This window comes from Xyrauchen texanus, chromosome 30 (genome assembly GCF_025860055.1).
Source record: "Xyrauchen texanus isolate HMW12.3.18 chromosome 30, RBS_HiC_50CHRs, whole genome shotgun sequence".
Classification (NCBI taxonomy): Eukaryota; Metazoa; Chordata; class Actinopteri; order Cypriniformes; family Catostomidae; genus Xyrauchen; species Xyrauchen texanus.
The window spans coordinates 17,345,250-17,615,638 of NC_068305.1; the positions used below are offsets into that span (position 1 = coordinate 17,345,250).

General features: G+C 38.9%; 6 protein-coding genes across 14 annotated transcripts; 2 read left to right on the top strand and 4 right to left on the bottom strand.

Annotated features, from left to right (window-relative positions):
• Positions 1-22,467: 22,467 nt before the first annotated feature.
• Positions 22,468-27,806, bottom strand: LOC127624388 (proteasome subunit alpha type-7). Its single transcript, XM_052099195.1, has 7 exons — positions 27,630-27,806; positions 25,626-25,752; positions 25,096-25,220; positions 23,890-24,012; positions 23,680-23,799; positions 23,507-23,569; positions 22,468-23,336 (listed from the first exon to the last, which is right to left on the bottom strand). Exons 1-7 carry the CDS (start codon positions 27,729-27,731, stop codon positions 23,241-23,243), a joined length of 756 nt encoding a protein of 251 aa, XP_051955155.1. The 5' UTR covers positions 27,732-27,806; the 3' UTR covers positions 22,468-23,240.
• A 10,741-nt stretch (positions 27,807-38,547) lies between these two features.
• LOC127624381 (zinc finger protein 521-like) lies at positions 38,548-45,798 on the top strand. The gene is made up of 3 exons (XM_052099182.1): positions 38,548-38,791; positions 40,931-41,137; positions 41,940-45,798. Exons 1-3 carry the CDS (start codon positions 38,752-38,754, stop codon positions 44,522-44,524), a joined length of 2,832 nt encoding a protein of 943 aa, XP_051955142.1. The 5' UTR covers positions 38,548-38,751; the 3' UTR covers positions 44,525-45,798.
• A 9,494-nt stretch (positions 45,799-55,292) lies between these two features.
• On the bottom strand, positions 55,293-59,718 carry LOC127624385 (probable G-protein coupled receptor 132). Its single transcript, XM_052099189.1, is given in 3 exon segments — positions 55,293-57,114; positions 57,117-58,076; positions 59,588-59,718. Coding segments are annotated over 2 exon segments (1,047 nt in total). The 5' UTR covers positions 58,072-58,076; positions 59,588-59,718; the 3' UTR covers positions 55,293-57,022.
• A 2,857-nt stretch (positions 59,719-62,575) lies between these two features.
• On the bottom strand, positions 62,576-80,805 carry LOC127624384 (spermatogenesis-defective protein 39 homolog). Of its 3 annotated transcripts, XM_052099188.1 has the most exons (19): positions 80,733-80,805; positions 80,308-80,400; positions 80,076-80,175; positions 75,166-75,297; positions 75,041-75,079; positions 74,891-74,955; positions 72,632-72,688; positions 72,133-72,225; positions 71,946-71,979; positions 71,741-71,843; positions 71,367-71,394; positions 71,001-71,074; positions 70,793-70,868; positions 67,210-67,332; positions 66,987-67,028; positions 66,348-66,524; positions 66,136-66,225; positions 65,952-66,056; positions 62,578-63,216 (listed from the first exon to the last, which is right to left on the bottom strand). In XM_052099188.1, exons 2-19 carry the CDS (start codon positions 80,398-80,400, stop codon positions 63,196-63,198), a joined length of 1,452 nt encoding a protein of 483 aa, XP_051955148.1. In that variant the 5' UTR covers positions 80,733-80,805; the 3' UTR covers positions 62,578-63,195. The 3 variants fall into 3 exon arrangements, with proteins under 3 accessions (XP_051955146.1, XP_051955147.1, XP_051955148.1); XM_052099186.1 differs by having other exon boundaries at positions 62,576-63,216; positions 71,946-72,225; XM_052099187.1 differs by lacking the exon at positions 80,733-80,805 and having other exon boundaries at positions 62,576-63,216; positions 71,946-72,225; positions 80,308-80,575.
• A 5,048-nt stretch (positions 80,806-85,853) lies between these two features.
• Positions 85,854-187,383, bottom strand: LOC127624379 (serine/threonine-protein kinase MRCK beta-like). 7 transcript variants are annotated; one of them, XM_052099176.1, is made up of 38 exons: positions 186,954-187,383; positions 146,974-147,065; positions 138,082-138,165; positions 137,513-137,608; positions 137,145-137,293; positions 131,606-131,699; positions 127,745-127,945; positions 125,915-126,163; positions 124,193-124,427; positions 123,459-123,578; positions 123,062-123,195; positions 120,899-121,141; positions 118,652-118,762; positions 116,371-116,618; positions 115,959-116,064; positions 115,730-115,854; positions 114,271-114,376; positions 113,291-113,353; positions 110,964-111,112; positions 109,993-110,090; positions 109,711-109,790; positions 106,445-106,528; positions 103,468-103,542; positions 103,213-103,318; positions 102,495-102,631; positions 101,549-101,688; positions 101,376-101,457; positions 100,860-101,076; positions 100,445-100,507; positions 98,671-99,267; positions 96,759-96,856; positions 96,265-96,349; positions 93,455-93,575; positions 93,251-93,368; positions 92,107-92,298; positions 89,146-89,254; positions 88,954-89,024; positions 85,854-87,584 (listed from the first exon to the last, which is right to left on the bottom strand). In XM_052099176.1, the coding sequence occupies exons 1-38, from the start codon at positions 187,126-187,128 to the stop codon at positions 87,456-87,458; spliced, it is 5,382 nt and encodes a 1,793-aa protein (XP_051955136.1). In that variant the 5' UTR covers positions 187,129-187,383; the 3' UTR covers positions 85,854-87,455. The 7 variants fall into 7 exon arrangements, with proteins under 7 accessions (XP_051955136.1, XP_051955135.1, XP_051955137.1 ...); XM_052099175.1 differs by having other exon boundaries at positions 92,107-92,301; XM_052099177.1 differs by lacking the exon at positions 113,291-113,353 and having other exon boundaries at positions 85,855-87,584; positions 92,107-92,301; positions 110,964-111,136.
• Positions 187,384-205,314: 17,931 nt separating this feature from the next.
• Positions 205,315-224,837, top strand: LOC127624375 (protein LBH-like). Its single transcript, XM_052099170.1, has 4 exons — positions 205,315-205,478; positions 215,205-215,314; positions 222,153-222,318; positions 223,572-224,837. The coding sequence occupies exons 2-4, from the start codon at positions 215,228-215,230 to the stop codon at positions 223,613-223,615; spliced, it is 297 nt and encodes a 98-aa protein (XP_051955130.1). The 5' UTR covers positions 205,315-205,478; positions 215,205-215,227; the 3' UTR covers positions 223,616-224,837.
• Positions 224,838-270,389: the final 45,552 nt, after the last annotated feature.

A 270,389-nucleotide genomic window follows, 5' to 3' on the forward strand; every position in this document is an offset into this window, starting at 1 on the left:
AAACCAAAGACAGAGAATGAAACGTCATCAATCTCCATATCAACGCCCTCCGACTTCAGTTCCAGTGCACCAGCCTCATCTGAACCTGCTCCAAGGATCACACCAGGAACAGCACGAATCAGATCCACCACACTAATGGTCGTAGGTGCCAAGGTGGTAACAACTACAACGTCCAATGTCCTGGTTCCTCAGGCTTAGAAGTGTTTCTGTAAGCTCGATGACCGTAAGTCATCCCTGGGTCACCACCTTGTCCACAGCCAAAGGCTTTCCACACTAACACAAAGTATGCCAATGTCACTTGCCCCTCAGACTATGCCAGTGCAGTTGCCAGCCAACTTTCAAGTCCCACAAGTTGAGTTTTATGTGTCGGGCAAATCTTTTAGGAATCCTAATTAGCTTTTTTTAGTTTCTTGACTATTGCTTTCTCTAATACTATACCTAACCAAAAAACCTAGCTTATTGGCAATGTCTATGTCTGTCCACCACCTCTGAAGGAATGGTGTTAATCCGCAGTGACTGTGGGCAGTCGATGTTGGTATCTCAGCAGGCTCTGGCATAAGCACAAACTCAGGGAATGCTGCCATAACCAACCAATGCCAACGCCTCTGCTATAGTTAGACCCCCATCCTTGCGGTTGTGTGTTATCTTGGTCACTCTTTTCAACTGTTGGCTTTAGAATCCAGTAGATGCCCAGTACAAATAATAGTGTAGCCTATATGTTGTGGGTATGTGATTTAATATATAGTAATGCTCCTTAAAGGGATAGTTAACTCAAAAATAAAGATTCCGTCACCCTCCTTTTTACAACCCCATATGAGATTCTTTCTTGTGTGGAACATAAAAGGAGATGTTAGGCAGAATTTTAGCCTCAGTCCCCATTCACTTTCATTAAATGTGAATGGGGACTGGAATGGGGACTTTAACACAATGAAAGAAAATTGTGGCTAAGGCTGTTAGTTTGTGTAGGTCTTAAAGGGACAGTTCACCCAAAAATAACAAATACTCACATCTTTTACTCATACTTATGCCATCTCAGATGTGTATTACTTTCTTTCTTTTGCAGAACACAAAGACTTTTAGAAGAATATCTCAGCTCTGTAGGTCCTCACAATACAAGTGAATGGTGTCCAGATCTGTGAAGCTCCCAAAAGGATACATAAAGGCAGCATAAAAGTAATCCATACTCCGGTGGTTTAATCCATGTGTTCAGATGTGATATGGTAGGTGTGGTTGAGAAACAGATCTATATTTATGTCCTTTTTTATTATAAATCTCCACTTTCACATTCTACTTTTGTTTTTAGAGATTTGCATTCTTCATGCATATCGCCACCTACTGGGCAGGGAAGAGAAATATAGTAAAAAAGGACATAAACGTGGAACTATTTCTCATGCCATACCTATTATATCACTTCTGAAGACATTAAGTTAGCCATTGCATAAAGATTAAAAAAATGCACCTGAAAACATGAGTAAATTATTACAGAATCTTATTTTTTTTAGGGGGGGGGGGGGGGTATCCCTTTAATAAAGAGCTGAACTATTTTGAGAAAATTATGGAAATGCACTAGTTTAGTTTAACCAACTGTTTATCTCTTTTCACAAGTAACTGTAACTGCTACACCACTCATCAGAGTTTCTCTCCCACCTTCTACTGCATCAGCCACTCCCACAATTAAACTTAACGCCACATCAGGGACTGCTGTTCAAAAAAACACACTCTGCGACAGGAACTACTATTCCACACCAGCACGTACAACAGGAATGGCCATCATTAAACCAGCCAATGTTATAGCGACTGCAGGCAGAATGCCCACCGCCACCATGGGCACTGTTCTCAAAGCCAGTCAAATTACTCCTAACATCAGCATAGCGGACCCTTAACCAGAGGACTAATTCTGTCAGTGCAACTACCATAATTAATACTTCTGCTGTAAAGTTATTACTCACTATGGCTGCATCAATTATTGATCCAAACAACAAAACAAAAAAAATTATTCATACTCTGACTTCAGGGCATGATGTTGACTGACATGCATTGTGGCCTCACAAGTTTGCCTCGGTGTGATTTAAAAAGAAAAAATGAAGAGATATTTAGGTAATTATTAACACATTCATGTTTCATTTAAAATATGATTTATATCATGTTGAATTTTTTCATTTGTCTGTAGTCTGCGGGCAAAGGTGCCCTCTCTGCCCCACTTACGGTACTGTATCTCCAAATGTACCAACCAGACTGGGCACAAACACTTCCTCAACTCCAGTCCATGTAACTGCTGTAAGTAACGACTGGTACTTTTACCAGTTCCAAGTTACAACAGTTTTCAAAAAGCTGCATCTTGAAATTGTTTTATCAGCCACATGGCCCAGAATGTCCGAGCTCTTGTCAAAGGCCTACTGGCGTGATGTCATGTTCTGCTTTCATTATCAGTTTTTGTTTATCATTTATAGGCTGTGTCCGAAACTGAAAATTGCTGTCTTCACAGACAGTATGCAGACGTAGGAAGGCAACAAGCCACACTTTTTGTCTTCTGGTGGATCAATATCGTGATGTATTTGCATCATATCCGGGTAACTAAGATGCCTTTGTGTGATCAGTTTTAAAGACAATGTACTGTAGATGCATCCTTCACTGTCTATATAGCTGGGTTTACATCTACATGTGTTTTATGCAAATTTGGTGTTGCAAATAATGTCAAAAATGTGCATAGAAAACGTATAGGCTCGCTTGAGATAGATACATTTTTTATTTGATAAGAAGACATGCACATATACTGCCATTGGAACACATTTACAGAATAAATTCATAGATGTGCATCAAAAAAGTCTTGTGGCTTTGCCTCAGCTCATTTGACTGAATAATTCACTCATAACAGCGAACTAGTATCATTGCAAATGTTGATCTGGACATTGTGAACGCCAGAGCCAAAACCTGTCATCTAAATGATTGGTTACTATTGCCTCCCAGAACTGCCTGACATGCTTTTGTTCCCAGATATGAGGCATCTGCCACCGATTGCAAGCAAACATGAAGTTCATGAGAGCATTTTGTCTTCAAGTCATTTATGACATTGAACAAAAGAACCACAGTGGCTTCCCCCAGTGGCTACAACTTTAAGTGTTTTGGCCCATTTTTCTGCAGAAGTGATGATTTTGTTCTTCTTTTGGTATTTCACCCAAAAATGAAAGTTCTCTCATCGTGCCATCCGAGATGTGTATGTCCTTGTTTCATCTGCTGAACACAAATGAAGATTTTGTTTTTTAAGAATATCTCCATAAAATGTAAGTGAATGGGTGCCAAAAATGTGAAGCTTCAAAATCCTCACAATTGCAACATAAAAGTTCTTCAGTCGACTTCAGTGGTTCAATCAATGTCTTCTGAAGAGATATGATAGGTGTGGGTGAGAAACAGATCAATATTAATTATTTATTTTTTTACTATAAATTCTCCTCCCTGCTCAGTCAATCTCCACTTTCTCTTTCTCCTTCTGTTTTTGTTGATTCACATTCTTCATACACATCACCTCCTACTGGGCAGAGAGGAGAATTTATGTAAAAATGTATCTGTTTCTCACCCACCCCTATCATATCGCGTCTGAAGATATGGAGTTAACCAATGGAGTCATATGGATTACTTTCATGCTCTCTTTATGTGGATTTCTGAGCTTCAAATCTTTGGCACCCATTCACTTTCCTTGTGAGGACCTACAAAGCAGAAATATTCTTCTAAAAAGCTTATTTTCTGTTCTGCAGAAGAAAGAAAGTCATACACATCTGGGATACCAGGAGGGTGAGTAAAATATGATAGAATTAAATTTTTTGGTGAACTATCACTTTAAACACACGGGATGGAAAAAGCTTTCTTCACATTCCTTTCCCGATATTCAGATTTTTCGTTTAATTTATTTGTAACTTGAAATGAAATATGAAATAAAGAAATATGACTTAGGATTTAACTCCTTAGATCCTGTACGTGTGGTTTGGCAGTTGGTGAAATAAATTGTAAATGCCATCGAAGGGAGCGGTTGAAAGGAGTCCATTTATTCATAAATGTCCATTCTTTCCATTTCTTTCAAATTTTAACCTAATTTCTATCAAGAGATCAGCACTGTAGTCACTAAATAATGTATGCAGTATCCTAAAATATACTAAAGGTATATGAAATCACAAAAACTCACTTGGATTTGTTTTAGATCATTAAACATGACATCAAAATGGAGCCCCTCCCCCCCTCCCTCCCTTTCTTAAGGTGATTGAATCCATTTTACATTTAAAACCCTATTAAATATCATGAGAACTCAAATACTGTACATCCCAAAGCCTCAATATAGTCCTTAAAAAGGGGTACTGACCTAATTTTTGACCTGATTTTCAGATCTATTATCGGTTCTTCATAGCTTATGTATGAATGAGACCGTGTTCTGTCAGATGACCCCTTTGGTCTGAACTACATTAGGGACATATACTGTATCTGAAGATATGGAGTGTTTATACGGATGTGTTTAGACCAGAGAAGCTTACCAGCTGTCCGTCAACACTCCCCAAACTCGCAGTTCTTCATTCAGCAATGTGACCAACTCAAGCCATCAGATTCATCAACCAATACTGCAAACCAGAACCCCAGCACTTCCGTCAGCTCCACCATCAAACCCAATCATCCAACCTGAGCTGCTCCGCTGGTAAGCCTCAACACATTTTTAGTCCAAATGTAATGGGTTATTATTTATCATAGAGATAGAGATGGAGAAGAAAGAGTTCAGGGGTTTGCCTATAAGAAACAAAATGGAATAGTAATTTGATGATAAAGAAAACAAATGATTATTCACTGTTGGTGTTTTCACCATGTAAACATGCCTGGGTGTGCATAATTGTAATGTTACAGTTTTTCTGAATTGCTAAATCACTAAACTCCATTCTCTGAAAAAATGCTCAGAGGTCTAAACCCCATTTTTGAATCAATCACTCCTTTTGCAAAACTCTAAATGCATTCTCACTCACTAGAACACATTTCGCACTGTGAGCACTTGTGTTGAAAAATGGTAAACACGGTTAACAATGAATCTCTCATTGACTTTGATTTTGCAGTTGCACAACATTTTTGAGTGTCCTGTAATGGATTTTCCTGTAATATTTCATTTAGAGGTTTCTTTGGGCTTTTGCAGTTGGACTACTGTATTTTTACCATATGCAAGTGCTGAATATACAGACGGTCAATACTGTATTACTTGCAGTACTTGCAGTATACAATATATTCTCTACTGTAAATTGTGATTACTTTTTTGACAGTAATCGCAAAATGCGCTTACTATATACATAAAAAAAAAAAATCTGTAACTACATGCCCTGGATGTGGAGTTCTCCATTTTTTTCATGTAGTGTCTAATGAATGCTCTGTAGTGTTTATATATTGATTGCTGTGTGTATGATCTGAAAGCATTGTTTGAATTTGAGCACAGATTAAATGGTTTTGAGTCGATTGTTTGATTTTTGCCAGAAGAGTCAGGGATTTTGTGAATGTAGGTTGATGATTTGGTTTTGTGTGTTAAGTTGTGAGAAAATGGGTGAAGATTTTAATATATGTGTGTTTTAGCAGTTCAGAAAAACTGTAATCTAAAGTGATTTTCTCCAAGTCTGGATAAGATTGCATCAACAGTACAGGCATAATATGGTGTCTGGAATTCAGATGTTCGGTATATTTAGGATTCTGATCTACACTTTCTTGATGTTTTATGTAATAATGTAATATAGTGTGTGTGTGTGTGTGTGTGTGTGTGTGTGTGTGTGTGTGTGTGTGTGTGTGTGTGTGTGTGTGTGTGTGTGTGTGTGTGTGAGAGAGAGAGAGAGATAGAGATAGTGTGAAACACTCTAATTTCACACTGCCTCCTTCCCAGTGCACTTGTTCATTTTTATGACAGCCTCTCTTCACTTTGTCTTCATTTCCTGGTTAACTCAGCAGCGCCCACGGTGTACAGGCTAATTCACTTAAAACCACCAGTATCCCACAAGTCCAAGCAGAGGCAAATTACATTTACACCAGAGACAAAGATGCATGAGTCTCACCCCATTTCTTACCAGGAATGTCATGTTATCATATTCAAATAATGTCATGATTTGTTTTCTGTAATCTAATATCACCATTTGATTTGACGTCTTGATGGATTTCCACAGAAATACAGAAGCTCATTTCCAATATACCTGAATAGACTTCAGAGGTTTTGATTACTTGAGAGAATCAGAAAGTGCTTCAAGCCATTGCAGAAAGTGCTCCTGTCGAAACCCTCATAATATTCAACATATATGGCTTCCGAAATGTCCCCCAGCTGCTTTAGACCCAATATACAGTACCTCACTTGAATATTTTGACATGCAGAATTTTAGTTTCTCTACTGTATTTGTTTAAGAGTGGAATTTGGACTACTTTTATGATTAAAAAAGTGAGAATTGAAAAGATTGAGCAGGACATTCATTAAAAATTATAATTTTGTGTTCAGCCTAATAAAAACAATTAATACAAGTTTGGAGCAACATGAGGGTGTATAACTAAATTTATTTTGGGGTAAACCATTCCTTTTAAAGGCCTAAAAGAATAGTTTGCCCAAAAAAAATATTCTGTTATCATTTACTAACCCTCATTTCATTTCAAACCACTATGACACAAAATGAGAAGTTTTGAAGAATGTTCTAACTGTTCTCTTCCATGTAATCAAGGTGAATGGCGACCAAGGGCTGTCAAGCTCCAACAATGTCAATACAGCACTGTAATAGTAGTTAATACTGCACTAAATTCTTTGTGTGTGGATCAGACTGAAATTTAAGTTGCTATTCTGTGAAAATTTTGTTTTGAATATCTTGCTTGTGAGTTGTGGTCACTATTCACATTTATTGCATAGTATAGAGCAGCTTGGATGTTCTGTTGTAAATAACTCATTTTGTATAATTTTAAGATGAGTAAATAATACAAATTAAAATGATCTCATTTACTCACCCTCATGCCATCCCAGATGTGTATGACTTACTTTCTTCTGCAGAACACAAACAAAGATTTTACAAGAATTTGCTCTGTTGGTCCATTCAGTGCAAGTGAATGGTGGTCCATTCAGTCTGTTGGTCCATTCAGTGCAAGTTTTAAGCTCCAATAAGCACATAAAGGCAGCATAAAAGTAATCCATTTGACTCTAGTGGTTTAATACATGTCTTCTGAAGTGATCCAATCGCTTATGGGTGAGAACAGACCAAAAAATAACTCCTTTTACACCTTAAATATTGACCTCAGAAGTCTCCTTGGCGACCACGATTTCCAGCTCAATTACATTTCCTAGTGTCATCTAGAGCTCTGTGCATGCATCAAGCACTAGGAAGTGTAATTGAGCTTGAAATTATTATGATCATGCCTAGAGACTATAATGTACAGTAAAAAATAGAGTTATATTTTGGTCTGTTATCACCCAAAACTGATTATATCGCTTCAGAAGACATGGATTAAAGTCATATGGATTACTTTTATGCTGCCTTTATGTGCTTTTTGGACTTTCAAAGTTCTGGTCACCTTTCACTTGAATTGTATGGACCTACAGAGTTGAGATATTCTTCTAAAAATCTTTGTTCTGCAGAGGAAAGAAAGTCATACACATCTGGGATGGCATGAGGGTGAGTAAATGATGAGAGTATTTCATTTTTGGGTGAACTATCCCTTTTTTGCTTTTTCAGGTGATCCAGAAACCTAAAGAAGTAATTGTCAAACAGCCTTTGACATCAATATCAGCCCAGAACATTCTCAACCCAAACAGTTGGTCATTCAAACCAAAACTCATTCAACAGGTACAGGCTTTTTTACATTTATAAACATAGAAATGACTGTAATAGCTCAATTTGCAGAAAGATTAGATGAGTTTACTCTGCCTCTTTCTCCTCCAAGTGTCCTAATTCATTTCCAGCTGATAAAAATATCTGTATTTTCATTCTGTCCCCACAGGTGCTGTTGTGTGGCAGTCCGTCCTTCAGGCATCTAAAACACACTTTTCTCAGCCACCTCTTTCAGCACATGCACACGGCTTCAAGGACAGCACCTCAGGCTCTTTCCGGTAATAACTCTGACTTGTAGCCATTCCCCGCTATACTCAGTGGGTGTATGTGTGTATGGATTCATTTTAGGGTTAATTTAAGAAGAAGGCAGTTGGAATGTTGTTGCTGATTTTAACATTTTCCATATGAACGACACTATTTAATTGGTCGCCTCTGTGACATCACGTTTGTTTAAAGCAGGGATCTTCTACTTTCTTCAGGCCAATGACCCCTTAGTGGATTAAAAGCTGGTGCGGGGACCTGAAAAACTGAATGTTGTATTTTAATCCTGGCCTATAGGGTTCCATTTGTTAAAGGTGCAATATGTAACAATTTTCATGTAATATTTGCCTTTTTCTGCCAACGTGTGAATGGCTTGTAATGCAATTTAAAAAATTAGCCTTCCCGGATTTCCTAAGTTGCCTTTTAAAGCCTGTAGACTGATTTTCATGTGATTTTCATGAGCGGGTCTGTTTTGCAGGGAAAATCCAAAGGATGTGACGTTTATGCACGCTACCGAGAGCCTTGCCTCAGTAATAGCTTCTCTTCCGCTATTCAACAGTGACAACAAACTGCAACACTAGGTAACATTATCTTTGAGACGGAATCCAGCAAAGGGCAGAGAAAGCCAAAAAAAACCTTTATCTACTGAATCCCATTCGTGATCGTGTTCAAGCGAAAAGTAGAGTGAACATCGGCAGGGCGTTTGATTCCTGGAGGGACATTCATTCAGTTTTGGGGATCAAAACCGAGCCTGATTTGGTGTTCTTCTTATTGGACATGTTAGCTTACATAACTGTAAAGCATGTGAAATATAGTGCCATAAAGATTGATCTGTGTCATTTTAGCTACATTACAATAACACATGATATGAATGCTAGACAGTGTTCAGGATGATGCAAAAAGCTCCATTCAGTTCTGTAACGCAACTTGGTAATACAGAAAATATACACAATCTATTATTATAAAAATATTGCGCATCAATATCAAAATGACAGTTGTGATGCAATCACATCAATACTGAATTGTGTCAACATATTTATAATGTGCAGTCTATTTTATAAACGGCTACTGTCATCATCCAACAAAATTAGCTAACAGCTATCGATAAAGCCGACATAGACTATCCTATAAATGCAGTCAATGTATCATGCAAAGAAAAGCGATTACTTCAAACTACAGTTTTGCATAGTCAGACCTATTTCCACACTTTGTTTTAGCCCTGTTCCAGCACTGGAGAGTCAAATATAATATACAGTTTCAAAGCTTGTAGTAAAACAATCATAACTGTGTAATTTTAATTATGCTACCTCATCTGTCAGCATGATGTCGGTGTATCACGTTCAGTCTCTTTGTATGTTACGTCATTGTTTTGGCCGATGCTCGTGTCCATATAGAGTGTGTGCACGAGCACGAGCAACAGGTAGCTGCTGCAGTTCACTTAATGGCCACAAGTGTCATTAATAACAAGTGTTTCTGAATTTTACACACTGCACCTTCAACATTAAATAATGCATTAGGTATCATGAGCTAACAATTAACAATATTTTTAAACAGCATTTCTTAATCTTGATTAATTTTAATTGATAAAAACACAATTGTTCATTGCTGATTCATGTTAGGTCATATTGCATTATCTAATGTTAATATGCTGTATACAACTTCTAATCTTAAAAGTTGAAATTAATCTTAGTATATGTTGAAATTAACATTAACTAATAATAACAAATTCTATGAAAGTATTGTTAATTAATATTCATGTTAACAAATGTAGTTAACTAATGTTAACCAATTAAACCTTATTTTAAAATGACTAACAATACAAATTTTACTTGATAGATTTGAATGTGTGAAGGACACTGACACTTTTAGCAGAACTTAAGCTCCTTAAAGAGATAGTTCACCCAAAAAGGAAAATGCATTCATCATTTATTCACCCTCATGTTGTTCCAAAACCATATGACTTACTTTGTTCTGTGGTGCAAAAGAAGACATTTTGAGTAATGTGAACGCTGCTCTTTTTTTTCCCATACAATGAAAGTTAACGGGGACTGAGGCTGTAAGACACGGAAAATAGAGTCATATGGGTTAGGAACAGTGTAAGGTTTTAACTTTGGCTTTGGTTGAAGTGAAGTTGACTTAATATTGCTTTAGCTTTTATTTCCATATCACTGAACAAGCTAACTGATTACCTGCGACAGTCGGCCTGGTATTCATTACAGCAGAACTCTTACTTGTGTGGTATTACTTAAGTGTATCTTTGTTTAATGTGATATATTAAATTTCTCTCCATCTCTGTTCGTCAAAATCTTTTCACCTCCCTCAGCTCTGCCTCAACGGCATGCATCCTGTCTGTGTTTTTTAGGCATATGTTGTGCTGCATTGTGACAGGCACCCAGCGCGGGCTCTGTCTTTGATCAGTGGTATCTCTGACGAGCCTGCTCTGCTTAATCAGTATGCTAATGACTGCCGAGCCGCACAAAGTTGCCAGAGTGGCAGGAATCCACTCTGCTCTGCTGATCAAAAAAGGCGTCGGAACAAGGGAGAGAGAGGACGACAGAAGCAGAGAGAGGGAGATAGCCAGGAGGTAGGGGGAGTCGTGCGGAGGAGGAGGAGACGGAAAGAGGGAATGTGGAAATGAAAGAGACAGGCTTGGCCTTGCAGGAACTCGGTCCGCATCAGCAGAAAGAGCAAAAATGAGATTGAATTGGAGTGTTTGCAGATGTCTGTCTACTCAGCAAGCAGAACAGACCAACAGGAACAAAGCATGTCTGACATTATGGAAACATTGTGATATAAACATAAACAGCATTGGAAAACGGCAAACTCACTGAATTCCAGCTGAATGAAGACATTTGCCTCTAATTCTGACACAATCTCCATTTCTGTCAGGCTTTAAATGGGTCTCAGATGCTAAATTAGAACAGGATTCATGTGAATCTAATTACCAGGTGCACACAAAACTCTTTTTTGCTTTTTTTCAACCAAATTGGATTATGCGTCATTAACAAAGTGTATATGCCATGCCCTTGCATTTTTGTTTATATCATTTTTGGGGTAATTATATTAATGCTTTCAGCAACAATTCAAAGTTTAGACTTAAAGGGATCTTTCCCCCAAAAATTACAATTCTCTCATCATTAACAAACCCTCATGCCATCCCAGATGTGTATGACTTTCTTTCTTCTGCTGAACACAAAAGAAGATTTTTAGAAGAATATCTCAGCTTTGTAATATCTCAGCTTTGTCCATACAATGCAAGTGAATGGTGGCCAGAACTTTGAAGCAACAAAAAGGACATAAAGGCAGCATCAAAGTAATCCTTTCTACAACTCCAGCTGTGTAATCCATGTCTTCAGAAGCTAGATGATAGGTATGGATGTGAAACTTTTTATTTTCATTTTCAAGATTTTCATTTTTGGGTGAACAGTCCCTTTAAACCAGACAGGTTTAATATGATACAATTTTGGTTCTTTATTTTTTTAGCAGATTTTGGTCTTATGAGCTTTAGCTATGTTCTAGATATATTTCTGAAATGTATGTCTCAAGCAAAGCAATATAGAGTGAGTTTACCCATACATTGTTGTTTTTTATCACATTTGGGAAATGTAAATGTACGTATCTGTTTGTTCAGGTGGTTCTCTGGGTATTACAGAGGTCTGTCCTGATGTTCTCGAATTGCTCTCTCTGGCAACACAAGAGAGACTTGGAGACCTGCTGGGGAATCTAGCCGCTGTAGCACAACATCGGCAAATCTCCTATAGGGTATGAACTTGCATATACCCACCTAAAATGATGTAGAGTATACACACCCTTGACAGAATAACTGGCCATTGCAAGTGCTAGCATAAAATGTGGGTTTTGAAATTTGGTCATGTTTAATTTTTCAAAACGTTTTCCTGGTTTATTATTTACAATTGTGTTTTATTTAGATTTTTTGTATTTCAAAGAAACTGTTTGTCTTCATAACCTTTCATCAAAATTTAATAACTTCTATCACCTCTGACACAATTGTTTTTTTTTTGGCTTTCCTCACCTAGTCCATGAAGGCAGTGAGAATATTGTTAAAATAGTTTTTGGTTACTGTAATAAGTAATTCAGCCTTTCTAAAAATCTTGCCAGTCATTAATGTAGTCATTTAATGCAGTAACGTAAATGTAATTAATGGGGATATCAATCCCTTAATATTTTAAATCAAGTTAACTATATGACATGATGATAAAAAATTATCATATATCAGTATTTGTAGAAAAAAAAAAGGAAAAAACAATGCTAAAAATAGTTGAATATATAACAATCAAATAATAACTAAATAATTTAGATAATTAAAGACATTATTGTGGCAGACGAGTAAAGCTTGTAGGCAAGTTAGACAGTGTATATGATTAGACCGTGAATAAAAAGTAGCTTTAGAAGTCAATAGATTGTTTTTATTTCAATATCATTGAACAAAAGTGTGTAACTTGCCTACAATGCAGTTAAATCAAAAACTTAAACTTAAATCAAGGCAACATGATGCCGTAAGAGTTTTGAGTTCTTAATAATTGTCCTCAGTAACACTTTTGTTTAGTCTGTGAATTTGTTTGAGACTTGTCAATTTGCCAACAGATGCTTCATTAAATAATCCAGCACTTTGAGAACAATGTTCCCCAAAGACAAATTGGAAGGATTTTCGGCATTTCACCCACTACAGTGCTTAATATAGTTAAAAGATTCAAGGAATCTGGTCAAATCTTGTGTGCATAAAGGGTAAGACAAAAAACATTTCTGAATGCGCGTGATCTCTGATCCCTCAGATGTCACTATCTTCATCAACATTCATCAATAGTTATCATAAACATGGGTTTGGGATAACTTTAGTAATCCTTTGTCAGTCAACAACATTCACCACTGCATCCACAGATGCAAGTTAAGACTTTACTGTGCAAAGCAGAAGCCATACATCAACACAGTCCAGAAGCACTGCCGACTTCTCTAAGCTCAGTCTCATCAAAGATGGAAAGAAGGACAGTGGAACCATGTTGTTTTGGTCAGATGAGTCCACATTTCAAATAGTTTTAGAAAAACACAGCCGTCGTGTTCTCCGGGCCAAAGAGGAAAAGGACCATCCAAGCTGTTATCAGCGTCAGGTCCAAAAGCCAGTGTCTGTATCAGTGTCAGTGCCCATGGCATGGGTAACTCGCACATCTGTGTGGGCACTGTTAATGCAGACAGTTATGTAAAAATTTTGGATTAGCAAATACTGCCATCCAGATGCCCTCTTTTCCAGGGACGTCCCAGAATTTTCAGCAGGACAACTTCAATCCACATACTGGCCGAATAAGCAGAGTGTGCTGGTACTAGATTGGCCTGCCTGCAGTCCTGACCATCTCCAATTGAGAACGTGTGGTGCATTATGAAGCGCACAATATGGCAATGAAGACCCCGTACAATTGTGCAACTGAAGACCTGCATAATGAATGAATGGGGGGAAACTTGTGTCTTCAGTGACCAAATGCTTAATAAGTGTTATTAGAAAAAAAAAAAATGTTGTACTGTGGTAAACACTCAACTGTCCCAACATTTTTGGAGCATGTTGCAATCATCTGATTTGAAAGTACTAAATGAAATTCAAAAGGTAAAACACCATAAACTCAGTCAAAAAATGAAACGTCCCTTTTTCAGGACACTGTATTAGCTACTTTTGTAAAACTCCAAATAAGTTAAAAGATCTTTATTGTAAACGGTTTATACAATGTTACAATGAATGAACCATAAACAATTAATGAACATGCACCTGTGGAACGGTTGTTAAGACACTAACGGCTTACAGAGGGTAGGCAGTTAAGGTCACAGTTATAAAAACTTAGGAAACTAAAGAGACCCTTTCTACCGACTCTTAAAAACATTGGGCAAGACACTGAACCCCAAGTTGCTCACAATGGCAGGCTAGTGCCTTGCATGGCAGCTCTACCGCCATTGGTGTATGAATGTGTGTATGAATGGGTGAATGTGTCACAGTGTAAAACGCTTGGAATACCGTACAAAAAAAGGATAAAAAGGCGCTATATATGTGCAGACCATTTACCATACTGCCCCAACTTTTTCGGAATTGGGGTTGTAGATGCAACGTTCTTTAGGCCTACATTTTGTAGTAGCTGTGACAAAAAGAAGAAGAAAAAAAAGACCCATATGCTGAATAAAATGCTTTTTTATTTTTTACAGTGTACACAATAATCCATTTTGTAATGGAGTTTGTGAATCTGTCTGAGGTAGACTCAAGGTCTGTTCTCACAGGATCCATTCTTGCATCTGTCTGCATTTATTTTTATATTTGTGATACATCTGACAGACACTTTTGGTGTGACTCACTTTGCTTATGTCATGTTTCACTGTTTTTCAGCATATCTAGCCATGAACACTGGGGTTTTAGGGATGCTGTTCCAAGTTAAATGTAATTTGAAACTTTGTTAAATGCATCTCGAGATCCCTGCACTCTGCTCCGCCCAGCTGTCGGTTTGTTACCAGAACAATTGCGTGTTAGCATTACAGTTAGAGTTGCACAGATGGTGAGTTGCAAAAACATGAAGGAGGTACTTCAAGCTTGAAATCCTCAGTTGGTCAGTAAATTCCTTATTGCCGAGCTTATTGGAGCTTTACTGTGTACTGAATTTACTTAAGGTCAGAGTGCAAGATTACGTGTGCACATTTTTTTAAAGCATTATTTTTTATGTAATTAATTGCACTGAACACATTACATTGACAGCCTAAGTAAATTAGGGTTGTGCCAATAATGAGAGAAAATTACAGTGAATTAAGATGCTCTTGAGGATGAACTTGACCTTCAGTCTCCAGCACTTTATAAAATGTTTGTGCTGACAGTGTTTCAGGAGCGAAGTAGTTCTCCTCAATTGACACATTTAGGTCTGAAAAGCAAAAACTTTATCTTTACTTGAATACTTTGTGTAGAGGGAACCTAATTTACTCTATGGAGTCCCATGCAAAGATGTCTGGGGAACTAGAAATCCTCTGCGCAATTAACCAAACAGATTTACATTGAAACAACTCCATTAAATTAAGTTCACTTTGTTACATGCATTTTTGAGAAATATAAACAAGGGAGGATTCTTTAAACCTAACAATAGTAAAAGTTCATGTTTTGAGTGCATGTTGGCTAAGTGACTGTATATACTGTCTTACAACTGTAAAATGTTGTGTCTTTTTGGAACTAATGTGTTTCCTGTGGTGTGTGGTCTGATTGTTGCGCCAATCATTCACAACACAGGAAACAATGACATGCGCTCTCAGCATAAGATCCTCGAACAACTGGACAGACTGGAGAAACAGAGGAGAGGAAGAAGAGAGGGAAGCACTCCTCTGCATCGCCCAGGTAACAAGTAGATGCACAAAATAGTTTGTTCAGAGGGGGAAATAATCTGTCTCCATTTGAAATGTGCTGTTTTGTGCTTTATTTGTGCATTGAGTCATTGCAACAGTGAAGTCCCAGAGCAACAACATCTTAAGCAGAGAGCCAAAGAGGTTGAAGGATTTCTGTATGTTTCTGTAAATAATAATAATAAAAAAAAAACATGCCTTTCCTCCACAAACTGTTTTTCTTTCCTTCTGCTCCCTTGTATAGCAATGAGGACAATCAATACTCTTCATAAAGTCCCATTTGTGCCCCACATTGACAAATGCACATGCACGCACGCACACACACTTACATATCCTGGAGTCAAAGCTCTCTAATTGGGGGCTCATTTTAATTGAGTCTAATATTGGGTCTGAAATTGAAGCCTGGGGCCAAACAGGGAACAGAATGTAATGAAAGCCCTCTGGATAAGTTACGTGTCTATTTACAAGGTAACGCTCATTTACTTGTGTGTGCAATGTGTATTGGAGAGCAACATAATATGTGTTTCTGAATTTTCACACCAGTTCTTTGTCATATACTATCAGTAAAACCAATACTGCTAAAATGAAAGATTTATCACCAATAACAGCTTTCCATTTTTTTCAAACATTCCATGTGGAATTGCTTGAGCCAATGGAAATATTGATTTTAATTTTGAGTGCCTGTCAAACACACATTATCTCTTTTTTCCCCTTCTTTTAGATTCAGCAGTTGGAGTTGGCACAGATGGAGCACAGAGATGCACATTTGGCAGCGCTGGCGGCTCTGGGGCCCCGTAAGAGGAAATCTCTGGAGGCTTCCAGCCCAGGGGCCAACCAGGTGCCTGCACGTGTCTATACAACCACCATAGTGTGTGTGTTCTGTTGATTATGGGTTTTCCTGTATATGTCAACATACTTCACTATTTGCAGATGTGGAGAAAATGTGCACATAGAATTATGTTAAAGATAATCACTCGCATACATAAACAGTCTGTTGTACAGAGGAGGGTTTGGTCATTTCTGATTATTGAGCCAAGCTGTATTTACAGTAGTGTATTTTCTTAAAATTCATGTGTCACTCTTGTGTGTATGGGCATAAATAAAGAATAGGGAACTTTGTGAAGTCTGCGTGTGTGGCAATATTGAATTGCACATTTGCCATTATGTCATTTAAGCATTAATGAACCCCTTTGGAGAGGAACTGGTAGGATTCCTTAAAGGGATAGTTCACCCAAAAATGAATATTCTCTCATAATTTACTCACCCTCATGCCATACAAGATCTGTATGAGTTTCTTTCATCTGCTGAACACAAAGATTTTTAGAAGAATATCTCAACTCTGTAGGTCCATACAATTCAAGTGAATGGTGATCAGAACTTTGAAAGTCCAAAAAGCACATAAAGGCAGCATAAAAGTAATCCATATGACTTTAATCCATGTCTTCTGAAGCGATATAATCAGTTTTGGGTGATACGATTTTATCAGCTCTGTAGGTTCATACAATATCAGTGAATGGGTGCCAATATTTTGAAGCTCCAAAATCCTAATAAGGGCAAAATAAAAGTACTCCAGACAACTCTGGTGGTTAAATCAATATCTTCAGAAGGGATATAATAGGTTTAGGTGAGAAACAGATAAATATTTAAGTCTTTTTTTACTATAAATTCTCCTCCCTGCTCAGTCATTCTCCTTCTTCTGTTTTGTGATTCACATTCTTTGTGCATTTCACCCCCTACTGGGCAGGGAGAAGAATTTATGATAAAAATGACTTAAAATGTATCCGTTTCTCACCCACACCTATCATAAGGTGTCTGAAGATATGGATTTAACCACTGGAGTCATATGGATTACTTTTATGCTCCCTTTATGTGGATTTTGGAGCTTTAACTTTATGGCACCCATTCCTGTTTTTCAGAAGAAAGTCATACACATCTGGGATGCCAGAAGGGTGAGTAAATCAAAAGATAATTTTCATTTTTGGGTGAACTCTATAGGCACTACCACCCACAAACCAGAACTGGCACATGACCTCTGAATGGGCAAAGAAAATGCTCCATACAGGCTGCCACCTCTATTCTTCTCTGCTCTCAGATTTACTTTGTACTGTAAATCAGTTCACATAAGGTTCAAGGAGTAGAAACTAATTCTATCTCTATAATACCAGGTATTATTGTTAGTGATTTAAATGAGATTTAAGGGAAAGGGTGACAGTGTTGAGGAAAAGACTAAACAATAGACCAGAGGATTGTATGTTAGTTTAGTTTAATTAGTTTTTACATTTGAGAATTCCTTTTCCTTCAGGCACGGGGGGAATGGTAATAAGTGAAAAGATGGTTTTGAGTTTTTGCAAGCCTTTGAAAAAAAAAAGAAAAAAAAAAAGGCCTCCTGCCTGGGGATATTTTGTCTTTGCCTCTTTTTGAGGTTTCATCTCTGAAAAAGAATATGCATCTCTATAAAGAGCTAGTGCATCTGGTAGGAAAAGATCAAAGGAGGATAAATGGGGGTTAAAAGGTATTAAGGACTCCAAACTTTAGTCTTCAAGATCCAAAACAGTCTCATGACAACTTGTCAACAACTTGAAATGGCACAACCATAAGATATTGTACGACTTGGTTTGAATGAAAAGGTGCAACTTTTATTTCCATACTGGCAGACCAATAAACAGAATCTTAGCCTATCCTCCTATCCAACACTTTATTTCAAGAAAGTTAACAAATTTGTTTTTCATCCATATTTTTTCATGCGATACTAAAGATTGATGTGTGTCGATAACCTGTAATTCGCTTCCCTTGTCTCTATGGTTAGGCTTAGGGTTAATTTTAAGAAAAATTGTGGGAACTTCTTTTATTTGTCACTATGGGAGTAGAAGATGTATGTTTTTGTTTCTTACATTTTCACCATCTCATACTAATAATTCAGACTTGTTATGAGACCGTGTTGAAAGTTCAATTAAATGCAGCAGTGTCTGTTTGTTAACATTTCACTTACAACACTGATCTTCTGGTTAAATCTATGTGCCCAAATCTATTATTATTTCTTTCAAGCTGTATTTCCTGGTCCAAGATCTAGGCTAGTTTAGTTTTTACATCTAAAATGTCAAATTGTTCTGATATTTGTATGATTTCTCAATGAAAAATGAATTACCTCGGTGTCATACCAAATGGGAGCTGATATTTGATCCTTCCCAGTTCATAAACTGTGCCTTTTCTGCCTTGTCCTTCAGTTGTTAGGTCTATACGGGCAGCTTGCGGCTCAAAGAGCACCAGATCGAGTCACTTTGAGAGATCTGACTTTCTGCATGAAGCAAGACCCAATACTCAACACTCAATCATGCTATATAGAGGTTTTCGATGCTAGATACACAATCAAGACATTGAGACAAGCTGTATTTCGAGGAGTTTTGTATGAAGTTCTATATCACGTAATGTTCCAAAAATGTTAAAATCAGAAAAGTTGTCAAATGATTGTGTTTCTATCCTTTTTTTGATTTGTAAATGTTATTCAGACAGTCATTCGATTGGGGGTTGTGTAGAGGTCTGTGTACATGCTCCAGGGCAGTGCATGCCCTTACCTAGACCAACCAATCAGAACAAAACACCGCCTTGGGGAACACACCAAACAAATAACACCAATTCTGCCTTGGGCATCAAAATCTACCAATCACAGTGAGCAAATGGCATAGAGACCATTACTAAGCAATAAAAGAAGGACAGTTTAAGCTGCAGGGACTCAATTTAGTTGAAAAAGCTGCCTAAAGGTTTGAGACTGGCCAATCAGAACATAGAAAGCTAGAGCTGACCAGTAGGACATACAAACTGCCAAAGGGTTTGAAGCTGAAGCAGCAGGCCAAAAGATAGCCTCAAGGGCTCTCCCACAACAAGATCATGATAACAAGGGCCAAAATCAACAGATCAGGGGCAGGATGTCTCTGAGGCACCACAGTTGACCGCTCGTCATTCTACACTCACCTAAAGGATTATTAGGAACACCTGTTCAATTTCTCATTAATGCAATTATCTAATCAACCAATCACATGGCAGTTGCTTCAATGCATTTAGGGGTGTGGTCCTGGTCAAGACAATCTCCTGAACTCCAAACTGAATGTCAGAATGGGAAAGAAAGGTGATTTAAGCAATTTTGAGCGTGGCATGGTTGTTGGTGCCAGACGGGCCGGTCTGAGTATTTCACAATCTGCTCAGTTACTGGGATTTTCATGCACAACCATTTCTAGGGTTTACAAAGAATGATGTGAAAAGGGAAAAACATCCAGTATGCGGCAGTCCTGTGGGCGAAAATACCTTGTTGATGCTAGAGGTCAGAGGAGAATGGGCCGACTGATTCAAGCTGATAGAAGAGCAACTTTGCCTGAAATAACCACTCGTTACAACCGAGGTATGCAGCAAAGCATTTGTGAAGCCACAACACGCACAACCTTGAGGCGGATGGGCTACAACAGCAGAAGACCCCACCGGGTACCACTCATCTCCACTACAAATAGGAAAAAGAGGCTACAATTTGCAAGAGCTCACCAAAATTGGACAGTTGAAGACTGGAAAAATGTTGCCTGGTCTGATGAGTCTCGATTTCTGTTGAGACATTCAGATGGTAGAGTCAGAATTTGGCGTAAACAGAATGAGAACATGGATCCATCATGCCTTGTTACCACTGTGCAGGCTGGTGGTGGTGGTGTAATGGTGTGGGGGATGTTTTCTTGGCACACTTTAGGCCCCTTAGTGCCAATTGGGCATCGTTTAAATGCCACGGCCTACCTGAGCATTGTTTCTGACCATGTCCATCCCTTTATGGCCACCATGTACCCATCCTCTGATGGCTACTTCCAGCAGGATAATGCACCATGTCACAAAGCTCGAATCATTTCAAATTGGTTTCTTGAACATGACAATGAGTTCACTGTACTAAAATGGCCCCCACAGTCACCAGATCTCAACCCAATAGAGCATCTTTGGGATGTGGTGGAACGGAGCTTCGTGCCCTGGATGTGCATCCCACAAATCTCCATCAACTGCAAGATGCTATCCTATCAATATGGGCCAACATTTCTAAAGAATGCTTTCAGCACCTTGTTGAATCAATGCCACGTAGAATTAAGGCAGTTCTGAAGGCGAAAGGGGGTCAAACACAGTATTAGTATGGTGTTCCTAATAATCCTTTAGGTGAGTGTAATGATTTAAGATCTAAGCGATAGAAACTCACAATTGTAAGAAAAAAGTAGCAGCGTATGCCACTACAGATTACAGAACACATGCTGTAAAATGTAATTTGTAATGTATTCCATTAGATTACTCAAGATCAGTGACGTATTCTAAATAATTTGGATTACTTCTTCAGCACTGGTAGATTTTTTCACTTGATTTGACTATAAAAACTCTGCCATTACAGTAAGACAAAAACTTGTTTTAAGGATTTTTAGATATTTTTACAGGAAAACAATAGAAAAATTATCAAGAATAAGATTTTTGCCCTAATATCAAAGGTCTTACTAAAAAAGAAATTATGATCCAACATGAATTTTCTTGATAAACAAATATGATCGTGGCCGGTAACACCATTCTATGGCTAGAAATAGCATTTTAGCTTAGCGTAAAGTTGACAATTTACACAAGGTTTATTTCTATTTCTTCTGCTCCAAACGTACTTCTCTGTCTGCTCGTATGAATGTAACACATCATCAGAAAGTGTTTCACTGCTGTTCAAATGTACTTTGGATCACATCATTTATGTGTGTTTTCTGTCTGAAAGGACTAAATATTACATGAAACAAATGACAATGAAATGCAAAGTAATCTCTTCAGTAATCAAAATACTTCAATGTAACATTCTAATTATCAATTATTTAAATTGTAACTGTAGTGAAAAACAGTTACTTATATTTTTAAATGCATAATCCAGTACATGTATTCCGTTACTCCCAAACACTGCATCTCATGCAATTGCAACTTTATAGCTCATAATTGTGATATTGTCACAATTGCCTGATGTAAAATATGTCTAGGTCTGAAAAAATTGTAAGATATAGACAGAATTATCTTTTATTTTACTATAGTTTGATCAAAGCACCATGCCCACAACCATGAGTGCGAGTTGGAAAACTTGGAATTAGCACGTGAGTTGCATGGATTTTTAAAGCAAGTCAATCCTTAACTGCCATTGCAATTACATCAGCAAACGGGACATCCTTTAAAATTCCTCCTTTGGAAATGGGTATGGAAACGACATGAGTGTAAGAAAACGATGACAGAATTGTCATGTTTCGTGAACTATTCCTTTAAAAGAAGAGCCTCTAATATATGCCTTGGCTCAGCCACAGAAACTTAAATACTCCGCTTGCCTGAGGTACAAGATTTTGAAATATTCCATTAACTCTGAATAATCATGAATGAGATGCTAGGAGCTAAATATTGATACGCCTGCAGCATTCACAGTCCCCACAGAGAGTGTGTGCGCATGATATTCAGGAGGTACAGAGCCTCGTATGTGAATACAGGCTTACCAAAGTCAGTGAATGTAGCGGAGATTGCTTTTTAAGCACAGATAAGGCATACAATGTGCATTTTTGAAAATAAACAGGCAGGTTTTATGCATTAAAACACACTAACTCACAATGAGGTTCACCGGTCAGTCTTTCCATCAAGGACGTTTGACATCAGCATTTCCCGGTCCTGCATGCTGACTAATGCATAAACACTTTGTGCAAACGGAACTGAAATGAGGAGCCACTGAAATTTTTCCAAACTGCAGCTCTTCAGTTCAATTAATTAATTATTGATTGTATCACCAGCTGCATGTGCTGCTAACTGCCTCAGATCAAAGGCACAGACAGAGAGTATGTGCGAGTTCTAGGTTTCCGTCCCTCTGACAGCACGTCAAATGGAGGAAGACAGAGGTAATTTACACTGTTATTATGCATGGGCGTGCTCATAAAAGGAAAGATGTTTTAATGTTATCTGAGGCTTTGTCTCAATCCATACACATGGGTACAGAGACATAGTCATTTTCCATCCAGAATTAGCTGCTCCAAAACTTCTCTTATGCAGAACAGCTTGAATTACTTCATCACATCAATGAAAACCAAACAGGCCATGGATACAAACCATAATAGTTTATTAGGAAACGTCATTCAGAGCACACTCCCCCAGAATTCTCAGTTGTAGTAGAGAGCAGCTTCACAGAAGTGTGAAAAAGACTTGCATGCTGCCCGCTATGCATGCTTTACGAATAAAGTACAGTTATGAGGTCCAATTCACCCTAACCCTGAAATGGAATAGTTTTTAGGATAGTTCACCCAAAAAGGAAAATTATTCATTTACTCACCTTTGTGTAGCTCTATACCTGTATGACTTTCTTCTATGGAACACAAAAGGAGATGTTAAGCAGTATGATATCCTCAGTCACCATTTACTTTCATCGTATGGAAAAACAAAGATGCAATGAAAGTGAACAGTAATTGGGGCTAACATTCTGGCAAACATCCCTCATTTTGTGTTCCGTGGAAGGAAAGTCATACGAGTTTGGAAGAACATGGGGGTGACTAAATATGGTGGAATTTTCATTTTTACATGATCTATCCTTTAAAAAGTTCTTTTTTTTTTCAAGAATGAAACATTTAAAAAAAAATGTCAACACTTATCAAACCTTTTCAGGATGTTACAGGAACAATATGTTCACTAGAAGTCTGAGAGACTGTGCTCTTGACGGACGACAGGCGGATACAGTGTGAGCCTGAGCCAAGTGCTTCTGCCCATATAAACAAAACTGAGAGGAGCTACTGATTCTTTGACAGTGATTTATGAAGACTTCTTTTGCTTTTTCTTCTCAGCCTCCTCCTCTTTCTCCTTTTCGATTTCGGCGACCAGCGTCTCGATCTCTTTGGACTCTAGAATCTGGGAGAAGGAGAGAGGGGTGCACCAAATCTGTCATGTGACTGACTGCTGAGCAAATGAATGACAGGTCATATGTTTTGAACAAATGACTGTTTCCACATTAAATGGATGAAAATAATTTTGCATCGAGCCAACAGTAAACAAATTTATGTAAAAAACAAAATTATTACCTTTAGGGGCTGGTTTCTCCGGATCACAGCCAGCTCGATATTCTTACCCCCTGATTGCACAACCTGTGTAGCACAGATCATCTACATTTACACCAGCAAACATGTTGCATCCTGTCAGCTATGCAACATGAGTGTATTTTGCATGCACGTAACTGTGGTAGCATAGTGGGTACCTCTAGTAAGGCTTTGATGGCCAATTTGATGGCATCGTTATCACTAGCGATGGCTTCATCTGTGTAGTTTTTCTCCAAAAACTCCCTGACTGTCTTTGCACTGCGCCCAATCGCATTTGCCTGGTGACACAGGTGAGAAGAGGGTGAAAACGCTCACAAAATGAGTTACAGAAACGTAAGCTTTTTACAGTGTAAATGCTTCCTACTAACCTTCCATGCATGGTATGTTCCAGAGGGGTCTGTCTGATATAGACGTGGCGTCCCATCATAGTCGAAGCCAACAATCAGGGCAGAGATACCAAAGGGTCTACGTCCATTGCTTTGAGTGTAACGCTGTTGAATAAGCAAAGTGCAATAAATGGAAATAACACTGCAGCGAGATTACTAGACATGTCCAAAAGAGGCTTTCTGGAAAGCAACAAAATCGGGATCCTTTTTGACATACAATTTTTAATGATATCTGATAGATATAACAGTACATTATACAACACTGAATTAACATATAACCTTTTTTTTAAATATTATTTTGGCTTCCCATACAGCTATGACTTGACTATGAAGAAGGATTACAGAAAGAAATGCGATAAATTTTTTAACAACCAAATAAAAGTAGCAACATACAATAATAAGACTCTCTCTGTCTTATTGCGTCCATGTTTAAAGGGACAGTTCACCCAAAAATGAAAATTCACACATCATTTCCTCAACCTCATGCCATCCAAGATGTGTATGAATTTCTTTTGCAAAACAGAAAGATTTTTAAAACAATTTATCAGCTCTGAAGCAAGCTCAGGCAATGCAATACAAGTTAAGGGTGGCTATAACTTTGAAGCTCTAAAAAGCACATAAAAGCAGCATACAAGTAATCCATATGATTCCAGTTGTTTAATTAATGTCTTCTGAAGTGATCCATTCTTTCGGTTGAGAACAAACCAAAATGTAATTCCTTTTTCACTGTGCATCTTGCTATTGCAGTCTCAAGGCACAATGAATTCAAGATCGAATACCCTTCCTTGCCTTTGACGCATGCGTGGAGCGCTAGATTGGGCAATAGTATATGTAATCGAGCTTAAAAAGGAGACTGCGGATGTCAAGATGTAGAGTGAAAAAGGAGTTACATTTTGGTCTGTTCTCCCCCAAAAGCAATTGGATCTCTTATGAAGACATGGATTAAATCACTGGAATCATATGGATAACTTTTAGGCTGCTTTTATGTGCTTTATGGAGCTTCAAAGTTCTGGTCACGATTCACTTGCATTGTATGAATCAACAGAGCTGAGAAATTCTTTGAATGTAAGTCATACATCTGGGATGGCATTAGGGTGAAAAAATATGAGAGAATTTTAATTTTGGGGGGATATTTTCCTTACCACCTAATGCCAAGGTGTGTTTGTGAATAGTAGTAAAAAATGTTACCTGTTTGAGTGTGGCGATGTAGCGGGTGATGTACTCAACAGTTACTGGGTCTTCCACTGTGAGTCTGTGACTCTGGCACTCTACTCTTGCTCTGTTGATGACAATCCTGGCATCTGCAGTAAGACCTAGACAAAGCAGATTTATGTACATCACTTTAAATGTAAAAACAAGCTTAAAATGTTAAGACATCATGAATGTTCTGCAGTACAATGCTGCCCTAAGGAACCTTTATACAGTTGCCAATGCTGCCTTTATACAGTTCAGTTACATTAGTAAGAAACCAATTTGTAAATGGAAATTGATGAAAAAAATAATATTTTTTTTAACTGCTGCACAAGCAGACAATTTTTAACTGTTTTCCATTACAATGTTTAGAATATCACAGTGTTGAAGATGATTAGTTATATTTCTTTACAGAATTTAACACTGCTGAAATGTCATGTTTTCCACGAGAAAATGGAAATACCTTACAGCTTACAATGTGTCCTTGATTATAACCACAATTCAGGGTGTAGAAACATGAGGTTTACCTGCAAAGGCCATGCACACATGCTCATCTAGAGCACAGATCTTCCTCACTGTCCTCTCTTCCTGAAGCTTTGCCACTGACTTCTTCTCAACACCCAGAACAACAATGTCCTTCCCCCTGATTCCAACCTCAAATAAAAAGAATTAAATAAAAAAAAAAAAACGTGTTTTAAACATATGTTTATGTATTTACAATTTAGCAACGTTTTTATACACAAAAAATATACATTGGTGGCCAAAAGTTTGGAATAATGTACAGATCTTGTGGTTTCGTAAGGAAATTGGTACTTTAATTCACCAAAATGGCATTCAACTGATCACAGAGTATAGTCAGGACATTACTGATGGAAAAACAGCACCATCACTATTTTTAAAAAGTCATATTATCACTCGCCATTATATCAAACACTGCTAAAAAAATCTATTTGGTTTGTTAAATGAACCTTAACATTGTCTTTGTGTTTGTTTTTGAGTTGCCACAGTATGCAATAGACCAGCATGTCTTAAGGTCAATATTAGGTAAAAAATGGCAAAATCAAAGAAACACCTTTCTCTCGAAACTTTTCAGTCAATCATTGTTTTGAGGAATGAAGGCTACACAATGCTTGAAATGGCCAAATAACTGAAGACTTCATTCAAAGACAAAGGACAACTGGCTCTAACAAGGACAGAAAGAGATGTGGAAGGTCAGATGTACAACTAAACAAGAGGATAAGTACATCAGAGTCTCTAGTTTGAGGAATAGACACCTCACATGTCCTCAGCTGACAGCATTATTGAATTCTACCTGCTCAACACCAGTTTCATGTTCAACAGTAAAGAGAAGACTCAGGGGTGCAGGTCTTATGGGAAGAATTGATAAGAAAATCCACTTTTAAAACAGAAAAAGAAAAGGCTAGAGTGGGCAAAGACACACACAGACATTGGTCAACAGATAATTGGAAACGAGTGTTATGGATCTTAAACCCATTGATCTTTTGTGGCATCAGCTAGACTGTAAGGTGCATGAGAAGTGCCCGACAAGACAGACACATCTATGGCAAGTGCTACAGGAAGTGTGGAGTGAAATGTCACCTGAGTATCTGGACAAACTGACAGCTTGAATGTCAAGGATCTGTAAATCTGTCATTGCTGCATGTGGAGGATTTTTTTGTGAAACTCTTTGTAGTTTAAGAACTTCTGAATTGTATTTATTATTTTTGAAAAACAAAGGACAAAGGAATTTTTCACGTTATTAATGCACTGACAAAAAATTGTGATCAGTTGAATGGCACTTTATAAATAAAAATGAATAAAATTACCAATTTCTTTCCATAAGAGCAACATCTGTACATTATTCCAAACTTTTCACAATCACAATTCAGTGTTGAATACAAAACTTGTAGTTATAATATAAAATCCTGAAGTATAGGTGCGCATCGTCCTCTACTGGAACTCTGGGTCATTACACAGCAGTCCGAGTATGAACTGCCGTAATACGTAATTAACTAATGGAAACTAATTCGTTTATTTGACCTGAAATATGGAGACTAAAGTGTTCTGAATATTTTATAACAGCCTTTAAGTTTAAAATGTACCTAGAAAAGTTTCATGGACCTTTGTAATTTAATTGATTAGTTGACACGCCAGATTATTAATACATCCAAGTTAACTTATTATTTAATTTAATGTAGCAGTGTACTTGTGTAGGATTTAAAGTATGTGTTATGATAATAACTATGCAGATCAAATGATACGGCTAGTTAAATATCTAAGCTTGGATAACCCATGCTAATATTAGCCACAACATGCAAGTCACGCTTAGCATCCCATTAATAAAAACGGCTACCAATAAAGTCAACTTCTCCGATTGCTAACTAACAATCAAATTCAGTAACAGTATTTTTTCATCTATCCAGCAGTTGTTCGCCATAATTCTCGATTAATTAGCTATTAGTCTGTTCCTGGTGTAGCCGTTAGCCAGCATGCTAAAGCTGCTGCTCATGTTTTCATGTAAATACACTCACAGCTGTGGAGCCCTTCTTCACGGCTTCCTGAGCATATTCCACCTGGAACAGGTGACCATCAGGAGAAAAGACTGTTATAGCTCGGTCATATCTAGCAGCCATTTCTGCACACTATATAGAAGAGAACGAATGAGAAGGAAATAGTTTTCAGTCGTCCCGTAGCGCCAGTGGTTTCGAAATTAAATGCGCATGCGCGAGCGACACACATTGAAAATGGGACTTGTAGGCAGAAATTGTAGTCCAACACGTGCATTTTTTGTACAATTTCATAATAAAGATTCCATAAAATTGAATGGAGTAATCTGTCATGAAAAAAAAAAATACTTATTTTTAAGTTTTATTAATTTTATTTTGCCAAAATAACAATGCGTAAATAAAAAAAATAGGCACATTTTGTATTCATTCATTTTAATTTGATTGTGTTTATTTATTTAATTATATGTACAATATGAGTTAAATTAGGCTATAAATTAAACTACTGACAAATAAAAATGAAAAAGACAACAATAAACCATTACTAGTCATCTGCAAACTGTACTGCATGTATAAATACAAATGTACTAAGAAAATATTTTTAAATGTAATATAAAAAATGTATATAGTTATTTTAATACAACAATAGTTATACCGTTTTAGTTATATATTTATGATGTAAATTAAATTACTGACAAAGAAAAAAGAAAAAGCATGACAACAATAAATCAGTCTCATCTGTAAACTTAAAGGGAATGTTCACCCAAATATTTTAATTATCTCAACATTTACTCACCCTCATGCCATCCCAGATGTGTATGACTTTCTATCTTCTGCAGAACACAAACAAACATTTTTATAAGAATATCTCAGCTCAATTTACCAAATTTTGAAGCTCCAAAATCCACATAGACAACATAAAGGTACACCAGATGACTATGGTTAAATCCATATATTCAGAAGCAATATGATATGTGTGGGTGAGAAACAGATAATTATTTAAGTCTACAAATTATTCTCCCTGCTCAGTTAATCTCCACTTCACTTTCTCATTGTTCTTATTGTGTTTTTGGTGATTCACATTCTTCCGGTATATCACACCCTACTGAGCAGGGAGGATAATTTTTGACCAAAACAATCTCACACACGCCTACCAAATCATGCCTGAAGACATGGATTTAACCACTGGAGTTGTATGGGTTACTTTTATGCTGCCTTTATGTGGATTTTGGCACATATTCACTTGCATTTCATGGACATACAGAGCTGAAATATTCTTTTAAAAATCTTAATTTCTGTTCTGCAGAAGAAAGAAAGTGAGACACATCTGGGATGGCATGAGGATGAGTAAACAATGAGAGGATTTTTATTTTGGGGTGAACAATCCCTTTAACAATGGCCTTATTATAAATGCATTGTTATCATTTTGAATCCCAGTTTATGAAGTTCCTTTTATAACAGAAGCCTAATATCATAAATCATGATGTGTTTTGTGAAAAATATTGTATTACAAAGTGCTTACCAATAATCTGCCACAAAAATACAGCCCATTGGGATTGGCTACTCCAATTTAGTAGCAATGAACTATAGTTTAAATCATAAACTATGTGCCTGCTTATATTACTTGTCTATCAAGTGTTAAATAGCCTACTTCTTAAAGCATTTTATGTACTGTGTATAAATGCATTTAAATATGAATATCTTTTCAGTAATATCTAAGTTATTACTGAAAGAAGCTACAAATCTGATTGAGACATTTTGTTCCGTCAATGCCACTCCAGATCTTTTCAGCCAGCTGACTGTTTTTTTCACTTTGATTTCATATACTGTAAGCCTTCAACATTTTTTAACAAATGGAAGACAGCATGGTGTATTTGACAAGCACCTCTAGAAGTCCCTTCCAACACTTTCATGCCTGAACTTCAAAGGCCATTTTGGTGCCACCAAACCTCTCATCAATGCTTCATCAAGAGCACGTAAACCTGCAGAGAACAGACCACAAGTCTCCCGTACCTTATTAAAAATGTCCTTTTAATTAAAATCAACAAATAAGAATACATTAAACTAAATATGATGCAACTGGGAATACTGGGGTTTGTGTACAGAGACCATGGAGCAGTGTTCAAAGAGACAGAAATGCCCACCCACAAGTATTCCTTAGCTGTGTATTCCCTTAAACCAAGCTAATGAGGACCTTCTGTAGTGCTCGCTAATGCTCACAACCTCTTTTCTTATGGGAGTCACCTGTGTGGACATGAGGTCTCTGAACAAGTGTAACCCAGCAAACAACTTCACAACTGTTCTGAGGTAAACCAGGTGGTAGCGGCTATATAGAAAAGTGTATTGCTGCGTGTCTGTAAGAAAATGAGTTTTCTGGGTATTTTGCAGGAAGACAGGCTTTCACCTGTGTTTCTGTCACAATCTGCTGCGGTATTTGCATGTGAGGGTTTGCTCAATTTGTCAAGCCAAAGTTAAATTGAGTATTGATTAAAAAAAAATTTATAATATAATCTGTATCACATTTTTCAATAATACTCAATATGGAGGTGACTGTGTTATCCAGGTTTAGTGTGGCCCTAAGACCCTGAAGAGTTTCAGGGGGTCAGTTACAAAGAAAAATGTCCTCTTCTGCAGGTAGAATGTACTTTTCGTACTGCACGACCCAGTTACAACATCTTGACTTTTACTTCCTCCATTACAGAAACACTGATGTGAGATTTTCTTGAGATATACCGGCAGTAAAATGTTCATAAAGATAACTGACCCATGAGACTGCATCCTCTACAGATTGTGTGGATAATCAGTTTGTCTCTCTTGAGCACCCTCTATTGGATTTTGTTATGACATCTCAGGAGGAATAATATTTTTTTTTAAGCATTGCTAATACCCCTCTATCTCTGATGCTACATCCTGTAGGTCTTAAAAGAATAGTTCACTCAAAAATGTAAATTCTCTCATCATTTACTCACCCTCATTTCATCCCAGATGTGTATGACTTTCTTTCTTCTGCAGAACACAAATTAAGATTTCTTAGAAGAATATCTCAGCTTTGTAGGTCTATACAATGCAAGTGAATGGTGACCAAAGCCTTGAAGCTCCAAAAAGCACATAAAGGCTGCAAAAAAAATAAATCCAAATGACTCCAATGGCTAAATCCATGTCTTCAAAAGTGATATGATAGGTGTGCACTGTCAGAAAATAAATTAGCAAAACGTGTACCTTTAGGGGTACAACAGCACATCACTGGGGCAGTACCCTCAAAGGTACACTCACTGTACATTTTTACACCTTCAGGTACTTATATGTACCTTTTAGGGACATGTTAGACAATTAGGATACAAATATACCCTTTCGGAACAGTTAAGGTGAAAATATGTTACGATTAACAAATAAAGGTTACAGTCAGTGTTCCTTTGATGGTACTGCCCCAGTGACAACTATTGTACCCCTAAAGATACCATTTTGGCAATTTTCTCTGACAGTGTTGTTGAGAAACAGATCAATGTTTAAGTCCTTTTTGTTCTTTGTGTTCCAGAGAAAAGAAAAAGCATACACATCTGGAATGGCATGAGGATGAGTAAATTATGAGACAATTTTCCACTATTCCTTTAAACTGTTGTACTTTTTGGACTAACAGTGAACATGCTGAATATATTGTTCTGGAAACATTTTAGGATGGAAAAGTAGTTGATTTTAAACTTAATTCTCAAAGGAAAAACTGAAAATTTAGCGTCCGTCTTCCTGTTGCTCTCTCTCTCTCTCTCTCTCAGGGTCTCAAATATACAAATATTTTATAAAGTGAATCAATCAAAGCACAATCAAGGGAAATAATTGACTTGTTGGTGATTCACAGCAAACTATTTGTTTTAGAACAATCTAATAAAACAAGCGGATGCTTGAGGATATGAGTCAGAAGTAACAGCTCTCTTCCCTTGAGATGCTCTGATTGGCTGATGCATTATTTCCTTGAGGATTTCCTTTGTGCAAAGGTTGCTTTTGCATGTCAATACTCTCTATTTACAGCTACACTATAGGCCACACATACATATACATTCTCAAATGGCTTTGTACTCTATACTCTTTTAGTTGAGTTTTAGTTCTCTTTGTTACATTTTAATAGATTCATAAAGCCAAGATAAGTCACACTAAACCTATACGCACACGCATGCCAACTTAAACCAAATGACCCATAGCGTTCATGGTGGCAACTGAGAACATGAACGATTTGTTATGGTGCTGTGGCTTACACCCTATCTTTATTCACAGGCAAGTGTCTCAGCAGCTAATTCAAAACTCATTAGAAACATGCAATTGCTGAGCAGACTCCCAAAGGTTTATAGCTTTCTAATCAACGTTCCCCACTGCAAAGCCCATCCAACAGGGTGGCTCATAACTAACGTTTCCACAGAGAAATTAAAATGAGGTGTCATTATGAATGGGGATGTTCTTCTGATGATTTCATTAAGACAGTGCCATATGTTTGATGGTATATTCTAGACATAGAGAAGATTATAAATGTTGTGCCATTCCGTTTGCTTTGAAAGAAATAAAAGCAGTATTTATTAAAAATGTAAGACAAAAAAGTTTCTTATGCAACAGTTAGTTCCAGTCCTCGAATCTGAGTGCTTATATGATATAAAGTTCAACAGCACTGAGATGCTTCTTGTTTTTACTCCACTTGTCTGTGTCAGTAGCTTTCCTAATATGGGTGGGGGATTTGGATTCATTATTCATGTTGATTTCAGTGAACATTTCTAAAGATTGCATATTTACTTTAGTAGTTGGTGACATCTTTAATGTTATTATTAGTGAGTCATTATATCATTGACTAACTGATTCATTACAAAACACAGAAGCTGCTTCTGAAATCTCATAATGTCAGACTATTGTACATACTGCATTTGATGGAGGCGGCACTTATCAGCCGGTAAAACAGAATGCTCTTTAGGTATGTGTGGTAATAAAGTTCTTCTATTGTTTTTTGGCTGTTGTGCATCATGGTTTATTTAGGTTCATTTTCTTTCCATTATTCCTCTCTTTCTTCCCTCCTTTCTCGGCAGAAAAAACTTCTACTTGACGCTCTGCCCCAATTCTAGATCCATGCAGGGCTCAGGTATCAGCTGGCACTGCGTGTTCAGCTCCTCCAGCCTTCACCCCTCAAGTTCCAGAGTGGTGGTAATAAAGTAATTTATGTCTGACCCTTCAATTATCTTTTTTCCCCCTCTTTATGATTCCCTCCTCCGCACACATGTTAGCAATCAGTCATCAATGCACAGGCATATTAGGCTCAAGCAAACACATTGGGAGATCAGTATGCTCAGAATAATTGTCTGTTCTTTTGTACCAGAATTGTGCCCCTTTACACCTCATTTCTCCAGTTCCAAAAGTGTGATTGCTATAGTTATGCCTCTGCTGGAAGCTGCTCTGCACTTCTTCACAGAGTAGTCAGTCTGAACTGCTGGTCCCATTTGGCTCTAAAGCCTCTGTTCTACATTGCGATGATACTTTTGGGAAATGGTAGGGTGTGACGTAGGCTACACCGCTGGTTGGCAGTCATGTGCCTAAACTTCAAATTAGCTACCTATGTGACAGTGATGCTGCTATTTTGCCTTGGCGTAAACTACTTGTTCCACTTATCTCTATTTCACTACTAAATAAGCTAACCTGATCAGCTACAACATTAAAACCACCTGCCTAATATTGTGTAGGTTCCCCTCGTGCTGCCAAAACAGCACCAACTCACATCTCAGAATAGCAATCTGAGATGGTATTCTTCTCACCACTATTGAACAGAGCGGTTATCTGAGTTACTGTAGACTTTGTCATTTTGAATGTCTGGTCATTCCCTGTTGACCTCTCTGCTGCTCACTGGATGTTTTTGGCACCATTCTGAGTAAATTCTAGAGACTGTTGTGCATGAAAATCTCAGGAGATCAGCAGTTACAGAAATACTCAAACCAGCCCATCTGGCAACAATCATGCCATGGTCCAAATCACTGAGATCAAATTTTTCCCATTCTGATGGTTGATGTGAACATTAACTGAATCTCCTGACCCGCATCTGCATGATTTTATGCATTGCACTGCTTCCACACGATTGGCTGATTAGATAATCGCATGTATGATTGTTGGTGACAGACGGGCTGGTTTGAGTATTTCTGTAACTGCTGATCTTCTGGGATTTTCACACACATCAGTCTCTAGTATTTATTCCTAATGGTGCCAAGAACAAAAAAAATCAAGTGAAGGTCAGTTCTGTGGATGGAAACACCTTGTTGATGAGAGAGGACAACAGAGAATGTCCAGACTGTCTTAAGCTGACAAAGTCTACGGTAACTCAGATAACCGCTATTTACAATTGTATTGAGAAGGATATCACCTCTGAATGCTATTCTGAGATGCAGGTTGGCGCTGTTTTGTTGGCATGAAGGGGACCTACGCAATATTTGGCAGGTGGTTTTAATGTTGTGGTTATTCTGTGTATTTGTCTTGTTTACCACTATTATTGAATAACTTTCATCTTTTACTTTCTGCTTTAATTATTTATTTTTAGCTAGTTGGATTTTATTTGTACTGGTCATTTCTTTGAATATTGTGACCTTGAGTTTGTTTGTAATCCTGTTTATTTTATTTTCATCTATTGTTACTTCCTCTTGATTTATTGTCTTAAAGTTTTGTTTTGCATTTGTGGTTGGGCCAGAAAAGCCTTCAGGTCGAAGTATATCATTTTGCATTAATAATGACTGTGACATTGTACAGGTACCAGCCAGTGGTGTAGTGGTGTCTGTAAAGGTGGGCAGACTGTGAATTTATGAAAGCAAAACAAAACACATGCACACAATTTCAAAAATTAATTTGAAGGGGTGCAAAAACATAAAGTATTTTCACAAAATGTAATTGCATAAGTTAAATTTAAATGTGTGTGTGTGTGTGTGTGTGTGTGTGTGTGTGTGTGTGTGTGTGTGTGTGTGTGTGTGTGTGTGTGTGTGTGTGTGAGAGAGAGATTAGATTAATCGTGATTAAATATTTGAATTGTTTGACAACCCTAATATACTGTATGTGTGTGTATGAATAAATACACACACACACACACACACACATATATTAGGGTTGTCAAACGATTCAAATATTTTATCATGATTAATCCCATAATTGTTTGTAGTTAATAATGATAAATCACAATATTTTTATAAACATGAGTGGACAAAATATGCTTTATCCAGATGTATTTTTCAGTCATCCACACAAAACCACCAACAGAGTTGAACAACAGAAAATGAACACAACTCAATTCAAATGATGTACAAAATATGGTAGTTGTAAGTGCATTATGACATGATTCGCTTCTTTTTATGGAGTTTTGACAGACATAATGTTTCCAGAGTGGAATTAAATAGCTCTGGTCATGTGACTATTTGCACCACCCGTGCAAAAAAGTCTGCACTGTCATTTACAATTGACAGCTATGTGTAAAATACATCAACAACTTCTTTTAGACCCTGGTCACAATTGTAACCAGTGAGATGAAATGGACAGTGTAGATTACCTGCAGGGTTCCAGCAATGTCTCCAACTTCTGCATTGGCTAGTGCATCAAACAGAGACACTGTGACAGAACCTTGGAGACAGCAGCAGGTTATTAGCTGGTAATCAGCACCATCGCATAATATGCAGTTTGCATAGGGAACCAACTTCCTAGGGGGGCACCAGAAACTCAACTGGCTGCCTTTACTGGCACGTTATATGTTATTCAAGGACCCAGTAGCATGTGTTCGCCCCCAAATTTGTTGACCGGGGGTGGTGCCGCGTCTCGTGCTGTGATTGGCTAATGTTGTGTCTATACTGTACACCTGTATACACAGAATGGCAAAAGGTCCGGCAGTTTATTAATTCTTTCCTTTTTTTATGTTATTTTATTGAGTTTACTTGCATGCTGAGCACAGAGGGAGCCGTGCAGCAAAAATAGGCTCAACAACGAAACCATCCGCTCACTGCTGCATCTAGGACGCTTCATCTTGCAACTCAAGCTTGCAGTGTAAACGGTGTCATCTGTTAATATGGGCACCGAAACGAAAATGCGGCGCTCACACCTCGCTCACAGAGGATGTGTGAACCAGGTGTAACGTCCACCTACAGTGATTTTACATTCAAATAAAAGTTTTTATTTTTTATTTCAATAGCTCATTGATCATGTGACCTACTGACCTCAAACAAGGGTCAGAATGTTCATTGACTCCTATATTGCACATCCTTTAGTTTTTCTTTCTAATTTCAATAGCTCTTAGGTTGTGTGACCTGCTGACCTCAAACAAGGGTCAGAATGTCCATTGACTACCCTTCTATATTGCACACCCTTTAGTGTTACCATTATTTATTTTTATGCACATTACCATATGTTCAGTTCATGCCTATGATTTCAGAGTTCAACAAAGCCAACAACTGCTCCATGTGTGCCTCTGATAAAAAAAACAGGAAGTGGCCCAAAGACTGACAGTGGACATTCTGACACTTGTTTGAGGTCAGTAGGTCACATGAGTATGGAGCTATTGAAATTCTAAATTTAAAATAAATGATGTGAAATCAAGATGTTAGATGAAAATGGAAAAGATAAAGAGTGTGCAATATAGAAGTGTTATCAGTGGATATTCTGACAGCAGTTTGAGGGTTGTAGTTCACATAGCTGCATTCGCAATTGCATACTTCACATACTATTCTTACTACTACTACTATGTCAGACTATGGCAGAAATAAGAGTAGTGTGGTAGGATGCCATTACTATGGTGTTTATTCTGACGTCTCCAGTTCGGTGAAAACTCTCACAACTCTGTGTTTTTATAATAGTACATTATGTGTATATCATGTTATATTATATTTGTCATAGTAATATTATTTTTATTCGTTATAAACATTCAAAATTATTACAAATACTGACTCCTTCATTGGTATTAAAATAATACAGGCTTTTATTGTACATTGTTCTTGTACACAAAGCAGGCACTGTATTAAGCAGCACATACACCCTTCAAATGAATAATTTTTCTGATTATTTTGTGTAAAATTCAAGCATCTGTCTATCTGAATCACATTTCGTCTGCAAACACCGTGTGATCTTCTGTGACTGGTGTAGGTTCAGCAGATGTCGGGAAGCAAAGTGTCCAAGGTTGGCTACTATTTTTCAACTCCTCCCCAGACTGCAACTGGTGTTCTGAAATATTCGGTTTCTGAGATTTTCGGTTGCACTGGGCAGAGCATACATGAATATTCATGAGTTTCCTGTTTTGTGTTATAGCGACACTGATAATATTAGTGCCTGCTTGGATTACAATTAATCTAAACTATGTTTTCGGAAAGGTAATTATGTTTCAGCGTCAAACAAATTTAAGATTAACTGTTCATTAACTGTTCACAGCAATTTATAGATTGGGCATGCACTAATATTAGGCTCGTTTGAGATGCCAAACGCCTCGAAAGTAGATGAGAATAAGTGGCTGTAGTCAGGCGAGGAGTGAACTAAGAGCTGTCAAATTGGTCAGTTCTCACTTCTCGTGGTGGATCAGACACCTGCGAGATCAAAGGCGCTGTTGCTGATGAAGTGGATGTAATTCAAATTCTGATGCTATAAAATGAAAATAAATATGATGCACAAGACACTTATGGGTCTTTTCCACTGCACTGCATGGTATGGCTCGACTTGACTCTGCTTGCTTTTGGGGGGTTTCCACTGTGGATAGTACCTGGTACTTTTTTAGTACCACCTCTTTCAAAGTTCCAAGCAAGCCGCTAATAAATGTGCTGCCAAAACCCTGCAGAACACTGATTGGTCAGAGAAAATCGTCACTAACATCGTCACTGCTATAAACTAGATGGCAGGTTAGCTTACCCTCGTGTGTCGTCTTTGAGCTAACACAGTGTTATCCTCGTCTGCACTTTGGTGTATGATTTCCCAAACTCTCCTGTTTTGTTTTTCAGCTGAATTTTGTCTTGCTGCCGTCAGCCTCTTTTGAAACATAGTTTGGCGTCTTACTGTGAAAAACAGCCACATGCCAAGAATCAAGAACACCATTCCTTCGATATACTCCATTTCCTGCTCCTTTGTTGTGTGTTTGTATCGTGTTTAAGATGGTCACGGCAGTAGAGGTGGTGCAACTATGATGATCAGCCTAATCCCACCCATGTTGAGGCTGCACTAAACTGCAGTGGAAAAGCAAGCTCAGAAATCAAATCTTGTCGAACCTTAATGACAAGTGGAAAAGTGCCATTAATGTACCTGTTATTTAATAACACCAATAAGACATGGCTTTCCATCCAGATAATTTATACACATAAAACATGATATTAGAGATACAAAATCAAACATTTTAGAAGATGACAAAACATCACGGTTGTTAGCATTTAATTTTCCATCATGAATAGGGCCTATTCATGTCTGCTCTGAACAGCGCAACAGAAAATCTCAGAAATATTTTAAAACACATCGCAAAGCGGCAAATCGAGATGTAGTTCAAGTCGAACACACCTAAAACGTTTGTAGGCTACTTTGTTGACGCACCCTAACTAATTCAACATTCACATTTATTAGCTTTGCCTTTGGGAAGCGAGTTGTGAAAATATGTGCAATGTTGTGCGCAATTTTTCCAACATCATGACACTTATTTGGAGTCTCTGGCTCAACAGGTCTGAAAACTATTAAGGTTAAACAGCGTGCATTTTTTTCTTAAGAAGATGTTCGTGAATTCGCAACCCGCGCTTTTGTCATCTAAACAAAATAGACATTTAATCGAGGGAAGAACACAAATACTGTAAGTACATTTGAAGAGGGAGAGATTATGTTTCTGTGAGAGTGAGTGAGTGCGTGCGTGCGCTTATGCGAGAGTGAGAGAGCGTGCGTGTGCGTGCCTGTGCTTAATGCGAGAGAGAGTGAGAGAGAGTGTCCCCGGTGGCGCAGAGCGTATGGAGTCATTCTGTTGGTTTATGCGGGGGCGAGCCCCTTCGCCCGTGATATTAATGGTGTTTCCCTCTATTCCACTCCCTAAATACAGCTCTCAAGATTTTGGTCTTGTTTGCCACCGTTCGTCTTCTGCAGCTTTTACAAATAGTGGACAGCAACTTAACGAATATCCTACTGAAAACGGCTGACGTCCGTTATAATAATGTCTCGTCGAAAGCAAGCGAAGCCCCGATCTCTGAAAGGTATGAAGCATGAAAGATAGCTTTTCTTGTATACGACTGAAATCACTTGCTGTCTTGTTCCCTAAGTGGACTATTACCACGGCACAAATCGACGGATTTATCGTTAATTAGTTTCAATTTGACTGCAGATCAATGTTGCGACTAAGAGCTACTGATTAATATTCTTTCGGAGCAGGACTTTTCATTTGACTTTCATTGCATTTGTGAAACATTTCAGAGTTCAGTATTAATTTTGTTGTCCCTTCAGCATTTTTGGCGAATTTATGTATTTATTCTGATATACGGTGTGAGCTAGTGCTAATTTTGGGGGCTGAAACAAGTTACAAAGACTGGATATTGCGAAGCCCCAAATACGTGGCTTTCTTATTTGGCAACATACAATTAGGGAACTGTTATATATATATATATATATAAATTTTAAAACATTTAATTTAACGTTTTAAAGCTAAAAGACACAATAGGCTACATGTGAAATTAAATGTTTTAATTTCTTAAATGTCATATTGAGGATATGACACATCTACTGTATGTGTCTCCTGGAAGTAACACACAAAATGCAGATGTTATATAGAGTACAAGTAGCATGATTAATCAAGTGAAAAGAAAAACTTTTGAATAACGAGTAAACATTTAAATAACCATTGAATTAGGCTCATTGTATATTTCTTTTCATCATTAAATCACGTTACAGTTGTTCCTGGTCAAAAGTGACCTGAAACAATAAACATGTAATTCTTTTAATTGTTACGAAAGAAAGTTAACAAATCTAAAGTAAATAATGTAACAGCATTTTTGTATTTAATTTACTAATGTATGTATCTGTATGACCTTGAGCTTGACAATTGACTTTATTGAATTTTCTTATGAATATTTTCTAAAATATCCTCATAATTCCATATCCTCATAAATTATGTACCATTTGAAAGCTTAATGTCTCAAGAATCAAACTGTGCTGTCCACTTAAAATACCAATAAAAAAACAGATGAAATTACAAGTATGAACACTAGATGGCTGCAGAGAGCTACTTATTCATCCCTGGTTGAAGAGAAAATGATTTCTAGATTTTGTCACAAGGTGACTAGACTACTTTTTTGTCAAAGTTTAGCATTTTGTTTGATTTGTTTGAGGTTATTTTTGTCGGTTTTTGCATACTTGAAATAAATGTATCCCAAGATGAATGTATGTCTGTGTGTGTGTGTGTGTGTGTGTGTGTGTGTGTGTGTGTGTGCGTGTGTGTGTGTTCTGCATTGTGGATGATTTATTTATATATATATATATATATATATATATATATATATATATATATATATATATATATATATTAATTTTTGACATCCCAAAAAAAACATTTTTTTCTGTTTTATAATCTGACCAGTTCAGTTTTGCACACTTGATGTTTGGTAGTCTAACCCCTTCATGTCTGTGTGTGTGTTTTTTCTGCATTGTATCTGTTTTTTAGGTTTTATATAATAAAAATAAAAAAAAAAACATCTGTGATTTTAATATTTCCCATTCATTTCCTATGATGGTAATTTTTGACTGAGAACAGTACAAGAGTAACTTAGACTGATCGAATCAACTCAATTTCTTTGTGTGTGTTCAGATATCAAATGGACGAAAATTCACCAATTTTCGTACCCATCAGATAAAGGAAACCAGTTTTATTGAAGAAACCAAATTGATTTCGGTCAAAAATGACTGAACAGTACATGAGGTTAAATCTACAATGTGTGGATTTTCATCCACTTTATTATTCATAGCATGTTATGTTACTACTGAAACCTGCAAACAGACATGAAGCATAAAGCTGATTGTTTCAAACATGGTCATGTCTTCTATGTACCTGCTAAACAAACACGCACAAGAGAATAGTCCCCTGCTGGATGAAAAATAGATCAAGATGCTGATATCTGTTTACTCTTTGCCTTTTTCCAGGGCACAGGTGTGCCATTGTGAACCAGATGGACCACAGGAGGCAGAAAAAAAAATTTCATTTACCCAATAACCTTCATGCCGTTTTTACATTTTCTTGTTGTTATTGCTTGTTTTAATTTCATGTATTGTAAGTCAGTTAGCTATCAAAGGTTTTGTAATTGTTTATGCAAATCTTTTTCTCATTGCCATTCTTATCTCCACAGGCCAGGACGACAAGTTAAACATTAAGGAAGATTGCGAGAGCGTGGGGAAGAAGCTTTGCTCCTGGGAAAGGAAAAAAGAGATGGATGAGGAGAGGGAAAAACTTGGACAAGAGAAGGATGAAGGTGTGAAAGAGCACAAATGTGAAGAGAGCATACAGGTGTCAGAATCCTTCTTCCAGCAGAGCCTAAATGACTCCCACACTTTAGGTACATGTGTGTACACACACACACACACACACACACACCTACATTTCCACACAATCCTATTTTCCATTAGTGCAGGATTTTGCTCTCTCTTGAGCTAAAATCAATCCATAGTGTCCTTTACATTAACAACCTGAATATTTTCTCCATCTTTCTTTCTCTCTCTCTCTCTCTCTCTCTCTCTCTCTCTCTCTCTCTCTCTCTCTCTCTCTCTCTCTCTCTCTCTCTCTATCACTTAAATAGAGAGATTAAAAAGAGAGACCTTCAGGGATTTTGATTCAGGGTTTAGCATCCCTGCATGTTTGTGTGACCTTTGAATTAGGTATATTTGCATTTCCCTATTTGCACACTAACAGAGAATGAAGCATGCCATTACAAACGATCTGGGATTTGATATTGGAATTGCTAATCTTATGGAGAATGATGTTTACATTTTCATATATTTAGCCTTTGAACTTTTTTGATGCAGTGGTATTTGGTACCATGTTCTGTGCTTTAAAGTAGCAGCATGATCCACTCACACTGACAGCAATTTTAGTCACAGTGGGACTGCTCATTATGTGATCACATACTGAACTAATTACATTAAAAATAAAGAAATGTGAAAAAGAGCATTCAATTAATATTTTTGGTGTTTAGGAGGCTGGATAATTTTTTGACCTGCCAGACTCTTAGAAAAAGAGCAGCTTTTGGAAAAAGAATAGTACAATTATGAACAGTATAATTATATTTTGGTTATACTGTGTTTACTGGCACAAATTGTTTACAACATTTTTAAATATATTTTCATCTTCTCTGTCCTTAGAAAAGCCTAATGTTGAGGAAGATCCCATTTGTTGCTTAGCTTTACCTCTTTCCTCTGGTCACACCTTCCCTAACCATGAAGATGGAGGTGACCCTGTATTAAAAGTGGAAGATTTGCCGAAATGCACAAACGGAGTGAAAAACCGAGATCACCAGAGGATAAACATCCCTTTGCTTGGCAACAGCTTTGTTCCTCTTGAAATATCCCAAACACATATCAGTGAGATGCCCACAGACAGCAAACAGGGCTTCAGTGACGGATATGATCAGGCTATTTCAATGTCCCTTCAACATCCCTCCATTCTAAATGATTCACAGAATAACAAGGAGGACTTTGAGAACTGGCAACCTCCAAATATAGCCACTCCACACTATAGCTTCTCCAGTCCAGCCAATCCAATGGCATTTAAACCAATAGCTCCTTGTGCACAAAAGCGAAAGTCTCAGTTTTTGTCAAATTCCTTTGGAATCCAATTCACCAAAAAGCTCAAGGTTTTAAATAATTGTGCTCATTGTCACTACCACACAGACTCCAGAAGGTATCAGCAGACCCATCACAAGGAGATGGACAAGGAGATCCACTCTAGTCAAATCTGTTCTGACATCCCGAGTTTTCCTTCTAAATTAAAGGAACACCAGAAAGAGGCCAATGTGTTACTACGCCATTCGATGCTGCTTGAATCATCGATCACTGCAGCAGTTCAGACGGTCCTCCAGTGTCGCTTTTGTCCGAAAACTTTAAAAAACCTGAAAGCCCTACAGGATCATGTTCACCAGTCACACAACTCAAATTCTGTAATTGAGAGCAATGTCTTTTTCTGCTCACAATGCTTCAGAGGATTCCTGACTAAGGACACACTTGATTATCATATGCAGCAAGCTCATTTTAAAAAGATCTTGTCAATTGATCCATATCTCTTAGAAAAAAATGCAGAAACAAAGGCTTTGCTCTTCTGTTCTGACTGCACACATTTGCCTACCTTTAGTGGGAAGCAAAAACTAATGCAGCATATCAAAAAGACTCACAAGAATATGAACTTGATGAATCTCAAAGCGGAAAAGAGGACACCGAGTCCGACTTCAGCCCAGTCAATCAAGAGTCCGGCCGAACAACTTCCGTCAACCAACTTAATCTGTGACCACTGTGGGGCTAAATATACTAGTCTAGATCTGTTTCAAACTCACTTGAGTTCCCACATCAAAAATATGCTTCCAAATCTTACTTGTCCAGAGTGCTTCAAGGATTTCCCAAACCAGGACTCTCTGAACGAACATGCAATGGCTCATTTCAGCAATACATCCACTCTCTACACCTGCGAGAGCTGCAGTAAGTCCTTTATCAGTGTCAAAGACTTACACAGACACTTACACGAGATGCACACTCTTGAGTTTTACCGCTGTTCCCTCTGCCAGCAGGTATTCAGATCTAAGGTCTCCATGCAGGTTCACCTGGCCTCAAAGCACAATACCAAGAGAACAATGTTCCACTGTACATGCTGTGAATGGAACTTTAAGCAAGAGTATGACTTACATGTGCATGTTAAAAAGAAACATCTAGATCAACAATGCAAGATATACTGCTGCATTTTCTGCGCAGAATCCTTTAACACGGATATTGAGTTACAGTGTCATATCACCGCACATAGTGACAAAAGCAGTCCATGCAGTACCAAGAGCAACTCTCCCCTCGAAGTGCCCTTACACGAGAAGCTCCGAGCCAAGAGTCAGAGCGCTGAAGGTAACAATGTGACCTCTCCACCTGTCTCCAAATCAGTTACCAAGGACAGCACTGGAATTCTGCCAGTGAATAATGAAATAAGAGACAGTAAGTTGGAATCACTGTTACGCTCTCCTGCCGAAAGCAAAGGGAAGATGAGTGATCCAATGTTTGCCTGTGAAATCTGCGGTGCCTCGTACACCATGCAGTCCCTGCTCGCTAACCACGAGCTGCGAGATCACCACATCCAGCCAGGGGAGAGAGGCACTCTGAGGCGCAAAGTGGAGGCAATCCAAGGGAGCCACAAATGCAAAGACTGTTCCAAGACCTTCTTCACTGAGATGGCACTGTGGGAGCACGTCCAGACTCATCTAGGCCCCACCAAAAGCTGCCAATGCCCCATCTGTGGAGAGCGCTTTCCCTCACTGCTAACTCTGACTGAACACAAGGTCACCCACAGCAGGAGCTTGGACACTGGCAACTGCCGCATCTGCAAGCTTCCTCTTCACAGTGAGGAGGACTTCCTGGAACACTGTCAGAGGCACCCAGACCTGCACAACTCCCTGACAGGCTTTCGCTGTGTAGTGTGCATGCAGACTGTCACCTCCACTCTTGAGCTCAAAATTCATGGAACTTTCCACATGCAAAAGGTCCAGAGTGACGGTATGACCAGCAGCTACATAGATCCCTCTGATTTTCATCCTGACCTTCAAATCTTATCAAAGGTTGAAATGGTGAATGTTAGCAGGTTTCAGCAGAGACAAGACAACAAGAACAACATTTCTGTAGTCAACTGTTGCTTGACGACGGCTCTCATACCAGAGGAGAGAAGCAATAAGAACGCCGTCACCCTGACCACAACGGTTTGAGGCAAATTGTAAATAATCACTTGTAAAGGACGTCAAATTTACTCTACTGTTTGCTTGTGTACTAGAGTATCTGTTTTTATTTCTACAGCGTGCTATGTTTTTAAAGGAACTTTCCAGGTTCAATACAAGTTAAGCTCAATAGGCAATATTTGTGACATTAAGTTGATTACCAAACACAAATACTCTACCCTGGTTTATTTTTAAGAAAAAGCAAAAATCGCTGTTACAGTATGATAGTTACAGTACAGTATAATGGAGGTGAATGGGGCCAGTCAATAAACACTAAAATACACACTATTTTAAAAGTATAGACACAAGACATAAATATATATTTGTGAACAATGATCGAGAAGAATGGTGATCGAGTCAGTTCCTAACATTCTGCCTAACGTCTCCTTTTGATAGCCATATGGGTTGGAACAACATGAGACTGAGTGTATTATGACAGAATTTAAACTTTTTGGTGAACAATCCCTTTATGCCTTAAATGTGTGAATTTTAAGATATTAAAAAAGTTTTTGAGAGGCTTTGATTTTCTCCCTCTCTGTTATTAAATATGTTTCTGTCCTTTGAGACTGCAAATAGATGTTCTATTGCAAAATAAAATAAAAATGGTCTTTGTGGGTAAATGTGCATGAACGTATGGGAGTTTGTGTTTCCATTTTTGAAGTCTGAAAAAACTTGGAATGTTTTTTTTTTTTTTAAAGTCTGTCCTGGATTAATCTGGAGCAGTGCATTTATCAATGTAGTTTCTGTATGTTTATGTTTTCTGAGTCTTGATTAAAAGTCTAACAAATAATGCATAATATAGTAGTCCTGTAGTCCTTATTTAGCAGCTTGTTAGCAACATACATTTTTAAAAACCTGTTTGAGGTATGACTTGCAGAAAAAACATTCAAGTGTCTTCAATTACCACAAACCTTATTTTACTTATAAAAATCATTAGAAATTTCAGAGGGAGCCCATGGCGAATTGCCCTTTCAGGTTTGCCTACAAATTGATGTAATGGCTGAACAGCTCTATTGGCTATGTTGGTATCAAGATGCAGTAATACATTTATGTTATGTATTCACAGCTTTGGGTGGACAGTGACTTACAGTTTTGATACTAGGCTTTAATGTGGAGAAAATTCAATGGCAGGCAGTATTTTACATCCATTCTAATATTTTCTTGCACCAGAGTTGTTGTAACTCTGCCATCATTTTATTCTTTCCATTTGTAAACAAATGTTTTTTTTGTCAAATAGATGCAGTACAGTGCAAAGCAATAATAAATGCCAGAAGTGATTTTCTGTGTGTGTGTGTGTTTAAGAAGGGAAATTACATACCAGAGCCTTTTGAGCTGGAAGCCACAAGACACACTGCTGCCTCATTGGGAAATACCCCTCAGTCCCTTCATGGCAGCAGCTGTGCTTTGACCTTAGACACAGGAAGGAAACGCGACATCATTTTGGATGTGCATGTTCCGTAAAAAACATTTTTGTCAAAACTTTTATAAATATAGTAAATATGCCCAACTATGCAATTAAAGATAAAGGAAGGGTGTTCAAGAATATCTAAATCCATATAAAATCAATAAAATAAAGAAAAACACTTAAAATAAAGAAAGATAATTGTGGGGGGGGGAAAGGGTGTATCAGAAAGATGAATTGCAGTCTTCTGGCAAGTTGTCTTTTGAGTTGTCACTGTGTCTTCCTTATATAAGCATCTGTGGACCATTTATGTACTCATGACTTTATATAAACAATATAATTGCTAAATAATTATTTTCAGCAGCACAAGGCATTACTATAAATGAGACCAAGATCAGACAAGAAAATACAGTATATATATTTAGTTTAAACTTGGTTTTCCATTTGTGTGTCCATCCAGGCATTGGGCCAACATAAATTCGGCTGTGAAAACATGATGCCGGTTAATGCCCAGACCATCTGTCAATACCCGTCTCTTGAGTGGGTCGAGTGCAGAGGAGAAATGACAAAAAGATAATGAAGTTAAGGGAGTTCTGATTCAAACTCTTTGAAATGTTTGGTACTAGATTAGCATTATGGAGTGTTAGTTGGCAGAAAGACAGCTAACACTAACCAATAATTTAGTCTCCTCAGTGGACCCTTTTTCCACAGAGGACTGAAAACATACCACTGCCACAAACTTAGTAGCTGATAATGATCATCGTAGGTCACATTGTAAGTTTACAGCCAGGGGACGATACATAACTTGGCTAAAAGTATAAGGAAACACACACATCACACATACCACGCACATCACACATACATATTTCAAAACCACAGGCTTTAAAAAAGAGTTAGTCCTCTCTTTGCTACTATAACAGCTTCCACTCTTCTGGGAAGGCTTTCCACTGTATGTTGGAATATGGGAGTTGGAATTTGCTCTTGTTCATGGAACCATAAAGCTAAAACCATAAAGGAGATGGCATATGTGCTTGATTTTATGCACATTATGGTTAATGGTTGTAACCAAAATAATGGTTGTAACCGAAATAGCCTAAACTGTTAATTATAAGGGGGTGTCCTCATACTTATAATGATATGACGAGACCTCTAAAAAGGGAGTCAGTGTCTGGCTGGACAAATTCAGAGACAGTGGAGAAACACAATGCATGACTGGAAAACAACACTTCCAGTTTCTATAATAATGTGCTTGCCAATAATGGTTAAGAAAAAAGTGAAAGAAGGACCATGGTCGTTACCAGCTATAAAGATACAGAGGTCCAGACCTCTGTACATTTTTCATATTCAAAAATACATTTGGAAGTTATATACAACTGAACAACACATGACTGCATTTATTAGATTGCCTTTGGTCAGTTCATATCAGACAAATTCCCGATAAAGTTCAGCACACCGAATCTTCGGTTCAATATGTATTTGAAGAGTTTTAATATAGGCTGTAAATTACTGTACGGACTGCTGCTGAAGCAGAGCCTGTTACGTTTCTCAGTGCTGATTGGGATGGCCCAATCACAGTTATTTATTATCAGTGATGAGAAATGATTGCATAGATACTGCTGTGGCGGGATTCCATCCACAGGTACGAATCATTGCAATTATTGCTTTTTTTTTAAAATGACTATTCAGTGTAAACATTTCTCTAATTAGATATAAAAAAAAGTCCTGAGATTTAAATGTGGATTTGTTTTTCTGAGTCGTCAAGCGCCCCCTGGAGGAAGAAAGTTTTGTGTCTCAAAGGTTTCGCAAATTCTGTTCATTCCAGCAATTGTGTGACTTTTATAAAAAAATAGCACATGAGACAAGTCACTGAAGAAAAAAAACATTTCTTCATACCCGGCGGGAACTAAGGAGTCTTAATCCGGCTCTGATTATCATCATGACATTATCTGAAACATTCAAAAATGGTTGCACACCACACTAGTACACCATATGTGGTACATACTGCAGTATAAAATATGACAAATATATGTGAACACTGGCCATGATGTAATTAATTTTAATAGCTGATGTTTCACAACCTTATTGGTAAAAACATGGGATAATTGTAAATTCTTGTCACCCCACCCCTGACCTCACTAATTCTCTAACCCTGTTTACAGCCCTGAGTGGGACAACACTTCCCTCTATTGACTGAAAATGTAATTGCATATTGGCTGAATATTTTACACTGCAGAGCAGTTAACTGCATTATATTTTTGCTGGAGTTTTATTATCTTACTATGTTAATGATTTTAATATGTCAGTGACTGGAACATTAGTAATGGCAGTTGTTGTAGTTGTGATGTGATGGAGTGGTGGCGGCGAAGTGGGCTTAAGCGCATAACTTTTAATCAGAAGGTCGCTGGTTTGATCCCCACAGCCACCACCATTGTGTCCTTGAGCAAGGCACTTAACTCCAGGTTGCTCCAGGGGGATTGTCCCTGTAATAAGGGCTCTGTAAGTCACTTTGGATAAAAGCGTCTGCCAAAAGCGTAAATGTAAATGTGATGTTAGTACTAGTCATGATATACATATATATATATATATATATATATATATATATATATATATATATATATATATATATATATATATATATATATATATTAGGGCTGTCAATCGATTAAAATTTTTTATTATTAACCCGATTAATTAATCGTATTTAATCGCATATACAAATATTTGCTGAGAAAGCCCCTTATATAACAATAATTTAATATATAATGATGAAATAATTATACAAAGTTATCTTTAAATATTTAAAAATTATATATATATTCTGATAATTAAAATGCATTACATTCTTGTGGCAGAAGAGTTAATCATTGATAAGACAATACAAAAAACGGCTTTAGAATACAATGTATTGTTTACTACCATATTATTGATCAGAAGTCAGTCATTGGCACACAGTTCACAGCAATCCATTTCAGAAGTGAATTTGTCAATCAGTAGGAGATTTATTATGAGGGCTTGTTTAAGGACCCGTCAATTTACACCTGCGTCAGACATGCTTGTGTAGCGTCTCGGCTGCATTGTATCATATACATAAAATGTTTAGTTCACTGTGTCAAGTTAAATATAGTTTAATACTCAATCTTTAAACACATCTTGAGATCGCTTAGTTTGAATTTGCACTCCATCAAGTGTTTTGAACAAAAGAACGTAACGCATGTTTGTGTCCTTCTGTCTGTATGATGGTTGTTTTTTCACTGTATAAACTGCGCATTACTACACAGCTGAAATTTCAATTACTGCCCTCTGGAGTAAACAGGTGTTATTACGACCTTGCATTGCAATATTACAATCTGGGGTCAATGCGATTATTTGCGTAAATTTAGTTAAATCGACAGCCCTAATATATATATATATATATATATATATATATATATATATATATATATATATATATATATATACACTGGCACTGTTGTTCTTTTAGTAGTTATATGTAGTGAATGATGATATTATAGATTTGATGATACTAAAGGATTTATCATATTTTTCAATAAAGTAGCCTACAATAAAATATTGCATTTTAGTTAAAGAACATCCATAAGATTGAATTCAGTCTCTCAATTCAATGTAAAAGAGAAGGAACCTGTTACAAATCAAAAAATGTAAATGCTGGTAGAGAGATTTTTTTCATAATTCTATCTCCAAACTAAAATGTTTATAATATTTTTGCTATAGCTGTCAGGTAAACAAGTGCACACAAGAATACACAATAGGATACATTCAAGAAAGAGTGAACAATATAATGAAGGTAGACTTTAACTGAAAGGTAGAACTGTGTTCTCAGGACAAGGGTATTTTTCATAAATTTCAGGTTCGGCAATTTGTCACATGTGTTTTAAATGTTATAAAGGTAGGCTACTATAATTACAATATTCGTGTCACAGTCTTTCTCCCTCATGCTTCCTAAGACTCTTATTTTGAAGTGTTTCCGCCAGACTACGTTACCCAGTATGCACTGCCATTTGTTCCTTTTTGTTCTCACTTGTTTTCAATTCCCTCATTAGGACTTGTATGTATAAATACCCACTAGTTTAGTTCCTCTGTCAGTTCCCGTTTGTTTATTTCACTGTCATAAATTCTATTAAAGCCTGCAAAAAGATCCTCCGTCTCATCTCAGCAACTACTTGTGACAATGTGTGAATACTCTTTCTATAGACATTTGTATTAGGACATTTTTATGCCAGTGCTAAAAGATACATTTCCATTTATGACATTACAGTAAACTGACCCCTAAACAATATGGGTACGGTTTATGCCGTAAAGTTGTCTCTGCCAAACTGAGACTTTCCACGCTATACTCTATATCAAATGAAAAGTCAGTCCACTCTGCAACATCTTGGAAATGCTCCCAGGCAGCTACTTTCTATGAAGACAGGCAGCATAAAAGTACAACTGCTATCTACTTGATTTGGGAAAACACACACACACACATGTTGGTGTGGCTATCCTTATGAGGACTCTCCATAGACATAATGATTTTTCAAACCCTTACAAAAAACTCTCTGTATTTTTACATTTTCAAAAAACATTTAGTTTGTTTTTAAACAATTTGACATGGGGACTCTAGAAATGTCCTCATGAACCAGATTTATAGCATACTACCCTTATAATTACCAGTTTATAACCCACACACACACAAAAAAGCAATTTTTCAGGATGGTATGCTAATGCACATGTAGATTCTCGAGTTAACTGACAGACTGACAGTCTCCATCTAAAAGGTTATTGGGTCTTTTACCTGGATTTTCTACACCTGCCATATTGGGTGTTCCAATTTCTTCAATTCATTTTAATACAAGTGCTCCTTTCAGGCTAAATAGCGTCTGGTCCCACCCATCCAATCTTGTAGGGCACCCTAGCCTTGGGCCAACTGGTAGTACCACCCAGTGTGCTGTATTTGGAGCTAGGACTAATTGAAATCATATGGCAAGTACCTCGGACCTATGAATCACATTGCATGATGTAAGCTACAAATTCTATGACAACTATGAAGCCACAAAATTCCACAGATGAGTGTGAAAACACATATCCTCCACCAGTGCTGATCCTAGCCTTTTGGGGGGCCTAAGCAAAAGGTAATGTGGGGGTCCCCATTAGTGTGTTTGTAACACTACTTCTAATGTCTAAGATGGTGTGGGGGGCCCCTGGCTGATCAGGGGCCCTAAGCAACTTACATAGTTTGCCTATAGGGAAGACCAGCACTGTCCTCCACTTTACAAGAATCAATCACTGAGATATGTTACCTACAAAAGACCACAATGGTGTCAACCAGTACAAGCCTTACGTTGTGTTGGTTGACACAGTTGTGGTCATTTGTTTTTTGTATTTGTCACTTTTGGTAATTTGTCATGTGGTGATTGAGAGGTCACGACCTCTCAATAATCACCACATGACAAATTACCAAAAGTGACAAAAAATACAACAAAAATTTAGAATTAGTATATTTATTTTATACATTTGTGGTTGTGAAATTCAAATGTTTCAATAAAATTTCACAAATGATTTATTTTCCATCTATTTACTTTTGCCATCTATATATTTGTGCCCCACTTTTTGTTCGCTTTGATATTGTTTCAGTAAAACAATTAAAGCTGTAGGCCTATGTTGCAAAAAATTGAAGAATTAAAAACATTTAATGCCTGCACTGGTTTCATTGATGTTTTAAAGCTATGAAAATTGATATACCCAAAGCTAAACAAAACAGCTGGGTTGTGGCAGTAAAAATCCCATTCAACTTTCTTAATCGAAAAATAGATTTTAACTGGAACTTAGACTTATACCTTTAAAGACTTAAACCTTTAAAGATCTACACTGTAAAAACACAAGGTTTCTCTTGTAAATGCTGGCATGGAACAAACACTAAGCTCGCAATGCTTCAGGGACTGACCAATGTTGAAGAAAACTAAAAGAAACTAATGAGGGAATGGAAGGCAGGTGCAGATGATGAACCTATGGAAGTGATTAGGGCAGTGAACTCTGGGAAACGTAGTGCAGGGGAAAACTCAAAATAAGAGTCCTTGAAGAAAATGAGGAGACAACTATGTTAGAAAGAAAGAGAGAATGTGAGAGAGAGATCAGAACGAAAGGAAATTACTTTATAGAAAAGTAATGCTCATTCAAGATTAATTCAACAAGCTCTGGGGTTCCATTATAGATGTAGAGTAACATTTCTTTCTTAGGACAGACAATGCAAATAATTCACTGCCAGGTTTACATACTGTTGAAGAAAGAATTGTTTTTTTTTAATTTCCCTTGATGCCTCATCAATATTCACTTTGACACGTCCAATGTAGACATGGTGTTATGTCCAGTACACTATTAACCATATTTCACAGAAACAGCTGTCATTTCACACATTCAGATATACGTGGAAACTATGAATACATATCTTCTTGACCACAGACTAAAGCAGGACTGTTATCCTTTGTCAGGTGTTGGCCTATTTAAAAATACAGAAAGCCTGTCTCAGACAAATGCGTAATGCTTCACCACAGGGGCAGGTACAACTTGCATGACTGTTTCCTATTGGCTGAGGAGAGGATCGGGCTACTTAATGATTCATTGGGGGGGCATATTGGAGCCCATCATAGGCAGCTATTGGGTTAATTATGTCTGCTGTCTCCTTATTAATGGAAGGAGACAGCAGACATAACAGATGACCACATGCCTGAATGATGCTGCCGTCTGTCAAGCTTGCAAAAAAGACCACACAGATTCCAGAAATTGGTCAGCACATCAGCGATGGTAATCAGTGACTTAAATTAGAACTTTTAGGCTATATAATGCAGAGGCCAACAATTTTCAATATGTAATGTTTTGTTGGCATCTTTATAACTCTCTGTTAATCTCAATTCTCATACAGAAATTTGATTACTGGCATTATCTGAACAAATATTAATATATTTCATCTGTTTGTATATATATATATATATATATATATATATATATATATATCTATATATACACACAGTATACAGTTGCAATTTAAATTATTCAACCCCCCTGACCAGCAATACATTCTAGTGATGTGAATTAAAACCTCAGCAAGTGCCTTGGAAATGTACTTTTAGCCATGACCTTTCTTGTGTAATGAAATAATGTCCTCTATTAGCTTTTGAGACATTTTAATCGCATTTTTGCATAGAAATACATTTTTGCTTACAATGCTAAACTTACATTTTAAAACTTAAATAAGTGCCATTGCAGATTGATGACTTAATTTTGTTTTACATTTACTTGTGTAGCCTTACATATTTAAGAAAAAGCTACATGCAATAGGGGTTGAATAATTATGACATGGCTGTATTTTAAAAAAATCCTGCTATTTAGAAATATTAGGTTATATATTCAAACTGACTTTGAATGTGTCACTCAACTGATATAGATGTAAAGTTGCAACTGTATATATATATATATATATATATATATATATATATATATATATATATATGTGTGTGTGTGTGTATATATATATATATATACAGTGAGGAAAATAAGTATTTGAACACCCTGCTATTTTGCAAGATCTCCCACTTAGAAATCATGGAGGGGTCTGAAATTGTCATCGTAGGTGCATGTCCACTGTGAGAGACATAATCTAAAAAAAAAATCCAGAAATCACAATGTATGATTTTTTAACTATTTATTTGTATGATACAGCTGCAAATAAGTATTTATATATATATATACACACAGTATACACACACTGGCCACTTTATTAGGTACACCTGTACATTTACATATTCATGCGATTTTCTAATCAGCCATGTGGCAGCAGTGTAATGTATAAAATCATGCAGACATGGTCAGGAGCTTCAGTTAATGTTCACATCAACCATCAGAATGGGGAAAAATGTGATCTCAGTGTGTGGAGGGGGACATGGTCATGTGTCTGTCAGTGTGGAGAGAGGAAGTGGTAAGAGCCATTACCTGGTGATTAATGTGTCTCATTTCATTGACGGTGGAAATGGGCTTTAAAAGTCAGGCGGAACGCTACATTGGGAGAGAGTCCAAGACGAACACACACACTGAAGCTTTATGCTGAAAAGCTGTTTGATTAATTATTGAGTTTATTTTTGACTGTTATCGTTGAAGCTGTGTGTGTAAACTGAAATACTTGCTGGAGAGCATATTTTGAGTTAAAGCCCTGAGAATAAAAGAACACTCACATGGACTGCAACAACGACTCCCTTTTCCTTCTTGCCTCCCACGCTTAGAAATTCTACACAGTGATTTGGACCATGGCATGATTGCTGGTGCCAGGTGGGCTGGTTTGAGTATTTCTGTAACTGCTGATCTCCTGGGATTTTTACATGCAACAGTCTCTAGAGTGTTAAGAGAGTGGTGCGAAAAACAAAAAATATCCAGCAAGCAGCAGTTCTGTGGGCGAAAACGTCTTGTTAATGACAGAGGTCTAAGGAGAATGGCCAGTCTGGTCCAAGTTGACAGGAAGTTGACAGTAACCCCAAAAAAACACACCAGCGCTACACCAGTGCTATGCAGAAAATCATTTGTGAATGTACAGAATGTTGAACATCGAGGCGGATGGGCTGCAGCAGCACTACTGTCAGCTAAGAACAGGGTACTGCAGTGGCTGCAGTAGATGACGGGAAAAACATTGCCTGGTCTGACAAATCTGGATTTCTGCTGAGGTAGAGTAATGGTAGGCCTACTGCAGCCTCAGTGTTCTGTTCTAGGCTGACAGAATTGGAACCCAATGTGGTCTTCTGCTGTTGTAGCCCATCCGCCTCAAGGTTTGACATGTTGTGCATTCTGAGATGCTATTCTGCTCACTACATTTGTAAAGAGAGGTTATCTCTTCGCTTTTGTTACCGCAGCCTTTCTGTCAACTTGAACCAGTCTGGCCATTCTCCACTGACCTCTGTCATCAACAAGGCATATTCGTCCAAAGAACTGCTGCTCACTGGATGTTTTTTTTTTTTTTTGGCACCATTCTCTATACACTCTAGAGACTGTTGTGCGTGAAAATCCCAGGAGATCAGCAGTTACAGAAATACTCAAACCAGCCCATCTGGCACCAACAATCATGCCACCGTTGAAATCACTGAAATCAAATTTTTCCCCATTCTGATGGTTGATATGAACATTAACTGAAGCTCCTGGCCCATATCTGCATGATTTTATGTATTACACTTCTGCAACACGATTGGCTGATAAGATAATCACATGGATACGTAGATGTACAGGTGTACCTAAAAAAGTGGTCGATATATATATATATATGGTATGCAAATAAATGACAAAATCATCAAAAAGCAAAAAACACTGTAAAGGGATTCATGGAAAGGAGGCGAGAACCAGCTTGACAATATAAATAATAGTTTAATAATAAACTGAACCAAAAAGACAAAAACACACACAGGTGTCGGGCAGCTGTCTGTAAATCTCTCTCTCTGTCGCACTGCCGTCTCCGGTCGGCTTTTATCCCTCTCGGAGGCAAGATTAGCCTGATTAGGGGCCGGGTGTGCAGCATCACGACCCGGCACCGCCCTCCACCCTGCCACAAACACCAATTATAAAATTCTAGAACAATTATATATTATATATATATAAATTAAGCTTGCATACTTATATTTAACCACTGAAAAAAATATGGAAAACTTGGAAACTTCCATCAAAAACAAAACAATCAACACTAAAAAAGCATACCATTCAACATTAATACGTTAAATTTACTGTCAAAAACACACTGCAGTTTCATTAAATAAGCCTGAAACAATGATACTGTATACTGTTGCAAGCATTGTCCCAGCCTCAGATGGTATGCCAACAGACGTTCACTGAACGCCTGATGCATATTGCACAAAAAAATGGCAAGTAGTTTCCAAAATTGCAAGCTCCAATCTGATGTGCTGGCTTTACTCAATTTTCGGAAGTCAAGGTGCACAGGTCACAAGTATTTGTAGGTCAACGGGGGAAGAATACTACCTTCAATACTTGCTTCAATACTACCATGGGCATCTTTGTGTTTGAGGAGCAATAGCAATAACCACAACAAAGCTGCATACCCTGCCTTGTGTCTGTGAATTAATTGTTATTAATACTATTTAGATGGACATAAATAATTTCATAAATTCACAAATATTTTCCGCTAATTTTCTGTATTTTGCGAACATTTGCTCGTGGACCAAGATGCTGTGCTATTAACAGTAAAATGCCCAGTAAATTACTATGATATAATCATACAGTATTTAACTGTAATATGCATTTCATTAAGGGAAATTTCTGTGACCTCATTCATTAATTACAGCGAATTACTTTTTATCAAATTAATACAGGAACAAATTGTAATTAAATACAATTGAACCCACAATGTCTTTTATTGGGGGTTGTAGCCTCTGTCTTTATGTGTTCAATTCATACACTTTTTTTTTTTTAGCAATTATTAGCATTAACGTGCACATAGGCCGATTTTGAGAGTTTGATCGGAGCATTTCTATGAAAAATAATCTGTCAGTATACTATTGAAAAAAGAAAAAACATGGTAACATCTAACAGTTTTGACCATTTTACATGTCAGTCAATGGCCCCTTCCTGTCTGTTGTGAGCAGTTCTTGGCCAAAACGAGCTGCAAAGTGGACCAGACTTTGTGCAACTATCAAAAGACTAGATCTGCAAGATGATCTTGAACCCATCAATATGGGCCAGAGAATCTTACATGTCAGAACCTGTATGCAGGGGTCAAATGTAAGATATTCAAAAGTTCAGAGCAAACAGATTAAAGGAAACTCTGTGACAGAAGTAGCAACGAAGGTGTGAAATACCACAGAGATGTGATTACCATGATTTCCTTTTGTCTTTGACTCAAGATAAAATGACAGGAAGTTAGCGCTTTCACAAGATTTTTGTCTTATTTGCAGTGATGTTGTTCACACAAAACAAAACTATCTGCATGATGATGTACAGAGGGAACATTGCCTTTCTAATCATTCAACTTTTCAAATCCAATTCATGGCATGTTAAGCAAATGACAAAAGCTTTAGCTTGGGCTGGGACAACGTGTCCTCATTTCATCCCCCCTTTGTGGGGTCTGAATTGCTTTTGGAACTGTGCAGGTTGTGCTGGCTACTGTGTGTTGAACGCTGACACAAGATGACTCGTTACACAGTGCTGCCACGCCACTTCTGATATCCTTACGGATATTATTGCTGGAGAGCACATAGAGAATGGGGTTAAAGGCACTGTTGAACGTGGACAGGCCCAGAGAGATTTTGTAGGGCGTGTAGATGTAATGTTCAAAGTGACATTCAGCCTGCAGCTTGGGGAAATGGAAGGTAATGGCCCGTATGAGCAATATAATGTGGTATGGAGTGAAACAGATCAAAAACAGCGCCACCACTGCCACAGCAAGGTAGCGAACTTTATCCTTCTGGTGCGGTTGGAGTCCCGTGCTTGCCTGCACATTGGCAAAAATGGCCCTGTTGGTGAAGATCAGGATGGCTAGAGGGGCACAAAAGCCAATGCAAAAGCGAGCGTAGTTGAATCCTGTAACTGTTGCCGTGCTGTGGCCGGGCTCAAAGCAGCGGTGACTGCCCTCTGAAGCATTCCCCTCCTGCATAATAAAGACTGGCATGTGGCCCAAGCCCACCACCATGTAGATGGAAAAAGCTACAAGAGCGGCTATCTTTTTCTGGCGAAGACCCCGAGATTCAATGGCATAGACCACCGCCACATAGCGGTCGATGGACACGCAGCAGAGCAGAAAAATGCTGATGTACATGTTGGTGAAGAAGACAAAGCCAGTAACTTTACAAGCCATAGAGGACCAGGGCCACACATGGTCTCTGTTGACATACACAGCCCAAACAGGAAGCGTGAAAAGGTAGGTGAGATCGCACAAGGACAGGCATAGAAGGTAGATGCCGAGTACGTTCTTGCGACAGACCTGGTGGAGGGTGAGGTATACGGTGGCTGTGTTGGCTGGTAGACCGATGACAAAAACCACAATGTACAGCACCATTAAAGGAATGCGGTCCTCCTCAAATGGTATTTCGCAAGGCTCTTTCACACTCTGATTCATGGTCGTCAAAATGCTCTCTGCTGCCATGAATTCATGCATAATTTCTGGGGGCGAGAATAAAGAGAGAAAAATAAGAATGAGGGATGATAAAGAGTTACATCTGAAGCCAACCAAATGAAACTGCAAAAATAAACATTGTTTTCAAACAGCTTTACAGAATACTCCCATCATGCACCGTTGATCAAACAACCGGTCCTGCTCAATACTCATGCCATTGGTTTAGTCAGTGTTGCTTTGTCAGTCTATTGGGTCGCTCAAACAAACAGAGCAATATTTTTCATAGCACCACAGAAAAACAGTGTTTACCTTTTTAGTTGTCTCTGTATTTTAGGCTAGGATGGCAGAAAGTTTTTATATATATATATATATATATATATATATATATATATATATATATATATATATATATATATATATATATAACACTCCCTACTTTTGCCCCAGCTAGACAAGACGGCTACTGAAATATTCATCAAGAGCCCAATCATCTATGGGAGTGGAGAGACAGACGAAAAACAACTGGCACATAAAATTTAAATGACAGGTAGATGTTAAAGGAAACATGGAGGAAACCAGATTTGTTGCAAAATGAAAAAATCCCAATGCTTAGAGCAGCAAGTCGCTTGTGCACATCAAACAAAAGTGAGTGGCAAATTAGACCGAAATGAGGAAAGCACAGTTATTGGCCAAGAAGTTTAAGAAATGTATCAAAAAGTGACCCACATTTATGTTTCAACAAAGTATACTTGCTGACTAAGCCACACTTCCTTTCTAGCTTTTGTAATTTGGGAGAACCCCTGACCCTGTCCTGAACTCTACTAAGGATTGGGTGAGAAGTGCAAGTAATGCACCTAAGGACTTTAACCTGGAAAAGATGGACCGGCAACATGGGCACTGATGGTGCGTGTTCAGAAAGACACAGAGACAAAGACATTTGGAAGACATATGGATATAGTCTTTGTTGTTTTTATTTATGTATCTAGTGTACGAGACCCTTTCACAAATGCTGTGTTCAGGGGCAGTTCTAGATGGGGCTGATTCTTTAAAACAAGCACAAACACGAACTGAAATGATGCGTTACAGTAAAGAAAAATGCAAATAACACCAATTTTTATTAATCTGAATTTTATGCATAAAACAAAATAACAGTATTGCACTTTAAACTTGGCAAAACAGAAGAAATATTTTTTTAACTGGTTGAGTCTAAGTGACAGTGACATCTCATTAAATATCCAGGACTCCTTTTGTTTACTGGCAAGACACCAAAATCAAACCACACCAAACTTTCAAGTTAATACGTTGATTACTTTTTTATTTGTCCACTTGTAAAAGTATGACTTTAATCCAACGCTCACTAGGTTATTGAAACATATTAACCAACTCTATTTAAATGAGTAAAACACACATGCACACATCATGTTTTTTCAACGTCCGTGAACTATATATTTTTCACGCAACGTTACGTCTTATGTACAATGATAAACCCCCTTCACTTCTCAATATGTAAAGGTAATTATGGTTTTCTATACATGGAAATGATAAAACAGACACTTACATCCAAATGTTTTTAAAGAACGTGGCCGCACTTCATCCATAACCATAGAGAATACAGTACAGCAGACGACATGCCGGGCACCTCAGTGCAGCTCGTGAATGTGGATTAAAGACAGCGCGTGTAGACTACTTCACGTCCACACATGACCACGTGATCATCGCACTTCTGCTTCCTTTGACAGCATTGTCTCAGTGTTCATGAATATGCCATGGGAAAATTACCTTTTACACTGTGACTGTGCCTCGTAACCAAGTGAGCTTCTTGTCTAGGCACTAGCGGATCCTGGCATAGGCGATATAAGCAGGCGCCTAGGGCTGCAACGAACTTTAGGGCAGCACAATAGGGTACCTGATCGGCCGTCCCCACACAGAGTTCGCAAGATCGCAATGGGAGAGAGATGCCCCAAATCGTAACACCAACCCCCGCACAAAGCTTGCAAGATTGCGATCGTGAAAGGTGCCCCGAGTTGTCCCTGACAGCCTTGAAGGCTCTATATGGTAATGAGAATGGATGTTCACAATGCATTCTTGCGTTCTGAACAAACATAACCATGATAAACAGTATATAGGTAGGCCTACACCATGAATCGCCTCAGTGGTCTTGAGAAAATAAGGATCAACCATGTGATTGCTGGGCAGATATCACAAATACTTTGATGATTTTGCCTTAATAAAAACTTAGAGGGGAGTGTTACATTTTAAATTAGGAATTAGGTGTAATGGCACAAGCAGCAATCTGTAAGTATTCTGCCTTTTCTTTATTTATTGATAAAAATAGAAATTAAAGAAATAAAGCTTGTGTATAGAAATAAAAGTTATAATGCTATTTCTATCCATTTTACATGCACATGTTACCAGCCACAATCATAGAAAATTCATGTTGGATCATAATTTCTTTTTTTCTAGTACGACCTTTGATATTAGGGCAAAAATCTTATTCTTGATAATCATTTTTGTATTGTTTTCCTGTAAAAATATCTAAATATCCTTAAAACAAGATCAGCTGATTGATCTTGTTTTTGAAACAACTCTGCATAAGATATTTAGGTTTTTCAGAGAATGTATTTTTAACATGTACTGTACTGACAGAGTTTTAATAGTCAAAACAAGTGAAAAAAATCTACCAGTGCTGAAGAAGTAATCCAAAGTATTTGTACTGACCTTGAGTAATCTAACGGAAAACATTACAAATTACATTTTACAGCATGTATTCTGTAATCTGAAGTGGAAACAAAAGTAACCCTCAAAACCCTGTATATATATTTAGTTAATGTATTTAGTTAATTTCTATATTAATTGTCTATTTTTATTTAAAGGTACAGTTCACCCAAAATTGAAAATTCTCTCATCATTTACAAAGTCATGCCATTCCAGAAACATGCAAGATACACAATGCACGTGAATGGTGACCAGACCTTTGTAGCAACAAAAATCATATGAAGGAAACATAAAAGTAATCCAAAAGACTCTTGTGGTTAAATCAATATCTTCAGAAGTAACATGATTGGTGTGGATGAGAAATAGATAAATATTTAATCCCTTTTTACTTTAAATCTTCAGATGTGAAAGTGAAACTAAACAGGCATCACATGTGACTTTCAGATGTGAAAATGAGTAAAAAAAAAAAGAATTAAATATTGATCTGTTTCTCAACCACACCTATCCTATCTCTTCTGAAGACATGGATTAAACCACTGGAGTCATATGGATTACTTTTATGTTTCCTTCATATGATTTTTGGAGCTGTAAAGGTCTGGTCACCATTCACTTGCATTGTGAGGACCAACAGAGCTGAGATTTTCTTCTAAAAATCTTTGTTTGTGTTTTGCAGGAGAAAGAAAGTCATACACAAATAGGATGGCATAAAGGTGAGTAAATTATGAGAGTATTTTCATTTTTGGCTGAAATATCTCTTTAAAATGCTCAGTTTCAAAAGTATAGCCACACGATATCAACAACATGTATGTAAACCAGGGACTAAAAATGAAATGTTTTTTAATTCGGTTCCTTCTGGGCAAAAATTTACATTTTCACTTCAGAAGTTCTGTAGCCTTCTTTCCAAAAATGGTTAGAACAAAATAAAAGAATGGTTAAAACATTATTTTTAATATGACAGTGTACTCTGCACTAATAAGTGGGTAATATACAAATTGCAGTGTTGCCAGATCATATTAACAGATCCGAGTCAAAAATTATACAATTATTCCAGGATTCAGTTACGTTCTACAAAAAATGTTGTTTGTTTTTGGTTTTCGTTCCTTGAACCATTTTTAGTCCCTGGTGTTACCATGATTTAAGTGTGATAAAATTTCTTACTATCCTTTTCTGTGTAAAGTTTTATCCAATTTTACAAATTCGTTGACATAACAACGTATTGCCGTAAACCCTAAAACAATGATTTAAACAGCTTCAACAACTGTTTTCTTTTTCTTTCACAGAAGGGACGAGTCTGAATGATTTCTTATTGTAATCAACTTTATACCACAAATACTGTTGATTAAGCTTCACTTATTGAACCCAGAATATTCCTTTAAGATCTATCTGAAGTCAGCACAGTATCTTTTCACAAATACTCAAAATTATTATAGTCTAACTGTAGTAACAAACTAGTATCAAATTTTGGTGGAAATTTATTTTCAAAGGCTACTTGATAATATATATTGGGATGAGGGAGATTTTTTATTTTTATAAGAGTTTAAATTCCAAATGTGTTTGGCAAATTTTTTAAATAATAAATACAGGTATGTTTTATAGAAACCATTGTTATGTTCCAACCATGGTTTTGAGAAGCCATCCATGGTCTTACCTGTGATTATTATGGTCTGATAACATCTGTAATAAATATATAATGCATACAATCCATCAAATGTGTAGATGAATACAAGGTTGTTTCAATTTACCAGTCTCTGTGAAACTTTTTATGGTTATGGAAAAGAAGAATAGAAAAAGGGTGATCAAATCAATGACATTTAGCAGACGCTTTTATCCAAAGTATGGCTCAAACTGATACTTTGCACTCTCAGTCTGAGTTTATAATTCAGACTATAAATTACAGAACAGAACAGTTAACAGAAATTTTGCGGTTACCCTATTATCTTCCAGAGAACTTCGTCAAGCACTTTTTAGAAGAACAACAAAAAAATATTTAGTCACAAAATAACCAGACAGCCTGTACTGTATCAGACAGTACTCAAATAACTGTATCATATATTATATTTAATATATAAAACACAGTGGAGGAGGAATGTCCATACATTTATACATGGGAAAATACAAAAGGGTGTGGAGAGTTCAGAGTGAGTAATATTTTGCGCACGGCAATAATCGCTGATGTTGCCTTCCTTATTTCTGTTGAAATGTTCATCAGTGTTCACATGTACAGTTGGCAGAAGGACACTTGGCAGGTTTACAATCATACTAAGCAGACATTTGCAAGAGAATTATCTCATTGAATAAAGCAGAAGGGACCACTGGTTCTTTTAAGCAGTCGATGCCCTTGAGACTTTGAGCAAGTTAGGGATCTCTCAGTCCTGTTTGTCCAGCCAGTGACAAGGTTCCTTCTTCGGCAGCTTCATGGTGTTTTTGTGCAATATTGTCAGGGTTCATGTGTCAGTTTTTCCATCTGATTTGCTGAAGCGACAAAAACAAAAATCAGACATGTAATATTTTAAATGTCAGAATCAAGTACACTAAACATTTCATATTAGGAATGCACAACAGTTTGAAAAAATAATCAATATTACGACTGCCGGGATTAACTAGTGTCAGTTACAGCATTCCATTTAGGTCTACTCCCCCTGTGTGAAACTTTCCTGGTTCTAATGAGTGAGTTTGCAGCAGTATGATCCAAAAATGCACATTTAGTTTCACTTCTGTTTGTGGTGTGCTGAGGAAACCTTACAATCAAAAATACGCTTGAGAACCAAAGTGAAAACCGTTGGCATTAACAATGTGAGGTTGGCCGTTAGACACTGCCTTGATTTACCTATGAATAAAGCAGCAGTAAAGTACGTAAAATACAGAGGGAATGCAAACCATTGCGAGTAATACAGAGACAATTCTCAGCTTGATTTGCATGTGTCCTCAACATAAAGAATATGGCATGTAGTTACAGAGCCCCTTAGACGACAGGGCAGGAATTCTTTTCCCAGTTTCGCATTACATTGCAATAGTTTGTGTTCCTTTCCAATAGTTTGCATTCCCTCGCAATATGTTTTGTGTTCCCTCGCAATATGTTTTGTGTTCCCTCGCAATATGTTTTGCGTTCTTTTTCAGTACTTTTTGTGTTTCATTGCAACAGTTTATGTTTTTTCGCAATAACTTTTGAATTCCCTTGCGATATTTTACGTTCCCTAGCAATATGTTTTGCATTCCCTCGCAATACGTTTTGCATTCCCTAGTAGCAATACGTTATGCATTCCCTAGTAGCAATACGTTATGCATTCCCTAGTAGCAATACGTTACACATTCCCTAGTAGCAATACGTTATGCATTCCCTCGCAATATGTTTTGCATTCCCTCGCAATACGTTTTGCATTCCCTCGCAATGTTTTGTGTTCCCTCGCAATGTTTTGTGTTCCCTCGCAAAAAGTTTGTGTTCCCCCGTAATATGTTTTGCGTTCTTTTTCAATACTTTTTGTTTCATCACAACAGTTTGTTTCTTCGCAATAACTTTTGAATTCCCTTGCAATATTTTACGTTCCCTAGCAATATGTTTTGCATTCCCTCGCAATATGTTTTGCATTCCATCGCAATACGTTACGCTTTGCATTTCCTCGCAATAAGTTTTGCATTCCATCGCAATAAGTCTTGCGTTCCTTCGCATTAAGTTTTGCGTTCCCTAGCAATATGTTTTGCATTTCCTCGCAATAAATTTTGCATTCCCTCGCAATATGTTTTGTGTTCCCTCGCAATATGTTTTGTGTTCCCTCGCAATATGTTTTGCGTTCTTTTTCAATACTTTTTGTGTTTCATTGCAACAGTTTATGTTTCTTCGCAATAACTTTTGAATTCCCTTGCGATATTTTACGTTCCCTAGCAATATGTTTTGCATTCCCTCGCAATACATTTTGCATTCCCTAGTAGCAATATGTTACACATTCCCTAGTAGCAATACGTTACACATTCCCTAGAAGCAATACGTTATGCATTCCCTCGCAATATGTTTTGCATTCCCTCGCAATACATTTTGCATTCCCTCGCAATGTTTTGTGTTCCCTCGCAAAAAGTTTTGTGTTCCCCCGTAATATGTTTTGCGTTCTTTTTCAATACTTTTTGTTTCATCACAACAGTTTGTTTCTTCGCAATAACTTTTGAATTCCCTTGCAATATTTTACGTTCCCTAGCAATATGTTTTGCATTCTCTCGCAATAAGTTTTGCATTCCCTCGCAATAAGTTTTGCGTTCTCTCGCAATAGTTTGCATTTTCTCTCAATGTGTTTTGTGATCCCTTGCAATAGTTTACATTCCCTCGCGATACATTTTGTGATCCCCCACAATAATTTGCGTTCACTTGCAATAGATTGCATTCCCTCGCAACAAGTTTTGCATTCTCTCAAAATAGCTTGAGTTTCCAAGCAATACGTTTTGCATTCCCTCGCAATAAGTTTACCATATTTTAACCATGATATTCATAACAAAACAACAGTAATAATACAGGAAAACAAAAGCTTATGGTAATAAAAACATAATTTGTGGTTACTATGGTTTTAGAACAAATTGTATTTGTGACCACATGATTATCCATAGTTAATCTATTATAAAACCATGGCTAATATATGGATACAGTATACTGGATTCCACCAAAAAAAACAAAAAAAAAACATGGTTAGCCTACTACAGTCAGAGTTACAACCATATTCACAAAACTAAAATCATGAGTTCCATCCACAACTAATAGTTACTGCATTGTACAGTATTGCTACAGTAAAACCATGTTTCCACAAAAAAAAAAAAAACTTGGAACTGTTATAATTACTGCTATAGTAAAGCCATGGTTTGCGGCAAAAAACACGGTTCCTACTACAGTAAAATCATGGTAAATGCAAAAACAATGCAAAATATTGCAAAGGCCATAAAATGTATGCGAGGACATGCAAAATTAATAAATCACAATTACAATATCAAGGGAAATAGCCAACAACTATTTTTGACATAATCATGTAACCCTAGAACAAAAATGAAAATGCTGATACAAGTGACCTGTGTGGCACTGATAAATCACATTACTATAAGACGTGATATTTCTAGATGCCCAGTTTTTCCATTATCCCTTAACATTTACAAACTACTTCACAGGAAAATGGCTCAATATTGAAATCGTGAATCAGAGAATAATTCAGAAATGTCTGCTTGCTTCCTCTTACCCCATCATTGAGGAGTTTCTGAATCTTCCTATATTCAACAGTGTCTTGATCCAACTTCTCCTTGTACAGAGTAAGCTGATGCCGGTCCTTCAGGTCTCTGTACGTCTGAATGGACAAAACAATTGTCAAAGGCACAGATTTCACAAAACCACACTTTTTAATACGGAGTTAAGGATGCACTCACATTGATGACGATGTCATGGCACTTATATTTTAGAGCCATACTAAGCTTGAGCTCTGGGTCATCGATGAGGTTCATATACTCCTCCAGCACCTGCACATCAAGGAAAACTGCATTCACAGCGCATACTACAGTTCTGATTTGTCACATGGTATGTTGGACTGGGAGGATCAGTTTTTACAACACTCTAAATATCACCATCATAACTGAGATACCTGTACAGGTGCATTGTTTTTCTGCAGGATGTCCACTACTCTGTGGAAGCCAATGGGGGATCTTTTCTTGGTGTATCCCAGCCAGTTCTTGGTGTTGAAGAGACTATCCACATCAAACCATGATTTCAACTTTGCCCTTGCACCAAGAGATGTGAGAATGTACTGCTTTTCTGAAATCTGTTTTAGGTTATATTAAATAATTCATCATGAACGGAAAGTAACATAAAAAAATAAAATAAAAAAAGAGAGATTTTTACATTTACACTACTAGTCAAAAGTTCGGACACACCTTGGAAAACCTTTAAAGGCTTGTGATTTTATCACTGAAATTAGTTTTGTAGACAAATATAAATGGTGCCTTTGTACAAATTTCTCAATAAATAAATATCTATTTTTTTTTTTAAATGGATATGTTAGACTGGATGGTGAAAAAGGTTTTAGTTTGTTTAAAATGTATTGATCATTGATTAATTTCCATAATTCCATTTGTGTTACTTCCTAGTTTTGACATTGACATGACTTCACAATTATTTAAAATTGTAAAAAGTAGTAATAATAAAGAGTGAGCAGGTATGTCCAAACATTTGACTGGTACTGCAGGTTGGTAAATATTGAAAAGATTATGACATTTTATCTTACCCTGAAGGTTTTTCTAATGTTTGCAGGGCTGCTATAAGTTCCCTTCAGTTGAAAGAAAAGAGATTAAATAAAAAAATATTTTAAAAATTACCTTTTCTTTTTTAATACATACCATGGGAACTGAATATATAACAAAAGTAATTTAGTATTTAATTAAGTCAAATTGAATCTATAGTATTATAATATAGTAGTTTGTGAATAGAAGTGTTGCATATGTTTGTACCTCTGGCTCTCCATAATGATAGAAGCAGGAGTAGTAGAGTGTTGTAATGATTGGCATATTTAAGATGGATGCTTTTCTGGGGAACTTTTTAAAGATGTCTTCCTGTGCCTTTTTGTCACTAGCCTGGCAAAAGCACAGTAAGCATACAAATGAATGGACTTCTATGCAGAATACAGTGACACAGCTTTACCACAAGGATATTTTTGCTCAGGGACTAATTTTCTCATACATGACAAGTCTCAAGACTAAGTCTTAACTGATACCCAACATTCATATAACTTGTTGCAAACTAAAACTAACTTGTTCGTAAGTGCTACTATGCCATACGACAAAATGTGACAACAATTTCCAGACTGAAATCAAAGGAAACATCTGCTGCATAACCCAGTTTGAGAGGAGCCCATCCCACTCACTTCCCTCTGTACAGAGAGAACCATCACTCCACCCACTGTACACCGCACTTAAAGACAGGAAAGAGGAACAGTGAGGAGGTGATCTAACACCACTATAAGCTGAGGTACTCTTCTCTATTTCTGCTACAGCACAGCAGAAAATATTTTTTTTAAACAAAACCTTAAAGTTGAATTGTGAAATTTTGCCATCATTTTTCCTATCCCAGTTTAATTTGCAGAGACATAACTAAATAAAGCCTTTTGTAAAATGACTTGTTGTAATGTGTAAACAGCACTGTAGTTCTGTAAAAACATTGCCCTGTTTGTTTGAGTGGTCTGATATAGCAACATATACTCAACCAATGGCATGAGCTTTGAGGCGGGGCTATCTGTTTGATGACCAATGGCAGGGCCCGGGCGGAAGGACAGTGAGAATGTTTATGAAGCTAAGGCTGCGAATCTAATGTTCACGTCACATCCTATCTACTGAGATACCTTAATCTGATCGATTTTTGAAGGCAGCATTATACACTCACCTAAAGGATTATTAGGAACACCATACTAATACTGTGTTTGTCAGAACTGCCTTAATTCTATGTGGCATTGATTCAACAAGGTGCTGAAAGCATTCTTTAGAAATGTTGGCCCATATTGATAGGATAGCATCTTGCAGTTGATGGAGATTTGTGGGATGCACATCCAGGGCACGAAGCTCCCGTTCCACCACATCCCAAAGATGCTCTATTGGGTTGAGATCTGGTGACTGTGGGGGCCATTTTAGTACAGTGAACTCATTGTCATGTTCAAGAAACCAATTTGAAATGATTCGAGCTTTGTGACATGGTGCATTATCCTGCTGGAAGAAGCCATCAGAGGATGGGTACATGGTGGCCATAAAGGGATGGACATGGTCAGAAACAATGCTCAGGTAGGCCGTGGCATTTAAGCGATGCCCAATTGGCACTAAGGGGCCTAAAGTGTGCCAAGAAAACATCCCCCACACCATTACACCACCACCACCAGCCTGCACAGTGGTAACAAGGCATGATGGATCCATGTTCTCATTCTGTTTATGCCAAATTCTGACTCTACCATCTGAATGTCTCAACAGAAATCGAGACTCATCAGACCAGGCAACATTTTTCCAGTCTTCAACTGTCCAATTTTGGTGAGCTCTTGCAAATTGTAGCCTCTTTTTTCCTATTTGTAGTGGAGATGAGTGGTACCCGGTGGGGTCTTCTGCTGTTGTAGCCCATCCGCCTCAAGGTTGTGTGTGTTGTGGCTTCACAAATGCTTTGCTGCATACCTCGGTTGTAACGAGTGGTTATTTCAGGCAAAGTTGCTCTTCTTTCAGCTTGAATCAATCGGCCCATTCTCCTCTGACCTCTAGCATCAACAAGGCATTTTCGCCCACAGGACTGCCGCATACTGGATGTTTTTCCCTTTTCACACCATTCTTTGTAAACCCTAGAAATGGTTGTGTGTGAAAATCCCAGTAACTGAGCAGATTGTGAAATACTCAGACCGGCCCGTCTGGCACCAACAACCATGCCACGCTCAAAATTGCTTAAATCACCTTTCTTTCCCATTCTGACATTCAGTTTGGAGTTCAGGAGATTGTCTTGACCAGGACCACACCCCTAAATGCATTGAAGCAACTACCATGTGACTGGTTGATTAGATAATTGCATTAATGAGAAATTGAACAGGTGTTCCTAATAATTCTTTAGGTGAGTGTATGTGATGTAGTATTGCCTCGGAAGCCTTCCAGAGGTATCTTTGTATGCATATGCTGTCTGTTAAGTCACTGACTGATAGGACAGTGAGGCAATAAGGCAGCTTCCTTAGGATTCGAACGCAACCTATAATTGTTGGCTTGGCATTTCTGACTGTAACTACTCCTAAAACCACCAAATTCAGGACAAACATTCAAACCGTTCTTACTCGGGTTGTTACATCTTTCTAACTGATCAGACTTACAGTTTCACACAGTGTGCATAAATATCATTAACTTTCATTGATGAAATGTTCGGCTGTGCCAAGACTATTTGAACTCCAGCTGTCAAGAAATTCTAACAAACCTACACAAGGCCTTAAATATGTTCTAAGCCAGTGGTTCTCAACTCATTTTAATTCAGTTGAATTATTGTAATATTTCTTATTTTAAATTTAGAACCACTGCTCTAACGTACTGTCTCTCTCTCTCTCGCTTTCTTTCTCTCCCTCTAAACATGCTAGCAACGACAAGCAACTAGCCAGACAAAATGGCTAGCAAAGCCTACTAACAAGCCAAAACACCCTAACAAACAGTCAGAACACCCAGGCAGTCAGCTAAAACATGACAGCAACATCTAGCAACAAGCCAGAACACCCTAGGCCCCCGTTATAACATCCTAGAAATGCTTAGCAACATGCTAAAATTAGCTTGCAACAACAAGCAACATGCTTTTAAAGACATTGCTTAATTTATGACATTGCAGCATAATTTTCTGTTTTGAAAGCTTCTTTGAAAAGATATGAGTTGTGAAAAGCACTAAATGAATAAAAATGACTCGACTTGCAAGCAATGCCTAGCTACAATTTAAAACATTCCAGCAACACCTAGCAACATGCTATCAATGAATACCTACATGCTAAAACATGCTAGCAGTGCATAGCTACATGCTAAAACAGGTTAGCCATGCTTAACAACATGCTACCGACGCCTAGCAACATCTATCTGACTGTATACTGTATCTAGCTAGCTGGTTGTTGGTTTTACTGCAATGTCTGTATAACCATCAAACTTAAAACTCTAAAAACTACTTAAAACTTTCAGAAAAGGCTTTTATTGTGTTTACAAACTTCAACTATCTAGTTATTTTTGCAATACCATTTAGTGCCACTAGAAGGGCAGAAATTACAAACTTGAATTGATGAATGCTTATGCTGCTTTTATTTTGCTTTTTTTTTTTAACAAACAATGAAAGTGAATGTGACTGAGGTTGTCAGTCCTTAACATTCTGCCTGACATCTCCTTTTGTGTTCCACGGAAGAAATTAAGTCATATAGGTTTAAAAAACATGAGGGTGAGTAAATGATGACAGAATTTTCATTGCTGGTATTGTAAACTGTTCTTTAGGAAACATTGCAGAGTTAAAAGAATCAGTTGAAAGGAACAATTGTGATAGCGGTTGGACTAGATCCCTCACCTCTATGATTATTTGCCTCTCGAGGAGTGTATAGTGGTCTTGAACATGAGTGGCATCATCTTGAGAGAATGGAAGGCTGATAACAAACGGGAAAATCAAACAGATCATCAGTTTGTCATCATATGTCAGTGGGAGGTCACTCTGAACTCTCTATTGAACCGTATTGACAGATGACTGCATTTGCCTGTATGCCATAATTTATCTTTACCTGAGGCAATTTTTGAGGAAATCCCTTCGTCGCCCTTCATCTTTAATATTCAAGTGTTCCTTGTATTGCATCAACTGTTTCAAATATAAAGACAGACAGACTAGTGCATGTAAAATCCAAAGTTGTTTCAGCTTACTGAAGACATGAAAACACCAGGATTTCCATTTTAACTTCCACTTTCATCCAGTCCAAATATAAGTGATAAAATAAAAACAGAACTGGGTTAACTTTTAAGGTAATTTTCTTCCTCTTTTTCACTTCTATGAAGCTCAATAAATAAATATTAGTCATGTGTATATTTACATGTGTAAGCTATGAGTACAATGACAGCTGTTCAATGAATATCTAAGTGTAGTTAGTACCTACCGCCATATCTTCTGTCCTGCCAAGTGCCCTAAAATACAGTTATAAAATATGTGACCAAAGCTGAGCACATGATGAGGGAAATGACAGTTATTCAAATAAACCAAAGAGTATAATAAAAAACTCCAAATCAAATAATCATATGTAAACTGCACAAGAGATGCCAACCGCCATTGAACTGAAAGAACACAATAGCCAACATTCTCAAACCAACATTGCCAACAACAGACTTTATAGATATTACAGTTTCATTTTCTGTAAAGCTGCTTTAAAACGATGTGTGTTGTGAAAAGCACTATACAAATAAAAATGACTTGACAAAAGTCCAGCGGGAAACTTTTTACATGCTACTCATATAGAGGGGAAGTTTTACTTACTTTAGTAATTCCACCAAAAGTTTCTGCTCTCCCATCTCTTTTAAATAGTGAACATAATGATGTAAAGCTACATCTCTTGCCATTAACTCTCGAAAGAGTATTTCTGCAACAATGACAAAGAAATCTGAATGACTTCATGAAAATAACTTGACATTTTGAGAAAAAAAGGAACTGGTGAGTAATGACAGATTAGAAAATGTTTTACCTTTACTTAATGATTTTTTGAGATATATCAAAACCTGTTGTTGGAAAATATGAATGATGACCACAGGGAATAAGTACAATAAAAAGATGTTCCAACTACTGTATATTTTATTATGAGTCACTATAATGTCACAACAACATTTCCATATAGGGATGATGATTTTGATAAAGGCTGATGTAAGGGTTACCGCAGTTATGACATTGCCATCATAAACAGCAACTGCTTCATCCAGCAGCAGAAGTTTGTCCTGCAGAGAGCGGAACTTTTCCAGGGAGTACGTCTGTTGAGAGAGCAAACTAAATAAAAAACTTCAGTCTGTTGCACACCTACAACAAATAATTGAACATGACTCATTTAAAGGTGAAGTTATTTTTTTATGTTATAATGTGCAGAGGTAACAATAAGTAAGCCATTCACATATCGACTTCTTGAAGAATGTAAACTCTATGGTTCATTCAAAACATTGCTCTGTTTTTTTGAGAGGTACGACATGTCAATGTCTGTCAATGACATGAACTTGAAGTGATACTACCTGTTTGACCAAAGGTAGGAGTGGCAGGAGACAGTGTTTGGAAATAATTATTTGTGAAATTCTGTTTGGCTCAGAAATTACACACTTCACCTTTAAATTGATTTCTTGTGCATTATAGAGCATATATAATTTTTAGCTCTTGACTGCCCCCTACCCTTCCTTTCTGCATTCTCCTCACAGTTTCCTCAAGACTCAGGTCACTGACAAAATCCTATGATTGAAAAAAGGGAAATGTTAAAAATTTACACATAAAACTCAGAATAAGCTGCACACTTAAAGGGATAGTTCACCCAAAAATGAATCTCTCATCATTTACTCCCTCTCATGCAATCGCAGATGTGTATGACTTCCTTTCTTCTGCAGAACATAAATGAAGATTTTTAGAAGAATGTCTCTGCTCTGTAGGTCCCTACAATGCAAGTGAATGGTGACCAAAACATTGAAGCTCCAAAAAGCACATAAATACTGCATAAAAGTAATCCATACGACTCCACTGGTTTATTCAATGTTTCTGAAGCTATCTAATTGGTTTTGGGTGAGAACAGACCAAAATACTCCTTTTCACTATAAATCTTGACATCAGCAATCTACTTGACATTCATGATTTCAATTTGATTACACTTCCTAGCACCATCTAGCAATAGATTACTTTAGAAGACATGGATTAAACCACTGGAGTCACATGGATTAATTTTATGCAGCCTTTATGTGCTTTTTGGAGCTTCAAATTTTTGGTCACCATTCACTTGCATTCAATGGACCTACAGAGCTGAAATATTCTTCTGAAACTTTTTGTGTTCTGCTTAAGAAAGTCATACATATCTGGGATGTCATGAGGGTGAGTAAATTATGAGAGAATTTTCATTTTTGGGTGAAATATTTCTTTAAGTTACACCGTGGAAATTCTATTGTTATGGTAACAAGCTATAACCCATATGCACTATCCAATGTCTACAGCCGTGGCCAAAAGTATTGGCAGTGACATATATTTTGTGTTTCGCAAAGTTTTCTGCTTCAGTTGTTGTGGTGTTGATTCACATTGTTTCTAGATTATTCTGCAGTGTGATCAGATGCATTTTAAATAATTGCAAAAAGCTTCATTGGCCAAAAAAATTTACTTATCACAAAAACCCAAATTTCACTGTTTTTTGGCCCTGGCACAAAATGACCAGCTAACATCATTTCACTAATCATATCAGCAGCACCTGGGAAAGTGTGAACGAGTACTAGTCAGGTGAAATCACTCTATCATTCTGATTGGTTTATAAGAGCAGACTGATTTCTATAAAAGGAGGGAAGAAGTGCTGCCAATCATTGTGTTCTTGTTACCTCTAAAAACAGATGTGCAGCCATCATCGCTTTTCATCAAAATGGCCTCACGTGCAAGGCAATTGCTGCAAAGAATATTGCACCTGAAAGAACCATTTACCGGATCAAGAACTTCAAGGAGAGAGGTTCAACTGCAGGGAAGTTTGAGGACGTTCCAGAGTGTCCAGCAAGCACTCAGTCTCCTCCTGAGGCGTCAGCTAAGGAATCGTGTCACCACCAGTGCAGAGCTTGTTCAATATTGGCAGCAGTTTGGTGTGAGTGCATCTGCATGCAGTGAGGCAAAGACTTTTGGACAATGGCCTGGTGTCGAGGGCAGCAAAGAAGCCACTTCGCTCCAAGAAAAACATCAAGGACAGACTGAAATTCTGCAGGAAGTACAAGGATTGGACAGTAGAAGTGATGAAGCCCCGTTCCGACTGTTTGGGTTCTGTGTCGTGCCAACAGTGAAGCATCCTGAGACCTTCCATGTGTGGAGTTTCTTTTCATCCAAGGGAGTGGGCTCTTTCACAATTCTGCCCAAAAAACACAGCCATGAATGAAGAATGGTATCAAAACACCCTGCAAGAGCAACTTCTCCCAACGATCCAGGAGCAATTTGGTGATGATCTGTGCATTTTCCAGCATGTCACAACGCAAGAATGATAATGAAGTGGCTCATTACATTGAAATTTTGGATCCGTGACCAGGCAACTCCCCAGATCTTAATCCCATAGAGAACCTGTGGTCAGTCCTCAAAAGGCGAGTGGACAAGCAGCAGCCCACAAATTGTGATCAACTCTGAGCACTAATAAGGCAAGAATGGATCGCCATCAGTCAGGATTTGGCCCAGAAGCTGATATCCAGCATGCCAGGGCGAATTGCAGAGGTTATGAAGAATGAGGGTCTAAATATTGACTCTTTGCATAAATTAAATTTTTGTTGCCAATAAAAGCCTTTTAAAACTTGTGAAATGCTCATCGTTGTTTTCCAGTATACTAGAGAAACATGTGAAAAAATAAACTACAAAAACCGAAACAGCAAACTTTGCAAAACACAAAATGTATATCACTGCCAATACTTTTGGTCATGGCTGTACATTCATTACCTTTCCATCTGACCTGGGCCTCTGTAGCTCTGGTGCATATGTTCTCACAGATGTGTCACTAAAGGCTAGAAAATAGTGAACAATAAAAGCATCAATAGACAAAACATTAAAGTAGCAATCTTCATACATACTTCAATTATATAAACTTACACTCTGAGAAAGACTGAAAACCACCAGGTTTGCTCTTTGCTGAGGGAATATAATCAGAAAATCAGAGGATTACAAATCTACAATGATTAAAAAAGTTAATTTAAGTGCTCTTAAATTTACATTACCTTTAAACAGAGCGCTCAGGGAGTATCCAGATCCCTGTTTGGACAGTGAAGGAGTGGTGTCTATTTTGGGAAAGCTCTGCTCGCTCCCTGATCGGATGCTGGAGGCGGTCTCTTTGACCGACCAAGAGATGCCTATAAAGAAACACTGATGAGCCTGAAGGGATAGTTTACTCAAATAAAAAATTCTGTCATCATTTACTCACACTCATATGTTATAAACCTGTTTTACTTTCTTCAATGGAATACATAAGATGTTTTATAGAATAAACAATAAAATGCGGTGAAGGAATCAAAGATTTTCATCTAGCGCGTGTTTTGATATACTGTGGCACCAGTGCAACATGTTATGTGTACATAGTAACACATTTACTATGAAGCGTTTTTTCCCTCGTTTTACTTTTTACTGAACATTTGACAATATGAACCAACAATTTTTTTTATTCTGTGCACATTAGTTTAAAATGGAATGCCCTTTTTAACAGCCAGGAAATGCTTTGCAATTAAATTTAACATGGTGCAGTATGGTTTAAAGTGCATCCGGAAAATATTCACATCGCTTCTCTTTTTCCTCATTTTGTTATGTTACAGCCTTATTCCAAAATTTATTAAATTCATTATTTTCCTCAAAATTCTACTAACAATACCCCATAATGACAACGTGAAAGAAGTTTGTTTGAAATCTTTGCAAATGTACTAAAAATAAAAAAAATAAAAAAAATCACATGTACATAAGTATTCACAGCCTTTGCCATGACACTCAAAATTGAGCTCAGGTGCATCCTGTTTCCACTGATCATCCTTGAGATGTTTCTACAACTTGATTGGCATCCACCTGTGGTAAAGTCAGTTGATTGGACATGATTTGGAAAGGCACACACCTGTCTATATAAGGTCCCACAGTTAACAGTGCATATCAGTGCACAAACCAAGCCATGAAGTCCAAAGAATTGTCTGTAGACCTCTGAGACAGGATTGTATCGAGGCACAGATCTGGGGAAGGGTATAGAAAAATGTCTGCAGCATTGAAGGTCCCATTGAGCACAGTGGCCTCCCTCATGCGTAAATGGAAGAAGTTTGGAACCACCAGGACTCTTCCTAGAGCTGGCCGCACAGCCAAACCGAGTGATCGGGGGAGAAGGGCCTTAGTCAGGGTGGTGACCAAGAACCCAATGGTCAATCTGATACAGCTCCAGTGTTTCTCTGTGGAGAGAGGAGAACCTTCCAGAAGCACAACCATCTCTGCAGCACTCCAATCAGGCCTGTACGGTAGAGTGGCCAGACGGAAGCCACTCCTCAGTAAAAGGCACATGACAGCCCACCTGGAATTTGCCAAAAGGCACCTGAGGGACTCTCAGACCATGAGAAACAAAATTCTCTGGTCTGATGAAACAAATATTGAACTCTTTGGCCTCAAAGGCCAAAGAGGCATGTCTGGAGGAAACCTCATCACCTGGCCAATACCATCCCTACAGTGAAGCATGGTGGTGGCAGCATCATGCTGTGGGGATGTTTTTCAGTGGCAGGAACTGGGAGACTAGTCAGGATCGAGGGAAATATGAATGCAGCAATGTACAGAGACATCCTTGATGAAAACCTGCTCCAGAGCGCTCTGGACCTCAGACTGGGGTGAAGGTTCATCTTTCAACAGGACAACGACCCTAAGCACACAGCCAAGATAACAAAGGAGTGGCTACGGGACAACTCTGCGAATGTCCTTGAGTGGCCCAGCCAGAGCCCAGACTTGCACCCGATTGAACATCTCTGGAGAGATCTGAAAATGGCTGTGCACCGACACTCCCCATCCAACCTGATTGAGCTTGAGAGGTCCTGCAAAGAAGAATGTGAGAAACTGCCCAAAAATAGGTGTGCCAAGCTTGTAGCATCATACACAAAAATACTTGAGGCTGTAATTGGTGCAAAAGGGGCTTCAACAAAGTATTGAGCAAAGGCTTTGAATACTTATGTACTTATGTCATTTTTTTATTTTTAATAAATTTGCAAAAATCACAAACAAACTTCTTTCACATTGTCATTATGGGGTATTGTTTGTAGAACTGAGGAAAATAATGAATTTTAATCAATTTTGGAATAAGGCTGTAACAACAAAATGTGGAAAAAGTGAAGCACTGTAAATATTTTCCAGATGCACGGTATATGTATTTTTTGCGCCCTCTTGTGGACTAAGGAAACCATGTTAATTCAAAGTCTGCTGACTTGAAAATGTAAACTTAATAAAAATGTTGCCAATATTTAAGGTAAAAATTTGAATTTCGTTTCTCAGCCCAGTTGACAGCACTACTGACAGTCTCTATGCATGACTCTGGTTTCAAGCTTGATTACACTTCCTAGTGCTTGACGCTAGATGGCTTCAAATAATGATCGCAAAGGAGACTGCTGTCTCCATTAGTCTTAAGGATTACTTTATGCTGCCTTTATGTGCTTTTGGTGCTTAAACATTTGGTACCCATTCACCCATTCATGGGCCTACAGAGCTGAAATATTCTTCTAAAAATGTTTGTGTTCTGCAGAAGAAAGAAAGTAATAGACATCTGGGATGGCATGAGGGTGAGTAAATGATGAGAGAATGATCCATTTTTGGGGAACTATTCATTTTAGCTACTGGATAAGAGACCTGGGGCTGGATTCACAAAACTTTCCTAAAAATAAATTTCTTCTTAACTACCATTTTCTTTATTTGTAACTTAAAGGTGCAATATGTAACAATTTTCATGTAATATTTTTTGCCAATGTGTGAACGGCTTGTAACACAACTTAAATATGAGCCTTCCTGGACTTCCTAAGTTGCCTATTAAAGCCTGTAGACTGATTTTAATGTGAAGGGAGCGGGTCGGTTTTGCGGGTTTATGCGTGCTCCCGAGAGCCTTGCCTCAGTAATAGCTTATCTTTTGCTATTAAACAGCGACAACAAACTCCCAGCACAACACAGACTCATTCACAAACTCAGAGAAAGTAATTATCAACTGAATCTGGCTAAGCGGAAACATGATCATGGTCGAGCGAAAACTATAGTAAAATGTAAGCAAATACACTGGTTTCTTGATCGTAGAACAGCATATGACATACAAAACATACAATAGTGCAACAGTAAACTGTCTGTTATAATTCAGTATTATGTAGCTGTATGTGTGTATCAGCACGTTATGTTTGCTAATAAGTAGTTTTAGTTTAGTCTCAAATTTTGTAGTAAAACAATCATAACTCTATAATTTTAATAATGCTACTGTACATCATCTGTTAGCATGATGTCAGCAAATCACGTTCAGTCTCTTTGTACATTATGTAATTGTTTTGGACGATGCTCGATCGCTCGCATCCCTATTGAGTGTGTGCACAGGTAGCTGCTGCTGCAGTTCACTTAACGGCCACAAGTGTCATTAATAACAAGGGGTCCTGAATCTTACATACTGTACCTTTAAGAAAAAAGTTAAGAATATGTTGTCTTCCCAAAAAAAATTCTTAAGAAATGTCATCTTATTTTATAGAACAGTCTTAAAAAAACTAAAAAAACAATGTTCTTAAATATTGTCGTAAATAATATCTTAAAGTTAGTATAACCTCACAGTTGTCTTAAATTCTAAAAGGTAAGATGTTTAATGAAATTACTGGGTTTTTCATGTTGAGTCTGAAGTCACAGTGGGCTGTTTACGTAGAAATGTGATTTTAGACCAAAAAAAGTTTTTGACTCTTTTGAGTTTAATTATATTTTTATTTTCAGCTTGTAAACCATGTAAATTTGATCACCAAATTCAAATAATAAATGTTATTTTGAAGCTTATTAATGTGGTGAACAATCATGCTAATTCAAACGGATGTGCTGCATTTAGCGCTCTCTCTCTCTCTCTGAGAACTTTAGAGTTCATAGAAACATAATAATTATAACATTAAAGAGCTGAGACTTTCTTTTAACCCGCCATCCACATCCCTATTGGAGTTGGGTACAGCGGAGACAGCCACTGCCACCTTTTTCCATTTACCCGCCTCTTCATTTCTGACATGATATTATTATCAAGCTTCCCAAGGAGAACTTTTTCCTTGCAGTAATTTCCTTAACAAGAACATCCAGCTCTTGTCTAGTTAAGCATTTTTTTTATTTTCGTCCATGTCAAATTAAAATTAGGAAATGGTTAATAGCAAGTAAATTCTCCTATGACGGCTAATGTCGTTAAACTAATACATCTCACGCACTTTACAATAATAAAAAATATATAATCGCGAGGTGCTTGTTACTTTAAAAAAAAAAAAGGCTAATAGATAAATGTATCATTCTGATTTGGCAGTGATGAAGTACTGAATCTGGTTAAGTGACAATGCAACTCCATTAACATGCTGATCAGACAATGTCAAAGCCTGTCTTTTTATTCTTAAGCAAAAATAAAGTTGCTCTTGAGAAAATATTTGAAATATTTTTCAAAAATTGCACTTAGGAACTTTATTACGAACTTCTTATAATTTATCCTAATAACTTTCTTAATTTTTTTCTTAAGAACATTTTCGTGAAACCGAACCTTGGAGCTGTCAAGCTTAAAAAAAAAAAAGATTTAAAAAATAAATAAATTTATTAATTTAAAAAAGCACCATAAAAGCATAAAAAAAGTAAACCATACAAAATGTGTGCTTTAAGAGTTAAACATTGCACTTCATGTAAAAAACAAAAATACTGCAGACCCCTGTTGTATGGAAAGAGCTGATTGGACATTCTGCTATGAATAGTTGATTTTGTGTCCCTCAGAATAAAGAAAGTCACACGGGTTTCAAAGGACATCAGGCTGAGTAAATACAGTAATGACATAATTGCATTGAGGCGTGAACGATCTCTTTAAAACATTATTCATATAAAGACGCAAACAGTGGAGACAATAGTAAAGACAGTACAGGAAAGGTCCGCATACTTCCCACCGGTTCTCCACTCCAGTTGACCCGCTCAACATCATCTTCATCTTCATCTTCATCGACCAGAATGCTGTTGACGGCCCGTTTGGACTCTTTCAGCTGTGAAATGAGAACACAACATTGTCTGAATCATATGTGAAAAGGTTTTAAGACTCAACGAGCCATAAAGTGTTTTTATTATCGTGCAGGTGGACACCGCACCTTCGAGCTCAGCAAAAACAATGAACTAACCCTTGAAAACTCGTCGTCATCATCATCAAATGTGAAAGCTTTGAATTTTGAGCTGTTCCAGTACTCGTCATCCTCTGGTTTGGCCCGTGTCATCTAAAAACATACATAATAAACCAGGGTTTGCGCCAAACTGTGGACTACAGAGTATCAACCCTTCGTGTTTATTCACAGTGATTCTTCTGATTTGTTCAAACGCATTTGACCGACGTTCATACAGATCTCACTTAATTCAGGAGACTGCATTTATTTATGATAAGCTGCTGCTGCTTCTGACATCCGCCGCTGTATCTTTTCGAGGTTAGATACGATTGTAATCTTTGGGTAGGATGAATACATAGTTATTCATATAAAATTGCGGCTATTTTACGGACCATGAGAAACAAAGATTATAATATGATTTTATTATCATAATATTACAGACTTACCTTCGAATTATTGCAGCGAAAATAGACACATGAAACGTCAGATTTGATTTTTCATTTACTTCCTGGTTCCAACAACTCGCCAAAATAAAAGTGATGCAGTGAGATACAGCATATTGAAATGACTAGAAGGAATAACCATTTTAATTAATAAATACAAAATTAATAAATGAATAAAATATTAAATAATGAAAATAAATGTGATAATACAGCAATATAAATGTTAAGTAGAAATATCTTAAGGTTATATCCAAGGACTAAGTCCTGGAATAAACCTAATAACACAAAATCTTGTCTTTGTCTAATGAACTGTAATGAAAGTAAAATTTAAAAAAAGTTAAAGTACAGAGAGTCAAGATGAGGCCTCAAAGTTGGAGATCAGATGCAAAGAGCTAGAGAGCTGAGGTGTTAATCTGGTTCGACCAACGATTAAGGTCTTTATACCCTCCTGAGACAGCGAGTTCTGCACGGCTTTAAGTTGTAACTCAAGTTATCAGGTCATATTGTTGTGACCTATTGAAATGCACAAACTGTGGTTAATTGGAAGGAATATGTTGCAGAATAGCTTGTGCATAAATCTTTGCCAAGTGCTCATAAATTTCATGATCTCCGCAAAATACGAACACAGGTGTCGAAGAGACATCCTGTGTTCACAGACACACATCTGTACATTGCTTGGAACAATAACAACTTTAAACTAAGCTCTCTCTGCATCCAGCTCTGAAACCATATACAAGGGCAGATAAAGAGAATGAAGCAATCTTCTAACACACATATTGAACATATACTCAGCAAAGAAATATACGTCCCTTATTCAGGACACTGTATTTTAAAGAATTTTGTTAAAGGGTTTAAACAATACTTTCCATGCTTGTTCAATGAACCATAAACAATTAATGAACATGCACCTGTGGAACGGTCGTTAAGACACTAACAGCATACAGACGGTAGGCAGTTAAGGTCACAGTTATAAAAACGTAGGACACTAAAGAGACCGTTGTACTGATTTTGTAAAACACTAAAAGAAAGATGGCCAGGGTCCCTGCTCATCTGCTTGAAAGTGCCTTAGGCATGCTACATGGAGGCATGAGGACTGCAGATGTGGCCAGGGCAATAAATTGCAATGTCCGTACTGTGAGATGCCCAAGACAGCCCTACAGGAAGGACAGCTGATCGTCCTTGCAGTGGCAGGTGTAACAACACCTGCACAGGATCAATATCATACCTGCGGGACAGGTACAGGATGGCAACAACAACTGCCCGAGTTACACCAGGAACTAACAAACCCTCCATCAGTGCTCAGACGATCTGCAATAGGCTGAGAGAGGCTGGACCGAGAGCTTGAAGGCCTGTTGTAAGGCAGGTCCTTACCAGACATCACTTTTTAAAAACTCAAGTTTTTAAGGCTTACGTCTGGTACCATGAATGTATAAAAACAGAAGTACAAGGTTGGGCATATAAGGAATACATGGAGCATTAGTACAGTGATAATGGTATAGAAAGAATATGAATGCAAAGCTGAGTACATAAAAGTCAATCTATGAATATATATTGCATAGCGTATGATTATAGTTGAGTACATCAGTGTAGATATGAGTATGATTGTATCAGGACATTGTATGAGCTAATTAAAATGCATCAATACTGCAACACATTTTTCAACATGCTTTAATTGGACTTTTTGAGATTTTTAGACATCGTCACAATCTAATTTGTACATTCTTTAAAAGTAAAACTAACTTTTATTTATAAAAGTGAACTTTTGCCTTTTATGCTATACAAACCCTGAAATATAGATTTTTACAATGATTTATGCATTATAATTTCATAACATTTAAAAGTTGAATAATCTGCCATAAAACCATAATAAAAAAAATTATAGTAATACAAATAATTAGCTTCATTTTAAACAATACAATTACACAGCAATGCACAGCTTAACATTACACATACATTTGAAGGATTTTTTTAATGAATTTGAAATGCGTAAACCTTAAAAATAGGCTAAACTATTTTTGTGAGCTTATAGCATACTCTTCATAGCACCTGTATCATCTTTGTCCCTTTATTTTGTATTGCCTCAATTTGGGGATTAAAAATTGTGTAATGTATTGGGCATATATGGTTAATTCACAAGTGCAGTACAGTAGGTAAAGACCACTTAATTGACCGCCAGTCAAAGTTCTTGACTAAGGATCAAATTTGCTTAGAGGAAGAATATAAAAACCAAAAGCTTACTGTTTGACCAGGCATGAGCAGAAAGCCGGTCAGCCAGTATATACCAAAAGTTTGGAATAATGTACAGATTTTGCTGTTTCGGAAGGAAATTGGAACTTTAATTCACCAAAGTGGCATTCAACTGATCACAGAGTATAGTCAGGACATTACTGATGTAAAAAAAAAACAGCACCACCACTATTTGAAAAAAGTCATTTTTGATCAGCAGCCATCACTCCAACACCTTATCCTTGAGTAATCATGATACATTACTAATTTGGTACTAGAAAATCACTCGCCATTATATCAAACATTTGTTTCCTTAAATGAAGTTTAACATTGTCTTTGTGTTTGTTTTTTAGTTGCCACTGTATGCAATAGACCGGCATGTCTTAAGGTCAATATTAGGTCAAAATGGCAAAAAAGAAACAGCTTTCTCTCAACTTGTCAGTCAATCATTGTTTTGAGGAAGGAAGGCTATACAATGCTTGAAATTGCCAAGAGATGTGGAAGGCCAGATGTACAACTAAACAAGAGGACAGTACATCAGACGTTTGAGAAATAGATGCCTCACATGTCCTCAGCTGACAGCTTCATTGAATTCTACCTGCTCAACACCAGTTTCATGTACAACAGTAAAAAGACTCAGGGGTTCAGGCCTTATGGGAAGAATTGCAAAGAAAAAGACACTTTTGAAACAGAAAAACCAAAAGATAAGGTTAGAGTGGACAAAGAAACACCGATATTGGTCAACAGATAATTGGAAAAGAGTGTTATGGATCATAACCCCATTGAGCTCTTGTGGGATCAGCTAGACTGTAAGGTGTATGAGAAGTGCCCGACAAGACAGTCACATCTATGGCAAGTGCTACAGGAAGTGTGGAGTGAAGTGTCACCTGAGTATCTGGACAAACTGACAGCTTGAAGGTCAAGGATCTGTAAAGCTGTCATTGCTGCATGTGGAGGATTTTTTGATGAGAACACTTTGTAGGTTTAAGAAGTTCTGAATTTTTCTTTTTCAAATTGTGATAGTAAAATTCATGTTATTAATGTCCTGACTGATACATTGTGATCTGTTGAATATCACTTTGGCGAATAAAAGTACCAATTTATTTCCATAAGAGCAAAATCAGTACATTATTCCAAACATCTGGCCGCCATTGTAACCAATTAACTGGTAGGTCACCAAATAATTATAAAAAACACCTTCACCTACACCAATATGGTGGCAAATATTGAGAATTATTTCCAATAAGTAGTGTAACTGATTCAAAACGGTCAGTAAAAACAAGTTTCCCACCCTTTTAAACAAATAAATATACAAATGCAATATTTATTAGATGCAAGTTTACATTCACTTGGGTTGAAGTCATCAAAACTCATTTTGTTTAACCACTCCACAGATTTCATATTAGCAAACTAAAGTTTTGGCAAGTTGTTAAGAAAATACATTGTGTGTGACAAGCGGTTTTTCCAACAATTGTTTACAGACATATTGTTTCACTTTTAATTGACTATATCATGATTCCAGTGGGACAGAAGTTTACATACACTAAGTTAACTGTGTCTTAAGCAGCTTGGAAAATTCCAGAAAATTATGTCAAGCCTTTAGATAATTAGTTTCTGATCATAATGTGAAAATCTAAAGAAATCAGCCAAGATTTCAAGGAAAATGTTTTTTGGACCTCCACATGTTTGGTTCATTCTTTGGAGCAATTTCCAAATGCCTGAAGGTACCACGTTCATCTCTTCAAACAATAGTACACAAGTATAAGCACCATGGGACCACACAGCCATCATACCCCTAAGGAAGGAGGGACATTCTGTCTCCTAGAGATTAACATATTTTGGTGCGAAAAGTGAAAATCAATCCCAGAACAACAGCAAAGACCTTGAGAAGATGCTGGAGGAAACAGGTGGACAAGTATCTATATCCACAGTAAACGAGTCCATAACCTGAAAGGTTGCTCAGCAAGGAAGAAACCCCTGCTCCAAAACCACCTTAAAATAAGCCAGACTACAGTTTGCAAGTGCAAACTGACATTTCTCTTTTTGGAGAAATGTCTTCTGGTCTAATGAGACAAATTGAAGCCGTAATTACCAGCATGGGGATGGCAGCATCATGTTGTGGGGGTGCTTTGCTGCAGGAGGGATTGATGCACTTTACAAAATAGATGGCATAATGAGGAAGGACAACTATGTGGATCTATTTAAGCAAAATCTCAAGAAATCAGCCAGGAAGTTAAAGCTTGGTCGCAATTGGGTCTTCCAAAAGGACAATGACACAAAGTATACCTCCAAAATGGCTTAAAGACAACAGTCAAGATATTGGAGTGGCCATCACAAAGCCCTGACCTCAATCTGATATTTCTAGGCAGAACTGAAAAAGCCTGTGCGAGCAATGAGTCCTACAAACCTGACTCTGTTACACCAGTTCTGTCTAGAGGAATGGGCCAAAATTCCAGCAACTTATTGTGAGAAACTTGTGGAACGCTCCCCAAAACATTTGACCCAAGTTAAACAATTTAAAAGCAATGCTACCAAATACTAACAAAGTGTACGTAAACTTCTGACCCACTGGGTAAATAACGATAGAAATAAAAGCTGAGATATATCCTTCTCTCTATTATTATTTTGACATTTCACAATCTTAAAATAAAGTAGTGATCCTAACTGACCTAAGACAGGGAATGTTTTCAACAATTAAATGTTAGGAATTGTGAAAAACTACGTTTAAATGTATATGGCTAAGGTGTATGTAAACTTCTGACTTCAACTGTATATTCACTATATAAAATTCCAAAACTTTTCCAGGCCTAAAAAATAATGTATACATTTCATTATACTGTCATTTTCCATGACTGTGGGAACCCTGTAAATCATCCCAGGTATGAATCATGTTATAAAGGAACATTTTTCTAATATCCAGTGATTGAACACAAAAACACAACAGGTACTCTTTTATTGTTTGTTCCAATTTATGTGGCTAACAAGTCAATAATTACAAAGATTCAACCTGTGATTCTTTTTTCGTTCTTTTAAAGTAAAAGCAGTAGTGTTCTGAGGATCATCATCCATCTGATGAAGCAGACAGCTCAGGTGAAGTATAAAGAGGGGACAAGAGGTACAGGGAAAAAACATTCACACAAAAGCAATTCCTTGGACTAAAACATGTGCAAGTTTCTTACAGTGTTTAAGAAGGGCAGGGGACAATATAATACATTACCATCAGCCTTGTTAAAACCACTGAAATGCTTTAGCGGAGAGATTACTACTGAACAAAAGTTGACACTGAAGGCACACTTGAGTGATAATGGATATGTCAGCCATGTCTGCACATCGTATGTGTCCGCAGTCCTCTGGTGTCAACAAACAAACTCATATCAGCGTTCTGATACAAGTTTTTAACAGTCACAACATGTCGGCTTGCTTACATGTGTAAAACATGGCTATGGAGAGATAACCTTATCAAATACACTTTTTTTAAACTTTTATTTTTAAATAGAGCACACAAAGCAGCAGCAGCTTGAGAGAAACTACTGAAATCCTATGAATATTTTAGCTGTGTGCCATTCTCTTTTTTATTAATAAAACACTTCTATATGTAATGTCTGTTCCTTTTTATGCTTTCTTTTTCTCCAAGTGATAAGCAGTGTTCCATCAACTAGATATCTTTGTGGGAAACATCTAAAGTTAAACATTAATACTATAAAGGCTGGCTTAAATGCAGAGTTTGAGAGAAATTATATAATAAAAGTGCCCTCCGGTTTGGCTTAAAACACCCAAAGTCAGACAAATGTCATTGCCTAAGTGTCACCGTTCTATTGCTCATATGAGATGAGGCGAACCTTTTCACTGGTCCGTCGAGAGCAGTGAGGAATTGTGTTACTGGTCCAATTTGTTTATACAAGAATGTCTCCATTCCTTCTGTCTAATACGCCTTTTCCTTCTTCCCCCATGATGAGTGTTTAACTTCCTGATAATATACATTTAAAAAAACAGCATACAAAGTCTCTTTTCCCTCCATTCTGTACTTTGAAGGGAAGTTAATAATCCTCTATAACCTCTGTAACTAACAGATCAGTCCAAGAAGCAATTCTGACACAGCAGATGTAATGTATCTGTTCATTTACTAAAGTAAATAATAATTAAAAATAAAAAAACTTGCAGGAGCATGGCATGAAATTAAGATTAAATATAAAAACAGGTCCATCATACTGCTAATCTGACCCTGTTAGTGACAATACCACAACATCTCCACCAAGAGGCAGGCTTGGACTTTTTTTGTTGTTGTTGTTGTTGTTAATCTGATACTCTGTGGTGTTTTGCCAGAGTGTTCCACTTGTGGTGATATATCCATTCTCACTTCTACCCAGTACCAGGAATGGGGGTAGACTTTTGGCCCTTGTGCTGGGTGAGCAGGTGACAGAAGTGTCCTGGCACTTTTTTCCTTGCAGAGTTGAGATGTTCAGTGTATGGGGGCTGTCTTGTAAATGTAAAGGGCCATTTTCAGCCATCCAGGGTTTGATCTAGGCTGTCCAGAGTGAGCTGACTGCGGTGGGGAGAGTTGGGGCTCGGGGGGCTGCTGGGGTTGGAGCTGTTGGAGGGGGTGGAGTGTTTAGTGGAGTCAGAGTCTGGCTGCAGGAGGAAAACAAGAATAGGGAAATAGGTAAAGAAACAGTATCAGCATATCTGTTCTTCATTGTCTAGTCAGTTTTCAAAATGTATTCTTCCATTTAAGGGCGTTTCTTCAACTTCAGGCACTTTTAGCACTGTGAAAAGTAGTCTTGTTAAAACATTTTTCACACATTCATTTTAAAATCTTATCTACTAATAATGTCCAGCAGTTAATGTAAACACATCACACTACGCATTACTCCCATTTACATGTGGCTCTGTCAGTAAGCGGCTTTCTCCACCGCAATGTAATTTTCCTGCAACACTTGAGTAAATAATAAACATGGCATCTGGGGAAGACTGCTATTTTATTCCCTGTTGCTTCACTTAATTTCCAGATATTGCAGAGTTGTTGCTGTGTTTATTTCCTTAACTTTCCATCGCAACCTGCAGTGGAATTGCGCTACAAAAGTGGGGTTTCCCTCTTAAATAAAACTCTGGGATTCCCCCAATGTACGTGCGCATATGTGGGAACGTGAGGGACAGTCAGTATTTTACATTGGTGTGTATAAATGGGTATAGTTTTGAGAAACTTCATGAGGTATCATGCTGGGATGCTTTTTAAACAGTATTGAAGGAGTTCCCATCTATGTTGGGCACTTATTGGATGCTTTTCTTTATTATTTGGTTTTCTTTATTATTTGGTTTAATTTTTTTTATTAGATTTTAGTTATAATGAAATAAATTTATATGTTGGCACAATTCAATTTTTGTCAACAAAAATAATTTAAAACATTTAAGCATACGCCTTCAGATCAAAAGATTTTTAAGATCATGAGAAACATTTCAGTCAAGTGTTTCAAAAGTTTTGACTGGTAGTGTGTGTGTTTGCATAAATACACACACACACACACACACACACACACACACACACACACACACACACACACACACACACACACACACACACACACATATATATCTCATTTAAAAAAGTACATTTTCATGGTTCAGTCAGTACTGTTTATTTTTATAATAAAAGTTCAGCACTACTTTACTTCTAATGTTCATTCAGTATCAATTTTAAAAACTATCAGTTGATTAATCGGTTATCGGCAGTTACTGCCCAACTTAGTTTTTGGTATCGGTAAAATCCACTATTGGTAGACCTCTAGTCAGTTGTACTTTGAAAAGTGGGGCAGTTATTACACCTCACAAAATCAGAACAGAAGAGATCTTTCTCAGTGGCCAAAACCACCTCAAAGCTCCTGAAGAAATCATGTATTTAAAGCAGTTTTCAAAATCTGGGGCAAACGAAATAAAAAAAATATTTGAGCTTTAGAGCTCATCCAGGTAGACACAAAATTTAAATGTAGCTCTGAAGTTTTACCTCTCTTTCATAGTCTTGATCTTGATCACAAATACTTCGAGATGACCCTGCGGCACCAAAATCTCCTCCTCCTTCAAGCACAAAGAACAAGTTGAAGGCATTGAGATGGCAAGTTTCACAATTATTAGGCATGTATAGCCATATGCCCATACCAGTCAGCATATGTGCATGTATGTAACGAACGACACTCACCTGAGGCAGTGCGGGTAATGTGGGTCTTACTCCTCTGTTGCCGTGATATACTAGACAGAGGGCGTTGCTTTTCTTTTGATGGGTCTTCCTGAGAAGAGGGCATCACACTCTGAAGCAGAGGGACAAAGAGTCAAACATGCACATATAGAGTTGGCCATAATCATATACACTTAAATATACCCTAGTTTTCAATCTAAACATATTTTGCACCAACACTATTGGTTTGCCAATGTGTTTAATGCACAAATTACACTGATCAGCCACAACATTAAAACCACATGCCTAATATCGTGTAGGCCCCCCTCGTGCCACCAAAATAGCTCTTACCCATTGAGGCATGGACTCCACAAGACCTCTGAAGGCATCCTGTGGTATCTGGCACCAAGACGTTAGCAGCAGGTCCTTTAAGTCCTGTAAGTTGCGAGGTAGGGCCACCATCCCATAGATGCTTAATCGGATTAAGATCTGGGGAATTTTGAGTCAACACTACCAACAGGCCACTACCATCAGGTAATACCGTTGACATGAAGGGGTGTACATGGTCTGAAACAATCTTTAAGTAGTTGATACGTGTCAAAGTAACATCCACATCTGGCAGTGGATAGGGGTGAGCATAGGCACTATGACCGGTCTGTGGCTATGCAGCCCCATACGTAGCAATGTACTGTGTTGTTCTGACACCTTGCTATCATGGCCAGCATAGTTTTCGAAATCTGAGCTACAGTAGATGGGATCGGAACAGACGGGCTAGCCTTCGCTCCCCAGTCCCCACGCACATCAATGAGCCTTGGGCGCCCATGACTCGTCGCTGATTCACTGGTTGTCCTTCCTTGGACCACTTTTGATAGGTACAACCACTGCATACCGGGAACACCCCACAAGACCTGCCGTTTTGGAGATGCTCTGACCCAGTCGTCTAGCCATCACAATTTGGCCCTTGTCAAAGTTGCGCAGATTCTTACACTTGCCCCTTTTTCCTACTTCCAACACATGAAATTCAAGAACTGACTGTTCACTTGCTGCTTACTATATCCAACCCCTTGACAGGTGCCATTGTAATAAAATAATGTTACTCACTTCACCTGTCAGTGGTTTTAATGTTGTAGCTGATCAGTGTATATTCAACATGGATGTAAAAGTGGGCTCTTTTTTGGGTGTCTTCACATTTATCCTTTAACTGAGCTCCATCACCTGATGAAAACCGATATAGACTGGCAAAAGCACTAGTGAGTTTGTTTTTCAAACAGTCCATTTCAGTTCAGAACATTCAAGACATGTATCAACATTTTTATGCTTAAAATCTGCCCATATTTTCACACTGATAATTTACTCACCCTCATGAACTTCTTTCTCATACAGAACACAAATGGAGATATTTTAAAGAATGTCACAATCACTGATTTCCATAGCATAGCAGTTGATAGACTCACTTTAGAACTTAAAGAATAATAGTTTTTCACATGACTTGAGCATCATATTCCAAGTCTTCAGAAGTCTTCAGAATGATTTGATCTCAGATCAAATCATTGATCAACTCACGTATACAAAGCACAAAATAAAATACATCATTGAGATCAAACCTCTTTGGTTCTTGCCAATGATGTCATGACCCAAGAACCAATGAGGGTTATCATGTAAAATGATTGTATGGCTTAAGAAAACTTGGAATAAGACACAAAAGTGATGCTTTTTTAAAGATGCACTCAGTAATATTGTATGTATGTCACATTGGACATGCACTGACTCCAAGGGGCATAAATGTAGCATCATCCAAACTCAGTAGTTTCCAGTTACCAATGCCATTGTAGAAATGTGATACTCTCAGTCAGCCATACTTAATTTGATCCATGAGCGACAGTTTCAAATATTACTGAGATTAGATGAGCAGTATTCAGCTGGTCATGAGATCCTAATAAGGTGGCGCCCATGAGGGGACCCACTTCATGTAGAATAAAACAGCATTTATAAGGTTACTAATATGTTTGAGGTCTTCATCTTATGCAAGTGGTTATGAATTTTATACATATGTTTCAACATTGCTATTCATTCTTTAGAAGTAAAACTATTTTAACAAGGAAAAACATTACTGAGTGCACCTATAAAGGCTTAGTTCACCAAAAAATTTAAATTCTCTCTCTCTCATCATTTTCTCAACCTCATGACATCCCAGACGTGTGATAAGAAAAGAAAGCCAAAGCCAGGAGATAAATTCTCCTCCCTGCCCAGTATGTGGCGATACTCACGAAGAATGCATGTTGCCAATATCAACAGAAGAATGTATAAGCGAAAATGGAGATTTACAGTACAAAAAGGACTTAAATATTGATCTGTTTCTCACCCACACCTATCATATCTCTTCTGAAGGCATGGATTTATCCACTGGATATGTATAGATTACATTTATGCTGCTTTTGTGCTTTTTGGAACTTCTGGTCACCATTCACTTGCATTGTATGGACTTACAGTCCTGATATTTTCTTTTAAACATCTATGTTTGTGTTCTGCAGAAGTCATATACATCTGGGATGGCATGAGGGTGAGTAAATGAGGTGAGAATTAAAATTGTGGGGTGAAATATCCAAGATATGTCCTTTAAGCTTTAAATTGAGTCACTTATCACCTGCTATTGCATACAAATCAGTGATCATGATATTATTTAAAATGTATCCTCATAATCCGCAGAAGAAAGCAAGCCATATGGGTTTAGAATGACATGAGGGTAAGTAAATTATGACAAAATTGTAATTTTTTGGTGAACTATTCCTTTAATTGAACAGAAGTACCTCTGATCTTCATTCAATCAGAGTCACTGCACTCAAGGATGAACAAAGAGTTCAGCAGGACAGATATGACATAAAATTGGAGGAGTGGGAAGAAAAGGAAGAAGAGGGACTGGAGGGTGTGGTGAGGGGAGGAGGCATGGGGAATGGGAAGAGGATGTGGGGTGGGTTGCTAGCCTACCCTTCCCAGGGAGGATGTGGAAGGAGAGGAGGAGGAAGAGGAGAACTGAAGCAGGCTCTGCTGGGAGGAAGGCTCTTTCTGCAGATAGAGCCCGGCAGAGACAGGACTCATGTGATAGACGTGCTCAAAGTTGGTCGGAGGGGAAATCAGGGCATGGTGACGAGAGGATGAGGGGGAGGGAGTCTCATTCGGCTGCTGCCACGGCAACCGGAGGACAGAGCAAATCCACAACCAGAGCGAAAAACAGAAGGAGAGAAGTGAAGAGGAAAAAGAGAGACAGAGAAAAGGGTGTGAGGGTGGAAGAGTGTGGAGCTGGCAGGCTTTGAATAAGAAGAAACATGCAGAGAGAAGTGAAAGATTTTGGTGCTGTGCAGTTGTAAAATGAAAAGGATGTTATGATGAGTAATAAAGCCCTAGCAGTCTATTGATGAACAGTATTTCTTAATGCCACTTTCCTAAATCATCATAAACCACAACCATATTGAAGCCACCACTGAAGTGCATTTAAGCACAAAAAACAAAATAGGGGTGGCAATATTTGGGCATTTCGTGATTCAATGTCAAAATAATTCTCAAAGCATCTCAATTGTTTCAGCAGGTCTCTCATCTAATACGAAGAATTTAATTCATCAGTCAGTAGCGCAGTACCAAATGACCTGAATCTGGTATGTCGGATTAGTGAGACACCTAAAATGGGAAACTCAGAAACACAGCCTTAAAGGTGCACTCAAAATTAAAAAAAGTTTATTGGGTTACTGACATGACCGGAGTCTATATCTAATGTGAGTGTATGTAATTAACATCATATTAAAAAAAATTAAATAAATGCTATTCATGTCTTTGTGTAAAACTTACTGAGTGCACCGCTAAAAAAACAAGGCTTCAGTGTCTTATTCTAGGGCACACTGGTGAGAGACTGGTTTTGGCAGGACAGGGATTTTAATAACTCTTCAGCTGGTTGGTTGTCCCATGCAGATATGACCATGAAATCTGTGTTACCAAACAAGGAGCTTATCAGTTATGCCATTAGCATCAAATGTGCTTTCACATCGAGATCAAGTGAGAAAAATGACCCCTTTTTTGAACATTGTGTTAAGCTGGAACTGATCGCCTGATGTCGACTAAGCTAGAATGAAGGCATTACCAGAGGCAGATCCATGAGGACTTGCATGCCGTCGCCTGGGCCCATGTGAGCGACATGGTTGAAGTTGGTGGGGTTGGAGATAAGCTTGGATCTCATTTCAGGATCCCTCAGCATCTCCCTATGGAAGACAAAGTAATATAAAAGGCATTAGAAGCAGTGCATCAGTGAGTCAGTTACAGAAATTGAAGGCTAAAGGCACCAAACCTCCTCTGTTGCAGCCGCTCCTCCTCTGGGACTCTGAAAAGGAACTTTCTCTTGCTGCGCGTCCTAACCATAAGCTTCTTGCTGTTGTCTGAGGTCTCTGGGATGGCAAGTTCACAGCCTTCTGCAGGGAACAAGGGAATGAAAGACAGTGTAAATGTGAAGAAAGAGCATTGATCACAATGTTGATAACGAACGAAAGTTGACACTGTCCAAAAAATCGGATACATTTCCAGCATTATTACATGGCTCTCTGGAATTCTCAATTCTGACTGGTCAATGGTGCCATCTAGCGGCCTGATATTTCTCAGTAACAACCGCACAACCACGTATCAGACTGCTCATATGGGTATCTAAGCCATCTTTACTACTTCTCGGATCACTATGCGATCTCTATCAAAAATATTTCAACTCAAGTTTCATGTGCATTAATTTACATATTTGGCAAGTAGCCAACTTGTAATAAGATGCCTATGAGCAGTAAGATGGTCATTTATTAAACAAAAAAAACAAAAAAACAACAACAACTGAACTCCGTTGTTCAGCGATTATTTCTTCTCAGATAATTACACAATTTCAAAGCAAAACAATATTTTACGTCCATGTATATTTCTTTATTAATTTACAGTCAGCCGAATGTTATCACAAAATAAACCCTCCACTTCACTTTGGGGTCCTGATCTCATTTTGCGATAACAATCGGCTAACTGTACATTATCCCTTACTTAAAGGGATAGTTCACCCAAAAATGAAAATTCTTTCATTATTTACTCACCTTTATGCAATCGGTCCATACAATGCAAGTGAATAGGTACCAACATTTTGAAGCTCCTAAAATCCCATAAGTCAGCATAAAAGTAAACTATTTGACTCCAGAGGTTGAATCCATATCTTCATTAATGATATGACAGGTGTAGGTGAGAAACAAAAACATTTTTTTTTTTATCATAAATTGTCCTCCTATCTTGAAGGGAGCAATATGCATGAAGAATGTGAATCTCCAAAAACAGGAGGAGGAGAATGTAAAAATGAAATTGACTGAGCAGTGAGGAGAATTTATAATAAAAAAAGGACTTTAATATTGATCGGTTTCTCGCCTACACCTATCATATCCCTTCTGGGGCGGCTGTGGCTCAGGTGGTAGAGCGGGTTGGCCGCTAATCGCAGGGTTGGAGGTTCGATTCCTGGCCCACATGACTCCAAATGATGAAGTGTCCTTGGGCAAGACACTGAACCCCAAGTTGCTCCCAATGGCAGGCTAGCGCCTTGCATGGCAGTTCTGACACCATTGGTGTATGAGTGTTAATGGGTGAATGAGACACAGGGTAAAGCGCTTTGGTAACCTCTAAGGTTAAAAAAGGTGCTATATAAGTGAAGACCATTTACCATTCTGAAGATATGGATTTAACCACTGGAGCATATGGATTAGTTTTATGCTGACTTGTGTGATTTTTGGAGTTTAGAAATCACTTGCATTGTGTGGGCCTACAGAGATGAAATATTCTTCTAAAAATCTTCATTTGTTTTCTGCAGAAAAAAGAAAGTCATACACATCTGGGATGGCATGAGGGTAATGAGAGTAAATGAAGAGAGAATTTTGGGTGAACTATCCCTTTTAAGTAATTTGTCTGTCCACAAGGAAATTAAAAATGCTGCACAACGAAACATAATCACAGCCAATAAACTGATGTTTAATACACACAATGCACCTGAAACCACCCCCTATCCACTATATATTGCACTATTTCGGGTGTCCGCCATTGTGTAAGAATGTCTGACTTCTGAGTGAGCCACTCGTTCCCTACTTTTGTTCACTCATTCATCACCACAATGCACTCTAATTTCAAATGTATATTCGATATATACGACGACTGTTAATCGCCCACAATTCACAGTGGGGAAGGTGTACAAGCTGGGAGAGGGAGAGAGAGAGAGACGCCAGTTTAAAACTTCCTTCACTCCTGCAATGTTTTATTTCATACCGAATGTATTAAATTACTTTGACAAATCATTACTTGATTAAAATAACAATAAAATATAGAGAGGCAAAACATACAGATACACTTTAAAATTTACATTGGAATTTTGCCATTAAGCTGAAGAATTCCAGATTCACTCCAAATTCACTCACTGCCATTCACAATATAGGAAATAGTGAATGAGTGAACGATTTTGGACAATCAAAGCTAGTCATGTGTAGTGGGATTTTAGACCAATGAGATTTCTTTGTGGATAGGGCTACCCAAGGCGCTATTAAAATATCTCGTCACTTGTCGTAGCTGGTTTTGGACATGCTGCAAGATGGGTTTTCAGTTCAGCCTCATAAATCATAACAGTCCTGAGCTTTGAGTTCAGAATTTCTGAATGGACTGTGGATGTTGTTGGCAGCGGGCCTAGAGGAGGTGTGACGAATGAGTTCATTTCAGTTTACCAAACAAAAGCGTCTTTATCGAGATGGCAATCTGCTAGTGTTGGTAGGAAGTGAACTGTAAATGGAACAGAAAGGGTGGGACCATACATTTCATTACCTGCACATTACCCTTTAAACAGATTTGAGAAGTTTCAGCATGTGTGAGGCTGCTAGTATATATATATATATATATATCGGTGTGTGTCAGTGTATGAGAAAGTGGGATTAACGAATGACACCACTTTGTGGAGGACAAAATTCCTCACTGGTGGACCATTGCAACAAGATTGAACAAAGGAACTTAGCAGTGAAGCAGATGTTACCTTACGAGGAAATCGAGTGAGACTGTTGAGATGGTGGAGTGTGTGTGTGTTATGTGTGTGTGGAAGGAATGGGATCAGACCTGAGGAGTTGTTGTTGAAGTAGATGAGGCGGGGCTGCTCAGAGCCCAACAGGTTCAGACTACCCTCCACATTCAGGGGCCGGATCTAAGAGACACAAACCAAAATCAGATCAGCTGCACCTTTCCAGCATAAACATAAATTGTAGTTAACATATAACCACCCCTTGAACTTTAATTTTAAATTCAACATCAAGACTTCAGGTTAAATGTGTACAACAGCATAAATGCACAAGGCAAAGTATTTGCTTTAGGTGCTGTGACTGGTCACCATTCATTTTTTATCACTGCATGTACAGTATAATAATTATAGAAAAATTTAAAGAAATTAGGGCTGTGAATCACTAATTGTTTTTACTAATTCATTGCACATTTTCTGTGAAAATTTCCCAGATGAAAATGAATTTTAGAAGCATGTCGACTACCATGTTAAAACATATCATGGCATGTACACACACCAAAACCCCAAAATTACCATTTGGGATACTTAAACCCACCTTTCTTAATGAAATGGTCTGGACCCACTCAGTGGTGTGGACATCAAACACATCTACACCATAATCACTGTACACTGTCAGGTAGTTGGTATTTGAACCTGAAAAGAGTGGAAATTAGTCAAGATCACATCTGTGATTATGAGAATGCACTAGAAGCCAGTGCTTCTCAACTGGTGGGTTGCCGGACTGTTCAGTCATGAACAGCAAGGAAAAACATTGCAAAATGCAAATATAATCATGCATAGTTGGATAGCAAAATAAATAGGCATATTATCTTTTAAAATTTAATGGAAAAAATACTTTCCATACATTGTTTTGTGCATCCAATCAAACTCAACAGTATTTTGGTTCAAATTCTGCTGTTGTTAAAACATTTACAGAATAGTCAATGTTCCTATTGAGCCTATGTCATGTTAATTATTGTCATATTGTTGGGCCAATGCAGTACATGCTAATTTTAATATCATATTTTATTTAAAAGTACATTTAATGGACATAAAAGGCTACTTTTCTATCGCAAACTATTCTGTACGGCATTGGGTCGCCACATAATGTTCGATGTAAAATCTGGGTCCTATAGCAAAATCTGATAATTTCACTAGTCAAATTTTCAGGATGCTGTTCTCATAGGAGGACTGAAATACCTGCTGTAAAACTAGGTTAGAGACTGGAAAGAGCTATGGCTCACTACTCTGAACTGAAACTCTGGTTGTTCTACACCTATTTTACTTTCCATACTCAAATTCTCAAACTTTTTCTTTACTACCTCTCTCTTTGCTTCACTCTCTTCTGTTCTTCCTACCCCTCCCTTTATTTTAAGTCTATACATGAACAACACAAGGATTTAAAGGAATATTCCAGGTTCAATACAAGGCAAGATCAATCGACAGCATTTGTCTAATAATCTAACATCTAATAATGTTGGTAACCACAAAAAGCAAAAATTGCGATTAAAGTGAGCACTTACAATGCAATGAATGTGAATAGGGCCAGTTTTTGGAAGGTTTAAAAGGCAGAAATGTAAAGCTTATAATTATTCTGTTAAAACTCATATTATTTGAGCTGTTAAGTTGTTTGAATCATTGCTTTTATGGTTGTTTTATTGTTTACAGCATATGTCGTCATGGCAACGAAGTTGTAAAATTGGAAATAAATGTACACTGAAAAAGTTAGAAAGCGTTTTTATCACACTGAAATCATGTTAACATGCACATTTTTTACATCTTGTGGCTATACTTTTGAAAAAGTGAGTATTTTGATGTTCAAGGACTGGCCCCCAATCACTTCCATTGTAAGTGCCTCACTGGAACCCAGATTTTTGCTTTTCTATTTATTAATTTTTTTTAAGAAGAGGAGGAATGAGTCAATTTATTTTGTGGTAATCAACATTATGCCACAAAAGCTTTTGATTGAGCTTAACTTGTATTGAACCTGGAATATTCCTTTAAGGAGGGTTGAAAACTTTACATGAAAACACAGAAGTCAGATTATGAACACTGTTGCCTAGTCCCAAATCTCTTTAGCCGGATTCACACTGTCAGATTTTGGCCATGATTTTGCAATAACATTTTGGGGATTGTAAAATATTCCTCTTGTCGTAGGGTAAAATCTTAATGTGACATGTTCTCCAATGGCTGGTTAATTGTCTTAGCAATGAATCTTCACCTCTGATAAAGTTCTGGTAGTGTCAAATAATTTTATTTACTTTTTGCGACTGCCATTATGATGACAAGATGACATAAACCCAATCAACACAGCCTACTTTATGTTGCACAGTATGTCATTGTTTTTACCCAAGATCTCGCTGGGCTCATAACGTAGAGTCTGACAAATGAAAATCGTAAGGGACAGTAAAAATGTCCAGTGTGCACCCGGCTTTTTAGCTAATTATGCTTAACTCTTGAACACATACTGCAGGCAAGTGGCGTGGATGGCCACATCAGCTCCTGCGTTCGCGATCGTCGTCCCTGTGCATCCACATACACTCCCAGCTGACTGAAGCACAGCAGCAGTTCATTGGCCCCCACTTCCATCGCATGCAGAGCGTCCAGGGACTGTTGGGCCAAGAAGGCTAACGAAGGGTCCGCCGGGCTCACTAAACTTACTGGAGACGACTCTCCCTGCATGGCCAGCAGAGCAAAGCCCGATGGGTAACCCACACAGAGCCGATCACGAACAATACCCAGCCACTGGGCGATACCGGGCGCCTGCACCTCCCACAACTTGCGGTGGTGGGGCTTTGCGCCGGTGATTTCGTAGCACAGGACCTGACGCTTCACGGCCGCTAGGAGACATGCAGGGCCACCTGGGCGTAGGGTACCTATGGTCAAAGCCTGGCAGCCTTTCGTTTCCGTCAGCTTGGCATCGAAAGAAGCCTCTACGCCCTCTAGTGCAGCCCAGGGGTATAAGTGGACGTGGCGGTTACGACCACAAAGCAGGGCCACCATCTTCTCTTTGGGAATGAGCTCAATCTGGCAGACTTTTTTGCAATCTGCAGCACGAACAATCACTGAAAGAGGAGATAATTGGAAATTAGTGTAAAATTCTTAGAAGAGCTTATGAAAGAACTCTACCCAGGCAAAATGCAGAGAAAATGGCTGCAAATATGGCTGAACGGTCAATCGAAAAATCTATATTGCAATATATCAAACCGTGATTTAATTAAATAAATTATCTGAACACACTCCACGCTGTGCTTATGCACTCAGCTGTTTTGCCTGTAGCGTGTAGTGCTTTCTTAAACACATGTAAATGGTGTCGGTGTATTACACACGTGTTTTCAGAGGTTTCATAGCAGTTCTGTGCTCGATACACAAATTCTATCTATCTGGTGCCACGGGTGACAGATGTGCTCTAAATTTGGTTTGCTAATGTGCACTGAGCGCATAATATTTAAAGCACTCCAGATTCACTTTAATTGCATATTTTTGTAACTGCACATTTGTCTCTGTTTGGCTGCAACAATTTACTTTTAAATGTAAAATAACCAGATAACAGGGTTTTTGTAGAGTGCAAGGCACATGAGAGCATTTCACTGCATTTAAAGGATGCCGTCGCCTCAACTACAAACAACAGAAACTTCTGTTCCTTCAGTTTTCAAAATAAAACCTTCAGCCAAAATAAAGGCATGGCGGTTTAACAGGAATGCATAGTAATGACACAAGCCAGTCAAGAAATAATTAAATAAATAAATTACTATTGAAAAATAATAATAATAATTATATTAATTGATGATGCTGTTTTTACATCAGTAATGTTCTGACTATACTTTGTGATCAGTTGAATGCCACTTTGGTGAATTAAAGTTCCAATTTCCTTCCGAAACAGCAAAATCTGTACATTATTCCAAACTTTTGGCCACCAGTGTATATCATATATCAGTTCAAATCGTAATCACAATATTTTTCAAAATAATCACAATGATCGATTTTGTTTCTAAATCGTTCAGCCCTAGCTGCAGCTACTTGGTTTGACTGCAGATTTCGTAGTTACCGCTATTTTCACACTAAATGTTTACTCTTAAACTGAGCATAGTTGCGCCATAACCAACTGTCAAAGGAAAAACACAGTCTTTATTATAATTCAATTATAATTCAATGACAAAATGTGGTTACTGCATTTTGCCTTTGCACAGCAGAACTAAGGACAACAAATGAATCTGACTATGTAATACTGAGTTCTCTTACCATCTCTAGTGATCTCGACTACAAACAGACCATCTTCTGTCCCCAAGGCAATGCGTTCTCGATCTGTAGAGAATCAAACAGAGCAGATAGAAATCTCTTCAGACAGGCACTGCAAAATGTGCGATATCATCCTAAATACCCCAATCCCAAGTTCTCAATAGAAATGTGGAAAACTATAAATATATTTTTTAAATCAACAAGTTGTAGGGTTGGAGTCAGTAGTCAGTAAATAGGTCTAACTAAATAAAGCCCTGTGTAATGTGGCTTGTTTCAGACCCCAACCGGATGGGTTTCTTTGGGGGGTATTTGCAAAAAAAAGGGTCATCTTGTATTCATAAATTCTCATTCCTGTCCTGAAAACAGGGCTTCCCTCTTTTTAATTGGTAAATTAGCAGCAACTGCAACTGGCACTCACCTACGATGGCAGCAGAGAGTGTAGTTTTTATGGCAGGCAGACTGCTGTCGTAGGCCTCATGCAGGACATGCACCACACAGTTCTTCAGCTGGTTCTTGGCCAGGATATTCTGCAGGCCCTCAAGGATACCCACCCATTTCCTCTTCTCTGCTTCACTCTCAGCTAATACCAGCAAAGGCACTGGCCGGATCGGGGAGTTCAGTGTGGATGATGTTACCTGTGCAATTCAGAGGTCAGGACAAATATACTGTAGTTCATTATCACAGTGATGCACAAACATAGAAACATAGCAACACAGCATTGAACAAGTTTACCACTCTTTCTGACTAATGCATTTTCAAAAGTTTTAGTCATTCGTTCATTACTGGATAAGGATATAAAAAAATCATTTGAATATCATCGAATACCAAGAGATTGCACTCAAAAAGAGCAATTTATAGACTTCACTGATGTATCCAGGCTTTCCACTGATGCGGGAACCTTGATTATAGGAATTACAAAATTTTTAAAGCGTACTCTGAATATGCATGGAATGTCTTTCCGACTGGCATGGATCACGTCAGAGGCCAACACAGAGCTAACAGAGAACTCCTCGTCTCTGTAGGGAAAACAAAGACACAATGTCACAAAAATGAAGAATGCTACTAATTTCAGGGTTTTAAGCATGTGAGAATGTGACTAATCCTGACCGCAAGTCGAGGACCTGACTGGCCATCAGAACAGGCTGAGTGGACTTCCCTTCTGGCACCTCATAGAGGAAGAGTTTACAGTCACACACTACAGCATAAGCCCTCTGCCAGCCCTTCTTCACACCTGTTGGCTTTGGGATCTGAGAGAGGAGCAAACAAATTAACATTTGTAATATAATAAACAGGACATTTTTGTCTTTTTCATTTTTTTTTCTCTCAATCACTTTGGATGTGTTAATGCCAATGGCATAAATGTAGCCAAAGGTGTGTATTTTTGGGGGGAATTTGGATATTTCAACCTCAGTTCCTATAGTACATCTATAATACAATGTGTACACAATAAAGTTACACTCAGGACCTTCAGGACAAAAATATCCCCATTGAAACTGCAATATTTGATCCCAGTGCCATTGAAGCAAAAAATCATGAATTCTATGATATTTTGCTTTCATTCCAGAGCCCTGGCTTCAAAATGTACATTTGTTATATTTTCCACAAGATGGTGCCATTTTCTCATGTTTAGCCTATGGAGCAAATACATGCTTTTCCCCTATTTTCTGTTTGCTGTATTATAGAGCACTGCAGGCCAACCGAATAAATGATGCAGCTAAAATTGTGTGGGTGTGTTTGTATGGATGTCAGACTGTGTTTTGTATGTGTGTATTGAGAAATTTGTGTGTGTATGTGTGTAAAAAACAACAGTGGCATTATGTAAACAAACTGGCATTTAAAGGGTTAAAACCTTTAGGTTTTTTTAATCTGACACTGCCCAAAAAAATAAAATAAGAATGCATCAAAATCAATATGGTTGCTAGTTATGGACATATCCCAGACTGTGATAATAAAAAATACAAAATAAATCCCCTTAGCATTTAGTATATGGAAAATAAATAAAAAAAAATTTGCCCTTGAGAACACAGATATTTAACTTAATTATCATTCTTACCCTGACAAAGCCTTTGTAAGCTGTGCCAATGCCCCTTTGCACATCAATACCTAGAGGCCTCTTGGCCTGCTCTGGAGGAATAGGGCAAACCTGTGGCGCATTGTCTTTACAAGACACATGACAGATGAAGGAGCATACTACGAGAGAGAAAGAGATTAAAACTTAGTAAACATTTACACATAGTTCAAATAAAATGTACCTCTTTATAACATATTTTTCATAGATTCATGAAATGGCTTGATGACTTTACTTTCTTTAAACGGCAAGTTAAGGCAGGAGGCATTTCAAAGGTCTTGTCCATTTTCTTTTTTTATATAAAAATAGCCAATAGGCTTGAAACCATGAACCACGATTAGCTTCTTGCTAGTGTGTTGCAGGTGGAATTAGGAGATGGGACATTCTCATTCTAGAGAACAATTGATTGGACAAAAATCTGTGTAGTGCAAGATGACTCGTCAAGATTTTTAGTCTATTTTTCTGGAGAGCTGTACATTTTAAATGCGTATATCTGCTAAAATATCTGTCACCGTTTATAAGTGCACTAGCATATAGATGACCTCAATGCTAACAGATATGGACCAAAAGCCACTATAAACTTAACCTTAAATAAATACATGCTAAGATCAAAAACTCTTTTATCGTCTCCATAAGAGCTGCCAATTTATGGGGTTTATTCAATCACACTGTCTCTTTCATTTATCAGCAAAACTCGGCTCACCCTCGCAGGCATAGCCCTGTCGGGTCTGGCCCACCATCAGTGAGGTACAGTGAGTGCACTGGGTCGGGCTGGAGAAGGTCTTGATGCTCAGCTGGTGAGCTTTCGGCTATTGACAAAAACAAAATATGGACAGTCAGAGGAACAAACACATGCAGTTGAGCCTATAATGTATGGCAACAGACATAAAGGAGCTAAAGAAATTAGACTAATGATAAGAGGGTCACATCATATGGTGGCTAGAAAATTAGGATGTACCTTTGGCGCACTAAGAGTGGGCTGATAGACTGGAGACGCGGCAGCAGGGGTGGTAGCTTGAGACTTTACTGGTTCCTAGAGTATTAAAGAAACCATAATAGACAGGGTATCAGGAAATGCCAAGACAAACCATGGATATTACAGACTCAGTTAGAGTTGTTTTTCTAAAAATTATGAAATGTAAACACAAAAATGGAATATGACTCAACAAAAAGGATTATTTTCTGCTTGCCCAGTCAAGCTAGTATTTCAGGCATTTTCTTGCCCAGCTCAAATTTTAACTGGCCCCACCACAAGAAAGAATATAGGGTTCCCACTCTATTCAAGGCACAATTTTACAAGACATTTTATGTGCCACACGGTTGTAATATTGAAGCAAAAACACACAAGAGGTAATTAAAATTGTGGTTATATTTTCAAAATTCCATATTCAACATTATAATTACATTTCATCATCAAAATAGTGTCTAATCAAATAAATTTACAACTTTAATCAACTGAAAATAGAATTATTTTAATTACACTTTTAAACATAACATTGCATTATTTTTATCAAATGAAGTGCTTTTCTACAAAATCCGAAACAACACTGAAGATATTTTTTGCGTGATGATCATGACGAGGTTTTTTCAGTGTACGAGAAGCCAACTTCACACATTCATTTTGGAACACACAGCACTTGCAGATTATATATATATTTATTTAAATAAATAATATAATGTCCTTTTGTGGTTTAATAATCACACTTGGGGCAGTTTGAGATTACATATTTTGTCCCAAATATGTCAAATTCGGTAACATTTCACAGCTAATTAAAAGTGTGACTCTTCACTGGCCTCATGATTCGATTACGATTCCATTATAAAAGATTCTCGATGCATCATGATGCATCTTGTCTTTCAATATTTATTTTATCAGTTTCTTCAAAATACATTTTTTACTCTATTTTTTCCCTTTCAGCTTTTTATTTAACAGCTGTTTTAAAATGCCTTTTACATACAGTATGAGCTGTGAACAAAACATGGAACATCCACAAGATTAAATAAATGGTTCTATAGTTTAAAAGAGTATCTCAGTTTTTCAGTTTCTTTCTTTAGAACCTTATAAAAAAAATCTCTTAAAAACACAACAACAAAAAAACCCACACTGAATACTATTACTTCAACTGATAATATTATTATTTTTATTTTTAAGCATTGTAAATCCATCCATCCATCCATCGTCAACCGCTTATCCTGTGTACAGGGTCGCGGGGGGCTGGAGCCTATCCCAGCTAACATTGGGCGAAAGGCGGGGGACACCCTGGACAGGTCGCCAGTCCATCGCAGGGCCACACATAGACAGACATACACTCACACTCACCTCCACATCCACATCCACACCTAGGGCAATTTTTGGAGACACCAATTAACCTAGCCTGCATGTCTTTTGGATGGTGGGAGGAAGCCGGAGTACCCGGAGAGAACCCACGCAGACACGGGGAGAACATGCAAACTCCACACAGAAAGGCCGGGGCAACCAGGGTTTGAACCCACGACCTTCTTGCTGTGAGGCGACAGTGCTAACCGCTGCACCACCGTATTTAATTATTAAAATGAATCTATGCCATGCTATTCATTTTCATTTTTAAGCACAAATGGAAGTTGCTGGTCCAGGATGAGAGATACTGTATATCTGCTTCTGTGAGAGTGCAGCTGTCAGCTTCTCCTCACCTGCACAGGTGATGGTAAAGCGCTTTAAATAGCACAGTTGTTGCTTCAGAAATGTATAAAGTGTCCCGTATGCACTGTTCTATCTGTTTGCTCTGCGAGTAGAAGATAAAACTTTTATCATCAGGTGTGAGCACTGTCCCGACAAACGAGTGACCGCCAGTGACAAAGCCAATGAAATGGAGAGCACGCAAGAGTAGATAAAGGCATCTTTCAAGTTGTTTGTTGGCTTCTTATCATGAATATACTCTCCAGTTGCTATGTGAGTGTGTTTGTGAAAGAAATTCGGGATTGTAGTTACATTCGGGCACATGGTCATGTGTTTGATACAGCTGGTCTGCAAACAGTCATGTTTGTGCACTTGACTTAAGTGTATGCACTTAACTTGCATCTTTGTTTCCATATCTGTCTTTGGCACGCACCACTGCTATGTCATGATTTAAACTGAACTCAGAATCCATTCAGAATTGTTTGAGTATTGAGAATTACGATGCTTCGCTGAAATGATTTATTTTCCAACAGCTCTACAGCTAATGCAACTTTTATGACCAGATTCAGTAATTCCATCAGTGTTTTCCAATCGCAGAAGTCATAGGGCCCTACATATGGTAACTGCGGTATAAGTAGACTTTGAATGTTGAATTACTGAAAATTATTCTACATACTGAGGTGTAAAGGCCACATCATCACCATGCTACCACATCGGGTGTGAATTAATTCTCAAAAATAAATAAATAAAACGATCCAACCGTCGTTGCTGTCTGGAAAAATGCTTTGCAATTTGGTTTCCTTTCCATAAAAAGCTATAATGTGACAGCTACAAAAATATAACGAAACTTGACTTATGGTACTAAACAATGCTGATTTGTTTCTAATGTCCAACACATTCTAACCAAGACATATGAGACGTCACACATTATTCTTGCAATTTTGATAAATCGTCATCTATGTTAAAGAGCTAGATAACGTTACCTTGTCGATCTACTTGAAGTGACAACAATGTTCAATATGAGAAAATTGCAATATTTTCACTTGCAAGGCATAAAATCACATGTACATGATCAACGAACACAAGATGTATTAGCCTCTGGTCATCCTTTTTGTTGAGCCCAGAACATCTACATCTGTTTGCTTATTTTTGTGTTTCTGGGAGACCATTTTTGATTTTTCATGCTTCATCCAGGAAATTGCTAAATGAATGACCAATGTATCAGACAGGAAGTTTGACAGCAACAGAATGTAATAGGAAGTGTAAGGTGGACACTCACATCCTGTTCTGAAGCCACTGATGGAGAGGAAGAGGGCATGTCCGTCTTTTGGGGCGCGGCATCCACTTCACCTACAGAGCTTGTCTGAGTGAAAGAAGACCACAGATGTGACATAGCATCAAATATGTTTGCAACATTTGCAATAGACCATTTATATTCCCTCTACATAGCATCTTTTCTCCAATGAATTTCTGCTGCACAAAAAGTGTCATTTGATACAAGATAATCAACATTTCTGGCCAACAGCTGGGGTCAAGAGCTTTAAAAACATTTCCCAAAACTCTACACTACCAGGTTTAAATCACACAAACATCATCACATTGTAACCGAGATTACATTTGTGAACTGCATTACATCAGAATGAATCAGAAGTCACATGCTTACTCGTGAAACTCATGAATTTACCCTTGTTAATGGATGATGATGTATCTGTACAAACCAGATTTGTATATTTTCTGAAGAAAGAAGAGTGGTGCACAGAATAATTACCTAGCACAATGCAACCCTGTTAGACAAAAGCTACTAATATAGACTGTGTCTTTGTGTCAATTGAATGTACATCAATATCAATTAATGGGTGATTCTAAACTTTAAAATACACAAAAACTCTCAAGCTATTAGGACCATTAAGAAATGAATTACCATCAAACTCTTTCTCAGAGAATTACAGTCAGATTGTAATGTCCAATAAGCTGACAAGCACATACTGATGAAAGTCATCATCGTTGTATTGGTTGGTAATAATATATTCTTGAAAAATCCCCTACAATTACATAATCTTTCATTTATTTGAATACGTTCAATTCATTTTCCGTCTGGTTGCCTTGGTCATTCAGTCCACATTATGGATGATTCTTCTCCTACTAGGCTTTAAGAGCTAACTAACATGGCTTAGTGCATTTGCAGTCTAGACAAATGAAGAGTGACATTCACATTAGCCTTTTAAGAGGTTAGAAGGCAATGGGGAGGTGGTTAATACTTAGTGCTGGATGCTAGCCCGAGTCATGCTCTAATCATCGACTCTCTAACCTTTAGCAACTACACTTAGATTAAAGTGGATCTAGGGGTCTGGACGCACTATGGCAGAAGAACATGGTCAGCAGACAAAAAAAATTTTACAAATTGGTGGGCATGCTGGTTAGGTCAAAAGTAAGTTGTTAAGTCAATAATGTCAGGCATGCTTAGTATAAGTCATTTAAATGTTTTATTTAGACAAACAATGCTCAAAGAGCTGCTCTGAAATGCTTGAAAACAATAAAACTTGCAATGATCTTTGGTGAGAATGCAAAGAAGAACTATTTTTGTCTGCTAACAGATCACTCCTGCCGAGGTTAAAGGTCAGATAGGGAGGAGCAAACTTACTTCATCCCAAAATGCAAGCAGAGATGATGCAGATGAGGAGGAGACAGAGTCCTTTTTTTGAGGGGGACAAAAGTGTGACAGGTAACAGCTTTGGTCTTTTGAACTTGGTTTGACTTCAAGCCTTTTTATATACAATCCCATGAGTCTCAAATCACAGATTGGTTCCCATGTAAGTACCTTGCCCTGATATTTTAAAAACTGGGCCCTTATTCATGGATTTCTCAAGTAGGGTTTGTGAACCCCTAGGAGTTAATGACGGAAGTGTAGGGGCTTTGTAAAGGCATGGTCACATTTATCTTTGCACATCGAAATTTTGCAGAACAAGGTGGCCAAAGCTGCTATATACTTTTTTTTTTGTCAGCTTTAGCTTTGGTCAATTTTACATCTACACTGTTGTTTTTGAAACTCATATATTTTAGAATATATTTATTTTTCTCTCTCCCCCTTTTCTCCCCAATTTGGCATGCCCAATTCCCAATGCGCTCTAGGTTCTTGTGGTGGAGTAGTGACTCAATCCGGGTGGCAGAGGACGAATCTCAGTTGCCTCATTTGCCATTACATGAACGTTTAAAGTGAAGCCAGTCACTATCAAAGTTTATTTGTTTGTTTATATTTTGCGGGAGTTTGGCGCAAGCCTCTGTTGATGGCACGCATATTTATATATTCGCTTAAAATTCCCTTATTTGGGCATTAAAATGTGATTGGAATTTGAAGTGCATAAAAATCAAATTTCTCTCAAATAACCATGGTTAGATCAAAGAACTGCTATCAGACGATTATTTAATAATCGCGACCTACGAAAAAAAAAAGTTGAACAAAAATTTAACCCCACACAAAAATCGAGTAGAAAATTATTCACCAGCGGAAGTCAATTACAAAAAAAATCCTAATTGCACGGATTCCCATTGAGATGACTCTTTTGCATGTGAAATGTCGGCGTGCAATGGTATATGTGCCCTTGGCTTAAGATTGAGATGTCTGAAGATAATTAAAATAGCAATGCTGAATTAAATGAGATAAAAAGTATATAATAAAAACAAAAATACTTCAAATTAAAGTGTAAAAAGAATAAGAAAAATAACAATAGAAATATTTCAAATGCAAAAAGTGAACATTCAATTATTTGGTGAGATTCCTTCTATTTTTTATTAATTATATTTTTTAACATTGCTTGAAATCTCAAGAGGTACTGCAAGTAGATATCACAGGCGTTCCGCTGACAAAAAAGGTGGGGAACCCCTGCCTTATTTCATTTTAAAGTGAGGCAACATTGTTCCTCTTACAGGAAAAATAAGGAAGCTGTTTTCTAAGAAGAGCTATTAATATCCTTGATTTGAAAGATGGACATCAGTCAAACAGAGCGTAAGGCTTGAATCATCATCTATTTGCCATGGACTCTAATTAAAGGGTGATGGGTCATTGGGCCATGAACTAAACTTACTCAATGTTTGCACTAAATAATAGTAGCAAGTCATTTGAACAAGCCTTAGTCATCATCATCATCATCTTCTGTTCCAGCACAAACTGTGATTTTAGTATCATGAGACCGAGAGCTACGTAATAGCTGATGGGAGTCAGTGATTTCAAAATGAGGCAGGGCATTACCTCTCATATCACATCTACACAAGCAGACTATCGGATCAGCAGATGACTGAGCCCGCTGAGTGGATCTGGGACATCACAAGCCAGTATCCATCTGCCAGTTGCTAGATATTCATAAACGTATGTGTATACTTAGTTTTTATGTGGCTACTCTACAATTCTCATCTCATTGCTTTGATAAACAACCCATTACTTCTCTGATGTTCTGAGGCTGGAGGTCATTATGATGATGTCATGAACAAAAAGAGGCTTGTTAAAGTGGATAATGCAGAGGATGGCCAGATATAAACAGAAGCACTCACTCTGAATGTCAGGTCATGGGCGAGGGGAGAGGTATTGAAGTACTCAAAGATGGAGTCCTGGAAGTCTGGTAGTTTCAGACCTACAGTTGAGAGGAAACCTAATTGTTAGGAGCAATATCAAATTATGCAAATATAGAAGAATTAATTGAACAATTAATAGCATAAAAAAAAAATGTTCAGTTCAAAAGTTGGTGAATGAAATCAGAGAGCAGATGAGATAATATGCTCATGGTTTATAACCACCCAACTGCTCAGTCATATGAAGTCGTTCAACATTTTCACCTTTCTCTGATCGTGAGCGGCTCTCCTCCATTTCCTTCTTCATGTTGTCGAGCTGTTCCTCCAACTCCCTGTTCTTGGCATCTGTATCCTTCAGTTTGCTGTAAAAATGCAGAGTCAAAAGAGTAAGGCTAACTTAAAAAAACCACAGTATGGGAAAATGTCTCGACCATTATACATGCAGGGACACCCCCCTTGAGAAAGTATCTTGATCAAAAGGTACAATGATTTTAGCGCTGCCACTACATGGGATTGAACCTATCATTCTGCAGGAAGAACAATACCGTAAAAGTCATTTTCTTAATCTGTATTTTTGCCTTAATTTCTAGTTAAAAAATACATGAAAAATCCTTAAAACAAGATACTTAAGTAAAGAATTATTTTTGTAGAAATTAACAAAATTAAGTAAAGTGTATGCTTAAAACAAGATAAAATGTGATCTCAGTGATGCACGTGAAAATCCCAGGAGATCAGCAGTTACAGAAATACTCAAACCAGCATGCTGGCACCACAGTCAAAATCACTGAGACCACATTTTTTACCTATTCTGATGGTTGATGTGAATATTATCTGAAGCTTCTGACCTGTATCTGCGTGATTTTATGCACTGCTGCCACACGATTGGCTGAATAGATAAGTAGGTGTACCTAATAAAGTGGTCGGTGAGTATATATATATATATATATATATATATATATATATATATATATATATATATTGCTATGTTGGCTACTATCACCTAATTCTTATCTCAAATTAAGCTATATCAAATGCGCAATAGTGCTGTTGTACTGAATATAAAACAGCAGATAATCACAGTTCCTTAAAAACAGCTATTAAAATCTTTGATCTGAAAGATAAGCACCAGTCCAATGAACCTTCAGATCTACTTAATCATCATACATCTACACAATCAAACATATCAACATCCAAAAAATAATAAAAGTTGCTTTGAATAACAACCAAACACTGACCCCTCATAGGAGATGTTGGCAGCTTTGACCTTGCGCAACTCTTCCTGTATCAGTTGCTTGGCACGGATTTCAGCTTCCAAGGCCGACTGCAGCTCCAGACGGGCAGACATGTCCAGTTTTTGACTGCGACGCACCTTCCATAAGGGATCCTGGCCAACGAAAGGAGATGCAAGCTTTGAAGAGAAGCCAGAATGAAAACCATCACAAGGCCAATCTGTATGCTGAATTATGATGTGGAAGATCACATTACATTAGTTCAGAGAATCCCATAACCGTAAAAGACAGTCTTAAAGATGACAAAAACGTGGATCATAAAATCCTGTTTCTACAGTATCAATAAGCTGTGAAATAATGCAGTGAATTAATATTCACATGTTTTGTTCATGTTTTGATAAACAGATATAATGCTCTTGTGATTGCATTTCAAAGCACAAATGAAGCAGCATGCATGGAAAACTGCACGCCCAATCAGACTACACCACACAACTTAGATACTGAAAATTCTCTTTGGCACAAATGCAATTATATCCCTTTAGATACATTGTCCATAAATCCGAGGACTCTTGAGAGGCTTATCTCAGATCTCCAACAGGTTAATGGCTCTTGATCTCAGCTGTCAGCAAGCCATTCCAGAATGTAGCAATACAAGTCAAGATTTGTCTCTAAGAGAAATGTGCCAACAAGACAAAAAAAAAAGAGAGAGACAGACAGCGAGTGGCTGAAGGACAGCTGAATATTACAGAATGAGAGAAGAGGATTACATCTATTTCTTTGATTAAATGCATGAACGTTTCCGGGAAGGGAGTATGTCTCACGCGTGTGGCTTTGGCTTGTGTAACTTCACAGCTGATGGGAAGTGGGTGGCAGCGAGTAGCGTTCAGGGAATGTTACTGGCAAAACTCATCAGCTTTACATTAGAGCGCAGAGACTTTGTGCACTTTCCTGTGAGGCTCTCAATACGCTCATGATAAAGCCATTAGCCTTTATTGCAATGACAGCAATGTTATTGCTGGTGGTCACTGTACTGTTGATTGTTATTAGGCGTTTCTGCAACTGCAGATGCTGTAACGTTATTGGAAGGCTGCACAACTTTTCTCAACTTTGTCTAGTCACAGAACACGACCATCATGTTGCCAGTGGTCGCTCGTGTTGCCAAAAATAGCAAACACATTCACTGAAAATCAAATACAAGACGACAGCACCACCTGTGCTTTTGTTCAAGCTTATCAAGTTAAAGGGACAATTCACCCCCAAAATTTCAATCTGATGTTTATTGTAAATTGGTATAGGTCTCATCACTGTCAGGACTGCTATGTTGCTCAGAACCGCACCCAAGCCTTTCACCCACTGTTGCACTTGTGCATATGATTGAATGACTATAAAGTGATTTGATTTCATTAAGAATTTCTCAGCTCTTTTGGTCCAGACAATGCAAGTGAATGGGTACCAAAATGTTGAAGCTCCAAAAGCACATAAAGGCAGCATAAAGTAATCCATGGTTTAACTCCAGTGGTTTAGTCAATGTCTTCAGAAGCGATATGATAGGTGTGGGTGAGAAATGTCTTTTTTCACTATAAATGTCCACATTCACTTTCACTTTCACATTCTTCTTTTGTTTTTGGCGATTTGCATTCTTTGTGCAAATTGCCACCTACTGTGCAGGAAGTGAGATTTATAGTAAAAAAGTGCTTAAATATTGACCTGTTTCTCACCCACACCTATCATATAGCTTCTGAAGACATGGATTAAACCACTGCAGTCATATGGATTACTTTATGCTGCTTTTATGTGCTTTTTTTATTTTGGTACCCATTCATTTACATTGTATGGACCAACAGAGCTGAGATATTCTTATTAAAATCTTCATTTTTTTGTACAGCAGAAGGAAGAAATTCATACACATCTGGGACGGCATGACGGTGAGAAAATGGAGACATTTAATTTCTAGGTGAACAATTCCTCTAATGACTTCTCAGTGCGACCAATTTGACATCCATTTAAAAACACGCAAGCAGAAAGTGGAGGGTATACACACTTGACCTTGTCAGAATAATGGGTGTGTGCATATCTGAAATGTTTTCCATGTTTTATGAAATATGATCAGCAATGAGGAGAGCTGATGCAGCAATGAGGAGAGCTGATGCAGCATTTCCATTCATCTGTCATTTCAAATTTTTGCAGTAATACACTGCTTTTTATAACCCTGATTTTTAGCCTGGACAGATGAATGAGAGATTGATTGGCAAATCGCCAAGTGAACAATCTTTTGCGCAGCCTTCTGCCTGGAACTGCTCCAAAAGGATTGGAGGTTTGATGGAGACACTCACCCGCTTGGTGACCCGAGGTGATACCATTGACCTCTGGGTTGGGATGTTTACTCCAGAGCCTTGCTGATATAGTAATAAAAGTACCCAAAAATGAAACAAAATAAAACATCAAAAACTGAACAGACCTACTGATTATATTCCCTAAGAGGTATCTGAGCGTGAAGGGAGTAATGTTAAATCATATTCAAAATGAAATGTTATGCCCGAATGTTTGAGTGAGATCAACAATGTAATCAACAAAACCACAAAATGACATTTTATTGAAATCAGTCTGGTATTTTTTATGTTAATGACCCAAACACATGAAGTTTATGACATCCTTTACAATTGCCAAAACTCAATTGACTTTCTTTTCTACCATATCCTGTACCAACCCTACAATTAGGCCAATTAGTTCAACTTGAGAATAGGCAAATCTGACCACATCTCTGGATGATGGCTTCAACCCAAACCTTCTGGGCCACAAACAGCAGATCCCACTATGCAAAAACAAAGAGCACTTTCAAGGGAGAAAACTAGGGACTAATGCCAGTCTCCTTCCTATAGTTTGTCCTTAACCTCCTTAGTGAAGGATATTAAATCAAACGTGACCTCCATCACCTACAACTTTAACATGTCACCTCCCTTCAATCTATTTCCATTAGATTTGCTATTTAAAGCACTCAACAGAACATACTTATCTTGGTCTTAATTATATCAGCTCACGTCGTTACTGTGCTACGACTCGAAGGAGTTGGAGAGAGGGAGAAAAAGAGAGAGCGAGAGAGATTGATTTCCACTGCATAACCCTTTTACTGACAAAATTAGATGATGTCCTCTCTCTATCATAACAGATGCCCTATTTAGCTGAACCACACAAGGCTACAAAAATGGAACATATCAGTAGATCAACTGTTTAACTGGTTGTTCAGTGTGAAAGCCTGATTATGCAGCGTGGGAAGGTATGCAACTAGCAGAGAATAAGATTTAGTAATGTGTACCAGTGTTCTGGATCCCAAACTGGAACTCCGCAGAGACTCCAACTCTTCTGTCATCTTGGAGGCCAGAGCCTGAAGGTAGCCACGAGCATCTTTCTCATCACTTACCCTACAAACACACACAGTAATCAGTAATTCAACCAATTATCTGTAATATGAGCAAGCCAATATTTATATTATTTCTAGGGCTGTCAATCGATTAATTTATTTAATCGTGATTAATCGCTTTTGTTAACTTTTAAAGAGACAATTTTAATGACAACTTTTTTTCTAACGAACATGTTAATGCATTCTAGGGCTCTCATGATTATTACATTTGGCTGATGATTAATTTTCCCAAAAATTATTGCAATTATGACAATTAATTCTCTCTTTAAGGGCTTTCACGATTCATTGTCATATAAATTGTCATATTTCTTAATGTGTGCTTTTTACACCTCAAGTCATTTTTACATATTTACCTTCAAATATATAAATTAAAATAAAATGGGGATATACTGTATGATTTCATTATAAGGCTTTAAAAACTTATGAATGACATAAAAAATAATGTTTTAAATATCAAACTATTTCTAAATACTTAAAATATGTCTATTTTTGATCAACCTTAGTTTTGATCAATTTACATTTACACTATTGTTTTTTAAACTCATATATTATATATTTTTATAATAAAATAGAATTATGATATATCTTTTATTATATCTATATTAGATATTTTTATATTATGCAATAGTAAAATATTTCTGTCTGAATTTCTTTGCTTTCACGTTATTTTAATGCTCTGAATAAACCTGATTGAGCCCTTATTTCTCATGAAGCAAAACCTTTTGAGATTTCGTATCATAAATGTATGACTCAACAGAAACGGAGTAAAGGTGTGTCTCTTCCTCTTTGTCATGGCATGTCATTAACACTGCCTGTATGAACCAGGAACATTTGCCATTACATAATCGTTAAAAGGGAATCCGGAGCACTTTGCATTCACTATCAAAATTTATACTTGTTTGTTTGTTTATATTTTCGTGGGAGTTTGGCACGAGCCTCTGCTGACAGCGTGCGCATCAGAGCACTTGAGAAGCGCTGTAAAAAAACCTGTTTGACGTCCGCAGTGCGTCTCAGTGAAGGTTGGACTTGCAGACAAAACATTCATGGCATTTATGCAGTATAGTCGCTTAAAATTCCCTTGTATAGGCATTCAAATGTGATTGAAATTTGAATGCCCAATAATCGCGGTTAGATCAAATAATCGCGATAAGGTTATTTAATAATCGCGAATGGCCTAATGCATTCAGATCATTTTTAAGGAAGGAAATAAAATGTATGTGTGCAAGAGTTGGGTTCGGCAAATAGTTGAACTTTGACAGCCCTAATTATTTAATATAAGATATTTTTTGTTGAACAGCTACAAATGGTCTTTGAACATTGTACAATTACTGCATGTTAGAGATGTCCTTCTCACCATTGGATAATCTCAGCGATCTGTGCCTCCCAGTGCGCCACACTTTCTTTTTTTGAAGCCAGATCCTGGAGCTCGTCCTCCAGCTGCATGTTCTGAGCCGTCAGCTTGTCCACAAAAGTGCAAAGCTGCAGGGGAGAAGATATCAGGCTCAGTGTATAATGCTCACCTTAACAAGGACTGACTGTCACTGCAACACTGCCTCTAGCCAAATGACATGCATAAGTCCTACCCTGTCTGTTTCTGCGGTGAGTTTACGGTTTTCATCAGAGACGAGGCTGCGTTCACGCTCATACTTCTCCTTCAGGGCACCCAGGGAGTCGTCCATTTCATTTTGCCTGTGGAAATGGAGACGGGGATGGAATTAGTGTTTGATATGTGTATTTTAATGGCTGATGATATTATTTTAAACAATATTCACTCTAAATTTACTCAAAACTATCTGAAAACACAAAATGTTCATTTCTTATTAACAAAAGTGGAACTAGCACTGGGATAAACTTTCAGCATGATGACCTCAAAAAGGAAACATGAAGTCCAATTAATAGATCTACCCACTATACCGGTCTATCCCTATCTGGAATCAAATCAAATTTGTTAAAATTAAACTGTCACTTTTGCAGATAGTTTGCAGCTCTCCTCACCGTTCTCGCTTGGCCTTTTCCAGTTTGTCTTTAAGCACCAGCAGCTCTTTGTGCAGGGAGAGCTGCTGGCCCTCAGAATCATGGAGCTCCTTCCTCAGGTTCTTCAGCTCTGTAGTGTGACTGGCTTCACGCCTCACCAGCTCCTCCTCATAGAACAACACCTTTTTGTCCAGCTCTGACTTCACCTTGGTGAGCTCCTGCTGGGTCTCTGAACTGAGGACTGATGTGCGACCGGTTCCTTGCTTCATCTGAGAGATATACAGAGGGAGAGAGACTCTGACAGATATACTGTGTGTGTATATATATATATATAGACAAGAGGAAAGAGGGAAAGGAGGAGAGCTGTTCTCCTTGACTCTCATGCAGATGGTAAAGACATAAAAGAAAGCAGGAACATCCAGCTAATTATAAGCATGCAGGATATCCCAAGCAAGGCAGGAGGAAAAAGAAAGCACGGAGGGAAAGTAAGGTGATATATGGGGTTAATAGGTGAAAGGAGGAAGCCAGCTTATAGCTAAAATATACCCTCCCATGGAAGGTAAAGAACAGATGAATAATTGAAAAAAAAAAAAAAAAAAAGGCAAAGGGTTGAATCTCACAAAACAAACAACATGTCCAGGTATTATAGCCAAAAAAATAAATAATGAATTATAGTATCTCATAATTTTATTAAAGAAAAAGTTTACTTTTAGGACCATTAGAATAAATAAACAAAAAGAAAAATTATCATTATTGTAATATGATTTTTATTTCCTTAATACGTCATGGTGGGATAGTCATATGTCATGCTGATCAAATAAATAAAACAATGGCTTATGAATGGCTTACTTATAATTAACTAATAATTATTTTAACAGAATTTTAACATCAAGTAATTTTAAAGTCATTCATTTTAAATGGTCCTAGAAATATGCTTCCATTTTCTTTGAAAAACATGTGAGATTCACCCAAGGAGAAAGATTCACTAGCCTAATAAACTAACTGTCCTGGCTTATAGGAGTAGTTCATCCAAAAATGAAAATTCTCTCACATAATTTACTCACCCTAAAGCCATCCCAGATGTGTATGACTTTCTTTCCTCTGCAGAACACAAATTCATTTTAGTTAAAACATCTCAGCTCTGTAGGTCCATACAATGCAAGTGAATGGTGGCCAGAACGTTGAAGCTCCAAAAAACACATAAAGGCAGCATAAAAGTAATAATAATAATAATAATAATTCCTTGCATTTATATAGCGCTTTTCTAGGCACTCAAAGCGCTTTACATAGTATAGGGGGAATCTCCTCAACCACCACCAGTGTGCAGCATCCACCTGGATGCTGCACACTGTGGATGCTGCACACTGGTGGATGCTGCACCCACCAGTGTGCAGCATCCACCAGTGTGCAGCATCCACCTGGATGATGCGACGGCAGCCATAGTGCGCCAGAACGCCCACCACACACCAGCTATTGGTGGAGAGGACAGAGTATAGTTATGTAGCCAATTCAGGGATGGAGATTAATACGATGCCATGGTAGATAGGGGCCAATGGCAATAATCAATCCAACTCCATGGGTTAAATCCATGTCCTCAGAAGCAATATGATAGGTGTAGGTGAGAAACAGTGCTTTTTACTACAAATTTCCACTTTCCCATTCTCCTTGTGTTTTTTTTTGACGATTCCATTCTTTGTGCATATCGCCACCTATTTGTTTTAAATATTTATCTATTTCTCTTCCACATCTATCAAATCGCTCCTTGTTACTGCAAAGCTTATTTTTTCCTTCACTGAACAACGTCTTTATGTTTTTTTGTTCCTTAGCCAAAGTCACCTTTGGCTTGCTTACTGGGGTCTAAATACAAAAATGATTTACTTATTTAGGCACAATCTACAATCATGTTTTTATCAAACCGCACAATGATGACTAAGACATTACAGTTATAGCATGATTTCCGGTAAAGCTGCTTTGAAATGATGTTTGTTGTAAAAAGGGCTACATATAAATAAAATTGAAGACATGGATTTAACCACTGGTGACTGGACATTACTTATGCTGCCTGTATGTGCTTTTTGGAGCTTCAAAGTTCTGGCAACCATTCACTTGCATTGTATGGACCTAAAGAGCTGAGATATTCTTCTAAATATCTTCATTTCTTTATTCTGAAGAACAAAGAAAGTCATACACATCTGGGATGGTATGAGGGTGAGTAAATTATGAGAATTTTTAGTTTTGGGTGAACTATTCCTATTATAAGTCATAAGAGAAGCAGCACACTAAGAATGATGTGATCTCTGACCTTGAGTGTTTCCAGCTCACTCTCCAGTTGTTTGGAGTAGACTTCACTGTGCTCTCTGAGCTTACGCTCCTTAGAGGCTTCAGCACACGCATCCTCCAGCTGAGACTCCATCTATCACACACACAATAAAAACAATCAATATGAACGACATGTGGAATCAGATGAATAATCTTAAACCCATTCCCTTACTCTTGGCCTAATTTTAACCACACACACACCCCGTCTTAAACACTATACAGTGGCCCCCAAAAACATTTAAATACTGATGTCATACTTAATGTCAATGCATTAGGCAACAAAACAATAAACCAAGTGGCAAGTGCAAAACTATTGCTATTGTTTTAAATTTAAAACCAAACAAACTTTTGTGAAATGTTTTGCTTAATGGGTGCATGTGCTCTGTTTCTTTCACATAAATGCCAAGTGAAGCTTAAGTGTCCAAATATTTTTGGGGGCCACTGTGTTTGGCATCTCTCATTTTGATCCGGGAGCCATAAGTCTTTCATTACTAAAGACTTCATGAAATCAAGAGAGCAACAATTAAATTTGTCCCAAGACAAATCCACACAAACTATTCTGCAAAAAAAGTCATGTGTCCACAAGACTGTGAACGTGAAAGACGACAAACGAGAGGAAAAGAGTGTATAAATGGGGGAGGGTCTGGTGGCTGACACAGCATTAAGAGGCCAGTGCTGTCCCTGCTCCAGCTGCAGTCAGCAGTGGGCCTGCACTGCGGTCAGTGTTGCCCATCTGGCTCTAGTTAGCCACTGAGGTCCAGAGGAGGTCATGGGGTCTGTGAGGCTGGTCTGCCTCATGGAGGGGGAAGGCGGGCGAGCAGGGGCGTGAAGAAATTCTTGCTGTTGTCTAGGGAGATCTTGAACTGTTGCGCTAAACTAAAGAGCTGGATTCCCTGCCTCTCCATCGCATCGTCTCTCTCTGGAGCGTGACTTATGAACTTCAAAAATGTGCTGCATTCCAAGGCCTAGTGCTGTGTTTGACCGTGTGCTCCGTCAGCCCCAGGGGCCTTAACATGTTGATGCTGAGTAATAAATAACTGATGGGAGCTGGACAAACCCAGTTTGGAATACCAGGATGACACATACAGGGTAAATACATTTTCCAGATGAAAGCCCACAACAATCCATCTCCATTTGGTCCAAAAACTGATCCAAAAATCATAACATTGCAAGTGGGGGCACGACCCTGACTCTTTTTAATCATGTTCCTAACAAGCAGGTCACGGGTGCGCACCCAAAACAGAGCAGCTGCATTTAAACTAAGGACTGCACTGACCAAGCAGTCGATTAGTTCTGCCACTAGTATATGAGTTGGATCTGTGTTGACTAATCGTTGATCAAATGGACAGGGATTTCATTTCTAATGTCCCAATATTGTGGAACTCACTATTAAGTGATATTAGAGTGGCATGAACTCTTTAAGTTTTTTTAAATGCAATCTCTGAATTATAAAAAAAAAAGTTCCAGAAAAGCTTTTACTTGATGGTTTAATTTTGTATTATTATTATTATTGTTAATACTGTGCACATTTTATATTTTTTTCAGTTAAAGCTTTCAAGAATATTCTATTCTGATTAGTCAATCACACCATCCAACACTCTGATACATCTGAATAATGACTGCACATCCAGGTTTTTTTTTTTTAAGTAATATCAGACCACCCATACGGGTATTGCAAGTTAATAATTTGATTAAGCTTATGGATTGTTGATTAATCAGTTTCAGCCAAAATGTGTTTCTCTGTATATGAACATTATGTTTACTGCACAAACCATAATAGTGCATTTAAGTGCACCATGACAACAAGCATTGTTGACCTGCCGGTTTCCCTGCACCATCCACACCGACAATCACAACAGTTCCCGCCAGGAGAGCATGCATGTACATTCACCTGAAATCTCACCATCACCATTGTAAAAGCATGTTATTAACTGTATCCACACCACGTGTTATTATCTGATTAATTTCAAATAAAAAAATACTTGCATTTCTTAAGTGTATTTGTTTTCCAAAAAAGAAAAATGATACATAATTTCTTAATTATATTTAAACATAGGCTACATGCACATACATCTGTGACTGTTTCATGCTGTCAAGTTTCCCTCTAGCTAGATTAAGGAATTTTTCTCAATGTTAGATCCATGCACCCCTTTCTGGACAACTAGTCAACTAGTAAAAATGACTATTCATGCAAGCACTAATTTACACAACTCCTTCCCTCGTGGCTCACCTCCTTGCGGGCTTTCTCAGTTTTGCGGATGTCCTGGCGCATGGCATCGATCTTCTGCATCACCACCTCCATCTCCTCCTCCTTGTCTCGCAGCTGCCGTGACAGACGCTGCTTCTGCGAGCGCAGCTCGGCCATGCGCTCGTTCACCTCAGAGAACTCCTGCATGGCCAGCTTCCTTTGCTGATGGGCGTCCTTCAGCTCCTTGGTCTGAGACTTCAGGCGATTCAGAGACTCCACCAGTTGCTGGAAAAGAAAAAGACAGATAGATGCACATCAGGTCAGAGAAGCTGATGATAGTATGACGGAGGGAATGAGGGTGGATGACAGGAACTGACAAAAATGAGAGAAGATCAAAAAACGATACCACAGAAACAGCTGTACGGGCGAGAGTGCGAGAGATACAGTGGAAGGAGAGAAGAAGTGCAGCCAGACCCAAAGAGGAGAGAGAGAAAAGAGGCTAAATGAGAAATAGAAATTGTCAAGAGAATTGGGAGTTGGGTGTGCGTAAAAAAAGGGACACACGCTTGAAAGGACAATATCATCCTGCTTCTGCTGTCGTGCAGCACATTTGAAATGAACGTAACAAAGAGGAAAAGTATTTTGCACTAATGGCAGTTCCCCTGTTCAATCGGCTCTATACAACAGCTTTGGAGAGCTTCAGTGGGTACGAGCCAATCGAGACTATGGATCAACAGTCAAGTGGAATGGCCCGAGAAATCAGATTAGCTATAAATGTGAGGCACTTTGAGAATTCTGACCTGCATTTTGTGAGGGGTGATGAAATTAATCTTGATGAAGGGGCCTAGTGTTTATATCCTTCCTGACTGATTAAGACTGAGGGACAAATAAGGTTCATAAAGAGACAGTGGCATTAGGTGAGCACAGGAATAATAGGTTTTCTGGCGAAGACAATTTTTTTTGTCTTCAGCTTGGAAGAAGACAGCATATTGTTTGCAGTGTTTTCTACATTGCAATTTATGAGAAAAGAATCATAATTTAGCCGAGATGTGTTGTCCTCTCTGTCCAACTCAGAAACAAATCGCTCAAGTCATGAATCACTCTTAAAACTCACTTTCTTACTGAATTACCTCAAATGAGTCCCTTGTTCACTGAACTACAGAGCCAAGAACTGTTACAGTGCAACATGATCACTCCGGAAGTCTGCATGTTGTTTCAGAGAGTTATGGTACCCTAGGATCAGACATATTGTGCCGACTTACCATCAAGTGCCATCTCATTTCAGACGTTTAATGCATCGAGCATGTTAACCTTGCCCTGTGGCGCGACCGGAAGTATGACGCTTCAGCAGCATTAGAGACCAGGGTTCAAATCCAGCATTTGAACCAGGAAGTAATCGCGTTCACACAATCTGTGACAAGTGCGATTCAGAGGTTGCATTTTTTCAACTAACATAACATTTTTACTCTACTGATGGTTAGGTTTAGGGTTTGGGGCTACAGTTTATAAAATATGCATTCCTCTTCCATGTATTATAGCCTGTACAGCGGCAAACAATTCGCTTTGCAACTCGCTTTTGGCGCCCCTCTGTGGATGTTACACCTGGAAAATAAAGCTCACACATACCAGTATGCCCAAAAACAGTTAACACTTTGGCCACTGGGGGCAGGGTTTCACAGTTCATTAAGCACAGACCAATTTCAGCTAAAGAGAAGTCAACCTACTATTTCTGATTTCACTTTGAGATCAGTCTGTAAAGCAAAAGTTAGAAATTCAAGGTTACCAAAACATAAAATCAGTTTACTGAATGGTTCATAAGACAACATGTAGTCAAAGGTACATATCCATATAAGAGATTAAGAGTTTTATCACAATAATAATGGTATTTTCATTTAAATAATATTATGTTAGAATAAAATTGTACTGTTATTGTTTAAAAAGGCCTAATTTTGGGTATGGGTTGGTGCCTCCGCTGCAATAACAAAATCATGTATGAAACACAGGATTATTTGTATCACTCACTGTAAATAATGCCAATGTGAACTTGTTTTTGTATAAAGGTAATCATGGCCCCCTCTGGTATCTCTGTACAGAAACTAAATAAAAAAACTAAGGTATACAGAGATAAATTTGTGGGCATCTAATTTTGAATTTGAGGTGTTAAGTACCCATTTCTGCAGGTGATTAAACTCTACAAATTCATACCTTATGGATTTCCTCTTTCTCCTGCTTGAGGGCTTTAACTTGCTTGTCCAGGGCTTTAAGTTTGGTGGAGGAACTTTCAAAGTCCTGTCGAAGAGTCACAGCTTCTTCAAGCTGGTGCTCCAGCCTATCAGAGTCTGAGGAGGAACAAGTCACTCAAGAGTTAGCTTGGATACTGAACTGGAAACAGACAAAAATGCATAGCCACATGAAGCAAGTGAAAATGCGGATGACTCATAATTTTACTAAGAATGTGAGTTTATTGCTGTTAATAAATAACTCATGCCTGTCAGTCAATAGGACAGACAGCATATGCAATGGCTTTGACATGACTCATAGCATAGACTTTATCATACAATTTCTGGTTGTATCCTTTGACAACAATTCTGCGGCCTCTCACCTGTCAATTTCTTTTTGAGGCGATCGATTTCCTCGTTGAGTTTTTTTATCTCTTTATCACGACCGAGTGTGCCGGCCCCACGCCCAGAGCCATGGAGGGACTGAACAGCCTGAGTGGATTCTAGGAAATCACATGTAGAATAAACAAACATTACATACTCTGAAGACAGTCATAAACAAGTCACTAATGATAGAGATAACAAATGTAATACTTTTACTTACTATCACTGTGTTATAAAAAAAAACGCTGGATGCTATCTGTTTTCTACACATCTCTAAATATCTTCTTGAAGGTTACATGTTCTCAGCAGCTAATCATTCACATTGTGGTGAGCACCAATTATTTTTAGCATTGTTTCAAGTGAACCTGTATTACATTTTAGGTTAACTTATTTATTAGTCTGCATCGTAATAGATTTTCTCCTCCATTTTGCATATTTCCTATTTATTTGGTCTCCTAACTTGATATCCTAACTATGCACAATTACATGTTTTACATGTTTTTTATATTGTATATATATATATAATATTGTTTTCCCTGCTGTCTACAACCAGAAAAAAAACTTTCAAACACTTTTTTGGGTCGCAACACAAGAGTTGAGACCTACTTTACTAAAGGATTTACAAAATTAAGCAAAACTCCTCACACTGATGTTACAAGTAGTAGTTTGTAATATAGTTTTTTTATGCTACAAAATAATGTTCCCCATGCGATGTCTGGTGGAATTTAATTACCCTGCAGCCTGCGGTTGAGCTCCTGTTTCTCCTGCTCTAGGCAGCGGATCCTCTTCTCAAAGGCCTCCACCTGCAGACCTCCATCCTGTAGATCCTCTCCAGCACCTCCATCTGTCAGCGACACCCCTCGCACACTGCCACGGTCGGAAAAACAGCTCTCTGTGGTGTAGGTGAAGCCCACAAAGGGCAGGTGCTGCCCAGTGAAACCAGTGTGAGAGACTGGTGGAGCAATATCCTGTAAGGTGGAGAGAAAATGAAAAATGAGAGACACAGAGAGGTCAAAGGTCAACTATTTGACTAGATTTGAGGCCAAATCACGCAGTACTCTCCCAATTCCCGTTGAGTCTCTTGATTTCATATGTGACCAAACTGGTCTCAAACTGATGGGAAAAACATATATGCAGCCATGAAATTAAAACCAATCCCATTTACTGGTACTTGAAGCACCTTCCTAGTCTTACAGCACACTATTCATCAGTGCGTGTTATTTATAAAAAAAATAAATAAAAACATTGACCTACATGATAAACTTTCATAATCTTTGCTATGCCTCCAATTTCTTTTGGAATAACATCATCAAGCCCTCTTATTTTTCAATCCCTTCCTTCCACCCACCTGTAATAAAGACATTTTAATGATCCAATCAATTCCTAAAGAATAAAATCAAGTCCCCTGCTTGATTGTTTTTTTTTTTCCTCATTGAATATGCTGCTTGTTCGGTATTCTTCCAGAAACCAATAAATTGACCGCTTAGAAGGCCGATAGTATAGCTTTTGCAATCCTTCTGGCTAGATGACTCATACTTATTAACTGGAAGTCAGCAGCTGACAAAAAATTTAATTCTCAAGGCAGAAGCCTGAACTCTTCTTTAAAGCTTGGAGCCATTCCTGGAATATTTTAAGAAAACCACTATGTACTAGGGTTATTTTCTTTTTACCTTTACATTTTTATTTGTTTTGTCTTTTGTGTCACTTTTTTTTCTTCGTTTTTTCAGTTTATCTACTGTGTGTAACAGTGTTTACTTTGTGTTATATGTATCCATCATTTATTTAAAACTTTTTATCTGACTGTCCTGTGATAAAACTAAAAAAAATAATAAATTACAAGTTGGGGGAAGAAAAAAAATGCTGCTTCACTCTGAAATGTCACATTATGAAAGAAAAATGGGTTGCGAATTCACTTTTTGTTAATGTTCCTTGAGGTTCACATAATATTATTAAAGTTTTTGCACCAAAAAACAATAACGCTTTGTAAAACTTGATCTTTTACCACCATCGATGTTGCCCCTCTGACAGAAACACTTAGTTTTGCTGCTGCTTCTCCTTTAAGACTTGACAGTAAATGCCCACTGTTATGATTGGCTCTCTGCTCTTGACTGACCTACTCACTCCTTGCCATCTCATTGCTCACTGCTACTGGGCGGGGCAACAGAAGTGATAAGGTAAAGTGGGCGTTGATATGTTGTTGTGGAGGCGGTCAGACACAAATGTCTATCACAATGTGACAACACATGTGGAAAAAGTAGAGAACGAGACATTTTGGCAGCTTGGTTTCAATAAATGCTTTTTTGCAATGACGAGGATGTTTTGAGTTCTGAAACATAGTGTGTTTTTATAGTACAATGACCTCTTACATGTTAAGAGATCAAGGAATATGTAATTCCTCATGTCATGACCCCTTTAAATAACATTCAACAATAAGAGCATTTAGAGTGACACTGACCGGGTTTTTCAGTACATCATCATCCACATCAAAGTTGGAGGTATCTGAGGGAGAGCTGACATCAGGGATATACGGAGCCTCTGTGTTGCGAATGTTTTCCCAGTCAATGCCGGAAAAGAAGGGGTGCTTCTTGAACTCCTCGATGCCATGTTGACCTAGCCTACGCTCCCTACTGCAGATCAGCCTCTGGATCAAATCTTTAGCCTCCTCGGACACGTCTGTGATATGGAAGGGAAACTGGAAACGCTCCTAAATTGTGCAAATAGTAGAAAATAATTACTCCGGTCACCTGCAAAGCGACACTGTTTAACAAGTCAGAGCTTGTATGCTACCTACCAGGTCATGATTTATTTTTTTCATTTCCATCGATTTACCCTAGTTAGGGGATGGTATTTTATCAATTTTAAAGAGTCAATGTGATAGGTTAAGTCTGATATGGACAGGAATACAACTGTGAGTGTTTACACAAGCAATGTGTAGAAAAGGTTTACCCCAAGTTATTAGATACTGGATCTATAAACATCTGAATAAATTTGGTTCTATACCGTCTTTCCCCGTAACATTTATTGGCCAGCTTTCATGCTCAATGAAGCATGCTACATTGTGGCAGTCTTAAATGTTCTTAAATCCACTGAGCAAAAAATATGGAGATAATAAAACTGGATGAGCTATTAATTCCAAAGATGCAAATGTTTATCTATACACAGTCTTCATTTAGACCAGGGGTTTTAAAACTGTGTTCCAGGGACCCCCTGGGGGCCGTAAGGGGGTGCTAGGGGGCCATAAAAAATGTAGGGAAAAAAAGTCTATATTATTTGAAATTATTAAAATTAAATTCTGAATACAAGGGAATAAATCACAATTATTTTATTCTATTGACAGCGATAGTCCAAACATAAGAAATAAAAACAAATCTGCATATTATTTCATGTATTACATAATAACAAAAATCGTATTTGTTGTACTACACTATTCACTTTAAAATAATATTTCTTGTGATAAGTGCTTTACAAATTAATTTAAATTTAAATGAAACGTTTCTCTTCTGGTTTAAATATCTTGCATTACTACAACAGAAAAATACACAATGTCAAATTTACGAACAGTATACATTTTCCATAAAAATATATTTTGCTTTAGTACAATGGCATTATAAAAGCCAGCTATTTTCATCTTGCAAACAATGTTTCTTTATAATATCATGTGTATTATTTTTCACACACAGGGGGTTCCTCGCAAAGGGATTATCATATTTGAGGGTCCTTGTATGAAAACCTCTGATTTAGACAATATGCAAAAGACGGGAGGCCGGGATATGCTTGGAAACAAATAAAACTGCTTTCCCACTTAATGAAAAACCTGAACACAGTTACAGAAAAGCACAATGTGATGAGACAGATGTCTGCACAGGTTGCACCTTTCCAAGTACCTTCCATAAAAACTTTTTTTTTTTTAAACATACAAGATTTTAGGTAAAACATTATTTGAATGTATAAAGGAAAATGCTCTGTAACTGGTCTCATTTTTTTTTACAAAATGTTTAATCACTTTGACTTTAATAGTTTTGTCATGCACTGTGAATTTTTTAAAGTACAAATATTCAATTTAATAAGGCAATAAAACGTTGCATGCTAAAATAAAAAACAAAAAACAAATGCCGTTTAAAAAAAGCTTAAGATGGAGTACAGCATGTCACACTGCAGGACATGTCAACTTTCCAAAGTGTTTCATTCAACAACCCTTATTCAGTGTGTTAAAGTACCAGTGGATCAGGGCTGGGGCAAATACACAAAACCAGACAAAAATAAAACACAAAACGTCGAAGCTCACCTCGTGGTTCATGATTTTTCCATAGGTCTCCACCAAGGACTCAGCATAGAAGGGGGTTTCACCATAGAGCATCTCATACATACAGACACCTAGAGACCACCAGTCACACTCTGGCCCATATTTCCCCATGCCATCTTCCATGGCCTGCAGGATCTCTGGAGAGATGTAGTCTGGAGTGCCCACAGCCACTGAGGACTGGACCTGCACATGAAGATGGCAGAAAGAGACATCACATTAGGTTGGATAGGCCTCCATTTGCAATTAAATAAGACTAAAGCATGGAAAAACTATAAAAGAGAACATATAGTGCATTAATATTGTATTCAGACCCCTTAGTATTCAGATCCACATTTATTTGTGTTGTAGCCTTATGTTAAATACTTTAAATTCTTTATTTTTTCACATCAATCTACACTCATCATACCCCATAATGACAAAGCAAAAACAATATTTTTGATAACTTTGCAAATTTATTAAAAAGAAAAAACTGAAATATCACATTGACATAAGTAAAGGTCTGAATACTTATGTCAATTTGCGATTTCAGATTTTCATTTTAATTCATTTGCAAAGATATACAAAATCTGGTTGTGCTTTGCCATTATGGGGTATGGAGTGTAGATTGATGTGAAAATGGTAATAATTCAAAGTATTTTAGCACAAGGCTGCAACATAAAATGTGAAAAAAATGAAGAGGACTGAATACTTTATGAATGCACTGCATATCCTTTAAATGAACAGCAATAGCTATATTAACCAAGACAGCACAATAACTAAAAAGAACATTCTAGGTATATAATATTCACCCTACCAAGTCTTGCTCAATCTTGCTCATGAAACATGTGCTCAGTAACCATACAAAGCACTCAAAAACATTCACAAAATCTTGACCTCAGGTTATTTTTCTATAATGATTGATTCTGGAGAAGACGTAAAGAGGGCATAAAGAAGATAACCCTGAAAGACACCAAGAGAATGAGATGATGAATAAAAAAAGCCCACAAGCACAACAGATTTAAAACTCACTTGTTGTTGACTGTCACAAATTTACTGAGCAATACTTAAGCCAAAAGCTATCAAAACCATGATACATTTTAACTGTACATAGTATTTTTACCATACCATTTCTTTGCAGTGCTACACCAAATGACACTTGTGTATCTGAAATGGTCCTGCAAATATTAAAGTTCTATTTTCAGTGGATCGATCCAGAAATGTTAGCGAAGGAATCACAATGCCTTTGTGAATATTCTTTTTCCTCACCCTATTTTGAAACTGATAACATTTGATATTTGGATGATTTTTTATATGGAGTGTCTATTTGCACCCTGTTGAAAATAGCATCTGCCCAACAGTGCAGCTAGTTGCTCCCCAATAGTCTGGTGGAACCACAGAAATCTACACAATAGGTGTCGCTGCAGTGGCGTTATATAAAGACAGTGTATGAATGTGTAGTGTTGCCCTGGCGATACAAATTTATATAAATGTTGATTTCATCGCAGTGATTTGGTCATCGGGGAGTGCAGAGAAGACTTTGATCCGTGGGTTCTGTCGATCCCACTCGTTCACACAGCTCGGCATCGATTATGTGTACATTGCATAACTGTATTAATAATATTGTACTAACCATGTTGTTTTGAAAGAAACCATAGATTTACTGCAATTAACCATGGTGGTAGTACAGTAATATGGTGGTATAGTAACCATGGTTAAATTTGTGGTTACTTTAAATTTACAAAAAATACAATGGTAAAACTGTAGTAAAAAAAGGTTATTTTTTCTAAGGTATGGTTAAAGTTAGGTTTAGGTGTAGTGTGTCTGTCTGCAGTGATGCACATACTGTATGTTAGTATTTATATATGGGTCCAAATAGTATCTGACACCATTTGCACTGGGGTGTAAATAGCATATACCATTTTTTTGCACCATGATGCAAAAATCCTCTGCCTTTTTTTTTTTTTTTTTTAAAGCCTCTTAAAGGAATATTCCAGGTTCAATACAAGTTAAACTCAATCGACAGAATTGTTGGCATAATTTTGATTACCACAAAAATTAATTTAGACATTTTTAGCTCTTTCTTTTTCATGGAAAAAAAAAGCAAAAAACTGGGTTACAGTGAAGCACGTACAATGGAAGAGAATGGGGGCATTATTTTTGAATGCTAAAATACTCACCTTTTCAAAAGTATAGCCACTAGACAAACAATATATGTGTTAACATGATTTTAGTGTGATAAAATCACTTACTAACTTCCCTGTGCTAAGTTATAGCCAATTTTAAAACGTTGTTGCTATAACAATGTAATGTCAACAAACCCTAAAATGCTTGCAAATATTATCATTTAAACATGATTTTTAAATGAAGAATTAAAGCAAGTGCTTAAATAAAATTCTAAGCTTCAAATTTCTGCCTTCAAACCCTCCAAAAATTGGCCCCATACACTTCCATTGTTAGTGCCTCAATGTAACCTCGATTTCACTTTTTTGTTAAAGAAAAGGAGAGAGCCGACTGTGGTCCAAATCATCCCGATCAGTGAACATGACTTAAGTTACGGGAGTGTTGCGAATTGAAGCAAAACGGCAAAATTTGTCCACCACCGGGGAAGCATTTTTTTTTCTCTCTCTGAAAGTCAGGACATCAGCATTTCTATTGCTCCAATACCACTCCAACACAAGCATAGGCTAACATTTATAAGAAAGATGGATTTCGTCAAATAGGCCTATAATAAGACAGCTTTATTCACAAATACAGAAAATGACAGCTGTTGACAATGAACTTGAGTGTGGGAGGTAGCCTACAGTAATAATGAGCTCCCACAAGCAAATATTCATTGTGGAAATAAAAAGACTTGTGGCACGAAAAATTACAAACTTCTCCGCTCACAATGGAGAAAACAAAAAAGGTGGGTTATAGTACGTCTTTCTCCTCTTTTAGATTAGTAACCTATCGGCCAAAGAAAAATTAGAAAATTAACATCTGATAATATATCACACTTGCAAATTCCCTATGGATGATGCACAAACATGACATAGATTTCTTTAATTTTATCCAACTGTATTTGCTGATTTGGATTAAAACGTCCCATAACGTCCATATTTATACCAGTATAAATTGTTCAATCATTCTATTTTATTTATTTATTTATAAATAAAATTGGAGTGGTGTGAATCTTAACTAAAGAAGTTTACAGATGTTCAAAGTAAATTTACTAAAAGAAAAAATTGTAATTAAAATAATGTTGTAAAGAAAATGCATGATAAATGTGAAGAAAAACGGCGGCTTTGCACAGCAAGCACCAATACAATTTGCTTTAGAGAAGGTAAAAATCTAGTTATATATACACAAAGGGAAAGATGTGCACATTCAAACTTCACAACAAGCTATTTAGACAGATAAAACTAAAGACGTAAACTGAAATCAATCCAATCAACCACTACAACTACAATCACCTCAACTCAACTACTTTAAATTTAACATAAACAATTAAAAAAAGGTTATGTTCAGTTGCTGTTGAACACAAAACACAAGCAGTTAAAAAACTAAGCTCTCGTCAGTCCTTCTGCATGCTACTGGTACAGGAAACACATTAACAGCTGTAGATAAAAGCCATTTTGGCCTTGGTCTTATTATCAGTGCACTATGGTGACTCATCAGTCTGAGAGCCAGAGGGGTGGGCAGCCCTCCCTTTTAGAGCAGTATGGCCAAAACCAGCTTTATCAATGTCAGGAGCACAGAGAGGAGAGGGCAGGAGCAGGGCTTTCACCAAACAGATAGAGACCACCCTGTAAGGATGACAAACGGGCTCTGGTTTTAGAGCGACACAGAGTAGAACAAAGTTGCGACGTTGCGTCACATACTCACTGTGCCATCTTGCATCATCTTCAGACAGGAGCCGAAGTCAGCGAGACGGATGTGGCCGTTCATGTCCAGTAGAACATTGTCGGGTTTTATGTCCCTGTGGAAAGGGAAACAACTTTCAGCATGCTACAGCTCAAGAAATGCCTTTAAAGAAATAGTAAAGGAAACCCATATGGTGTTATTTTTTAAAGTAGACCATTTTGAAGAATTGTAATGCAACTCTGTGAGAGAAAAAAATAATAATAAAAAAATTGAAAACCCACAAGACTCCAGTCATCTGAAGCCATGCAATAGCTTTGTATGAGGAAAAGAAACTGAAATTAAAAGTTGTTATTCAATGATCACCATCAGCCTTTGCCATAGCTTGTGTCTAGCCAGTGCATCCAGATTAAAAAATGGTACATCAATGCCACTGTCAGCAAAATGGGATTGGTTATTGTGCTATTTAAGATAATTCTGGGTGTGAACATGGACTAGATGGAACTTCAGCGGATGGCACGTTTATCAGTGAATAATGACTTAAATTACAGTCTGATCTTCGCACATATCTATTGTCTTGGAATATAGCACTTGAGTCATGTGGACTAATTTTCTGGTCATTATCTGGTGCAAAGGTCAAAAGCATGAATACAAAATTTGAGTGCTGAAACTGTTATCGGAATATTTAGAACAACTGCCAATCCCGAAAGTTTGGTGATTCTGCTTTTTAACGCTACCTTGTTTCAAATCACTGATCATTAAACAATTTTGATTTACTCTCTATGTCTCTACATGTTTATTGAGGAGTCTTGGGGGAAGAAAATGTTACACAGTCTGGCCCGAATGCTTCGGTACCTCTTGCCAGACGGCAGGAGGGTAAAAAGTTTGTGTGAGGGGTGTGTGGGGTCATCCACAATTCTGGTTGCTTTGCGGATTCAGTGTTTTTTTGTAAATGTCTTTGATGGAGGGAAGATAGACCCCGATGATCTTCTCAGCTGTCCTCACTATCCTCTGCAGGGCTTTGCGGTCCGAAACGGTGCAAGTCCCAAACCAGGCAGTGATGCAGCTGCTCAGAATGCTCTCAATAGTCCCTCTATAGAATGTAGTGCGGATGGGGGGTGGGAGATGTGCTTTCCTCAGCCTTCGAAGAAAGTTTTCTTGGTGATACAGCTGGCGTTGAGGGTCCAGGTGAGGTTCTCTGCCAGCAACACTGCCGTCAATCTTACCCAAATCCACACGATACATTTTCTATCACACATAGCACAAGTTGGAGGCTAATTGTCTAATTCTACCCTCTTTTGACAGGAAAAATTGGTCCGGATTTTTGACTCTTTAAGCTATTGTGGTCGACCGATATATCGGCTGATTTGTTTCTTGCGAGCAGAGAATTGGCTTCTTGCATGTGAAGCGACTGAGACATGTAAAAGTCCTGTCACTGTTCGTTTTGTCATCCTGTTACAACAATAATAGACAACTGAGAGTAACACAGTCTCATTTACATTTATGCATTTGGCAGATGCTTTTATCCAAAGCGACTTACAGTGCACTTCTTACAGGGACAAATCCCCCAGAGCAACCTGAAGTAAAGTGCCTTGCTCAAGGACACAATGGTGGTGGCCGTGGGGATCGAACCAGCGGCCTTCTGATTAACAGTTATGTGCTTTAGCCCACTACGCCACCACCACTCTAGTCCGCATTTAAATAATAAAGTTAAAGTGCTTGCCCATTTCATTCTCCCTCTCTCCTCAACAGTTCCCTGTAACTTTTAACTGTCTTGTCTAATGATAAAAAGGCAAATATCAATAAAACTAAAATCATATACCATCTGCAAATATCTCGTTTAAACAGATGTAATAAACCAACCTCACACAACTTGAACAGATCCAGCATCCTGTGGGGTGCTCATTTATTTACCTCTTAAGCATGTCTTCTATCAGCCTCGCCTCAGCAATTCCCTGTCACTTAACTTTCTTTAATAATGATAAAAGGCAAATATCAATAAAAATTATATACCGTCAGCAAATATGCAGACATCTCGTTTAAAAAGATTTAATTCATGAACCTCATGAAAATTTAGCGTCTTCTTCCCGTCGAGTGCTCATCTAATATCTTGTAGCGGTGGACCGATATATCACAGAGGCTGCTAAATCGGCTGATATTTAGACTTTTATTAATTTCCCGTTTGGCTGATTTTTTTCTTGAGGGTGCCAAAAAGTGAAGCGACTGAGACATGTAAAAACCAGTCACAGTTTTTTTTTTTTGTTACATGCCATCATGTTATTACAATAATAGCCCGGTGTGCAACACAGTGTCATTTAAACGGTCCGCATATAAGAGCCGCGGTTCATGCGTTTGAGCTCATAATGATAAAGTGCTCGCCTGTTTAATTCTCTTTACTTCAAAGTTTCTCTCATTCATAAATCATGACAGTCTGACCTGTGACAAACCAAGGCTGTTTAAACTGTCAGGAGATTGCTGTTGCTCATGCTGGATCCGCACGAGCGCGTGAGTGCAACTTCAAGGCTGCGCCCGAAAACTGTAAAACGCTGCCTCCGGAGGCTGTATACGGAGGTAGGATGAAAATAAGGTGCTAATCAAACTGTTCGGAGACCATTCAAAACAGCTGTTAGTTAAGCCATAACTGATAAGGCAGCAAGGTAGCATGTTGGCTGCCTACGTTTCTGGATGCAGCCCAATTATAATTATAAGCAATTTTATGTTTATGTTATTTACTATATTAAATTGTGTTATATATCGCAATCGTATCAGCCAACCTGCTCTCCGGATATCGGCACAGGCCATCAAAAAAAAAAAAAAAAAAAAAAAAACGGTCGATTACTTAAGCTGTTATAAAGCACTTTTCTGACTCACACCGCTGACTGCCCTGCTCTGAGAGAAGTGTTATTACTCCAGTGGGCAACCACCCTGACGGCTGTTGCTCTCCATGCCCAGCCATGCCCTGCTCTCCATGTAAACAGCCTGCCTTTGTTCAACCTCCTTCGTTTTTTTTTTATCACACACTCTGTCCCTGTCTCTCTACGATTGGGCCACACACACAGTGCTCTCTGTTTCATAGCCCTGGCACCATGGTGAGCACAGCGGGTACAGAGTAAACATGGTGTCAAAACTCATCACACAGCGTCACACAAACACACACAAATAACACCATTCACAACCTCACTGGATATCTTAACAGCTCAGTGAACACATACTGTATATGGTCTCCAGACTAAAAAAATGACTTGGGAGCCATTGGCTCCTAAACTGAAACATTAAGGAGCCAAACGGCTGTTTTTAGTCACTAAATCACAGAATTGCTCAATTTAGACTGCTGTTGAGAAACAAGATAGAAAGCCGAAGGAGAACAGTTGATTAATCAGAGGTTTAATAAACAGTATATACAGTTGAGAAGATATGTTTGCATTCCCTTTAGTCTCATAAATGTTCACACCCCTTTCATAATTTATATAAATATAAAAGACAAAATATTCTTTATTTAGTACTGCTCTTCAGAATCTACATTACAGATATTTACATACAGTATGCATACATATAGTAGTGTGTTGTCTTCTTGAGCATCACTTAATGTTTGCACCTGTTAAAGATGGTGGATTAAGCAAGTCAAATGGGAGATGAAGCAAAACTTACTGTCACTCTCTCAGCAGCTGTAATAGGAACCCCCTCGCAGCTATGGTAATTTGTTTTTTTAAAACTAATTCCAGGGTAATATAACAATAAGCATAATGTTATAAATTTACACATAATATTTCAAAAACTATAATATATGTAATAAAAAAAAAGGGAGATTTACGCTGCTAAATAAGGCAGAAAGACGTAATCACAGTATATGAAAAAAGGTCTCTTTTGCTACTCCAATCCCAATCAATAATTACCAGAAGAAAATAAAGTGGTACACAATACTATTTGAAATGTCTGCACTCCCAGTTGAGCTCACTGACGGCTAATTCGCTGAGAAAATGAATCAGATTCAAACGGCTAACCTGAGCTCCTGAGTTCAAACCCTCAGTTCTTTTTGAGTGATTCATGAAAAAGACACTGTTCAAAAGAGTCGTTTGTTCACGACTCTCTCACACTGGGTTTGTTGTTGTGTACGGTGCAGCAAGCTAGTCAGAAACCGAACGGGTGAAAAGCAGTATGAGACAAACTGGCGCTCTAAAGATGTATTCAGTAACTTACAAGATGACATCTGATGAAGCCGCATATTGAACTCACAGAGCCAGACTGTCAATCAATCGATTTTGGTAACATTAGCGACCAATTTAGTCGCAGTCTGGAGCCCTGTGTATGCATGTTTAAGAGCTCAATCATGACTAAAGTCAGCTTCTTTGGCCTGGCAGGCTGGTCACTATGCGTGAGAATTATGGTAGGGGACGGGCTGTTGTTATTGGCTGTCGAAATGGAGTTTGCACTGCTTCTGTGTCAGAGGGGAAGCCCTAGTAAGCTTGAAGTCGAGGAAGGAAGAGGGGGCTCAGCTGGACCGGATGGCAGCCCAGCACAAGAAGCCAGGAAGAGGCCCCTGAACCTGAACAGACATGCATCCATCTGTGGTCATTTAGTGAAATGACTGGGTCGGTGTGGTACTTTGGATATAAAGTGTGCCCATTGCTAAAACAGGGGCAATGACCACTATTCATACACTTGGGAAATAATCATACACTGGGTAGATCTTTGTTTAGTATGTTGTTTTGTCTGGATATAGTCTCGCGTAAAGCTTTTTGACTATCGGCATAAAGTCTGGTACACATTGCATTACTCTGGCCAAGAACCGCCTACTAAAGAAGGGTCTGTCTAGCAGATATTTAAAGTGACCAACCACAGTTTTTACCTTTTTGCATGATGTGTATGGCCCGTTAAATCAGAAATTAGATACACTGCAAACCCTAATGTTGTTGTACTGGAGAAATCAAGTTGTCTTAATTAAACATTACTTGAAATGTCAAGTTTTGGGCTTATAACTCAAAAACAAAGTTCCTTTAATTTTTGTTTTTCCTTAAAAATCCATAAACTTAAGATTTTAGGCATTAATAACTGAAACTTTTGAGTACAAAACTGAAGCTATGGGGTATACCCACAATGCCTTGCGCTTGAATTATTTAAAAATGCTTATTTTTAGGTCAAAGGGAACATATGGGAACATTTAAAGACTAATAAAGAATTCAATAATAATTAAGTATTATTTATGTTGATTTGTTGCAAATTGTTGTTTCGTGTGAAGTCACCATTAGGGTGATTTGTATCCCCTGTGGTCAAGTTGGACCCTGTAAACAATATTTAATTTCTCCAAAGACTTACGTTGAGTGGTAAACTCATTAGGGTTTTCAGTGTATAACTCTGAGAACAAACCATAATACAGGTGTCCTCAATGATATCTAATTTACATGCAAGGTTCCCACCTTTAGATAAATATATTTTCATGATTTTTACATAAATTTTCCAATTGTTTGTGATTACTGGGCAAGGATGTTTCTTTTTTAAATAATTGTTCAGAGATTGTACTCGTAAAAATCAATGTCTAGCCAATTAAATGTCACAGTCATATCACCTGTGTACATAGCGTTGCTGATGAATGGAGTGGATAGCAAGCACCATCTCTGCCACGTAGAACTTGGACATGTCCTCCGGGAGTCGGTCTTCAAATTTACTTAGCAAAGTCAGCAGGTCGCCACCCACGTAATAATCCATCACCAAGTACTGCAGGAGAATACATTACCATATTTATCACAAAACACCATTCAATTACACAAGCAATTGCAATTATAATTGAAATCGAAAGACACGAATGGGAGAATTACGAGTATTGGTCATACAATAGGCCACAGAATGCATTGTGCTATCAGTGTGCTTAAAGGTGTTTCTATAGGATATAAACTCTATGAGAAGAAGAATGAGTGCAAAGATGGAGATACAAACCAGGTAGTTGTCATCCTGGAAGGCGTAATGCAGAGTGGTTATCCACTGGCAGTCTCCGTTCACCAGGACGTTCCTCTCTTCTCTGAAACACGCCGTCTACGTAGATGCAAACAGACTCATCAGTTGCAAAAAAAGGCCTTAAGCATAGTCAATTAAGTGTTTTGTTATGATGAAGCCTACAGTGTGTTTTGACAACCTATCTAACTACATTTGTCATAATTCATAATAGTTCATAGTTCATAATTTTTTGCGATCAAGTATGGTTGGGTGATTGGGAAAAGCCCAATGAAGCTCACAGTAGATTACTGTCGAAGCCAAGTAACAAAAGTTCCCCTGACTTGCCTCTGGGAGGACACTGCCAGAAATGATCGAGCTGAAACTGGGGCAAAAATGAGCTGGAGTAGAACTGAAAGTGACCTAGCTCTCATTTAGACATCACTGGGTTTGATTGCTTAGCCATTAGGATAAGAGACAACAATTTTACTTGATCTGTGAGAATACTTGGGATGAGTTCAGAGAGCTGTTCTGGAAAGGTGCAGACAATGGAGTTTGAGCAGAAACGTCCTTACCTCTGCCCTCTTCAGCATCTCCCACTTGTTGAGGATCTTCATGGCATAAACACGCTCTGTGTGTTTCATCTTTACCACAGCAACCTAAACCAATGAGGTAAGGAGAGATTAGCCAATCCATAAATCCAATAAAAATACAGTGTGATTATGAGGCAGTGGGGAATTGGACAAATTTTATTTAAATCATTTAATAATTGTATGCACTTGTGATCCACTTAAATCTGAAATCCTTACAGGGAAAGAAACTCTCTGATTGAGATGCTTTTGTTCTTTGATAACTCTGAAAGCCAAAAAAACATGAAAGCTGAGACTTGAGACTGATTAATGTTTGCCTAAATAGGGGGACTATCTAAGTAGTAACCAGACAAATGTCAAAAGCATATTAAAAGTGTGCAAGGGTGACTAAGGCCTTCCCTTAATCAGGAGTGACTCAATAACATTAGAAAAGGGACTGGTTGGAGAGGTTATTAACTTGAGGAGGTGAGAACAAACACCCTGCCTGCAGGAGGACATACCAGACAGGGAGGGACATACATTATGAATGCAGTGAAGGACTGTGAAATTGATGGACATAACTAAAAGCAAACAACTATCTGTTGCCAAGGATCACTATCAGGGTTTGAAATTAGCACCTGCCAAATGTGGGTACATTTTGAGCAGTGGCGGATAACTGTGTTCAGTGTTGGCAGATCTATAAGATGTCTCTGGGTGACATGACAAGAAATGTCATTAAAAAAACAAACACCTGATTAGATTTTGAAGAGCAGATGAAAGAATAGCCGTCGAAGCGTGTCTAATTCGCTGTATGATAATGTCTTGAAAATTCAAACAGAATTCAAATATAATTAGAATTTTGCAAATATTTAAGTGAAAATTCTAAATTTTGTTTCTCAGCCCTGTTGACAGATGAATCTCTACAATATGGGTTGAGTAGTGTAGATTGGTTTATAAAATCTGTGAGATTTGTGACAGTCCCATGACTAACAGGAATGTCTTGGAACCAATAGTGGTGAATGGGAGACCACAGCAAATATAATTGCTCTAACATCACAAGAAAAATGCCCCTATTATTAGCTAGACAGAGTCTAGTCACTTTATGCTTTCATTGTATGAATGAGCATCGTGAACATTCATCAGAAGCTCTCCCTTTGAAGAAAGTCACTATGGTTTGGAAAAACATGATGGCGAGTAAAATATAGAATTTTCATTTTTGGGGAATTTTTCCTATAAATCGAGCAGGAGCCATTCGTAAATTGTAAAATATGTTGTTCTATAGATTATAGAGCAACTGTGACCCATGTTATTCTGCTATCTTTTGTCCAGTGGCTATTTGTGACTGCCCAGCAGGCTAATGTTAAGTGGTGTCATGAATTTCCCTGTACTTTGCCTTGCAGCTCAGGACACATCACATGGTGTGTTTACCCTCAGTGGAGGAACAGTGTTACCCACACACGGCCCACACCCACATACCTGGCCTGTGCACAATGTGCTGCTTCAGCAAAGAGCATGGCACACACTGTGACTTCACATACTAATGGTAAATAACGAGCCCCAGCAGCGTTTTTCATGCTTCGACCCCCTTTGATGTCCTTCGCAGTACGAATTTGTGTGCATGGATAAACGTTTTTGAAAAGTACTCTCAGACAAACTCAAACAGAGGTTTAATCACACACACACTCGCTTCTTATCGGTCAAGCTCTTAACCACACCAGATAACTTACGTCATTACAAAAACAAACCGAACCCAGAGTGCTTAGAACCCCCCAATCCCTCTGTGTGTCCTGTCCTCTTTCCCTTTCTCCTTTTTTAGACACACATTTCCACAAAGGGAGTCAGCCTAACCTGATTTAAAATGCAGGAGATGTACATTGAGAAACAGAGAGGGTGATGACCAGTGAGGACTCATGTTCTTAAAGATCTCTCCACAAATAAATCATGTACATTACCCGTGACGGTCCTAAGGGATCAAAGTTCATGGCAGATTGAGCAGATCTATACAGCAGGACAGATGCTAAGCAACCTTGCAACACTGAGGACAAGGAAGGCTTTGCATCACTGTCAAATATGTAATGAATGATTAGAATTTCTTTGGGCCATATTGTATAACTAATGCGGCTTTTCTACTGCACGGTACAACTCGACTGCTCGCTTTTTGGGGGTTTTCCACTGTGGATAGTACCTGGCACTTTTTTTAGTACCACCTCGGTCGACATTCCAAGCGAGCCGATACTAAATGTGACGTCAAAACCCTGCAGAACACTGATTGGTCAGAGAGAATTGTCACTACCAGCGTCACTGGATTTTCGAGACCGGACCAGCTAGTTTTAAAGTTAGCTACAGCAATAGCAGTATCATATGTTCATGCACTTTCAAATTGTAAAAAGAAATGGATGTGCACAAAACCACACCATGGTCAATAAACAAGGTGCAGACGTTCCTCTCGTTAGCGACGAACGAAACTAAAAATTCTTTCAGGAAGTGTCTCAGCTGTTGGCCTCACATGGTAATGATTATCTTTTGCTGCGTGTCGTGTTTCCACCTTGCATCCGATTAAGACACAGTGTTATACTTGGCCAAGCAGTGTCTTCTATGAATCACAATCCACCTCCTGGGGGCACCTTGAGTGACTTGATTGCTATCAGTCTCAAATGCTTTTTGGAGGTCATTTACACTTGATCTTTATGCATTAAAACGCATTAAGTGACCAAGCCTTTCATCTTAAAATATATTTTTGTTTATTACTTTAAGATAAATAATTTTTTGATACATACCAGATAATATTAGAAAAGTAAGCACAATGGCGGGGCTAGGTAGCTCATTAAGCAAAGACGCTGTCTACCACAGCTGGAATCGCAAGTAACAAATTTGCCCGGTTGCTAGGGTGGGTAGGGTCACTTTGGGTCACCCTCCTCGTGGTTACTATAATGTGGTTCTTGCTCACAGGGCACATGGCGAGTTGTGTGTTGATGCCACGGAGATTAGTGTGAGCCTCCACACACGCTAGGTCTCCGCTGTAACGTGCTCAACAAGCAACGCGATAAAATGCACGTCTCAGATGCGGAGGTAACTGAGATTTGTCCTCCACGCCACCCGGATTGAGGCGAGTAACTACGCCACCATGAGGACTTAGAGTGCACTCAGAATTGTCCATTCCAAACTGGGGAGAAAAAAAAAATCATTGCTTTCATTATCGATAATTACGGTCACTTTCAAACCTAAAATTGCCAGGCATGTTGAGTCTAAACGCTGTAAAATCTTTGACCTGCACGTGGCTGCGAATAGGTCTTCATCTTAAAGTTCATTATTGGCATACAATCTTAATTAAGTTACTGTACCTTTAGAAAACAGAAGCTGTCGTTAAACTTAAATCAATACAGAGGGCTTGGTCTGGCTTGTAATTTGACCTAATCATTTGCTACATGAGTGATTCACTGCACTAACTCAATACAACAGATAAAAAGATAAACGTTTATACTCAACCCATAGAGGCCTGACTGTTTAGCAGTCAATACAGGCTGTTTTGTCTGTGCTGTAGTGACTCACTGTGACATTATGTAAAAATCATGCTTCATTCTGGTTCTCCTTGATTCCCCTCCCTGTTTCATGTTTTGGTTCTCATTCTATTCAACAGAATAATTATTCAGAGTAAGTCTCAGATGAGGCAAAAAGGAGTGCCTTTTTGTGTGTCTACTAGACACTACCACTTTCGTTGAAAGCCCACATTTATTCTGTTAACCTCAAAAGGTGTTTAACAAAATGTTCATTCCGTGTTTTCCGTGTATTTACACTTGCAGCGTCTTTGGTGATTACAAGACACGGGAGCCAACTGTGACGGCAAACTTGGGGCAGTGCTTGGAAACACATTTGAGATTCGAGATCTAATGGTGAAAAAGATTTTCCGTCTATCAATACATTTATTTCTGTCTGTTTGACACACAAAGCTATCATTTGGTTTCAGAAGACTTGGAATATTGAATAAGAGTCAATATGGACAAGAACACAGCCGATAGAGGTTTTTGTTGATACAATAATAATAATAAAAAAAAATACTTAGTCTTTCCTTACTATGGCGGACACAAAAGCTACAACAGTCCAAAATTAAAAATATCCCTGTGGCAGGGCGGAGGGCGGGTCGTGATTTTTCACACCCGGTCCCTTATCAGGCTAATCAAGCCTCTGAGAGGGATAAAGGCCGACTGCGGAGGATTGTGTGGGAGAGAGAGATAGTTTACGGACATGTCCGTCATGTGTGTGTTTGTCTTTTGGTTTAAGTTATTCATTAAAATATTATTTGTATTGACAAGCCGGTTCTCACCTCCTCCTTTCCACTGACTACGTTACAATCCCAAATGCAGTTTATTGTGCAACCAAAATCCCAATAATGACCAGAAAAAAAAAAAAGAAATAAAACCCACCAGCATCGGCACAGATTAATCGGTAAAACTATTTAGGGCTGTCACTAGGCCTATCGCTTATTTTTGTAAGCGAGTAATATAATTATTATTCTAACCTTTAATCGAGTATTTAGAAAAATGATTTAATAACTCAGATAGCATAATGTTGTCAAGGTGAAGTAATGTTTGGTGTACTCTACGATTGAATACAAACAACAACACGAAAAATATATATAATTCAAGCAGACAGACACTGGTAACTGCCAACCTTTTTTTAATGTAAGATCTAAATTTTTCATTAACTAGTTCAACACAATCTAGCCATTTCAGTTTAGAACTCAAAGAAAGCAGGCCATGGAAATAAAATGTGTTATCTTTTCTGAAAACATGTCTACCCACCAATCTTATTTATTGAGGATGAGTTACACATACACATCCATGTGGCTTTATCTGCAAGTTCACGTAGAGTTTTGACTGACAGCATACAGAACTGCGGCTTTATTCAGTAAATAATGTTCTCTGGGTTCCTACATTGAGTTTTACCTGTGATAATGGCAATTAACAATAAAAAAAATTGTCCTAAGTAGTGTTGTCACGGTACCAAAATAGTTGATACTGATTACCAGTGAAATTTCATGGTTCTCTGTACCAATTTCTATACCACAGCAAAAGTATGCTAATACAATAATGTGCTATTGAACACACCAGTTTAGTTATTTTTAATAATTTCATAATTATTTTAATAATTATTATTTTCCAGAACTCAATGTTTTAATGTTTAATTTCATTTCATTGTCATTTCTTAAAAGTTTTCACAAGTGAAAGTAGAACTTTTAAGATGTCATTGCATTTTTTTGCCAAACTTTTATTTAATAGCTGACTTGCTTGTGACATATTGCTAAATTAGTGTTGTTATTATTATTATTTTACTATACAATTGTAATATATTTCTGTCAATTTCTTCAATTTCAGGCATCTAGCTTTTATTATGAATCGTGCTTTTATTATGACATGTGTTTTAGCTTCACTTCCGGCAAATAAAATCTGTCCAGATAAACAGTTTGTGACATGGCCAAGGGTGAACACTGAAGACTTTTAAGACACTTCTGAAATGTCATCTCTTTACACTGGCCTTTGAGTCTGATAAGTAAAATGCAGGACACAGTTTAGGAAAAGTAAGATCTTTGTCCCCATGTGCACTTGCAAACTGTAGTCTGGCTTTTTGTATGGCTGTTTTGGAGCACTGGCTTCTTCCTTCCTGAGCAACCTTTCAAGTTATGTCATTATAGGACTCGTTTTATTGTGGATATAGATACTTGTCTACCTGTTTCCTCCAGCATCTTCACAAGGTCCTTTCCTGTTGTTCTGGGATTGATTTGCACTTTTCACACACCAAACTACGTTTATCTCTAGGAGACAGAATGCATCTCCTTCCTGAGCGGTATAATGGCTTGTGTACTATTGTTTGTACAGATGAACGTGGTACCTTCAGGAATTTGGAAATTGCTCCCAAGGATGAACCAGATTTGTGAAGGTCCACAATTTTTTCTGAGGTCTTGGCTGATTTCTTTTGATTTTCCCATGATGTCAAGCAAAGAGGCACTGAGTTTGAAGGTAGACCTTAAAATATATCCTAATTGGCTAATTGTCTAAAGGCTTGACATAATTTTCTGGAATTTTCCAAGCTGCTTAAGGCACAGTTAACTTAGTGTATGTAAACTTCTGACCCACTGGAATTGTGATATAGTCAATTAAAAGTTAAACAATCTATCTGTAAACAAATGTTGGAAAAAGTACTCATGTCATGCACAAAGTAGATGTCCTAAATGACTTGCCAAAACTATAGTTTGCTAATATGAAATCTGTGGAGTGGTTAAAAATGAGTTTTAATGACTTCCTCTTAAGTGTATGTAAACTTCTGACTTCAACTGTAGATACATAGGTTTAGAGTGCATTCCAATGTGTTATTTGCAGAGTTCAGCACATACCATGCGACAATGAAGGGCTCAACTTCTCTTCCACATCTGGGCACAGTTCTGCAAATCCCATGCAGTCTACCTTGTGAACTTACCATGCTGTGTCTGGCACATCAGTAAAAACTGGATGCCATTTTTTTCAAGGAGTGTTGCATTGCTGAAGTGATGTTATAGATTACATGTTGACTGACAACTAAATTGTTTTTCAAACCTAAAGTGAAGTGCTCTTACTAAGCTGACACCTCTACTTCACGTCCGCCTTTTCGATTTGTAAATTCAGTAATTTTGTAATAAAGGAGTTACATTTTTATTTTGTAATTTTTAACTCCCTTAAGGGCGAGTATGTGTCCCAATTGCTTTTCACTGTCCCATTCTGCTTTTCGCAGTCCCAGGTCCACCTCTGACCACACCTATCATATCGTGTCTAAAGACATGGATTCAACCACTGGAGTAATATAGATTACTTTTATGCCCACTTTATGTAGATTTTTGAGTTTTTAAATTTTAGACACCCATTTACTTACATTGTGAGGACCTACAGAGCTGATCTAAATTAAAATTTCTGTTCTGCAGAAGTATGTCAAACACATTTAGGATGCCAGGAGGGAGAGAATTACAATTTTTGGGTGAGCTATCCCTTTAAGCAGGCCTGAATTCAATGCCTAGCTGGGACCTCACCATTAATCATAAACAGGAAATGCTCAGAGATTTATCTGGAAGTACATCCTGTAACGTTAGAGCCACAGGAAACGGCTGGGAGAGGGAACAAAACAGGAGCCTCATGTCCACACATGAGCCTGAACCCTCTAAAATGGACACAAACTACAACAAAGGCTATCAATAGTCCAGCTTGATAACAGAAAGAATGCAAAAAGCCCCAAAAGCTCTGAGTCACCATTAGATCCATTTGACTCATTAAAATAAAAAAATTCCATGGCTGAGAAGGAAAGATTGCGGAGGTCTCTGTGACTGAGGAGGGGACAGCAAACAGCACTTATTATATGTATGGTGAGATGCTATTTTTTGTCAAAGTCACTCCTCAGAGACCGTCCTTGTTTCCTGAGACTTTCCTGGAAGCTGCACCAGCTGCCCAGCCCAGCTTCCTCTGCCACTAATGTATCACTGCCAGTAATCTACTGTAAGGAGAAAAACTTTGTTGTAAGAACGCTAGATGACCAGCTCATCCGTTCACATGTGTGTCCTCTTTAATCGTAAGATAAAAGACAGTTCGCATCAAGTTCAAGTGTGCCATTAAAACAAAAACAACTGGCATATGGGCAGATGAACAATAGAAATGTAGGGTGTTTTTTTTTTTTTTTTTAATGCTTATTCACATGACCACAAACTACCAAAAATAGTCTTATTCAGTTTCCGAATTAGGCAATGAGACATCATGCATTCTTATGCATCCTTGGAGTTGACTTCTGATGATCACAAAAGCAAAATAATTGAATTGAATGCATTTTCTCAAGGAAATGAGTCAGAAACATAACATTCAGTTAATTAAAAGGGAGGTGTAATGATACAGCAGAAATGTGCGACACAGCACAATGTTCCTCTCCTAATTAGGAAATATCCAAAAATCTGTGTCGACACTAGCTAAAGTTAAAAGTTTTTTTTTTTTTTTTTAATTGTCATAATTTACTCACCCTCATGTTGTTTCAAACCTGTATAACTTTCTTCCATCACAGTTATTATAGTTTCAGTGGTTATTCATAGCATCTTGCATTTCAATAAATTGCCTTCTGATATCAGCTCACATTCTTCACATCTCTTGCAATGCATCTGAGGCAGATGAATGCAAATGCAATTCTGTGCATGAAAATTTGGCACATGTTTTGAAGAAAAGTTGATGACGCAAACGTTTGGAGGGGTGTATGGGTGGCAACGAAATTGGGTACATACCAAGCAACTGAACCAAAAGTCAAAACACTATCTAAATGTTTATAAAACCCCCACAATAAGGGACATGATGGTGAACAGTAGGAAGAGCTAGAGCAAAGAAGGGAAGTGTAGTAGGGAATCACAGAGGAAGACGGAGTGTAAAGAGAAAGAAGGTGTACTTTATGTGCTCTGAACATTCCAAGTCTTTAACTGGAGGACTGAAAAGCACATTCCGTTGAAAAACAAATGATCCGTCTAAAACGGCTAGATTTGTGCCGGCCCAAGAATAGCAGTCCAACACCAGGCCAAGCCCCTGGGGAATTGGCAGGGGGCGAGAGCAGGGAAAATCGAATGAGAGGAAGCTTCGCTTGTGGTTGCTGATAAGATGCTGGAGGAAGACATGAATACTTCTCTGTTTGGGGTTTTCATTGGACACATAAATGCAATCTAATGAATATGATAAAGCATAATGTTCATATGGGTCATGAAAACAAAGCCTAGGAAAACCAAAATAAACTACACAATATGGCCAAATATGAAGTGCTTCAGAGGTAACTTCACTGCACTTTGAAGCATGCCAAAAAAGGCTGTCCAAGCAAGAAGGGCACTAGACGGTACATGAACTCTGAGTTTCTTACCTCTCCAAAGGCCCCCCTGCCAATCACTTTTAGCATCTCGAAGTCATCTCTGTGGAGACGCATCTCCTTCACGGTGGTTGTGAATGGCTTCACTGCAAAGACAGAAAAAGAGACAATGTGTTATCTTCCCCTAAGGTTTTTTTGTTTTCTTTTTAAAGAGCATCATCCATGCTGAGCAGCACAACATGCCAATTTTTTTAAAAAGTGTCTGAATGCCAATTGTTGCACCAATAATGAAATTCAGGACAATGTCGATAAGCTGATAAACAGGAGATACCATTTGTCAGCAAAAAAAATTTAATTAAATTAAAAACACTAAAAAGTCAATTTAAGGAATCAACATCATCCTAATTTACAGTAAGAAAAATTTAATATTCCATTCTGAAATCTACAATAGAAAAAAGTACATTATTTGAGTGGGAAAATAAGTCCTTATAGTAATGGGGGGGGGGGCTCAAGGATGATGGTTATATACTCATTGAAAAACTCTGATTAGAGAGTAAAGCTCAGAGAGTTGAAACCAATGTTTTTTTAATGACCTAATCATATATAAAAATCAGCCGTGTCTAGAAGTAACACCCTATCTACACCGGGTGCGTCCGTTGACATGACGGCTTGAGACTGTCCACACTTAACATGTCGAAGCAAATGTTCTAAACCCTTTATTTGTCTTGTTGGAAGGAGTAGCAATAGGTCATGCAGCACAAAATGGAACATGACATCTGTTTATTGTCAGCGTGGCGTGACGCACCGTAACTGGACGCTTTCAGTGTAAACAGCATCACTGATAATTTTAGGAAAGATTTGCTTTTGACACAATGCTATGCTGTGCTCGCGTTCATTGTAGACAGGGTGTAACCCTCCACATTCTCACATTTGCGGTTATTAAGATTAGGGTTCGGCCAATTACTGTTACGGCCACAATGTATCATGCATCCCTAGTCTAAACAACATTTTGTCACTGTTACTCAATAACACTACCACACACAACCAAACCACAGTCAGAGCTTCAGAAACAAAGTCAATATAGCGCTTTAAAAGAGATACAAGAGACAATGTGGCCTAAACAGGGTGCACTACATTTAATGATGTCAAACTGTCCTCCCTCCTGGTTTACGAGGCACCGCTGGGGGCCTGGAGAGCACCCAAGACACAGCTAAGCCAGCCTGAACGCCTCGCCATATGAGGACATATGCAGAGTCTCATGTAGTTACAAAAGGCATTTATCACTCATAAAGACTCCAAACTCTAAACACATACCAGGCCAGTGCCTCAAGTCATTCAAACGGAACCACACGCTGCATGGAAAGCACATCATCTGCTTTCAATGAGAGGATCCCTCAGAGTGGCCCTGCATCTATTGACAGATTTACAGCCCAGTATACACAAAGCCAGAACACTGCTATGTCATTCCAAAGACAGCTACAAGGTTTGAAAATACAGAATTGACACATTATCGCTCATTTAGGAAGCTAGTAGTATATTAACGGCAAAAGACGAGGGGTTTCCGAGCACTTTATAATGCTGACTCATGAACTTGCTGTGTTCCACTGTGTTTGTCAGCCTAATAACCACACAGACAAGGTTAGAAACAGAAATAGTTCCCTGACACATTTTCTCAGCCTCATTCAGTACGACAAGGATGTTCATTGCTGCGTACAAACATCACGAGAGCTGGCTGAAATTGTCAGTTCAGATCTCTTCTCTAGATCTCGTCTTTGTACACACATTACACAGAACTTTTGAATACTCCACTACTTTACTACACAATTACTGGTGTGTGAAATGTAAATATTTACCAGCCAGTTGTCAAATATATTTTAGTTGCATTACGTGAAATTTGGTTGAAAATGCAAGTGATTTCCTCTCATTGTAGTGCAAGGTTGCACAGAGTAAAAGATCAATCTTGGGATTTAACATTCAATATTGAGATCGTTTAAATGAAGATTGCTATTCATTGGCAAATCTATAGTTTTACCCACCCCTAACAGGCAGCAAATAATATCCTTAATATCCAAAATATTGTCAAACAAAACTGTAAATCCTGCTTTTTTTCTTTTTAGGGTTATGAATCATCAATTTCAGACTTACCCATCCCAAAACAGGTTAAAACAGAGAACAGTGGTCATATTATAGGTCAATAAGATGGCTCCTGCTTGTCTGGGTTAATACTGGGACAGAAAAAATTACGAGTTATGAGATCATTTTGATTTAAAACAATATCCAAAGTGAATATTATCTATGTAAACTTTTTTTACATTAATGATTAAGCTGAGTATACTCTTTTGTTTTCAAGGTGCAAGAAAAATATTTTTAATACCTTTTGCCTGATGGATCCAAACCATTTTTTTAACCTAATTTATTTCAGGGAACATTTCTCTATGCATACACCACAAAGTGTTTAAGTACAACATGACATCAAGCACGGAGTATGACATGAAGTATTGAACTCAAATATGTATCTTCTATACAAGTTTTTATTAACAGTAATTCATTAACAGTAATTAAACCATTCACAAATGCATCCTAAACATAGCCTTTATGTATTCATATACATTGAACGAAGAGTATTTTAAGAGGAAAATGTCAGTATTTGACTTAATTGGTATTAATTTGAATTACATTTAAAAGTCCTCCACTTGCATTTTGTGGTATTAATATTAACGATTAATTGATGGAAAATGTAAACGACAAACGATAACTAATCTGACTGAAAATTGCCATCCATATTAAGCAGATTCTATTTGTTGTATATAAGTAATATACAATTGAAGTCATTCACTGTTTTTCATAATTCCTGACATTTAATTGTAGAAAACATTTCCTGTCTTAGGTCAGTTAGTATCACAACATTATTTTAAGAATGTGAAATGTCAGAATAATAGTAGAGAGAATTATTTATTGCAGCTTTTATTTCGTTCATTATGTTCCCAGTGGGTCAGAAGTTTACATACACTTTGTTAGTATTTGGTAGCTTTGCCTTTAAATTGTTTAACATGGGTCAAATGTTTTGGGGAGTATTCCACAAGCTTCTCACAGTTTTTTTGCTGGAAGTTGCTGGAATTTTGTCCTATTCCTCCAGACAGAACTGGTGTAACAGAGTCAGGTTTGCAGGCTTCCTTGCTCGCACATGCTTTTCCAGTTCTGCCCATCAGATTGAGGTCAGGGCTTTGTGATGACCACTCCAGTACTCCAATGCATCTCCTTCCTGAGCGGTATGATGGCTGCGTGGTCACATGGTGTTTATATTTACATACTATTGTTTGTACAGATGAATGTTGTACCTTCAGGCATTTGGAGATTGCTCCAAAGGATGAACCTTCCGCAATTTTTTTTCTGAGTTCTTGGCCGATTTCTTTTGATTTTCCCATGATGTCAACCAATGAGGCACTGAGTTTGAAGGAAGGCCATAAATACATCCACATGTACACCGCCAATTCAGTACACCTCATATCAGAAGCTAATTGTCTAAAGGCTTGACATTGTTTTCTGGAATTTTCCAAGCTGCTTAGTTTATGTAAAATTCTGACAACAAACTACAGAGCGAAACATAATATTACATCAGCGTAATCTGATTCACAAACAAATTAATCTTTTGGACTGGTTCTTTTTGGCGAATCAACAAATGTTCTCCTTTTACCAAACGCACGACTCTGAGCCAGCACTTTTTAGTGAATCATAAAGACTTATGATGAATCCGTTTGAGCTAACGGAATTAATTGACTCACTCCAAGTAAACCAAGAATTGCTACGGTGTTGTGTACTTTAGGCTCAAGAGAGTTACTTACTGGTCATTCATATGAAAAAAATGCACTTTAAAATAAAAATATAGTTTTGTTGTAATAAGCAAATGATCTGAAAAATCATTCTAAATGTTCTATCTGGCAATTACATATTTCATAAAAAATAAAACAAGACAATACTTTAAATGTTCACTTTTAAAAGTGCATACAGTATTGTTTATTTGTATCATATGTCTGAAAAATCCATTTGTAAAATGCAATAAAAAAATACATAAAATAAAATTTAAACACAAAAGTGACTAAATTACTGATAAAAATACTAGAATTATTATAACATTTTGATTATTTGTAGCACATCTGACTGGAATGTGCATTCCCTACCAGGATGCAGCATTTTGCATAAGTATGATGTTAATTTTGCATAAGTATGATGATATATTTTCGAGAAACGATTCTCGAAAATGTCTGCCCGTTGATACATTTCTACCAGTATATCGCCCACCCCTAGCCAACAATTTGCAAGGCTAGGTACTAGCCAAGTCCAAATCTGCAGTAGGCAGACGATACGCTAAAGACTGCCACCATAGTTCAGATGGAGAGATGGATGGATAAGCCTATTTAACATGGAGAAGTTCAAACCATGGCAAGTAATGTTTACTGATTGCTGTGGCCATGTTCTATGCTCATGCCCGTTATCTGGGCCAAAAATCTGTACACAACCATATACAATACTATAATACCTTTAAAGCACACCTTGGGAATAAAAACATTTCCAGAGGCATTTCTCTAAGACTCCATAACCTGTAATCTCAATTACAACAAACTCATCTCTCATAAACTAAATGATTATGGCTAGATCACAACACAAGCTGCAGAACTGTGCTTGGAAATATGAAAACAAGCTCCTTGAAATGCTCCTGTGGCCAAGAAAAATAGGCAGGCAAAAGTGAAACTAACAAAAGGAAAAAGCATTCTGATCCAGCAGGTTGGACAATTGAAGCAGAAGCTGCTTGCTTATTAATCTGGTTGTCAGTATGTCTTTTGGCAGCTCACAGGAGTCCACGTGCAAAGCTGTGAGATGCCTCCTGCCCTTCAACGGTTTGTATGGCTTGTCACTTTGAAAGTCAGGCCTATTGACAACTGACCCAAACTGGCAGGCAGACAGGTGCAATTAACACCCAAACTGAAAGAGTTTAAAAAAAATGTCATTAGACTAGGCAATACTACATTACAAGCATAAGATAGTGGTAATCCAATAGGGTTAATGTGAAACTTTGAGTATAGAGCTGCAAGTTGAATAGAGCTTTTGCCAAAATGGTTCACTTGGTCACGCTGCATCACTTATTGTATCGAGAAGTTTGCTACTGTTAGCATGCACACTCCCCATTAGATGTGACATTGGAGCCCTGTGTGCAAAGACTGGACTATAATGGATGAATCAGTGAACCATCAAATTCTAGTAAACACGTCTCTGTGCTACAAACACTGTAAAACCACTCCGTGTTTTTCTGCATCTCTCATAAATACCTTTACACAAATGATCTTATGATACCTTCATGGAGGACACGCTTGCCCCAAACTTTTAGTTTAAAATAGACTACTGTATCCCATGTGTCAGTCAGAGTGGAGCATCTCCAATCAATAGGACATGATTAAATATTTAACAATGACGATGGGTCACAGCAAAACTAACAGCATACAAAAAATTATCTGGCCAATTTTTCTGAATGGGCTGCTTTGGGTACATATTTAAATCAAGTTCTTTTAGTTCTGCTCTTTTTTTTTTGCAGTTACATTTTTTACAGTGATTTTGAATGTTAGCCTAACAAACTGCATTTTTTATTGAAATACTTAACACCAGGGACATTTGTCATGACACAATCTTTTTTAAGTGAAACTGGAGCGTTTTGCATTCACGATCACAGTTTATCCTTGTCAGTTTATATTTTTGCGGTAGTTTGGCGCAAGCCTCTGCTGACAGCACGCATATCAGAGCGCACGCATCACACGCTCTTCCGGACATGACCTGGTTGATCTCAATGGTACTCTGAGGTCAACTTTCAAACTATTCGCTTATTATACAGTATATTCACTTAAAATTCCCTTATTTGGGCATTCAAATGTTATTGGAATTTTAATGCCCAGTAATCGCAATTATCTCGTAAAACCACGATCAGACGGTTATATAATAATCACGACATGCCTAGCCCGACCAAATGCAAATGTGGGAGTGTTCAGGAAACCTTTTTAAAAACAATCAATATTTTTAATTGCGTTCTGTTTGGTAACACTAATGGTGCAAAACTGTGACAGGACACTGATCTGGATTGGGTTTATTTATTACATCAATCAGAGGAAACAGACAATTCTATTTTGGCATTCTACAGAAACAGAAAGCCTCTCTGTTCCAAACATGCAGAGATCTGAATTATTGTGGCTCTCTGGATGGAAAATGTTTTCCAAAATGTTTTATTCCAAACAGCTTGAACAGATGACCAACAGAAAATGCAGGCTGCTCAACCCTACCCCAAACAGATGCAGCAATATTAGGCTACTTTTAAATTCATAACTAACAGTCATTCATTGAAGTGATTTTTCACAATGAAGAGATAAGCTTGTTGTTTAGAGTTAACATTAGGGAGCAGAAGGTTATCCTCTGGGTCTGGATAACATAGCTAACGCTGTTCTGTTACACCCACCGGGTCACAAATACAGGGCTTGAGGGGCCACACTATGAACAGGGGCCACATTTTTTATTATTATTATTCCAGTAATGGTTAGAATCAAGGGTGTAGATTTGGCTTATACTTGCTTTATTTTTTTATTATTGTGGGGGTTCACATGTACAATACATACGTGTGAATATGTCAGACATGCATTTTTGGCTGCTGTGTTGCATCTTGTTCCAGTGTCATTCATTACTATAGGCTGTTATCAAGTAATCTGTTTAAATAAGTTCATAATCAAAATATAAGACCCTGTGTTCTGTTCCATTCAACTGTGCTCCGTCTAACTCTTTGAAAGGAAGAACTCGCCCTTGTGTGTGCGCTTCTCCAGATGTCTCTTCCCCAGACAGACAGAAATGCAGCTCTCTTTTGGAGTTTGTTGTGATGATTTATGCCACTTTTCATTTAACTTGGAATTTCCAATTTTAAAACAATCGCACTAAAATACCACCAACACATCAGCTTCAACACACGAGGGGACCGGGTTTTGGACCGTTACTATTCTCCTTTCCGGGATCCCACCTGCAAAAAATATAGCGGATATCGTAACATGTTTCATAAGGAAGTTCGTAGAGGACATTGTTCCGACCAAAACAATACGGATCTACCCCAACCAGAAACCATGGGTTAATGGCGATGTTCGGCACTTAATGCGCGGACCTCCGCTTTTAATTCGGGAATGTGGAGGAGCATAAACAAGCCAGTTATGCCCTCCGTAACACTATCAGAGCAGCCAAACACCAGTACAGGCACAAAATTGAAGGACAGTTCAACACCACCGACTCTAGAAGTATGTGGTAGAGAATTAACATCATCACGGACTACAAAGGGAATAAAAATGTTGCTGTGAACACCGCTGCCTCTCTCCCAGATGAGCTTAATACATTTGATGCTCGTTTCGAGGACAATAACACCCTGTCTGTGTTCCCCACATGCTTCAAAACGTCCACCATTGTGCCCGTGACTAAATGACTAGCGTCCTGTTGCTCTGACCCCCATCATCAGCAAATGCTTTGAGAGGCTAATCAAAGATCACATCTGCTCTGTGCTGCCCACCTCTCTGGACCATTGCAGTTTGCCTACCTCAACAACCGCTCCACTGATGATGCCATTGCATCTACAATACACACTGATCTCTCCCACCTGGAAAAAAGGAACACATATGTGAGAATGCTGTTTGTAGACTACAGCTCAGCATTCAACACCATAGTGCCCTCCAAGCTTGATGTGAATCTCCAGGCTCTGGGCTTAAACAGCTCGCTGTGCAGCTGGATCCTGGACTTCCTGTCAGACAGACATCAGGTGGTTAGAATGGGCAGCAACATATCATCACAGACCCTCAACACTGGAGCCCCGCAGGGCTGTGTTCTCAGCCCACTCCTGTATTCCCTGTACAAACATGACTGTGTGGCAACACATAGCTCCAATGCCATCATTAAGTTTGCTGACGATACGACGGTAGTAGGTCTGATCACTGACAATGATAAAACAGCCTACAGAGAGGAGGTGCACACTCTGACATGCTGGTGTCAGCAGCACAACCTCTCCCTCAAAGTCAGTAAAACCAAGGAGCTTGTAGTGGACTTCAGGAGAAAAGACAGAGTACACAGCCCCATCACCATTAATGGAGCACCGATGGAGTGAGTCAGCAGCTTCAAGTTCCTCTTTGTCCACATTACTGAGGAACTCACATGGTCCGTCCACACGGAGGCCGTTGTGAAGAAGGCTCACCAGCACCTCTTCTTCCTGAGACGGCTGAGGAAGTTTGGAATGAACCACCACATCCTCACACGGTTCTACACCAGCAGTGTAGAGAGCATCCTGACTGGCTGCATCACCACCTGATACGACAATAGCGCCGCCCACAACAGCAAAGGGTGGTGCGAACTGCCAGACACATCATCGGAGGTGAGCTTCCCTCCCTCAAGGACATATATAACAGGCGGTGTGTGAAAAAAGCTCGGAGGATCATCAGAGACTCCAGGTACCCGAGTCATGGGCTACTCTCACTGCTACCATCAGGCAGGCGGTATCGCAGTATCTTCCCCCAAGCAATCAGACTTTTGAACACTTGATCTCTCATGATCAATAATCAGCACTGCACTTTATTAATCTATATCTCACACTGGACTGTCATAATTATACTCTCCACAATACAAATGCTGTATATATATTTTTTATATTCTCTTTATTTTTTATTTTATGTGTATTCTATATTGTGTGTATTGTTTACTGTACATTGTATATTACTATGGTGTTGTGTAAGTATGTGTTCATTTGATATGTAAATTGTGTTGTGTAAATATGTTGTTTATTGTAATTAGTATATGTCTCCTCACTATCATGACTGCTATGTTGCTCGGAACTGCACACAAGACTTTCATCTACTGTTGCACTTGTGTACATGGTAGTGTGACAATAAAGTGATTTGATTGATTTGATTAGATTGTTACACAGATAAAAAGGAAATTTAATTCTAAATGGTTAGGGTTTGTGCCATTTACAAGGTTTACTGTGCCAGACACCTGAAAATGGTGGACTTTGGCACAATTTTCAGCTCTGGAGCTCTAAGTGCTGCTCTAGATGTGGATTCTCCCTAGTAACACATCTTTTATTTATTAACTGGCTCTGTGCGCATCATAATCAGTGTACAATAGATTAGCATCCTAAAAAAAACGGTTAACCCTTAGTGTCTATTGTTGAATGGCTGATGTTTGTCAATGTAAATTATAAGAAAATAATATGTCTTATCCAAAAGTTAGACTGGGTATTTCTAATAGGGATGCACCGATAGCACTTTTACTCTTCAAATCCAATTCTGATATCGGAAATCTTAGTATCGGCTGATACCATTCCCAAGCCGATACCAGTGTTGTTTTTTGTATAATCAGTAAAGAATATCTTTACATTATTGTGTGGAACTAATTGGGAGTACTCTTAAATATGTCAAGAAACACAAACCTCTAACTACACAATATTTCAATATAAAATTAACAGCAATTTAAGTCTACAGTAGAAAAGAAACAAATGTTTTTTGTCTTTTTTGTTCAATTTAGTTGTAAGACATCAGTCCACTTTTCATTCAAACAGTTATTTTTATGAAACCCATTAAACTTAAATATTGTTATAAATCGTATACAACAGTAATGTATTTAAATCGTGCACTTTTTAAACACTCAGGCTTTTATTTTGACATTCTGAACTCTCCAGGAAGTCCTGTATGTGTCTGTTTGTAGGCAAGTTTACATTAGTTGAATTAGCTTCTTATTCAAATTCAGGTAAAATGCACCTCCGGTGCCATTCTACATGCATATTATAATTTAACCGGACTATTGAGCATCTACATCCGAGATGCTGTTCTTGAGTAGTGCTCAAATATTGTGCACCGCTGTGAAGGCTAGAAATAGCCGCGGGTGGATCACCAGCCTGTGCGTGAGTTTGTGTCAACAGAGCAGCACCATTCACTAACGTGCTGGCACTGAACATACTATACATTTACTTATTAAACACAGCTTTTTGTGATTCACAGAGCTATCGCACATCTTTAAGTGGCTTTGAATAAAATGCATAGTCATATGAACTGCTTTAATGGTGTTTTTATGGTTCTTTTATGTCATTTATGGAGCTTGACAGTAAGGAACATGACTAACACACAGTATCAGATTTGGCTAGGGCTCGTCAGACCGATACCCGATCCATCTAAAAGCTTCAGTATCGGAGATGATACCGATCCAGGTATCGGATCGGTGCAGCCATAATTACTAAACAGGTGGAATTAAAACAAATACATCAGTCACATAATACATTCTTTGGATATGCAGTCCAGAGCTCCACTGCACTGCTAGGAATCCAGTTCCTGGATGTGCATGAATCCTTCCAATGAGTGGCAAGCTAATTCACATAATAAGCATACAGCTCCATAACTTCCAAACTACATCACCCCACCATAGTCAACCAGGTACAGATTTACATATTTATACACTTACTACATAAATACATTTTGTAACATGTTTGTTTATATGCAATTTGCATTTATTTTTTCATTGATATGCATAACAAGCACTAGGGTTGGGCGATGTCCCCTAAATTGGCAGTTGACGATGTTGACAGTAAAACATTGCGATGGACGATGATATCAGGGGGGTTTATATAATTTCATAATTATATGACAAATTATAATTTCGTTATTTTACTAACCCAACGAATGGCTCGTCGGCGCTTTATCAGTAGGTTGCACGACACGTTAAGCATTTTTTTTTTAGCTTTCACTTAAGAAGAGTTGTGCACTTTTTATTTTAATATATCTCTTTACATAAATATATTTTCCACTTAAAAACTATAATTTCGTTATTTTACTTTATGTACCTGCAGGAAATGGCCATTGATGGGGAAGAGGACCCGCTGACTTGGTGGAAAACGAACGACAAATGGTTTCCGTTCATGGCAAGATTAGAACGGAAATATCTGTGCATATGTGCTACCAGTACTCCATCAGAGCGGGTCTTCAGCACAGCGGGTAGTGTAGTTACTCCAATCCGCAGCTTATTAAAACCAGATAAAGTAAATATGTTGGTATTTCTGGCCAGAAACATCGAAATTTAAACATGGTCTATGGTGAAAGATATTAGACTTCTTTACGCATTTTTCGCCATCCGTTGCGGAGCTATTCGATTTTGCATATAATTTTTTTAAACGTTCATTTGTGTAGTTCATATGACCACTTTACAATATTTCAATAACATAATTTATTTTGTAGCCTGTGCTGACGTTCGCTGGTCTGGATTTATCTTAAACTGCCGATTCAGTGTATACAAGAGCTATGTGACAATGAGCAAGATTTTCTGAGACACTACAACTACTAATAATTAATTAATAAAGGCTATTTTCTTGTAGCCTACAACATAAAATATTTTAATCTAAATGTACAGTGTAAGACATGTAAAAAAAAGACAAGCTAACAATGTCAAGATCAATATTTGTGCAGCCTGCCTGACACGGTATTTTCACAGACTAACACGTCACGTCTCTGGCATATACCACAGTATTTAAAATAGCATATATGCATCAGTTATATTCTCAATTTAATTTACAGAGCAATCCCTGCAAAGTTTTTAGGTTAACTATAGAAGAGACTAGGATTAGTGAGTCACACTAGCAAGACTCGCAAAAGGGGGCGTGGCATCACGATGGTGGCTCTACATCGTGATGTTGGTCAGCCATCACGATGGACGATGATATCGTCCATCGGCACAACCCTAACAAGCACTAAATTGGTACTGTCTCTTTAAGAGAATGGCAGAGAAGAGATTATGGTTAAGTGAGAGTTAAAATTGGAGAATGTTGTGAAAACAGTCTGGGCAAAAAATTAACCAAAGCCAGAGTTGACATAGTTAAATGCAATGTCAATGCCATTTCACGGCCGAACTTAAGCGATCGTGTCAGATCTGGACCCACTAGAAAAAAATCAAATTTGTTAAATTTTTTCTCTAAATAAAAACAAAATGCAAGACTAATGGGCCCTAAAGACAGAAAGCGTTCTTGCACTACAAAAAGCTGGACACGGTACAACAAATACAACAGAACACAGTTATCTCAAGATGTTCTTTTAAAAGTTCTTTTAACTTTACATGGTGTCTTTAGACAAAGCACTCCTGCGAAATATGCTGAAAAACAGTGAGGCAATTTTTTATTTGTCTAGCACGTTTACATAGACAAACTATTGAAAAACAGTACAGACAAACACAATAATATTTCTGGGTGAATAGCCCACAAGTCTGTGCTAAGGTCCAACTAAGAATATGTTTTGGAATGATCACCAAATCTTACGCCATGCAAATTCAATCGAGACCTATTATAACAATTCTACAATTGGGAGAACAGCCACTACAAATCAATCATCTTTGCGAGCAATTCCACAACTTTATTAATCCTGATCAATTGGATTGTATGAGCAACATTTACCGTAATCCCATGTTCAAGGAAATGCCTGAACTTCAAAGACTTTCCCCCCGGATCATGTTCTGGCAGTGGAAAGATAGCAATGGTGTCACCAGGGTACATTTTATCTTGGCAAGCCAAAAAATTTCCATTGTATAAAACAGTTGCATTACAGCTCCCTTTGGACTCATACTGGATAATCTCAATTAAAAATAAAAATAGAACATTAACTGCAGTCTTAAGTGTAGGCAACTAAGAAGCCATCTGTCAAAAGGGAAATCACTAAACATTTGTGAAATTATGCCTAATATGTGTGGGAGACACAAAACTGAACCTTTAATCTATAATGATGACATTCAAGATGGTGTTTAAGGCCAAAGTATACTTCAGTGTCTGTGTTGATGACCACACGCGGCCCAAATTTCCTCGACAAGCGGACACGGTCCTCGTCTGTGCATGTCGTCTGCACATGCGCCTGTCATTGATGGTACTAAAAGAGTATCACAAAGCAGCTGTAATGGGCATGCGTCAAACACGCTCGTATTTGCTTGTAGTCAGAAGAGTATACTTTGAAAAGCAATGCAGTCGACTGAATGCGAGCCGATCCAGAATTCACAAAAACCAAGTACACGCAGGCAGAGTTCTTGCAAATTGTAAGGACTCTACCACATTGGTCACCTAGACATTGATCACCATTTGCTGACTAATGAGCTTTGTCAAGGCTAGAAAAACAAGCAGTGTAGACTGTCATAGGAACCCACTTTTCCACCATTGGCTGAATGGTTCTTGTTGCAGAACCATGCTATTGCACACCAATCCAGGCTCGTTGACACGATAATGGTTTCTTTTTTCCCCAGTGGCGCTGCAAAATCAAGATTAGAATGGACTGACTTTAGAAATTACCAATCGGAAGTTGCTACGTCACTAAAGCCATTCCACCAGCACTGAATATGTTGCTGTGCTGAATATGGTTAGCTAACCATGCTGATAAATCCAGACTTGAAAGGGTTTGTAATCGTACCATACCGAACTGTGCTTCAGTGGAAAGTGACTGCAACCATTACTCAATGTGCTCAGAACCTTTTAGCACAATGGTGGATAAGAGACTCATAAGCAAGTAAACAGCATTGTTTATGTCATGTTGTAAAGTATGAGCAGAAAGATAGATCTTGATCCTGAGGATTTTCCCTAGACTTTGCCCCTTCAATGTTAGGCTCTCACAGAGTCTGGCCTTGCTTAGCAAGTAATGGTGCACCAGGACATCTGTTTACAAGACACATTTTCTTCAGGTTTAAGCAGTATCCACCGTTTGGTCAGGCCAACAAGCTAATTTTAAATTAACATGATGCTGAATAACAACAACTAAATGTAGCCCCACACATGGGGCTGATCAAAAATATGCCAACATTCTTTAACAAAAAGAATCCAGGAGGCAATAAAAATCTTAAAATATAATAAAAAATCAGCAGGGTCAAAACCACAAGGAAACCCAAAACATGATTACACTACTTCCAAGACACACTTGGCTCCTGTCAATATCATGAAGAGTGCCCAATTGATGTGCTCAATCAGTGACCAGTCTGACCGCCACAAAATGACTTATTAAACATTGATAAGGAAGTCATCCTGTGACAGCCATACATGGAGTGACGGCTGCCAAATGTTCAGAGGCTGAGGAAGCAGGGAAATGGTTTGGCTGGTTGCAGGAGGTAAAAACACGAGGGCCCCTAACAATGGTTAGTCCATTATCCTGCACCAGCTGCCATGCACTCCCAGCCCCCACCAAAACAGCCATTTACTGTCAGATTCCTGCTGAGCTGGGTCATTGCCAGGCAAACCTGTCATGGACACATGGCTGGATCCTTACTCCAGCTCACCTAGTTTTGGTCTTGGTGTGATCTTTCCCACGTCGAAAACACTGATAGAAAATCAAATTGGTCCTAACATGGACCTGCATGCAGACTGCAATCCACTGCAAAATAGGGCTTGCATGACAACTCCATTTTTGTTTTTTATAACTCTGTGGGTCAGCATTTTCCTTATGTAAATGACTCCACATATGCAGTGCAGCATCAGCGCTCTTTGCAGTTGCTGGCAGGTCCAATGCTGTGTGAACCAAGTGTGTGCTGGTAGACGAATGTCCACGCAGCTTAGATAATGCAGCTGAGAAATTAAAGTGTAACCCATAAAATCCCTACTGCTGACATTTTCTTAATGACACCTTCTGGGCAATTAAATAACTTTTCTCATTTACTGTTGTAGAAAGGTCAGCCAGCCAAGGATGAGAGGGTTAACAGTAGGTGTGTCTTTCAGGTCTATATCTTCCTAACACATGACTCAAGATCACAGTCAAGAACACCTGCCCTGAAGAATCCATTTGCAAAGACGGTCTGTCAATCTCTATTAACCCACATCTTCCTGTAATTGGAGGTGTAATAAGTGACAAAGTTTCATCAAATAAACCTTTTGATCATATAATCTTAATGTCTAAAATTAGTGACTTCTGGTATAATTTACATGTCAAACATTTTCCCCAGTAAAGATGTTACCTATATGAAAAAAGGAGTCGTTTTAGATAGATACAATAATTGACCTGCTTAACATCCATACAAATTGTACATTTTGCTGCATCTTATAATGTTCAGCCCATTTATACTGCTCAAGCACATATTTCTGCACAAACCAAATAAACAAATTCCTCTTATGGCCCGTACAACTTCTCCTTCAGCGGGTTAAAATAAGCTAATATGACACAGAGGAAAGAACAAAATAACCACAGTATTACTAACGTCCTTCCTCTGTCTAGCTGTTAAGACACGCATCTACAGGAGATATACATCTACAAATGAAACTTGTCATTAAGTGTTGATGTCACTTAAGACCAAAGATTTATGAAAGGTTGTGGATGTGAGTTGTAGCAACAAAATTAAGCAATATAGACTTAAAATTATAAAGTGACATGAATAAAAGATAAAAGTTATTATTATTCTAATTAACCCATTTAGCAATTCTAGAATGGTTACTATTAGATCATTATTATTCGACAGGATAAAATCTAAAATGGATACTTCTAATAAGATCCCATTTTGATTCAAGGTCATTAATTTCAGCACTACTGAAAGTTAAAAATACCATTAAATTCAGATTATAAAAACTATTTCTCGTAACTGATAGCTACATTCTTATACGGACATTAAACCATTTGTCTTGTGTTGCAAAATAACGAAGATATAGTGGACAGAAATAGCAGCAAAGAAAAAAAAAAACATGTTGGCCTCCACCACAGATGGACTGATGGTAACAGCCACCACTAGTATGAATGGGTCAGTGACTTTCCAAACACCCCATTCAGCACATCTCAGGGATAGAGCCTCTGTGTCATTCATTCCCTAGTCTTGCGTATGTCTTCAGCTGTTGAGGCCGACATTTATACAAGCCACTTCCATCAAGCATGCCTAGTTGTGCCTCTTGAAAAAACCCAAAGTAGTCTTGCATGTTGCAATTTCTCTATTCAGACTGGCAATACTGCATAAAATGTATAACATTTCTTCCATTGATCTTTCAGTGAAAATGAGCCGATGTGCAAACCACAGAAGCAACTGCATCTGCTTTCAAAGTTTATACAGAAACACAATTGATACAGAGAGGTGAATCCTAAGCATGAGGGCATGTTGACCATATTTAATATTTTGAGGTCAAGGATTCTATGAAGCAGATTAGGTTCTTCTGAAATGCAAAAATATTTTAGAACAGTAAGATGATAGTGACACAGTCCATCTGCAACATGTCAAATTTATAAGAAGAACATTCAAGCTTAAGTTAAAATATCCTCAGGGGATTGGCACTTACGACTAATGAGGATCCTGTCCATGACATATTATTGTGAAATTCTGAGAGGGAGTGAAAAAACACGCTAAAGGGTTATGGCAAAACCGCCATTTTTGAAAGCAACAGATCATCTCTCTCTGGGTAAAATATATATATTAGGGGTGTGAAACAGGAATAACTTGTGCACATTTTAAATAAACCCGCACACACATCATTTACATATTTTACCAGCACAGCACTCATGTAGACCGATATCTGCAAACTGTGCCTGTTTTGAAAACGTCTATTGACCATCGCTGTTGTAATTGACTGCAAAAAGAAAATGTTCTCAGAGAGGAGAAACACAGCGGGCTTCTCATTCGTTTTCTCAACTTGCCATATTCAACTACACACTACGCTTGCAGAACAGTGATGTCATCAAGTTGACCCACGTGAAACACAGGTGGAGCTAATCCATTTAAAGATTGATTCTTGTGCATTAGCGGAGGATGTAACTGTGTTTGTCTGTTTGACTTTTTTTTTTCATGACAAAACTTGTGCTCCAGATGCACCATTAAACATGAGGTGAACCGACCATGGTGCAAATGTTTCCCGAACCGTGGATGGCAAACCGGTATACCGAAAACATTACACCCTAATAATTTAGTTTGGAGTAATGTTCAGATTTTGCTGTTTCAGAGGGAAATTGGTACATTAATTTAAGCTTAATGTCTTTGTGTTTGTTTTTGAGTTGCCTCTGTATGCAATAGACCGGCATGTCTTAAGGTCAATATTAGGTAAAAAATGGATATACAATGCTTGAAATTGAAGACTTCAAACAAAAGCGTACACTACATTCTTCAAAGACAAAGGACAACTGGCTTTAACAACCACAGAAAGAGATATGAAAGCCAAGATTTACAACTAAACAAGAGGATAAGTACATCAGAGTCTCTAGTTTGAGAAATAGACACTTCACATGTCCTCAGCTGACAGCTTCATTGAATTCTACATGCTCAACAACAGTTTCATGTACAACAGTAAAGAGAAGACACAAGGATGCAGGCCTTACGGGAAGAATTACAAAGTTTTTCAATTGAAACAGAAAAACAAAAAGAAAAGGTTAGACTGGGCAAAGAAACACAGACATTGGACAACAGATAATTGGAAAAGAGTGTTATGGATCTTAAGGAGTGGAGTGGTGGTGGCGTAGTGGCTAAAGCACAGTTAATCAGAAGGTTGCTGGTTCAAACCCCACAGCCACCACCATTGTGCCCTTGAGCAAGGCACTTAACTCCAGGTTGTTCCGGGGGGATTATCCCTGTAATAATTGCACTGTAAGTCGTTTGGATACAAGCGTCTGCCAAATGCATAAATGTAAATAATCTTAACCCCATTGAGCTTTTGTGGGATCAGCTAGACTGTAAGGTGCTTGAGATGTACCCGGCAAAACAGCAACATCTAGTGCTACAGGAAGTGTGGAATAAAATGTCACCTTAGTATCTGGACAAACTGACAGCTAGAATGCCATTGATCTGCAAAGCTGTCATTCCTACACGTGGAGGATTTTTTGATGAGAACACTTAGTTTAAGAACTTCCGAACCTTTTTTTGTTTTACACTGTAATAGTAATTTTTCAAAAGATTCATGTCCTGACTATATATTGTGATCAGTTTTATTTACTTTGGTGAAAGTACCAATTTCTTTCCATAAGAGCAGAAAAATCTGTACATTATTCCAAACTTTGTGTGTGTGTGTGTGTGTGTGTGTGTGTGTGTATATACAGGTCCTTCTCAAAAAATTAGCATATTGTGATAAAGGTCATTATTTTCCATAATGTCATGATAAAAATTAAACTTTCATTTTAGATTCATTGCACACCAACTGAAATATTTCAGGTCTTTTATTGTTTTAATACTGATGATTTTGGCATACAGCTCATGAAAACCCAAAATTCCTATCTCAAAAAATTAGCTCTCATCTGACCAATAAAAGAAGTGTTTTTAATACCAAAAAAAAGTCAACCTTCAAATAATTATGTTCAGTTATGCACTCAATACTTGGTCGGGAATCCTTTTGCAGAAATGACTGCTTCAATGTGGCGTGGCATGGAGGCAATCAGCCTGTGGCACTGCTGAGGTGTTATGGAGGCCCAGGATGCTTCAATAGAGGCCTTAAGCTCATCCAGAGTGTTGGGTCTTGCGTCTCTCAACTTTCTCTTCACAATATCCCACAGATTCTCTATGGGGTTCAGGTCAGGAGAGTTGGCAGGCCAATTGAGCACAGTACTACCATGGTCAGTAAACCATTTACCAGTGGTTTTGGCACTGTGAGCAGGTGCCAGGTCGTGCTGAAAAATGAAATCTTCATCTCCATAAAGCTTTTCAGCAGATGGAAGCATGAAGTGCTCCAAAATCTCCTGATAGCTAGCTGCATTGACCCTGCCCTTGATAAAACACAGTGGACCAACACCAGCAGCTGACATGGCACCCCAGACCATCACTGACTGTGGGTACTTGACACTGGACTTCAGGCATTTTGGCATTTCCTTCTCCCCAGTCTTCCTCCAGACTCTGGCACCTTGATTTCCGAATGACATGCAAAATTTGCTTTCATACTGAAAAAAGTACTTTGGACCACTGAGCAACAGTCCAGTGCTGCTTCTCTGTAGCCCAGGTCAGGCACTTCTGCCGCTGTTTCTGGTTCAAAAGTGGCTTGACCTGGGGAATGCGGGGATGTTTCTACTCCAGACTCAGTCCACTGCTTCCGCGAGGTCCCCCAAGGTCTGGAATCGGTCCTTCTCCACAATCTTCCTCAGGGTCCGGTCACCTCTTCTCGTTGTGCAGCGTTTTTTGCCACACTTTTTCCTTCCCACAGACTTCCCACTGAGGTGCCTTGATACAGCACTCTGGGAACAGCCTATTTGTTCAGAAATTTCTTTCTGTGTCTTACCCTCTTGCTTGAGGGTGTCAATGATGGCCTTCTGGACAGCAGTAAGGTCGGCAGTCTTACCCATGATTGCGGTTTTGAGTAATGAAACAGGCTGGGAGTTTTTAAAAGCCTCAGGAATCTTTTGCAGGTGTTTAGAGTTAATTAGTTGATTCAGATGATTAGGTTAATAGCTTGTTTAGAGACCCTTTTCATGATATGCTAATTTTTTGAGATAGGAATTTTGGGTTTTCATGAGCTGTATGCCAAAATCATCAGTATTAAAACAATAAAAGACCTGAAATATTTCAGTTGGTGTGCAATGAATCTAAAATATATGACAGTTTAATTTTTATCATTACATTATGGAAAATAATGAACTTTATCACAATATGCTAATTTTTTGAGAAGGACCTGTATATATATATATATATATATATATATATATATATATATATATATATATATATGACAATGGGCATGACAATGTTGGCAGAACAATGACGTTCGTGAACACTGTACATGCGGTTCTGAAAAAGTATGTTTACAATAGGTGCATGTACAATGTCAGTGTATGTCACAACGCACACAACATGGTATGCTGCAGTGCTTCTCCTAGAGGCCTCATGCCTATAAGCCAGGCTTTAAGGGAAGCTTGGAGAGCCAAACAGCTAATCTGTGTCATGCTTGCGGCCGACGGCCCAAAAACGGAGGAGGGGAAACAAGGGGGAGGGGAGATCGCCCACACAGGCCTTGTGTTGGGGGAGGATATTAGCAGGAATGAATGGAATTCTCTTCAGTACAGCCACTGCTTCAGGTCAGGTGACTTTAATTCTTGATGGACATCAACTTAGGAACAACATTCAATCTAAAATATAAATCTTGCAAACCAAGTGATGAGAAAATGTGGATCACAATGTATGAAAATCCCTTGCATTGCAGTCTTCCTCTCTTGTCTATACATCAGTGATGATCTAGAGAGAGCACCATTTGTATTGAAAGGCATTCCTGACACAAGCCCTGTCCTGACTCTCCAACTAAAGCATCAAGAGTACATGTCAGAGTAATATGTAATGATTCAGGGTGGCTTGTGCTGTGAAAGAGAGATGCCTCACACAAAATAGACCATTTGGGCAGATGGGGGCTTGCAGCCAGCAAAAGCACCCATTCTGGACAGAGGACATACCAGACATTTCCAATGTGATGGGAGTTGAAGCTTGCTCATGTCCTTCTAAGGGTGAAGCATAACCCAGGGCTGGATGTTTCTCTTCAGCCCAATTAATGAGTACTTGTCTGGTCAGCATTTAAGAGGGCCTTGGGAAATTGAGTGAAGTTTTTAATGTTACAGACTAACTCCCAACAAATAACAGTTGAGCATTGGAGTAGACAATGAATCCAATATTAATCTCAGCTTTGAAGTTTAAGTGAATTTAACCTTTGTTTTTGTATTTTTAAAGGAAAAACTGAAATTTACTAGTGATTTCAGGTCACACTAACAGCGATTTAAACACTGGAATTCACCAAGCTGTTTAGTTGGTTGCTAGAAAGCATTCCTCCTTGACCGTAGTACTCAACTGTATCAGGCAGCAGATCACGTGAACTTCACAGTCTGCACTCCCATTACTAGTCACCACCACATAACGCACTGCACATTTGCATAAAGTTGAATTCTGATCAACTTTCAGTACATTTACATGCACAGTTATAATCAGCTTGATTATAACAGAAGGTTTTTGTGCCTTTTGAGCATATTTTGACAGCCCCTCACTCATCAAAGTTTAAGGTGTGAGTGGCTGAAATGAAGCTATGAATGGGGGTTAGTTATATTGATTTCATTAACTATTTCATGCTGTTTTGAAGTTGAGTCTGAACTTATTTTTATTCCAACTAACACTTCAAATGATTGTTGTTCTCCATTCTGGAACGCTCGTATTGGTGGTTTCTTACTGAGACCTTAACTAGAAAACAGTCCAACGGTTGTTAGGTTATCATCATGACACCAGCCAGTGGTTAGTCAGGAAAACTGTGGATGGGTCTGTTATTCTGACATTGCAAAAATCGAACTGGTACAATTTCAATTGGTCATTAAAAAACCTAATTATTGTTTCAGTCTGACTGAAAACAATTTTTTAAGTGCATGTAAATGAACTGTTTGTTGCAAACTAGTAGTTTTCAACTTTCATTAAAAATTTATGATTTTGGGGGCCTGGGTCGCTCAGTGAGTATTGATGCTGACTACCACCATTGTTGCGAGGTCGAATCCAGGGCGTGCTGAGTGACTCCAGCCAGGTCTCCTAAGCAACCAAATTGGCCCGGATGCTAGGGTGTGAAGAGTCACATAGGGTAACCTCCTTATGGTCACTACAATGTGTGGTTCTCGCTCTTAGTGGGGCACGTGGTGAGTTGAGCGTGGATGCCGCAGAGAATAGCATGGGCCTCCACACGCGCCACGTGATAAGATGTGCGGATTGACGGTAACTGAGATTCATCCTCACCACCTGGATTGAGGCGAGTCACTACACCACCACAAGGACTTGGAGCACATTGGGAATTGGACAATCCAAATTGGGGAGAAAAGGGCAGAACATAAAAATAAATAAATACATTTATGATTTCTGGTTGCTTTGTCAATGCAAATTGCTGTGTGAAAAGTCCTCACCACAGTTGTTTTAGTTCCTGGATCTGATAGAACATCTGTGAGAGAGTGTAAACAAAAAAATTAACCACCCAAAACCTTAAATAGTTTACGAGTCTTCTTAATTAGCATACAATTGCTGATCATGCTGTGTTACGTAGCAGTTTAATGCAGTGTTATGAGGTTTCAAATGAGGCAACACCATAACATTTGGAAAAGAGGAGAACATTTACAGTTCAGCTTCACTTGTGGATATTTATATTAATGAGGAAGATAATGATATATAGCATATCATAAACTATAAAAAATGCTTCACAAGGCCTTTAAAATTGTGTGCGTTCCAAGACTACAACCAGGAATGTTATGAAAATGAGGCAAACAGAAATTTTCAAATACAGTCTTTCCAGTCACTGCGGTTTGACGTTATTAGGTTATTCGCCGTTTGTTGTAAAAGTAGGCTAGTCAAAAAGTATCTTCCACCAGTGGGAATAAGAGGCACCAACTGCTGTAAATAAGGCCAAGAGCACTGTCTGCTTTACGCTGCAACAAAATAAACAGATTCCTTCGAAGTAAGGGCAAGGTCTTTCCTGGTGTCAGAGTACCCTTTTTGCAGCCTCACTGCCCATTTTAAAGGGATGAAATACAACAGAGGCATAACCTGCTTTGCAGCTTCATTAGGACAGTAGGGTGAACTGTATGGCTCATTGCTGTACGTGTACAAACACTGGGAGTAGGCCAAGATTCTGGATGTTACTGTGGTTCACTGATAAAATGCACAGCTTTGCAATACATTGCAAGTCACATTGGATAACAGTGTATGCTAACCGCATAATGTAAATGGGTGGATTTGGGTGCATCAAGAGGTTCTGTCAATGGACTCGTTTCAGATTTTCTGCTTTGGAACCAGGGCGTAAGTCACAGCAGGGTAAACTTCTATAGCAGTGAATTGGAGACCATGGTTCATGGCTATTTTTGCTTCCTCCTCGATTACATTTTCACAACTTTCCATTAGAGGAAAAATTAGGCCATGGTGGAGAAAGAAAGATGCAAAGTTTACTGTCATTCCCAAGCTGTTGTGTTAGAAAACCATTACAGAAGTGGTAACTAGTATAATAAAATTAATGCCATAGTAATCAAATTAGGGTTGTGCACGAGTAAGAGTACTCGTTCTGCACAGCTACTCGACTATTAAAAACACACCTTGAATACTGCAAATTAATTTTCCTTTCCGCATTGCCCTACCGTGAGCAACGGTTTTCCCTCTGAATCTCTCACCAAATCTCACAGTAACAACAGAGTACTTCTGGGGGGCGCTGTGGATACGTGTTGTTGAGGTGTTTGATAGGAGAAGATATTTCATAGCGTCTGTGCTTCAAAAGCAAAGTCAAGTTAATTAAAAATATCGAATTTTAACATCCCGCAGGCGGCCCTGTAAATGTTACAAAAAAAACTATGCGATGTACACAACTGCTGTGTTTACATTGGTACACATGCCACATATCTTTGGAAACCATTTTAAGATACAATCACAACAGCAGGTACAATCTATATCTTTGTCAGACCACCAACATATAAACAATAACAAAATTTAGGCAACTCACCAATGAAGCCTCATAGCAGTCCACTGATCCATAACATCCCAACAAAAACGGTGTTGTTACATTGTCAAATGTCCAAACGATCAAATCAATTACAATGTTTAGTCCAAATCACATTATTACATCAATTCAAAGTACCCGGCAGCTGTGCCTAATCTTTCACATATTCTCTATCATAACTTCAGTTCAGATGTAAACATTTCCTATATCAAAATGGATCTGGATAAGACATATGATAGCTCTAAGTGTCATCTTTCATTAGAGCCCAAAATTATAACTGTACGTTGAAGCGTTCAAAAGAAGTAGCCTTTTTATCCTAGGTATATGGCCATGGTTACCAAGGGTCCTTTTGGAGTATCCAAAAGGCACTTTTGTAAAACGCCTGGGTGTACCCTTAGAAAAACAAGTGTAAAATATTAATTTTTTGTGGTATGGTTATGAAATTTGAACTTGGACAAGGTAAGGCTTCATGCTGTGATCCCATTATGTTTTCAAGCTAATAGCTACAAGTTATAGTCATCTGAAGGCATCTGTATGCAAAAAAAATAAAAATCAGACGGAAAAATAAACTTCTATTTCATTGTGTTCAAACTTCTATTACTTAAAATCAGTAGCACTTACAGTAAATCTGACTGCTGCGGAAAAACCTTCAGTGTGTCACCTTTCAAAAGTGACAAAATCCATGCATGCATGTACTCCAAAATGTTCAAGAACAGCTTTAAATTTACTTTGGGTATGCCTTGATTAGGCGTTTTAGGCTAATTTTACAGGATTGGGAAGAAATTAAAAGGCAATTCTCATTTTGATTAATGGTCGTCCAATATATCGCAGAGACCGGTAAATCGGATGATATTCTGACTTTTTTTAATTATCGCATATGCCGATAAATTTTCCCCTTTGGCCGATTTGTTTCTTGAGGGTGCCGAAAATCGGCTGCGTGGATGTAAAGCGAGGGAGACTTGTAAACGAGCAGTCGCAGTTTGTTTTGTTGTTACGTGTATCATGTTACTACAATAGACCGGTATGCAGCACATTGTCATTTAAACGGTCCGCATATCAGAGCCGCCCGCAGCAGACGCGTTTGAGCTCATAATGTTAAAGTGCTCTCCTCAACAGTTCTCTGTAACTTTTAACTGTCTTGTCGAATGATAAAAAGGCAAATATCAATAAAACAAATATCATATACCGACTGCAAATGTGCATATCTCGTTTAAACAGATGTTATAACCCAACCTCACACAACTTCAGCATCCTGTGGAATGCACATTTAGCTTCCTCTAAAGCACGTATTTTAACAGTCTCTCCTCAACAGTTCCCTGTCACTTTTCTAATGATAAAAGGTAAATATAAATAACATTTCTATTATACACGGTCTACAAATATGCAGATATCTCATTTAAACAGATTTAATTCAAGAACCTCACGAAAATCCACCATTTTCTTCCCCTCAAACGTTCATCTAATATCAAATCATTCTTTCTCACAAAGTTAAAGTTTTGTGAAATTTAGTAAATATAGTCTATTTTTTATAGACTTATTTAGTAAAAATAAGTCTATTTTTTCCAGCAATTTTATATATGTTATTTACTATATTAAATTTGTGTTATATATAACAACAACAACAACTTACATTTATATAGCGCTTTTCTCAAACTCGCTTTACATAGTATAGGGGGAATCTCCTCAGCAACCACCAGTGTGCAGCATCCACCTGGATGATGCGACGGCAGCCATAGTGCGCCAGAACGCCCACCACACACCAGCTATTGGTGGAGAGGAGATTGTAGAGTGATGTAGCCAATTCAGGGATGGAGATTATTAGGAGGCCATGATAGATAGGGGCCAATGGGGGAATTTGGCTAGGACACCGGGGTTAAACCCCTACTCTTTACGAGAAAGTGCCCTAGGGATTTTTAATGACCACAGAGAGTCAAGATCTCGGTTTAACGTCCCATCTAAAAGATGATGCTTTTTTTTACAGTATAGTGTCCCCGTCTCTATACTGGGGCATTAGGACCCACACAGACCATAGGGTGAGCACCCCCTGCTGGCCTCCCTAATACCACTTCCAGCAGCAACCTTGGTTTTCCCCAGGAGGTCTCCCATCCAGGTACTGGCCAGGCTCAACCCTGCTTAGCTTTAGTGGGCAACCAGGCAATAGCTGCAGGGTGATATATCAGCATCGCATCATCCTATTAGCCACCCTGCTCTCTGGATATCGCCATCAGCTATTAAAAAACAAATATCGGTCGACCACAAATTTTGATGCTTAGTGAATTCAACTATTTGTATTCAATTCTTGTTGTATTGCAAACCAGACCAGTGTGCACATTTTAAAAAAATCACTTGTTTTTCTAAATAATAACATTTGAAATGCTAAATATGTGGTAGCCTATATTCAGACTTTGTTTCTATCTGTTCATTAGCCTCACGCCGTCAGTATTGGTTTCTATGTAAGCTCTGGGTGAGTACAAATGTTTTTTACTGTTATTTGTTTTACATTTTTATTCATGCATATTGTTCATGTAATTTTTACCAAAAGAAAAGAATAGTTTGTTTAACTTCTTATTTTGAAACCATTCGTGGTAACGTTGTGAAAAATAAAACATAAGATTTGTGTACGTGTCATGTTTTTTCAGCCTGCATTTAATTGACATTCATTTGTTTTTGTGGGATTTTAGTTCTCAACCACATAATTACTTGAAAATGCCTATCCCTAAATATAATACAAGCTATATTAGATTTTTATTCAAAATAATAATAATACAATATAATAATAATAATAATAATAATAATAATAAATCAAAATATGATAATAAAAATTTAAGTTTGCAAAGTATATGAACTGTATGTACATAATCTATGTACACCTTTTTCATTAATGACATAAGAAAAAAATTAAAGATTGCTAAAAAAGAAGTCACTACTGCCATATCGGCCCAATTAACATAATAGATTTAAGTGCCCCAAGCATAAATGCCTTTAGCTCGTAAAAATGCTGGGAAATACAATACCAAATATCAAACTGCATGCAAATTACATTGTGGAAGTTGGAGTAGAGCAATTCTGTGCATCAAGCAACAGTGACACCATGCCACTGTGTTTATTCTGTTTAATCCGCTCCTTTAATTAGTCTTCATCCTGCTGTCAAGGAGGAATTCAGGCATAAACACCTACATACCGCCCTCTCTTTTGCCCACTGACCTTGGCAAACCAGCTTATACCGTTACACTGTGTCTGATAGTTATATGCACAGGACTCAACGGGTAAAGGAGAAAGACATTGCAATGATTAATAAGTGCCCTGCTTATTGCTCAGGAACTTTGTTATTAGGAGCTTGCAATAAATCCATGAGCTAGCCAAGCTTGACTTCTTGTCTGGTTCTTACACATAACAAAATAGATTAATGTGCTATAACAATAATTCATGTTCATTAGGATTTCGTGTGCAACTCTGTTCAGGAATTTCTCTAGTCAGAGCTGGTCCTCACAGAACTCCTGGTAAAGTACCAGTAAGACACAATGGACTGGCCTAACAGATCTGGTCAATACCAGATCACCTGGTCAATATGTCTGTCAGTGATAATGAGGTGCAGATTCCATAGGGATCTTGGACTCAAATATGTTAATGAACAATATAAACTGCCTGGCCCAAAAAAAAGTTGCATACTCTAATATTTCATTGGACAGCCTTTAGCTTTCATTAAAGTGCACATTCGTCATAGCATTGTTTTGACAACCTTATGCAACGTCACAACATTTATTTCCATCCAGAGTTGCATTCATTTTGGCCGAGATCTTGTATTGATGACCGGAATGTTGAACCACTCCATAAGTCTTCTCCGGCACATCCCAAAAACTTCAATGGGTTTAAGGTCAGGACTCTGTGGTGGCCAATTCATGTGTGAAAATTATTCCTCATACTCCCTGAACCAATCTTTCACAATTTGGGCCTGATGAATCTGGGTATTGTCGTCCTGGAATATGCCCGAGCTGTCAGGGAAGAAAAAATCCATTGATGGGATAACCTGGTCGCATTAACTCTGACTTCATATTATTGCCGAATAACGTTGCCGAGCCTAGACCCAACCAACCAACCAACCAACCAACCAACTAACCAACCGTTAGTTGGTTAATGATCAAAACACTGCCTTCAGAGGCTTGTGTAGTCGGCACTATGCGTGATGGGTGCTTCGCTTCATGCGCTTCCCTTCTTATTCTGATGCACCTATCGCTTTGGAATAGGGTAAATCTGCACTCATCAGACCACATGACCTTTTTCCATTGCTCCACAGTCCAATCTTTATGCTCCCTAGCAAAACAAGGAAATATTTTTCTGATTAGCCTCTCTAAAGAGTGGCTTTCTTGTGGCCACACAGCTGGATAGTCCCAATCCTGCAAGTTCTCATACATCGTGCGTTTGAAAATGCTCTTACTTTCACTAATAAACACAGCCGTGAGTTCTACTGTCGATTTTTTACGATGTGACTTCAAGCGTTTTAGTGATCTCCAATCACAATCATTCAAGATTTTTTTTCTGACCACATTTCTTCCATGACGCTGACGGTTCACCACTATCTTTCCAGGTTTTAATAATGTGTTGGACATTTCTTAACTCACTTCAATTCATTTCAGCAATCTCCTTAGTTGTTTTCTTTGCTTGATGTAGGCCAATAATTTGCCCCTTCTGAAACACCGTAACATCTTTTCCCCAACCACGGGATATGTCTTCCAACATGGTCGTTTAAGAAATGAGAAGCTTCACATTGCATCAGTTAGGGTTAAAAGAATTGTTCCCAGATGAAACATATTTATCACTGCAATAATGATCCAATCAAAAGCTCTTAAGTATCTGCTTATTTAAATCCAATCAGTGACTTTTTTTGGCCAGGCAGAGTACTTAGAGAGGCGTGTGTTCAGGGTGATATTTTGAAGTACACCAACACGATATTGTATCTAAACCAAACCATGAAAATGACATACCTGAACTTAAATGGTTGTATTTACTGGACCCTTTAGAGTATGGGCACAGTTGTAGTATCTTTTGAAAGAAGACACTTTGGGCTTTATTTTCCAAGTTTGAGAATGAATATATGTTGTTATTTCTTAAAGTTAGAGAAGCTGAAGTTTATAGTAATGGAAATATTTTGTGCTGAACATGTTTTTATAATCTAAAACAAAATAATAAAAGTGCCAAGACAACCCAGAAAAACAATCTTCTGAAAGCCACAAGTCTAAAGAAGTTATATTTCAAATTTGAAGATGATCTAACAAAAAAATGAGGTTCCTGTAAGCTTTTTTCTCTGTAAAATCACTGGAGGAATACAGAATAAAAATTTAGGCTCAGCCTTTCAAGACAACACAAAATCTGACACCCCTTCTTGGCTATTATGAATAAAACTACATCCCATTTTTAAAAATAGACTTTGGAGACAGGATTATTGTCCTAGACTAGATTTGGAGACTAGATTATTGTAATGCATTACTGGGAGGATGTCCAGCAAGATCAATAAATAAACTTCAATTAGTTCAAAATGCAGCAGCCAGAGTGCTGACGAGAACCAAGATATATGATCATATTAGCCCCATTTTATCTTCGTTACATTGACTACCTGTTAAATTCCGTATTAATTAAAACATTCTGTTAACTACGTACAAAGCTTTGAATGGTCTAGCTCCGCAGTACTTAAGTGACCTTCTACCATGCTATATTCCATCAAGTTAGCAAAATTCTTGCATGTTAATAGTTCCTAGAATATCAAAATCCACAAAAGGAGGAAGATCCTTTTCATATTTGGTTCCTAAACTATGGAATAGTCTCCCTAACACTGTTCAAGATGCAGACACACTCCCTCAGATTAAGTCAAGACTAAAGACTCATCTATTTAGCAAGGCATACAACTAATTTATCCTTCAACCCACAATTAGGCTGCTTTAGTTTAGTCTGCCGGAACCAGAAACATTGATCATGATCTATAACTCTGCAATAAATTGAATGGCATCTCTGCTTATATAATTTTATTTGTTTCCCTGTCTCAACCTCAGGACTCCTATCCTGAGGTCACCAGAACCGGCTGGATCCAGCACCATTCATGCATCATATTGGACTCCACTGCTACATGTCGCTGAATGATGATGACTGTATGCAGCCGGTGCCAGCCAAACATCACTTCAGTCTATTATGATGGACTTCAGAGAATGAACTGATGCCATGTCCAACCATAAGACATGGGATACTTCATATGCCATTGTCTGAACCTTGGATTTAGGATGGACCACACCAAACCTCACCGAAATTACCGGCCAGGTTGAACTGCGTTTCACATCCCTGATCTCTGCCTGCATCACCTCGGTCTATTGATGGGCTTCACTCTTATAATGGAATGCATAGACTAACAATTACCAACAAAAGCCTTCATCAGCCAATTAACTATTAATTATTAAAGGACAATTGCATCTATGTGAACTTCTGCAGTTAATCCAGGATGGACTTCAAATACATTGGTCATTTATCTTACAGTTCAAACAAAATCGATGTTTAAACACTGGCCCTTAACACTTACTTAGTGTAATAATTTTAAACCATGACTTTAACTATACATAAGTAATATTGTCATTATATTCATGATGTTAGCCAGAGGGGAACTGGCCCCGACAGCGAGTCCGGTTTCTCCCAAGGTTATTTTTCTTATGGAGTTTCGTGTTCCTCGCCACAGTCGCCTTCAGCTTGCTCACTGGGGTTATTAATACAATTATTATTTAATTACTTATTTTTAAACATGATTACAATCGTATTTTATGTAATTACACAATGATGATTAATCGACATTATAGACATTACAGTTTTATCACCTGTTAATGCCTGATCTTCTGTAAAGCTGCTTTGAAACTATGTGTGTTGTGAAAGGTGCTATACAAATAAAATTGACTTGAGACAGGCTCATTTTGTTTATGAGACTCTAATATATAAGATAATATACAGTTTTACAACATGAATGCTGCTCAGATTGCATAGTTTGTTGAAGAACGATGACGAAGGGTAAATCTTTCAGGCGAGATCTCATGTAAACAATGGAGAATAAATCAACATTTCTCAGATTTATCACTTTTATGGACAAAAAGTGCTATTGGATGTTTTTCAATGAACGCTTGACATGGACAATTGACCCAAATGTGGCGAACTGGATTCATTCAGCGATCACATTTTCATAACAAAGGTATGAAGTTCAATTTTGATATTGCATGTTTTCTTTTGTACACCTGGCACAAATACCTAATTTGCTGTTTCTGGAGCAGTGCTATCGTGAAACAGTGATCGGATATCAATGTTGAACCCTTAGACCTTTGAAAATATGTATAATTTGTTAACATTCATTACATTTACAGATGGTAAACTATATATTAAACGTAAGCAGAGTAACGTCACCACCGCATGTGGGGAAATGCGTATCAACAGGTTAAGCCAAGAATAGACATTTTATTAATTTTGTACGATAATATTTTCGGGAGAAAAAAAAAGAAAAAGAGATATTGCACACCACTCAGAGCAAGTGTTTGAGAACATTCGATAGCATTTAAGTCAATGAACACCATTTCCATTCGACCAAAATGCAAACTCTGAACGAGCAACAAATATAGCTAGTATGTCGCTTGTTTCAATTGAAAGGATATCCATACTGATCCTCTACAGACTGCAAGGGTTTTCAAGTAATGAGAAAAAAAAGATGGAATCGAGTTACTCATCCTAATGTAGCTCAAAACCTATGCAACTTTGTCTTTTGAGGGAGAAAAAAGGAGAAATTTCAAGATTCATCAAAAAGCTATTTTTTAAGTCATTAGTTGGCTAGTTGTTGCACGTTCATTATATTAATTTAATTACTTAAATATATAATGTTGTGGGGCATCAGAAAATGGTTTGAGTTCCAGGGCTGAGAAAGAATAAGTAACATTGCTAACACTGTTATAATATATAAACCTTTAAAATATCAATTTTACCGGCAAAAGCTGTAATGATTCTGAATGTGTCAGAAAAACAAGCAAGGAGACTGTCAGAACATTTTGTTAATTTATTCGTTTTTAAAGGATTTTTTTATATTTTAAAATATTAGCATTTTTTATATTATATTCAACATTCTCAGATAAAAAAAAAAATATTCTGCAGAATAGCTGCTAAAGTAAATGTATGTTGTTTAAAGGAGTTTTAGATAATTATATTGGAAAACAAGCCAAAACAAAAACAAATCAAAAACGTATTTTGTTGCAGTGTATATAATGCTTGTGGGAAGGCAGGAGAAGGCAGACGGGAGGTTTGGATCTAACTGCGGTTTATTGCGACAATAATCAGACAAACACAGGAACAAATGAAAGGTCCACGATGGGAAAATGAAACTAAAAACATGAAAGAACATCCACGAAGGGCAAGGTAATCCACAAACGAACATTCAGGAGAAAACATGAACAGGCATGAACAAACATCAGGAAACACTAGAAAACATTATCAACATTCAACAACGATCGACAAGGACTGAACAAAGAACCAGGGTTTAAATACAAAAGGAACAAACAAGGGAATGAGGGACACCTGGGGCAACAATCAGGGAAGGAGAACCAATCATAAAAAGAAACTACAAAGGACTACAAAAACCAAACAGGAAACAGGAACTAAACTAAACTTCAACATAAAAGCACAAAAATAAAAGACAACAGTGAACATGACAGTATAATGGGACGAAAACTTCCCCAAACTATCTCTTATTAATAAAGCTGCATATTGCCAATTTTCTTCACGATAAGAAATGCACAGTGACATATTATGATTCAATAAGTCGCGAGCCATCACATTCTAATCTAGCCGCGCTTTAGGGAGGAGCGCCCCCGTGACAATGTGCGCATCAGACGGGTGCAGTTTCAATCTCTCCCCCTTAGATCGGGACATTTGCGCAACTCATAGAAGAGGCGCTGACCACATAGAAAAATGTCAGTTTTGGGGTTTGTAGTTATTAAAGCTATAACACATTAAATATAACTGCATTTAAGATGCAGCACCTGGGTGTTTCCTTTAAAGCGCTCCGGCTCCGCTTATTCCACAACAAGAGTGCTTCTGTATTTAATTATTTGGTATTTTTGTACAATTCCCCTCACACTTTGCGATCTACATCACCTGAATCTGTTTGGAACGTTTAGAGAGCATCTGGGCTGTGAGATCAAATGACTTTGACAACGGAATGTTTGTCGACAATTTTTTTTTTATTGTCGACGTTGTCGATTATGTCGACTAATCGTTTCAGCCCTATTAAGAACAGATGACAGAAAAGCCGTCTATGCATGTATGACACGTTGTTTGTCCGGAGGCGTGCAGTCTCGTGGAACGCGAGCATGTAAAATGTTCTCACTCTTTCTTTGTTTCTGTCATCTGAATTTTTTTTTTTTTTTTTGCAAGAACAGTATAGTCTATGAGTGCTGAAAATGAACCTCAGACATCTCAGCTCAGGAGGTGCTTTGAGTTCAGGTCGCTTTATTTCCACAGAGCAGTTCATTTTAACCACAACTCTGCAGCCTATACATCTGTGATTAAAGCATAAAATAATACAAAAAACATGTTAACTCAATTTATATTTAAATAAACAATATATTATAAAATAATTCAGATAATTAAAATGCAACACTATTGTGGCAGATGGGTAAAGCATTAATAAGACAACACAAAACATGGCTTTAGAAGGCAATGTATTGTTTATTTCCATATCATTGAACACAAGTCATATCATTGGCCTACAGTCCACAGCAATCCATTTTGCAACTGACCCTTAGCTATGCTATGCCCCCCTTGGTTAACATTGCTTGCTCTGACAAGCTTCCCATAGGATTGAAACAGTGGTTTTTGGCGGAATATTCTCATAAACGGAATTTATAATATTTTTATACAGACTTTCAAGTAATGAGTAATGTTTTAAAGCATATTTATCTAATGTTTTTTGCAAAAGATATTGTTATATTACACAGTAATTTGAATGAAAACTGCGTAGAAAAAGATGCAAAAGATGCAAAAGATCATCACAGTCACTTGAAAAAAGTATCATTTGATGGGGTTTAAACACCTGATAACATTAGTGCAAGTGAACAGAACTGCTCATAGGCTCTCATAGCAAGCTCACTATGATGCTGTGACCTCTTTATTTAGTATTGCCTTTACTAAGACATGAATCAATACATAAATAAATTAACGTTATGTCAATAGGTTCAATTTACCTTGGAGCACATGTAGGTGTCCTTGCTGATGATATACATGTTCTAGGGCCCTTTGAAATCAGTAGAAACCATTTTATTTTTCTCAAATTCCATGTTCTAAAGTTTAATTAAATTTAATCATAAAAAACTGTGTAATCAAATGAACTCCCAGATCCTAACAGCACATTCCAAAACAACATTGGAGTGTTTTTTTTTTTTTTGGTGAAATACAGTGCTGCACCATGAAATCACAATATTAATAAAAGCATTTTTATTTAGTACAACACTCTTGCTTGTGAGCTTTTGCTTATATATATATATATATATATATATATATATATATATATATATATAAAATGTAAATACTATTGATATATTATTATTACTATTGTTTATTAATACTACAATGTATACTACAATTTACTCTACAGTAGCATATACTTCTTTCGTAATTTCATCCATTTTACACTTCTGTTTATTTTGAGCTTTTATTTTGGTGGCAAGCCGAATTAAGGACTTTTAGTTTGTGTGTTTTCTTGTATGACGACAGCTTCTCACTTCTGGTTAAGCAGATCGCTATATGACTTAATGGGATTATCAAACCCCAAAGGCTTCAATTTAATTATATAAAAACAATTGAAGTCAGAAGTTTACATATACTTTAGCCAAATACATTTAAACTCAGTTTTTCACAATTCCTGACATTTAATCATAGAAAATGTTCCCTTGTCTTAGGTCAGATAGGATCACTACTTTATTTTAAGAATGTAAAATGCCAGAATAATAATAGAGAATGATTATATTAATATTATATTTCATTATATTCCCAGTGGGTCAGAAGTTTACATACAATATGTTAGTATTTGGTAGTATTGCTTTTAAATCGTTTAACTTGAGTCAAACGTTTTGGGTAGTCTTCCACAAGCTTCTCACAATAAATTCAGGTTTGTAGGCCTTCTAGCTCGCACATGCTTTTTCAGTTCTGATCACAAATTTTCTATCAGATTGAGGTCAGGGCTTTGTGATGACCACTCCAATACCTTGACTTTGTTGTCCTTAAGACATTTTGCCACAACTTTGGAGGTATGCTTGGGGTCATTGTCCATTTGGAAGACCCATTTGCGACCAAGCTTTATCTTCTTGGCTGATGTCTTGAGATTGCTTCAATATATCCACATAATTTTCCATCCTTATGATGCCATCTACTTTGTAACGTGCACCACTCCCTCCTGCAGCAAAGCACCCCCACAAAATGATGCTGCCACCCCCATATTTTACATTTGAGATGGTGTTCTTTGGCTTGCAAGCCTCACCCCGCACCTCAGCCTGGTCATTATGGCCAAATAGTAACATTTTTGTTTCATCAGACCAGAGGAAATTTCTCCAAAAAGTAAGATCTTTGTCCCCATGTGCACTTGCAAACTGTAGTCTGATTTTTTTTATGGTGGTTTTGGAGCAGTGGCCTTTCAGGTTATGTTGATATAGGACTTGTTTTACTGTGGATATAGATACCTGTTTCCTCCAGCATCTTCACAAAGTACTTTGCTGTTGTTCTGGGATTGATCTGCACTTTTCACACCATTATAATCATCTCTATGAAACAGAATGCTCCTTCCTGAAAGGTAAGATGGCTGTGTGGGTCCCATGGTGTTGATACTTGCATACTATTGTTTGTACAGATTACTGTGGTACCTTCAGGCATTTGAAATTGCTCCCATAAAAATTGCGACATGCTTTACATTAAATGAGTGATCTGCTGTTTACCATCTATTACATACACAGAGCATGCCTGATGGTTATGATGAGGTTTTAGTCAATGTACAGCTGGCTTCAAACATTCATTTAGAATATTCTGAGTTTTAGAATTAACTCAGTTTTTGAGTTTGAGTTTCAAATTTTCAGTTTTCCACATCATGGAAAAAATAGGGCTCTAAAGCTCATTTGGGAATGAGGGCTGACACAGTTTAATCCACTGCATGCTCTTCTTGAGATTTATTTAAAGATTTGTAAAAAAAAAAAAAAAAAAAAACACTGCATGTATTCTTTCTAGGTACCCCGTCTCCCTATTACAAGTGACCCAGTAATGTTTTTTTGTTTTGTTTTTAGAACGTTACTATAAAATTCCTCTGAAGACTACTCAAACTCAAACTGATAAAGTCTATGATAACTCAGATAACCACTCTATACAATTATGGTGATAAGAGTTCCATCTCATAATGCTATTTTGAGATGTGGGTTGGCGCTGTTTTGGTGGCACGAGGGGGACCTACACAATATTAGGCAGGTGGTTTAAATGTTGTGGCTGATCAGAGTATATCAGTTTTGAATCACAATACCTGTACACAAGCCATAAAATGTACAATATTTCAGTATTGCAAATGAGATATTGATATAATATTGTATCATTTCAACCATTAATAGGCTACTTATTCTAATTCCAAAGAACATGGCTGATGATTAATTTACTGTCATCTAGTGACTAGATTAAAATAAACACTGGACCACTGAAACACTTGCTGAACAGTCAGTGTTTCTCAGATCGCCACTTGTGGGACACTTCCTAATATGAGCAAATATTGAGAGCTACCACCCTGCAAATCCTGCACTTGTATCTTTAGCTTTCCATTGCTTGCATTTTAACTAACCCAAGCAAAACATCCTCCACATTAATCATTACCCTCCACAATCAAGGTCACCATAATACAGTGTGCAGCCTACCAGTGCAGTAAAACAAGAGCAAAGGAGTTTATGACTCCTGGAAATTGGGTCATACTATGGGTCATACACACAATGATGGGATGTGAGGTGGCACCTGCTTGTGACAGGTTCCTCCAGGACAGTGGCAGTCTTACAGAAGCAGACACACTGGGGCGTAATCTCATTACTGACGTCAACCAAACACCCAGGACCGAAAATCCACTCATTGCGCAGGGTCAACCACAACTAACAGGACAAGAAAGAGTCCGAAAAAGAGGCATCCCAATTTCAAGTTCCTATTTACACTTAAAATTGTCAATCTCTTAAGACAACACTGAATCACACGATTAAAACAAACAAAGATTTTTAGAAGAATATCCCAGCTCTGTGGGACCAGAAAAGTGAATGTTGGCCAGAACTCTGAAGCTCCAAATATCACAAAGGCAGCATAAAGTAATCCACACGACTCCAGTGGTTAAAACCATGTTTTCAGAAGCATTATGATAGGTGTGTGTGTGTGTATGAGAAACATGTTTTACTGCAAATGTCCTCTTTCACTTTTACATTCTTCTTTTGCTTTTGACTGCATTCTTCATGAATATCACCACCTAGTGATATGCACCTAGCATTTCTCACCCACACCTATCAAATCGCTTCTGAAAACAAAGATTTAACCACTGGAGTCTTATGGATTAGATGTCGACCGATATATCGATTTTGCAGATAAATCGGCACTGATAACAAATTTCAGGATCTATCGGTTATCTGCAAAAATCCACACCGATAGTTTTTCCCCATTGCGTCTGGTGCTGGAGTGGCTGGGAAGGGCCCACTGTCATTATACAGTATGAGAGCGGCCTCTAGAAGCTAAATAAAAACTATCAATTCACTGATGTCTTGTGGTGCTTGTTTTGACACATGAGACTACACTCTGCATGGAGCGGAAAACGTATGATGCGGATTTAAAACATCAACAACGAAAAGGTATGTATACAGTACACTACCGTACATGTTGTCATATTATAAAGTAATTCATTTGTTGACTAGATGCTGCATAGTTTGTTTGCTGACAAGGCTGAAAGGACGCTAACATTAAAGCTAACCTCAAGTGGTTAGAACAATGTGACAAAAATACACGTAAGTCCTACCAAAATGTTTAAATGTCACGATTGCTTACATCTATTAGTATTAGTTTATATCCAGCTGGTCACATTTATGCATTTGATAACCAGATAAGTTGCACATTTAAAACTAGTGAAGTGAAACAGCAAATTAATAGCTTCATGCAGCCAAGAGAGACATATAAACAAATCAGAAACACATCTGATATCAATTCTTTAAAATATCTTTATCCTCACTGTAAACACCCAAACATACTCTACGTAAGTATGTGAACGTAGACGCAACTTGCTAGGCAGGCTCGATTTCAAGCAATGTTGTGTTGTGAAATGTGTCAGCGCTCAATTCATATAGGACTTTTTGTCCCCAGTCCATTCAAACGATCTTGTTTTGTCTCTCACCACTCCTCATCCATCAACTCATCTACCACATTTGGGCTGCATCCAAAAACGTAATCAATTAAAGGCTAAACTGACAGCTGATTTGAATGAATGGAACTCTTAAGGAAACTGGTCTCCGAACAGTTTGAAAAACACCTTATTTTCATTCTGCCTCCGAAGGCAACATTTTCCTAGTTTCGGACATGGATCTATAAAATACTGGTTTCGTGGACTCGTCTAAACCATCTATTGCCCTCTTGTGGTCTGAGGTTTGTAACCGCTAGAACAACGCATATATGCACGTAATGTATTTACAATGGGACCACGTGTTGGCCAAGCGCTTGCTTCTGCGTTTGCATACTTGCATGAGGTATGTTTCAGCCTTAATACAATGACTTCAGATTGATCACATTCTTGCGCTAAAAAAGGTTAGACACAGTGCAACAAATACGGTTTAACAGAAAGCAGCGGTCTCATAGAAAACAGCACTAAAATTAGACACATCATGTAGAAAACAGCGCTCCTGCACGAGATGATCAATAAACAAAAACAAAGGGCAACAAAGACGTTCGTCTAGCACCAGTTTACATAGAAAAACAAATGAATGGTTGCAAAAGTGTTTGGTGTGAACAGCCCCTTACAGTTGTTGGAGGTCTTTGGCTGTTGCGTCATGCTCTCTTATAATAGTTTCTCAGATTAAGCAATGAGTTGTTTAAATGCTTTTTCAGGAAAGATGTTCAATTTAGAAATGTGTGTCTCGAGATCCTTGCATTCGGTTCCAATCTGTTGTGGTCTGTCTGATTGAACAGCCCCTGGCCTGGGCTCATAGTCTGAACCACTTCACCACCGAGTTCAGCCGAATACCACTGCTGTCTGTGAATATTGCTACTCTACATACAACTGTACTGAATTAAAACAATGTGGTATTTCGCTGTTATTATGAAGCTTGAGTCTGGAATAATATGAATCAGTGCAAGTGTAACACCATGTGAACTGTCTATTGAAGCGTTTTCACCCCCTCATTTTACTTTGTACTTAACATTTGAGAATATGGACAAATTAAAACTTTATTTATTTAATGCACATTAGTTGAAAATGAAATGCTCTTTATTAACAGCCAGGATATCAATGTTCTATGCAATAATATAACCGTGCTGAATGGTTTATGTATTTATCGTGCCCTCTTGTGGACTAAGGAAACAACACAAATTAAAAAATCAGCTGACTTTAAAATTTGTATATTAGTTAGGCCTAATATATATTTATTTCATTTAAAAAAGTGCAATACATTTTCATGGTTCAGTCAGTACTGTTTAATTTTGTAATAAAGTTCAGCACTATTTTACTTTGTGTTCATTCAGTATCAATTTTAAAAACTACCGGTTGATTAATCGTTTATCGGCAGGTACTGACCAACTTAGTTATCGGTAAAATCCACTATCGGTAGACCTTTATTGTGGATTAGTTTTATGCTGCCTTTATGTGATTTTTGAGCTTTAAAATTCTGGACACAATTCACTTGTATTGAATGGACCAACAGAGCTGAGAAGGAAGTCATACACATCTGGAATTGCATGAGGGTGAGTAAATAATGAGATAATTTTCAATTTGGGGTGAACTAACCCTTTAATGAGCTTTGCCCTCATGCAAATGGTGATAACAACAGCAGCAGCAACAAATGTAGCATAAATGGAGTAACATAATAAGGGACAATGTGTTCAATAAGAGGGGGAATTGGCAATGACCTTGAAAAGAAAGCAAAACCTGCTGGTCAAAAGTGTATCAGCAATAACTGATTAGGAGTTCTTGGGAGTGCTATGCCTTCATCACACTTACATGGAATTATAATCATATCCTTCTTACATTTGACATTGAAGATGTTGGCAGAGAAAAAAAAGTAGGACATAATTTATCATTATAAATTGTTATTGGCTAAACAATTACATCTTGTACTTGTTAATCTCAGCTGTTGGTTGTTGATGCTGCAACAACTAGATTACAAAATGTACTGTTCAAACAACCAGGACATCCCAACAGCAAATGTCATGCCAGCAGTTTTGACAATAGTCTGTAGTGACCTGAGTGATTAAGCCAAATGTAATAACAGATAAACCGGTCTTAAAGGGACACCCGCTGATTATTACAGCCTAATGTAATCAGTTCACGCAAAACACATCAACTTACCCCATTCCAAAAAGTCAGTCACGTGTTTTTCCCGTTTTAAGGGTGAGTTGCTGCACTCGTTGTATATACATATGAGAATATCCAGCAGTGTCTCCACACTCAGCGAGTTGTCGTTTTTCTGATGACCATCAAGCAGCAACTGCTCCAACTTCTTCAGGCGCACCTTCGCAGACATTTTCTGTCAAATATAGCGGCCTGGACACCACTCCCAGAACCAGGAAAGATTTAAAATAATAATAATTACGCTTCTCAAAATAAATACGAGATTACCGTGCGCCCCTGAGCGCAACACACAGTAATAGTATTTGTGTGGCTGAAGTCTCAGACTCCAACTGCTAACCAGCCAGCCAGCTAGCAAAATGTGCCCAACATTGTGCTCAGATAAACGAGGATCTAATGCGCTCGACCCTGTTGTTGTGCACTGGTTTCCACCCCCTCACTCCTCACCTCACTCCAGAGGCCCTGTCGGCTCCATTCGCCTTAATCCCAACAAATCTGTACTTTCCACTTTGCTGGATGTGTCGGGGCTTTTTCTCCCGTCGAATCTCAGGATGACTGGACAATCATTCCCCTCTGCAGGAAATCTCAAATAATAAACTCCCTAATGGAGAACCACACAGCTTTAACCTTCGTAAATACGCCCCCAAAAAACTGGGAGTGGGTGCTTTTTTTTTGAAGTAAGCAAATTCTAGCGAGCAAGCTGGTGCTAGCCGGTGTAGTTCTCCGTGAAGCCGAATATGGCTGCATTCGTGTTCAGCCTTGACTAACGCTCCCGAGCAAGCGAAGAATCCAGACCCGGGATAGCGGAGCACCTCCCACCCGCACCGGAAACGCTGGGGATGTATGACGTCATTGTTTGAGTGACACCAGGAGCCAGCAAGCACTGACCTCATCAGGAGCTCGCAAACAGCCCCTCGATGTCCATTCGGTGTTTCTGGGGTTGACATTGTTGTATGAATTACATTACACTAAGGAGCCTTGCTTTAATAGTCTTTAATGGCTGTTCTTATGTAGTTTTCTTTTGTATAGTAATTGCAGAAATTAGCAATATAATTGCAATTTTAAAGGTGCACTCAGTCATTTTTTTCCTTGTTCAAAAGTTTTACTCAAGAAGACATGAATAGTAATTTGGAGACGTATCTATTGAATCATGATTAGTCACTTGAGATGAAGGCTTCAGTCATATCATAAATCTCATAATTAATTAAGTTTTATTTTACAAGGAGAGGGTCCCTTTATGGGGGCCGCCATGTTAGAATCACATGACCGGCCAATTACTACTCGCTTTTGCTGCATTCACGTGCTTTTGGAAATGAGTGTAAATATGAGTTTCCTACTTGGAAATTAAACATGAACATCCCCTCCAATTATAATTACAACTGACAAACTCTGAGATCATTTTGGTACCTGAGTTTCCGAGTTGGGATGAGACATAAACTTTGAATGCGGCGGAGGACGGTACGGTTTCTATAGAGTATGACATTTTTCTTAATACAGCTTGTTATCACTTGTTGTTTCAGTTATAAACATTTATGTATATAAGTAAACATTTGATCCACATTGTAAATATTTACACAGAGAAAATAGCATGCATTTGACCAAAATGCCATTATCTTCATCTTGCTGACCATCATACATTACAATGTCAAAAATAAGAGCTCCCCAAGAATAAAGAATAGTGAAGTTCTAAAAAGGCTTTGTTAACAGAAAACTGTTGATTTTTATAAATTTGATTGATCTTGTTTTAGAAGCAACACTGCATAAGAGTGCACACTGCATTTTTTCAGAGAATGTATTTTTAACATGTGTATTTTGTCTTACTGTACTGGCAGAGTTTTTATAGTCAAAACAAGTGAATAAATCTACCAGTGCAAAGTAATCTGTAGGGGAATACATACAAGTAATCCAAAGTATTTAGAATACGTTACTGACCTTGAGTAATCTAATGGAAAACATTACAAATTAAATTTTACAGCATGTATTCTGTAATCTGTAGAGGAATACATTTCAAAAGTAACCCTCCCAACCCAGTATATACAGTATATTAAGCAAATTTGCTCAAATATAAATGTGCACGTGTGCCAGCTGCTCAATCAGTAAGTTTCAATTCGAGACACCGTTTCTGTTCGCCCCATATGTTGACACAATCAATGAAGAATTATGAAAATGTAATTTCTATAATAAAGGATCAAGATCATATCTTGATATATCTTATATATATATATATATATCTTTTACTTGTAAAAAAAAAATAATATTTTTAAACTATTCAAACATTTATTTATTTATTCAAGTATTTTAGCTCAAGTATTACCATGCCTCAGCTTGAGGAAAAATATTTCATAAATTCTTCTGAAGGTGGGGTGTTATGTACATTATTCCAAGAACAAAGAAAAGCATTGTAAAATGCAATTGGGGTCAAATGATGAATGAGAAGAGCTGACCTCCTGAACAAAGGCATCTGGGCATCTGCAGTGTAAGGGGCGCACAGAGGCCCTGACCTCTAGATAGCCTCTCATAATTACAACTCAATTTATTCTGATTATAATTGCATTGCCATCCATTAAACCATCAGTGCATGACCTTTTACCATGACTGTAATCTGCTCTCTTGGTCCAAGCTTATTATATATGACCAATATTATGACTAATTATTTATTTGTTCATTTGTTTAACTATCCATTGATTACTTAGCTATGAATCTTGTAGTATAGCACAGATGGATTTTTGAAAGAATGTCATTATTCTTAAATATTCAGATACAGAATAAAAATAATTGTCTATGGAGAGTCCTCATAATGATAGCTGCACCAACATATTTGTGTGTGTGAGCGCGTGTGTTTATATATCCACATGAATGATCCATTCAAACCCTTAATCCATCACCCACTCAACGACATCGCCAGCAAAATGATCAGGGACGCAGAGAAGAGCCATCAGACTGCGAATGGGTTGAAAACATTGACCTCTGCTGGTGATGATGAAAAGTCCTTTTTTTCATTCTCCAAAAACCTATCACCTCCCATATAGCTTTAAAAGATAAATTGCAAATAACTTTGTATTGGTGGCTGTTCAATACTTTATAAGCAGAGTGCTTCGAGTCTCTGTGGGAGCTGGTACGTGTTAGAAAATATTATTTTTATTGCCTCATCTGTAATGTCTGACTTTCAACTATATTTCGGTGCCCTGGGGTGTTTTGGGGGGCACACCAGCAAGGAGAAAAGGACACCTTGAAGAACCTATTTACAGTCTTCTCCTCCAAACACTCTCAAAAGCTTTACTGCTTTTGTTGCTAAGTGATAAGAATTCACAGAGGGAAGCCTCTTTAATATATAAAAGCACTAGACAGCTCTAACTGTGAGTGACTACATTAAAAATAAAACTTGTAATCAGACTACAGTTGCTTTCTTATGGATTACATGATTATATGTTAGTTAGGCAATAGCAGTAAATTGCTCATTACTTTTTAAAATCTTTTACATTTTTTACCCAGCCTAACTATGATATGTGTTCAGTAACTCTTTGAGAGTTTTGGGAAGAAGGGGGAGGGTTGTCAGATTGGATACAGACCTGATTCTTGTCATTAGCCAGGTGAAGATGGAGCGGTCTAAATCAGCATTTGACCACTGGATGCACAGAGATAATTTCACTTTAAAGCGATACAGGAAAAAAAAAACATCACTGTGCATTGTAAACTCTGCCTTCCAAAGGTTAATATTCTGTCAACTGCAAAGCACTGTCCTCATGTTTAGGATTTAATGATAAACATCACAATGCACACTGTTATTAATGACATACTTTAAAAATTTACAGTATGTAGTAACATAGATGCATTGTAATTTGACGTCTAACCCAAGTGTAGACACATTTCATTTTGATGTTATTACACAGATTGAGCACCAGATGGAGCACTACACCTTTACAGTCAGTTTTTCTTTACACAAGTAGTGTTACAGATTCATTCAAATTTAGGAAATGCCCACTGTCACTGAGTGTATCTGGCATAACATGGGCATCAATAAAGGTATAATTCACGAAAACTGACAATTCTGTCGTCATTTACTCACCCTCATGTTGTTCTAAACCAATCTGACTTTCTTCCGTCAAAAGGAGACAGAATGTTAGGGACTGATAGCCTTAGTCAGGTTCACTTTTATTGCATCTCTTCCATTCAGAAACTACACTTTAGAAGTATTATATCAGAATGAAGTGATCCTTTTATAGATTTCTTTTAGAGTGAAATTTGAATTTTATCTATCAGTTATCATATATATCAAAAACATATCACAATTATAGAGGTTATATGCATTATAGTGATACATATAGTATCTCACAATAGTGAGTACACCCCTCACATTTTTGTAAATATTTGTAATTATATCTTTTCATGTGACAACACTGAAGAAATGACACTTTGCTACAATGTATAGTGAGTGTACAGCTTGTATAACAGTGTAAATTTTCTGTCCCCTAAAAATAACTCAACACACAGCCATTAATGTCTAAACCTCTGGCAACAAAAGTGAGTACACCCCTAAGTGAAAATGTCCAAATTTGGCCCAATTAGCCATTTTCCCTCCCCGGTGTCATGTGACTACAAGGTCACCAGTGTGAATGGGGAACAGGTGTGTTCAATTTGGTGTCATTGCTCTCACACTCCCTCAAACTGGTCACTGGAAGTTCAACATGGCACCTCATGGCAAAGAACTCTCTGAGGATCTGAAAAAAAAGAATTGTTGCTCTACATAAAGATGGCCTAGGCTATAAGAAGATTGCCAAGACCCTGACACTGAGCTGCAGCATGGTGGCAAAGACCATACAGCGGTTTAACAGGACAGGTTTCACTCAGAACAGGCCTCGCCATGGTCGACTAAAGAAGTTGAGTGCACGTGCTCAGCGTCATATCCAGAGGTTGTCTTTGGGAAATAGACGTATGAGTGCTGCCAGCATTGCTGCAGAGTTTGAAGGGGTTGGGGGTCAGCCTGTCAGTGCTCAGACCATACGCCGCACACTGCATCAAATTGGTCTGCATGGCTGTCGTCCCAGAAGTAAGCCTCTTCTAAAGATGATGCACAAGAAAGCCTGCAAACAGTTTGCTGAAGACAAGCAGACTAAGGACATGGATTACTGGAAGCATGTCCTGTGGTCTGATGAGACCAAGATAAACTTATTTGATTCAGATGGTGTCAAGCGTGTGTGGCGGAAACCAGGTGAGGAGTACAAAGACAAGTGTGTCTTGCCTACAGTCAAGCATGGTGGTGGGAGTGTCATGGTCTGGGGCTGCATGAGTGCTGCCGGCACTGGGGAGCTACAGTTCATTGAGTGAACCATGAATGCCAACATGTACTGTGACATACTGAAGCAGAGCATGATCCCCTCCCTTCGGAGACTAGGCCACAGGGCAGTATTCCAGCATGATAATGATCCAAAACACACCTCCAAGATGACCACTGCCTTGCTAAAGAAGCTGAGGGTGAAGGTGATGGACTGGCTAAGCATGTCTCCTGACCTATACCCTATTGAGCATCTGTGGAGCATCGTCAAACGGAAGATGGAGGAGCACAAGGTCTCTAACATCCACCAGCTCTGTGATGTCATCATGAAGGAGTGGAAGAGGACTCCAGTGGCAACCTGTGAAGCTCTGGTGAACTCCATGCCCAAGAGGGTTAAAGCAGTGCTGGAAAATAATGGTGGCCACACAAAATATTGACACTTTGGGCCCAATTTGGACATTTTCACTTTGGGGTGTACTCACTTTTGTTGCCAGCGGTTTGGACATTAATGGCTGTGTGTTGAGTTATTTTGAGGGGACAGCAAATTTACACTGTTATACAAGCTGTACACTTACTACTTTACATTGTAGCAAAGTGTCATTTCTTTAGTGTTGTCACATGAAAAGATATAATCAAATATTCACAAAAATGTGAGGGGTGTACTCACATTTGTGAGATACCGTATGTAGTGGTATTATATGAAAAGTATAGAGTAGAGAAGCCCCTCAGCAGACAACCAGTAAGATTGCATCCATTCATCAATTAATCAGTTAGATGTTAGAGATTCTTCTTTAGTAATCTGGAGGGCATTTGGGATATTGAAAGAAATTTCAGTTAATTACTTCTTTTTCTCAGAGGAGCTTTCAGTCTCAGAGCTCCACAAAAGCTGAGTGAGTAGGCAGAGGCATGAAGTGCTACTGTAATTGGTTGAATGAATAGAGAATGTCACAGGTCTGAAGTGAATTTATATGAGATGGCAAAATTACAGAAGAATAGGTCACTCTATTACACACCCCCACATACGCAGAGTTCAGAGCTCTTCGTTCAAAGAGACTCAGCAGTCGTATAAAAGAATGAAGAGGAAATTAGAGGTGGAGTTTTAGTTTTAAATTACTCAAGAAAAGTCAACGAGTAGGTTTCTTGGTCCCAAGCTTATGGGGAAATTGCAATTCAGATTGTGTTTAGAATAGTTTAAGATTAAGTCTGAAAAACTCAAATAAAAGTTAGTAAATGGGTGTTTCTTTAACTATAAGCATTTTGGCCTGGTGAACTGTTAAAAATAAGCTCTCCTAAAATGGTATGTTACGACTGTAACCCTGGTTCTCTTAAAGGGAGCAAGATGCTGCAGCAGTTGCTGACGCTATGGGGAACCTGTGCCCAGGAATGACAATCTCTGAGTACATTTAGAATAACAGCAATTTATTGGCAGATAGTGCTTGACAATCCGCCTCTGATACGTGTGTTATTGCTGTCATTTAAGGCACCATTTCATCAGGATTTTCAACTGAAGGGAAGAGAGCTAATTTCTCAAACCCTTAACAGAGAGAAATCAGTAGTCTGGCAAGTGGCAGCATCTCGTTCCCTTCTTTCAGAGAGCCATAATTACAGTCAAAACCATGCCTTTCCCTTTGTAAATCAGTCACTTCGACACTGCGTCAGTTGCTGACGTTCTTGGAATCTTATACCATCACACCGTGTTACTGATCCACATGCACTAGCATTGCATACTAGCCACTTGGGTAGTTAAAAGGCATCAAAAGATTATCCCAATTCATATTGACAAATAGAGAGGAAGAATTAATAAAATCCAACCATTTAATGTAGAGAGAATGGCAGTGACACTATCTGATCTGGGTAGTGAAGCACGACTGACGAATAGTCATCCACAACATGGTGGAGAAATATCTTGGAACGGTCTATGACTGTCAACTTAACATAATGCCACTAGCCAACAGGGTAGTAGAACATTAAACATGACTCTGAAAAGTGCTAAGAATGTTGTGGTTCAAAGAGCAATTAGTCAATATACACTGTAAGTGCTAACAAAGTAGTGAACATTGAGAAGTCAACCCTCTTTCGCAGTGAGAATCTGGGAAAAGAGGGAAGAGACTTACAAGTTGTAAAACCTGGCAAAGGTGTTAGAGGAAGCCCAGCCTGCAGCCAAGCAGATGTCCTACAAGGACACACACTTAACCCACACCCAGGAGGAAGCCATGCCCCTGTTATAGTGAGCCTTAACACCTATTGGACATTGCACACCTTTAGAATCGTAAATGAGCTCAACAATTTCAACAGCGTAATGAGCAAGTTTTCATTTGGAGACAGCCAAGCACTTTGAACAGCCTCAAAAGTTGACAAAGAACTGATATGTCAGCTTACATTAACTTGCATGGTCAACATACGTGTGTAGCGGCCTCAAAGGGCTGAATATATGTTGTCTGTGCCCCTCGACCGATGTCTGAGGAGAGAAAGCTTGTACGGTAAAATCCTGAGCCCTGAAAGGATTGACCAAAATCTTGAGTACATACCCTTCTCTAGGCTTAAGAACAGCTTTTAACAAGCCTGGTTCAAATTCCAAGCAGGAGTCATTGATCAATAAGGCCTGGAGGTCCTTATTAAGTTTAACTAAAGCCAAAGCGAGTAGCAGCAGTCTTTAGAGAGAGTACGCACTAGCTTACAGCATCAAGTGACTTGAAGGGGAAGCCTGTAAGAGCATTCAGCACAAGTGCTAAGTCCCAGACTGAGACAGTAGCAGGAAGAGAGGATCACAGTTGTCTCTGTGAACCAAGAGCAGTTGGATCACTCTGGAGCAACCAATAGCACAGTCTCCCTTTCTTCCCGGACTTTGCACAACACTTGGTGAAGCAAGTAAACGTGAGGGAAAACATACTTGTGTTTCGCTGGCCATTTCAGGTGTAGAGCAAGCCCAGTGGAGTCTGAACTGTCTGAGGATGAAGTCTTACCCTTATATGCGAGAGCAGGTCTGGGGACCAGTTCAGAACACCGCAAGCTCAGGGACCGAATTCCCCCTTGGCAGTTTACGTATGCCCAGACTGCAGTGCTGTCTGTCTGGATCAGAATATGAAGGCCTTGCACAACTGATCGAAAAATATGAGAGCCAGAGGGATTGCTAGTAGTTCCAGAGGATTTATGTGCCATTCTACTCGTGCACCTGTCCACGTGCAGACTGAATGGCCATCACACAGGACTGCCCAGCATGTGATGGATGTGTTCATCATAAAAATGTTGTGTCTGTCAGTGGTCACTTGACCAAGTGCAACACCTCTCACATAGGCTTTTTCAAATGGTTAGTGCAGCTAAACAGCAGCGTGTCATCACAAAATGCAAGCGCACATGGCATCATGAATGACGACACACTTTTCAGTTGACCCAACACTGGAAAGGCTTCATATGTAACAAGCCTGGCTGAAAATGCTTAATTTGAAAAGCTTTCCCTATAGCTTGAAATTCAGCCTTTTCTGTGTAAAGTTATAGCCAATTTTACAACTTCATTGGCATGAAGATGTAATGTCAACAAATCCTAAAACTACTCTAAAAATGACAATTTACAACGTTGCAGCTCAAATAATACACAAGTTTTAACAGAACAATTAATATAAGTGCTTTTATAAAATTATAAGCTTCACATTTCTGCTTTAAACCCTCCGTCAATTGGCCCCATTTACTTCTATTTTAAGTGCCTTGCTGTAACCTCGATTTTTGCTTTTTTTCACAAGAATTGGAGAGACAAGTCTAAACAAATTTTTGTGGTGATCAACATTATGCCACAAATGTTGTCGATTGAGCTTAACGTGTTTTGAATCTGCTTTGAATTGCTTAAATTACTAATACAACTGATTAAAAAAATTAATTACTATATGTTGAAATTAACATTAAGATTAACAAATGCTGTAAAAGTATCTAATGTTAACAAATGGAACCTTATTGTAAAATTTAAGACATTTTAATGTGACCTTCATAAAACAAAAGCAAAACTTTTTTAAGTATATGTAGCACACTTGAATGAATGAACAAGCGTGTGAATTGGTTGGGTTCTTTTATTCAGCCAGCGTCATTTGCAACAGCTCCGTACCACACAGTACAACATAACTCAATACTCATAGTCCCGTTCAAAACCTCGCGTGAACTAACTTTTCTTTTTCCTCTTCTAGGTTTTTCTCCGGGGGTATTCCTCTGGCTTACTGCCACCCACTGGACACCCATCACATAGCTGTATACTACAAATTGACATGCAGGTACTGAATAATTAAATAACCATTATTAATCAAATAACTGAAATGACAAAAAACTATTACATGGGGGGGTCTAGCTTTTAACTCACAATTATTTTATAACAATTATACTATTCTATCAATGTATATTCTAGATTTCCCCACATTCTCCCCTACAAAACAGAATGTAGTCCCGACATTCTCAGAATAAATTGCTGGTTATCTACCCGTAGATCATTACTTTGGTAGGAGTCAGTGATACAACAGTTTTAGTACTCGTGCTATACTGTCACCCGACACGCAACATGTATCTCCTTTTCCATGCAGTGTGTTTGTAGCAAACATCATTGTGCACCATGATCTTCTACCACCATCGCTGTTTATCAACAGGAATCTGTACTTTCACTGAAGGAATCTAACCTTACACCATTGAAACAATTTACTTTATGTTTTCTTCTGGAATGTTATGGTAACTTTTTTCTCTTTAAAACAAAAATATGAACTCAATCTTATTCTGGTCTTATTTTAACTTCTTACCATTTTAACTAGAACTAATTACTGTGATTTAATTCAGCAGTTTACCCATCTTCGATACTAGGCTGGCCTAGAGTATGGTAAGTAAACATTTTCTTTTGTTTTCTGTTTCTCAAAGGATATACTCTTTTGCAGACAGGTGTTGAAGGAGGCTCCCCATCACTTTCTTCGGCATCACCAGTTTCTTCAGCCTCTTCTCTGTAGAATGACACATCATCTTCTCCCTGTCCTGCACCTTGTTCATGTTCCACCTCGGGTTCTGCATCGTTCAGCATCACCGTGTCTTCTGAATGAGGTTCTGGAGGTTTTGGCTGTAAACCATTTCTGGCGCTCCGACTCTCCTTGTCGACTGGCACTCCAACCAGGCATTTCCAATCATCCTCACCATCTGAACTGTCACAGAATGTTTGATTTTGCTGTGTCGATGTTTTTTCATTCTCGCCTCTTTTCTTGTTTTCTTTTTCAGGTCTTCCAGGTAAGTATTCTCTCTGTACAGGTAAGTAGTCACACGGTAACAGTAGGTTCCTGTGTAGTATTCTTGTTTTCCCTTTCCCATGTTCAGGTCGAACTTCATATACTGGACTGTCCTGGTACTTCCTCTTGGTGACGACATAAACTTGTTCTTCCCAAAATGATCGAAGCTTCCCAGGTCCACCTTTTTCCTTGAAGTTCGAACAAGTACTCTGTTCCCAGGGATCAGTTCAGCTCCGTGTACTTTCTTATCATACAAAGCTTTACCTCTTTCCTTCTCTTTTTGTGACACTCTTGAGGCTAACTTGTAAGCTTCTGTCATTCTCTTCCTCCAATCCTCAGCATAGTCATGGTAAGAGGAGCTTTGGTCCTTTGCTGGTACGCCGAACATGATATCAATGGGCAGTCTAGGAGTACGGCCGAACAGGAGATAATAGGGAGCAAACCCTGTCACCTCACTTTTTGTACAGTTGTATGCATTCACAACTTTTGCAAGTGATGTCTTCCAGTCGGCTTTGGCGGTTTCCGGTAGGGTCCTCAGATTGCTAGCAAAGTCCGATTAAACCGCTCAACTTGACCGTTCCCCTGCGGGTGATACGGTGTCGTGTGGGAGCCTTGCACACCACTGTACTCTTGCAGCTTTGAAAACAGTTTGTTATCAAACTCCCTGCCTTGGTCGTGATGCAGTTTTGTCGGGAACCCAAACTTCAAAACAAAGTCCCCGAACACCTTCTCAGCCGCTGTCTTGGCACTCTTGTTTCTGCATGCGTACGCCTGCGCGAAGCGCGTAAAGTGGTCCATCACAACTAAAATGTATTCATAACCTCCCTTACACTTCTCTAGATGCAGAAAATCAATAGAGACCAGCTCAAATGGGTAAGTGGTGGTGATGTTTATCAGAGGAGCTTGGGTCAGTTTGTTTGGACGCTTGCTTCTCAAGCAACTACAAACACGTGTGACATAGTGTTCCACTTCCTTTTGCATGTGGGGCCAATAAAATCGATCTCTGATTAAGTTCAGCACCCTTTCTGCTCCCAGGTGGCCCATGTCTTGATGCAACTCCTTATAAACGAGCTCATGGTATCTCCGAGGCAATACCAACTGATGACGAGTGGCTGTTTTCCGAAACAAGAGACCATGTTCATCCAGGTATAATTTTGCTCTTTCCCTCATCAGTCCCCGAACCTCTCTACCCTGACTTCTGTTCACAGGCCGCGGTTTCACTTTTAGGTATGTAACGGCTTCTCTGATATCAGGGTCTTCCTCTTGGTCTTTTCTCAATACCTCCTTGGGGATCTCTGCAACTGCAGTGAACAGCTCCTCCTCCTGTTCTCCCGACAACGCAGTTTCAATTGTAAGTGGACACAACCACGGCCCTCTCTCCAGACTCTGTACTACCGCTGACTGAGATAAGCTGACCATGACTTCAGGGTGCACTTCTTCTGAACAGGTTTTCATGTACTGTTCCATATGCAGCGGCATACGCGACAAGCCATCCGCGTCCCCATTTGACTTTCCTGGGCGGTATTTGATGATAAATCGAAAGTCAGCAAGTTCCGCTACCCACCTGTACGTTGTGGCATTTAACTTGGCGGTTGACATCACATATGTGAGAGGGTTATTGTCCGTGTACACAATGAATGATGGTGCATGATAGACATAGTCTCTGAACCGTTCACATATAGCCCACTTCATGGCCAAGAACTCCAACTTTCCTGAGTGAAGATGGTAGTTTTTCTCAGGAGGGGTTAGGGTTCTTGATCCATACGCTATTACCACTAACTTGCCTCTTTGTCTTTGATAAAGCACCGCACCAAGGCCTTCCTGTGAAGCGTCGCAATGGAGTACAAAAGGTTCATCCAGATCTGGATATCCCAGCACCGGTGGGTTAGATAAATAGTCAATTAACTCACAGAGGGCCTTTTGATGTTCATCTGTCCACGTGACTGGATGTGATGACGCAAGCTGTCCTTGGCCATGTTTCCCTTTTCCTTTCCGCTTCATCTGTACTTTCCCTGTTGGTGTCTTTTTTCAGCGAGCAGCAGATAAAGAGGTGCGGCCTTGCGGGAAAAGTTTCCAATGTATGACTGGTAGTAGGAGAGGAATCCTAACAACTTTCTCACCTCACCAACTGTCTTAGGGGTCCTTTCTTTCAGTGCTTGGACAGGAGCAACGTCAGCCGGGTCCATCGTGTACCCATCTTTTGTCACCAGCCTCCCTAGGAATCGTACCTGATTTCGGAACACTTCACATTTTCGAGGCGTTAGCTTGACACCATGGTTCTGATAACACTGCAGCACTTTTCTAAGGTCCTGAAGATGATCATCAAATGTTTTAGAATGAACTAAATTATCATCCAAATATGGTTGACATACCTCATCACGCAATTCTCTCAGGCACTCCTCCATGCTCCTTTGGAATTCAGCAGGTGCATTTGACAATCTGAAAGGGACCCTCACCCATTCATATAGTCCCCACGGTGTAATGAACGCAGTGAGAGGTCGGCTGGATTCCTCTACAAAACCCTGGTGATAGGCTTTGCCTTGATCAAGGACTGAAAACCAGGTGTTGCCTGCCAAGCTGTCGAGCATGTCCTGTATGCGGGGAATAGGGTGTCTATCTGGAATGGATTTCTTGTTTAACTCCCTATAGTCACAGCAGAGGCGGAGAGTTCCATCTTTCTTATGCACACAGACTACTGGTGAAGAATATGGTGACTTAGATTTAGTAATCCACCCCTTATTTAACAGATCCTCCAGGTATTCTTTAACCTCTCTGCGAAGTGGCTTCGGGACGGACATGTATGTGTGCTTCACGAATGTGGTATCATGGAGGCGGATTTTTAGCTGGAGAGATGGAATACATCCTACCTCGCTGTCATCATAAGCAAAAGCACCACTCTCATCCCTTAAAAGCTGCTTCACTTTCTGCTGCTGTTCAGGTTTTAAGTGATCAACGCATACAGGAGGGTCCCATAGGTTATTTTTTTTAGCCGTTGGCGTTGTATTTGCGTTTTCTGTAGATTGGCTGACTTGTTCACCGTCTTTTGGAACAGGCTTTGGCTGGTGTGTGCAACAGTCGCACATGCAACCTCTGTCTGAGCGGTCACCGGTCTCACTTCGGCGGGGTAGATGGCTTTTACTCGCTGGATATGGCCCAGAACTGCCCGTGGAGGCAGGTCGATGTCATGAGTAGTATCATTGATCACAGGGATACAGATACGTGAACATGTCCCTCTCTGGAGGCCGACGATGTTTTCCTCCACCCTCAATCCATCTGGCCACTTCGCGCACTCATCCGGCACAAAAGAGCATCTTGATCAGATAGCAAAGGGCCCGTTTTAATGCAACATTTGACAGCTCTAGTCTGTTTGGCAGGAATCTTTGTTACTAACCGTCCTACTTTCGCTACTCCATCGCTGAACCTTTCGTCTTGGCTTCTCACTAAGTTCAGCAAAACCTCAGCTTTCTTGCAGTCACAGGACAGTGCAGTACTCATGGCTTTGGTCTTTACTTTGGTAGGTCACTCGACACCACTGTTCAACAGGTACTCAATGACATTGTAACCAATGATGGGCTCCTCTGCCACTTCATCGTCACCACATACTAAAACCGGTACCTCCAGTTCCAAAGGTGTGGTTTTGTCTGTTCCCAGCTTGAATGTCACTTCGACCCAGCTTTCAAACGGGATCACTGTTTGATTCACTGCTCGACCGGTGAGGGTTCCAGGGCCTAGGATCTCTTCAAGGCCACGTAGTATTGTGTGTGGGAGATGTTCTTTTCTCCACTTTTCATTCATGAGACAGACTTGTGAGCCAGTATCCCATAGCGCTTTTGTTGCTACCCCATCGAAGAAACAGTTCACCATACATTTTTCTCCGATCAAATTCAATAACTGTGCATTACGTTTGGTGGACAGCTGATTAGCAGTTATGGATCTGATATGCTGCAGGGGCTCTCCTTTCGCTGCTGCTTCCTGAGCTTCCAGCTGCTTAATGCTGTCACACAGGAGTTCACGTTGATGTTCTGGCCACAGTGATGATGTAGTGTGAGTTGTTACCACCATACTGCTAGCTGAGTGTCCTCTGTCTGTTCTTCCTGCAGGTGGTCCCCTGCACCCTCTGGAAAGATGTCCACTTTGCCCACATTTAAAGCAATGATCACACTGGTCACCTCTGCCATCATCTTGACATCCACGGCATCCTCGCTTCCTTTCTCTGGGCTGCGTGGAACGGTAAGTACTCATCGCTTTCTTCATTTCTCCGATCTCCTCTTTCAGCTGTTTAACGACCTCATAGAGCTCAGAGTCTTTCTTGTCCATGACTTGTGGAGTTTTCAAAGCTTTTAATTGTGTGCATGTGGACTGTTCTTTACCTCCAACAGCATAACCCATTCTCTCTTGACTTTGACGTAGTTCTACTGGAACCTCACTGACATTAGTTTCTTTGATGTTGGCATTTTTCTTGAACTTTTGCTGTCGTTCGCACTCAAGACTTGCAGCTTCGTTCATAGCTGTGATGAGAACCTCATCTGTGATTTTAGGATCATCAAGGCAGGTTTTTAACTGATACTTAATGTGATCGTTTGATAACCCTGTTCCTAGTGCGCGCAGGAATCTTCTCTGTATGAGATCAGGGCTGTACGATTCTTCTCCATCCGGTTCTCGAGCAGCAGCTAAAAGTCTTTCCTTCAGCTCAATGGCACGGAATAGGAAGTTTTGTGGTGACTCACGGCTCTCTTGAGTGATGTTTATCAGTCGATGATACAGGTCTGTTGAGCTTTCTTCCTTATAATGGCCTTTCAGAATTGTGCGCAGCTGGGAAAGGGTTAAATCTGTCTTGATCTCCAGCATATCACGCAGGCTCATACCGGGACTGACTGCTCTTATCACAGCATCAATTATTTCAGACTCTCTGTGTCCCTTGTTCACTCCAGCATCAATTTGGTGCATCAAGTTGTTATATGACAGCTTATCTTTCTGACCACGTTCTCCAATTTGTCCATTAATCTTAAAATCACGCCGGATGGTGACTTCAGGAACTGCATGATGATGTTGGGGAAACACAGGGGACTTGACACATCAGGAACTTTCAAACTCAGGCGTTGAATTTCGTTTTTCAGCACATTTGTTGACAACTCAAACTGATGCTGCAATTCTGTGTACTGTCTCTTTAAATGCGCGAGCTCCGCCGAATTTCTGTCTGCGTCACCACCGCCATCTTGTACTGCGCGGTCACAGATTTGCGTTATCCCGCTTGAAAACTCTAACAAATTGTTCACATGTTGACGGGCTACATCATCGTCTTCCGTCTCTATAACACTCTCTACTGCTTCACTTATTAATCTGATCAGCGAGTGCCGTTTGGCTTGTCCCTCCACTGATAGTTTTGCATACACACACACACCTCGTGCAGCTGATCGAGCCGCAGCCGGAGCAACGCCGCGCTCAGCTGATCTTGCAGTTGCTCAATGTCCATGCTCAGCGTTTTCGTAGACAACTCACTCAAAACGGCACCGCTGATCCCATCCTCGTCGCCAGTATTTTGTAGCACACTTGAATGAATGAACAAGCGTGTGAATTGGTTGGGTTCTTTTATTCAGCCAGCGTCATTCGCAACAGCTCCGTACCACACAGTACAACATAACTCAATACTCATAGTCCCGTTCAAAACCTCGCGTGAACTAACTTTTCTTTTTCCTCTTCTAGGTTTTTCTCCGGGGGTATTACTCTGGCTTACTGCCACCCACTGGACACCCATCACATAGCTGTATACTACAAGTTGACATGCAGGTACTGAATAATTAAATAACCATTATTAATCAAATAACTGAAATGACAAAAAACTATTACATGGGGGGGGTCTAGCTTTTAACTCACAATTATTTTATAACAATTATACTGTTCTATCAATGTATATTCTAGATTTCCCCACATTCATATATATTATATGCACATATACTGTATATATGTTTAAATAAAAAGTGCTTCAATTGAAGAAACACCTATATACATATGTTTATCATAATGAAAAGATTGATTTTCTCATCTTGGTGATCATTGCACTGAAATGACACTGGCTCTTTGTGTTTAAAAATTAACATGCACAAGAGGTATATGTGTCAAAATGGATACCTTTGCTTGTCAAGTTACAGAGTAACTGGAAAAATCTGCCTGCCAAGAGCACGAGGTGTGTGTTTTGTTAGATCCTGGGCTGGGAAACGATCACTCAGATCCACTATATAAATAGGAGCATCTCCTTTCACTCGGTACGCACTGTTACATCACCATCGTCCTCATCAGTGTTGGACCAATAGGAATGTGAAAGGTATTGTGGTGCTGTATTCTCTAACATTTGACCTCTCTCCCTGTTTTCCACTGTGTGTTCCATCATGCTGTGTAATTTGATATACAAATGTCAGCACATGAGATACCAGCCTGAGACTTAACTCCACGTGTGTGAACTCCACAGGTCTTGACTTTTTCAAACTGGTTAAAGAAATAGTTCACCTAATAGTGAATAATTTGTCAGCTATTACTCAGCCTCATGTTGTTCCAAACACATACAAATTTCTTTCGTCTGTGTAACACAAAAGGAAATGATTTAAGGTATTTAAACTGTATGACACATTTGGGTGCTTTATTAAGCAATACAATCAGTCGCTATACTGCCATTCTATTGAATTCACCTTGCATAACAATCATGAAATTATTTCCTTTTGTGTTCATCAGAAGAAGAAAAGTCATACGGGTTGGATATGACATAACGGTGAGTAAATGATTACAGAATCTGTATTTTACCTGTCTCTATACCTATTGCTGTATGTGTTTTAAACTTCTTTGTTCTTTCAGTAAGTCACACTTACAAATGTTTTCACAGAATGTGTGATGAACCAGGATCAGCTAGTTACACTGATGGGCTTTGAATTACTGGAGCCTTGTGTCACAGTTGAATGGGGCACTTCACATCACAAAGCATGATACGAAAAAGTTATGCAGACAGTAAAACATACTGTCTCAACTTGGGTAACATGATGAACAATACTTTATTAACAATTTAGTATTATTAATTAAAAATGCATGGTTGAGAATTAATCATCCTTGAACTGAGTCAAGGATTAACGGCTATTGAATTCAGTCTAACGATTCATAAAGGAAATTCAACATATCCCCCTTTATGAAAATGTACCATGATTTCAGCATAGTAGCTCTCCATATTTTAACAGGGCTATTTATAGTAAGACTAAAGTTACCAATACATTAATGATGCCAAATGTACAAAAAACTACAAGCTACTGTAACCATCATTAAGAGAAAGAAAAATTAAGCAGCTGTCGTCTCTCCCTCACACACACACACATACATACATACACACACACACACACACACAAACACACACACACACACACACACACACACACACACACACACACACACACACACACACACACACACACACACACACACACACACGTAGTGTTTCCATGTTTTATGGGGACTTTCCATAGACATAATGTTTTTTATACTGTACAAACTTTATATTCTATCCCCTAAACCTAACCCTACCCCTAAACCTAAACCTCACAGAAAACTTTCTGCCTTTTTACATTTTCAAAAAACATAATTTAGTATGATTTATAAGCTGTTTTCCTCATGGGGACCGACAAAATGTCCCCACAAGGTCAAAAATTTCGGGTTTTACTATCCTTATGGGGACATTTGGTCACCACAAAGTGATAAATACACACACACACACACACACACACACACACACACACACACACACACACACACACACACACACACACACTGGCGCGCGCACTCAGACAGACAGTCGTGCTCTTGTGATTCGGGTGATTGCGCATAAAAATACATTCGCTGTCTCAGTCGTGCAATCTGAGGTAACAGTAGCAGCGCTTCAGTCTGGGACAATCTTACTTCTACTGCACCACATCCAACTGGACAGAGCAACAGTCACTGCCTTTTCAAGAAGAGAGAGAACACTTCTAAAGGCTACAGGTATGACCACTTTGTATATATATATCAAATGCGGTGCACAATGTGGTGCTTGTTCTTGAATTCGGGAACCGATACTGAACGCGCAACAATCAATGGATCGTTTATTACAATCCATTAATGCAAAACGGAGCAGAAATATTGCAGAATGAACACTCCACTGATCGTTCATTACAATTCATCAAATATCAAACAACCAGAAATATTGTTTTGATATTGGCACTTGTACTACTTCAGTAAAAAAATTAAATTTGACTATAAAATTTTGACTAAACAAGTTACGTTATGTACGTTAAATCACGTTTTAAAGGGCGAAACAGAAGGGGGGAAAACGATGAAAACTTTATAGTGCTTAATCTCTGATGATGCTACTGAAATTAAACCTGTCAAGGAAATGTCCTTGTCATATTTAGTCCAACATCAAAACAATAATGCTAAAATTACATTTTTGCCTAAAGAAAACGAAGCATGCATTAAGGACCATTAAACATTTGTATTATTGATTTATTTGGACACTTAAGCACACTTTACCCCCAAATTCTCATTACCATAACGCATCCGTTATTCCCCCTGTTTCGATGATGATTCAAATGACCATAACGGAGGAATTTTCTAACTTAATTACAGTAGCCTACATAATGCTGTTGCACATAGATTATTTTACATCAATATCAGCTAAAAGTAAATGCAGTAGGCTACCAAGGGTGCACTACTATAATGTTTAAAATCTTTACAATGTTAATAATATAATTTTTGTCACATTGCAGTAATGAGAACATCATAATGGCAAATTATTTGTGTTGCGGTAATGAGAAATTTGATGTAAAATGTGCATAAGTGTCACAACTGTTATTTCTATATGCTATAGATTTACATACATACATACACACATACATACAAACATTCAGACAGACAGATAAATAGATACATATTTTATTTCCTTTGATTTCGGAGTGCCAGGGCATTTTCTTCACAGGTTTTGTGGGAATCACCCTCATATTCTGTAAACAATATTGAGCCATATTTGAAAAATATTCTTTAGAGTACTTTATCAATCTCTTATATTATTACTATTATTATTACTGTTGTATTACTCTTGTTCATAACAAGACCATCACTATCATTATGACATGAACTCTCAAGCCCAGTGGAACTCAATTTAAATCAATTAATGTACTATTTATTTATAATTAATGCTTGTACCAGGGGTGTTGCTAAGTTTGGAAGAGATAAGGCATGAATTTGGGAAAAGCGGTTAACTAGCAAGCTTGCCAACTAATCAAAATTAAATATAACTATGTCTGAATTTGTTCACTCATTCACTCATTCATTATTTCCTTTTGAATGGCAGTGAGTGCACATATCAGCAAGAAGTGAACAAATGATTATGTGAATAGGCTACACTGAGTGCCAGAGAGATGCAGAAATGACTTCATCACATGTACTTTTATATTACATATACTTTACTTTGCAAAACAATAATAATAATAAAAATAATACTTTTTACATAATACAATATTAATAATAATACAATAAATCTTAATTCTGTTTGTCATTTTTAATGTATATGTTCATAACGACTTAATAAACACTACATATGTTTAATAAAAAATACAAAATGCATGCATTATTTATTTATTTATTATGTTTAAGGATCTTTAAACTGTGTTTCTGGGTGCAGAAATCAGACAACCCTGGGCACATAGCACCCTCATGCGACCATAAAACAGCACTTAAGTTATCATAACCTATCAACATTTGAATAATCCACAAAATTATGCATTTGCACTGTGTGCAGTCTCCTGAGTTAAAGTAATATCACCTGAAATCCTCAGATTAATGGCAAAATAATAAATGATACATTTTAAAATGTATTTGAATTATATTGGCTCACTATATTGTATTATGTTATTTTAGTCAAATAATGATTTGTCAAAAAGTAAAACAATACAGTCAGCATGAAATTAAACATTGCAGGAATGAAAGAAGCTGTAAACTGGCATCTCTTGCATTGTGGGTAAGCATGAGTGAAAGAATGTAGGGAACGAGTTGTTCACTCAGAATTCAGACACTACTACAAAATTGCCGACACCCGAAATAGTGCACTATACATTGTAAACTGTAAACAATTATTAAGCATAGAAGACAGTCAAAGTTCTTAATATCACTGAACAGTGAATAGTACCTAGCTGGTTAAGCTTATTTACCCCATGTACTCCTGGTATTAAGATGCGTTTTGGGTGGTCCAATCACCAGTGGTCAGCGCTAAATACAGGTCTAAACAGGGTCTAAAACGTTTTGTGATCAGATCACAAAAAACATTCACGAAGGTAGTCAAAAATGCATGTGACAACATCGCATTTGAGGTAAACGCTAATCCATCCTGAATGTATCCTGGACAGCAGTGAAGCACCACCCCTCACCTGCCAATCAGCCACTGTGGTACAACAAGAATTTTAAACTTTGCAGGTTCTGTTAATAAATGCTCATTGTGTCTAATATCTAAGATGCAGGGACACAGATGACAGGCACACACATCTGAAGCTCATTTAATACAAGAAATACACTAAAATAACGGATAATTCTGCTTGAAATGTTGTGTTTGTGCTTAGATTAATGGTGTGTTCACACTTGGTAGGTTTGGTTAGATTAAAATGAACTCTGGTGCGATTGCTCTGATAGTGAACAAGTTTGAAGGCTGCCATCCAAACCTTGGTGCGCAACAAACAAGCGGACCCCCAGAATAGTGGGTCTCGGTCCAGTTTCAAACGAACTCTGGTGCGGTTCGACTGATATATGAACTAATTAGAAGTAATTTTCCTTTACTGACCTCAAGCGTTACATATCGGTACAGGCGTTGGAACTGCCACCAGCCATCCTTGCAGCATATTTTCATTTGTGTGTGCAACGGAGGAATTCCTGGCACTCTTTACTCATTTTATTAGCTCTTCGTTTGTTCTCAGCTGGTAAAAATACCCTCATATATATATATACATAAATCTAACAAGCGCATTTAACCCAGCAGCCAGCATTGATTTGGATGTTCAGCAATTTCCATTGCAAAATATATGTCAATATAAAAGCTGTCTAATCAGGTTGTGACCTTATCTTTATGCCTTTTGTTTTGTACCTTTTGGTTTGGTGTTAAAAAATGCCAGTGTGAATGCTAAGAAAACCAGGACAAAATGTGTCATTTTCTTTTTTGGGTGTGTGAACACACCCTAAATTTAAATTGCATCTGGGAGAAACAGCGCACCTTTTTTTTCACCCTTTCTTTGTCTTTTCTGACTTCATTGCACATTAACATCATGCAGTAAACACACAGACATAGTGATTGATGTGTGTCTTCATTAAATCAGAGACACTCCCCTCAAAATCCAAACTCAAGTGGTCACTGGAGACGCATTTAAGCGACCAGGTATAAACAGCGATGTGTCTCGCCTGACCACATGAGATCGGATCACCCAAGACCCAGGGGCAGAGCGAGGAGATTTCACAGATGTGGCCGAGCAGGGGCCAGCGATCAGTCTGTAGTGGCACAGACATTTTCAGGCAGTACCTGTTAAGTCTTGTGCTCAAAAATGGCAATTGTAAGTGGGGTGGCCAATTGGGTCACCTAGAACCCCCTAGTTCTGCCACTGCCAAGACGCATCTTAATACAAGGTGTAAACGGGGTCATTACTTAATCAGCTCTTTGAAAAAATGACATTTTGAAGAAATCTGCCGAGTGAGAACAGTCTATTGTCCGGAACAAGTAGTGTTCAACAGCTGGCTATAAATGCGAGGGCTTTAAAACCCAGCCAAGGCAACGCCTCGGCCAAATGGTCATTTTTGAAGTGAACTGAATGAACGTGCAAGCAGAAATCTACAATGGCCAGCACCCATTGGTTTTGCAAAGTCATAAATCATATTTTATTTGTAAAGAGAAACATGTGTAAATCTTCAAAAAAGGTCAAGTGCTTGGGACAATACATCAGGAAGACACCCACCCTCATGACACCACTGATTTATGCATGCAGTAGATGCAATTGCATGATTCCTATTGTTCATTTTCACGTAATTGCTTTTAGCACATTTATTAATTCATTCATCGATTGTTTTCCAACTTGCATGTAATGGTGTGTTTTTGTTCCTTGATATGACTTGTTTTGTCATCAAGCTCTGGCATTTGCTGTTGTGTTTTTCTCAGCAGTATCTTATTTGACAGATGTTTTTTGACATATTGAATGGACTTTTTCCATGTTTTGCGAGTCGTTTGTGATGTTAACATTAAGGTATTCTCAGTGATGTTTTACTATTGATTTAAGCTGTAGCTCCAGTCAATTCAGTACCTATATCATTTGCCTAAATTTGAGTAAGATTTTCCATGCCACCAGGAAAGGGATGAACTCTGGCTTTGGACCCAGTCATATTAAATTATTCAGATACCAGCTCGATTTTTCATCCAGTGAGCCATGCACTGTAACACTTTAATTGACTGAGGTGTAGAAAAGAATGTTTATACATTCACATCCATTTACTCTACCATTAGCAAGAGGTTTATTGAGCATTCGGACAGAATGGGACTCTTTTCAGATCCACTCATGCTCAAAAGTACAATATAATGCCATATGGCTCACAATAACACCTGTGCTGTCTTTTCGGGGTTGCCCCTCTTAAGACATTTTGACGAGCATAAGAAGTCTTTGTGTGGCCACCTACAAAGCCAGTCTTCCACAGCGCTTTGTCTTACTATAAATGGCACCAAGCACATGCACAACCCTTTGATCCCTCACTCAAGCCCTTTTGTCTTTGCCGCTCACTATCACTGATGAAAAAGCCTGTATTCTAATAAGGTTCTGGGTGCCCATAGAGTAAGCTGCGTTTGTACTAGTCACCATCAACATAATAGCAAACATGAATAATCAGTCTGTTTTCAATCAACATTAAAGGAAGAGAACATAAACAGGCTTAGGTTCCTTATCTGTCTGCCATCCTGCATCTGTGTGGTACTAATTAATGTGAATGGTGTTTTTTCTAAAAAGTTTATTTATTGAGTGATTTTTCATGGTCAGACTTTGAACAGGTCTGATCTTTGATAGCAGTGCCAAAGATCAATGGGTCTGTTTTATCAGGCATGTATAGTGGTCAAACAGTTTATTTGCTTTCCATTTCATTTTAAGTGCCCTTTAATTATTTTTCTTTTAAATTACTGTGTATTGCTACTTGCTTTCATCTGCTCACCCACCAGTTTTTCTGAATCCCCTGTCCTTTGATTCAATTGAGCCACCCAGTCCCCAAATAGAATCAAGGGTAAGTTACAATGGTAATGACAGTATAATATTCTCTAAGAGACCACAGTGTTTTTTGAGGAAAAAGGTGACTGTTCTGATGTTAAGATCTCTCTCGTTTCATCTGTCACCTGTGTGGCTTTAAAGATTGGCAGATAATTATTACATAAGAAACATCATTGTGGTCTCTTCACAGCCTTATCTCAGATCAGCTAAACCTGGATACTGGTTTTATCCATGTAAATGATCAGTTGATAGTATGTCTGTCTGTCATCAGATTAAAAAGCTGGTTATAAACTGCTTTTGTCTATGAGAGAGCCTTGTATAATATAGTGAATGGGCGTTTTGTATGTTTGCAATTCTGTCATCATTTTCAACCTGTTTGTCATCCCAAAGCATTATAACTTTCTTTCTTCTGTGGAACATAGACCATTTCAAGGACTATTTGTCGGTTTAAGGTAGTGACGTATTTATCCGTTGAAGAGAACAAACTCATTCAAAACAACAGCGGGAGGCGCTTCATTCATAGTGACTTTAACACGTTTTACGTTAAAAACGTTAATACGATTGTCATAAAATGCCATTATTCAAATGTGAACCATGTTGTTCGGTGGCTGGATGATCTCCGGATGCCTTGTCATGTACTAATGGAAATGAAAGTGTCTAGATTGCCAAAAGAGCAACAACTGCTGCAGTGAAGATAGATGGCTGGATATGTGTAGTATTAACAACAATTTGTCACACAGACTGCGTAGGCCACTAACACCCTAAGGGGGCACCATCTTACCCTAGGGAGGCACCAGAAACTTCACCGGCTTCTTTCCCACACACGTTATTCGTTATTCAAGGACCCAATAACAAGTGTCGCGTAACACAAACGATCACCTTGCAGCTCACATCACGTCAGATTATCACTTCACTACAAGGCTAGTGCCGTTCTGATTCCCTTGTTATTGATTACATCCTTGAAATGGTCTATAGCTATGTTCAAGCTGCTCTCTTACATGCATTAAAAGTGGATGGTGACTATGGGCTGTCAAGCTTAAAAAAGGACATAAAGCACTGCAATTTCATAAAAGGTTCGTAAAAGTAGACCATAGAAAGTAGTAGAGTTAGAATAGTTAGAATATTTATTTTTGGGTGCACTGTTCCTTTAATTTCTTGATTTTTTGATTCATAAAATTACTGTAAGTTCATGTAGCAGAATAAGAACTTTAAACATAATGAGACTAAACGCAAGCTGTTACAATATTTTTGTGCATCTCTGTACCAGTGTTTTTATCAAACAAACTCCATGTGGTGATGGCGCTTGTGCACGTTTTCATGTGATAGGGCCATCTTAGTCACCCAGCCTTCGTCATTCACACAGGATGGAGTGCATATGGGCCATGAGGAGAGCTGAGGAGCCACCAGAACCACCAGCTGCTCCACATCGCATTTCACACGAATCATGCGACAGTTGACATTGATTATGCAAGCCTCATGGCAAAATCTTTGCAGTAAATAGTTACTAATTTGCATGTGCATCAGTGTTTAAGTATTGAAAAAAAAAAAATAGAAGGAAACTTGATATTTTTAGGTTTGTTTCACACATCTGTAGAGCGTGAGCGGTGCACATTCCTTTCGGGACCCATATTAATATTCATTTCGAGAGCAGAAGTTTTGCCGCTGAGCCTATTTTTGCCATAAGGCACATGCTGAACACTCTGTTGATCTATTTATCAACACAATCTTTTGAAATATAAGCTTTTATAAAGCACCATAAAAATATATTATTTGTTTTAGAAAAAAAAAATATATGATGCAAATTCAACAGCACTTTCTGTTCAGAATTCTCAGGGCCAGAAAAGCCTTCTCATGCCAAATAAAATATTAAGTTTTCATACTTGCATTATCAATCTTATCAACCTCATTTATTTTTAATCACTTTCCACTCCTAATTCATCTATAAATGAATATGGGGGGGGGGGGAAATATTATTCAATCAGAATGTATACCTTGATGCTTACAAGCGAAGCGTGAAAACTTTTTTGTATCGCGTGCCTCCTTGGCCGAAGCATCACGTGAATATGAGCTCCACCCCGTAAGACTTTCAGAATTTCCACTGAATCCTCAACAGTGCAAATTAACAGGCCTAATCATCAGCATATCAGATTGATTTATTTGTTCTTGGTAGGTGTAGCCTTTTATATGTCACAGTCGATGCCTTCTCGCTGGCATCAGTGACGCAATCACACATTGAGTGATGTACCGTACGCAATTTAAAAAGTGAAGAGCGCAAGATCAAGTTGGCTGTCATCACTGCCTTTATCGTCAAAAAGAAAGAGATCCTTATGGATTTAAAAACCTGAGATGGTCTGCATGATAGTGTGATTGCATAAATTATTAAACAGGAATGGATGGCTGATTTTCACTTCTAGTAAATTGGTAAGTGCTTTTTGCATTGTTATAACACCATCAAGGCTGCTTGAGCATTCAGTGTCGTTTCAAGTTTTGAAATGAAAAGTGATTGTGTAACCTGAGGAAACAAAGTGTATTGCAAGCTACAGTTATATCACAAATATTATTAGATAGCTTTTTCCAGGTATTATAGAAATCCTTGGTAGATTCATATGAGGAATTATCATTTTTGAATTCCAGTTCGGAAGACAACTCTTATTTTATTATGTTTTTCATAAAACAGTCGTGCTGCAGTATGAGCATTCAGCATCTTTTCAACTTTTGGCTTTTGTGCATAGATGTCATTTTTAAATGTCAAATGGTGATTACAGAGCGGAGAAGGGCGGGACCGGGCTGGAACAATGCACGCTCGGTCCCCAATCAGCCTGATGGTGGCACGCGAGGGATAAAGGTGGCCAGTGAAGACAGTTCAAGAGTGAAAGAGAATTACAGGCAGCTGCTCTGTGTGTTTATCACGGGTCGCCGAGAACGCGGAGGGGCATTCTGTCCGCTGGGGGTCGGTCTGACTCCGGTCCGCCCGGGGAGGAGTGGCTGCCGTCTGCTTGGGAGGGTGGAGTAATCGTGGACAATGCGACGGCGCATCAGAGAACCGGCTTGGCAATATAAATAATAGTTTAAAAATAAACTGAACTAAAAACACACAAACATAAACACACAGAGCAGCTGCCTGTAATTCTCTCTCTCACTTGAACTGTCGTCACCGGCCACCTTTATCCATCGGGCGCCCCCATCAGGCTGATTGGGGACCGGGTGTGCGTTGCCCAGCCCCGCCCTCCTCTGCTCTACAGTGATATTATTTGGCTGCAACGTAATGTATGATGTCCATACAGTGTCTTATTAACTGTGAAACAGTGTTTTCTTAATGCCGTGAATCACACTGACGGCCCAGACTTAAAATGCATGGGTCACCACTGCATTCAGTAAATTAATTACCATTCGGCTGGTAATTAATTACAATTTAAATATGATCCCTCTCCTCATATAAATTAGATTTCATACCAATCAAATGTGTAATAATTATCAATGCCCCACCTCTACTTTTTAATTGTTTCTTCATTATTAAAGGAAATGTATAATGTAGCAACCAAGAAATTAGTTTATTTACTCCAGCCACAGCTCTGTGATGCAACAAAAACACCTTAAATTGTGCTTCATATGGTAACAGCTAAATGAACTGGTTTTATTAAATATGATAATAAATATTATTTATCATCACCGATTTAACCTGAATACATTAGGTTACATCCACAAATCTAAGGGTTCTAAGGGTTAGGTCATGTAGAAATGGCTTCATAGGATAATAATGTATATGCCACTATTAACCGCGTACAACACGTACCTGTGGTTGATGTGCCACAGATTTAGGATGTGTGAAACATCCTTACAGCAATGACAGAATACAGCAAATTTGTATACCCGTGACAACCATAAATTAGAGTAAAGTCTGACTCACTAAAATAAACCATCCTTTTCAATCCTGATTGGAAAGTTTTGAAATGTTCACCCTGAAGACCAAATATTTATTGGTTCTAAGACACAGTTTTAATGTGTGTGTTTTTTTAACATGGGTCAAAATGTCATCATTTGAGATATTTCTCACAACTGGATGCTCAGCACAATTCAATTTTCATCTCCTCGATGAGTTTCACATTAAACATGAATCAGAGAACAGCCTTGATATTATTGCAACCTGCTGCATGAATCCTTGCTCTTGATTTTAGCTGATGAGTGTGAAAGTAATATCCTTCGAAAATGGTCGAAGAGCTCATTTGAATGACAAACTATGTACACACTTGCTCTGCATTTAATTATGGTTGGTGTGCTCGGAGTGGCTGGATGCTTTTGTCAGGATCTTTTCATAGATGAGAAAATGACCCAGCTGTGGATATTGCAGGTGGCTCATCTGAATCAGTCTCTCCCACATTCATAGGCAAATGAGTGGGCTCAGCGACACTGTGCCTATTTGAGTGTAAATGTTCTTCTTTCTGACTTGTTGTAGGTTTAAGTGGATCACTGGCCAGTATGACGGAGGTGATAAACACCTGTGACTCTGCAATTGGAGACTACAGTGTGAGCGGTGCATCTGAGGAACAGAACATCTCTTTTCAGGTGGGTTTACATTTTTCAGGATGGACTGGCTACATAGACGCTCTCTCAGAGATTCAAATGAATGTGGTTATTCGAGCCGTAGGAACAGGGCTGTTTCAATACATCAACATGGTTATATTTAAAGTCACAGAGACTATTTACACTTAGCCAAAAAATGTGTCTCTGCTGACTCTCCTGACATCCCACCTCTGCATCTCCACCTATTCTATTCAGCACACGGACAGCAAGCCAAATACGTTTACTGCTTCAACACAAGATTACATGAACATATGAACTACTGAATATGACTTTGTTTCTTCTGCAGAACACAACGAAGATATTTTAAAGAACGTTTCAGGTGTTTTTGTCCATGCAAGGCAAGTCAGTGGGGTACAAATTGTCAAGCTCCAAAAAGCACATAAAGGAAGCATCAAAGTATTCTATCACAAATTGTTTAATAAATATCTTCTGAAGTGATATACTTGCTTTTGGTGAGAAACAGATCATATTTAAGTCCTCTTGACAAAATTAATATTGACATTTAGCCCAGTCGGAACTTTCAAGGAGGTGATGCTATTATGCTGCATGTGGTTGCCAGTTTCTAGTGTTTTACGTCAACCTTTTGGCCACCATGGTATATTTTGAAAGTATCACAAAAACTCAACCTGCAAATCATTTTAAATCGCATCTGTTTTCTCAAAATAGCCCAACTGGCCATGGAAACTGCAAACTCTATGACTTTGTTTTGTTTCTCACCCAAAGCATATCACTTCAGAAGACATGAGCTGTGTCCCAAATGACACACTATACACAATGCTCAGCCATGTAGTGTATGAATTTTCACTAAAGTGTAGTATCGGAACACTGAACATTGTTTTCACTACGCGGAAGCATTCATGGTTTAACAGCTGACGGAAATGACGTTTCAAGTGCACATTATGTGTTGCTGCTAGCTTTGGCACATTAGCCAACCTCAAAAATTATATCTAAAACAACGTACATATTCACACAGCTTGGGGTGATGGTAAAGCATTCAAACTCACATTTGTAAGGCGCTGTATCCACTGACGTTTCGCCAGCTGCTACATTCTTCGTTATTTACAACTGTTTTTTCAGACCAGCAGCACTTCCGCTTATGCACGGCAAGCTGCATGCTCTGAGCGCATGAAGTATCCCAACATTCCACAATACATTTTGATGGTTGAAATAGTGCATCATACGGGTACTTAAAGTACACTTTTTTATTGCTGCATTTTCAGTGTTATCTTACTAACTACAGTTGGAGCCAGGATAATTTACCCGGGGATTTTAAATTTCGAAGGGGGCACAGATTTGCCACTTTGGCATAACATTTAACATTGCTGAAAATTACGTTTCATTCCCCCTTGCATAAACTCAAATGATACATCACTAAACATTTGAAATAAAATCTATTAAAATGAAAAAGCTTTTTAAACAAGCGGCATGTCAGTGTAGCACCTGTCTACTTGAATGGGGAAAGACCGAAATCTACAAAACATTTGGCCAATTGGCCTTCAAAGTTCAGTTTAGGAGAAGTAAAATGGCCCGAACATCCAGATAGACTTACATCAAGTTGTGTCTTGACTGCCTCCTGAGAAGTTATCGTATTGCTATGCATCTCGGATGACTCTTGGAGGACATTTCCACTTAGCCATCAAATCTGTAAAAAACGCATGAAGTGTAAAACCCCCAGCAGATATGCACACAAATACAGCATACAAAAGATATTCTCTCTGGTTAACTGGTAAATGACTGCTATTTGTCTCTGTGGACAGGATCTATTTCTGACTTTTCCTCCATCATTCCATTTTGATTGGCATCCCTTTCATTTCGTTCACATCACTACAAAAAGCCAAGCAGATGCCTGCTCGTTCATGAAGCCTGGATGAATTTAGATTCCTCACAGACACTTGAGAGAGAATCAAAAGGTCACAATCTTTTCAGGAAACGATCATCATTACCCTTTCTGTACCACAGGATGAGCAGTGCCATTCTATGGAAGCTGAATTAATCCTGTGTGAATATATCATTCACTCAATCATGTTAGCTAGCAGTGGGCTCTTTCTATGCTGTATTAACCAATATGTGAAATACAGCCCCTTTTCTGCCATTGGTACAGATGTTCTGAGACAATTCAACAGTGATGGGTCATGAGGACATTTTCCATGGATTCTGATATTCAAATCAATAAAAGAATTAGCATTTTTTTTCCTGGTAATTAAGCTCCTGTACACAGATGGTCTCTCCCTGACATCTTAAAACAATCTTCTTGATACTTGTAATTAACAATGCATTATAATCTTTCACCAATCTAACACTTGTCTATGGAGTAACCGAACAGAAAAAAATCACAGTGCCATTTACAGACTATGAACAACTAACATTTTTTTTAAAGAAATGGAGAGTGCCATCTAACATCTATTCACCTTCAGTAAGTGTAGAGGAACTCCTCCACCACTATGTCACAATATATTTGAGTTAGGACCCAAGATGCATGATGACAATGAAAAGTGCTTTACTGAAACGAAACAAAACCAACAAAATACAAACAAAACTCACGAGGGAGAAACAAATCCAAAGCAAAGCAAAAATAGAACAGAAAACAAACCGACTAAGAAAACTGAACTAAACAGAAAACAAAACTCACAAGGGAGAAACAAAACAACAAGACAAAAGGAACAAAGAACAGACTGACAGGAGAACTGGATTTGATGAGAACAACATGACCGTACCGGAGACTGGAACAAAATACAACGTTCTAATGGGGAAAACAAGACAAAGGAGATAATATAAAAAAGAAGGGAAGATTGAACACTGCTGCCAATAATCACAAGCAGAGCAAATCAGCGCTGCCATGACAACATTGATTGCATAACGAATAAAACCAGACCAAAATGGCCGGATAATGACAGTTACCCCCAAGGGATGACTCCCAGGCATCCCACGAAAAAAATAAAAGACCAGACAATGGGAAGGGAGGGTGGGGGAAACAGGTGGATGGCACAACAATACACAGAACAGACAAAGAAATGAAACAAAAGTCCAAACAAACAAAAAACTAAAAGGTAAGGTCCAGGGCAGAACAGAACATGGTAGTACCGGCGGGATAGACCAGAGTGGCGCCGACAGGACAGACTAGGGTGGGACTGGCAGGCCGAACCTGGACGACACCGGCGAGATGGACCACGAGGTGGGGCCGGTGGGATGGTCCAAAATGGAACTGGCAGGATTGCCCATGTTGGAAAACCTAGACTAGGCATGGCAACTTGACTGGGCCAGCGGGCTTGACTGGGTGAGCAGGCTAAAACCGATGGGACTGCATGACTTGGTTTGGCTGCTATACTTTGCTTATCAGTTTGATTAGGTGTGATGGATTTGCTTGACTTTACTGGGTTGCTTGACTTGACTGAGTGAGGACAGACGGCCCCAGAATAAACCAGGAAAACGACTTCCGTGGCTGTGTACGCTGGCAGCGCCTGCAGAGTATGGGCCCTTCTCCTCCTCTTCCAGGTGGTAAGAAACTCTGCAGAGATAATTACCTCTGCCTCCCAGAGGTTTTCCAAGGGCTCCGCCGCCTCCAGGCGGTCAGCTGCATGCTTCCTCTGGCCTGCCAAAAAAATTATCTTGAGGATGGTCTCATCAATTTCCAGTCTGGAGGTCTCTTTGGCCAAATCCTCAGCAAAGACATTGATGGGACGACCGTGCTGAAAGCAGGCCAAGGGATCGGGCAACCGAGCGAGGCATTGGGATAATATAAAGAGGAAGGGAAGATTGAACACAGGTGCTGCCAATAATCACAAGCAGTGTGAATCATGGCTAACATGACAATGCTAACTGCACTGCTGAGAAGCACCTGTAGGAAAACAAAAGCACATGGACAACCTGAGAGAGAGGTGGAGGAAACTGTCACAATCCTCCCACATAATGATTAAAACCAAATGGCAGGATCATGACACACTCCTTATGATCCTGACATTGAATAATTTGCAAAAGTTTGATTTGATACTTTGGCTAAATTTGAAAGTATCTCTTCACCTATTGTGCTAACCACAAGCAGGCTAGATGATGCACTAAAGTGACACTGAAAGCGAATTTGCTTGAAAGGCTCCCTTTTGTGTTTTTCAGACACATTTTTTATGGAATGCGTTTGGATTAATCAGTTTACTAAGGAAAGAAGCCTTTATTGCTGTCAGTCTCTTCTCACATTCATGCAGAGATTTAAACTTCGGTCTACCTCGCTTGAAATAAAGCAAAACAAAAGACATATTAATAAATTATTTGCATCTGAGTTAGGCACACTAGAAGGTAAAGTAATCAAACAGTTAACATTATAACTTTAGTTCTTATGTTCATAATGTTCTTGAGGAAGCTCAGCTTCCCTTGAAAACGGCACTTTCACACACATATTTAAACACATGGACACACTCAAGATGCTCTTGTCCCCACCTCACTGCAATTCTGGAGCAATAATCATACACAACATGAGTAATTTTCTGCTTTCATGAACTCTAAACAAGGCTGTGCCATGGCAATAAAACTCACGCAAGACATGAAGTGAATGCCAAACACCTCATTATCAGACACCCATCATGTAGTTTTCAAGGAAACCACTGGGTGAACATGCTGGGAGTGCTTTCGTAAACATACAGTATATTTTCTAAGTGATCGTAAGTGATATTTGTAAGTGATTGCTTAGAAAACATACTTCATCCCTCTCTCTAATGGCATATAATGGAGATGAAAGTTTCCCATTCTGAAACAGATTGAACCTGACTTCACCCAATACACAAGGGTTTTATACATTTAAAATGTGTAATATTTTTTAGGTTAAAGTCACTTCTCATATCCCAGCTTAATATGTGGAGAGACAACTATAAGCAAGTCATTTGTTGGTTGATTTCCACAAAAAGTGTAAACGCTGGCTCTGTGGAGGGGATCTGTTTTCCGACTAATAGAAGACGGTGGGAGTGTTTAGGAAACCAATATGAAAATAGTCATAATTATTATGATTCCGTTTGGTTATGCTAGTGGCACAGAAATTACACGCTTTACATTTTTATAATAAAAAGTGTACCTCTGTTACACATGCTCTAGAATTTACTGTTTTAAAGAGGTAAAAAATTACAATTAATTTACTCACCCTCATTTTTTCCCCAGTTTTGTTCGAAACCGGAATAACTTTCTTTTCTCCATCAAACACAAAAAGAAAATGTCAGGCAGAATGTCACCATTCACTTTAACTGCATCTTTTCTCCATACAAGGAAAGTTCATGGTGACTAGTGATGTCCAATTCTTAAACGAATCGTTCTTTTGAGCTGATTTTTGCAAGTGACCGGTCAAGCTGGTTCACAAAATCGTACTGAATCAAACTTTAGTTCCAAGTTGATGATGCAAGATGCACAGCTGAAACTGGAGTTGCTATGCAGGATGTCGAACTGTCCGACTGAAATAAGAACCGTTTAAGCCGGTCCCACTGACTGTCGAAGTTTGCCGGGGATTACAGAGGACTTGCTATGTGTTGAGACATTAATGACAGAAGCTGAATAAAACATTTATAAACCTGCAGATGTTTGTTTCTGTGTTATTTTTTAATTAATTAAAATATATTTGCAAATGAAGGTCTCGAGGCGGCATTTTAACTTTTCAGTCGCGAGATATAAATTAATTGTACTATAGTTTATTGTGCATGCAGATTATATTTTAAGATGTAAAAGCTGAATTGTGGAGTTGAGTTCAGGTGGGTCAGACCCTCATCTGAGGGTTGTTCCCTAAAATATCATTAAAATATGTGTATTGAATATACACATATGTTGTGGTACAAATGTGTATTGAATCAATATGTCCATTGAATATATATTAGAATATATATCTATATATATATATATATATATATATATATATATATATATATTCTAATATATATTCTAAGATATATTCTTAAAACAATTGTTTAAGAAATAAAATAATACAAATGCAACTGGGGCAACAACAAAAAACTTGGTGTCCCCTTCAAAAATTGCTCTTGAGAATTGTTATGTTTATTGTCCCCCGCCAACATTTTGATGAAATTTTCGCCCCAGTACTCTATATGCATTAGACATGTAGAACATATCCGTGATTGTGCATCAATGTCTGTATTGGGTGCTTTAGGTGCAAAACTTTAGGAAACTTATCCAAGACGTAGTAAATAGTTGTCAGTTGTATTCAACATGCAGAATCACAGAATTAAACACTGATGACAATAAACACCTTTATTATTATAACTTAATTGAATACAAGGTAATAATCAACAATATGCATTCACATTTGGCTTTATTTGAATGTTTCTGTTTGAATATCATGACACCGGATGTTAGAATTACATACTAGTGTTGTCATTACGTGATGACGTAAAAAAGAACCACTGAATAGTTTTTTTGAACCGGTTCATTGAAATGAACCATCCAAAAGAACCGGTTTGCGGAAATGAATCAGACTTCCCACCACTAATGGTGACTTAAATTGTCATTCTGCCTAACAACTTCTTTTGTGTTCCACTGAAGAAAGCAAGTCATGTAGGTTTGGAACAAAATGAGGGTAAATAAGTAATGTCAGAATTTGAATTTTTCAGTGAGCTGAGCTATACTTTTAAGCTCATTGTAAACTAGATAATATTTTGAAAAGTCATGGATACAGATTGCTTGCTCTTGAATATATCAGTGAGCAATTATTTTGGAAGCTTTGTTATCAATCTGTTTCATGAAAACTGTGTGGACATTAATATCAGACACATACATTTTACCATACTGCATACTCGAATGTCATGTAATGCGACCTCTCATGGCCCCCTTGTTCCAGATTTTCCCAGATTCCCAGGAACGGTTCCCAAAGCTTTCCAAACGTTTGCCGTCCATCATGGTGGAGCCCACTGAGAGTGGGGAGGTAGAGAGCGGGGAACTGCGTTGGCCTCCTGATGATTTGAGTCCTACAGATGACCCAAGAGACAAACAGGCCCAGCCTGCAAGTAAGCTCCATCTCTTAGTCTATTGTACTTCAGATGACTTGTAGATCTCTTGATGTGTCAAGTCCTTTAAAGGGATAGTTCACCCAAAATTGAAAATTCTCTTATCATTTACTCACCCCATGCCATCCCAGATGTGTATGACTTTCTTTCTTCTGCAGAACACAAATGAGGATTTTTAAAAGAATATTTCTGCTCTGTAGGTCCATGCAATGCATACCATACAATTCCATCTCCAATAATCAAATAAAGTTAGCATAAAGTGTTTCAAACCACCCGACTCAAGGCAGAGTAACATGAAGGGGAGGCCAAACAAAGATAAGATTTAACATAAAGTATACATTTGTATTAATTATAAAAAACAAAAATATCTGATCAAGGTGCTGGTAAGGGGATGCAAAAACTCTGGGGAGACGGGCCTTTTTATAAGCCTGCTCAGTCCAGGACTCATCAGGTAACTTATTGCACACATTCTTAGACTCCACCCTGGAAAAGAGACAATGCCATCTTGTAGGCAAAAATAGCTTCCACACCCATGGCCGTAACAATATTAGTCCATAAATCTCCAGTGGTTAAATCCATGTCTTCAGAAGAAATTTGATAGGCATGGAAGAGAAAAAGATCAATATTTAAGTCCTTTTTTACTATAAATCTCCTCCTTTGACCAGCCCGAACAGTAGTTGGCAATATAAATGTGAATTTCCAAAAAAGAAAAGAAGAATGTGGAACTGAAAGTGAAAATGGAGATTTACAGTAAAAAAATAACTTAAATATTGATCTGTTTCTCACCCACACCTATAATATCGCTTAGGAATACATGGATTTATTTACTGGAGTCTTATGGATTACTTTTATGCTGTCTTTATGTGATTTTTGCAGATTCAAATTTCTGGTCACTATTCACTTGCATTGCATGGACCTACAGAGTTGGACAAATCTTCAAAAAAATGTAATTAGTGTTCTGCAGAAGAAAGAGAGTCATACACAATTGGGATGGCATAATCAACGTGTAGTTGGTTATAAAGTCCATATTGCCATATCATATTTAAAGGAATAATTCACCTAAAAATTACCCTTACACTCATATCATTCCAAATCTCCAAATTTAAGCAAAATGAAAGACATTTGTTTTCCATTAGGGTAATGACATTAGGGTAAGTAAATAATGACAGAACTATCATTTTTGGGTGAACTATTTATTTAAGGAAATAAAAAAATATATAGGGATGCTTGAATATATGGTCTCTGTATTTCAGGTGACAAGCCCACAGAAGAGGTCGATAGGGGGATGGAAAACTAATGGATAATGGTTGGCACCAATCCAGCCAATCACTGAATGTCTTCATAATGGACTGGACTAAATGGGAGACTCCCTCAGTTAGGTCTGCCTATCATCCCCACTAGAGCCACCCACCTGTTGACCTCCACTTCCGTAGTGGAGTCAAGGCCTGAGAGACTCTCTTACCTGAACTAGCTCACGTGCCAAACTCTAGTGGTAGTCAGCTGCTGTGATTGAGTTTTAAATTATCTCCAATAACATCGTAATCCATAATACCCATTAGAACTCATCTATGCCTGGTATATTATTGATTGGCATTAACTTATATTTTTATTTGCTTTGGACCGGAGTCTTTCATTCCTTCCCAACAGAAGTATAAATCTTCAAGATCTTTAAGGGATAGTTCATCCACACCCTTATGCGCTTCTAAACCCATATGACTTTCTTTTTCCTGTGGAACATGAAAGGAGAATGTTAGGCAGAATATTAGCCTCAGTCACCATTTACGTTCATTGTATGAAAAAAAGATAAAGTGGATGGTGAGGGAGGCTAACATTCTGCTAACATTTGCTTTTGCGTTTCATGGATGAAATATAGTTGTTTGGGTGAACCATGACAAATGTAATCATTTTGTGGTGATCTATCCCTTTAATTTAAAGTAATATATCCAACATAATTTAAGAGAAAATTTATTTCAAAAAGTACAGATTGAAATGAACTACAGTGCAGTGTAAATGGCTCCTTCCCAAATGTAGCTTTCCAATGCTATGTACATTAGATAACATCTTTCAGTGTGTTTTCACAACTGTTCACACATTCTGCTGTCAAACAAACAGAAATAGGAAGTCTTTTTTTAACACGCTTTCCATTTGCACATATTCTTTGCTATTTGCATAAATTCTCTGTTTAGCACATGCTGCTGATTTTGACGAGTGTTCACCAGAGCTGCTGTAAATGTGGCTTCCTCTGCCTTAGACATTTATCCCTGTAGTTACACCATTTCTGTCATAACTTAAATTGCATAACTGTTTTATGTACATTTAGACTCTCAGTATTTTATCCTCAAATGTATCTGTCACCTTCCTAAGGCTTGGGAGTCTGTCATCTATTATAAATCTACTACCCTTCTTTTGATGTTTGAGTATAAGTCCTAAAATATGAATAAACTGTCCTGGGGGATGAAAATGGGTATGAATGCAGCACAGAATCATTTAGCATTAATGTCAGTTATCTACATGTGTGCACTGATGATCCATTAAAAGATCTAAAATCTAACCATGACATATCAGTGACTTCCTGTGGGCAAATATTGGGTCTTAGCCAAAGGCACTCTTAGTAGATTACTGTGTTGACACAAGCAATGAGTTTGGTTATTGTAGCCGAACAGCAGCTGTGGCTCTGTGCACTTCAAGTTTTCCAGCTCTGCCAGTTATACTGAAAATAGTGCTTTCATCACAGTGCCTTGTGTGAATGTGAGAAAAATTCTTAACAGACAAAGCCTGCTGTTTTAAAGGAATAGTTCAGCTGAAAGAAATGCTTTCATTTTTTATGCACCCTCATACTGTCGCAAATGTTTACGACTTTCTTACATCTATGGAACGCAAAAGGTGGAGAATATCCTAGGCCACTATTTTCCATATAATGAAAATTAGTACTTGGGATGTCAAAATGTTTTAAAATTACATTTTTCTCCACTAATGGTTAGGTTTAGGTTTGGGTTTGGGTTTGGGAAAAGAGTTTATTAAAAATGCATTCCTGTTGACTGTATATATTGTTTACAAATACAACTTGCTTTTGGCACTATCTTCTGGATATTCACTTGGAAACTGGTCAACAACACTTCCAGTATCAGCCACTGGGGGGCAGTGATTAAAATTTCGGTAAGCAAAGACCGATTTTAACAGCACAAGTTTCGATCAACTGTCACCAGATTCACAGTGTGATTAGTCTGGTTCATGAGAGAAATCGTGATTCAAGAATAAATAGTTTTTTTGGAGGTTTTTTTTAGTCTGATCCACTTCTTGATCTGGTTGCAATGATTACAGCCCACCAGAGGGGAAGATTATCTGTGAATAATTACTTAATTTTGGTCTGTTTCTCACAAAAAGCTGCTTTAGAATATTGCATTTAAGTCATTTGGACCAATTTTAAGATACATTATTGGGGCTTTTTTCTGGACAGCCCCAGTTCTCATTCGATTTCATTGCATGTCAAAGAGTGACCTACGCTCTTTTATGTTCTACAGAAAAAACTAAGAGGATCAAAAAAGTCATAGAGTTTGGAACAACATGAGTGAATAATTAAAATTTGTGGGTTTCATATTTCATTCCTTAACCACTGCATTGCATGTCTGAAAATAATCTGTTTAAATTAATTGGTTTTCTCGGACTGGATTGGTTTATTCAAAAATGTTCCCAAAATGCATAGCTCTTCTTTCTCCAGGCCTCACCTTTACTGCCTCCTCTCTAAATGAAGGAGAGAACCAACTATGTTCAGGTAGAGAGAACTGTCACTTTGGGTTTGTGCTCTTCAGTGGAGACTCTCCCTGGAATGACCACTAAAAGCACATTGTCAGTGTGAAAAGGTGGCTCTTGGGAAATGAGACACTGCCAAGCCATCGACAGTGAGAGTGGTGACCTGACAGACTGAAGATTTTTCACTCATTTTCTGCCATAGAATGCTACTGGCTGTGTGACCTTGTTTGTAGCTGCAGCTTCCGAAAATAAACATGCCACTCTCAAAAGAACCTGAAGATACTGAAGCTTGCTTTAGCGAGAGCTATTACTGTTCATCATGGAAGCTGCTGGTATGACTCGGCTCTGATTTATGAGTGTTCCTACGCATGCTCATGCCCACACACATACAAGAAAATACACAACTACACACTCACTGAACAATCTTAAAGGTTTTATTCAAGGCTCTGTAAATAATGAGGGTTGGAACTGTAGGTGGACCAAACATGTCATCTTATTTTGAAGACTATAGCTTTCTTTATCTTTGGTGTATTGCTTTTAGAGTTTTTGAATCCGAATGGATTTAAAAGGTGATGTGTTCCTCTATTGTTCGATCCTAATAGAAATCCTCCATTCGTTCGTAAATTTGTATTTAAGAACTAAGTATTTTATGCTCTTCTAGTTCAGTCTTTTCAAATTGATACAGCCCCTTTTACTGTGATTAAAAAAAAAGAGTTTGAAACCCACGCCAATGTGGTCCACTGCTCTGCTTCATAATATGTCAATCGGCGCTGACAGCAGGATGTAAGGCATGTGGGTAGTTGACATGAAATACTTTTGGAAAGTTGATGTCCTGTGGTCTGACATGCAATACCATTTTGCCTATTTCATATTTATTATGCATGCAGATTTGAAGGGATATGCTCCCTCATATCTACTAACCCTCATGTCGTTCTAAATACATTAGGGCTGGGCGACATAGTGGTAGACACAATAAATCGGTAGAAATTTGACAGCCTTTTTCATTTTGGAATATTGTCTTACATCCTTCGTTTCATTACTTAGAGAAGATGTTGAGTTTCTTGAGGAAAGTTTATAACAATCATATTACTAGTCAACAACATCAAATTGAAATGTGGCATAATGTGAACATTAGCATTATGGTAAGGTTGATTTAAAACCAAATAATTTTTATTTATTTATTAACTTTGTCTATGTTTGTCAAGTTCCAAACAAAGAGAACATTATATGAGAGGAAGTAGTTTTCATTTATAAAGTATTTCATTCACTGACTGGATTATTAAAAAAGGCATTACTATATGGTTATTTAATATATAAGCCCATTTTTATAGATTTTTAAAATTTTTATAAAACATAACTGTATTGTGATATATACAGTATGTTATTGTGAAATAAAATTATTCATATCGTGAATAATGATTTTGGTCATATGGCCAAAATGAAATTCTATGAAAATGTTTTATGAAAATTGTATGAAATCATAAAGAATATTCTGGTCTGTCTTTTCAACATAAAGGCTGTTGAGAGTGATTCAATTTGAAGAAAAATAAAAGGACCCAAAGTATCATAAAAGTTGTCTACACAACTCATGTGTGATATTCCAAGTCTTCTGAAGGCATACGACAAGTTTTGGTGAGAAACAACCCAAAATGTAAGCCATTTTTCAGTAAGAATCTTGACATTCATTGCACATTCATGACTGCATAAGAGAAACTTGTTTACAGCGAGTTTTCATCCATAAACTAGACACAGTTCTCTTGCAATTTTCATGAATTTTGGTTTATTTTGTGTTCTGTAAAAGAAAGAAATTCCTATAGGTTTGGAACAACATGAGGGTGAGTAAATTATGATGCAATATTTATTTTGGGATGAACTACTCCTTCAGTTGAGAGACTTCATGGAATATTTGCATTTGTCACACCACAGGACCATTTATTAACTAGTGAAAATAGTGAGAAACCCTTTTAAAATCCTGATAACAGCACCTAAAATATACAATTTACCATATACATTCATATAAATGTTACCCTAAACCTAAAATCTCCATAAAAAATGTCAATGGACTCCATATGCATCAACCACCCATGTACTGTCAGCCAGACGCATGGCATCTGCCATTTATAAAGTGAGCACTACAAACCTACCCCACACCGCCCACTTACATTTTCATCCCTTTTTTATTTATCATTGCATCCCTCCCTCTCTTTCTCTCTCATTCTGTCTCTCTCGTCTGCTGGAGAGCTCTTCAGATGTGCTTGTCCTTTGGGACTTTGAGCGGTGGTGTTACCATGGCAACCACCTTGTCAAGCAGCCATTAGAGTCATGTCTCTCTTCAACAGCAGCTAACCGTTGAGCGCTCCTCCCCATTGACCCACTCACATCATTTGACTTTATCATATTGCATTTTTTTGTGGGGAGCCCTTTGTGGTGCTCATTGTAAAGTGTTTACTTAAACATGCCTTCTGATGCAGACCAATCTATGCCTGCTGTGTGCACAGACAGGTAAGTGCATTAAATTATACTGAAACAGCATTCATATGCACACACAGATATTTATGCTGCATCAAGGATCGTGGCCTTCACTTATGCCGATCTTTTCGACTTCTGTTGGTGTGGCATGTACAATTATGCACTTGGCAGATGTTTTTATTCCAAGCAACAAGCAATAGTGCAATTGAAGCATACCTTTTATCGAATTGTATTTTCCCTGGAATTCAAACCTGATCTTGGTGTTATTTTCTCCATGCTGTACCAGTTCAGTTACACCCTGCTGAAATGACTAGTATTGCTAGTCACCAGCATACAGTATGTTGCATTTTGGATGCTGGTGTGCTGGTGTCCCTACCAGGTCTCTTAAGTAGCTCACTTACATTGGCAAGACTTCATTGGCCAACCAGCTTCATTTGAAAAACCATGCTGGTAAAGTAACATAATCACACAGGAAATTGACATGTTGCCTCCCAATGTTCAGAACATAACCTGAAATTTTACTGCTTTCTGCTGAATTACTGACAAGTGCCATCACCCATGTTCACTTTTCCCTGTGGTACTACTGATAGCGCATTCTGCAAGCTAGCTCTTAGACAGGGTATTTATTTCCATGGGGACCAGTAATTGGGTTCACATAACAATGGTAGGCATGATTCGGAAGTTTCATTTTCACTCTAAACTACTGATGGTTAGGTGTAGGGGGTGGAGTTCATAAATTATGCATTACATAATTTACAACTAAAAATACAACTTGGTTTTGGCTACACTCTATGGACATTTCCCTTAGAAACTGTTGCTCACGCATTACCATCCTTTCAACAACACTTCCAACTGCATCCACTATGGGGCAGTGGTTCAGTCTGGATGACTGATTAACAGTGAATTACTTTGCTTCGCACCCAAAGTGATCGTAAAGCTTTAGAAGACATAGATTAAACCACTCGAGTCATTTGCATCCAAATAAAAAAATCAGGCTGGTCTAAATTGATATTTTCTGTAGGGCAGGAACACTATGGAACTATTCCTAAACTACAGGAATGACCTGTCACTTCCATCTTTCTGGTTGGTTTTTTGCCATTTTCACTGCTTATTTTTGTGATGTTCTTCAGAAGCACAATAGTAATTGGTGGTATGTCCCTACCACACCAGTTCTGACAGCATGAAGCTCAATGCAGATGATTAAACCACTGATTTGCCATAGAGCATTGCAAAACAATAAGGGCAGTGTTTAGGGCCTGAGAACGACCTTACATTAGTGATCTGGACAGCATTATAAAATTTTCAATTTTCAAGCTGACACCCACTGATGCTACAGAGGTGCAATTTTGAAAAGTAATTTACAGCCAAGCTGTAGATTGCATGTGGAACCATGATTTCTAGAGAGAGAGAGAGAGAGAGAGAGAGAGAGAGAGAGAGAGAGAGAGAGAGAGAGAGAGAGAGAGAGAGAGAGAGAGAGGTTAAATTGAATGAAAGTTCAAAAACATCAAAAGAGAACTGATGATGTTCTTTGTTCTGTCTGTTGAGCTGCCGAAATAAATATGGGGTGAAATGTCAGCGTGAAAAATTACTTCACAATTTTACCTTCTTGTGTAGGTTAGTCTTCTATTGTAAAGCCAGCAAGCTCCTATTGTGCAAAGCACCTTGATTGGTCTGCTGAGGTCAGATGCTGGATGAAGAATGAGAAAACGAGAAAAGATGTAAGTGCAATTTAGGTTCTAATGAATCTGAAATACATGCGTATTCACTTACAGAGTTATGTGTGCTCACCAAAACTGTTAATAAGGCTTTAAAATACTCCTTGATATGAGCTTGAGGGTGTGTGCTTGTGGGTGTGCTTTCCTCTCCTCAATAGGACTTCAGCGCTCCATGGTGTGCAGCCCAGCTGCCATCAAAGCACACACACTGCGTCAAAGTTCACGCTGCTACCTGCCAGCCACCCAGATGCCAAACTAAAATAACAGCTGATATTTACGGTGGAAATGTCAAACGCAGTTGTTGCTTCCAGCTGTGCTGAGCACTGAGTTTCATGCACACATGCTTATAATAGTAGTTAAAATTATGTAATGTGGTTTTAGGCTTATTGGAATATGTTGCTGCATTCTCCTTGTGCCTTAATCATTTGCCACTAATAATAATGTCCTTAAAATATTAATAAAAATGAGATGAAAGCACATCCTATGTAATGACACATGTCTTTTTTTGTTTGGTTGATTTTGATCAGCTTATAATGTACATTGCTATCCCTGATGTTGTTTTAACCCAAATAAATTAAGTACCTTAAATATAAATCCTAACAAATTGCCTTCATTATGTAAATGTTTTGAGTTAGGTGGATGATTTTAATGATTTCTCTCATTCTACTGGTTCAATCAATATATTTGAGCCAGTTTTAGTCCATTCTCATTGAATCAGTTTGTATACAAGTTGAATTAAAAAGTATATTTGCTAAATCTTTGATACTGACAAATGTAAATTAGGTTGAATCTAAACACATGTTACACAAACAATGTCACCCTAAATGTTGTCCCAACTAGCTTAACAAATTTGTCTAAACAAACTATTTAATATTGAACAATGTTGCCAGATCCGTGCATGTACTGCGCGGTAAGAATATATTTTTATGGTTGTTACAAGATTACTATTTGCAGACTTAATCTGTGCTGCTGTTGTTTTTGTCATTGCTGTTAGTTAATAGTTGTGTGATGATGTTCAGAGCTCATCTTTTTACTTAATGATGTATTTTGTTAGTCACCATTACTAATGTTTGTGTCACGTATTGAGGGCTATGTCCCTCCCTCACATGTTTTATTAAGTGTGTTGGCTTAGCAATTAGCCAGTGCTTTAAAAGGCAAGGAATGTACTGTCTGGCTTGCATAATCTATGCAGATAAAATGCAATAGTGTTTAAAAAAAAAAAACGTTCAATGAACTTATCCGGGCTTACAGTGTAGGTGGTTAATTTACTGGTTCATTTGCCAAAGATCATCTGAACATCTTTGTGGCAAGGAAAATTCCGGGTTCAATACAAGTTGAGCTCAATTGACACTTATGTCATAATGTTGATTACCACCAAAAAATAGTCCTTCCTTTTCTATAAAATAAAAGCATAAATTGAGGTTACAGTGAGGCACTTACAATGGAGGTGAATGGGGCCAATTTTTTTAGGGTTTAAAGGCAGAAATATGAAGCTTATAATTTTATAAAAGCACTCACATTAATTCTTCTGTTAAAACGAATGTATTATTTGAGCTGTGAAGTTGTTTAAATCATCATTTTTAGTCATTTTAGGATTTTAGGGTTTATTGACATGACATCGTCATGATAACGAAGTTGTAAAATTGGCTATAACTTTTGACAGAAAAGGTTAGTAAGCGATTTTATTACACTAAAATCATGTTTTCACCAATAATGTTTATGTCTTGTGGCTATACTTTTGAAAAAGTGAATATTTTAATGTCCACAAATTGGCCCCCATTCACTTCCATTATAAGTGCCTTACTGTAACTAGAGATTATTTAGCAGAGATGGGCCACTTCTATTTAAATTAATGCGATAAATTGGATGCCCAAACAAGGAGCTCTAGCGCACAACAGTTAAAGTATGTAGAAAGGAAGTCTACCTTTCAGGTAAAAGAGCCAATCACCTTTTAGATACAGATATTGCCTGTCAATCAACTCGCTAACGAGTATGCCCATTAGCTATACGAGCCAGGGAATGTATGCGTTTTAACGTAATATGAGGTAAAGAAGCACAATTTATGATTCCAATACTATCAAATGTTATTTCTGATTTGAAAAATTTTCTTTGATCATAATCTTGACCAACCGTTTTTTAGATTTCAGTGTTCCCCCATTAAAGTAGATACGAGCTGCACTATCATGACTGGAAATAGCCTCCCGAGAGCGTTCCAAAGATGGCCGATAGTGGAATGACTTCCTAGAGAGACATTGCTGTCTTGTGAAATGCTTGACTGGAGTAAAATCTGGATAAATGCTCACTGGGAGATTTCAGAAACAAGAGGACACACACACAAAAACTCACTTGCTCTCGTCGCTTCTCAATCCTTCACACCTGAGTGGCCAACTGCGTCTCGGCAGGATATGAAACCTCTTTCCATGAATAAACATTGATGTCCAGTGCTGAGTAATTTCTCCTTTGAGTATTGCAAATCCAATTACCACTGAACAGCAGCAGTCCTTTAGTCACAATCATTTCTCTCTCAATTCCTGTCTCTATCTCTGTCCTTTTCTATCATTTATCCTCTTTTCAACTGCTCTCTCCAGGACTGGATTTAGTTCCAATAGTAGTCATAGCCTGTGCTTCCTGCCTCTTACAATCAAACAGCCAGCCATTTTCAGGGAGATGAGAATAAAAGTGGATTCAGTGTGGGTTTAAAGCCATACAGTATTGTCTGCATGCCAGAAAGTGCAATTGCAGTTGCACAAATATGTCTCAGTTTGAGTGTGCGTATAGGTGTATAGTATACATAGATTCATAAATGGCTAAGTACCTCTGTTTTCCTGCCTACAGCAAATGTTTAAGTGTGCATGTGTTGAGAAAGCATCAGACACCTCTGGAGATACAAATAGCATAGAGTAAAGAGGTGTGACAGACTCAGAACACTTTGAAATTGGCTCATGTTATTTACTTGCAATTATGCACTTCTCCACAGGATTTCTTATCTTCTCTCTATCACTTTCAATAAAAGTTGCAAAAGGAAAAAAAATAAGACAGAGAGAGAAAATAAGAAGAGTAAAGTGATGTGTCTACTAAGTTTTGCTAACTGCTTTAGCAGACATTGTTCAAAATTCAAAATTAACGATTGACAAATGTGAATATAAATTGGATTTAGCGAGTAAATAAAACGTGTAGCTCACCAGTTGACTGGTAAATTTATTAGGAATAACAACATTACTTCATGCTTAAATTGTAAGTTTAAAACTGAACTTTGAGAATGATAGTCTGACCCTGTGTGTGATGTGAAGTTTGTGAACAACTCAAATGAAACATGTACTTAAAGGAACAACACACAAAGATTTTCAGAAGAATATCACAGCTCAGTCGGTCCATACAATGCAAGTAAATGGTGACAAAAAAGTTAAAGCTCCAAAAAGCACATAAATGCTCATAAAAGTAATCCATCCGACTCCAGTGGTTTAATCCATGTCTTCTGAAGATATCTAATTTGTTTTGGGTGAAAATTGACCAAAATGGTACTCCTTTTTCACTATAAATCTTGACATCAGCAGTCTACTTGGTGATCATGATTTCAAGCTTGTATTGAATTGTATGGACCTACAGAACTGAAATATTCTTCTAAAAATCTTTGTTTGTGTTCTGCAGAAGAAAGTAAGTCATATACATATCTGGAATGGCATGGGGGTGAGTAAATTAGGAGATAATTAGCGTTTTGGGTGAACTATTGCTTTAAGAAAGAATCTGTTGCGACTCGTGGATCTAAAGATGTTTTACTTCAGTGGAAATTATACATTTTTTCTCCAAATCTCCATGTTGTGAAACATATGTGAAATATTTATCACATTGACCCACAAAAAAGGGCAATATGAGAAGCAAAATCACAATGCAGCTGCACATGTTTCATGGCGAATGCCTCATCTTGTATAAGATAATGAGAGCATCTCTTTTCTCGGGTTGGAGTTAGACTCAGTCTCAATGACAGCACGTCTCACGAGCGAGCGTGCTCAGTCGGTGCTGGACTGCCTCGCTTCCTTCAAGCCAGGCACAGTGGTCCCTCTAAAACTTTTCCAGAGGCTCCTGGGGCATATGGCGTCCTCCGCGGCGGTCGCGCCGCTGGGGTTGATGCATATGAGACCACTCCAGCACTGGCTCCAGACTCGAGTCCCGAGACAAGCATGGCACCACAGCATGCATCGGGTAAGGATCACCCACGCCTGCCTCAAAACACTCCGACCCTGGACAGACCTCTGCTTTTTACGGGCAGGATTCCCCCTGCAGCAGGTGTCCCGACGCGTTCTGGTCACAACCGACGCCTCCCGGTCCGGGTGGGGTGCCGTGTGCAGCGGGCACGCAGCAGCGGGCAGTTGGAAAGGGGCCCGCTGCGTTGGCACATCAACTGCCTGGAGTTGCTGACCGTCCTTCTTGCTCTCAGGAAGTTCCTCCCATTAGTTCGGGTCAAACACGTCCTCGTGAGATCGGACAGCACCACGGTGGTGGTGTACGCTCCCGCCACATGTCACAACTCGCCCGCCGTCTCCTCCTATGGAGCCAGCAGCAACTCAAGTCGCTGCGTGCCACTCACATCCCCAGCAAGCTCAACGTCGTAGCGGACGCGCTACCACGACAACGCCAGCCCGGCGGAGAGTGGAGGCTTCACCCCCAGTCGGTCCAGCTGATTTGGGAACGGTTTGGCAAGGCCCAGGTAGACCTGTTTGCCTCCCAAGAAACCTCCCACTGCCCGCTCTGGTACGCCCTAACAGAGGCTCCCCTCGGGACAGACGTGCTGGCACACAGCTGGCCCTCAGGGCTGCGCAAATACACATTTCCCCCAGTGAGCCTTCTTGCACCGGTGCTGTGCAAGGTCAGGGAGGACGAGGAGCAAGTCACGTCAGTGGCCCCCTACTGGCCCACTCGGACTTGGTTCTCGGAACTCAGACTTCTCGCGACAGCTCCTCCCTGGCAAATTCCCCTGAGAAAGGACCTCCTCTCTCAGGGACGGGGCACGCTCTGGCACCCGTGCCCAGACCTCTGGAACCTCCACGTCTGGTCCCTGGACGGGATGCGGAAGAGCTAGCCGGCTTACCGGCAACCGTTGTGAATACAATCAACCAAGCCAGAGCCCCCTCTACCAGGCACCTTTATGCCCTAAAGTGGCGCTTGTTCGCAGATTGGTGTTCTTCCTGAACTGAAGACCCGCAGAGATGCGTGATCAAGTCAGTGCTCCTGTTCCTACAGGAGAGGCTGGACAGGAGGCTGTCCCCGTCCACCCTCAAGGTGTATGTTGCCCACCACGATCCTGTAGATGGCAAGTCTTTGGGTAAGCACGACCTGATCCTCAGGTTCCTGAGAGGCGCCCGGAGGTTGAATCCCTCCCGGCCAGGCCTAGTTCCCTCCTGGGATCTCTCGTTAGTCTTGTCAGGACTCCAGAGACCCCCCTTCGAGCCGCTTGAATCAATTGGACTCAGGGCCCTCTCTCTTAAGACGGCCCTGCTGATCACGCTCGCCTCTATCAAGAGGGTCGGGGACCTGCAAGCGTTCTCTGTCAGCGACACTTGCCTGGAGTTCGGTCCGGCAGATACGCCTGTGATCCTAAGACCGTGACCGGGCTATGTGCCCAAGGTTCCTACCACACCCTTCCGAGATCAGGTAGTGAACCTGCAAGCGCTGCCCCGGAGGAGGCAGACCCAGCCCTTTCGTTGCCATGTCCAGTGCGCGCCCTGCGCATTTACCTGGACCGCACACAGAGCACTAGACGCTCTGAGCAGCTCTTTGTCTGCTTTGGGGGACGGCAGAAAGGGAATGCCGTCTCCAAACAGAGGCTCGCCCACTGGGTTGTCGACGCCATCACACTGGCTTATCACACCCAGGCTGTGCCCCTACCCTTGCGGGTCCGAGCTCACTCAACAAGGGGTGTTGCGTCCTCGTGGGCACTGGCCAAGGGCACCTCCCTAGCAGACATCTGTAGAGCCGCGGGTTGGGCAACACCCAACACCTTCGCGAGGTTTTACAACCTCCGCGTCGAGTCGGTTGTGTCTCGTGTTTTCTCAGGTCCGAGCCCGTAGAACATGGTAACACGTAGACCGACCGGCCGGGTGGATCGCTTGCGCCCAGCGCCTTTTCCTGACGTCAAGGTAAAGTAGTGCGCCTTCTTCCCAGGGCGCCCCACTCCGAGTCAGGACCCTGGTCGTTTCCTCCCCAGCCCTCCGGGTCCGCGGGTCAGCAGAGGAACTCGCCGACCCAAGCCACTGTGGGTACCCTGATGGCTACCCTGTACTGGTATAGGTGCTCCACAGGTAAGGCCTCCTGCTCGGACTCCCCCTGTGTGTATTTCCACGGTTCTGTCCCCCGCGGACCTCCGTGTCTCCCTTAGGCAGTTACAGCTGCCCCGGTCGCCGTGCTGTAGCAACTCCCCCCTTTCGAGGCTGGATCTACCACCGCACCATACTTTCCACACGAGCCCTAAGACGGCCGTGTGACATGTCTACCACTTTTCCTCCCCAAGAAAAAGGGCAGGTGTGGTCTCCGCAGGGTCTGGGTAAGACCCCCTTCAATATATGCGTGTAAGGGCCCCGGCCGTGATTGCTCTATGTGAGAAACATAGAGAGAAAAGAGGCCCAGCCAGGCTGGCCCGTTCCCATGTTGGCAAACATCGCCTTGTTCCCCTTCCAGGGTAACTAGAAGGATTCCGATGTTCTTATGGGGCATTGGGGTACGTGCAGCCAGGTACAGACGATGCGCAGCACTGGATGAAATCCCTGCCCGCCTCTGTATCGGTGGTTCACGTACACGGTTCAGCGCATGGCAAGATTGGAATGGGTCCCCTAGTGTCGCTTCTCCGACACAACGTGGAGAAAGCGACAGAAGGGGAACGTTTGGTAACGTATGTAACCTCCGTTCCCCGAGGGAGGGAACGAGACGTTGTGTCTTTCCTCCGCCATGTCGCTGAACCGAGCCACTGTTGTGGCCGGACCATTTCCGGCTCCTCAGAAAAATCCTGAATGAACTCCCATATTTGCGCCGCTTAAATACCCGTATTTATTAAGTATTTTTTGTGACTGGTGCTTTATATTCCAAGTCTTTTGAAAGCATACAATCACTTTGTATGACAACCAGACTGACATTTCTGTTGTTTTACTCTCTCTCAAATCAATTTACTTAAAGACTACGTTAATGGCACTGAATCCAGTATGGCTGTTGATAACATCAAGGGTGATGTGCATCCTCGTTTCCTTTCCTTGCTTCCATTCCTCGTTTCCTTGCTCCACCCTCTTAGGAAACAAGGAAAGGGGGGAAGTAAAGGAAACGAGGATGGAGGAATCAAAGCAAGATGTATTTGTCAAATAAAATGTCCTGCTCACTTCAATGTGCCATCTCTGCATAACTGCATTACATTGGAGTGCCTGACATTATGTTGTTGAAACTTGATTTAATGATATTTTCATGCTAAAATCTAGTAATTGAAGGTGACAATTATCGAGGACGGAGAAGTGAGGAAACGAGGAGGCACAATTTAGGAAATGAGTAGAACCCAAATCTCATGGTCACTTGATCATTTGACATGCAAAACCAATGAGGGTTGATGTAATCGATGTAAGAGTGAGTAAATGACAGAATTTAATTTTTTTTAGTTGAACTATTTATGAGAGTAACAACCACACTCTACAACCGAATTCACTCTCGAAAAATTCAGGTAGTTACAACTGCATTCAATCTGCATAGTGTATTCAGAATCGAATGGAACAACTACTTAATGCAGTTTCACCTAACAATGGAAGATGGGTCGGGGCAAAAAAGGGGTGGTTAGAATTCTCTGGAAACCTGTTTGGAAAAAGTTATTTGTTTTTCAGTTCCGTTGGGTACTGCTGATGGCTCAGAAATTCCACACTTCACCTTAAATTTCCTTGGTTTGGATTGATTGTGATCATTAGTATTTATTCTCTCCCATGATGTAACATGCAGAGGAGGATACCCAAAGCCCACGGATGTCCTTTTAGCTGCCAGGGAAATGATTTGTGACAGAATAAATATTTTTTGTGACAACTTAAATCCTGTGGAGGTGTGCAGTGATTCAGCGTGAGTTGCCAGGAAGCCCACCTGTTAACTGGGGAGGAGGAGAATAAACTCATCGCAACCCCTGGGTCATGCTTCTGAGTCGCCGTCTACGTTAGATGAATATGCATTCACTATCATTCCCAATCATTATAATCTCTTCAAGGAGGAGGGAGCGTCGAAGAGAGCCGAGGCCCCCACCCGAGTCATTCAAATCAGCTCTATCCCCTCTTATCATTATAATCCCAGGCCCTTATGTAGGGACAGATAGAAAGAGACCAAGAGAAAGAGGAGCAAGAGTGATGATTGAGAGTGTGAAGGGGTAGAGGTAGAGAGAGAGAGAGAGAGAGAGAGAGAGAGAGAGAGAGAGAGAGAGAGAGAGCAAGAGAGAGAGGACAGGTTGAAAAAAGACAGGATGAGGAAGAATGAAAATGTGTGCAATGAGGGACTGCTGTTGAGCCTTTGTCAGCGGCAGATTAAAATTCATACAGTCTAATCAGCCGCTAAATTTAACCTTGTCAGCCAGACCCTTGTTTTATTCCCTCACGCAGACACACACACACACACGCACACACACTGTACCACCTTACTCTGCTCTCGTTTAAATCCCTGATTTAGACAGAATTCAGCAAGACTCAATGCTCCAGTCTCCACAAATGAATGAGACCTCACATAACTGATGATATGCTACTTCTCTTGACCACAGCCCTTAGTGAAATGCATAGTAAATCAATTAGGTAAAATTAAATGGTTCCTTTTTTTTTTTAAATGACTATATTACATAGATAACATACAAAAAATCTCACTGAAAAAGCATTCGCTCGCATGATTTGATGGAATAATGAATGTGTGCTATGTAAAAACTTGCAAAAAGATGTGTCTCTGATGTTGTCCATGACTCCTTATTTTAAAAGCAATCAAAAACTCAGGAATTAACCATACATGTAAGGAATTATGTACAGTCAGCCATTTATTATCACAAAAGACCCTAACGACAAACAGAGGGGTCTTGAATTGCCCTGAAGGTGATACAAGATTGTTGATAATGACCAGCTGACTATACATTATCCTGCTTATTGAACCACTACAGACCAAATAAATTAATATATGGACATGATTTCAGTTGCAAATATTCTATAAGAAACTCATCCAAGAGAACGATTTCTACAAAGATAAAAATAAAGTTTAAGAAAATATGTACACTTCCAAATTTATATTTTACTTATATATTAGCCATGGCATTGTTCTAAGGCTGCTAAATTGTTCTGAGTGGTTTTAGTATGTTGCTATGTGGTCGCTAGGATGTTCTGAGTGGTTGCTAAGTTGTTGATTACTGGCCAAGTCAAAAGAGCCCACCTAAATGTTTCTATGATATTCTCATCCCTAGATATGGTTCAGATCCCTCCTTCAGTGTACTTTTATGGGATCCCCCCTTCATTTATTGCTAGTCAGGTAGAAAATTCAATTCTGATTGCTTTGTAAAGTAAAAAAGCAGCTTTTTTGTTCTAAAAGACGAATGATTTGAGCTATGATTCATGTCCGTAGCACAAAAGGTTACATACTAAGTGTTCGGGGTTTGTTGAAATCCCTAATCCTGAGAACAGTATGTGCTAAAGTAAAGTAACAGTGATGTTAGTCTTCGTATATGACCATCACACTAAAAAGTGTATTTTATGTGCAAGAGATATTTTGCAATAACCTGCATCACATTCCCTTTCCTTCCATCACACTGCCTAAGTAAGGAAGTGTTGTTTGATGGTGGACGCATTGGACTTCTCTTTTAAGATTGTTTGTTCTTTCATTTAAAGGGGTAGTTCACCCCTTTATTCTCATAATTTACTCTCCCACGTTGACTTTCTTCTACAGAACACAAATTCAGATTTTTAAAGAATATTTCAGCTCTGTAGGTCCATACAATGCAAGTGAATGGTTACCAGAACATTGAGGGCTTAAAAACCACATAAAGGCAGCATAAAAGTAATCCATAAAACCACAAGACGATATGATAGGTGTGGTTGAGAAACAGTTCAATATATATGTTTCTTACCATAAATATCCACTTTCAAACAGCCCTCCCATGCTCTCTTCTCTCCTGTAGAAATATTCTTCATTTGTTTTTAGTAATTCACATTCTACAAGCATTTTCATTTTTGGGTGAACTATTACTTTAATATTCTACCTGACATTTCGCTTTGTGTTCCACGGAAGATAAAGTCATACTGGTTTGGAACAATACAAGGATGTGTAAATGACAGAATTTTCATTTTTGGATAACTTGCATAAGCTACAAATTAACCATTTCTAAGTACCAAACCACAAGATCTTATACGTTTTTGAGTCTGTATGATTGCAAGTAATTGTTGCACACTAAATAAAACTTCAGTAAAAACTTTGGGCTTTCCAAATATTGTTGTGCCATTTATAGAGAGTGACTGGAGGTGAAGGAGGAGGGATAATGAGCACATTTACATTACAGGCTAGCAGTTGAGCCTAAGGGAGCCTGATTAGGAATTGCCCTCTGGTTACCAAGGTGATTATAATTCTTAGTGAGTAGGCAAGACAGGAGCAGGATTTCCAAATACAGACTCTTGGGTTCTCTTGGAAGTGTTGAGCAGTTTTCAAAGAGACAGAGTCCACAGGGAAATGACTGCTAATGAAGCATAGAATGATGTGAATGCACAATCCAGTACCAGCCATTGCAGATTTCCAGTACAAGGATTCATATCTGAGGAGGTCTACAACCATCCTAGTTTAATGACAAGGCTCTTGTTTTCCAAGACCAATACAATCCAACAAGGACTGGTCTTGGAAGCTGATACGGACACCTACGGGCTTGGTTGCAGCATAACACAAAACGTGTGTTAAAAAACTTTCCTTAGTGATGGGAGGAACAACTTTTTGAAACTTTGCATGATTAGAATTAGTTAGCTAAATAATGCCGGTGTACATTTGTGACTTTAGAAACCATCTGTATCTGTTTTGGTAAGAAATAATAAATAGCATCTAATGTGAGTAGCCTACAAAAGTTAGAATTGTAATATGCAACTGCATCTGTGGTGCACTGTAAAAATAACTGTTTTAATGCCATATGCAATTTGAATCTATGGCATTGTCACAACTGGCTCGCAAGCCTTGCCAAAGAGGGAGACCACACGTGGGTTAAATATTAAAATACATGTATTAAAAGGAAGTTTTACATTAAATAAGAGAGCCTCTTAAATGCCATGGAGCATTCACTGGCACAGGTGTATCCCATCAATATTGATGAGCCAAACGACTCTATTCACCACCGATCTGAAACAGAATACAAATACAAAAGAAAAAACAATTTGTCCAAAAAGGGGCCATTAAACCCTCCACCATAAAAAGATCTATAGGAGATATGCCTAACATCAAAATAATAATAAAAAAAAATAAAACAGCCAATCCCCTGCATCACACCACCACTCAGTCCACCCCACACCTCCAGTCCTCAGCAACCACAGGCCCTGTAGCAGAAAAAACAAACAAACAAACAAAAAACACACTTTAGGGTAAGGGGGCTCTAGACAAAGCATCCACAAACATGTTGTCAGAATCCTTAATGTGACATATGTCCAGTGCATAAGGTTACAAAAACAAGCACCACCATGTAAAGTCCTGATTTGGGCTCTGCAATGAATGCAAATATGTGAGAAGTAAAACAAAGGGCCTTTGTCACTCTGTAGAATTTTTGGAATGCCAAAGACCGATACAAACTGGGTTAGATCTTTCACCACAGACCTTGATGTAATGGTGCGGTGGGGATAAGCTGCAGAGTATCTTGTTGACGCACACAACTGTTAGTAAATAAATGCTGCCAGATTTTGATTAAGGCAGAGCACCCACACAATCAAAGATCAGATGCTCAAATGGCTGGCTAATAGCCGGAATAGTTTCCGTGTTGGGCTTACCAGTCATTTGGCAAGTATGACATGTTCTAATGTACGCAGCAATACTTTTTCAATTCCAGCCAAACAGAATGGTGCAAAATTTGGCCATTGGTTTTACTTATACCCCAATGACCAGCAATGTCATCATGAGCAGACTGCAGGACTAAAGGATGTAATTTACGTGGAACTACCACCTACATGATGGGGTCACCTGCAAAACTGGCTCCTTGAGGAATAAATTCCACATCAACACTCCATCCTGAAAAAAACAGCCATGAGCAACATCTCTGATTTGGTCAAAAGTTAAAACACAATCAAAACGGTTCTGTGAAAGTAGAATCAGCTTGCTGTTCAGCTATCAATTCAAGGCAGGACACAGAGACTCAGGTAGAGAGAACTATGTCTCCACACATACTTTACTGTTGTCAGTCCTAGGTACACAGGGGAGAAGGTTGGTTAGCACTCATAGATCGTTGAGGCCCAGGTATACTTCAATTTGCGTGTTCCGTATCACACAGTTGTACGGACAGCTTTGAAAGTATACCTCATGCAGATGTGCGCGCATGGACGTGTTTGACACATGTGCAGTACAATTGCTTTGTTATACACTACCAGACTTTAGAGGGCAGCACAGAGTCAGACAAAAGTGGTTACCCAATTACCCAAATAAGGACACTGGTCCCAGAATCACTTACCAGGGAAAATAGCTGTACAGACTGTAAGACAAAAGACTTTAAAGCCCCCCGTAACTCTCAATTTTGACTGGAATCTTTATCACTTCCAATCAAAGACACAAAAACATTTGTAATAAATGGAGCATACTCAGTCTCTAACAGCATTCACAGCTTTAGACTGTTCTTCACAGGCAGACTTGACAGAATTATGGGCGCCACAAGCACAGCTCTTTTCACTCTCTTATACCAGCAAAGTATACCTCATGAGCCTTCCAGTAAACACACTGTAAAAGCAGCATTCGCTCTTTATCAGGCCAACCTTTTGCATCAGCCACACACACTCAATGTGAAAGATATATCAGGATCTTTCAATTAAATTTTGGGAACAACCGCAAATTTCCGACAGTGTCGAATAACGCTGAGAAAAATCAGCAGGACTCTCATGAACAATTTACCCTCTCTTACCAGATCTAAATGGTATCTCTGGAGATCGAGTTTTGATTGCTCAGTTTTACGCTTTTCACGTTCAAGTTCTAACTTCATACGCTCTGGTCCAAGCTTCAACATTAAAAGTCTCTTGCTGCTCAAACGTTTAAAAGAGCACGCCATACTTCTAGAGAAGTTTAGTAGCTGTTTGTCTTGCCTCTACAGCTAAAAGTACCCCACTATTCCTTAGATTAGCTTTGAGTATTTCTTTAACAGCATCTTTTATAACACTTGTCACCTATTTCAATCTCATAATGTGGAGCAATTTTCAATAACTGATCTTTTGTACACAACTCAAGCAACACTTCAGACGGCAAATGAATAAAATCTTGTACCAAGTTAGCAAAAATATGAAAATTCTGCAAGTTATATTCAAACAGCAGATAAATGTATCATAAATGCCAAAACAGGAGGGATTAAGTAAAGAACGAGGTTCCCCACTCCTACCTTGACACAATACACTAACTTCACCCTTGGCTTCATGCAGTTACTGGTGGGGGGTATTATGCACTACATCCCACTGGCACAGTAAAAGCAACCAGCAAACTGGCATTCTTCCCGTGCCACGGATGTGCTCCCGAGACATACGCTCTACCCACAGTCACCGCACAAACAACAAACAAATTACAATGAGCTAAACTCATCCCAAAAGGGATCAAGCAGCTTAAGCCTAACAGGGACACAAATGGTAACAAAAGCTACTGCAACTACTGCAACCACACAATATCCCATGCTGTTTGAACCATGAACCAATGATGACTGCATATATATATATATATATATATATATATATATATATATATATATATATATATATATATATATATATATATTGTTATTGTGTATTTCTATATACACTTACGTATATTTTCAATTTACAATTTAGTTGTATTAAAACATTTTTTTTGTTGTTGTATTATTTGTGCACTGGAAGCTTCTGTCACTAAGACAAATTCCTTGTATATGTAAACATATTTGGCAAAAAAGCTCATTCTGATTCAAATAATGAACTTGTTGCCACACCTGCCAATGGCAGACAAATTGAGAAAATGTTGATATTGCTTACCAGCCATGAAACTGTAGATATTTTGCATTCTTAAAAAAAAACCAACAACATAAAAAATAAAAAAAAAACACCTATGACAATGGAGTTATTAAGCTGTTTTTTTTTTTTATTCTTGCATAATTTTGACAAATAGCACAGGTCATTGTTTCGCTTGCAGCATCATGCGAATACCCGGTCTCATTCGCTCTGTGATTACTGTCACAAAATCATGAATAAGATTGAGATTTAGTTCCTCATATATTCATTGTGGTGTAAACGTTTGATACATTTTCCAATGAGGAAAAATTTGCTAGAAGACAGAAGAGATGCAGCAGTGGTCTTTGGTGTAATTTTAATTGCGCACGACACATCACTTACATCAGCAAGTTTAAAACTCTAGTTCTTACAAATTGATTTAAAAGTATTTTTGATCATAACATTTTTTTTATATTTATGTTCCTTATAAAGTAACTGGCCAACTAGCCAATAACTAGCCAGTGGCCATTTTGAATCACAATTGGCACTTGTTTGGTTTAACTCCTTTTTTTGTGTCCTTATGAGTCAGTGCTCATACTGCTTAATTCTACTTTTATTACTGCTTTATTCTATAAGCTACTAACTGCTGTTGGCAGATTTACTGGTGAATGTGAAGGAGAAGATGATGAGAACAGATGCAGATTAGCCCCCGCTAGCTAACAAGCTTCAAGCAGCCAAATGGATTCGTCATTGGTTGTGAAAGGTCTCAGGATGACTGTGAGCTGGGTGAACCACAAAAAGGTGACATGCACGTCTCAGATTCTCTCATATTGGATTCCCATGGCTTTTGCTTAATATATTTTATTGCAATATTTCACTCACCCTCGTGTCGTTCCAAACTTTTTTACATTTCATTTCGTTCTTCCACTGAACACAAAAGAAGACATTTTTTAAAACGTTTTTGCCTATTTGCTATTACAATGAACAGGAACTAAAGATGTCATGCTTCAACAATGACACAAATGCATCAAGTATTGTAAAAGGGATTCGTATGACAGGCGCTTTATTCCAAGTCTTCTGAAGCCATACGATAGCTTACCACAATCATAATTTACTGAAAATGTTGACATCTTCCCTAGCTTTTCTTGGGGTGTTCATGAGAGAAATAGTGATATTGAATTCATTAACAAATCGTTCTTTTGAGTAAGGATGTGCACAGATAGTCGACATTTCCACTCGACGCACCGCCATTCGAATACCAAAATCACAATTAGGTTATTTACACATGCAATAGAGGTCTTCAACTCGACCCCAATTAGACGGGTTCTGACAAACTGTAGATTTTGGGTCAGTGTTTCAAGGCTAGGGCAATTTATGGGCTGTTCAACCGTGCATTTGCATGTGTCAGAGCTGTTTTTTTATATACTGTTAACACGCACTGGATGGGCGTCTTTGACTGTTGTGCTGAATCTCATTGTTTTTTCTTCTAGCATCTTGTGCAAGATCGTCACATTCTTAAACACCAAGTAAAGTTAAAAAGAACTTTCATTTCTTCTGAAGAAGATCAGGTTGCAAAGAGGCTTCTTGTGACTGTTACACCATTAAACATGATTCCAGGTTGTTTTTCACCAAAGGGAGTTTCAGCAATTTTAATAAATTGTAAGACCGTGTTATTTCCTTTCAGAGCCATTTGATTTAAAAAATCGAAGCACCCCAACGAGGCTATTTAACCACAGGAGTGTAACTCCATTCACATGACAATACGTGTGTTCACTCCCTCACAGAAATGTGAACTTCTGAGACAGAAGGCAGTGACAGTTTGACTATTTTTGAGTTATGTGAGATTTAATCATTTGAAGATCTATGTGTTGTGCTATTTAGACTCACAGCTCACTGTCCATTGCAACAAACGTTCTATATTCAAGCGTCCAGATGGAAAAAAGATTAACCGTTCATAAAACCTTGTGGTTAACTGAATGTTGAAAATCGTAACTGTGCATATCCCTGTGTTTGAGTATACTTTTTCAATGAATTGGTTGATCTGGTAAAGAAAATCGGTCTGAATGGTTCAATCACGAATCAGACTGATCTGGTTCTCAAATTCAATTCAAGATTATCTGTGAAAAATGACGTAATTTTGGTCCGTTTCTCACACAAATCTATCATATGCCTTCAGAAGCCTTGGAATATAACTTTTGTATACTTTTTGAATCTTGAAAGCTTCAATCCCCATTCATTGTAACAGCATGGAAAAGTGTGACCAGCACATCCTTCAGAATTTCAAATTTTTTGTTCCATGGAAGAAAGTCATACAGGTTTTGAACAACATGAGGGTGAGCAAATAATGACAGAATCTTTCATTTTTGGGCTAACTATTTCTATAACATATGTACATTGTGACTGTTTTACAATGCACATTCTCTTTCTGTCATATGATAACCACATTAAAGCATTTGACATCTAACATTACAGTATATAAGTCTTCTGTCTGAGTAACAACATTATTTTAAGTTAAATGACATTTAAGTTACAAATACAAAAATGTATTTGAGATGATTTCTTGTTTGGCAACTGTTGCCCAATTAAGCACAGTTCATGAAAACGTATTTTTGCGACTTGATTTTCATATAACAAGTTCAACCTCAATTCTCATCTTCAGGTCTATGTCCCATCTCGCTCTCTGTGATCGCCTGGTGGGTGTCTCCATCTCAAGGCACAAAGTCGCTCTCCAGATTCTCTTTCTCTGTTCCTCATTGGTGGAATGAGCTGAATGGTTGAAACCATTTCAACATGCAAGAAACAGCTGAAAACACATCTCTACCACGAGCAAAACAAACACAACAAATTAACTTTACTAGACATTGCATCAGCTGGACAGTGACATCTAGTGGATAAAAAGTGTATTTATTTTTATTGGGCTATAACCGCATGGGGTCACTAGTTCACTTATATTAAATCAGAACCTTTTACCCAAAGTGATTTATAAATGAGGAACATTAACAATTTGTTATACAGAAGCCAATAATGTCTGCATCATTACACTGCCTAGTTCCAATAGTAGTACACAAGCTAGAGCAGAAGAAAGAAACAGACATAAAACAACATAGACTACACAGACTAAATAACATCCCTATATGTTATACCTCATGCATGTAGACTGGTTAATAACTTTAACAGTTAGGCTATTTATTTCTCATGTCATTTATTTAGATTTAGAAATAAATTCCAGCATACTACCTGACATTCTGCAACAACCTGGATGAAGGAAAACGTCTAGGTTACGTATGTAACCTCTGTTCCCCGATGGAGGGAACGAGACATTGTGTCAGAGAAGCGACAGAAGGGGTCTCTCTTGAGCGCCGATATTCACCTCTGAACTATGAAAAAAGGCCAATGAGAGTTGGCAACCAGTATTTGCATGTCCCGCCCCCGGACATACGGGTATTTAAGCAGCGCAAATACGGGAGTTCATTCAGGATTTTTCTGAGGAGCCGGAAATGGTCCGGCCACAACAGTGGCTCGGCTCAGCGACGTGGCAGGGGAGACACAACGTCTCGTTCCCTCCATCGGGGAACGGAGGTTACATACGTAACCTAGACGTTCCCCTTCTGTCGCTCTCTCCACGTTGTGTCAGAGAAGCGACACTAGGGGTCCACTTATAAAAGTGCCATGCGCTGAGCCGTGTACGTGAACTGCTGATACAGGAGCGAGCAGGTATTCTTACGTGCAGGACGACCAACTGTATCAGACTGCATGTACCCTTCCCCAATGCCCCATTCAAGCCATCAGAATCCTTTTCGTTACCCTGGAGGGGGGAACAAGGTGATGGCCGCCAACCTGGGAACAGGCCAAGCCTGGCTGGGCCTCTTTTCTCTCTATGTTTCTCGCATAGAGCAACTACGGCCGGGGCCCTTACACGCATTGAGGGAAGGGGGTCTTAGCCTTTCTTTCAGGGGGAGAAGACCCTGCAGAGGCCACACCTACCCGTCAGGGGAGGCAAAGAGTGGCGAATGCAACACATGGCCTATTAGGACCTATGTGTAAAAAGTTGGTGCGGTGGTAGATCCAGCCTCGTAGAGGGGGGAAGCATACAGCACGGCGACCGAGGCAGCTGTAGCTGCCCAAGGGAGACACAGGGGTCTGCTCGTGAGGGGACAGTACCGTGGAATTACACACAGGGGGAGTCCAAGCAGGAGGCCTTACCTGTGGAGTACCTATTCCAGTACAGGGTAGCCTTCGGGTACCCGTAGTGGCTTGGGTCGGCGAGTTCCTCCGATGAACTGCGGACCCAACAGGGCTAGGGAGGAGTCAACCAGCGACCCGAAGATGGGGTCTCCTGGGAACGGAGGCGCACTATTTTACCTCGGCTGAGGGAAAGGGCGCTAGGCGCAAGCGATTCACCCGGTCAGAACGTCAGCGTGTTACCGAGTTCTACGGGCTCGGACCTGAGAAAACACGGGACGATACTGACTCAACACGGAGATTGTAAAACCTCGAAAAAGTGTTAGGTGTTGCCCACCCTGCTGCTCTGCAGATGTCTGCTAGGGAGGTGCCCCTGGCCAGTGCCCATGAGGACACAACACCCCTAGTGGAGTGAGCTCGGACCCGCAAGGGGGGGGGGGGCACGGCCTGGGTGTGATAAGCCAATGAAATGGCGTCGACAACCCAGTGGACAAGCCTCTGTTTGGAGACAGCGTTCCCTTTCCGCTGTCCCCCGAAGCAGACAAAGAGCTGCTCAGAGCATCTAGTGCTCTGCGTGCGGTCCAGATAGATACGCAAAGCACGTACTGGACACAGCAACGCAAGGGTTGGGTCTGCCTCCTCCCAGGGCAGCGCTTGCAGGTTCACTACCTGATCTCTGAAGGGTGTGATAGGAACCTTGGGCACATAGCACATACGGTCTTAGGATCACGTATGTGTCTGCCGGACCGAACTCCAGGCAAGTGTCGCTAACTGAGAACGCTTGCAGGTCCCCGACCCTCTTGATGGAGGCGAGCGGCAAGAGAAACAGCCAGCAGCTCTAGGCAGTTGATGTGCCAACGCAGCGGGCCTCTGTTCCACTGGCCTGCGGCTGCGCGCCCATTGCACACGGTGCCCCAACCCAATTTGGAGTTGTCGGTTGTAACCAGAATACGTCGGGACACCTGCTGCAAGGGTACTCCTGCCCGTAGAAAGCAGAGGTCTGTCCAGGGTTTGAAGGTTTGGCGGCAGTGGTAACTTTCACGTTGTGCGTGCCGCGGCGCCATGCTTGTCTCGGGACTCGAGTCTGGAGCCAGTGCTGAAGTGGTCTCATATTGCATTTACATTTATGCATTTGGCAGACGCTTTTATCCAAAGCGACTTACAGTGCAATTATTCAATTATTACAGGGACAATCCCCCCGGAACAACCTGGAGTTAAGTGCCTTGCTCAAGGGCACAATGGTGGTGGCCATGGGGTTCGAACCAATGACCTTCTGATTAACAGCCCTGATTAACAGCCCTGTGCTTTAGCCACTACACCACCACCACTCCATATGCATCAACCCCAGCCGCGCGGCCGCCGTGGAGGATGCCATATGCCCCAGGAGCTGTTGGAATCGTTTTAGAGGGACCACGGCACCTGGCTTGAAGGAAGCGAGGCATTTCAGCACTGACTGAGCACGCTCGTTGGAGAGACGTGCTGTCATTGAGACTGAGTCTAACTCCAAACCGAGAAAAGAGATGCTCTGGACCGGGGTGAGCTTGCTCTTTTCCCAGTTGACCTGAAGCCCCAAACGGCTGAGGTGGCTGAGCACCTGGTCTCTGTGCGCGCATAGTAACTCTCGGGAGTGGGCCAGTATGAGCCAGTTGTCGAGGTAATTGAGTATGCGTATGCCGGCTTCTCGGAGTGGGGCAAGTGCTGCCTCTGCGACTTTCGTGAAGACGCGAGGGGACAGAGACAGGCCGAAGGGGAGGACTTTGTACTGATACGCCTGGCCATCGAACGCGAACTGTAGGAAGGGTCGATGTCGAGGGCGAATTGAGACGTGGAAGTACACGTCCTTCAGGTCTACCGCTGCAAACCAATCTAGATGCCGGACGCCAGATAGAATTTGTTTCTGGGTGAGCATTTTGAACGGGAGTTTGGACAAGGTCCGATTGAAAACTCGCAGGTCCAAGATCGGTCGTAAGCCGCCGCCTTTCTTGGGTACAACGAAATAAGGGCTGTAGAAACCCTTCTTAGTTTCGCTGGAGGAACAGGCTCTATCGCGTCCTTGATTAGAAGGGAGGCGATTTCTTTGCGCAGGGAGTGGGCATGTTCGCCGTGTACTGCGGAAAAATGAACGCCCACGAAGGGGGGCGGAGACCTGGCAAACTGAATTGCATAACCGAGTCGAATGGTCCGGTGCAGCCAGCGTGACGGGCTTGGCAGTGAAAGCCACGCCTCTAAGCTCCGTGCTAGGGGCACCAAGGGGACGAGTATTTTGGACGTACCCGGCGGGGCTTCGCAGCGGTGCGCAACAGGTAACGCGGCGTCGGGAGGCACTGTAGCGTCCCGAGGCTCTGGTGCTGAGAATAAACTCAAAGCACTTACCTTGCTCCGCGCACCCGGCGGGGGGCGGGTTCGTGACTGAGGAGGAGGTCTGATGCTGGCGTCCTCTGGACTCGTCTGAACCGGCTGGCCGGGGAACAGTCGTGGGGCTGAGGGCGGGGACACTGCGTCCAGGAAGCCGGGACTGTTGAGGCCTAAAAGCAGAGTGCCGTGAGAACGGCATTTGCGGGCCATGTGCCCCAGAGACAAAGGAAATAGCTCTTTTATTGAGAATTTGGGTACCGCAGCCCCTGTTGCTCGATGCTGGGGCTGAGAGCTGGGAAAGCAGCAGCCCAGGGGAGTCCTCAGCATCAGATACCACGCCCTCCGATGCCGCGGCGAGCTCTTCTGCTTCCATCGCAAGAGGGTCGGCAGACTGGCTGTGAGGCGAGTCGCCGGCGCCTCGAGCACGGAGGGGAATCAATGAGCGTGCTGGGGTGCGGGTGGTCCGAGGGGGCGTACCCGGCGGAGCTGCACCCGCTGCCATTCCCAAATCGCCTCCATCGCCAGCCACATCATCCTCAATCCTGTGGGAAGAAGGAGCAACACGGGGGCGGCTGGAGTGGCTTGCTCACGGTTGTAAGCAAGCCGTGACGGCAACGTTGTCATGGTCATGTTCTCGCAGTGAGAACGTGAACCATCCACAAACGCAGCCTCGGTGTGATCGCTACCCAGACACACGAGACAACGCCTGTGGCCGTCTGAAGCGGAGAGCACTCTACCGCATCCAGAAACAACACAGGGGCAGAAAGGCATCTTTATAAAGACGCGTCCTTAAAAGGACATTCAACGCCGCTGTGTTTTGCTCTTTTAGAGGAAATTACTCTTTTAAATAAAATCACTCTTTTATGAAAAAAGGACTCGTGAGAGTTCTTTTATGATCTGCACTGACGAAGCGCCCAGGGGCAGGAATGCACAGCCGTGCAAACAGGAGAAAGCCGCTGTTGTGCGCCGTGGAATCCAACAGCATGCAGCAGAGGAATGACAGGAACACGGTGTGTAACACGCAGCAATTGCAGACACGACCATCGGCTCCAAAGAAATTTTTCTGAATGAACTCCCGTATTTGCGCCGCTTAAATACCCGTATGTCCGGGGGCGGGACATGCAAATACTGGTTGCCAACTCTCACTGGCCTTTTTTCATAGTTCAGAGGTGAATATCGGCGCTCAAGAGAGACCCCTAGTGTCGCTTCTCTGACACAACATGAAGAGAGCGACAGAAGGGGAACCAATGATAACAATTCAATAATATGTATGGATAGCCTTAATGGGTAGGATGCTTTTTAGTGTCAGGCACAAAATAAATAAATAGAAAATTGAGAATAAAGTTGTAATATTTAGAAAATAAAGTCAAAATGACAAGAATATATTAGTAGCATTACAAGAAGTCGTTATGGTTAGGGTAACAAAAACTTTTTTAAATATTTTTTCCAGAAAACAGGAGTCATTTAAGAGGAGATAGAGTGCTCAAGACATACTGTATGAGATGACCCATGGCAGGCCAGTAAATGAGAAGTAGATTGATTTATGCAGACAATTCGTTTTAAAAGGGCAAAACTTCATATATATTATTTTGAAATTTAAAAATTAGAGTTGGTGATTCACCTCTATGTAAACCACTATCAGTTGGATATCAGACAGGAATAACACACACCCTTGACAACATTGCGATGCAAGATAAAAACGTGTTTCCTATTTGGGTGTGTTTTATGCCCAGAGAAAACATGGAAATGACCATTCCCAAAGAATCAGCTGAACAGACATCTTTCTGACACTCTGAAATGGGGAACATTATCTTGTTTGTTAAATAAAACTCACCAGCCAACACTGCTGCTTCAGAGAGATGTGACTTTTTGCTAGTTTAAATGAAACACAACATTAAATGGCAGGCAATTTTTTAATTCTTCTAACACCTCAGAAGAGAGGCATCAAATGAATATGCTTAATAACATCAAGTACTGATGGAGCACTACCAGCTGCTAGGGTGGAAACAGTAATGAGGACATGTGAAGGATCTGCAGGAGACTGGACTGTGGGAGCAGAGCTATTGTAGATATGTTAGCACATAACAGCATCATAAAAGTAATCCATAAGACTCCAGTGGTTTAATCCATGTCTTCAGAAGTGATCCAAAAGGTTTTGGATGAAAACAGGCCAACATGTAACTCCTTAGTCCACAATAAATCTTGATATCGGCAGTCTCCTTGGCAATCATGATTTCAAGCTTGAAACTTCCACTGAAGTCTGATGGAGTCTTTTATGCTGCCTTTATATGCTTTTTGGAGCTTCACAGTTTTAGTCACCAGTCACTTGCATTGAATGGACCTATAGAGTTGAGAAATTATTCTAAAAATCTGTGATTGTGTTCTGCAGAAGAAAGAAAGTCATACACATTTGGTCTGGCTTGAGAGTGAGTAAATGATTAGTGTCTAGTGACTAGTGAAGAAATGGGATGCAAGTGGGGCAGCTGTTCAGTTAGTTGCGGTTTCAAGACTCAGGACAGCAGCGCTGTGAAATTACTCTCCACATGGATTTTTATAGAACTTTTTTGAAGTTTTTGTCAAAGTTGTTTGCCCAATATAATACTTGAATATGTTTTCTGGTAGGGTTGTTGAATCTTATATTGGTTGTCACAGATTAATGAATTTGAACATTACTCATGTGTATTGATCGCAATGCACTTACTATACTGTATAAGTTTAGTTTTTGTTGTTGTTACTGTTACATGTTTACTTGACTTCTGGGTATTTTAAAACATATCTGCAGTTTCGAGATTCACAAAGTGTGTGTCACTAAGCGCTTGTGCGCGCAACTGTTTTTTAGGCAATTTTTTTTTAAACTCAGTCCAGGCCTGGCTCCAGCTCTAAGATGTAAGGTGGGCCATAGGACCCGCTGGGAGGGCCGAACTCAAGGTGGGCCAAGTTCATGATTGGGTGGGCCAGGCCCCCCGTGGAGCCAGAATGCACAAGTTGTTGTCACTTTCCATGGCCCTTTTAGTAGAAAGAAAAATGTTTTTGCCTAAAAATTCCTAATGGTTACCCCTGAAGGAAGAAGATAGTCCCCCACAAATGTATGCTCAACTCAAGTTGTTTATAATGTACTGATTTCATAGTACAGTACTGTATATTAATTTGATTAACTTGTAATGATCTCTCTCTTATGACTTCACTTCCAAATAAACAAATACACATTTATTATTGTAGTTTTTATATTGCATATTTCTGCAGATTGTTTTCATGTTCAATAAAATATATTTCCACATGATTAAATCTGTGTTTTGCAATTTTATATTACAGTCTTGTTGTGTGCAGTGCATAGGCCTACTATTGCAGTATTACAGTTCACTGAAATGGTCTCCACTAAGGCAGTAGATTGCAATATGAAAATAAGTGTCTTCAATTGAACACATTTCAGCCATTTCACAAGTTTCAATTTTATTATTAATATGTGGAGTACAATACAAACATTCATGTGTTGTGAATAAAACACTTGAATAATCATATTAAAATATTATTAAGAATGTTCCTCAAAGTAAGTAATATGTCGGATATAAATGTCTAAACGAATAACAATGTCAATATGAAAATAGCACATCATGACTCCGCTCTCAAACCATAAGGTTCATCCAAGCAGAAAAGCAGTGCTGAATCACAACTCACTTAAAATGTTCCTTGGAAGTTACATAGTGTAGCTTTAAGATTTAAAGGGCTAGTTCACCAAAAATTAAAAAAACATTTACTCACCCTCATTCCATCCCAGATATGTATGACTTTCTTTTTTCAGCAGAACATAAAGGTTTTTAGATGAATATCGCAGATATGTAGGTCTATACAATGCAAGTGAATGGTGATCAGATCTTTGTAGCTCCAAAAATCACACAAAGGAAACATAGAAGCAGCCTAATCCACACGACTCCAGTGGATAAATCCAAATCTTCAGAAGTGTTATAATAGGTATGGTTGAGAAACAGATAACACTGTAAGTCCTTTTTTTACTCTAAATCTCCACTTTCATTCTTACATCTGAAAGTCAGATTTTTGAACTCTTGATCGCTCACGCTCAACATATATCAGCACTGAATTTTATTAATCTCACACTGGACTGTAAAAAATTATATTCTCTCTTAACAACACACTGGCAACTGACTATCAACCGACATCCTGATTGTCAATACAACCACTAATTATATATATATATATATATATATTATATATATATGCAATACTGCATATTCATATATATATTGTTTTTTATTGTATACTTTGTATTCTATATTGTGTTGTGTGTAATTAAGTGTATATTAATTTTGTAAATTGCGTTGTGTAAATCTGATGTTTATTGTAAATTGGTATATGTCATTAGTAAGTATTATATACAGAATTACAAAATATGATTTATGACCCTATGATTTATGACCTAACAGATGTATTCTTACATTTGACCTTCACTTCCTCTTCCTCCCTCTGGCTGTTGTACAGGAAATGGTATGATGTGGTTGGTCAGCTGTTATGATATTTCCACGCTGTAGCCGTACTATCTGTGTAATTTAAAGGGTAAAATGAGACATCTTTAATGGTGTACAATGCTTAGTGGAAAACTGAGGTGACAAAATAAAGCATGGTATAAGACTTTTTTTTCCCTCTCAACTCACACTCAAAAATAGTGATTGATTAAAAAATACAATGTTGTAATCACCAAGATGTTTTTCAAAACATGATAAAGTAATGGTGGGTCATATTATTTTTATTATTATTGTAAGACATAAAATCAGGACAACAAGTTTCCTGGTCTTTTACGATTTCCTTTCACTGAAAAAAGATTGTGACAACCAAATATATCAAAAAAAAGGAAGAGAAAAGTTTTCATTGTCTTTTCCCCCTCTTTTTCTTCAAAGCAAAATTGTATTAACTGTTTTAAAACATTGTTCATTGGTTTTCTCTAGTATATGTTTCTGTTAATATGTGTTTTATTACTCATCATGGCTCTGTATTTGATACATGCATGTCTTTAATAAGCTGGTTTGTAACATTTACATCAGCAAGAGAAGTACAATAACAGATTTGCAACATCTTTAACAAATAGACTAAAATAGGTCTCTAAAGTATAAAGTGTTTTCACGTTTAGTTTGCAAAAACTGAGAGTAGAATAATCAAATATCTCCAAAGAAAACTTTATCTGAAGTGGCCACTGAGTCTAGAGGAGCCCATTTGTTTGCAGATAAAATCTCCTTTGAAGTCTGTGATGGTTCACATGTTGGTACAATTACGATTTAGCGATCAGATTGTGTAGCAAATGCTAATCATATTACAAAAAACAGAGATATCCATCCATCCATCCATCCATCCATCCATCGTCAACCGCTTATCCTGTAAAAACAGAGATATAATTAAGAATATTAATAATGTGACATGTGTAGGCTCTGCTGTGTATGTTACCTATATCATAAATTAACTGACTATTTTTTAATTTAGAGAACACAAGCAAAAAAAGTTAACATTTTTGTCCATCATGTGCTCCATGAAGGTATACTGTACACAGTATGTGTGGCTAAAGAAGAATTACCCTCTGTAATACAGGACAACAATTATTTATAATTACTTTAAAGAACAGAAAGATTTTTGTATTCACTTGCTAAATCAATTGTTAAAATTCAAAGATTTTTATAGCATACTGTACACAGTTATCATAAAATCCCATGTAAATTCAAGTTGAACACTCCTAATTCATCTACAAATGAATAACAAAAAACAAATGAAAATAATCCAATCGCAGACATATGTTGAAGGGACTACAATACAGTATGAATCATCATACTGGTGTGATTGCATCAAATGGTTAAATCAAGCATTTATTAAGTGCTTTAGAGGAGATTTCAAAATATGGATTTTTTATTTTTGTATCGTAATATAGCCTATAAATATTGCGATATTATTTATAGGCCATATCTCCCAGCCCTACTTGAGTGATTTAATTATGAGTTAAATGCATAAAATACTGTGAGTGTTTAAGCATGTGTTAAATCTGGGATGGCATGAAGGTGACTAAATTATAGGAGAATTTTCATTTTTGGTCAATTATTCCGTTAAACAATGTTATTTTATCACCTAGCATAAATTATTAATTATTGGAAAAAATAGTAACACTTTACAATAAGGTTCCATTTGTAACATTAGTTAAAGTGAACTTTCAATGAACAATACTCATTAAGCATTTTTTAATCTTAGTTAATGTCAATTTCAGCACATACAACAGAGAGGAATGGGTGTGATTTTAAGCTTTTCTGAGCCTTTGCAGGCTCGAGGGGTGGAGCCATGGCAGGCAGAGCCATGGGAGGCTCGAGGGGCAAAGCCATAGAAGGCGGAGCTGTGACAGGCTCGAAGGGTGGATCCTTAGAAGGCAGAGCCGTGGGAAGTTCGAGGAGTGGTGCCATGGAAGGCGGAGCTGTTGCAGGCTCGAGGGGCAAAGTTGTGGAATGCAGAGCCTTGGCAGGCTCAAGGCTAAGAGTCCAGGATGACTGGGAAATGACCTCAGTGGTCGTGAACATGAACAGAGTCTAGGGAGTGACCTCTGTGATCGTGGACATGAACAGAGTTTTGGGAGCGACCTCTGTGGTCGTGGGCATGGACAGAATCTCAGGAGTGACCTCTGTGGTTGTGGGCATGGACTGAGACTCGGGAACGACCTCTGTGGTCGTGGGTGTAGACAGAGACTCGGGTACGACCTTTCTGGTCGTGAGCATGGACAGAGACTCGGGGTTGACCTCTGTGGTCGTGGGTGTTTACAGAGATTTTGGGTACGACCACTATGGTTGTGGGAATAGGCAGAGACTCGGAGACAACCTCTATGGTAGTGAACACTGGCAGAGACTTGGAAACAACCTCTGTGGTCGTGAACACTGGCAGAGACTTGGAAACGACCTCTGTGGTTGTGTACATGGGCAGAGACTCTGAAATAACCTCTGTGGTCGTGAACATAGGCAGAGACTTGGAAACGACTTCTGTGGTCTTGAACATAGGCTGAGACTCGGAGACAATCTCTGAGGTCATGAACACTGGCAAAGACTTGGAAACAACCTCTGTGGTCGTGTACATGGGCAGAGACTCGGAGATGACCTCTGTGGTCATGAACATGGGCATAGACTTGGAAACGACTTCTGAGGTCGTGAACATAGGCTGGGACTCGGAGACAATCTCTGTGGCCGTGAACACTGGCAGAGACTTAGAAACGACCTCTGTGGTCGTGTACATGGGCAGAGACTTTGAGACGACCTCTGTGGTCTTGAACATTGGCAGAGACTTGGAAACGACTTCTGTGGTCATGAACATAGGCTGAGAATTGGAGACAATCTCTGTGGTCATGAACACTGGCAGAGACTTGAAAATAGAAGCCTTTCCTCTCAACCTCCTCTGGACAGCCGAAGTAGGCAACGCAGGCTCTGGAGCAGACGAGGCTGGCAGGCAAGGGCACTTGACTATTTGTAGAAAAGAGTCTTTGTGGCCCTACGCACCAATATCAGTGGCGGATAATTCAACTTGGAGACAAGGGCCATGAAGGCCTTCGAGCAATGAGTCACAGAAGGTTGGACTGTGGCATGGCATGGAGCAGACTCATATGTGGCTGTAACATGGCATGGAGCAGGCTGAGACATGGATGTGACATGGTGTGGAGCGGACACAGATCTGACTGTGATATAGCGTGGAACAGACTCGGACGTGGCTATGACATGGAATGGGAAGGCTTCAGGCATAGAAGATTTATAATCCGTGATCGGGATTGAGAGAGGAGGCTCCCCCGAAGCAAGTGCTTCGAGTACTAGCCTCACATACATCTCCCACATGTAGTCTCTGGAGTCTTGGAATTTATTCCACCTGCATGCTGTGAGACTGATCAGGTATATGGATTTCAAAGCGGCATCATCAAAACCAGTGTGGGCAGCAATGGTGGAAATTAATTGGGAATACTCCCTTATTGATAAGTCTGCCTGGCTTATTTAAACAAAGAATGCTGCTATATCTATCATGCAGTGAATTGTTCCGGGTGTGCCAATGGATTTGATGTACTGAGGTACTGAGACCTTCATCTTAGGTCTTCTTAGTTGAAAAAAAGCTGCTGGATCAGTTATGGCGAAGTCTTCTAAAATTATGAGTCAACAGAGTTGAGATCCAAATTAAAACATATAGACAAAACATAAACACAAACGCATACAGGGCAACTGCCAGAAGCTCTCTGTCTCACGATCTGCTGCCTCCGGCAGCCTTAATCCCTCTCATCGGCTAGATTAGCCTGATTAGGGTCTGGGTGTTGCAACTGAGTTAAAAGTGTTGCAACTAGTCCCAGTCTCCTCAATATGAATATTTTCACACTTTTTGCATATTTTGATCAAATTGTATCTTCATTGGAAATGGTGAACAAAACATGTTATATCCGCACATCACAAGTCTCATATTTCATGACCAGCATGCTCTTCACTGACACGGTTGTTTCTTTAGTAAACAAGTACACTAACTTCTGAAGAGAGAGAGAGAGAGAGAAATCTACTTGTGGCAAAATTGCTGTTGGACAGTTGTAATTGCTGAAAATCCTTTTCACATTACAAATATTACAATTATTTATTTTAATAAACTTTGTCTGGAGCAGTATAATTTACATAATATGTTAATTTAAACCAACCTCTGGGACATAATATAAAAAATATTATTGCATGCTTCATTTCATGGATTCATGTGGCTCAAGAAAATAAAATCCGCTAGATATCCTGTCCAACTGATGCTACATCTAATAGAGATCATTTGATTGCAACTGGTCATCGGGAAGCCTATTAATGTTTGGGTATGTTTCTACATTAAGCCTACCAAAATAGCAGTTTTTTGGCTGTTTATGAAATTTAAGCTTTGCTTTAGAAGTAAACATTAATTTTATAATATTCTATCATTATAAAGAAAGTACTACAGTGTTATCCACACGTTTACACACAGAGAAGGTTTGGAGACAGCAGTGAGAGTATGGCTGAATTCGAATTGGCATAGGCTACTACACATATTAATCATACTGCTTCTGCCATATCTGTATATGGCAGAAATAGAAAGATGGCAGTATGCCATTCTGAAATCTGAGAAACCAAAGTTCTTTTTTTTTTTGGAAAGTGTGATGGTCCTGCATAAGAGTGTAACAGAGAGCAGTAGAAATTATGTAGAGTAATTAAACATTTTTAGTATTCTATTTTATTTATTTGTTAAACACGGATCTTGCAATTCCACAAAACGTCTCGGGTTACATGTGTAACCCTTGTTCCCTGAAAAAAGCGGAACGAGATGCTGTGCTGCTAAGCGCTACGGGGAACAACCCTTGGTTGCGACCGAGCTGAAATAATGTGTGCAACACGTCAATGAACATTGACTGGAATTTATAGCCTCGGCTGATTTAATCATTAGATGCACCTGCGGCCAGGCTATAAATGGATACGTCACCAGGTGTCGTCAGATACTTCTTTTTGAAGAGCAGTCCTGGGACGTCCCAGTGCGGCAAAGCAGCGCAGCATCTCGTTCCGCTTTTTTCAGGGAACAAGGGTTACACATGTAACCCGAGACGTTCCCTTTACAAAAAGCTTCACTTTGATGCTGCTGCTGCTCGAAGCATATACGCCGCCACTGGGCTGACCCACGGTTGTGCAGTGTACCACAAAACACGAGGTCTCAGCACGAGCTTGAGATGTCGACTCAGGGCATAAGTCCGGAGCATAAACATCTAACCCATAGGTTGATGCATGTGTAGAGAACCTATCACACAAAAACTGATGAATGTGGCGAGAGGACTAGCTCGCAGCACAAACTTGTTAGGCATGGGCTGAGATGTCGACTCAAGGACATAAGAGTCCGGAGTAGCATAAACATCTAAACCATTCAAATTAAAAGTCTGATGAATGTGTGCGGAGAGGACAACCTGCCGCATCACAAACTTGTTTAGGCATGGGTTGAGATGTCGACTCAAGGACATAAGAGTCTGTGGTAGCAAAGCATCTAATCCATAAAGTTTGATGAATGTGTGCAAAGAGAACCCTATCGCAACATAAACTTGTCATAAAAACTGATGAATGTGAGCGGAGAGGACCAGCCTGCCGCATCACAAACTTGTCCAGACATGAGCTTGAGATGTCGACTCAAGGGCATAAGAGCCCGGAGTGGCAAAACATCCAAACTATAAAAATCTAATGAATGTGTGCGGAGAGGACAACCTGCCGCATCACAACCTTGCTGCAGAGGGAGACCTCTAGCTAAGGAGGAGAGCCCTCTGGTAGAGTGTGCCCTAAAACCTACTGGCGAAGCTTGACCGCGCGCCTCGTAGGCCCGGGCAATAATGAGGATGGCTCTTTGAGGGCACCCTGCCCACCAAGCCGTGGCAAACCGCAGTGGCCACATAGAACCTGGCAGTGGCGAGGCAAGTGCCCGCTGACAGTTCTTTCTACAGAAAATCCAGAACTGAAGCAAACTGGCAGTAAGCTGGTTCTGTAATAAGAACTTTAGTAGAAGGAAACGCATGCAGGAGCATTTGTGCTATGTATCGCATTACTATCAGCCCTCCGAGGGGGACTGGGCGACTCAGGGAGAAGTAGAGGAGACATTGCGCTATCAACAGAGGCGAAGAGGTCCTCTTCTGCCTTGTAAAATCTACCCAGATCAGTTCCAAGTGGAGGGAGCCCTAGCACTTGAAATGGTCTCGATAACCTCAAGAGAAAACCCTGTGAACCTCATTCAGTACCCTTAGGGTTTCACAATTCGGGCCAAAGATGAGAAGGTCCTCCCTGTTCGGAATCGCCCAAGGCGAGCCGTCGAGGAGAGGAATTAACTCCGAGAAACATATCCTGTTCAGCCAGCGCAGTGCCATTAATAGGAGGCAAGACCCTTGCTGGTGAACATTGCCAAGACTCCCGGGAGCAGAGAAACCGGGGAAAGAAACGCATACAGATGCATTCTGGGTCATGTATGTGTCTTAACGTCCAGACCCAAGGGGGCTGGGTGATTTCAGGGAGACGTAGAGGAGACATTGCGCTATTCATAGAGGCGAAGTGGTCCTCTTCTGCCCTAAGATCTCACCCAAACTTGTTCCAAGTGGAAAAAGCCTGGCATTTAAAAAGGTCTCGATAACCTCAGGAGAGAGCCCTGTGTCCCTCAGTTGGTACCCTTAGGGGCCAAACATGAAAGATTCCACAATTTGGGGCAGGGATGAAATATTGCCCTGTGCCTGAGATAGAAGATCCTTCCTGTTCGAATCGCCTCAAGGCGAGCCGTCGAGGGAAGAGATTAGCTCCGAGAACCAAGCCCTGTTCGGCCAGCTGGTGCTATCAGTAAGAGGCAAAACCCTTGCTGGCTGAACTCTGGGCAACTACTACCTTAGGGTGGAGTTCTTAACTCCCCGTTGGTATTTTCTGTCTGGACCGTGAATCTGCTCCCATATACGGGCATCCAGGGATATAACTGACCTGAGTGACAGGAGCTTGCCCTGGGCCCTAAGGAGAACCCAACATGTCAGAAATACAGCTGACAAGAACGTGGGTCTCCTTGATGATTTATGTAAGAGGCTACCGCTGTATTGTCCACCCGCACCAAGACATGGCAGCCTCAGGAGGAGGTATTTCAGGGCCAGAAATACAGCCATCAACCCGAGACAGGGACCGTAACAACCGAGCTGACGACCCTCCTATCCCCTTAAGCTGGACGACCACTTAAGGCTGCTACCCCGCCCGTCAGGGAGGCGTCTGTCGTTAGTAGCCTGCGACAACAAGACGCACCTAGAGTGGGACCCAAGGCAGAAAACCGGGGTCTGAACCACATAGAAAGGGAACGAAGCCTGAGGCACGTAACCCTATTTAGCCTAGGGGTTTTGGCCCTTGGAAGAAATCCCCTGGCTTTTGGCCACAACAAAAACGGTCTCATGAGCAGAAGGTCCAGAGGGATCACCGTGGACGCGTTCGCCCTGAGACCTGGAAATCGCTGATACTGATAACAGTGCAACCTTGACCTAGCCTGACTTTGCTCAGGGTGATCTGAATGGACTCAATCCTAGCGGGAGACAGTTGTGCCCGCGATTGTGATTGAACTCCATACGATGCCCCGATAGACAGTGTTCTGAGTGGGAGAGAGGACGCTTTTCTTGGCGTTGAGCCTCAACCCCAGAGAAACAGATGAGCCAAGATGATGTCCCTGTGCTGAACTGCCAGTTCCTGGAACTGCGCTAGGATCAGCCAGTCGTCTACATAATTCAGAATGCAGATGCCCCGGAGTCGCAAGGAGCCAGCGCTACATCATGCATTGTGAATGTGTGGGTAAAAGGGGCTAGGCTGAGTGAAAGAACCTGACCCTGGAAGGCTTAGCCCCCGGAAGCGAACCTCAGGAACTTTCCATGTTGTGGCAGAACTTCATTTAAGTATAGAAGTGCGTCATAAGATCGATGGTGACCAGCCAAATGAGTTGTAGGGCTTGAGACATGACTGTCTTGACAGGCATCATCTTGGACTTGAACACCCACGGGTAGTTCAAGCTTTAAGATCTAAGACAGACGCCACCCCTCACCCTCCATGGGAAACGGGAAGTATTTAGTGTAATAACCTAACTCTCTCTCTGGAAGGGGAACACATACCATGGCCCCTTTAACCAGGAGATTGAGTTTTTTGTTTTTACATAAAAAGAAATCCGGTTTACAGTAGTGAGAACACGCCGTTGAAACACAGAAAAGCAGCGAGAGAATTAAATCCTGACGCCCTTATAAGACCCACAGAAAAGAATATATCCGGCAGAAGTTTCCACGCTGCCAGGATCTCTGAGATGGGTATTATATTTTAACACTTCCTGTTGAGGGGTTTTCGAGTGTTTCGCGTCCTGAATAAAATGCAGGAACAGTGAAAACACCCAATTTCGACGGAAGCCTCTGCAACCCAAAACACCAAGAGGTGGCGGGAATGGAGGGGCTTCGAGGGGGTACCGGGAGGGGTGAAGTGAAGCATGCGCCCTGTCCCGAGGGGAGCTACCCCCTAATCTAGGCGCAAGACCGTCAGGGTTTTCTCTTACTAGAAATTATAGTCCTGAGGTCTTGCTTCGGGGGCTGGCGAGGGCTGCGAGACTGACCCCAATCCCTGGGAGGAGGAGCACGACTCGCCACGCTTTGCTTTTGAGCCTCCCTTCAGTCAGGACCGAGGCGGGTCTGAGGCTTGCTCGTCAAGCGCAGAACCCACACTCAGGTCGTCCAGGAGGTCAGCCTGGTACGCCTGTAAAACAGCATAGTGTGCAGAGCAGCACCAGCCTGACCTGCTGCTTGATAAGCCCTTCCCACTAAAGTGGAGGTTGTCCTACAAGGCTTTGAGGGGAGAGAGGGCTTCTTAAGTGACGATGCCGAGCCCGGCGAGAGATAGCCCGCAAGCATCTCTTCGACCGGCGACATCACTGATTACCCCCGTGCCTCAGCACCCATGATAGTTGAATATAATGACGTCGAGGGTATGTGAACACGGGACGAAAATAGACATATATTTTTTTTTTACATTTTTTTAGGGGTTCTCCATGAGCTCTTCATGGAGGTTATCAAAGAAGGGAAGGGACCCATGAGGCGTTCCCTTTCTTAGACTGGAAGATAAAATCTATCCCCTAATTTGGAGCGTTTGGGGGTCTCTTTTTCGCGCGGCCAGTCCAATCTGGCAACCGCACGAGTAACAACATCGAGCAATTCATCCGTAGATTTTTTATCGTGGACGGAAAGCTTGGAGGCGGGAAGAGAATCGCGATCCACCTCATGATCCGAAGAAGCGTCGGAACACGCTTCGAGATCATGTGAAGAACCAGCTGGGTTTGGGGAGAGAGTGAGAGAAAGGGATCAACCCGTCTCTTGCTCCTCAGCCAAATCCATGCAAGAGCCCCACGAACGGGGGCTCTTGCCCCGTTCTTTTTTTTTTTTCGTGAGTGCTGACTCCCGGAAGCAAGCGAGGCGAGCACGACGCACTCTGCCTGTTAAAGCAAATCGCAGTGCTCGCAACCGCCCTGCTGCAACGCGAGAGCAGTGTGCTCTTACCCCCAAACAAACAGAGCAAAAACTGATGTGTGTCGTCTTCAGCTATAGAGCGAGAAGAGAGGAACACGCACCGTTTGCGGCTTTCAGTCATTCTCTCTTTTTTTTTTCTTTCTTTGTCAGAAATATATTTTCTAAACAGAAGAGAAAAGAGAACAACGTTCACTGCACACTGCCTAACTGAAAGATTCTAACTCCTAACAGAGGAAAGAAAGTTTGACAGGGTTTGTGAAACACACAGAAACAGAATCGCTCTGAAAAAAGAGTTTCTGACGACACCTGGTGACGTATCCATTTATAGCCTGGCCGCAGGTGCATCTAATGATTACATCAGCCAAGGCTATAAATTCCAGTCAATGTTCATTGACGTGTTGCACACATTATTTCCCCGTAGCGCTTAGCAGCGCAGCATCAAAGTGAAGCTTTTTGTAAAGGGAACATTATGATATGCATCACATTTTTTACAGTACAAAAATTGCTCATCCACATGTTTTCTATTTATTTATTATGAGGTGATCTAAAAATGGTTTAATTATTTTTCCGAAAGGGGTTTTGGTATTTTAGTTTTTACCTTATTTACCTCTAACTCACTACACAACAATCATTTTGATATAAAATAAGAATATTTTATGTTATATTCACTTTCACACTTTAACTACATGTCAACATTTTATTCAGGGACATATTGTTATGCACTTGTGCCCATAACAATCAATCACAAAATTGGTGTGATGTTCAATTCAGCTCCAGATTTTCTTTTTCTTTTCTTTTCTTTTTTTTTTTTTTAAGTAAAGGCTATCGAAACAATGGCCTTAGACTAATTTACCTCGCTACCTTTCCATTAACAAACATGCTGAATGATAAAGCAGTATTAATAATGATACTGTCTTTTTAACAGTCAGTGAACATATTACTATACACTTGTACATTAAACAAAGCACAACATGCATAGATTTCTTATTCCGAAAGGACAAAAGTAATGCAATTTTGCTCCCCAGGACGCAGCTACCACCTCTTTCTTTTGCAGCAAATAGTTGGGAAAAGTTCAATGACATCATCGGATGGTATTACAATTACACCTACACCTACATGCAGCAATTCTGTACCAAATAATTTTAACAAGGCTCATCAGCTGGCTCTGAAATCATACCCCCGAACTCTTTTGGAGGGAGGGAGAGATGTTTTTCGGCCACTTGGTATCAGTCACGACCGTGGCTTTAATATTTTGTAGAGCGCGATGCACGCTTATGTTATCCATGTCGAGTATTCGGTGTTGCTTTCTCTGAGAAGGATACTTTTGTTTCGACAGGTTTTAGAAACTGGAAAGCAACATTAGAACGCGACCGCGGTCTTAAAAAACATGCTTGTATCCAGGCTCATTTACAAGCCTCAACCGTGTGGGCACAATTTCACCACCGACAGGTATCAGGGGAGACCGTAGCATGCTTACTCGGCCCCCAACAGATAGGAATGAATTGATATTAAATAAAAAGCATGGCAGGTGTTGTGACATTTTTAGCAGTCAACGAGCTTCCACAATGTAGAGATTGGGAAACATTTGATAATGAGGATGGTTGCATAGCTGCTGGGCTTTTTGACAAGCTGTTTAAATACATGATGGAAAAACATAAATACCTTGCTGACATTACATCAAGTATCCCAGAAAATGCAAAGTACACTTCCAAAAATATCAAGAATTAAGTTATTTAAATTTTTCACGGCATACCGGGAAAATGCCCAGTATGCCAGATTACCAATCCAGCCCCGATGGGGTGTAAAACCAGGAATTCCACATGGCCCACCTTACTACAAATTGCTGGAGCCGGGCCTGGGAGGTGTTAATGTATCACCGCTTCATTTCTCTGTGTGTGTGTGTGTTCTGCATTGTGGCTGATTTATTGATTTTATTTGACAAAAAAAAAATGCACATTTGTTTCTCACTCATTCATTTCCAATAACGGGTCAAATTTGACCCCGAACACAATTAGTGTAATAATTTTTTCACACCACTACACCAACAGAATCCAGCCCACATTTGTGTGTGTGTATAGATAGTTGTGACACCACATCAGGGTTCGTGTGTAGAAATTAGGAGATGGTAAGCAGTGACACGCTTCAGATAAGGCTTTTATTTTCTTTCCCTTTGTGTGCAGCATATGCACACTTTTCAGTGTTTTCACTCAGTTCAATAATCAACACTCTCAAAATAAGCTTCTTCACAATACTCAATAGATTCAACATCAATGTAAACAGATGCCAATGCTGAACATCCTCTATCTAACTTCTCTGGCGTGTTCAGCTGTTTTAAGTGCTCTCTGCACTATTACTGTAATGATAGAAATTCCTGGAGAGAAAGTCAGCCACAGCCATCTGCGCCCCTGGTCTGTGGATCACCTTAAATTTGAATGGATGTAGTGCCAGGCACCAACAGGTGATCCACGCATTAGTATTCTTCATGCGGTGGAGCTACTGGAGTGGGGCGTGATCTGAACAGAGGGGGAAGGTCCACCCCAGCAGGTAGTAGCGGAGAGTGAGGATGTCCCACTTGATCACTAGACACTCCTTCTCCATGATGCTGTACTTAGTTTCCGACTAATGTACAGGGCACAGAAGTGCTGTCGGCTCTGTTTGGGAGTCCAGTAAACAAGCTGCAGAATGGCTCTCTTCAAGTCAGCATGGATAAGGAGGTTGGCTGCTGTTGGGCCACAAGCTGCACTTCCCTGGAGAGTAATGGCAACAGTCATGCCATTCACTGGTCAGGCAGCCATTCCCACACCTCGGCCGTCTTCTTGAAGAGATCGAGGTAGGCTTCTAGATTATCGGCTGCACAGTCGAGGTGGGCTCCGGGGCCAACGCAGCAACCCCCTTGTGTCAGATCAGGCTCCGGAACAACTGACAGTCCTCCTCTTCGGCCTGGAGCAGGAATTGAAAATGCTGCTCTGGTCCAGCCACAGCTCAACGAGGGCCTGATGCTGGTTCTGCTGGATGCTGGGTCTTGATCACCTCGACCAGTGGTGAGGACTCCATGATGATGTATCTCCTGGGTTTTGGCACCAGTGTGACATCATGTCAGGGTTCCTTTTTTTTTACTACAAATCTCCACTTTCAGGATCTTCTTTTGTTTTTGGTGGCATTTTTTGCATATATCGCCACCTACTGGACAGGGAGGAGAATTTATTGTCAAAATTAAAATTAAGTTTCTCACCCAGACCTATTATATTGCTTATGAAGACATGGACTTAACCACTGGAGTCATATGGATAAATTTTTTCTGCCTTAATGTCTTGGAGCTTCAAAATTCTGGCTACCATTCACCTGAATTGAATGGACCTACAGAACTGAGATATTCTTCTAAAAATCTTAATTTGTGTTCACCAGAAGAAAGAAATTTACACACATCAAGATGAGAGAATTAAAATTTTTGGGAGAATGGTTGCTGTTACAAGAGCATGCTTTTCATCCACTAGATGTCACTGGCCATTTACTTTAAAGTGCAGTGCTGCTGGTCTGTACTTCTTAATGTTTTCATATTTTTTCCACAAAAAATGAATTCTGGGCTAGCACTTACATAAATGCTCTGTGGTTACTTAAAAATAGTAATCCACTACAAATCACTAATTTGTTCAAAAATGTTTTAATCATATTGGTTTGCTGATTACTTAATGGAAAGTAATCACATTATACATTACTTTTAAGTTACTTAAACAATTTTCACCAAGATTTTGTTTTTCTGCTCAACAAATTCAAAATAATATCTATATTTCCTTGAAATCATTGTTAATGACCCTTCTGCTGTCACAGGAACACAAAGACATATTTACACAAGTCATAAATACATTCTACATAATATTATTTTAGAAATATAAACCAATTTATGTATTTAAAGGCTTGAAAGTCAGTAACTATCCGATTACAAAAATTTTAATTGCAATTAAATTACACTACTATTTGACTTAAAATGAATTGCTGTAAATAATGACTCCTAACACTGTCCTTATCATAGCACAATGATGGTAACAGATGATAATGTCATGGTATTATGGTATATTTATTATGATATTGTTTGACTACATTTTCACAAAATTTTTTTTTAAATGGCACTTCAAGGCAATTCAATGAACTACTTGCTATTGTTTTTTGTTGCAATAATGTGATCGTTGTTGGTATTAACAACTAACCCAGTGTAAGTACTGATAGTTTTATATATACAGTATGCACACACACATGCCACATGAATTGAACTATAGTTAACCACATAACAAATAAGCTACATATTAGCTATGCATATGTATTTTCTCAGGCACTTGTTGAGTCTAAATAGATTTATAACTTGCATTATTTTAATAGTTCACCCAAATGAAAATAGTCATATCATACTGTTTATGTGTTACACTTGCTATAGTTTACTTTGCGTGTAAGTGTGTGTGTTTGTGTTACACTATTTAAAGAAGAAAGACTGAGGAAGATTGAGGAATACTAAAAAATGTGTGAGGTACAATGGGTGTAACGAGGTTCTGGTTCACTAAAGACCTGATAATATGAATTTAAGGATAACAACAACAATAACCACATAAATGTGCTCATTATACTGCCTTCATTTGAATGTGGATTCACATTTGGGGGAGGGTGACTCGGGATGCATGCCGATGTTGAAGCTGCAGTTAGAATCTATTCAAAGACCAAGAGAGAAACCACGTGGCTTGTGGGAAAATGTGGTAGGCTTTAAACATTACAAAGAGTTGATTAGTATTTTCAAAACATATTCAAACCATATTTTGTATTATAATTATTTCCTAAAACAATTATGCCCTTATGTTTCATGCTTTGCCAAAGACCTTGCTTCACAAAATGAATTTTCAATCACTTACTATAAGCCTGCAATCAACACAACTGGCAACATATTTATAAACAAATCACAGGGCCAGATTTGGACAAAAGCTTGTTAATGCCATTCCCAAACATAATGATAGGTGCTCAGGGAATATAGCTCTGTTTTTGCCTTTTGCTGTGACTAATCCTTGTGTCCTTTCCCTAGTTGTGCAAAAACACAATGGGGAGATTTTATTTACTTCTTTTACAGTGACATTTTAATCTAAATGTATTTATACTGTTTATACAGTAAATTCTTATATTGTATCTTTACAACCATATTCATAACCAAAACTAAAATAAAAGTAAATTAACTATACAGACTGACCTCATCCAATTCTCCTCATTCCCCTCCGGCTGTTCTGGTTATTTAACGTTGCGGTTTGTTATTGTGCTTTTCATTGTTAATGCTACTGACAAAATGATGTCTACATTAGATTGCAGCACAAACTCTTACAGTACAATAGATTTGTACCCTTTTCCTAGTCTGACCTAGATCTTGCATATAGGCTACAGTAC

Coding starts and splice junctions, on each gene's coding strand:
- LOC127624388 (XM_052099195.1), bottom strand. CDS start 27,731: ATGGCTGCTAGATATGACCGAGCTATAACAGTCTTTTCTCCTGATGGT. Junction 25,753..27,629: donor TGAAGAAGGGCTCCACAGCT/GTGAGTGTATTT, acceptor TTTTTATTTGAG/GTTGGAATCAGGGGGAAGGA. Junction 23,570..23,679: donor CCATCAAAGCCTTACTAGAG/GTACCCACTATG, acceptor TGTGCTACACAG/GTTGTGCAATCAGGGGGTAA.
- LOC127624375 (XM_052099170.1), top strand. CDS start 215,228: ATGACGGAGGTGATAAACACCTGTGACTCTGCAATTGGAGACTACAGT. Junction 215,315..222,152: donor AACAGAACATCTCTTTTCAG/GTGGGTTTACAT, acceptor CCCTTGTTCCAG/ATTTTCCCAGATTCCCAGGA. Junction 222,319..223,571: donor CAAACAGGCCCAGCCTGCAA/GTAAGCTCCATC, acceptor TCTGTATTTCAG/GTGACAAGCCCACAGAAGAG.
- LOC127624384 (XM_052099186.1), bottom strand. CDS start 80,400: ATGACACGGGCCAAACCAGAGGATGACGAGTACTGGAACAGCTCAAAA. Junction 72,689..74,890: donor GGCCCAGGTCAGATGGAAAG/GTAATGAATGTA, acceptor TTTCAATCATAG/GATTTTGTCAGTGACCTGAG. Junction 66,057..66,135: donor GCCATGACATCGTCATCAAT/GTGAGTGCATCC, acceptor TTGTCCATTCAG/ACGTACAGAGACCTGAAGGA.
- LOC127624379 (XM_052099175.1), bottom strand. CDS start 187,128: ATGTCTGCGAAGGTGCGCCTGAAGAAGTTGGAGCAGTTGCTGCTTGAT. Junction 137,294..137,512: donor TCCAGGATGACAACTACCTG/GTTTGTATCTCC, acceptor ATTCTCCTGCAG/TACTTGGTGATGGATTATTA. Junction 93,576..96,264: donor CTTCAACAACAACTCCTCAG/GTCTGATCCCAT, acceptor TGTTCCCTGCAG/AAGGCTGTGAACTTGCCATC.
- LOC127624381 (XM_052099182.1), top strand. CDS start 38,752: ATGTCTCGTCGAAAGCAAGCGAAGCCCCGATCTCTGAAAG. Junction 38,792..40,930: donor GAAGCCCCGATCTCTGAAAG/GTATGAAGCATG, acceptor TTATCTCCACAG/GCCAGGACGACAAGTTAAAC. Junction 41,138..41,939: donor AAATGACTCCCACACTTTAG/GTACATGTGTGT, acceptor CTCTGTCCTTAG/AAAAGCCTAATGTTGAGGAA.